The following is a 288,358-nucleotide window of genomic DNA, read 5'->3' as shown; positions in this document are numbered from 1 at the left end:
AAAATGTGTGCGCACAGCAAAGAACATTTTGGAAAATAATCAATAATGAAGCAAATTGCCTTAGCAGATAGCAAATCATAGTAAAAAGCAATAGTAATCTACACAATATGATATCATTGCATGAATAAATAAATGAATGGAAATGAATAGAAAATCCAAAAACATATTCTTTTATATATGAAAATATTTTTAGTTTATAATAAAGATGGATTTTTTCCAGCCTGGGCAATATAATGAAACTCTATCTCTATAAAAAATTAAAAAATTAGCCAGACATGGTGACATGCATCTGTAGTCTCAGCTATTCAGGAGACTGAGGTAGAATTGCTTGAGCCAAGGAGGTTGAGGCTGCAGTGAGCTATGATCAAACCACCACACTCCAGCCCGAGCAACACAGGGAGACCCTGTCTGAAAGAAAAAGAAAAGCAAAGGCTGGCTGCGGTGGCTCACTCCAGCCTGGGCAAAAAATGCGAAACTCCATATAAAAAATTAAAAAATAAAAAAAATAGTTGGGCGTGGTAGCACACACTTGTAATCCCAGCTACTTGGGAGGCTGAGGCAGGACAATCACTTGAACCTGGGAGGCTGAGGTTGCAGTGAGCCAAGATCGTGCCACTGCACTCCAGCCTAGCCACAGAGCGAGGCTCCATCTAAGAAAAAAAAGAGAAATGTGAATTAAAACAACATAATATCATCAGGGCAAGTAGAATTATCAAGAATTTTTAAATATAGTAATATTTATTACTGGCAAGCTGTGGAAGAATGATCAATGTTTCTTATTGTTGAGCAGAAAATAAATTAGTGGGCCTTTGGAAAAGCAATTTAGCATGTTATATCCAGAATTTAAGTGCATATACCTTGGGCCCATAACTTCTACTTCTCTAAATTGGTCCTGAAGAAACACACATGTATACCGGAAGCAAACGCAATAATTTCAAATGCAGAATAGACTGTAATTACAAGATTGTGAATGACCTCTATATTCATTAATAAGAAATTTAATCAAATTATAATACATTCATGCTATAAAAGACTAAGCAGCAATTTCTTTTTTTTTTTTTTTTTTTTTTAGACGGAGTCTCGCTCTGTCGCCTGGGCTGGAGTGCAGTGGCCAGATCTCAGCTCACTGCAAGCTCCGCCTCCCGGGTTTATGCCATTCTCCTGCCTCAGCCTCCCGAGTAGCTGGGACTACAGGCGCCCGCCACCGCGCCCGGCTAGTTTTTTGGATTTTTTAGTAGAGACGGGGTTTCACCGTGTTAGCCAGGATGGTCTCGATCTCCTGACCTCGTGATCCACCCATCTCGGCCTCCCAAAGTGCTGGGATTACAGGCTTGAGCCACCGCGCCCAGCCCTAAGCAGCAATTTCAAAGAATGAGCTATTGAATGTCAGGAAGATAGTGAAAAAAAGAAAGAGGCCAGGTGCAGTGGCTCATACCTGTAATCCCTGCATGTTGGGAGGCCAAAGTGGGCAGATAGCTTGAGGCCAGGAGTTCGACACAAGCCTGGCCAACGTGGTGAAACCCCACCTTAACTAAAAATACAAAAATTAGACAGGTGTAACGGCCGGGCGCAATGGCTCACACCTGTAATCCCAGCACTTTGGGAGGCCAAGGTGGGTGGATCACAAGATCAGGAGTTTGAGACCAGCCTGGCCAATATGGTGAAACCCCATCTCTAAAATATAATCACAAATTAGTTCAGTCACACTGACTGAACTTTGATCCCGCTGTCTGGGTGGCAAGGCAGTCTGTGCTGGAAAGAGGGAGTTCTCCTGGAACTGAAACCCAGTCAGGAATATCTTGAGCCTAGTCCAATACGAGAGTGTTGACTTAGACACCAAGGCGAAATTCACACTGCTGGTTTAGAAAGGAGTTTAAACAATGCTCCCTTAAACTTGAACAATGAGCAATAGGAGCAGGTCAAGCTTGGGCATGGGTCTCAATCTGAAATCTACTTGCAGCATCCTCCCAGGTCCCAGCCACACCTGCACAGAACAGCACCAGCACAACTGACGAGCAGAGCCTGACGCATAGGTGACAGGGCTCTGGCATGTAGGGCAACAGCCACCAGATGGATTAGTATCTGAATTTAATCCAGTCGGGATCCTGCATAGAATGGGATAAGAATCCATTGAGTCGGGCGTGGTGGCTCAAGCTTGTAATCCCAGCACTTTTGGAGGCCGAGACGGGTGGATCACGAGGTCAGGAGATCGAGACCATCCTGGCTAACACGGTGAAACCCTGTCTCTACCAAAAAATACAAAGAAACTACCCGAGCGAGGTGGCGGGCGCCTGTAGTCCCAGCTACTTGGGAGACTGAGGCAGGAGAATGGCGTCAACCCGGGAGGCGGAGCTTGCAGTGAGCTGAGATCCGGCCACTGCACTCCAGCCTGGGTGACAGAGCGAGACTCCATCTCAACAACAACAAAAAAAAGAATCCATTGATAGGCCAGGTGCAGTGACTCACACCTGTAATCCCTGCACTTTGAGAGGGATAAGGCAGGAGGATCGCTTAGGGCCAGGAGTTTGAGACCAGTCTGCACAAATTAGTGTGATTCCATCTCTCTCCTCAAAAAATAAAAATAAAAAAGAATCCATTGATAAATTATAACATTGAGTGTAAAGCAGGCACAGTGGCATATGCCTATAATCCCAGCTACTTGGGAGGCCAAGGGAGGAGGATTGCTTGAGCCCAGAAATTTGAGATCAGCCTGGGCAGCATAGCAAGATCGCATCTCAAAACAGAGCAAGCAAAATATTTGGTGTATAAGAGTCAAGAAGAAGGCTGAGTGTGGTGGCTCACACCTATAATCCTAGCACTTTGGAAGGCCCAGGTGAAAGTATTGCTTGACCCCAGGAGTTTGAGACCAGCCTGGGCAACATAAGGAAATCCCATCTCTACAAAAACATTTAAAAATAATGATAATAATAAAGCATGGTGGCCTGTACCTGTAGTCCCAGCTACTCGAGGGGCTGAGGTGGGAGGATTGCTTGAGCCCCAGAAAGCTCCTTTAGCAAACAGATGCTGACTTATAAATAAAAAACTTTGGCAATAAGATTCATCTTTGAGGCCGGGCACTGTGGCTCATGCCTGTAATCCCAGCAATTTGGGAGGCCAAGGCGGGTGGATCACTTGTGGTCAGGAGTTCGAGACCAGCCTAGCCAACATGGTGAAACTCCGTTTCTACTAAAAATACAAGAGTTAGCCTGGTGTGGTGGCTTGTGCCTGTAATCCCAGATATTTGGGAGGCTGAGGCAGGAGAATCACTTGAACTCAGGAGATGGAGATTGCAGTGAGCTGAGATTATGCCACTGTACTCCAGCCTGGCGGCAGAGCGAGACATCATCTCAAAAAATAAAAAAAAGATTAATCTTTGGAATGGCCAAGGTCTCTATGAGGCCAGGAAACTGCCACCTCTTTACACCCTCAGTTCTCCTACTATACAAGGAGTGCCACCAATGTTTATGGTTGGTGGCGAAGGTATTGAGTTTCTGTAGTCAAATCTGATCATTCCCACCAAGGGAGTGGACAGAAGGCACAAATAATCTAAAATAATGACTCCATGAATATATTTGATTTTGAAGTGCATTGTGTGATAATTTTATGGCAAATTACTTTTATATTCGCCTTTTAGTGAAAAAATAGTTCCTGAGCACAAATTAATTAATACAGGTATCTGTCCTCACATTAAAGAAACTGCAGATGTCCTTGGAGGATCCTTCCAACAGAAATGTACTCTCCCTGGCCGGGCACAGTGGCTCACGACTATAATCCCAGCACTTTGGAAGGCCGAGGTGGGAGAATCACTTGAGGTCAGGAGTTTGAGACAAGCCTGGACAACATGATGACAGCCCCATCTCCACAAAAAAATGAAATTAAAAAATTAGCCAGGTGTAGTGGCGTGCTCCTGTAGTCCCAACTACTGGGGAGGCAGAAGTGGGAGGATCACTTGATCCCAGGAGGATGAGGCTGCAGTGAGCAGCGATCACTCTACTACACTCCAGCCCGAGCAACAGAGTGAGACCTTGTTTCAAAAAAAAAAAAAAAAAGAGAGAGAGATCAACTTAAAACGTAGAATTAACCTTATTTCAGCCAAGTAAGTATTAAAATTTACAGTTTCCAAAAACACATTGCTGGTAGGAAAGGAAACTGGCAAGGAGGGAGACTCCAAGAAAGAATGAGTGGAGACTCACACACCAATATCAACACACACAGAGTAGGCAGATCAAGGGGGTGAGCCACAAACAGCCCATAGAAGGCCGGTGGCTGCAAGTGAAAGAAATCCAAGTCAACTAGCTTAGACAAACCGCAGAAAGAGCCTCAAGGTCAACTGGAGCTAAGTCTGGCTCTCTCTCTTCCCCACCCCCCCTCCACTTTCTTTTCTTGTCTGTGAGTCTCTAGATATCAACTCTGCTCTCCCTCAGACAAGTTCCTACAAGTGAATGGAAGAATAACTGTTGGCAGTTTTCAGACCACATCTCCCAACTACCCCACCAAAGAAGAACTGCACTCTTTCCCTTAGTATCAATTCAAACATCCTGGTGCAGAACTGGGGGTCTAGGGAGGGACAGGAGGGAATGTCCAGAAGAAATGAGAAGACATGAGCCTGCAATTAAAATATTAAACGTCTTCCACGTGGAATCGTAATTCTAATTGGCTTCTGTTCTTTCTGGCTATAAATGCATCATTGTTTCCAAAAATTTAGGAAAGATGTAGATAAAACAGGAGGTTAATGAGCACAACTGTATCCCTCATCTACATCAGCAGCATCATTATTTTCATTTGTGGGTATATTCTGTTGACTAGCTTTTATGCTTATTAGCTTTTGATGGAAAATGACACATGAAAATTTGAACATGCCGATCAACTTTGATAACCATCCTACATCCATCATACATTTTTTTCTGTAGTTCTACATTGACTCTTCCCTTCTACTTCTTTTTTTTTTTTTTTGAGACGGAGTCTCACTATTGTTGCCCAAGCCGGAGTGCAATGGCGCTACCTCGGCTCACCACAACCTTGGTGTCCTGAGTGGCTGGGATTACAGGCATGCGCCACCATGCCCGGCTGATTTTGTATTTTTAGTAGAGACGGAGTTTTTCCGTGTTGGTCAGGCTAGTTTCAAACTCCTGACCTCAGGTGATCTGCCCATCTCAGCCTCCCAGAGTGCTGGGATTACAGGCATGAGCCACTGCGCCTGACCCCCTTCTATTTCTGTTATGTGGTCCATTAACAAGAATAATTCCAAAGACTTAAATGTAATATTTCAGAATTGATCACACATTGTATAGCCCAGTAGATAGATTCACACCAATGTCTACTTGGAAAGGAATTCATTAAAGCTCTAGATCTGCACTCTGTGACCTTGGGCAGATCCTTTAGTAATTTAAACTTCAGTATCATTCTTTGTGAAATGGATACTATTACCCATTTAGCGCGGATACTGGGAGGACTAGAGATAACCAATGTTTAACACAGGGCATGAAAGGCCCAATATATGGCGCTAATTGATTTTAGCCATAGCTGTTCTCCTATAGATGCCCTGGGAGATCTGTATCTAGGTTGGGAGGACTCAGAAGTCCTCCACTATGCACTCACCTGCCCCAGGTACACACAAAGCAAGCAATCATTGGTTTACAGGGGTCTTCCCTCTTTCAGCCCAAATTACCCTGCACAGCTCACAGCCCATTTGATCTTCTTATTTCACTTCCTTGCAACATGACTTGCATTAACTCAAACTACCACTAACTCCTACATTGTTCAATGTTTCACTATCAGTTGCCAAACTGACCTCATTTCCTGCCAGGCTAAACTCATTTCCGTTTTTGATAGGGTTACTAAACTGGATGGTTTCCGAGAATACTAGAGACACAGTGTATCTGAATTCTGCAAGAGGGTAGATAAGGTCCCATGGTGTCTCTGCAGCCAGGAGGCAAAGTGGGAGACAGGGCAGTTAGCAGGAGTCATAACTGGCCAAGCAACAGCTCCCGAATCCCTTTGATTGGACTAAGAAGTCTGGTTGTGAGATATACATAAGTGAAGATACGTTACCTTAGAACGTGAGAACTGAGGTCGTAAAAAAAGTACCGTAAGAGCTAGAGTAGGGAGCCCATTCACTTATTCATTAAACAAATACTTATTGAGTGCCTATATGTAATGTGCAGGGCACTGTATAAAGGATCTGGGAATAGAAGAGAATGAAAAAAAAGAGAGTAAAACAGGCTGGGCACAGTGGCTCATGCCTGTGATCCCAACACTTTGGGAGGCCAAGGTGGGCAGATCATTTGAGCCCAGGAGTTTGAGACCAGCCTGGGCAACATAGTGAGAACTTGACTCCACACATACACACACAAAAAAAAGGTTGTTTAATTTAAAAATAAAAATAAATTTTTAAGAAACAAGCTGGGCTAGGCACAGTGACTCATTCCTGGAATCCCAGCACTTTTTGGGAGGCCAAAGTGGGAGGATCACTGGAACCTGGGAGTTCAAGAACAACCTGGGTAACAAAGTGAGATCCCGCCTCAACAAAAAATTTAAAAAATTAGCTGGGTGTGGTGGCACACGCCTGTGGTCCTAGCTACACAGTAGGCTGAGGCAGGAGAATTGCCTGAGCCCAGGAGGTCAAGGCTGCAGTGAGTTGTGATAATGTCACTGCGCTCCAGTCTGGGAAACAGAGCAAAACCCTGTTAAAAAAAAAAAATTGGGGCCGGGCACAGTGGCTCAAGCCTGTAATCCCAGCACTTTGGGAGGCCGAGACGGGCGGATCACGAGTTCAGGAGATCGAGACCATCCTGGCTAACACGGTGAAACCCCGTCTCTACTAAAATACAAAAAAAATTAGCCGGGCGAGGTGGCGGGCGCCTGTACTCCCAGCTACTCGGGAGGCTGAGGCAGGAGAATGGCGTGAACCCGGGAGGCGGGGCTTGCAGTGAGCTGAAATCCGGCCATTGCACTCCAGCCTGGGCAACAGAGCTAGACTCCGTCTCAAAAAAAAAAAAAAATTGGTAGGAGGAGGAAAATATGCATATTGGCTGAGAAGACTCAATATTATAAATATGTCAATTCATAAGAAATTATATATTTAATATAGTCAAGATTAAAATATTTTTAAAAATTTTTTAAGTTTTGCTCTATAGACCAGGCTGAAATCTTCTACAAGCAATTATCCTACAGATGCCCTGAGTGTAGTGGTGCAATCATAGCTCGCTGTGGCCTCAAATTCCTGGGCTCCAGTGACCCTCCTACCTCAGCCTCCCAAGTAGCTGAAACTACAGGCTCACACCACCACGCCCAGCTAACTTTTTAAAATTTTTTTTGTAGAGACAGGGTCTCACTATATTGCACAGGCTTGTCTAGAACTACTGGCCTCAAGCAATTATCCTGCCTATTAAAATACTAGGGTATAGGCTGGGCACAGTGGCTCATGCCTATAATCCCAGCACTTTGGGAGGCCAAGGTGGGCAGATCACCTGAGGTCAGCAGTTCAAGCAAGACCAGCATGGCCAACATGGCAAAACCCTATCTCTACTAAAAATATAAAAAATAGCTGGGCATGGTGGCTCATGCCTGTAATCCCAGCTACTCCAGAGGCTGAGGCAGGAGAATTGCTTGAACCCAGGAAGTGGAGGTTGCAGTGAGCCGAGATTGCACCACTGCACACCAGCCTGGGCAACAGAGCAAGACTCCAACTCAAAAATAAATAAATAAATAAATTTAATATATTATGAAGGTGATATTTTATTTCAGCAGAAAAAGATGGATTATTCAATAAAAGGTGGGAAATCTGGAAAGCCATCTAGAAAAAAAGTAAATTAGATCAACACTTCATGCTTTGTATCAAAATAAACTACTTACAGAGTGTTATATGTAAATGCTCGTTCCCTGGTGCCACAAAGAAATAGCACTTGAACATAAATTTAATACTCTTAGCAAGGCAATCTTTACTTTCTGCAGAAAGGGTGTTCATTGCAGATGGAATAATGGCGAAAACACACCCGAACAAAGGTGGGAAGCAATTTTTATTCCTTACGCAGTTTGTCCCTGTACTGTGTCCTGTCTCCATTGGCTGGAGCCAGACCACACAATCTAAACTAAAACCCGATTGGCTACCAGTTTAAAACTTTTCTAAATAGGTAAAAGTAATGGAAAGACAAAGGAAAAGAGGAAGTTGCTTATGCCAGACAGGGAAGGGGCACAGGCTGCGAGCTGGAACGTGCCTGTGAGCATGTTCAGCACAAATAATTTGGTTAAGGTACAAAGACATAGAATGTACTACGTGCCTGTGAGCATGTTTAACAGCTACATAGGATAGAGCCTAACAAAAAGTTATTAGCATAAAGTAAGGAGGCTTAAAGGAAGTTAGTCTTTAAAAAAAAAAAACTATTATTTCTAACACTTATGATTTATTCCTTAACAAGAAGAGAAAGTTTAAAGAGGAACTTTTTTACTTTCTACATGGAGGAAAGATTGAAATATGAAAAGTGAAAGCACAAAAGTACTAGACAAAAACATGGGCGAATTTTTTTTTTTTTTTTTTGAGACAGAGTTTTGCTCTTGTTGCCCAGGCTGGAGTGCAATGGTGCGATCTCGGCTCACTGCAACCTCCACCTCCCGAGTTCAAACGATTTTCCTGCCTCAGCCTCCCAGAGTAGCTGGGGTTACAGGCATGTGCCATCACGCCCAGCTAATTTTGTATTTTTAGTAGAGACGGGGTTTCTCCATGTTGTTCAGGCTGGTCTTGAACTCCGAGGTGGGTGATGCACCCACCTCAACCTCCCAAATTACTGGGATTACAGGCATGAGCCACCATGCCAGGCGAGTAATTTTTATATATATATAAATTATTTATATATATATATATAAACAATCTTGCTGTGGACAAGCTTTCCTCAGTATGGTAAAGCAAACACACAAATAAATAAAAAAAATAAGAAGCTATAAAAGAAAATGTTAATGGGCCAGGCACAGTGCCTCATACCTGTAATACTAGCACTTTGGGAGGCCCGAGACAGGCAGGTTGCCTGAGCTCAGGAGTTCGAGACCAGCCTGGCCAACATGGTGAAACCCTGTCTCTACAAAAAATACAAAAAATTAGCCAGGCTTGGTGGCACGCCTGTAGTCGCAGCTACTCAGGAGGCTGAGGCACAAGATTGCTTGAACCTGGGAGGTGGAGGTTTCAGTGAGCTGAGATGGTGCTACTGCACTCTAGCCTGGGCAACAGAGAGAGATTCTGTTAAAAAAAGGAAAAAAAAAAGAAAAGAAAGAGAGAGAGAGAAAGAAAGAAAGACAAAGAAAGAGAAAGAAAGAAAGAAAAGAAAGAAAGAAAGAAAAAGAAAGAAAGAAAGAAAGAAAGAAGGAAAGAAAGAAAGAAAGAGAAAGGAAGGAAGGAAGGAAGGAAGAAAGAAAGAAAGAAAGAAAGAAAGAAAGAAAGAAAGAAAGAAAGAAAGAGAAAGAAAGAAAGAAAGAAAGAAAGAAAGAAAGAAAGAAAGAAAGAAAGAAAGAAACAAACAAACAAACAAACAAAGAAACAAAGAAAGAAAGAAAATTAAGAAATTCAAGCAGTGGCTCATGCCTGTAACCCTAGCAAAGAGGGGTGGATCACCTGATGTCAGGAGTTCGAGACCAGCATGGAGAAACCCCATCTGTACTAAAAATACAAAAATTAGGCCAGGCGCGGTGGCTCACACCTGTAATCCTAACACTTTGGGAGGCTGAGGCGGGTGGATCACCTGAGGTCGGGAGTTCAAGACCAGCCTGACCAACATGGAGAAACCCCATATCTAATAAAAATACAAAATTAGCCAGGTATGGTGGTGCAGGCCTGTAATCCCAGCTATTTGAGAGGATGAGGCAGGAGAATCCCTTGAACCCAGGAGGTGGAGGTTGCAGTGAGCCGAGATCGAGCCATTGCACTCCAGCCTGGGCAAGAACAAAACTCCATCTCAAAAAAAAATTAGATGGGGGTGGTGGCGGGCACCTGTAATCCCAGCTACTCAGGAGGCTGAGATAGGAGAATCACTTGAACCCGGGAGGTGGAGGTTTCAGTGAGCCGAGATTGAGCCATTGCACTCCAGCCTAGGTGACAAGAGTGAAACTCCACCTCAAAAAAAAAAAAAAATTTATATATATATATTTGGGCTGGGCATGGTGGCTCATGCCTGTAATCCCAACACTTTGGGAGGCTGAGGAAAGTGGATTACCTGAGGTCAGGAGTTTGAGATCAGCCTGGCCAATGGGGTAAAACCCTGCCTCTACTAAAAATACAAAAAATTAGCCTGGCATGGTGGCAGGTACCTGTAATCCCAGCGACTACAGAGGCTGAGGCAGGAGAATTGCTTGAGCCTCAGAGGTGGAGGTTGCAATGAACTGAGATCGCGCCATCGCACTCCAGCCTGGGCGACAGAGCGAGACTCTGTCTCAAAAAATAAAAGAAAAAAATTAATTCCCACATGGAGAAAAATATAATGAACAAAGTCATAAGAAAAGTAACAAACTGGGGGAAATGTTTTAAATTTATTTATTTATATATTTGAGAAACAGTCTCTCTCTGTCACCCAGGCTGGAGTTGCAGCAGTGTGATCTTAACTCACTGCAACCTCCGTCTCCCGTCCTGGGTTCAAGCTATTCTCCTACTTCAGCCTTCCAAGTAGTTGGGATTACAGGCATGCGCCACCATGCCTTGCTAATTTTTATATTTTTAGTAGAGTCGGGGTTTCACCATGTTGGCCAGGCTGGTCTCAAACACCTCACCTCAGGTGATCCAACTGCCTAGGCCTCCCAAAGTGCTGGGATTACAGGCACCCACCACTACATTGAGCTAATTTTTGTATTTTTAGTAGAGACGGGGTTTCGTCATGTTGGCCAGGCTGGTCTCAAGTGACTGCTATGACTAACCTCAAATGATCCAGCAGCCTCAGACTCCCAAAGTGCTGGGATTACAGATGTGAGCCAACGTGCCCGGCCTTAAATTTAAATTAAGTGAATTACAACAAATATATTAAAAAGAAAAATAACAAATAGAAAAACAGGTAAAGGATATGAACAGATAATGTACAGAAAAATAAACATGAGCAATCCTTATGTCTATGAAAGAATGTTCAGCTTCATTGAAAATAAAAGAAGTGCAGATCAAAACAGCTAGGTGTAACATTTTTTGACCTACCAAACTGGCAAAGACTAAAAACAAATGTAATTAACAATCTGATAGAAATAGGGAGAAAGTATCTCATGAGGGAAGAAGTTTAAATTGGTACAACCTCTATTGAGTGCAATTGGCAATGTCTATCAAAATAACAAATGAATATGCCCCTTGATCCAGCAATCCTGCCTTGAGGTAATTCATCCTGCAAGTTTGCATACACTCATGGAAAACAAAAGATGTACAGTCAGTTATTCATTGCAGCCTTGTTTGTAATAGCAAAAAATTGGAAACATCAAAATATTCATATACAGGATATTGATTTAATAACTTATGATATATCAATACAATGAAATGCTATACACTTATTAAAATGAATAAAACAACTGTATGTAATGGTTTGGTGTCTAAGATATATTTTTTCTCTCTCTCTTTCTTTTATTCCTTTTTCTTTTTTTTTTTTTTTTTGTTTTGAGACAGAGTCTTGCTCTGTCACCCAGGCTGGAGTGCAGTGGCACAATCTCGGCTCACTGAAACTTCACCTCCCAGGTTCAAGTAATTTTCCTGCCTCAGCCTCCCAAGTAGCTGGGACTATAGGCACAGGCCATCAGGCCTGACTAATTTTTGTATTTTTAGTAGAGATGGGGTTTTACCATATTGGCCAGACTGATCTCAAACTCATGACCTCAAGTGATCCATCTTCCTCAGCCTTCCAAAGTGCTGGGATTACAGGCGTGAGCCACTGTGCCCGGCCTTTGTTTTTATTATTTTATTTTTTTTATTTATTAATTTTTGAGACAGGGTCTCACTCTGTCACCCAGGCTAGAGTACAGTGGCCCAATCACAGCTCACTGAAGCCTCAACCTCACCAGCTCAGGTGATCCTCCCACTTCAACCTCCTGAGTAGCTAGGACTACAGGCATCAGCCACCACACCCAGCTAATTTTCGGTTTTGTAGAGATGGGGATTCGATACGTTGCCCAGGCTGGTCTCAAATTCCTGCGCTCAACTGATCTTCCTGCCTTTGCCTCCCAAAGTGCTGGGATTACACGTATTGGCCACTGCACCAGGCCCTAAGATATATTATTAAGGGAAAAATATTATATATTGTATGCTAATACTTGCATTTAAAAAATAGGCTCGGTGTGGGCCAGACGTGGTGGCTCACACCTATAATCCCAACACTTTGGGAGGCCAAGGCAGGCGGATCACAAGGTCAGGAGATCAAGACCGTCCTGGTCAACACGGTGAAATCCTGTCTCTACTAAAAATACAAAAATTAGCTGGGCGTGGTGGCATGCACCTGTAATTCCAGCTACTCAGGAGGCTGAGGCAGGAGAATCGCTTGAACCCGGGAGTTGGAGGTTGCAGTGAGCCAAGATCGCCACTGCACTCCAGCCTGGTGACAGAGTGAGACTCTGTCTCAAAAAAAAAAAAAAAAAAAAAAAAAGGCTCGGCGTGATGGCTCACTCATGTAATCCCAGCACTTTGGGAGGTGAAGGTGGGTGGATCACCTGAGGTCAGAATTTGGAGACCAGCCTGGCCAACATGGTGAAACCCAATCTCTACTAAAAATACAAAAATTAGCCAGGCATGGTGGCACAAGGCCTATAATCCCAGCTACTCGGGAGCCTGAGGCAGGAGAATCGCTTGAACCCAGGAGGCGAAGGTTGCAGTGAGCCAAGAGCGTGCCACTGCACTCCAGCTGGGGTGACAGGTTGACAGAGTGAGATGCTGTCTCAAATATATATATACACACACATATATATACACACACACTATATATATATGTATACATATATAAACTTATAAGCATTGTAAATGCATAGACTATTTCCAGAAGGATACACATGCAAGTAGTAACAGGGATTGCTGTTGGGGAGGAGAACCGAGGCGCAGGAGGGAAAGGAAGGAGATGAAAGAGACTTTCTCTTCATTGTATATTCTCTCTCTCTCTCTTTTTTTTTTTTTTTTGAGAGGGGGTCTCGCTTTGTTTGTGTGTGTGTGTGTGTGTGTGTGTGTGTGTGTGTGTGAGTCTTGGCCATATTCTCTTATTCTATTTGACTTTTACATTACACACAAGTTATTTAATTTTAAAAATAGATTAAAATTGGGCTGGGCATGGTGACTCAGGCCTGTATCCTAGCACTTTGGGAGGCCAAGGCGGGCAGATCACGAGGTCAGGAGATTGAGACCCTCCTGGCTAACATGGTGAAACTCCATCTCTACTAAAAATACAAAAACTTAGCCAGGCATGGTGGCGGGCGCCTTTAGTCCTAAGCCACTCGGGAGGCTGAGGCAGGAGAATGGCGTGAACCCGGGAGGTGGAGCTTGTGGTGAGCCAAGATTGTGCCACTTCACTCCAGCCTGGGCAACAGAGCAAGACTCTGTCTCAATAAATAAATAAATAAATAAATAAAATAAAATGTGGGGTGTAAATGTTCAAGTATGTGTTTGCACAGTATAGAAAATAGTCATCCTCACCAATCTGTGATAGTCCTTCACAGATAGTGGGGAAGCAGAAGCAAGAGTTCCAAAGTGAAGTTTGACTTTTATACTCATTCTGCCATGTTGTTTAAATGTGTCACATTAAGTATATATTACTTTTCTAAATTAAAAAAAAAAAAATTAATGGTGGCTTCTTCCCCAGAGAAATGTTGGTATAAAGTTGAAAAGACTATCTGCAGAGTACTTTGTAGGGGGAGTTCCACTGTGGTAGGGAATTTCAGACCTGGTGGGTCTCTAGGCAACCTTCAAAATAAAACATTCCTTAGTCCTATGATCCATAACTGTAGTAGGACTGGCATTATTTCTCCAACTGGATTATAAACTCCTTAAGGACAGGAAGTCTGGAGTTTGGTTTTTAAAAAAATCTCCTTCATCTTTTTACACAAAGATACATAAACTTGAAAAATAAAGTGTGTCACTTGAATGCAGGGACATCTGTTTTTTCATATCCAATATAGTGTAGTCTTAGTGCCCAGACTGTAAGGTCACATATTGTTATTCTAACCTTTGTATCACAGAGAGAAATGTAATACAGTTTTCCTGGTATAGAAGACTTAATCGGCCGGGCGTGGTGGCTCACACTGGTAATCCCAATACTTTGGGAGGCCAAGGCGAGTGAATCGCCTGAGGTCGGGGGCTCAAGACCACCCTGGCCAACATGGTGAAACCCTGTCTCTACTAAAAATACAAAAATTAGCTGGGCATGGTGCCGGGTCCCTATAATCCCAGCTACTTGGGAGGCTGAGGCAGGAGAATCACTTGAACCCAGGAGGCGGAGGTTGCAGCAAGCCGAGATCACATCACTGCACTCCAGCCTGGGCAACAAGAGTGAGACTCCATCTCAAGTGAAAAAGAAGGCTCAGTCAGCACATTCTGTCTTTGGTTGGTAAAACAAGAGTTTTTTTGTTCATTGTGAGCAGACCCAGAAGTTTGGCCAGCACACTGCCATGATCCCAATTTATACCATACCAATAACACTGCTGCAGGTCTGCTGCCTTGTTTTTTCCCTGGTCATGCACTTGGCTTTCTAATTATCATTGATCCCTCTGCCAAAAGTAACAGCTACAACTACAGAAATAGAGAATGGTCTTGTTGGTTGGGTGCAATGACTCATGCCTGTAATCCCAGCACTTTGGAAAGCAAAGGGAAGAGGATTGCTTCAAGCCAGGAGTTCGAGACCAGCCTGGGCAAAAAAGCAAGACCCTGTCTCTATTAAAGAAATTTTAGCCCGGGTGTGGTGGCTCATGCCTGTAATCCCAGCACTTTGGGAGGCTGAGTTGGGCGGATCACTTGAGGTCAGGAGTTCGAGACCAGCCTGGCCAACATGGTGAAACCCCATCCCTACCAAAACTACAAAAATTAGCCGGGCGTGGTGGCAGGTACCTGTAATCCCAGCTGCTCAGGAGCCTGAGGCAGGAGAATTGCTTGAATCTGGGAGGCAGAGTTTGCAGTGAGCCCAGATTGCTCCACTGTACTCCAGCCTGGGCAACAAGAGAGAGACGCCATCTCAAAAAAAAAAAAAAAGAAATTTTAAAGATTTAGCTGGGCATGGTGGCACATGCCAGTAGTCACAGCTACTCCGGGGGCTGAGGTGGGAGGATAGCTTGAGCCCAGGAGTTCAAGGCTACAGTGAGCTATGATGGTGCCACTGTACACTCTAGCACACACATTGAGACCCCTGCCTAAAAAGAAAAAAAACAAAGAAACGAAAATGGTCCTGTGAGATTAAGCTGGTCAAAGAGACGTTTGCTTTATTTATTTAGTATTTATTATTATTATTATTATTATTATTCTGAGACAGAGTCTCCCACTGTCCCCTGGGCTAATGTGCAGTGGCGCGATCTTGGCTCACTGTAACCTCCACCTCCTGAGTTCAAGTGATTCTCCTGCCTCAGCCACCTGAGTAGCTAGAATTACAGGCGCCCGCCACCATGCCAAGCTAATTTTTTGTATTTTTAGTAGAGATGGAGTTTCACTATGTTGGCCAGGCTGGTCTCAAACTCCTGACCTCATGATCTGCCCGCTTCGGCCTCCCAAAGTGTTGAGATTACAGGCGTGAGCCATCATGCCAGGCCGCTTTATTTTATTTTTTAATTTTTCTTTTCTCCATTTTTTTTTTTTTTTTTTTTTTTTGAGACAGTCTTGCTCTGTTGCCGAGGCTGGAATGCAGTGGCATGATCTAGGCTCACTGCAACCTCCGCCTCCAGGGTTCAAGCAATTCTCGTGCCTCAGCCTCCCAGGTAGCTAGGATTATAGGCATGCACCACCATGCCCAGGTAATTATTTTGTATTTTTAGTAGAGACAAGTTTCAGAAAGTTTCACCATGTTGGCCAGGCTGGTCTCAAATTCCTGACCTCAAGTGACCTCCCACCTCAGCTTCCCAAAGTGCTAGGATTATAGGTGTGAGCTACTGCACCTGGCCTATTTTTTTAATTTTTCAGGATAGGGTCTTGTTCTATTGCCCAGGCTGGAATGCAGTGGCAGGATTACAGCTCACTGCAGCCTCAAACTCCTGGCCTCAAGCAATCTTCCTGCCTCAGCTTCCCAAGTAGCTGGGACTACAGGGACATGCCACCATGCCTAGCTAATTTTTTTCATCTTTTTTTTTGTGTGTGTGGAGATGGGGTTTCATCATGTTGCCTAGGCTGGTCTCCAACTCCTGGGCTCAACAATTCTCCTGCCTTGGCCTCCCAAAGTGCTTGGATTACAGGTCTAAGCCACTGCGCCCAGCCCTATTCCTATTTTTGGTACCCAGCTGCCCAGATACTATGCTGAACACCACCACCCCATATCCAGCACCAGAAGACAGCAGAATGACCTTAGTTTATAATGGCAAAAGAAATGCCCAGTTGAGCCCAGCCCAAACTGATGCCATCACAGAATGGCAAGTTAAATAGTTGTAGTTTTCACTACTACATTTGGGGCTAGTTCGATGTTGTTTCTATTTTGTTAAAATAGGTGTGCACAATCCCAGCACTTGGGGAAGCCGAGGCAGGCGGATCACCTGATGTCAGGAGTTCAAGACCAGCCTGACCAACATGGTGAAACTCCATCTCTACTAAAATACAAAAATTAGCCGGGCATGGTGGTGGGCACCTGTAATCCCAGCTACTCAGGAGGCTGAGGCAGCAGAGTCGCTTGAAGCCAGGAGGCAGAGGTTGCGGTCAGCCGAGATCGTGTCACTGCTCTCCAGTCTGGGCGACAGAGTCAGATTCTGTCTCAAAAAAAAAAAAAAAAAAAAAAAAAAAAGGTGTGCACATATAGAAGGAAAGTAGCATTGCTGTTTACACAAAAGAGAACTCACAGCAGTCTCGTTGCCTGTGATGAAACTCAGGCAAAGAGACCTCTTGGCTAGGCAAGACTTACGATGGTCCCACGTACGAGCACAGAAAAAATATATTGCAGAGAAAAGTTGTTTAAACAGTTGGGAAAATAGAGCCAGGGACAATGGCTCATTCCTGTAATCCCAGCACTTTGGGAGGCTGAAGTGGGAGGATTGCTTGAGCCCAGGAGTTGGGGACCAGCCTGGGGAACACAGGGAGATCCCATCTCTACAAAAACCTTTAAAAATTAGCCAGGCTGGGGCGCTGTGACTCTCGCCTGTAATCCCAGCACTTTGGGAGGCTGAGGAGAGCGGATCACTTGAGATCAAGAGTTCAAGACCTGACCAACGTGGTGAAAACCCATCTCTACTAAAAATAAGAAAATTAGCCGAGCCAGGCTGGGCACGGTGGTTCACGCCTGTAATCCCAGCACTTTGAGAGACCGAGGCGGGAGGATCACCTGAGGTCGGGAGTTCGAGATCAGCCTGACCAACATGGAGAAACCCCGTCTCTACTAAAAATACAAAAAATTAGCTGGGCGTGGTGCCAGATGCCTGTAATCCCAGCTACTCGGGAGGCTGAGGCAGGAGAATCGCTTGAACCCGGGAGGCGGACATTGCGGTGAGCCGAGATCGTGCCATTGCACTCCAGCCTGGGCAACAAGAGCGAAATTTTGTCTCAGAAAAAAGAAAGAAAGAAAATCAGCCAAGCTAGGGGTGGTGGCAGGAGCCTGTAATCCCAGCTACTCGGGAGGCAGAGACTGGGAGGCAGGGGTTGCAGTGAGCCGAGATAGCGCCATTGCACTCAAGCCTGGGCGACAGAGCGAGACTCCACCTCCAAAAAAAAAAAAAAAGAAAAAAAACTTTGCTGGGCCTGGGCTGGGTGATGCGTGCCTGTAGTCCCAGCTCTCCAGGAGGCTTAAGTGGTAGGATAGCTTGAGGCAGGAAGGTGGAGGTTGCAGTGAGTCCAGATGGCGCCACTGCCCTCCAGCCTGAGTGACAGTGAGGCCCTGTCTCAAAAATCAAAACAAAACAGAACACAAAATTATATGGATCAAAGTTACCTGACACAAATTTCTTCCCAAAAAGGAACTCTTTCCTCTAACAGACCCTAAACAACTGCTCAGCCGCCATGAACTAATAAGGTTAGGCAATGCTTGAGACCTGCTCTGGGTCATTTTCTGTGTTTCCAAGTAGAGTTAGGCTGGCTGATGCAACCCGATCCTGATATCGCTTCACTAGCCATGAGTATCAGGTTGGCATGATGGAGTATACCTTCCTCAAAGGAATCAGTCCCCGGTTGACCAGATCCCCACACTGCTTCTCACTGTCTCCCATGAGTCACCAGGGCACACTCCGCGTTTACAGCCCTGCCCATAACCAAGAAAGCCCTTCAGTTTCCTAGCTCCCTTCCCTGGCTTCTGCAGTAAGGTGTAACATTGACAATTATAATCTGGTACTTAGCCCTGTGGCTTCTGCTCTGTGCCAACCCTCACTTTAGACAACCCTATGAAATCCTACAAAGGGTGGCATATCTGGCTGAAACCTCCCAGTGGGGGAAGGAAGGAGGGTTTAAAACAGCTCTTTACTCAGTCTCCATGTAAATGAGCCCTTCCTGCAGGGGCCAGGGCCCCCTCAGTTTTCTGGGTCGGCATTGGACTTTGGACATTGGAACCCTTGGCAAGCCCTCTCACAGGAAAGGTGTTTGCCTTCCCAGTGGCAAACACTCTTTTATTCTAAACTTGGACGTGCTAGGACTGACTCATCCCTCCCTTGCGGCATCGATACTCGGTATCAGGTCACAGCCTAGCTGCAAAATCTCAGGCTGGCTGGTAGTTTTCCCTCCTTCTCTGCCCACCCTGCTTCAACACAGTCCTTGATGCCAATCTCAAATTCCCCCAGTGGCTCAGTGCCCCAATTCAGCACTTAAGTATTTACTTTTTTGCTTTCCCACAAAAGCAAATATTTGTTAGTAACTTTCCAGCTCTTCATACTTATGTGATTTCTTTAACCCACCTTTTGTGACCCGCTTTCCCTCTGCTCCAGGGTCTTGGTCATTACCTCTTCTAACTCAATTACATGACCTTATTTTTTCCCACTTCCTCTTTCCTTCCATTGTTATGCAGACGGAGGGGAGGGTGCTAAATGCACAAAAAGGAGAATTGGATTAGGTAGCAGGATATCTCACTGCTCTCTTCCTGGTTCTGCCTCTGCCCTTGAGTTCCCACTTTAATAAGCCCCACACCCACTCCACAAGCTGTCTTCCCACCTGCAGTGAGCCAGCAGTGTGGGAGAAATCAGGAAGAGTGCCTTGGCAGTGGCTCTGACGGAGGGTGGGGTGGATTCTGGGAGAATTCAAAGGTGGTGGCACCTTGTTACCATTTACTCAGGTGAGCTGGAGATTCTGACATTACAAAACAACAAACTCAGCAGAAAGGAAGACAACAGTAATGTTGGGAAGAAAAACAGTTTGGTTCAGGGATATCAATGCTGAGAAAATTTGTATAAAATATCTGTCTGGAACTAGTCTTTTAAATAATAACAATCAATCTTTTGAGGTGACAGACACCTCTTGGAAAATCTGATGAAGGATATAGACTCCAGAAATTCACCGGGAAAATGTGTGTAAATGAAGTCAGGCACAGTGGGGTGCCTCTGTAGTCCCAGCTGCTGGGGAGGCTGAGGCGGGAAGGGAGCCTCCTTGAGTCCTAGAGGCACATGAATGCCTTTAGGAAGCGGGTATAAGGAGCAGAGAACTGTAAGCAGGGCTTCCCTTCTTTGTAAATCTCATCTAGAGTTCAGGGCAGTTCAGAGAAAGCATTCATTTGTTCATTCATTCAACAAGTAACTCTTTGAGAAACTTCCAAGTGTCAAGCCCCATGCTGGGCCACATTGTGAGGCAGAAGGAGGTGAATCAGACACAGTGCCTGCTCCCGGGACACTCACGGTCTGGTGGGGGATACCAAGATAGAACAATGAGTGTACAGTGATGGCAGAGGTAGCAGAGAGAACTGTGGGAGCCTGGGGGAGGGGGTGGGGGCAGAACTACTTCCTACAGTTCCCTCTTCCCACAGCAATCTGGTCCTATATCTCTCTGACTACAAAGCAACATGGTTTAAAAAAAAAAAAAAAAAAAAAAAAAATCCAAGTATTCCCTGAGGTGCTACTCTGAGCTGTCCATGTCAGACCTCTCACCCACACTGTGGCCCCATCCAGCTTTCACTTCTCGACTGGGATGGAGCCTGTGAACCCTCTCTCTCCCCACAGGCTCCCAGGGTGCTGCCAAAGGCCTCACAGCCAACGGTAAGTACCCCCATCAGGGGCAGCTCCCCCTCCTCAGACCAACTTTTGAATAAATTACCAATCCCCTTTGCACTTCCTTCTTTCTGTGCTTAAACCTTTTTCATTTTATTTATTATTATGTTATGTTATGTCATTTATTTATTTAGTTAGTTAGTTATTTAGTTTTTGAGACGAAGTCTTACTCTGTTGCCCAGGCTGGAGTGCAGTGGCACGATCTTGGCTCACCGCAAACTCTGCCTCCTGGGTTGGAGCAATTCTCCTGCCTCAGCCTCCTGAGTAGCTGGGATTACAGGTGTGCACCACCACACCTGGCTAATTTTTGTATTTTTAGTAGAGATGGGGTTTTGCCACATTGGCCAGGCTGAACTCCTGACCTCAGGTGATCCACCCACCTCAGCCTCCCAAAGTGCTGGGATTACAGGCATGAGCCACCACGCCGGGTCATTATTCTTTTAGACACACAGTCTCACCCTGCTGCCAGGCTGGAGTGCAGTGGTGTGATCATAGCTCACTACAGCCTTGAACTCCCAGGCGCAAGTGATCCTCCCACCTCAGACTCTGGAGTAACTGGGATTACTGGTGTGAGCCACCATGTACAGCTCCTATTACTTTTAATAGTTGAGCCGCAGGGAAATAAGGAGTAATGAAAATAGCTAGCTTTAAGGAAGTTAGAGATTTGAAAGAAACCTGAAGAGTCCTGGTATGAGCTGGTCTTTTTAGTCACAACATCCAAAGACTGGGGCTGGGCTGTGCTTCCTTACACCTCTTCCCTGACTTCTCCCTTCTTAGGGGTTTTAGGGGAAAGCATCCAGCTCCAAGTTTGGGCATCAGCAATCCTGCCTCTTGAATGCTACCAATGTTGGAATGCTAGGCTGCATCTGCTTATGCTAGCTGCTTCCCTATAATTGGCTTCTGCCAGTGGCCCGTAAGTATCCCTTTCTTGTTTTTTTTTTGTTTTTTGAGACGGAGTCTCGCTCAGTCGCCCAGGCTGGAGTGCAGTGGCGCGATCTCGGCTCACTGCAAGCTTTGCCTCCTGGGTTCACGTCATTCTCCTGCCTCAGCCTCCCGAGTAGCTGGGACTACAGGCACCCACCACTATGCCCAGCTAATTTTTTTGTATTTTCAGTAGAGACAGGGTTTCACCGTTTAGCCAGGATGGTCTCAATCTCCTGACCTCGTGATCCACCCGTCTCGGCCTCCCAAAGTGCTGGGATTACAGGTGTGAGCCACCGTGCCCGGCCTTAAGTATCCCTTTCATGGCTCCAGCTGTTCCTCTTACCTTCCTGGGTTCAGCTCTATCACTCTGGGAGGGAGAAAAGTTCCCTTCCTCTTTGTTCTTTGAAGAGTGCTACCCAGGGCTTCAGGTCCTCTTGCCCTGGTTGACATTCAGCAATCCCAAAAGTTTCTCTGGCCAGGAGTGGTGGCTCCTATCTGTAATCCCAACATTTGGGGAGCCTAAGGCAGGAGGATGGCTTGAGCCCAGGAGTTCAAGACCAGTCTCAGCAAAATAGAGACATTTTATTCATAGGGTTTAAAAATTTTTTTTTTTAATTTAAAAACTAACGGGGCATGGTCGTGCACACCTGTGGTCCAGCTACTCGGGAGTCTGAGATGAGAGAATCTCTTGAGCCTAGGAGGCTGAAGCTACAGGAAGCCATGATTGCACCACTGCACTCCAGCCTGTCACCAGCCTGGGTGACAGAGTGACAGAGTGAGACCTTGTCTCAAAAAAAAAAAAAAAAGTCTCTGACATGGATACTTGGTAGTCCTACTGTAACATGCAATTGCTTTTTAGAATATTTACTTCTATTTTAGAAAATGAATAAATTTACAGTTTATAGATAAAGGCAAAATCTTTTAAAATGTGTTAAGATAATAAGTACAAGATGTGTGTGTTAAACATAGAAAAGATAGAAGAACCGAGAGATACCTACTATTCTTGAGGTACTAAATATACATGAGGCACTAGAACTCTATAACAACCTAAATATACAAGAAACCCTAAATAGTCATTCATGAAGTCTCAGTGTGGAGGATGACAACCATTCTGGCCCCATCTTCTGTCCAAAACATACAAATAAACCCATAACTACTTAGCTGGCTAATTGGCAAGCTACAGTGGTGACAAAGTATACCGTAGCTGTGCACATCTTTGGAATTAGTGTGTCTGATCCAGGGAAGGGTCCATCTGTGGGCATGCCTTTGCTCAAACCTCAATTCTTTTTTTTTTTTTTTTTTTTGAGACAGAGTCTCACTATTTTGCCCAGGCTGGCATACAGTGGCATGATCCTGGCTCACTGCAACTTTCACCTTCTGGGTTCAAGTGATTCTTCTGCCTTAGCCTCCCAAGTAGCTGGGATTACAGGTGCCTGTCACCACGCCCGGCTAATTTTTGTATTTTTAGTAGAGACGGAGTTTCAAGATGTTGGCCAGGCTGGTCTCGAACTCTTGACCTCAAAAGTGATCCACCTGCTTCAGTCTCCCAAAGTGCTGGGATTACAGACGTGAGCCCCCACACCCGGCCTCAAACCTCAATTCTGTTCTTTATAACTGCCCTGTCAGCAGGGAAGGCTAATGCAGCCAAGAGACTGAACATATGAACAACTGTGACCCCCAGGATTCAGATACTGTGACACTTCCACCCTGCTGCATGCATCCTATCCCAAGTGTTTTAACCTATCGCATCTCTTTCCTCTTGCTTTTCCCTATGTGTTTTAGCTTCACTTAATAAAGCATGTTATTTGAGCATTTAATCTGGCTTTTGGGTTTTTTTTTTTTTTGACACAGGGTCTCTGTCACCCAGGCTGGTGTACAGTGGCACAAACATGGCTCACAACCTTGACCTTTTGGGCTCAAATGATCCTCCTGCCTCAGCCACCCAAGTAGCTAGAACTACAGGTGCACAACACCATGCCTAGCTAACTTTTTAAATTTTTGTAGACAAAATCTCCCCATGTTGCCCGGGCTCTTCCCAAACTCCTGGGCTCAGGTGATCCTCCAGCTTTGGCCTCCCCAAATGCTGGGATTACAGGCATCAGCCACCGCTCCCGGCCTGAAAGACTTTTTGTTCTTTGATTTCTGGGATAGCCGGCCTGATAGCGCACTTGGAAGCTACTACTGCTTCACCATATACAACTACTTTCGTACCCTTTGTTTCTCCAAATCCTATTTGGCTGGTTATGACAAACTAGCTCAGCATGGGTTCTCATCCAGTATACATTTTACCTCTTTTTTCTTATTTTTTTTTTTTTTGTAGAGATAGGGTCTCACTATGTCACCCAGGCTAGAGTGCAGTGGCGCAATCTTGGCTCACTGCAACTTCCACCTCCGGGACTCAAGCCACCATGCCATCTCAGCCTCCCGAGTAGCTGGGACTACAGGCACATGCCATCACACCTGGCTAATTTTCTGTAGAGATGGGGTTTTACCATATTGCCCAGGCAGGTCTCGAACTCCCGGGCTCAAGCGATCTGCCTGTTCAGCCTCCCAAAGTGCTGGGATTACAGGCATGAGCCACTGCGCCCGTCACCTCTTATCTTTTTTTTTTACCCTTATTCCCCTGCCTTCTTGACCTGAGTCCTTCCCCTGATTATTATACCCACCACAGGCTGAGGTCCTGGAAGCTAGGTAACCAAAGTTTTTTTTTTTTTTTTTTTTTTTTTTGAGACGGAATCTTGCTCTGTCACCCAGGCTGGAGTGCAGCGGCCGGATCTCAGCTCACTACAAGCTCCTCCTCTCGGGTTCATGCCATTCTCCTGCCTCAGCCTCCCGAGTAGCTGGGACTACAGGCGCCCGCCACTTCGCCCGGCTAGTTTTTTGTATTTTTTAGTAGAGACGGGGTTTCACCGTGTTAGCCAGGATGGTCTCGATCTCCTGACCTCATGATCCGCCCATCTCGGCCTCCCAAAGTGCTGGGATTACAGGCTTGAGCCACCGCGCCCGGCCTTAGGTAACCAAAGTTAATACAAGTCCTATCTTTTATTTTTTGACACGGAGTTTCGCTCATGTTGCCCAGGCTGGAGTGCAATGGCGCGATCTCAGCTCGCGGCAACCTCAGCCTCCCCGGTTCAAACGATTCTCCTGCCTCAGCCTCCCTAGTAGCTGGGATTACAGACATGCACCACCACGCCCAGCTAATTTTTTTGTATTTTTAGAAAGGACAGGGTTTCTCCATGTTGGTTAGGCTGGTCTCGAATTCCTGATCTCAGGTGATCCACCCGCCTCGGCCTCCCAAAGTGCTGGGTTTACAGGCATAAGCCACTGCGCCCGGCCCACAAGTCCTATCTTAAAAAGGCATTTTGTAAGACATTATTAGAGGAACACAAAGTTTATCTCCCCACTCCAGGTGAAGGGAGCTGGAGAGGGTTCTGGATTTTTTGGGTTTTGTTTTATTTTCCTGAATGTTGGGGGTCCTCTGCTGAAAGTTCCTTGAAGGCAGGGACTGTTTATCATTTCTGCTGTCCTAGCACCCACCACAGGGTGTAACACAAACAAATTGCTCTAGCGCCTTTGAACTGTGTGTGTATTTACCCTTGAATTCTTTCATCTTGGCAGTTCAGTCTCTCACATCTCATCCATGATGAGTTCTAGCAGCTCTAGTAAAGTTGTTCTTAAATTTTCTTCCTTCATCTCTATTGCCACCACCACGATCCTGGTCCTGGTCCAAGCCATTCTAGCTAGACATTTTTCTTTTTTTTTTTTTTTTGAGTCAGAGTCTCGCTGTGTTGCCCAGGCTGGAGTGCAATGGTGCAATCTCAGCTCACTGCAACTTCTACCTCCTGGGTTCAAGTAATTCTACTGCGTCAGCCTACCTAGGAGCTGGGATTACAGGCACCCGCCACCACGCCTGGCTAATTTTTGTATTTTTAGTAGAGACGGGGTTTCACCATGTTGGCCAGGGTGGTCTCTTTAGCCAGGCTGGTCTCAAACTCCTGACCTCATGACCCACCCGCCTTGGCCTCCCAAAGTGCTGGGATTACAGGCATGAGCCACTGCGCCCAGCATAGCTAGATATTTTTCTAGCTAGGAACATATCATAGCTTCCTTACTTTCCCTATAAACTTCCCTCACCTACCTTCACAAAGCTGATATATTGATCTGAGAGAGAAAAAGACAGAAAGAGAGACAGAGAGAGAAAGAGAGAAACTGAGAAACTGACTAACCTCAAAAATCTGGACTCCTTGAAATCTGGCATATTTCAGGCAAAATTCCCATTCCTGGAAGAGGTGAGTGGAACTGTGAGCCCACGGTTATGTTTACATATGTGTGTGTATATATATACATATATATATTTTTTTGGACTGCCACAAATATATTTCTGTTCTTCGTTTTTTTAAAGAAATCAAGGCCAAGTGTGGTGGCTCACACCTGTAATCCCAACACTTTAGGAGAACGAGGTGGGAGGATTTTGTTTGAGCCCAGGAGTTCCAGGCTACCGTGAGCTACAGTTGTGCCACTGCACTTCAGCCTGGACCACAGCAAAACTCTGCCTCAAAATATAAATAAATAAATACATAAATACATAAATTGGCTGTCTACCTTTCCTTTCATGCCTTTCACACTTACAGTCAGTTGCAGATAATGGAGAACTGACCAAAACCAGCAAAAGGGAAGAGTGGAGTTATTAGTTTGATAGTTCCAGCGTTGCATGTCTGCACCCAAACTTTCAAATGATATGCTCTTGCTCTCTTCCTCTCTTGGTCCTGCTCTTAGCTCTCCTTTTCCCAGTATTTTGGTTTCATTTTTTGACCTGCTCTCTCCACACAATGAAAGAAAGCTCTAGCTTTACTTGATCTTATTATCTACATTCCCACTGACAGAGAAAATACATCCTTTCCATTTATCACTTATAAAGATGACTTTGAGGCCGGGCGCAGTGGCTCATGCCTGTAATCCCAGCACTTTGGGAGGGCCGAGGTGGGTGGATCACCTGAGGTCGGGAGTTTGAGACCAGCCTGACCAACATGGAGAAACTCCGTCTCTACTAAAAATACAAAATTAGCTGGGCCTGGTGGCACATGCCTATAATCCCAGCTACTAGGGAGGCTGAGGCAGGAGAATTGCTTGAACCTGGGAGGCGGAGATTGCAGTGAGCCGAGATCGTGCCATTGCACTCCAGCCTGGGCAACAAGAGTGAAACTCCGCCTCAAAAAAAAAAAAAAAAAAGATGACTTTGATAGGTTTGGTTGAGGTTACTGCCTCAATTCCTGAGCCAATCATTACTGTGGCCAGGGAGATGAAGGTCTCTGATTGACCAACCTGTACCACCTATCCATCCCTTTGGGGTAGAGGTTATGGTCCCACATAGCAGTTTCACCAACCCTATGTAAAGTAGGGAATGGGGGTTTCCAAAGAAAAAGTGGGGACAGAAACAATGAAAGTCCCAGATCGTTTTTTGCAAGACAGTGGGGCATATAACATTTGTTTGTTTGTTTTGTGACAGAGTCTCACTCTTGTTGCCCAGGCTGGAGTGCAGTGGCACGATCTTGGCTCACTGCAACCTCCACCTCCCAGGTGCAAGTGATTCTCCTGCCTCAGCCTCCCGAGTAGCTGGGATTATAGGCTCACACCACTATGTCTGGCTAATTTTTGTTTTTTTAATGTATTTTTAGTAGAGATAGGGTTTTACCACATTGGCCAGGCTGGTCTCACACTCCTGATCCACTCGCCTCAGCCTCCCAAAGTGTTAGAATTACAGGCGTAAGCCACCATGCCTGGCCATAAGATGGTTTCTTATATGCACCCAACTCTTTCTTTCTTTCTTTTTGAGATAGGGTCTCATCAGTTACCAGGTTGGAGTGCAGTGGTGCACTCACAGCTCACCGCAGCCTTGACCTCCCCAGGCTCAAGTGATCCTCCCTCCTCAGCCTCTGGAGTAGCTGGGACTACAGGTGTGCGCCACTGCACCCAGCTATTTTATCTTTTTTTTTTTTTTTTTTTTTGAGACGGAGTCTCACTCTCTCACCCAGGCTGGAGTGCAGTGGCGCAGCTCACTACAAGCTCCGTCTCCCGGGTTCATGCCATTCTCCCGCGTCAGCCTCCCGAGTAACTGGGACTACAGGCGCCTGCCACCACGCCCGGCTAATTTTTTGTATCTTTTATTAGAGACAGTTTCACCGTGTTAGCCAGGATGGTCTCGATCTCCTGACCTCGTGATCCACCCACCTCAGCCTCCCAAAGTGCTGGCATTACAGGCGTGAGCCACCGCACCTGGCCTATTTTATCTTTTTATTTTGTGTAAAGATGAGGTCCTGCTATGTTGCGCAGGCTGGTATTGAACTCCTGGGCTCAAGTGATCCTCCTTCCGTGGCCTCCTGAAGTGCTGGGACTATAGGCGTGAGTCACCATGCTGGCCCCTGACTCTTTTTCTTTTCTTTCTTTTTTTTTTTTTTTTTTTTTTGAGAGAGGAATCTCACTCAGTTGCCCAGGCTGGAGTGTAGTGGTGCTCACTGCAGTCTTGACCTCCTGGGTTCAAGCGATCCTCCCACTCCAGTCTCCCAAGTAGCTGAGACTACAGGCATGAGCCACCACACCTGGCCATCCCCGACTCTTTCTTACCTCTGTTTATGGACAGTGTTCTTTCCTCTGCCTGGAATTCTCTCCCTACTCCCTCGCCTCTCAAATCTTATGTGACTAACTCCTATTTGGCCTTTAGGTCTCAGCTTAAATGTTAGTTACTCCAAGATGCTTCCCCGATCTTGCATATTAAATTATACCTATCTGACTGACACTCGTATAGCAATTTTATAACATGAAAGAGAAGAAAAAAGAAAACAGAAATGTCGGCCAGGCACAGTGGCTCAAGCCTGTAATCCTGGCACTTTAGGAGACTGTGGAGGGCAAATCGCTTGAGCGTAGGAGTTGGAGACCAGTCTGTGCAACATGGCAAAAACCTGTTAGCCATAGAAATGACCCAGGCGTGGTGGTATGCGCCTGTAGTCCCAGCTACTGGGAAGGTTGAGGTGGGAGGATCACTGGAGCTCAGGAGGTCAAGGCTGCAGAGAGCCGTGATCTCATCACTGCACTCTAGCCTGGGCAGCAAAGCGAGACCCTATCTCAAAAAATAAAAAATAAAAAATTGTTGGCCAAGCATGGTGGCTCATGCCTATAATTTCAACACTTTCAGAGGCCAAGGCTGGAGGATCGCTTGAGCCGAGGAATTGAAGATCAGCCTGGGCAACATAGTGAGATCCTGTCTCTACAAAAAAAAATTAAAAAATAAAAAAAAAATTAGACAGGCGTGATGGCAAGTGCCTGTGGTCCCAGCTACTAAGGAGGCTGAGGTAGGAGGATCTCTTGAGTCCAGGAGGTCAAAGCTGCAGTGAGCTATGATTGTGTCACTATACTCCAGCCTGGGTGACAGAGTGAGACCCTGTCTCAAAACAAAAACAAAACAAAACAAAACAAAAACAGAAATCTCGGCATCAGAGGAAAAATAAAAAAAGAAAATAGAAATGGACTAGCTGATATCAGAGTGCATCACACAGAATAAAGGTCTTATTACATTTTTATTTCAGAACATATTATCAATACACATACAGACACACACTCCTATGTATTGGGTTGCAATGCAAAATGCATTCTTACTGGGAATTGGATCAAAAAAAGTTTAAGAAAGCTTGCATTAAGCTTTGTCTGGCAAAAGTATGCTAAGATTGTATCTGTCCAGTTCAGAGCTCCCCAGAGGTCCAGATATTGAGTCATGTCATCACTAGAAAATAACACCTGGGAAGCTCATTCAAAGAACCAGAGTGGAAGTGCAGACACAATTTCAGGATGCTGTTGCAGGGTGAACTCTGGATTTCTATACTTTGGTTGGCTTATATTACATCCTCAAGGCCATTTAATCATATTCTCAGTCAGGTGTGTTTTCTCTCCATATATTTTTTCCTTCAAATAACAGACGACTTAATGGTTTCCAAAGTTGAATACAAATTTTTTTAACTTATTTTTTTCTGCCATGTACGATTAGGCCATGAATTGCATATTCCTAGAAAATACCAAATTAACTAAAATCTTAGAGGGAGGGTGGGAGGCAGTATGATGTGAAAGCAATAGGGGCTATTGCCCTGATCCCTGTTTCAACATTTGCTGGCTATGTGAATTCAGGTGAAGGGATCTAATATACATTAGCTGAGGACTTACTTAGAGCAAGGCCCTGTGTCAACTGTGGGAGGTATAAAAATAAACACTCTGTCTACACTGTGTCCTCAAGGTGTAAATAAATAAACAGCCAAAATATGGCTGGGCGCAGTGGCTCACACCTGTAATTATAGCACTTTGGGAGGCCAAGGTGGGCAGATTGCCTGAGCTCAGGAGTTCGAGACCAGCCTGGGCAACACAGTGAGACCCTGTCTCTACTAAAATACAAAAAATTAGCCGGGGGTGGCGCTGTGCAACTGTAGTCCCAGCTACTCGGGAGAATGAGGCAGGAGAATTGCTTGAACCCGGGAGGCGGAGCTTGCAGTGAGCCAAGATTACGCCACTGCACTCTAGCCTGGGTGACAGAGCAAGACTCCATTTCCAAAAAAAAAAAATTGCCAAAATATAATCCCTAGTGGCTAATGTAGCTTATCAGTCATAAATTCATTCATATATATATACACACACATATATATACACTTTTTTTTTTTTTTGAGATGGAGTCTTGCTCTTTCACTCAGGCTGGAGTGAAGTGGCGCAATCTTGGCTCACTGCAACCTCTGCCTCCTGGGTTCAAGTGATTCTCCTGCCTCAGCCAACCAAGTAACTGGGATTACAGATGCCCGCCACCACGCCCAGCTAATTTTTGTATTTTTAGTAGAGACGGGGTTTCGCCATATTGGCCAGGCTAGTCATGAACATCTGATCTCAGGTGATCCATCCCCCTCGGTCTCCCAAAGTTCTAGGATTGCAGGCGTGAGCCACCGCGCCTTACCCACTTATATATTTTTTAATCAGCTATTCATTACTTCCAAAAATATGCATTGAGGATTATCTAGGTGGCTGACCCTGTGTGGGGCATGCAGAGACAAATAAGACATCATTCTTGCCTTGAAGGCATTCAGTCTGATGGAGTTTTCAGTCTCAGAGATATGAACAGTGTTCTGGTAAGAATTAGGCCCAGGCCAGGCGCCGTGGCTCTCGCCTATAAACCCAGCACTGTGGGAAGCTGAGGCTGGCGGATCACCTGCAGTCAGGAGTTCAAGACCAGTCTGGCCAACATGTGAAACCCCATCTCTACTAAAACTACAAAAATTAACTGGTCATAGTGGCTCACACCTGTAGTCCTGCCTACTCGGGAGGCTGAGCCAGAAGAATCACTTGAACCCAGGAGGCGGAGGTTGTAGTGAGTCGAGATTGCACCATTGCACTCTAGCCTGGGCAACAGAGCGAGACTCCATTCCCCCCCCCAAAAAAAATTACAGATACAAAAATTAGCCAGGCGTGATGGCATGCACCTGTAATCCCAGCTACTCAGAAAGCTGAGGTAGGAGAATCACTTTTTTTTTTTTTTGAGACAGAATCTTGATCTGTTGCCCAGGCTGGAGTGCAGTGACGCAACCTCGGCTTGCCCAAACCTCTGCCTCCTGGGTTCAAGCAGTTCTTCTGCCTCAGCCTCCCGAGTAGCTGGGATTAAAGGTGCCTGCCACCACGTCTGGCTAATTTTTTTGGATTTTTAGTAAAGACGGGGTTACACCATGTTGGCCAGTCTTGTTTTGAACTCCTGACAGTGATCCACCTGCTCGGCCTCCCAAAGTGTTAGGATTACAGGCGTGAGCCACCGTGCTAGGCCGAGAATCACTTTAACCTGAGAGGCGGAGGTTGCAGTGACCCGAAATGGTGCCATTGCACGCCAGCCTGAGCAACAAGAGTGAAACTCCATCTCCAAAAAAAAAAAAAGAGGCCGGGCGCGGTGGCTCAAGCCTGTAATCCCAGCACTTTGGGAGGCCGAGACGGGTGGATCACGAGTTCAGGAGATCGAGACCATCCTGGCTAACACGGTGAAACCCCGTCTCTACTAAAAAAAAAAATACAAAAAACTAGCTGGGCGCGGTGGCGGGCGCCTGTAGTCCCAACTACTCAGGAGGCTGAGGCAGGAGAATGGCATGAACCCGGGAGGCGGAGCTTGCAGTGAGCTGAGATCCGGCCACTGCACTCCAGCCTGGGCGACAGAGCGAGACTCCGTCTCAAAAAAAAAAAAAAAAAAAAAAAAAAGAAAAGAGAGTTAGGCCCATGTATGAAGGAATCAGACAATCTGATTTTAATTTCAGGTACACTCCTTTCCAGCTGTATGACCCTAGGCAAGTTATTAACCACTCTGAGCCTCAGTTTCCCCATCTGGAAAATATATATAATAATAATGCTATTAGGAGGATTAAATAAACAAATTCAAGTAATTACCTTTGTGCTAATAGATAGTAGAGAAGCACTCAATGGGCTGGGCGCAGTGGCTCACACCTGTAATCCTAGCAATTTGGGAGCTGAGGCGGGTGGATTACCTGATATCAGGAGTTCAAGACTAGCCTGGCCAACTTGGAGGAAATCTCGTGTCTACTAAAAATACAAAAATCAGTTGAGCATGGTGGCGGGTACCTGTAGTCCCAGCTACTGGGGAGGCCTGAGGCAGGAGAATCTCTCGAACCCAGGAGGCGGAGGTTGTAGTGAGCCGAGATCGTGCCTCTGCACTCCAGCCTGGGCAACAACAGTGAAACTCCATCTAATAAATAAATAAATAAATAAAAACAGAAATTCTTTCTGTTTAAATCTGAAGTATTTTTGCTTTATCCCCCTTAATTTACGTGTTTACTCAAACTTAGGCCTATATGAGTAGGGTAGGTACCTTTGCGGCAGTTACAAACAGCTCCAGAATCTTAGTAGTTTAAGATGGCAAATGTTTATTTCTAGTTCATGCAGTCAGCCACCCTCCTGGCAGCTCTCCAAGGTAGCTGTGCTTCTTGGGTTGGCTCAGTTATTCTGACCCCCTCTTTCAGTGCCAAGATCTTGGCTCACTGCAACCTCTGCCTCCCGGGTTCAAGCGATTCTCCTCCCTCAGCCTCCCAAGTAGCTAGTATTACAGGCAGGGGCCACAATACCTGGCTAATTTATGTATTTTTAGTAAAGATGGGGTTTTGCCACGTTGGCCAGGCTGGTCAAACTCCTGACCTCAGGTGATCCGCCTGCCTTGGCCTCCCAAAGTGCTGGGATTACAGGCGTGAACCACTGCGTCAGGGCCTGGAGTCCCTCTTTCTTGTGGCACCTTTGTATCAGCATACGGGAAGGAGAGGACCTGAAGAAACACACTGCACCCCTAGAATGCTTCCACTGAGTGGTAGCAGCTGCCACTTGTGCCTACCAAAGCAAGTGATTTGCATTAGCTAAAGCAAGTCTCATGGCTCCACCCAACTTCAGGGATTCCACCTAACTTCAAGACAGCAGTCCTCTGGAGGGGAAATGAACTGGAAATATTAGTTAGTGGTGATGACGTCTACCCCAGGATTTCATACGATGCTCTCTACATGCCAGTCACACTGGCCTTTTTTGGTATTTCAAACCGACACATTCCTTACTGCCACAGGACAATTACCTAGGCTGTTCTCTCTGATTGCAACATTTTTCATTCCACTCTGCTTGGTTAAAGTCTATTCTTCCCTCAGACTGAGCCTAGTGTCCCTTCTTTAGGGAAACTTTTGCTTTCCCCTCTGACTATATCAATTTCCCCTATTATTTATTTTTTTCATTTAAAAATTATTTTAATCGTTTCTTGTGTTGACATTACCTTCAGCCAACTCACACCCAAATTCCCCCTATTATTATTGCTTTCACAATATCAGGCACTCCCACTTTATGGCACTTAGCTATAATTTGCAGTTCATCATGTGATGACTTCATTAATGACTATTTCTTCCTCTGCAGCATCAGCTGCAAGCATCATGTTGTTTTGTTCACCCCTATATCTCCACCTATCCCAGTAAACAGGTTCTGTTTTTGTTTTTTTGAGACAGAGTCTCACTCCATCACCCAGGCTGGAGTGAAGTGATGTGGTCTTGGCTCACTGCAACCTCCGCTTCCTGGGCTCAAGTGATTCTCATGCCTCAGCCTCCCAAGTAGCTGGAATTACAAAATTATAAAATACAATAATTAGTCCGGACATACATCATCACGTCCAGCTAATTTTTCTATTTTTTTAGTAGAGACAGGGTTTCGCCATGTTGGCCAGGCTGGTCTCAAACTCCTTACCTCAAGTGATCTGCCTGCCTCAGCCTTCCAAAGTGCTGGGATTACAGGTATGAGCCACTGCATTCAGCCCTTTTTTTTTTTTTTTTTTTTTTTCTTAGAGACGGAGTCTCACTCTGTCACCCAGCCTGGAAGGCAGTGGCAAAAATCATAGCTCACTGCAGACTGGAACTCCTGGGCTCAAGGGATCCTCTTGCCTTAGTCTCTCCAAGTAGCTGAGACTACAGGCACACATCACCACACTCAGCTAAATTTTGAAAATTTTTTGTAGAGAGGGTGTCTCACTATGTTACCCAGGCTGGTCTGAAACTCCTGGGCTCAAGTGATATTCCCACCTTGGCCTCTCAAAGTGCTGGGATTATAGCTATAAGCCATCGTGCCCAGTCTTGTAAATTTTTTAAATTAAGGCCGGGCACAGTGGCTCAGGCCTGTAATTTTTTTTTTTAATTAAAACAAATTTTTTTTTTTTAAGTAGGTGGCCCATGGTCAAGAAAAAAAAATTTTTTTAAGAGTTAATGTCTTGCTGGGCACAGTGGATCACACCTGTAATCCCAGAACTTTGGGAGGCCTACACAGGCAGATCACTTGAGGTCAGGAGTTCGAGACCAGCCTGACCAACATGGTGAAACCCCATCTCTACTAAAAATACAAAAATTATCCGGGTGTGGTGGCGTGTGCCTGTAATCCCAGCTATTCAGGAGGCTGAGGCAGGAGAATAACTTGAATCTGGGAGGCGGAGGTTGCAGTGAACCGAGATTGCACCACAGCACTCTAGCCTGGGTGACAGAGCGAGACTCCATCTCAGAAAAAAAAAAAAAAAAAAGAGTTAGTGTCTTGCTCTGTTGTCCAGGCTGGAGTGCAGTGGTGTATTCACAGCTTGCTGCAGCCTCAAAGTCCTGGGCTCAGGGGATCTTCAGGGAACATTTTTTGTGTGTGTGTGTGTGTGTGTGTGTGTGTGTGTGTGTGTGTGACCGAGATTTACTCTTGTTGCCCGGGCTGGAGTGCAATGGTGCGATCTCGGCTCACCGCATCCTCCGCCTCAGCCTCCGGAGTAGCTGGGATTACAGGTATGTGCCACCACACCTGGATAATTTTTGTATTTTTAGTAGAGACGGGGTTTCACCGTGTTGCCCAGGCTAATCTCCAACTCCTGACCTCAGGTGATGTGCCCGCCTTGGCCTCCCAAAGTGCTGGGATTACAGGCGTGAGCCACTGTGCCCAGCCCAGGGAACACTTTTTTTACCCTTCGAAGCGTCTGTGTATTATTGAAATTTGAGAAACACTGACTTGTATAAATTTATCTTGGTAACTTTGGAGGAAATAATTGGCTGATACCTGCTGATTTCATTCTGCAAGTTTGGTCTAGATGGATAGATGGAACACTCCTGAATCCTCTGAACGTGTTTTTTTTTTCTTTTGAGATGGAGTCTCGCTCTGTCCCCCAGGCTGGAGTGCAGTGGTGTTACCGGAAAAGGGGTTGGATCCAGACCCCAAGAGAGGGTTCTTAGATTTCTTGCAAGAAAGAATCCGAGGCCGGGAGCAGTGGCTCACACTTGTAATCCCAGCACTTTGGGAGGCCGAGGCGGGCAGATCACGAGGTCAGAAGATGGAGACCATCCTGGCTAACACAGTGAAACCCCGTCTCTAATAAAAATACAAAAAAAAAAAAAAAATTGCCAGGCATGGTGGTGGGTGCCTGTAGTCCCAGCTACTCTGGAAGCTGAGGCAGGAGAATGGCGTGAACCTGGGAGGCAGAGCTTGCAGTGAGCTGAGATCGCGCCACTGCACTCCAGCCTGGGCGACAAAGCCAGACTCCCACAAAACAAAACAAAACAAAACAAAACAAAACAAAACAACTCAGTCTCAAAAAAAGGAATTCGAGGCGAGTCCGTAAAGTGAAGGTATGTTCACTAACAGAGTAAAGGAATAAAAGAACGCCTACTCCACAGGCAGAGCAGCCCCACGGGCTGCTGGTTGCCCATTTTTATGGTTATTGCTTGATTATATGCTAAACAAGGGGTGGATTATTCATATCTCCCCTTTTTAGACCATACAGGTTACCATAGGTAACTTCCTGACATTGCCATGGCATTTGTGAACTGTCCACGGGTGCTGGTGGGAGTGTAGCAGTCAGGACAACCAGAGGTCACTCTCATCGCCATCTTGGTTTTGGTGGGATTTGGCCGGCTTCTTTACTGTAGTCTGTTTTATCAGCAAGGTCTTTATGACCTGTATCTTGTGCTGACCTCCTAGCGCAACCTGTCTGTGACTTAGAATGCCTAATTGTCTGGGAATGCAGCCCAGTAGGTCTCAGCCTTATTTTACCCAGCCCCTATTCAAAATGGAGTTGCTGTGGTTCAAATGCCTGACTCTGATGCAATCTCGGTTCACTGCAACCTCCACCTCCCAGGCCGCAAGCGATCCTCCTACCTCAGCTCCCAGAGTAACTAGGACTACAGGCGCACACCACCACACCCAAATTATTTTTGTATTTTTTGAGGAGATGACATTTCACCATGTTGCCCAGGCTCAACTCCCAGGCTCAAGTCATCCACCCACCTCGGCCTCCCAAAGTGCTGGCGTTACAGGTGTGAGCCACCTCACCTGGCCAACGTGTAAGTCTTGATGTGTAAAAGGAACAACATTTATCCACCGCTTGATCAGTCTAGGGGACTGAAGACTAGGGAAGTCATTTCACATTTGGCTCACGTCCCCACCCTTTCAGATTGCACAATCCAGGTTTTTGTTTTGGAGACCCATCCTGTACGTGCAAGCTCCCCCATTCATTTGCATAGGTATTTCAAGACTGCTGTAGACCTGTGAGCTCCGCTTGATTTAACTATCACAACCTGGTGCAAAAAAACCCACCAAACTCCCTTAAGTAAGTCAGCTCTTTGGTTTGCTGTTTTCTTAAAGGAAAAAGGCTGAGACAGAGCACTTTTTTAAAAGCTAAAGTAATCCCTTTGAACTTAGGGTTTGTTTTGCCAGTATAAGGCTTTGTGATCTCCCTAAGGCGCTGTACATAGGCTCTCCACCAAAAATGCAGTTTTGAATGAATCAGGGTGAAAGTGCAGATGGGCCACTGGCATTCAAATTTAGATATTTCTGCCTTTGACTCCTTAATGGGGCAGAAAATTCTTGATTCAAGGTGTTCAAGGTAGCAGATTATGTATATATTAGTTTAATTATATTATCTTCCTTAAACATAAAAACAGGTTAAATTGTAGCCTAGGATGGCTTGTCCACAACAAACAGGGCAGCACCTTTGTTGATGAATAGTTCACATTCCACAAGGCAGAGTCACTTCTAAACCCCTTGGGAACCGGGTATACAATCTTTGATCTTGCTAACTTCACATACCAATGCTAATTGGTTTTTAAAGTGTCTGATTTATTATTTCTCAACACCAACTTATATTTCTTTAGTGAATGACACTATTCTAGAGTCACAAGTTAATAGGATTGAAGGCTACTTGCACTTAACACACAGTATGAAGGAGGCTGGGCACGGTGGCTCACGCCTGTAATCCCAGCACTTTGGGAGACCGAGGCCGGCCAATCACTTGAACTCAGGAGTTGGAGACCATTCCGGGCAACATAATGAAATCCCATTTCTACAAAAACATACAAAAATTAGCCGAGATGGTGCCACTGCACTCCAGCCTGTGTGACAGAGTGAGACCCTGTCTCAAAGAAAAACAAAATAAAAATAAAAAATAAACAAGGGCCCAGCGCAGTGGCTCACGCCTGTAATCCCAGCACTTTGGGAGGCCAAGGCGAGCGGATCACAAGGTCAGGAGATCAAGACCATCCTGGCTAACAAGGTGAAACGCTGTCTCTACTAAAAATACAAAAAAAATTAGCCGGGCATGGTGGGTGGCGGGTGTCTGTAGTCCCAGCTACTTGGGAGGCTGAGGCAGGAGAATGGCATGAACCCGGGAGGCAGAGCTTGCAGTGAGCCGAGATCGCGTCACTGCACTCCAGCCTGGGGGACAGAGCGAGACTCCGTCTCAAAATAATAATAATAATAAATAAATAAACAAACAAATAAACAAGGCTGGCCGTGGTGGTTTATACCTGCAATCCTAGAACTTCGGGAGGCCGAGACTGGTGGATCGCTTGAGCTCAGGAGTTCCAGACCAGCCTAGCGGCATGGTGAAACCCCCGTCTCTACAAAGAAAATAACAAAAATTAGCCAGGCATGGTGGCTTGCGCCTGTAGTCCCGGCTACTTCAGTGGCTGAGGCAGGAAGATTGCTTCAGCTCAGGTGGTAGAGGTTGCAGTGAGCCGTGATCACGCCACTGCACTCCAACTAGGGTGACAAGAGTTTTGTTTTGTCTCGAAAAAGAAAACAAACAAACAAAAACAAACATACAATGTGATGGCATTCTCGATTTGTAAGGCTACTCCCTGAGCCTACTTCCCACCCTTCAAGTGCCCTCACCCATACTGACTCCCTCCTCACCAGGCTCCTCCACCCCTTCCTCCCTTCCTCTCCTGTTCTTTGCCCTTCCTTCCTTCCTCCTTTCCCTCCCTTCCCTCCTCTTCCTCCCTTCCTTCCCTTTCTTCCCTTCCTCCCTTCCTTCTTTCCTCCTTTCCACGGAGGCCTGTTGTCTAGGCTGGAGTGCAATGGCGCGATCTCGGCTCACTGCAACCTCCGCCTCCCGGGTTTAAATGATTCTCCTGCCTCAGCCTCCCGAGTAGCTGGGATTATAGGTGCCTGCCACCACGCCCAGCCTTGCCTCTCCTTTTTTCTTTTTTTTTTTTTTCTTTTTTTGAGACGGAGTCTCGCTCTGCCGCCCAGGCTGGAGTGCAATGGCACGATCTCGCCTCACTGCAACCTCCGCCTCCCAGGTTCAAGCGATTCTCATGCCTCAGCCTCTCAAGTCGTTGGGATTACAAGCACACTCCACTACGCCCAGCTAATTTTTGTATTTTTAGTAGAGCCGGGGTTTCATTAGGTTGGTCAGGCTGGTCTCAAACTCCTGACCTTGTGATTCTCCTGCCTCGGCCGCCCAAAGTGCTGGGATTACAAACCTGAGCTACAGCACCCGGCCTGTCTCTCCTTTTTCAATGATGGTCATAGCTCGCTAAATTACAACCCTTTTTTTTTTTTTTTTGAGATGGAATCTCCTTCTGTTGCCCAGGCTGGAGTGCAGTGATTGGATCTTGGCTCACCACAACCTCCACCTCCCGGGTTCAAGCGACTCTCCTGCCTCAGCCTCTTGAGTAGCTGGGACTACAGGTGTGTACTACCATGCCTTGCTAATTTTCGTATTTTTAGTAGAGATGGGGTTTCACTATGTTGTCCACGCTGGTCTCGAACTCCTGACCTCATGATCCGCCCACCTCGGCTTCTGAAAGTGCTGGGATTACAGGCATGAGACACCGTGCCAGGCCTAATTACAGCCCTTTTTTGTGTTTTCCTTACCATGTGTATATATATGTACATATACATACTGTATATATATAATAAGTGCACATAATAAAAATTTCAAATAGCATAAAAGAAAATAACCATAAAAATTAAATCTCCCTTCCACCTTTTTTTCCCAGTCTCTAGTTTTCCTTCTTCCAGACAACTCTTAGTTTCTTGTGTTTTTCTGATGATAATCTACGGCAGCTTTCTTTACTGTTCTGCATCTTACCCATTTCACTAAACAATATTTTAGAGATTGTTTCAGATCAGTATACACAGAATTGTCTCATTTCTTTTTTGACATCCTCTCACAAGATTGCAAGCTGCCTTCTTCTTCTTCTTTTTTTTTTTTTGAGATGGAGTCTTGCCCAATTGCCCAGGCTGGAGTGTGGTGGCTAGATCTTGGCTCACTGCAACCTTCCACCTCCCCGGTTCAAGCTATTCCCCTGACTCAGCCTCTCAAGTAGTTGGGATTAGAGGCACACGCCACCACACCCAGCCAACTTTTGTATTTTTAGTAGAGACGGGGTTTCACTATGTTGCTCAGGCTGGTCTTGAACTCTTGACCTCGTGATTCGCTCACCTCAGCCACCCAAAGTACAAATTACAAGCGTGAGCCACTGTGCCCAGCTGCTTTATTCTTTTTAAAGTTGCATAATATCACATAATTCAGCTATAATCTCCTCTTTATGTGTAGTGTATATAAATGTAATAAATATATGTGTGTGTGTGTGTGTGTGTGTGTGTATGTGTTTTATCAAATTTTCCTTCAAAACATATATCTCTTAGTTTGCATTCCAGGAGAATATGTCTAGTCCCCCTGAGTCCCAGTGCCTGGCTTTTCCTCCTTTTTTTTTTTTTTTAATATATATTTTAAAATATTTTATAGAGACAAGGTCTTACTATGTTGCCCAGGCTGATATCGAACTCCTGAGCTCCAGTGATCCTCCTGCCTTGGCCTCCTTTAATGCTAGGATTACAGGCTTGAGCCACCACACCTGGGGTCTTCCCTGTTTTCAGAATGTCCTTATTTCCTACAGCTTCTAGCCCTGCAAATTGCATGTTGGTGTAGCTGAACACTGAACTCTTTCCTAAAAATCATGGATAAAAATGTATATAGAGGCCTGTAATTCCAGCACTTTGGGAGGCTGAGGTGGGTGGAGTGCTTGAGCTCAGGAGTTTGAGACCAGCCTGGCCAACTTGGAGAAACCTCAACTCTACTGAAAATACAAAAATTAGCCAGTCTTGGTGGCAGGTACCTGTAATCCCAGCTACTCAAGAGGCTGAGACAGAAGAATCGCTTGAACCCAGGAGGGGAGTTTGCAGTGAGCTGAGATTGGGCTACTGCACTTCAACCTAGTGACAGAGCAAGACTCCGTTTCATCTGTTTCAAAAAAGAAAAAAGGAAGGAAGGAAAGGAAGGAAGGAAGGAAGGAAGGAAGGAAGGAAGGAAGGAAGGAAGGAAGGAAGGAAGGAAGAGAAAAAAGTAGCTGGGAGCATGTTGGCACATGACTGTGGTCCTAGCTATTCAGGAGGCTGAGGTGGGAGGATCAGCTGAGCCTGGGAGGTTGAGGCTGCAGTGAGCCATGATTGCGCTACAGTACTCCAGTCTGGATGACAGAGCAAAACCCTCTCTTTCTAAAACAAAAAAAGTACATAGAGGAGAGTAATTTGTTCTTCAAAAGAAAGTCTTACTGGGCACATTAGCATGCACCTGTAGTTCCAACTACTTTGGAAGCTAGTACAGGAGATTTGCTTGAGCCCAGGAGTTCAAATCCAGTCAGCCAGACAACATAGCAAGTGAGACCATTCGTGCTTGGACGTGGCCATATATAGGGGAGCATACCAGCCCTCAAGTTGCTTGGAACCCACTGAGAGACAGGCAGGAAAACTAGTCATTTCCTAACAGTGAAGTGAGAGTCTCATGGTGGATTACTGGTCCCTAAAGAAGCATGGTGAGGCCAGCAGTCAGGAGGAAGTGAAATTGAAGCTGAGGCCTTGAAGAAGAGTTGGCTAAGATAATAAGGCAGATGTGCTTGGATCATGGAGGGGTGGTAGGGAAGATTTCACAAGCTGAGCCCAAATCCTCCCAGGCCTTCAGCCACAGAGTCAATATTCCAGAGGGAGGAAGTCAGGAAGGATGTCACCAGGCAGGATAAATCTTACCTCCAGCTGCTATAAAAGTGCTCTTTGATTCTTCTCACAAACCTAACAAGATTCTATCCATCCCAGCAGCCCAGGAATGGTTCCTCAGTATTCCTAGAGGATTTTCCTCTTGTTTGAGAATGTTGATATAACCAGTACTTGGGAACCCAAGATGCATGGCAAGGCTCTTTTGGCCAGTCATGAGGAGCAACTGGCAGGCATTTCAGCAAAGCTGGCAGCCTGAAAGATCTGCATACCAGCTGGCTCTGTGACCTTGAGTGAGCCTGTTAACTTCTCTGGGCCTCAGTTTTCCTCAGCTATAAAAATTCATTCAGGGCTGGGCACGGTGGCTGATGATGCCTGTAATCCCAGCACTTTGGGAGGCCGAGGTGGGCGGATCACGAGGTTAGGAGATCGAGACCATCCTGGCTAACATGGTGAAACCCCATCTCTACTAAAAATATTAAAAAATTAGCCGGGCGTGGTGGCAGGTGCCTGTAGTCCCAGCTACTCAGGAGGCTGAGGCAGGAGAATGGTGTGAACCTGGGAGGCGGAGCTTACAGTGAGTCGAGATCGCACCACTGCATTCCAGCCTGGGCGACGGAGCAAGACTCCGTCTCATTTAAAAAAAAAAAAAAAAAAAATTCATTCAGACCAGGTATAATGGCTCATGCCTATAATCCCAGCCCTTTGGGAGGCCAAGGTGGGAGGATCACTTGAGCCCAGGAGTTTGAGACCAGCCTGGCCAACATAGTGAGACCCTGTCTCTACAAAAAATAAACATAATTAGACAGACGTGGTGGCATGTACCTGTGGTCCCAGCTACTTGAGAGGCTCAGGTGGGAGGACTGCTTGAGCCCCAGAAGTTGAAGCTGCAGTGAGCCATGATCACTCCACTGCACTCCAGCCTGGGCATCAGAGCAAGACTCTGTATCTAAAAATACTTATTCGTTCAAGAATATTTGCTGCCATGCACAGTAGCTCATGCCTGTAATCCCAACACTTTGGGAGGCCAAGGTGGGAGGTTCACTTGAGCCCAGGAGTTCAAGACCATCCTGGGCAACATGGGGAGACTTTGTCTCTACAAAAAAAAAAAAAAGGCCGGGCGCAGTGGCTCACACCTATAATCCCAGCACTTTGGGAGGCTGAGGCAGGAAGATCGCGAGGTCAGGAGATCGAGACCATCCTGGCTAATATGGTGAAACCCCATCTCTACTAAAAATACAAAACAAATTAGCCGGGAGTGGTGGTGGGTGCCTGTAGTTCCAGCTACTCAGGAGGGTGAGGCAGGAGAATGGCATGAACCCAGGAGGCAGAGCTTGCAGTAAGCCGAGATTGTGCCACTGCATTCCAGCCTGGGCAATAGAGCAAGACTCCATCTCAAAGAAAAAAAAAATATATATATATATATATATATAAAATTTGCCAAGTGTGGTGGTGTGTGCCTGTGGTCCCAGCTACTTTGGAGGCTGAGGTGGAAGGTTTGAGCCCAAAAAGTTGAGACTGCAGTGAGCTGTGATCGTTCCACTGCATTCCTGCCTGGGCGACAGAATGAAATGCTATCTCAAAAAAAGAATATTAGCTGGGCGCGGTGGTTCATGCCTGTAATCCCAGCACTTTGGGAGGCTGAGGCAGGCAAATCACAATGTCAGGAGTTCGAGACTAGCCTGGCCAACATAGTGAAACTCCGTCTCTACTAAAAATACAAAAAATTAGCCGGGCATAGTGGTGGGTGCCTGTAATCTCAGCCACTCAGGAGGCTGAGACAGGAGAATAGCTAGAACCTGGGATGCGGAGGTTGCAGTGAGCAGAGATCACTGCACTGCACTCCAGCCTGGTCAACAGAACAAGAATCTGTCTCAAAAAAAAAAAAAAAAGAATATTTACTAAGCATCTACTATTTGTCAGGCACTAATCTTGGTCCTGGGGAGGCGGCAGTAGATAAAATACAAATATGACGAGACTGGATCGTTTGATCCCAGATAGCCTCCCCGCCTTTTTTTTTTTTTTTTGGAGACAGAATCTCAATCTGTTGCCCAGGCGTGCAGTGGCAGGATCTTGGCTCACTGCAACCACTGCTCCTGGGTTCAATCAATTCTTGTGCCTCAGCCTCCCAAGTAGCTGGGACTACAGAGACCCACAAACACGCCTAGCTAATTTTTTGTATTTTGTTGATAGAAAAGGGGTTTCACCATGTTGGCCAGGATGGTCTCGAACTCCTGTCCTCAAGTGATCCACCTGCCTTGGCCTTGCAAAGTTCTGGGATTACAGGCGTGAGTCACCGCGCCCGGCCCAGATAGTCCTTTTTTTTGTTGATGTTTGTTTGTTTGTTTGTTTGAAACGGGTCTTACTCTGTCATCCAGGCTAGAATGCAGTGGCATGATCATAGCTCACTGCAGCCTCAAACTCCTGGGCTCAAGCTATCCATGCCTAGTAGCTGGGACTACAGACATATGTCACTACACTCAGCTAATTAAAAAAAAATTTTTTGTAAACAGAGGGTCGGTCAGGCATAGTGGCTCATGCCTGTAATCCCAGCACTTTGGGAGGCCGAGGTGGGCGGACCACTTGAAGTCAGGAGTTTGAGACCAACCTGGCCAACATGGTGAAACTCTGTTTCTACTAAAAATACAAAAATTAGCTGGGTGTGGTGGCACGTGCCTGTAATCCCAGCTACTCTACTCAGGAGGCTGAGGCAAGAGAATTGCTTGAACCTGGGATGCGGAGGTTGCAGTGAGCCAAGATGGCACCACTGCACTCCAGCCTGGGTGACACAGCAAGACTCCGTCTCAAAAAAAAGGAAAAAAAAAAAGGCCGGGCTCTGTGACTCACGTCTGTAATTTCAGCACTTTGGGAGGCTGAGGCGGGTTGATCACCTGAGGTCAGGAGTTCAAGACCAGCCTGGTCAACATGGTGAAACCCCGCCCCTACTAAAACTGCAAAAAAATTAGCCGGACATGGTCTATAGTCCCAGCTACTCAGGAGACTGAGGCAGAAGAATGGCTTGAACCTGGGAGGCAAAGGTTGCAGTGAGCCAAGATCATGACACTGCATTCCAGCCTGGGTGACACAGTGGGAGACTCTCTCCAAAAAAAAAAAAAAAGACGGCCGGGCGCGGTGGCTCAAGCCTGTAATTCCAGCACTTTGGGAGGCCGAGACGGGCGGATCATGAGGTCAGGAGATCGAGACCATCCTGGCTAACACAGTGAAACCCCGTCTCTACTAAAAAATACAAAAAACTAGCTGGGCGAGGTGGCGGGCGCCTGTAGTCCCAGGTACTCGGGAGGCTGAGGCAGGAGAATGGCGTGAACCCGGGAGGCGGAGCTTGCAGTGAGCTGAGATCCGGCCACTGCTCTCCAGCCTAGGCAAGAGAGCCAGACTCCGCCTCAAAAAAAAAAAAAAAAAAAAAAAAGACAGGGTCTATTTCTGCTAGTTCTGTTTCAAGTTCAAGGTCAGGCTGGTCTTGAAATCCTGACCTCAAAAGGTCTTCCTGCCTATGGCTCCCAAAGTGTTGAGATTATAGGTGTGAGCCGTTGTGCCCTGTCCCCAGGTAGCCCTTTTAAAGCCGCATATACATTCTATGTTTATAAGTGATATTAGCAGTAATCAGGCATTACTTCAGGCATTACCTTGCCTGAAGAAAAGACAGAAATTCAAAAATGGTTTTTGCTTCACCCTCCCCATCCAATGTCACTGCCCTCTCATCTGGTCCTTAAGTTTAATTTTCTGTTGCAGAATTTGTCTTTTAAGTGGCTGCTGCTCACCCTTCCCTCTTCCCCCCTGTTCTCCATCTGCTTTTTACTTTCTGTCCTTTCCCTCCCAAGACTGACGGCCTTGGCACATGTGACTGGGTCATTTTTTTTTTTTTTTTAAGAGATGGAGCCTCACTCTGTCACCCAGGCTGGAGTGCATTGGTGTGATCTTGGGTCACTTCAACCACTGCCTCCTGGGTTCAAATGATTCTCCTGTCTCAGCCTCCTGAGTAGCTGGGATTACAGGTGCACACCACCATGCCCGCCTAATTTTTGTATTTTAAGTAGAGATGGTTGCTATGTTGGCCAGGCTGGTCTTGAACTTCTGACCTCAGGTGATCTGCCCACCTCGGCCTTGCAAAGTGCTGGGATTACAGGCATGAGCCACCATGCCTGGCCTTGTGCTAATTTTTTTTTTCTTTTTTTGAAACAGAGTCTTGCTCTGTTGCCCAAGCTGGAGTGCAGTGGTGTGATCTCAGCTCACAAGAACCTTCACCTCCTGGGGTCAAGTGATTCTCTTGACTCAGCCTCCTGAGTATCTGGGATTACAGGTACCTGCGATCATACCTGGCTAATTTTTGTATTCTTGTAGAGATGGGGTTTCCCCATATTGACCAGGCTGGTCTTGAACTCCTGACCTCAGGTGATCTGCCCACCTTGGCCTCCCAAAGTGCTGGGATTACAGGCATGAGCCACTGTGCCCAGCCCCTTGTGCTGATTTTTGAAGGCAGTTGAAGAAGTGGAGAAACAGAGGCAGCAATCTTTGGTGTTCTTCAGCTTGTAGATGTATCACTCCAACTTTTGCCTCCTTCTTCACATTACCCTCCTCTCTATGTTTCTCTGTGTCATATCTCTCTTTGCCTTTCTCTTATAAGGACATTTGTCAATGGGTTTGGACCCATCCTACATCCAGGATGATCTCATCTTTCAAGTTTCTTATTATTGGCTGGGTGTGGTGGCTCACACCCGTAATCCCACCACTTTGGGAGGCCGAGGCAGGCAGATCACCTGAGGTCAGGAGTTCAAGACCAGCTTGGCCAATATGGTGAAACTCCGAATCTAAAAAAATACAGAAATTATCGGGGCATGGTGTCGGGTGCCTATAATCTCAGCTATTCGGGAGGCTGAGGCAGGAGAATTGGTTGAACTCAGGAGGTGGAGGTTGCAGTGAGCAGGCGAGATTGCACCATTGCACTCCAGCCTGGGCAACAGAGCAAGACTCTCCCTCAGGAAAAAAAAAAAAAAAAGGCGTCCAGGCAGGGTGGCTCACACCTGTAATCGCAGCACTTTGGGAAGCTGAGGCGGGTGATCTGAGGAGTTCGAGACTAGCCTGGCTAATATGGTGAAACCCCATCTCTACTAAAAATAAGAAAATTAGCTGGGTGTGGTGGCACGAGCCTGTAGTCCCAGCTACTTGGGAGGCTGAGTCAGGATAATCACTTGAACCCAGGAGGCAGAGGTTGCAGTGAGCTGAGATCATGCCACTGCACTCCAGTCTAGTGACAGAGCAAGACTCTGCCTCATTAAAAAAAAAAAAAAAAAAAAAGAGATTCTTATTTCTGGCCATGGTGACTCATGCCTACAATCCCAGCACTTTGGGAAGTTGAGGTGGGTGGATCGCTTTAGCCCAGGCATTCAAGATCAGCCTGGCCAACACAGTGATACCCTATCTGTACAAAATATAAAAACAAAATTAGCCGGATGTGGTGGTGTGGGCCTGTAGTCCCAGGTACTCTGGAGGCTGAGGGATGAGAATCAATTGAACCTGGGAGGTGGAGGTTGCAGTGAGCCGAGATCATGCCACTGCACTCCAGCCTGGTTGACAGAGTGAGACTATTTTTCAAAAGACAAGACAAGACAAGACAAGACGACACGACACGACACGACACGACACGAAGAAACACAATAAGGCTGGGCATGGTGGCTCACACCTGTAATCCCAGCACTTTGGGAGGCTGACGTGGGAAGATCACAAGGTCAAGAGATTGAGATCATCCTGGCCAACGTGGTGAAACCCTGTCTCTACTAAAAATACAAAAAAAAAAAAAAAATTAGCTGGGTGTGGTGGTGCGCCCCTTTAGTCGCAGCTACTCGAGAGGCTGAGGCAGAAGAATCGCTTGAACTCAGGAGGCAGAGGTTGCAGTGAGCCAAGATCATGCCACTGCACTCCAGCCTGGCGACAGAGTGAGACTCCAACTCAAAAAAAAAAAAAAAAAGAAAAGAAAAGAAAAAGAAAAAAACACAATAGATGGAAGAGAATTGCAGAAAAATATGGCAAACACATTATATCTCTTTTCAAAAATAAAAATAAAAATAATTACTCAAGAGATCCACCTGCCTTGGCCCCCAAAGTGCTAGGATTGCAGATGTGAGCCACCACACCTGGCCAACACATTATATCTCTAACATAAAAGAGGTTCTATAAATGGATTTTAATTTAATTAATTAATTAATTTTTTTTTCCGTTTTTGAGATGGAGTCTAGCTCCGTCGCCCAGGATGGAGTGCAGTGGCACCATGTTGGCTCACTGCAACCTCCATCTCCTGGGTTCAAGCAATTCTGTCTCAGCCTCCTGAGTAGCTGGCACTACAGGTGCCCGCCACCATGGTCGGCTAGTTTTTGTATTTTTAGTAGAGACAAGGTTTCACCATGTTGGTCAGGCTGGTCTCGAACTCCTGATCTCAGGTGATCCACCCGCTTCTGCCTCTCAAAGTGTGGGATTATAGGCGTGAGCCACAGCACCCGGCCATGCATTTCTATTATTTATTTATTTATTTTTGAGACAGAGTCTTGCACTGTTGCCCAGGCTGGAGTGCAGTGGCATAATCTTGGCTCACTGCAACCTCTGCCTCCTGGGTTCAAACGATTATCCCGCCTCAGCCTCCCGAGTAGATGGGCTCACAGGCCTACACCACTACGCCCGGCTAATTTTTGTATTTTTAGTAGAGACGAGGTTTTACCATATTGGCCAGGCTGGTCTTGAACTCCCGGCCTCAGGTGATTCACCTGCCTCGGCCTCCCAAAGTGTCAGGATTACAGGCATGAGCCATCATGCTCAACCTATTGTGTTTTTTCTTTTTCAAAACTTGTCACTGTGAGGTAATGCAAAAACTTCAAAATATTTATGTAGGCAAATATTTTTCTTTTTTTTTTATAATAGTTCTGGGCTTCCTGTCTTGCTTTAAATTTCTGCCTCACTGGCCAGTAATCCCAGCACTTTTGGGAGGCTGAGGCAGGCAGATCACCAAGTCAAGATATGGAGACCATCCTGGCCAACACAGTGAAACCCCGTTTCTACTAAAATACGAAAAATTAGCTGGGCATGGTGGTGCGCACCTGTAGTCCCAGCTACTCGAGAGGCTGAGGCAGGGGAATCCCTTGAACTCAGGAGGCGGAAGTTGCAGTGAGCTGAGATCGTGTCACTGTACTCCAGCCTGGCGACAGAGCAAGACTCCATCTCAAAAAAGAAAAAAAAAAAATTAGGCGTGTGTGGTGGTGGACACCTGTAATCCCAGCTACTCTGGAGGCTGAGGCAGGAGAATTGCTTGAACCTGGGAGGTGGAGGTTGCCATGAGCTGAGATGGTGCCACTGCACTCCAGCCTGGGCAACACAATGAGACTCTGTCTCAAAAAAAATTTTTTTTTCCTCTTAAGTTTTTGTTTTGTAAATTTTTGTATTTTTAAATTCTGGATTTTTTTTTTTTTTCTTTTCTTCTTCCCAGACAGGGTCTTGCTCTATTTCCCAGGCTGGAGTGCAGTGGCGCTATTGCACTATCTCGAGTAACACCAGCCTCGACTTCCCAGGCTCATGTGATCCTCCCACCTCAGCCTCCCAAGTAGCTGGGACAACAGATGCACATCACCACACTCACGTCACTTTTGTTAGTCTCGCTATATTGCCCAGGCTGGGTTTGAACTCCTGGGCTCAAGTGATCTGTCCACTTCGGCCTCCTAAAGTGTTGGTATTACAGGTGTGAGCCACCACTCCCAGCCTCTTCTAGAATTTATTTTTGAATGTTCTTGCTTTAAATGGAAAGTCAATTAAAACCAGGATCATTGGCCGGGCGCGGTGGCTCGTGTCTGTAATCCCAGCACTTTGGGAGGCCGAGGCGGGCGGATCACCTGAGGTCGGGAGTTCGAGACCACCCTGACCAACGTGGAGAAAACCCGTCTCTACTAAAAATACAAAATTAGCCGGGCGTGGTGGCGCATGCCTGTAATCCCAGCTACTCAGGAAGGTTGAGGCAGGAGAATCGCTTGAACCAGAGAGGCGGAGGTTGCGGTGAGCCAAGATCCTGCCATTGCACTCCAGCCTGGGCAACAGCATCAAAACTCTAATTCAAAATAAATAAATAAATAAATAAAACAAACCAAAATAAAAAAAAAACTAGGATCATTTCTCAAATAAACTATTGGTTTGTCACTTAATTGATTTGTCACGTTTGCTTTTTATTATATATATATATATATATATATATATATATTTTTTTTTTTTTTTTTTGAGACGGAGTCTCGCTCTGTCGCCCAGGCTGGAGTGCAGTGGCCGGATCTCAGCTCACTGCAAGCTCCGCCTCCCGGGTTCGGGCCATTCTCCTGTCTCAGCCTCCTGAGTAGCTGGGACTACAGGCGCCCGCCACCTCGCCCGGCTAGTTTTTTGTATTTTTTAGTAGAGACGGGGTTTCACCGTGTTAGCCAGGATGGTCTCGATCTCCTGACCTAGTGATCCGCCCGTCTCAGCCTCCCAAAGTGCTGGGATTACAGGCTTGAGCCACCGCGCCCGGCCCCTTTTTATTATATTGTACTTCTAGATTTTATCCCTGACTACTCAACTATTTGTCCAGGGTAACATAGGAGCATTACGTTAGAATATAGTAGCGTTGGAGTGGGTTAAAATGTTGGTTCTCGGTAAGTAAAATTTAAGTGTCCCACCAGAAAGAGGACTGCGATATTTCGTGGTTGAGGTCATAGGTAACAGGAGACAAGGTAGGCAAAAAGGGGTAAAGTTTAAGACTCTGCAGACAAATGTTAGGCGCTGTTATTGCAAAATTGAACAAAGAACAAGAATCTTGGGCTTGAAACGCTGGACTTTTCCCTTGAAACAACCATTCACAGTATAGGGACTGAAGGGTCAGCTGTGAGGCAGCCGAGCTAGCGCCCTATCCCCACAAAGGGAGTAAAAGACCACGACGGGTAGCGGGAAAAAAATAAGTGCTGCGTCCAAGAATTCAGGAGTCAGTCCATGTCGCAGAACAGGGAGAAGGACTGGGAAGAAAAGGCTAGCAAGGAACCTAGGAACAGAGGAGTCTCTCGGGAGGAGGTTATGGAAGGCGCAGCGGGCGATGGGTCTCCCCTGAAGGCGGCTTGCCGGGGATTCCCTATTCCGCAGTCCTCTGGGAGACGCAGAGAGTTAGGAAGGGCCGTGCAGCAGCGTCGCAGCCCGGGTGGCAGCGGGAGAGGGATAGGCAGTGAGGCCTCTCCCCACGCCCTGCCAGCCCAGCTGCCGCCGCCGCCGCCACCGCGGGGCCCGGGATTGGCCCGAGGGCGGTGCAGGGCGGGGCGGGGGCTGCTGGGATGACGGCCTGAGAGGCTCGCGCGCGCGCACACGGGCGCGGGTACGGCGGCGGCGCGCGCGTGCTCCGTCGGCCTGTGCGGCTGCTGCGGCGGAGCGGGCCATGGCAGTGGGAGGCGGGCGAGTGTAGTGGTGCGCGGGGCAGGCGGGAGGTGGATCGAGAGAGGCAGGGATGGGGGCGCCGGAGCGGAGCGGTTGCGGCGGCCTGGGCTGCTGACCGCGCACTTGGAATAGTAGCAGGCGGCGGCGGCGGCGGAGCGCCAGGCAGGTGAGTGAGGCGGCGCGGGACCCGGATGCGGCGCGGCTGAGGGGCGGCTGGGTCGCGGCGCCGGCTGCGGTGCCCCCGGGCGGGCTGGCGGTGCGCTCTAGCTTGCTGCTACCTGCGGTGCTGGCGACTCTTGTGGTCGCACCGCGCTTCCTGGCAGCTTGGAGGATAACCGCCTGCCGGCCGGTGGGGGCGCCTGGCTTGGTTGCGGCCCGCCCGGGGCTCTCCAAGGTGAGTGGCGCCCCCCGGCCCCCGGGCGGCAGAGACACTGCCGGGCGTCCCGGGCCACTGGCGCTTTGGGTCCCGTTCCTGATGGGCGTCTCTGTGGAGAGACGGCGTCGCGTGTATATGCGGACATCTCCGGAACTTCCCGACCCTCAGGTGCCTTTTTGCGCAGAAGTGTATTTCAGAGGCGTGGACCCAGGGTTATTAGGTTACGAACGTGTTTTCGAATCCCAACGCCGAAGCTGACCAGTCCTGGGGCGTTGGACCAAAATATCCTGTTGTGTTAAATGGAAATAATAATACATACACCATACGGTTGTTTTGAGGTTAGGCATAACTGAACAAGTGCTAAGTAAATGATATCCCTGCTGCAGCATCTCGTGTTAGCTATTGCTAATTCCTGGCTGCTGGCGTGCGTTTGGGGGCACATTTATTTCCGATCTGCTCTGGTGTTGCAATAACCGATACTGGAGTTGCTTAATATTGGAGCCTGTTACCTCGCAGTGGCCGAAATAGAATCCTATAGTCTCTTTACTAGAATCCTGCAGTCTCTTTTCCCGCAGGGGCTGAATTGGAAGCCTGTCTCAGATACTGAGTGGGAATTACTGCTGAAATGAAACCAAGCGAATTCGGGATTCGCTTAGGATGAAAGATGGTGGGACATAAACTTAAAGTGCTTTGCTGTTTCATCTCCAGTGACGCTTGAACTCTGCCACTTGTTACAGAGTATAAACACACGAAGAGTATGGAAACAGACTCTTTTTTTCTGCATTGCTACATCCAAAGGGAGTGACAAGTGCTTTTGTAAACATCATTGTGGGCAGTGTGACTTGTCTGGTGAAGTCATGATAATTAAATAAGATGAGTACTTATTTTGAAGCACTGAATGGAAGTTTGGAGATAAGATTCGTAATAAAATTATCTCCAACGAGTCAGAGGTCTCAGCAGATCATTAATCATTTGGGGATTTTCATGCTACATTGTAAGATTTTATGGTAAAAGCAGAACTGTTTAAGTCATAATAATTTAGCACCAGAAAGGGTGGTCAGATAAGGATCTTAGCCCAGTTTCAGAATCCAGGTATGGAAGAAAGTACAATCTTTTTTCTGACAGGGCCCTTTGGCTCACGCCTATAATCCCAGCACTTTGGGAGGCTGAGGCGGGCGGATCGCTTGAGCCCAGGAGTTCGACACCAGCCCGAGCAACATGGCGAAACCCGTCTCTACCAAAGACACAACAATTAGCCGGGCGTGGTGGGGTGCGGCCTGGTGGAGGGCGCCGTGGCGGGCACCTGTAATCCCAACTACTTGGGAGGCTGAGGCAGGAGAATCCCTTGAACCCGGCAGGCGGAGGTTGCAGTGAGCCGAGATGGCACCACTGGACTCCAGCCTGGGCAACAGAGCAATAACCTGTCTCAAAAAGAAAAAAAAAAATCTTTTTGAGACCGAATCTTTCTTTCTTTTTTCAATTGTTTTTTGAGACAGGGTGTTGCCCTGTCGCCCAGGCTGGAGTACAGTGTCACCATCTTGTCTCACTGCAACCTCAGCCTCCCGGGTTCAATCGATCCTCCTGCCTCAGCCTCCCTAGTAGCTAAGGCTACAGGCGCGTGCCACCATGCCCAGCCAATCTTTCATTTTTTTTTTTTTTTTTTCTTGAGACGAAGTTTCCCTTTTGTTGTGTAAGCTGGAGTGCAATGACGCGATCTCCGGCTCACTTAATGTCTACCTCCCGGGTTCAAGCGATTCCCCTGCCTTAGCCTCCCGACTAGCTGGGATTACAGGCATGTGCCCCACACCCCGCTAATTTTGAATTTTTTATTTTTTATTTTTTTTTTTAGTGGAGACGGGGTTCTCCATGTTGGTCGGGGTGGTCTCGAACTCCCAACCTCAGCTGATCCTCCTGCCTCGGTCTCCCAGAGTGCTGGGATTACAGGCGGAAGCCACTGCGCACCGCCCCGTCTTTGTATTTTTGGTAGAGAGGAGGTTTCGCCATGTTGGCCAACCTGGTCTTGATCTCCTGGGCTCAAATGATCCACTGGGCCCAAATGATCTGCCAGCCTTGGCCTCCCAAAATGCTGGGATTACAGGCATGAACCACAGCCACCAGCCAAAAGTGAAAATCTTAAAGGTTTAAACAGATTGTATTCACTAAAGCCGAAATGACTTAAGAAACAAAAATCTAGTTTACACCACTGATTCACACCCTGAGTCCACCACCTTTGGAGTGTTTTTTAGAAGTGTTGAAAATCAAGTTGGGTTTTGATTTGTCATTTTTCACCTCTTGCCTATCTTTCTTGGTGTTCTTAGAGACTCATCCATAAAGGCTTTTGCTTCAACTTGCTTTGTGAATGTCAGCCAACTATATGGAAAAAAGTTAAAAACGAACACTGTAGTCTAAATTATGTTCTTTCTTGAGGTTTTCCCGGTTGTCTAGCTTAGACTGTTGGACTCAACAGTAGAACTACTGCTAGCTACTGTGAAAAGGCTGGGAGTCAGAAGTCACCTCTTGGTTTTAGGCCTCAACCTGGGTAAAAACAGCTGGGGCTGTGGGGATGTTACCCAGTCTTACGGGCCTCTGTTTTGTTTGTTTGTTTTGAGACAGAGTCTCGCTCTGTCACCAGGCTGGAGTGCAATTGCATGATCTCCGCTCACTGTGACCTCCTGGGTTCCAGGGATTCTCCTGCCTCAGCCTCCAAATTAGCTGGGACTACAGGTGCACACCACCACACCCAGCTACTTTTTGTATTTTTAGTAGAGATGGGGTTTCACCATGTTGGCCAGGATGGTCTCAATCTTTTGACCTCATGATCTTCCCGTCTTGGCCTCCCAAAGTGCTGGGTTTACAGGTGTGAGCCACTGTGCCCGGCCCCAATAAGTAAATAATTTATTTATTTTATATTTTTTATTTATTTATTTATTTATTTATTTATTTATTTATTTATTTATTTGAGACGGAGTCTCGCTCTGCCCAGGCTAGAGTGCAGTGGCGCGATCTCGGCTTACTGCAAGCTCCGCCTCCCAGGTTCACGCCATTTTCCTGCCTAAGCCTCCTAAGTAGCTGGGACTACAGGCGCCCGCCACAGCGCCCGGCTAATTTTTTGTATTTTCAGTAGAGACGGGGTTTCACCGTGTTAGCCAGGATGGTCTCGATCTACTGACCTCGTGATCCGCCCGCCTCGGCTTCCCAAAGTGCTGGTGCTGGGATTACAGGCGTGAGCCACCGCACCGGGCCGGCTATTTATTTATTTATTTTTTTTGAGATGGAGTTTTGCTCTTGTTGCCCAGGCTGGAGTGCAATGCGCGATCTCTGCTCACTGCAACCTTTGCCTCCCGGGTTCAAGCAATTCTCCTGCCTCAGTTTCGCAAGTCGTTGGGATTACAGGCGGCTGCCACCATGCCCAGCTAATTTTTTGTATTTTTGGTAGAGCGGGGTTTCTCCATGTTGGTGGCCAGGCTGGTCTTGAACTCCTGACCTCAGGTGATCCTGCCGCCTCAGCCTTCCAAAGTGCTGGGATTACAGGCGCGTGAACCACCACGCCCGGCACTATTTTTTATTTTATTTTATTTTATTTTATTTTATTTTATTTTATTTTATTTTATTTTATTTTATTTTATTTTGCTTTGTTTATTTAGAGACGGAGTCTCACTCTGTCGCCCAGGCTGGAGTGCAGTGGCGCGATCTCGGCTCACTGCAAGCTCCGCCTCCTGGGTTCACGCCATTTTCCTGCCTCAGCCTCCCCAGTACCTGGGACGACAGGCGCCGGCCACCACGCCCGGCTAATTTTTTGTATTTTTTCAGTAGATACGGGGTTTCACCATCTTAGTCAGGGTGGTCTTGATTTCCTGACCTCGTGATCCACTCGCCTTGGTCTCCGAAAATGCTGGGATTGCAGGCGTGAGCCACCGCGCCCCGCCCCGATTTGAGACGGAAGTCGTGCTCTGTCGTTAAGGCTGGAGTGCAGTGGCGCCATCTTGGCTCGCTGTGACCTCCGCTTCCTGGGTTCAAGCAATTCTGCCTCAGCCTCTCGAGTATCTAGGATTACAGGCGTGCGCCACCACGCCTGGCTAATTTTTTGTATTTTTAGTGGAGACGGCATTTCACCATATTGGCCAGACTGGTCTGGAACTCCCGACCTCAGGTGATCCGCCCACCTCGTCCTCCCAAAGTGCTGGGGTTACAGGGGTGAGCTACCGCGCCTGGCCCCCTGTTTATAATTTACAGAATTTGGATGACTGTGTGGTGGGCAGGGGGTGGTTGTGGTGGTGTACTAGAAAATCGCATTATATAAAGGAACCTTCTAGGATACTCGAGTTTTATGGCTTTCCTCCTGTTCACTCTCTTGACTTTTCCTTCTCTTGTTGAGTTCAAAACATTCTAATGTCCCAGGGCTTCCGACATGTCCCTATTCCTTTCTTCAGATCACCTGTATTCTTCCTGAATGATCTCATGTTGTCCTGTCCTGTGGTTTATTTTTAGTAGAAAAACTAAAAGTAAGTAAATTGTTGTTCAAGTGCTGTTGCCTCTCAGATTTTTATCTCTAGTCCTGAACTTCAGTCTTCTGCCTGCCTACATGACCTCTTCATTTCGTCTGTTTTTAGGCATCTTTCAATGTAACAGGTTCACATGGAGCTCTTGATTCCCGTTCCTGTTCCTTCCCTAGCAGTTTTCTTTCTTTCTTTCCTTTCTGTCTCTCCTTCCTCTCCTTCCTCTCCCCTCCCGGAGTGTTGCTGTTGTTGCCCAGGCTGGAGTGCAGTGGCGCGATCTCGCCTCACTGCAACCCCCGCCTTCCTGTTACAGCGGTTCTCCTGCCTCAGCCTCCCTAGTAGCTGGGATTACAGGCACCCACCACCATGTCCCTCTAATTTTTGTATTTTTAGTAGAAATATGGGTTTCACTATGTTGGCCAGGCTGGTGTCGAACTCCTGGGCTCAAGTGATCTGCCCACCTTGGCCTTCCAAAGTGCTGGGATTACAGGTGTGAGCTACCGTGCCCAGGTTTTTTTTTTTTCTGAGACGGAGTCTAGCTCTGTCGCCCAATCTGGAGTGCGGTGGCGCCATCCTGGTTCACTGCAACCCCCGCCTCCCGGGTTCAAGGGATTCTCCTGCCTCAACTTCCTGCGTAGCTGGGATTACAGGCGCGCACCACCACACCCGGCTAATTTTTGTATTTTTAGTAGAGACAGGTTTCACTATATTGGTCAGGCTGGTCTCAAACTCCTGACCTTGTGATCTGCCTGCCTTGGCCTCCCAAAGTGCTGGTGATTACAGGCGTGAGCCACCGAGCCTGGCCAGCGCTTTTCTTTTCCCCTCGCCCCAGCAAGCCAGAGGGAGTCTTGCTCTGTCACCCAGGCTGGAGTGCAGTGGTGCGATCTCGGCTCACTGCAATCTCCGCCTCACTACAACCTCCGCCTCCTGGGTTCAAGCGATTCTCCTGTCTTAGCCTCCCAAGTAGCTGGGATTATAGGCGCAAGCCACCACGCCCGGCTAACTCTAGTAGTTTCCATGTCATAATAGCACCCCTCTGCCCCACTTCCCATCCGGTTTAAGTGTAAAATATAGTGGTTATGTTCAATTTATCCCTTTGTCTCCTCCTCCCTCACTGTACACACAGCCAGTCCTTGAGGACACTGAATTTTACTTCCAAAATATATCCTACATATGTTTATTTTCATTTTATTTTTATTCCCACTACCCCAATTCTTCCTGGGTAGTGCCTTCCTAACTGGTCTCCTTGCCTCTGTTCTTACTCTGTTTTTCACACAGCAGTCAGAGTGATTTTTACTTATTCTGTTCCAGTGGATTTTCATTACCCTAAAGTAAATCCCAAACTTTATCTGCATGCCAGCGAATTATTGTTTATTTTTATTTTATTTTTAAAATAGAGATGGGATCTTGCTATGTTTCTCAAGGGTCTTGAACTCGTAGGCTGAAGCAATCCACCCATCTCAGCCTTTATTTATTTTTATTAAATTTTTGTTTTATCTGTCATAATCTGAGTGCTAAAAAATATATATATATATAAATAAATTTGGCTGGACACGGTGGCTCACGCTTGTAATTCCAGAACTTTGGGAGGCCGAGGTGGGCGGATCACCTAAGGTCAGGAGTTCGAGACCAGCCTTGCCAACATGGCGAAACCCATCTCTACTAAAAATACAAAAAAAAAAAAAAAATTAGCTGGGCATGGTGGCATGTGCCTGTAATCCCAGCTACTCTGGAGGCTGAAGCAGGAGAATCGCTTGAACACGGGAGGCGGAGTCTGCAGTGAGCCAAGTTGCACCATTGCACTCCAGCCTGGGCAACAAGAGTGAAACTCCATCCCAGAAAAAAAAAAAAATTTTTTTAGAGGCGGGGTCTCCTTATGTTTCCCAAGCTGGAGTTCAGTGGCCATTCACAAGTGGTATCATAGGGCACTACAGCCTTGAACTTCTGGTATCAAGTGATCCTCCTTCCTCAGTCTTCCCAGTAGCTTTAGGCACATTTCGCCTCTCCCAGCTTGCTTATTTTCTTGTTCATTTATTTATGGTCTTTTTCCTCCAATATAATATAAGCTCCATGATGGCAGGGACCTTGTCTTCCCTGGAGTATTTTCAGGAACCAGAACAATGCCTGGAAAATTTAGTTAATGTTGAGTGAATAAATGTAGGAATGAAATTAGTTATAAAATCTTTTGATTGAATGTATAATGTGTATTCTGAACGCATTCCCCCTTTTTTTGGTTCCAGATTTGGGCAAATTAGAGAGTAACCAGAGACCCTAGAGTTACTATTCTATCGGGTACCTTTTTTTTTGAGACTGAGTCTCGCTCTATTGCCCAGGCTGGAGAGCAGTGGTGCGATCTCAGCTCACTGAAAGCTCCGCCTCCCAGGTTCACGCCATTCTTCTGCCTCAGCCTCCTGAGTAGCTGGGATTACAGGTGCCCACCACCACGCCCAGCTAATTTTTTTTGTAGTTTTTTAGTAGAGATGGTGTTTTACGGTATTAGCCAGGATGGTCTCGATCTCCTGACCTCGTAATCCACCCGCCTTGGCCTCCCAAAGTGCTGAGATTACAGGTGTAAGCCACTGCACCTGTCCAGGAATTTTTAGTTTAATTAGACAACTTAGTTTTTGAATCTGAGACCCTCTCGTTGCATGCGTGTGGGAGAGAGTGTATATGTTGTAAGAATGTATGTGTATGTATGCTCTGAACTATTTGGTTTAGAGTTACCATATGTCTTTTTTTTTTTTCTCAATAACTTTGCTTTGATGGATCTCAAAATTCTGTGACCAATTTTTGGTCCAGTTGTTTCCATTAAAAACTACTGATTTCAAAAGCTAGTAATTTAAAACTGCCACATTCCAAAAAAAACAAAAAACAGAAACCCAAAATGGTCCATAACACATTCTCCTTTTCTTCTGAAGGGTTTACGGTGCATTGTTATCGTTAACCAGTCATTTACTATTAAACCTAATTTGGCTGATTGAAACAAACAGTTCTGAGGCTGTTCTTCCACCACCGATTAAGACTGAGGTGGCAGGTATTAGGGATAATATTCATTTAGCCTTCTGAGCTTTCTGGGCAGACTTGGTGACCTTGCCAGCTCCAGCAGCCTTGTTGTCCGCTGCTTTGATGACACCCACAGCAACTCTCCGTTTCATATCATAAGCAGCAAAATGACCCAGAGGAGGACAGTCCTAGAAGCTCTCAACATACATTGGCTTGCCAGGAACCATATCAACTATGGAAGCATCACCAGACTTTGAGAATTTAGGGCCATCTTCCAGCTTCTTACCAGAATGGTGATCAATCTTTTTTCATCAGGTCAGCAAACTTGCAAGCAATGTGAGCTATGTGACAATCCAGTACAGTGGCATAGCCAGCACTGATTTGGCCTGGATGGTTCAGGATAATTACTTGAGCAGTGAAGCCAGCTGCTTCCATTGGTGGGTCATTTTTGCTGTCACCAGCAACATTGCCATGATGAACATCTTTGACAGACACATTCTTAACATTAAAGTCCACATTGTCTGCAGGAAGAGCTTCACCCAAAGCTTAATGGTGCATTTCAACAGACTGCTTCAGTTGTAACATTGACTGGAGCAAAGGTGACCACCATTCCAGGTTTGAGAACACCAGTCTCCACTTGGCCTATAGGCACAGTACCAATACCACCAGTTTTGTAGACATCCTGGAGAGACAGATGCAAGGGTCTGTCAGTTGGATGAGTTGGTGGTAGGATGCAGTCCAGAGCTTCGAGCAGCATTGTTCCCCTGGCATTGCCATCTTCATAGGCGACTTTCTATCCCATGAACCAAGGCATATTATCACTTGGCTTCAGCATGTTGTCACTATTCCTACCAGAAGTTTGCATAAATGCTACTGTATCAGGGTTGTAGCCAGTTTTCTTAATGTAAGTGCTGACTTCCTTAATGATTTCCTTATATCTCTATTGGCTGTAGGATGGCTCAGTGGAATCCATTTTGTTAACACCAACAATTAGTTGCTTCACACTCAGCGTATAAGCCAGAAGGGCATGCTGAAAGGTCTGCCCATTTCTGGAGATACTAGCTTTAAATGCTCCAACACCAGCTGCAACAATCAGAACAGCAGTCAGCCTGAGATGTCCCTATTATCATGTTATTGATAAGGTCTGTCTTCTGGAGTATCAGTGATAGTCACGTAATACTTGTTGTTCTCATATTTTCATAGGGAGATATCAGTGGTGATACCATGTTCATACTCAGCTTTCAGTTTATCTAAGACCCACCCAGGCATACTTGAAGGAGTCCTTTCCCATCTCCGTAGCTGCCTTCTCAAATCTTTTTTTTTTTTGACAGAGTCTCACTCTGTCACCCAGATTGGAGTGCAGTGGTGCAATCATGGCCCACTGCAGCCTTGACCTCCCCAGGTTCAAGTGATCCTTCCAGCCTCCTGAGTATTGGGAGTACAGGCATGCACCACTATGCCCGGCTAATTTTTTTTTTTTTTTGTGGCATTTTGTAGAGGCAGGGTTTCACCATGTTGCCCAGGCTGTTCTCAAACTCCTGAGCTCAAGTGATCTGCCTGCCTTGGCCTCCCAAAGAGCTGGGATTACAGGTGTGAGTCATGGCACCCAGCCTAGGATCTTTCTTTTTGACCCCCCTTCTCCCTGAGAATGTATAACTCCTTCATTTCTTTTCTTTCTTTCTTTTTTTTTTTTGAGGTGGAGTTTCGCTCTTGTTGCCCAGGCTGGAGTGCAATGGCGTGATCTCAGCTCAGTGCAACCTCCGCCTCCCGGGTTCAAGCGATTCTTCTGGTCTCAAACTCCCAACCTCAGGTGGGTCTGCCTGCCTCGGCCTCCGAAGTGTTGGGATTACAGGCGTGAGCCCCAAAGCCTGGCCATATCTCCTTATTTTCTTTTAACAGCTCCTCAGATGTTTAGCAGATCACATGAGGTTGACCCTTTAACTGGGAGTAGCTAGCTTATTGCTAGAATCAAGAATGTTAATCTCAACAGTCATCTCCTGTATTACAGTATTGCTAGAGGTAGGTCTGCACTCAGAATTCTCCCTAGTGCAGACCCAAGAAGGACAGCATCCCTGGTCCTGTAGTTTGTCTTCTGGTGCTTCAGGCATTCGGGAGACCACCAGGCACATGCTGATTTGCCCTCAAGGGAAATGTGATCCTGATTATCCATGCCTGTAGGGGGAGGATTATATGGATTAAACTAAATCCATGGGTAATCCAAAGGCTTTATTTTAAACTACAGTTTAACCACATTCCTGACCACAGTTTTTTCTTTTATTTCTAATAACTAATTTATAATATTTACTGATTTCACATTTATCTCCTTCTCCTGCCACTTAGAAGTAATGGCAGTTGTGAAGCTGAGGAAAGATGGAAGAAGGAGTTAGATAAATCAACCAGCAGATGATTTGGTATTAACTGGGTGGTTTAGCTACAGTGCTTTCTAGACCTTGAAGACGTGAATTCCGTGAATTCCTTACCTGCTGAGTCATTGGTAACTGTCAACAAGAGGTCAAACTCCATTTTGATACATTTGTACTTTACTTGCTTAAATGATTGAGCTTTTGTGATTTAAGTAATCAGTATTTCAGATTATCAGAATTATAAATATAATCCAATTTAGAGTTTTCCTTTACTGTTTGTTTAATAAGTTAGCCTATTGATAGTTTTTTTATTTAAAAAATTTTTTTTTTTTTTTTTTTTTTTTTGAGACGGAGTCTCGCTCTGTCGCCCAGGCTGGAGTGCAGTGGCCAGATCTCAGCTCACTGCAAGCTCCGCCTCCCTGGTTCATGCCATTCTCCTGCCTCAGCCTCCCAAGTAGCTGGGACTACAGGCGCCTGCCACCTCGCCCGGCTAGTTTTTTTGTACTTTTTAGTAGAGACGGGGTTTCACCGTATTAACCAGGATGGTCTCGATCTCCTGACCTCGTGATCCGCCCGTCTCGGCCTCCCAAAGTGCTGGGATTACAGGCTTGAGCCACCGCGCCCGGCCTAAAATTTTTTTAATTACTGTTTTTTGAGACAGAGCCTGCTCTGTTGCCAGGCTGGAGTGCAGTGGCACCATCTCAGCTCCAACCTCTGACTCCCTGGTTTAAGTGATTCTGCTGCCTCAGCCTCCATTACAGGCATGCGCCACCACGCTCAGCTAATTTTTGTATTTTTAGTAGAAACGGGGTTTCACTATGTTGTCCAGGATAGTCTCCATCTCCTGACCTCATGATCTGCCCGCCTCTGCCTCCCAAAGTACTGGGATTTCAGGTGTGAGCCACCTTGCCCGGCCGTTGCTTTTTTTTTTTCTGTAGCCAGTCTACTATTACATCTGACAAGTTACGTGTTCGTAGTTAGACAATAACTATTTTAAGTGGTCATATTTCATTAAATAGTTGAAATATGGTCACTTAAAATTGTTTATTCTTGATTTAGTATAGGCCTTGTATTTATTTTTATTTTTTGTTTTAGGGACAGAGTCTTGCTGTGTTGCCCAGCTGGCCTGTAACTCCTGGGCTCAAGCGATCCTCCCACCTCAGCCTCCAGAATAGCTGGGATCACGGGCAGGTGTTGTATTTAGATACTCTTAAAGTCAGTGTTTTCTTTTTCTTTTTTTTTTTTGAGACAGAGTCTCGCTCTGTCACCCAGGCTGGAGTGCAGTGGCCGGATCTCAGCTCACTGCAAGCTCCGCCTCCCGGGTTCACGCCATTCTCCTGCCTCAGCCTCCCGAGTAACTGGGACTACGGGCACCTGCCACCTCGCCCGGCTAGTTTTTTGTATTTTTTTTTGGTAGAGACGGGGTTTCACCGTGTTAGTCAGGCTGGTCTCGATCTCCTGACCTTGTGATCCGCCCGTCTCGGCCTCCCTAAGTGCTGGGATTACAGGCGTGAGCCACCGTGCCCGGCTAAAGTCAGTGTTTTCTTGTAGCTTCATAAACCATTTCAAATTGCTGCCATTGTGTTATCTGAAAAAAAAATGTAGTTTGTTAACTGAAAGGTTTTTTTGCAGTTATATATATATTTTTTTTCTTTCTTTTTTTTTTTTTTTTAAGATGGAGTCTCACTCTGTGTCCCAGGCTGGAGTGCAGTGGCGCGATCTCGGCTCACTGCGACCTCCACCTCCTGGGTTCAAGCCGATTCTCCTGCCTCAGCCTCCCAGGTAGCTGGGATTACAGGCGCATGCCACACACCCGGCTGATTTTTGGATTTGTAGTAGAGATGAGGTTTCACCATGTTGGCCAGGCTGGTCTCGAACTCCTGACCTCAGGTGATCCACCCACCTCAGCCTCCCAAAGTGTTGAGCCACCATACCTGGCTGCAGTTAAATATTTTCTTTTTCTTTTATTTTTGAGACAGAGTCTTACCGTGTTGCCCAGGCTGGAGTACAGTCACGCGAACTTGGCTCACTGCAACCTCTGCCTCCTGGGTTCCAGCTGTTCTCTTGCCTCAGCCTCCCGAGAAGCTGGAGCTACAGGTGTGCACCACCACACCCAGCTAATTTTTGTATTTTTTAGTAGAGATGGGGTTTCACCATATTGGCCAGGCTGGTCTCGAACTCCTGACCTCATGATCTGCCCTTCCTGACCTTGTGATCTGCCTGCCTCAGCCTCCCAAAGTGCTGGGATTATAGGCAGGAGCCACCGTACCTGGCCTAGTTATATATTTTCAAAAGTTAAGTTCCATATTTATGAGCTAAATAGTTATCATTCCCCTTAAATTTTGAGCGAGAGTTCCTGGGGATAACCAACTGGAATTCTTTTTTTTTTTTTCTGGAGACAGGGTCTTGCTCTGTCACCCAGGCTGGAGTGCAGTGGCACCATCTTGGCTCTCTGTAGTGTGGACCTCCTGAGCTCAAGCGAGCCTCCCCAGTATCTGGGATTATAAGCCTGTGCTACCATGTCTGGCTGCTTTTTGTATTTTTCGTGGAGAAAGATTTTGCCATGTTGCTCAGGCTAGTCTCAAACTTCTGGGCTTGAGTGATCTGCCGGCCTCAGTCTCCCAAAGTGCTGGGATTACAGGCGTGAACCAAAGCACCTGGCCAAGTTGTCTTAACTCTTGATGTGCACCTTTACCCACCATTCCATTATTAATGTTTTTCCTTTTTAAATTTTTATTTTATTTTTATTTTTTGAGATGGAGTCTCACTCTGTTGCCCAAGCTGGAGTGCAGTGACACGATCTCGGCTCACTGCAACCTCTGCCTCCCAGGTTCAAGCGATTCTCCTGCATCAGCCTCCCAAGTAGCCGGGATTACAGGTGCCTGCCACCACTCCTGACTAATTTTTGTGTTTTTAGCAGACGTGGGGTTTCACCATGTTGGCCTGGCTGGTCTTGACTTCCTGACCTCAGATGATCCGCCCACCTTGGCCTCCCAAAGTGCTGGGATTACAGACATGAGCCACCACGCGCAGGCTATTAATATTTTTTCTAACTGAGGAGCTTCTGGATTTCAGGTCTTCATTTTGCTCACAAGTATTGTCTAATATCTCTGTAATTTGTACGTGATGGTACACTGGCTCCTGACCCTCAAGTGAGCCACCTACTTCGGCCTCCTAAAGTGCTGGGATTGTAGGTATGAGCCACCCTGCTCGGCCCTGACCATTAATTCTTTTTTTTTTTTTGAGACGGAGTCTCGATCTGTCACCAGGCTGGAGTGCATGGCACAATCTCAGCTCACTGCAACCTCTGACTCCTGGGTTCAAGAGATCTCCTGCCTCAGCCTCCCTAGTAGCTGGGATTACAGGCATGCACCACCATGCCCAGCTAACTTTTGTATTTTTAGTAGAGACGGGGTTTCACCATTTGGTCAGGATGGTCTTGATCTCCTGACCTCATGATCCGCCTCCCTTGGGCTCCCAAAGTGCTGGGATTACAGGCGTGAGCCACCGCACCTGGCCTCCGTTAATTCTTTCTGTAGGCATTATCCTATTGGTATACTCACATGTGTGGAAAATGATGTATGGTGAAGGCTATTTGTTGCATATTGTTTATAATAAATAAACAATGAAGAAAGTGTTCATGTACTGATGTGAAATCATTTTACCACATAAATCAGTTAGGTTAAAAAACCACAAAGGTGCCAGGTGCAGTGGCTCACGCCTTTAATCTCAGCACTTTGGGAGGCCGAGGTGGGTGGATCACCTGAGGCCAGGAGTTTGAGACCACCTGGCCAACATGGAGAAACCCTGTCTCTGCTAAAAATACAAAATTAGACCAGTGTGGTGGCGCATGCCTGTAATCCCAGCTACTTGGGAGGCTGAGGCAGGAGAATGGCTCAAACCCGGGAGGCAGAGGTTGCGGTGAGCTGAGGTTGTGCCATTGCACTCCAGCCTGGGCAACAAGGGGGAAACTCTGTCTCAAAAAAAAAAAAAAAAACCACAAAGGTGTGGTTACAACATGTGGGGAATGCTATCATTGTTATTACATTTATTCCTATTAATGAGTAATGTAATAATATTGTTAACAGGAAATTCTGATGTGGTCTGGAGGTTTAGGGAAGGTTTCCTAGTGGAGGTGATGTTTGAATTGAAATGTGAAGGGTGAATTATGTAGGTCAGTGTTTCACATCTGGGGTTGGGACTGATGTTTAGGGACTGTTTCAGAAATGAGAGCAGGGGATGATTTTAGCTTCTACAGTTATTGGGGGATGTATTAGTATTTAGTGTGCAAAGGCCAGTCATGTTAGCCTTAGTAATATAGAGTGTGCAACAGTCTTGCAAAGCAAAGATTTGTTTTGTGTCCTGTAAGATCATAAATTTCCACTTCACATAGGTGAACACCTATTTGTTTTGGTCCGTAACAGTGGATCTCAACTCTAGCTACACATTAAAATCACTTGAGAAGGTTTTATTGATTGATTGATTGATTGATTGAGACAGAGTCTCGCTCTGTTGCTTTGGCTGGAGTGCAGTGACGCAATCTCAGCTCACTGCGGCTTCTGCCTCGGGTTCAAGCGATTCTCCTGCCTCGGCCACCCAAGTAGCTCGAGACTATAGACACTTGTGACCATGCCCAGCTAATTTTTGTATTTTTAGTGAAAATGGGGTTTCGCCATGTTGTCCAGGTTGGTCTCAAACTCCTGGCCTCAAGTGATCTGCCCGCCTTGGCCTCCCAAAGTGTTGGGATTACAGGTGTGAGCCACACCATTCCTGGCCTACTTGGGAAGTTTTTAAAAGATGATGAGGCTGTAACTCATACGAATTACGTAAAAGTCTTTGAGATGATACCTCAGCATCAGTATTGTTTAAAAATTTCCTTCTTATTCTAATGTATAGCCCAGGTTGGAACCATTGGCCTAAATCCTAACTTCATTTTACACATAAACAAAATATAAAAATGGCATAGTTTTAATATTCAGTTTTCCCAGAATTCACCTTCTTTGGAAATCTAGAAGAGATTATGCTTTGGTTTGTTCAGAACTTTACCAAGAGTTATCTTTCTAAAATTTATGTCACCAGTGGCATATGTTGGTAGTGATTTTTTTTTTTTTTTGGGAATGGAGTCTTGCTCTGTCACCCAGGCTGGAGGTCAATGACGCGATCTCGGCTCACCGCAACCTCTGCCTCCTGGGTTCAAGCGATTCTTCTGCCTCAGCCTCCTGAGTAGCTGGTACTACAGGCATGTGCCACCATGCCTGGCTAATTTTTGTATTTTTAGTAGAGACGGGGTTTCACCATGTTAGCCAGGATGGTCTCCGTCTCCAGACCTTGTGATCCACCCACCTTGGCCTCTCAAAGTACCAGGATTACAGGCGTGAGCCACCGCAGCCGGCCCGGTAGTGATGTTTAATCACTAAGGCAATATGTGCACATCAGTCTGCCTTTGCAGCTGTGATATTCAGTAATTTTAAGTTTAGGTTCAAGGTTTGACTACCTTTTTATGACTTATAATGTAGTTGTACCAGAGCATTTACAATTAGCATATATATATAATTTTGTGCTAAGTTACATTCCTTTTATTTCTCCTTTATATTACAGTTAAGACTCTATATAACATAAACATATGTGTAACTAATTTTGTTTAGTTTGTATTATGTATACATTTTGTTTCAAATGGTAAAGGGATGTTATGAAATATTTATTATTTTAAAAAAGGAAGCATTGGGTCCAACATGGCTGAAGGTGAAGGACTGCTGGGATGTGGGGGTGCAGCATGTGGCAAGGCTCTTTAGCAGGAGGGAGGCTGGCCTTTTGGAGGAACCAGAAGGAGGCCATTCTAGCGTGAGAGGAGAGAGTGAGGCAGAGAGGTGTATAGGATAAGGGTGTAAGATGAGCCGAAAAGGGAGGTAGAGTCCATGCAGCACCTTGTAGGCTGTGGGAAGGCTCTTGCAGAGTTGTTTGACTAGAACAAAAGCTGAGGCATTATGAGCTGTAGAGTTGCTTGAACAAGTGGAATTTATAGCTGAAATGGACATTAAAGAGCATATAGTTAAACCATCTTGTTTTACAAGTAAGAAAAAGGAAGTTAAGGGAATTTTCCCAAGGTCACGCAGTGAGTAAATGAGCTGGAGCCATAACTTGATGACACAGTTCTTTGTTTCTGCCTGACTGCCAGGCAGAGGAGTTAGATTTTAGACATTTAGGAGCATATTGGGTTTTGAGCAAGAGAATTCCAGGATGGAGATGGCTGCATGGCTGTGTGGAGGCTGGAGGCAATGAATAATAGGGAGTCATGAAGTCAGGACCTCCATGATTTTATTCTCTGGTCAAACTGAATCACTAAATAAGAGTTTCCATCTTGACTATTATTTTAAATAGAGACAGAGTCTTGCTCTGTTACCTAGGCTAGACTTGAACCCCTAGGCTCAAGCTATCGATAGCTCCCACCTCAGTCTCCTGAGTAGCTGGAACTACGGGCATGTACCACCATGCCCAGCCCCATCTTGACTTAAGCTCAGTTATTTAATAGCTTTTGTTTTCCTTTTTAGAGATGGGATCTCATTCTGTTGCCCAGGCCGGAGTGCAGTGGCGAAGTCATAGCTCACTGCAGCCTCAAACTCCAGAGTTCAAGTGAACCTCCCACTTCAGCCTCTGGTGACTCAGGAGACACAAGCCACTGTGCCTAGCTAATAGTTTTTTGTGTTAGTGTACCTTTCTCCCTTTCTAGATCGTATACCTTTTACTTCCTGTTCATTCTTGCCCAGTGCTTTATTTATATAAAGTAATGAATTTTACTTGTGAGTTCCCTTAGCCTCAAAGTTTGAATTGGGCCACCAGCCTACTAGCATCTATGTTTTATGTTGCTGCATTGCCTCTTTACCTGGTTGTGTTTTTGGCTCAGTAGTTTTAGGGGTGCCTGCAAGGATTAATTAATACTCTTCTCTACCAGCATACTTTAATGACTGCTTTTTTTTTCAAGATGACGTTTTGCTCTTGTTGCCCAGGCTGGAGTGCAATGGCGTGATCTCAGCTCACTGCAACCTCTGCCTCAGCCTCCCAAGTAGCTGGGATTACAGGCATGTGCCACCAGGCCCGGCTAATTTTTTTTGTATTTTTAGTAGAGATGGGGCTTCTCCATGTTGGTCAGGCTGGTCTTGAACTCCTGACCTCCAGTGATCCACCTGCCTTGGCCTCCCAAAGTGCTGGGATTACAGGCGTGAGCCACGGCTCCCGGCCAATTACTATGCTTTTAAGTTGTGCTGAAAATAGGGAAATAAATAGGACCTCTAAGGTTTAGATCTTTTTCAGAATGATTTTTTGTGTACTTAATTCTCTGTAATATTAGCCATGGATTGGTCCTATTATGGTACATCATCTGCCCACCCACATGAGGTGAACAAACTCAGAATTCTTGATACCATTTGGTGACTTCACAGTGAGGGTAGACTCATTGTTACTAGCAATTAACTGACAATCTCCAGTGAAACTGTCACCTTGTGGTTTTTGTTTTTTATTTTTAAAATTTTTATTTATTTATTTGTTTATTTTTGAGACAAAGTCTCGCTCTCGTCCCCAGGCTAGAGTGCAATGGCGCGATCTTGACTCACCGCAACCTCTGGCCTCCTGGGTTCAAGCAATTCTCCTGCCTCAGCCTCCTGAGTAGCTGGGATTACAGGCACCTGCCACCATGCCCCGTTAATTTTTGTATTTTTAGTAGAGATGGGGTTTCACCATGTTGGCCAGGCTGGTCTTGAGCTCCTGACCTCAGGTGATCCGCCTGCCTCATTCTCCCAAAGTGCTGGGATTATAGGCGTGAGCCACCACGCCCGGCTGGTTTTTTATTTTACTTTGTTTACTTTTTAGAGACAGGGTCTCACTCTGTTGCCCAGGCTCACTACAGCTACAACCTCCTGTGCTCAAACAATCCTCCCACCTCAGCCTCCCATATAGCTGGTACCACAGGCATGCGCCACTATGCCTGGCTAATATTTGTATTTTTTGTAGAGATGGGGTTTCGCCACACTGCCCAGGCTGGTCTCGAGCTACTGAGCTCAAGTGTTCCATCTGCCTTGGTCTCCAAAAGTGCTGGGATTACAGGCATGAGCCATTGCACCCCACCCACCTTGTGGTTTTTAACTACTTTATTCAAATATGTAAACAGATTACCACTGAGTGTGTGTGTGTGAGTGAAAAATACCTAAGAAGAGGAGCAGTTGCTGCCATGTATTGAGGATTTCTTTGTGCAGGCACCAGGCTAAGTGCATAATTATTTATTTGAATGCAGTTTATCTCTCGGTATCTGTGAAGGATTGGTTCCAGGATTCCCTGTGGACATCAAAATCCATGGGTGCTCAAGTCTCTTAGATAAAGTGGTGTAGTAGTTGCATGTAACCTGCACATATCCTCCTGTATACTGTGTACTACTACTGTATGTTGTTTTAGAGATAACCTGTGTATTTATGAATAATTTATCAATATATACATGTAAACCCCCACTCACAAATGGCAGCATAGCATGCTCATTATTCTATGTCTTCTCTTATCACTTAATATATTCGATACCATGTATCTGTAGGTGTAAAACTGCTTTATTCTTTTTTTCTGGACTGCTTTGTATTGTGTCAATGTAACTTTTTTTTCTGTATTTATATATGAATGGATGTTTAAATTGTTTCTAATCTTTTTTTAATGATTTTCCTTTTTTTTTTTTTCTTTTGTAACACCAGGCATTAAGAGTTTGTAATCTTTTGTTACAGTTTTGACTAGTTTTTTTTTTTTGAGACAGGATCTGGTTCTGTCACCCAGGCTGGAGTGTAGTGGCACGATCTTGGCTCACTGCAACCTCTGCCTCCTGAGCTCAAGGCATCCTCCCACCTCAGCCTCCAGAGTAGCTGGGACTGCAGGAATACACCACCACACCAGACTAATTTTTGTATTTTTTGTAGCGATGGGATTTTGCCATGTTGCCCAGGCTGATCTAGAATTCCTGAGCTCAAGTGATCTGCCCACCTTGGCCTCCCAAAGTGCTGGGATTACAGATGTGAGCCATGCCTGTGTGGTTTTGACTAGTTTAATATGGCCAAATTCGAGATCAACCTTTGGAACATATGTGTGGAGACAGAGACAAAGGATAACCGTTGAGTGGAGGAAGGAAGGTGAAGGGTTGGGGAAATCTAGAGAGAGCTAGAAAAAGTAAAGGGAAGAGATATTTAAGGAGAGAGGAATAAAGAACAGGAGTGAAATAGCCCTGGTCTTCCAAAGGCTGATATTGAAATCCAAGACTCAATTTTTTTTTTTTTTTGAGATGGTCTCACTCTGTTACCTAGGCTGGAGTGCAGTGGTGTGACCTCAGCTCACTGCAACCTCCCCCTCCCAGCTTCAAGTGATTCTCCTGCCTTAACCTCCCAAGTAGCTGGGATTATAGGCACTCACCACCACACCTGGCTAATTTTTGTATTTTTAGTAGAGACGTGGTTTCACCATTTTGGTCAGGGTGGTCTCGAACTCCTGATTTCAAGTAATCCTCCTGCCTTGGCCTCCCAAAGTGCTGGGATTACATACATGAGCCACTACATCCACCCAACTCAATCTTTCTATTACTGTCTTGGAACCAGACTGTTTGAGTTTATAGTTATTAGTCATGTGATCTTGGGCAAGTTGTCTTTTCTTTCTGTCCCTCCATGTCCTCTTAAAAATGGGATAGATGGGATTGTATCTCATCATCTCATCATGTGTTGATTCATGTAGAGCTGTTAGTATAGAATCCACATTGAGAAAGCTTTCTGCTCCTTTCCCTATCCCCAACTTGGCTCTTAATTCAGCCTTTTTCAGCCCAGGTGTATTCCTCCTCCAAACCATTTAGTTTGTGGTAAGGGCCCCACTTGTGTATCTTACACCTTTGTTAGCTTTTACCCCATTTCTTTGGAATGCTGGTATCTAATTGTTTACCCCACCTGAGGGTGAGGAATCATCTCTTGTAATGTCTCGTATAATTTAATTTCTGCCACCACGACCACTAAAATACTTAACATAATGCCTGGTATAGAGTAGGTCCTTAATCGGCTGGGCGCGGTGGCTCACGTCTGTAATCCCAGCACTTTGGGAGGCTGAGGCGGGAGGCTCATGAGGTCAGGAGATCGAGACTGTCCTGGCTAACAAACGATCGTCCTGGCTAACACGGTGAAACCCTCCTAAAAATACAAAAAATTAGCTGGGCGTGGTGGCAGCACCTGTAGTCCCAGCTACTCAGGAGGCTGAGGCAGGAGAGTGGTGTGAACCTGGGAGGCGGAGCTTGCAGTGAGCCAAGATCATGCCACTGCACTCCAGCCTGGGCAACAGAGTGAGACACTCTCAAAAAAAAAAAAAAAAAAAAAAAAAACAGGAGGCCCTTAATCATGTGTGAATTAAACTGAAGAAAGACTTTGGTCTTAGAAACATTTAGCTTGAACAAGCTAACTTAGCATTGACTCTGAGGTTGTTTAAATCTTTGGGAATGGTATTACTTAAGTGTGTCTAAACTGTCTGGGTGAACCATAGTCTGTGAGTACGAAATGCTGTGTTAGAGCAGAGGGATTCTCTTGACAGAAAAGCTGATGTGGTCCTAAATAGCATTGGTAGAATTATAGCACCTCCTAAAAAGGAATGATGTTCAGTTCTAGACAACACTAAAAAAATGTTTTTTTTCTTATTTTAGGATAATTGTAGATTCACATGCAGTTGTAAAAAATAATACAGAGGAATCCATTATCCTTTACCCATAATATTCCAATGGTAACATCTTGCATAACTATGGAAAGATATCACAGCCACAAAATTGACTTGGATATAGTTCATATATCTTACAAAAATTTCACCAGTTTTTTTTTTTTTTTTTTTTTTTTTTTTTTTTTTTTTTTTGAGACGGAGTCTCGCTCTGTCGCCCAGGCTGGAGTGCAGTGGCCGGATCTCAGCTCACTGCAAGCTCCGCCTCCTGGGTTCACGCCATTCTCCTGCCTCAGCCTCCCAAGTAGCTGGGACTACAGGCGCCCGCCACCTCGCCCGGCTAGTTTTTTGTATTTTTTAGTAGAGACGGGGTTTCACCGTGTTAGCCAGGATGGTCTCGATCTCCTGACCTCGTGATCCGCCCGTCTCGGCCTCCCAAAGTGCTGGGATTACAGGCTTGAGCCACCGCGCCCGGCCACCAGTTTTATATTCACTTATTTCAGTGTGTATTTAGGTCATTCAGTTTTATTATATATATAGATTTGAGTGACCACCACCACAATAAAGTCACAATAGTTCCATTACAAGAGTCTCTCATTCTGGCTGGGCGTCGTGGCTCACACCTGTAATCCCAGCACTTTGGGAGGCTGAGGTAGGTGGATCACCTGATGTGAGGAGTTCAAGACCAGCCTGGCCAACATGGTGAAACCCTGTCTCTTCTAAAAATACAAAAAATTAGCCGGGCATGGTGGCGCATGAGTACAGTCCCAGCTACTTGGAAGGCTGAGGCAGGAGAATCGCTTGAACCTGGGAGTTGGGGGTTGCGGTGAGCCGAGATGACACCATTGTATTCCAGGCTAGGTGACAGAGTGAGACTTTCTGTCAAAAAAAAAAAAAGCCAGGCATGGTGGCTCACACCTGTAATCCCAATATTTTGGGAGGCTGAGGTGGGCAGATCATGAGATCAGGAGTTCAATACTAGCTTAACCAATATGGTTAAACCCCATCTCTACTAAAATACAAAAATTAGCCAGGAGTGGTGGCACCCGCTTGTAGTCCCAGATACTTGGGAGGTTGAGGCAGGAGAATTGCTTGAACCCAGGAGGCGGAGGTTGCAGTGAGCCAAGATTGCACCACTGCACTCCAGCCTGGGTGACAGCAAGACTCTGTCTCAAAAAAAAAAAAAAAAAATCTCTCATTCCACCTTTTTTATATCCCCAGTCACCTCCCTTCCACCCTCTCTAACCTCTGGCAACCACTAATCTGTTCTCCATCTTTATTATTTTGTCATTTCAAGAATGTTATATAAATGAAATCATCTAGGAGCTTGGCTTTTTTCTTTTAGAGATACGATCTTGCCCTGTTGCCCAGGCTTTAGTGCAATGGTATGATCATAACTCACTGCAGCCTCAAACTCTTGGGCTCAAGCAGTCTTCTGACCTCAGCTTCCCAAGTAGCTGGGACTTACAGGCATGTGCCACTACACCCAGCTAATTTTTTAAAGTTTTTGTAGAGACAAGGTTTTGCCACAGTGCCCAGGCTGGTCTTAAACTCCTGAGCTCCAGTGATCTTCCTGCCTTGGCCTCCCAAAGTGCTGGGATTATAGGCGTGAGCCACCATGCTTAGCCTGTTTTTTTTTTTCAGTCAGCATAATTCCCTGAAGATCCATCTAAATTGTTATGTTTATCTGTAGAAATTTTCTTGCATATCAATAGTATAGTTACATTTAGAAAATTTAACATTGGCCGGGCATGCTGGCTCATGCCTGTAATCCCAGCACTTTGGGAGGCCGAGGCGGGTCGATCACGAGGTCAGGAGATTGAGACCATCCTGGCTAACACGGTGAAACCCCGTCTCTACTAAAAATACAAAAATTAACCGGGTGTGGTGGCGGGCGCCTGTAGTCCCAGCTACTCGGGAGGCTGAGACAGGAGGTGAACCCGGGAGGTGGAGATCGTGCCACTGCACACCAGCCTGGGTGACAGAGTGAGACTCTGTCTCAAAAAAAAAAAAAAAAACCAACCAACAAAGAAAACTCACGCCAGCCTGGGAAGGACCTTACCTTGTACTTCTAACCACCAAGACTGTCATTCGTAACCAAGACTGTCATTCGTACAGCAAAAGAAGGATGAACGCGTCATACCTGAGTCAAGAAAACATCATCACCTTCGGAATCATGGACTGTTATTCCCTACCAAATTAAAAAAGCTAAAAAAAAGTAAAAAAAAAAAAAAAAAAAAAAATTCAACATCGGTACAGTGTTGTTACCTAATATATAGTTTATATTCCAATTTTACCAATTATGTATTTTTTTCCCACAATATTTTTTTTTTTTTTTTTTTTTTGAGACGGAGTCTCGCTCTGTCGCCCAGGCTGGAGTGCAGTGGCCGGGTCTCAGCTCACTGCAAGCTCCGCCTCCCGGGTTCACGCCATTCTCCTGCCTCAGCCTCCAGAGTAGCTGGGACTACAGGCGCCCGCCACCTCGCCCGGCTAGTTTTTTGTATTTTTAGTGGAGACGGGGTTTCACCATGTTAGCCAGGATGGTCTCGATCTCCTGACCTTGTGATCCGCCCGTCTCGGCCTCCCAAAGTGCTGGGATTACAGGCTTGAGCCACCGCGCCCGGCCCCCACAATATTTTTTAGTTGTCCTTAGTGGTGCCATTACAGTTTCTTAGACTTTTTTTTTTTTTTTTTTTTTTTTTTTTTTTGGCAGAGTCTAGCTCTGTCACCCAGGTTGGAGTGTAGTGGCACAATCTCAGCTCACTGCAACCTCTGCTCACTGCAACCTCCACCTCCCAGGTTCAAGCAATTCTGCCTCAGCCTCTTGAGTAACTGGAATTACAGGCATGCACCACCACGCCAAGCTAATTTTTGTATTTTTAGTAGGGACAGAATTTCGCTACATTGACTAGGCTGGTCTCAAATGCCTGACCTTGTGATCTGTCTGTCTTGGCCTCCCAGAGTACTGGAATTATAGGCATAGTGAGCCACCGCGCCTGGCCGACATTTCTTGTTTTTGATAACCATGACAGTTCTGAGGAATACTGGTCAGTTATTTTGCATAATGTCTTTCAATTGAATTTTTCTGATTTTTTTGTTTTGTTTTGTTTTGTTTTGTTTTTAGAAGGAGTCTTACTCTGTCTCCCAGGCTGGAGTGCAGTGGCGCAATCTCGGCTCACTGCAAGCTCCGCCTCCCGGGTTCACGCCATTCTCCTGCCTCAGCCTCCCGAGTAGCTGGGACCACAGGCGCCCACCACCACGCCCGGCTAATTTTTTGTATTTTTTTTAGTAGAGACGGGGTTTCACCGTGTTAGCCAGGATGGTCTCGATCTCCTGACCTCGTGATCCGCCCGTCTCGGCCTCCCAAAGTGCTGGGATTACAGGCCTGAGCCACCGCGCCCAGCCTGTTTTTTTTTTTTTTTTTTTTTTTTTAAAATGATTAGACTGGAATTACGGATTTTTGAGAGGATGACCACAGAGGTAAAGTGCTATTTTTCTGACATGATATCAAAAGTATATACTAAAAAATGAATTATCATTGTTGATGTTGTCCTTGATTGACTGACTGAGGTAGTTTGTTAGGTTTCTCTGCTATAAAGTTACTCTTTCCCTCTCCTTTTCATATTATACTTTTTGGAAGGAAGGCACTACGTGCAGCTCACACTTAAAGAGTGGGGCGTTATAGTTCATTTCCTTGATGGGGGTGTATCTACACAAATTATTTGGAATTTTGTGTGGGAGATTTATTCTCCTCTCCCATTTATTTGTTTAATCATTTACTTATATCAGTGTAGACTAGTATGTATTTTGTACTTTGGTTTATAATCCAATACTTCATTACTTTGTTGCTCAGAATATTTTAGCTTTGGCCATTGGGAGCTCTTTCAGTTTGCCCTGTGACCCTTTGACGATTTCCTATCATTGTGTGTGTGTGTTTGAGCACTTTTTTACTTTACGTTACTACAAGATATTCAAGGCTTACTTTGTGTATTTCTTACCTCATCCTAGGATCAGTCATTTCTCCAAGGGAACTGGTCCCTTTTATTGGAGAATAGTATTAGAAACTAAGAGCTGACCATAATATACACTCTTTACTACTGGGGTGTCTGCTTCTAAGCTCTCTCAGCTGATAGAGCAAGGAAATATATGTGAACACTATATACATATGTCTATAAATTTTTCCATATTTAACTATATCTATGTTAAGCTAAACATTAGTTTATACTGATGTTTCTAACTCCAATCCACTTTTGCTTCCTCTTCTTGTTTAACTGCTGTAAACTCCTACTCCAATAGTGAAATATCTGGCTTTTTGTTTTCTTTTTTTGGAGACGAAGTCTCATTCTTGTCCCCCAGGCTGCAGTACAGTGGTGCAGTCTCAGCTCACTGCAACCTCCGCTTCCCGCGTTCAAGCGATTCTCCTGCCTCAGCCTCCCAAGTAACTGGGATTACAGGTGCACACCCCCATGCCCAGCTAACTTTTTTGTGTATTTTTAGTAGAGATAGGGTTTCACCATGTTGGCCAGGATGGTCTTGAACTCCTGACCCCAGATGATCCACCTGCCTCGGCTTCCCAAAGTGCTGGGATTACAGGCATGAGCCACCGTGCCCGGCTGGAAGTTGTAAGTTTTAATAAAGACCAGCTTACCCATTTTTTTTTTTTTTTTATAGATCTTGCTTTTTGGTGGTGTCTGAAAACTCATAGCCAAACTCAAGATCAACTGGATTTTCCCTTTAAACAGCAGAAATAAATAAATATTTTTAATATATAAAATGTATTATATATTATATAGTATAATATATTCACATATAAAACTTTTATATTCATATATAAAACATTATTATATATAGTGTGTGTGTGTATATATATATAGAGAGAGAGAAAGAGAGAGGGCCTAGATTTTCTCCTAATTTTTTTTTTTTGTTTTGAGACAGAGTCTCGCTTGTTGTCCAGTCTAGAGTGCAGTGGCATGATCTCATCTTACTGTAACCTCTGCCTCCCAGGCTCAAGCGACCCTCCCACCTCAGCGTCTTGTGTAGCTGGGACTACAGGTGTGCATTCCCACACCTGGCTCTTTGTATTTTTCTTTGTAGAGACAGGGTCTCGCTTTGTTGCCCAGGCTGGTCCTGAACTCCTGGGCTCAAATGATCTTCCTGCCTTGGTCTTCCAAAGTGCTGAGGTTGCAGGTGTAAGCCACTGCACCCGGCCTTCTAAATGTTTTATAGGTTTACATATTACATGAGAGGTTGTTTTTTGAACTTCTTTTAACAGAGATTTTGACTGTTGTCAATAAGTAATATATTTCCCCCCTTTAATTTCTTGGATGGGACATGGGGTTCTGTCTTAAGTTTTATAGTTAGAAAAAGAAATGGTAAAATGAAATTTTGGAACTTGCTGAGCAGTAGATAAGAAGCTCTGTTAATTTTGGAATTCAAATACCATATGTCACAGGGAGAAAAAAAATCTATCTTTTCCTGGCCCTCAGTCTGATTGAGGGAACATGACATATATAATAAAAATAATCAGCACTAAAGGCAGCATGTGGTGTAGTGCTTAATTGTGTTTTTAAAAGAAACCCTCGAATTTATGAGGCGATCAAGGTCAGTGTGAGCAGGACTAGTGAGAGAAGGCAACTTGGAAGCCAGACTTTTTTTTTTTTTTTTGAGACAGGGTCTTGCTGTCTTCCCCAGGCTATAGTGCAATGACATGATCATAGTTCACTGCAGCCTCAACCTGCTGAGCTCAAAAGCGATCCTTCTACCTTTATAGCATCTCAAGTAACTGGGACTACAGGTGCCACCACCATGCTTGGCTAAGTTTTAAAATTTTTAGTGTAGATGAAATCTTGTCATGCTGCCAAGGTTGGTCTTGAACTACTGGACTCAAGTGATCCTCCCACCTTGGCCTTCCAAAATGCTGGGATTATAGGTGTGAACCACTGTTCCCACCATGCCTGGACTTTTCTTTCTTTTTATAGCTGTACAACATTCTGTTATATGGATGTACCATAGTGCATCTAATCAGTCCTCTATTGACAAACTTTAAGAACGTTTATAGTGTATTGCCATTACAAGCAGTGCTATAATGGATAAATAAGGTTTATTTTATTATTATTTATTTTATTTTATTTTTTTTGAGACAGAGTTTCACTCTGTTGCCTATGCTGGAGTGCAGTGGTGCAATCTCGGCTCACTGCAACCGCCACCTCTCATGTTCAAGTGATTCTTGTGCCTCAGCCTCCTGAGTAGCTGGGATTACAGGTGCGTGCCACCACACGTGGCTAATTTTTCTATATTTTGTAGAGACGGGGTTTCATCATGTTGCCCAGGCTGGTCTTGAACTCCTGAGCTCAAGCAATTCTCCTGCCTGGGCCTCCCAAAGTGCTGGGGTTATAGGGCCTGGATAAATAAGATTTAGATTTGACTTTGAAACATTTGGTTCATATCCTGTATTATCCCAAGATACAGATTGTGACCAGAAACAATGAAGGCAAATTGACATATTTTCTATAATAAGAGGCTCATATTTATAATAGTAGTTAACATATCTATATGTATGCATATAATTTATGTATTTGAGGACACTACTGCAAAAAGCTATAGGAGCTGTGGAATGCTTGCACATAGTATAAAGTTTAAAAATACAAGTTTATTTTGGAGAGTAAACCTCTTATCGCCTGCCTAGAATCTGCAATATTCCAGTTTCTTGTATTTTAAGAGTGGTATTCTTCAATGTCCAGCTGTATACAGTATCACCATTGGCAAGTTGACTTATTTCCCAGGGTGATTCCATCTAAGAAATCTTTATTTTTTCACTATTCTCCTAATACAAGCTTATTTTGCTGCTGGCCATTCTAGCTGTTTACCTTCCATTGGTCTCTTTTCAAGTCTAATTTTTCTAGAGCAATCCTGAATAAGCAGGCCTCAATTTGTTTGAGGTTCAGAGCTTCCCCTCTTCAGTTCTAGCGTTGTCCAATACAACTATGTCACTCTTGGAACTCCCTGTTCTGCTGAGCATGTTTAGTTATCATGTGGGTGAATAATATAAGAGTGATCTTTTTTTTTTAATTTTTATTTTTGAGATGGAGTCTCACTCTGTCGCCCAGGCTAGAACGCGGTGGTGCAATCTCAGCTCACTACAACCTCTGCCTCCTGGGTTCAAGCAATTCTGCCTCAGCCTACAGAGTAGCTGGGACTACAGGCGTGCATCACCACACCTGGCTAATTTTTGTATTTTTGGTTGAGACGGGGTTTCGCCATGTTGGCCAGGCTGATCTCGAACTTCTGACCTCAAGTGATCTGCCCACCTTGGCCTCCCAAAGTGCTGGGTTACAGGTGTGAGCTACCTCACCTGGCTGATTTCTCTTAGAGTCTGAAAAAATCACTGAAGATTTAATAAATAAACCATTGATATGTGTATAATTATATTAGCACAGCTTTCTCAATCTTGAAGAAACTATTGCTCTGCTGATCTAATTAAGGAAGTTCTGATTCTTTTTGTAAGGGGAAGAATGGAAGATGGGGCTGGGCGCGGTAGCTCATGCCTGTAATCCCAGCACTTTGGGAGGCCAAGGTGGGAGGATCAGGAGGTCAAGAGATTGAGACCATCCTGGCCACCGTGGTGAAACCCCGTCTCTACTAAAAATACAAAAATTAGCCCGGTATGGTGGGGCATGCCTGTAATACCAGCTACTCAGGAAGCTGAGGCAGGAGACTCGCTTGGACCGGGGATGCGGAGGTGGCAGTGAGCCGAGATTGCGCTACTGTACTCCAGCCTGGCAACAGAGCGAGACTCCATCTCAAAAAAAAAAAAAAAAGAGAAGATGTGCATCCTAAATCCGTTTTTTTTGTTTTTGTTTTTTTGGTTTTTTTTGAGACAGTCTTGCTCTGTCGCCCATACTGGAGTGCAGTGGCATGATCTCTGCTCATTGCAAGCTCCGCCTCCTAGGTTCACGCCATTCTGCCTCAGCCTCCCAAGTAGCTGGTACTACAGGTGCCCACCACCACGCCCGGCTAATTATTTTGTATTTTTAGTAGAGATGGGTTTTCACCGTGTTAGTGAGGTTGGTCTTAATCTCTTGACCTCGTGATCTGCCTGCCTTGGCCTCCCAAAGTGCTGGGATTATAGGCATGAGCCACTGTGCCCTGCCATACTGAGTTTTCTAAAGGCTGCTTTCAGTATACTTTGGAAAGAAATTGTAAAATTAAGAATTCTTAAGCAATTGCGTCTTGCATTTAGTGATTTAGATTTACATTTTAGCTTATTTTACAGCGATTTTGTTAAGAGTTGTTAAGAATATCAGATGAGAATAAAAACATCATTGTGTCCACTTAATTTAAAAGCCATAGTTTCCAGACTTTTTGCTCTTTTGTTTTTTTTGAGACACGATCTCACTCTGTTATTCAGGCTGAGTGCAGTGGCATGATCACGACTCACTGCAGCCTCAACCTTCTTGGGCAAAAGCGATGCTTCCACCTCAGCCTCCTGAGTAGCTGGTACTACAGACATGTGCCACCTTGCCTGGCTGATTTTTTTTTTTTTTTCTGAGACGGAGTTTTGCTCTATCTCCCAGGCTGGAGTGCAGTGGCATGATCTTGGCTCGCTGCAAACTCCACTTCCTGGGTTCACGCCATTCTCCTGCCTCAGCCTCCTGAGCAGCTGGGACTACAGGTGCCCACCACGACACCTGGCTAATTTTTTTGTATTTTTAGTAGAGACAGGGTTTCACTGTGTTAGCCAGGTTGGTCTCGATCTCCTGACCTAGTGATTCACCTGCCTCAGCCTCCCAAAGTGCTGGGATTACAGGCGTGAGGCACCGCGCCCTGCCGCCTGGCTGATTTTTAATTTTTTTGTAGCGAGGGGCTCTTGCTCTATTGCCCAGGCTGGTCTTGAACTCCTGGGCTCAAGCCATCCTCTTGCCTTGGCCTCCCAAAGTGCTAGGATTATAGGTATGAACTACCATGCCTGGCCTGTTTTTTTAAATAAAATATTAATGTATTTTTTCTCTATAAGAGGCCAAGTGATTTGTGAGGTTACTTCTTTTTTTATTTTTTTTTAAATTTTTTTTATTTTTTGTAGAGGTGGAGTCTTGCTATGTTGTTCTGGGCTCAAGCAATCCTTCTGCCTCTGCCTCCCAGAGTGCTGGGATTATAAGTGTGAGCCACTGCACCTGGCCTGTCAAGTTGCTTCTATACCTATTTTCTTATCTAGAAGATGTGGAAACAGTATTAACCTGTTTGTAAATTATCTAACAATAATTGAATGCTTTGCTGTTATCTAGAAGATGTGGAAACAGTATTAACCTGTTTGTAAATTATCTAACAATAATTGAATGCTTTGCTGTGTTGATGTGGGCCTCCAGTGAATTGATTCTGGTCAAAATTCACACCTTTGGAATGTCAAATTTATTCTCCTGAGAAGGCTGGAGCTTTCCTAGATAGACGAGCCACAGAGACTTTCTGAAAATCCAGGTAGAGCGCTAAGCATTTTAGAGCTTCATGTTGTGTTTGAGAATGGAGGCCCAGAGAAGGAGGCCATCAGCTCCAGTGACTTCCCTAGTGCCTTTGTGGTAAAACTCAGCATAGAATTTTCCCTTCACACCTGAGCCTCTTCCAAGAGCTTCTTTTGTGTCTTGGCTTGTATGACACCTTGCCTCCGCCTCATCCCAGGACTTTTCTGCAAAAGGAATTCTTTTCCCTTGGCCCAAGTGCTGTTTCAGATATCCAATTAATGAACAATCTAGATATATTTGTTAAGCATCAAGGTACTGGGCCACGTGTAATAATAAGCAAGAGAGGCAAATGTGTGTCCTGTGTTCAGTAATGCTATCATGTTGGTGTTTACTTGGATTGGGAGGATGGGGGTCATTCGTATAAATGGAAAGAGGCATTGATTTAAAAACTAATGCAAATAAAGACAGGAAAATGTGTTTTGTCATATTCTAATTAGACAAGATTTAAAATATACATAAGTTTCATAAGTTGAGGATACTTGTTTGTGTTCTTTCTTAGTCATCTAGTCTCTGGTACTCTCCCTGCCTTGACACCACCTCCCTTCCCAACCTTTTTAAAAACAGTGGTTTAATTGTCTGCTTGCAGAGGTGGATACTTTTTATTCTGGTGGAAGACTGGAGCAGTGGGTGTTTGTTTACAGTTTAAGATGCCCTTTAGGATCTGCTTTCCTTGTTTCCTCAGGGCTGAACTTTCTGAAAAGGTCTGATCTAATGTGGTCATACCAGGTTTGACTGTATCTTTTATTCTACTTCTGACATTGCTGTCAGTTTATCGTAAGATTTTTCTTTCCTACATTTCTTTTAGCTAAAGAGTTGGCCATGGGAAACTCCGCTTTATTCACATACACCTTTATATTAATATATTAGAGTGTGTGAATATTTTCCTATATCCAACATTTATTGAGAGGATATGTGTTGTGTGCTGTATGAGGCACTGGGGTTGCAAAGTTGAAGAAGGTTCATGGCTCATGGTTTTAGTTTTAAGAAACTTCAAGAGAGACTGGCAAATGAACAGATAATTCTGATATGTTGGGGTAAATACAAATGATAGATATAGATCCTATCTAGGGTATTGTGGATCACAGAATAGAGCAGGATTGGTACTCAAAATACAGTACGGGGACCCCGAGAGGTCCCTGAGCTCTGGAAGGTACAAACCGTTTTTTTTTTTTTTTTTTTTTTTTTTTTTTGAGACGGAGTCTCGCTCTGTCACCCAGGCTGAAGTGCAGTGGCACAATCTCGGCTCACTGCAAGCTCCGCCTCCTGGGTTCACGCCATTCTCCTGCCTCAGCCTCCCGAGTAGCTGGGACTACAGGCGCCCGCCACCACGCCCAGCTAATTTTTTGTATTTTTAGTAGAGACGGGGTTTCACTGTGTCAGCTAGGATGGTCTTGATCTCCTGACCTCGTGATCCACCTGCCTCAGCCTCCCAAAGTGCTGGGATTACAGGCGTGAGCCACCACACCCGGCCGTAACTTTTTTTTTTAAATAACAATACTGACATTATTTGACCTTTTTTCTCTCTTTTTTTCCCTCACAAATTAACAATGGAGTTTTCCACAGGCAAGGTAACTTGTTAATATCTCAATAGAGATGAGAATCCCTCCCTCCCACCCTCTTTCCCTCCTTTCCTTTCCTCCTCTATCCTTTCCCCTTTCTGCTTTCCCCCTTCCCTTTTCTTTCTTTCTTTTTTCTTTTTTCTTTTTTTTGAGATGGAGTCTCTGTCACACAGGCTAGAGTGCAGTGGTGCGATCTTGGCTCACTGCAACCTCCATCTCCTGAGTTCAAGCAGTTCTCCTGCCTCAGCCTTCCGAGTAACTTGGTTTATAGGCACCCGCCACCATGCCTGGCAATTTTTGTTTGTTTGTTTTTGTTTTTTGTATTTTTAGTAGAGACAGAGTTTCACTATGTTGGCCAGGCTGGTCTTGAACTCCTGATCTCAAGTGATCTACCCACTTCGACCTCCCAAAGTTCTGGGATTATAGGTGTTTAGTAACTGTGCCTGGCCCCCCTTTTCTGTCCTTCTTTCTTTTTCTCCTTTTTTGTTTTTGTTTTTAGAAACAGGATCTTGCTGCTTTGCCCAGGCTGGAGTTCAGTGGCACCATCATAGTTTACTGCAGCATTGAACTACGTTCAGGTGATCCGCCTCAGCCTCCCAAGTGGCTAGGATTACAGGTGTGTACCAACACACCCAGCTATATTTTTTTCTTTTTTCTTTTTTTGAGACGCAGTCTAGCTCTGTTGCCAGGCTGGAGTGCAGTGGCCCAATCTCAGCTCACTGCAATCTCTGCCTCCCGGGTTCAAGTGATTCTTTTGCCTCAGCCTCCCAAGTAGCTGGGACTACAGGCATGCGCCACCACACCCGGCTAATTTTTGTGTTTTTAGTAGAGACAAGGTTTCACCATGTTGGCCAGGACAATCTCTTGACCTCCTGATCCCCCTGCCTTGGCCTCCCAAAGTGCTGGAATTACAGGTGTGAGCCACTGCGCCCGGCTAATTTTTATTTTTATTTTTTTTTAGAGATGAGATCTGCTATGTCGTCCAGGCTGTCCTCCAACTCCTGTGCTCAAGCAGTCCTGCTTCCTTAGCCTCTCAAAGCTTTAGAATTACAGGCATGAGCCACTGCACCTGGCCTGTGACTGTTTTCAACTATAAACATACACCTCTTCTGTCATTCTTACAACTTTGAATATGGGTAATTTTATCCATTTAATGCATTGATAATGGCTGTGGCATGATCCAGAAGCACACAGTGAACATAAAATGGGGAGGCTCTGATATTTGATACAAATTACTATGGTACAACTGCTCATTCCTGTGTAGATTATTGTTATTTTAAAAATAATACTCTTGCTATATCACCTCATTTCATTATTATGGGTACCTGTTCTACTTGCTTTTTTGACTTCTCATTTCATTTTTACTGTGCCTAGAGAATTTTGTTAGAAGTCTTACCCCTAATTATCTGTTTGAGAATAGGTAAACTTTTATTGAACTTACTGTAATAAGTGGGCTACATCCTACATAATACATTGAGTACGAAGAAAGGGCATGGGGGATTTTTAAAAATGCTTCCTGAATCTGTTCTGTTTTAGTGTGAAATTTATATGTATGTGATTTTGAAATAATTGAGAATTAATAGAAAAGTTAAAAAATAGGCCGGGCACAGTGGCTCACGCCTGTAATCCCAGCACTTTGGGGGAGGCCTAGGTGGGCAGATAACCTGAGGTCAGGAGGTCCAAGACCAGCCTGTCCAATGTGGCAAAATCCTATCTCTACTAAAACTACAAAAATTAGCTGGGCGTGGTGGCGCACACCTGTAATCCCAAGTACTTAGGAGGCTGAGGCAGTAGAATCACTCGAACCCCGAAGATGGAGATTGCAGTGAGCCAAGATTGCACCACTGCACTCCAGCGTGGGTGATAGAGTGAGACTCCATCTCAAAAATAATAATAATAGAGTTGTAGCTGGGTGCAGTGGCCCAAGCCTGTAATCCCAGCACTTTCAGAGCCTGAGGTGGGAGGATTGCTTGAGCCCTGAAGTTTGAGACCAGCCTGTACCACATAGTAGACCCCATCCCTACAAAAAAAAAAAAAAAATGCTGGGTGTGGTGGTACACGTCTGTAGTCCCAGCTACTCAAGAGGCTGAAGTGGGAGGATCCCTAGAGCCCAGGAGGTCAAGGCTGCAGTGAGCCATGATTGCACCACTACACTCCAGCTTCGGTGACAAAGACTGTTTAAAAAAAAAAATAGTGTCATGGGTTAAAAGTTATCCTTAAGACTCTTCTATTCTCCAGTAGAAGAAGTATTTATATTAATAAATGAGAATTGTGATTATTAATAAATATTATAAAGATGATAAAGTAATGTGGTAGATAATGACCTAGGTTGCTATCTTAACTGTGAGACTATATAGAATGCCTCTTAGAAGAGGTAACTTTGAGTTAAAACATAAATGTTACGAACAGAAGACCTGGAGGCAGCACATTGCAAACGGAAGGAACAGCATGTACAAGAGCCCTACATTAGGAACAAAATGTGAGGAAGAGAAAATATACCAGTAAGGCTAGAGAGTAGTTGAATGAAGAGGAAAGCAGATGAGGTCAGGGCCTGGCATGTCAGCTTATGCCTGTAATCCCAGCACTTTGAGAGGCCGAAGTGGGTGGATTGCTTGAGCGCAGGAGTTCAAGACCAACATGGTAAAACCCTGTCTCTGCAAAAAAATAACAAAAATTAGGCAAGCGTGGTGGCACATGCCTGTAGTCTTAGCTACTAGGGAGGCTGAGGTGGGAGGATCCCTAGAGCCTAGGAGGTTGAGGCTGCAGTGAACAGTGATCGTGCCGCGGCACAACAGGCTGGGTGACAGAGCAAGACACTGTCTCAAAAACAAACAAAAAAACAAGAAAAAAGATGAGGTTAGTTGTAGACAGATACCAGTTCATATAGGGTAGGTCATTTTTAATATCATGTAGGGTCTTAGTAGTTCATAGTTGTAATGCAGGTAGGGTTACAGCAGGAAGCCTTTGGAAGGTTTTAAGCAGATCACTCCGGTGATCTGATTTATGCTGTACAAGGTACATTCTGGTTGATATGGTGCGCATTAATTGTAGAGAGGTAAGATTTGACTTGGGAGGCCAAGGTGGGCCTATCACAAGGTCAGGAGTTCAAGACCAGCCTGGCCAATATGGTGAAACCCCATCTCTACTAAAAACACACAAAAAAAGTAGCTGGGTGTGGTAGCAGGCACCTGTAATCCCAGCCTCTTGGGAGGAGAATTGCTTGAACCTGGGAGGCAGAGATTGCAGTAAGCTGAGATCGCACCACTGCACTCTAGCCTGGGCGACAGTGAGACTCAAAAAAAAAGAAAAAAAAAGGTAAGATTTGAAGTAGAGACGCAGATTTGGAGGGTGTTGGAACAGCATAGCCTCAGCGTCCTGAGTAGCTGGGATTATAGACATATGCCACCGTGCCCAGCTAATTTTTGTATTTTTAGTAGAGATTGGGTTTCGCCATGTTGCCCAGGCTGGTCTTGAACTTATGGGCGCAAGTGATCCTCTGGCCTCCCAAGTAACTGGATTACAGGCTTACATCTCTGTGCCTGGCTTGGTGAGGCTTTTGTTCAGAAGAGACAGGAGGATTTGTATAGCTAGAGGAGAAAAAGTTGACCCTGACCCTGAGAGAAGCAACATGGAATTATGGAGAAAATATCCTTTTTCAAGGGGACTAGTGTTAGAGATCTTGGGTTGATGACTTTAGTGAGGTGGGCAGTGCTAAGGTCTTAGTTCCAGAGATAGTAAAAGAATAGGCCCTGTTATTGTGTGTTTGTGTTGATAGTATTTAGGCCCTATTTTGGTTCATTTATTTACTAATCTGTGTATTGTAGTAATAGATTATCCTGGAGTTATAAATACTTCTAAATACAAAAAAACAGTGGAAAATCTCTCTCCCACCTATATCCCTCAGCTGCCCTGTTTCTATTCACACCATTCCTCCAACACTCCACCCCACCCAGGAAACTATTGTTCAGTTTCTCATGTAACCTTCTAGAGTTTCTTTATATAAATAAAGACAATAAAAATACAGATTCTGGGCCCAGCGCAGTGGCTCACGCCTGTAATCCCAGCACTTTGGGAGGCTGAGGTGGGTGGATCACGAGGTCAGGAGTTCAAGACCAGCCTGACCAACATGGTGAAACCCTGTCTTTACTAAAAATACAAAAATTAGCCGGGCTTGGTGTTGCGCGTCTATAATCCTAGCTACTTGGGAGACTGAGACAGGAGAATCGCTTGAACCTGGGAGGCAGAGGTTGCAGGAGCCGAGATCATGCCACTGCACTCCTGCATGGGCAACAGAGTTAGACTCCGTCTCAAAAAAAAAAAAGAAAAAAAAGGCGGGGCACGGTGGTTCACGCCTGTAATCTCAGCACTTTGGGAGGCCAAGGTGGGTGGATCATGAGTTCAGGAGATCGAGACCATCCTGGCTAACACGGTGAAACTCCGTCTCTACTGAAAATACAAAAAATTAGCCGGGCGTGGTGGCAGGCGCCTGTAGTCCCAGCTACTCGGGAGGCTGAGGCAGGAGAATGGCGTGAACCCGGGAGGCGGAGCTTGCAGTGAGCCGATATTGCGCCACTGCACTCCAGCCTGGGTGACAGAGCGAGACTCTGTCTCAAAAAAAAAAACAAAAAAAAAAAACAGAAAAAAAACCCCCCCAAAATACAGATTCTGGCCAGGTACAATGGCTTGGGCATGTAATCTCAGAACTTTGGGAGGCCGAGGCAGGTGGATCACTTGATCCCAGGAGTTCAAGACCAGTCTGGGCAACGTGGTGAAACCGTCTCTACAAAAAATACAAAAATTAGCCGGGCGTGGTGGTGTGTCTCTGTAGTCCCAGCTACTTGGGAGGCTGAACTGGAGGATCATCTGAGGCCAGGGAGGTCTAGGGTGCAGTGAGCCGCTATTGTGCCACCACACTCCAGCATGGGCAACAGGCTGTCTCAAAAACAAAAACAAAAACAGACAGATAAATAAATAACTACAGATTCTTGTTTCTTTCTTTCTTTTTTTTTTTTTTTTTTTTTTTTGAGACGGAGTCTCGCTCTGTAGCCCAGGCTGGAGTGCAGTGGCCGGATCTCAGCTCACTGCAAGCTCCGCCTCCCGGGTTCACGCCATTCTCCGGCCTCAGCCTCCCGAGTAGCTGGGACTACAGGCGCCCGCCACCTCGCCCGGCTATTTTTTTGTATTTCTTAGTAGAGACGGGGTTTCACCGTGTTAGCCAGGATGGTCTCGATCTCCTGACCTCGTGATCCGCCCATCTCGGCCTCCCAAAGTGCTGGGATTACAGGCTTGAGCCACCACGCCCGGCCAGATTCTTGTTTCTTTCTATCTTTACCCTACAATCCACCAATCTCAAAGGTAGCATATTATAGCTGTTATTTCGCAAATTGGTTTTCCCACCTTCCCCCTTGCACAGTGTGTTTTTCACTTAAGAATAGAGATTTACACAGACAATCTTTCCATAAAGTGTATAGGATTTTTTTTTTTTTTTTTTTGAGACAGAGTCTATTTCTGTTGCCCAGGCTGGAGTGCAGTGGTGCGATCTTGATTCACTGCAACCTGGGCCTCCTGGATTCAAGTGGTCTTTCCACCTTGGCCTCTGAGTAACTGGATCACAGGCACATGCCTCCACTCCTGGCCCTGGATTTTATTTTTAGGAGTAGTTTTAGGTTCACAGCAAAGTTGAGCAGGGGTACAGAGAGTTTTCACATACATCCATTACCCTACACAGTCATAACCATACCGACACATTCATAGTCTCCCCCGCTATCAACATCCTGAATAAACAAGTTTGTTATTTTTGAGTTCACCAATTTTCTTACTTTTGGAAAAACAATCAGCTTAATGTACTTTGAAATTGTTCTGAAATTTGTTTTATAATGTTCCTCTCATTTAAAAAATTCATCTTCATCAAAAGACACCTTAAAGAAAGTGAAAACATGGTGCACATTTTGGGAAAAATAATTGTAATATATGTAATAGGGAATTAGTGTCCTAACCAGGGCTGGCTTCATGGGTGTGCAATCTGTGCAGTCACGCAGGACCCCTCATTTAGATGGTTCCTGTGCTTAGTTTATTGGTAAGCTGTCACTGTCTTGAAATTCTTAATTTTTGAAAAAGTAGTCCAACATTTTTATTTACTTATTTTAAAATATTTTTATGGTGAAAAATTTATATTTGGAATTTGCCAGCTGAACTCAGTTTAGGTTATTCCAGTTTTGTTGGCAACATTCAAAGCATCATAGTCAGGAATCTGTTGAACATATGCCTTCTCTCTGTCAGATCCGATCCTGTGTTGACCTGGGCCATGTCAGTGTCCTAGAGCTTCTTCACAGCTTGTTTGATCTGGCGCTTGTTGGCTTTGACATACACAACTAATGCAAGTGTGGTGTGGTCTTCCGTCTTCTCATTGGTCAGGGTTAAGCCTGTTTTTCTTGGGAGTGCTCTTCCTAGGATATTTTGGCTGCAGTGTCTTGGGGCAGCCTGAAGGTGGGTAGCATGCAGATATCTTTCAGCAGTGTGTTTTTGGCTTTTGAAGCCTTTGTTTTGGCTTCAGCTTTGGGAGGGGCAGGGCTTCTTTTTTCTCTTTGGTGCCATCTTGGTGAAAAGGCCTCACATTTTTATTTTGCACTGTGCTCTGCAAATTATGTTGTCTGTCCTGGTCCTGAATATATAAAGCCTAATAATTAGAAAAATCCAATCCAATAAGAAAATGGCCAAAATCTGAGAGCAAAGATCTTCAACCTCATTAGATCTTCAACCTACATATTTTAAAAAGTGTAGCATTAACAAGCGATTACATATATAAGTAATAAAATTTACCTGAATTAATTTAGCCCATTTAGATTAATACTTTTGTCTTCAACCTTTTTTGTAGTGTATGTTTTAACTGGAAAAAGTCTTCCATGAAAACGTCACTTTTAAAAAATAAGTAATGTCATCTGTTTTCCTAAAAGACTGAAATGGGGGTGATCATTCTTAGGTAAGTATCCAATTTTGTATTTGTAATTATTTATATATTGGTTAGAGTATAAATCTTTTTTTTTTTTTTTTGAGGTGGAGTCTTGCTGTGTTGCCCAGGCTAGAGTGCAGTGGTATAATCTCGGCTCACTGCAACCTCTGTCTCCTGGTTTCAAGCAATTCTCCTGCCTCAGCTTCCTGAGTAGCTGGGATTACAGGCACATGCCACAATGCCTGGCAAATTTTTTTTGTATTTTTAGTAGAGATGGGGTTTCACCTTGTTGGCCAGGCTGGTCTTGAACTCCTGACCTCAAGTGATCCGCCCACCTTGGCCTCCCAAAGTGCTAGGATTACAGGCATGAGCCACTGCTCCCAGCAGATTATAACTTTTAGTTAACCTATATGGTAGGGAGTGGGAGTGGGGGGATGCTAGGTCTTGTTTGAAGATAGTCTGTTGTGGAGGATTGTGTTTCCTACAGAGTTAAGAACAGAGCTTCATGAAGCAGAGAGGAGGGTCAGTAGTGTTGAAAGCTCTTTAGGCAGGTTAGTTGAGAACTGAAGAAACTTTTGGATTTGGCATTTAGGAATTCATTGATGATCCCAGCAGGGACCATTTCAGGATGCTGTTTATGGCTGAAAATCAGCTTGCAATGGAGTGAAGAGTAAAGAGGAGGTGATAAAATCTGAATATTTTAGCTAATTTATTTATTAAACCCATATGTGATATAGCTGCAGCCATCACTTCCTTAAGCACTGGAGTTATAGTTAGGGTAACCATATATCTGGTTCAAATCTCCTATAGATCAATTAATGCCCAATTATTTTTATTTTTATTTTTTTGAGACAGAGTCTTGCTCTGTCATGTAGGCTGGAGTGCAGTGGCATGATCTCGGCTCACTGCAACCTCTGCCTCCCATGTTCAAGTGATTCTCCAGCCTCAGCCTCCCGAGTAGCTGGGATTATAGGCATGTGCCATCATGTCGGCTAATTTTTGTATTTTTAGTAGAGACGGAGTTTCACCATGTTGGCCAGGCTGGTCTCGACCTGCTGACCTCAGGTGATCTGCCCGCCTCAGCCTCCCAAAGTGCTGGGATTACAGGCATGGGCCACTGTGCCAGGCCTTTTTTTTTTTTTTTTTTTTTTTAAGACAGAGTCTCATGCTCTGTCACCTAGGCTGGAGTGCTGTACCATAACCTTGGCACACTGCAACCTCCACCTCCCGGGTTCAAGTGATTCTCCTGCCTCAGCCTCCCAAGTAGCTGGGATTACAGGCGGCCACCACTATGCTCCGCTAATTTTGTATTTTTAGTAGAGACGGGGTTTTACCATGTTGGCCAGGCTGGTCTCGAACTCCTGACCTCAGGTGATCTGCCCGCCTTGGCCTCCCAAAGTGCTGGGATTACAGGCGTGAGCCTGGCCGAGATAATTTTTTTTTTTTTAGGAAAATGGGGTCTCAGTCTATCACTCAGGCTGGAGTCCAGTGATGCGATCACTTCTGGGCTCAAGTGATCCTCCTGCCTCAGCCTCCTGATGGGATTGCAGGTGTAAACCACCATGCTCACCCAGCAAGAGGTGATTTAAAGTATACAAGAAGGTATGCATAGGTTGTATGCAAAGACTATACAATTTTATATCAGGAACTTGAGCATTTCTGGATTTTGGTATCCACAAGGGTCCTGGAAACAATTCCCCACAGATACCACAGGTGACTATATATTTATTGTTTATCTTCTCTGTCCTCATTAGAATATCAACTCCATGAGAAATGGACCTCTGTTTTTGTTCACTGTTGTAACCGTAGCAGGTAGCAGAGTTCTTGGTATATTAGTAGATGCTCAGTAAATATGTATTCAATCTATAATGGTCTCCAGTGCCTTGATGCATACCCTTTATCAATCCTGCATCTCATAGACAGTTATTTCAACTACCAGTGTCAAATTTCTCATGTTTACCTAAAAGGTTATGCTAGCTAAATTCATACTGCCTGCCATGTCATGCTAGCTTATCTCAAACTAGGCCTTTACTATTGCTCAGCAATCATATTAAGTTTCTCCACCGTCGTCTCTGGCCTGGTCAGTTGCAACAGCCTCTTAATTGACCTTTGTGCTTCGATTCTGCACCTGTAATTCATCTTCAATAAAACAGAGGACTCTAAGGCATATATCATATCATATCACTTTTATGCTTAAAAATTTACAAGATGGCCGGGCATGGTGGCTCACGCCTGTAATCCCAGCACTTTGGGAGGCCGAGGCGGGCAGATCATGAGGTCAGGAGATCGAGACCATGCTGGCTTAACACGGTGAAACCCCATCTCTACTAAACAACATACAAAAATTGGCCAGGCGTGGTGGCGGGCGCCTGTAGTCCCAGCTACATGGGAGGCAGAGGCAGGAGAATGGCGTGAACCCAGGAGACGGAGATTGCAGTGAGCCGAGATCGCACCACTGCACTCTAGCCTGGGAGACAGAGCGAGACTCCATCTTTAAAAAAAAAAAACAAAAAACTCACAAGATGCCAGGTGCGGTGGCTTACGCCTGTAATCCCAGCACTTTGGGAAGCCAAGGCAGGTGGATCACCTGAGGTCTGGAGTTAGAGACCAGCCTGGCCAATACGGTGAAACCTGATCTCTACTAATAATACAAAAAATTAGCTGGGCATGGTGGTGGGTGCCTGTAATCCTAGCTACTTAGGAGGCTGAGGCAGAAGAATCACTTGAACCTGGGGGGCGGAGGTTGCAGTAAGCTGAGATCGCGGCATTGCATTCCAGCCTGGGCAACAAGAGTGAAACTCTGTCTAAAAAAAAAAAAAACAAAAAAAAAACCTCAAAAGACTTAGAGTCTAAACACCTTACCACAGCCACAGAATACTACGTGGCCTGGCTCTGCCTACTTCAATATGAAATTTTTTTAAGAGATGGGGTCTCAGTATGTTGCTCAGGCGGGTTTCAAACTCCCAGCCTCAAGCGATCCTCCTGCTTTGGCTTCCCAAAGTGCTGGGATTACAGATGTGAGCCACTGTGCCCAGTCAAATTCTTTAATCTCATCTCATGACATTATGGTCCTCATCCACCTTATTGCAGAAACACTGAAATTCTTTCCATTCCTCAAACACAATCAGCTCATTTCCACTTTGAGGTTTAAACTTTTTTTTTGAGACAGAGTCTCGCTGTGACACCTAGGCTAGAGTGCAGTGGTGCGATCTCGGCTCACTGCAACCTCCGCCTCCCAGATTCAAGCAGTTCTCCTGCCTCAGTCTCCCGAGTAGCTGGGATTATAGGCATGTGCCGTCATGCTCAGCTAATTTTTGTATTTTTAGTAGAGACGGGGTTTCACCATGTTGGCGGGGTGGTCTCAAACTCCTGACCTCACGTGATCAGCCCACCTTGGCCTCCCAAAGTGCTAGGATTACACGCGGGAGCCACCACGCCCGGCGAGGTTTAAACTTACATAGCTTGATTTTCTTTTAGCTTGGCTAAATTCTTGTCTTTCAGATCTTAATGTCACCTCCTCAGTAGAAGACAACCAGTCACTGTCAACTGCCATATTTTAATTCTTTTCATATCACATTACAATTTAGTATTGTTTTTGTTCACTCCAGTGATTAGCTCCACAAGGACACTAATCTTGTCTACAAGAGTGCCTGGCACAATGCAGGTGGTCAGTAAATATTTGGTGAATTTGGTAGCTGCCCTACAATGTTTTTCCTAAATGCTTTCTTCTCCCAGGATCCCAACCTCACCACTAATTAACTATATGCCGAACAGATAACCTCAATCCCTACATTATTAAAAAAGTAAGATAGGAAATCCTACACTTAGCTGGGTGTGGTGGCACACACCTGCAGTATTGGCTACTCAGGAAGCTGAAGTGGGAAGATTTCACGAGCCCTGGAGTTCAAGGTTGTAGCAAGCTATAATTGCACCACTGCACTCCAGTCTGGGCAACAGAGGTATGACCCTGTTGGAGGGGAGGGAGAGAGAAAGAGAAGGAGAAAAGAAATCCTACAACTTCTTCCTCTTTGCCTAAAAATTCCTTAGTATATCCTCTCTTCCAGTCCTCTAGTTTCTAAGCAGAAAGATTGCTACTCTGATAAGAGCTAAACCCTCTACCTATGTCTTTGATCTGAGTCAAACCTCTTACCTCTTCTGAGTAAAAACGTAATCACTCTCTTTAATATTTAAACTATATGCAAGCTAAGTACAGTGGCTCACACCTGTAATTAGGCAGGCATGGTGGCGAATGCCTGCAGTCTTGCTTACTTGGGAGGCTGAAGTGGGAGGATTGCTTGAGCCCAGGAGGCCGAGGCTGCAGTGAGCCCAGATGCCACCACTGCACTTCAGCCTGGGCAACAGAGCGAGACCCCATCTCAAAAAACAAAAATTATCTCAATGGTAACCTGGAAAATGAAAAAAAATTATAATACCTGATACAGTGTAAATGCCTTTGAATAGGTGTTACTGTATTATTTAGGGAATAATGATAATAGAAAAAAGTCTGTACATGTTTAGTACAGGCACAACAGAACCATTACCTGATCCAATATTTTCTTTTTTTTTTTTTTTTTTTTTTTTTTTTGAGACGGAGTCTCACGCTGTTGCCCAGGCTGGAGTGCAGTGGCGCAATCTCGGCTCACTGCAAGCTCCGCCTCCTGGGTTCACGCCATTCTCCTGCCTCAGCCTCCTGAGTAGCTAGGACTACAGGCACCCGCCACCGCGCCTGGCTAATTTTTTGTGTTTTTAGTAGAGACGGGGTTTCACTGTGGTCTCGATCTCCTGACCTTGTGATCCGCCCGCCTCGGCCTCCCAAAGTGCTAGGATTACAGGCTTGAGCCACCGCACCCGGCCTCTGATCCAATATTTTCTTTTGTTTTTAAAATTTTTTGTTGCCTAGGCTGGAGTGCAGTGGCGCAATCTCAGCTCACTGCAACTTCCACCTCCCTGGTTCAAGTGATTCTCCTGCCTCAGCCTCCAGAGTAGCTGGGATTACAGGCATGCACCACCATGCCTGGCCCCCATCCAATATTTTCAATTCATAGTTGGTTGAATTCACGGATGTGGCACCCACTGATACAGAACACACAGATATGGAGGGCCTACTATATAATATGTTGGGTGGTGATAAGTGCTATTTTGAAGATTTATACCTTGTTTGCTATTGTCATGAAGGTATGGAAATATATTAGGGAAAGGTAGACATTGAAGGAGGGGTACGTTTACTAAGGTGAAGTTAGGGAAGACCTCTCTGATTAGGTGACATTTGAGTTGACAGCTCTAAATGAAGTGAGGGAGCAGGCCCTCTGGGTATTTTGAATAGGGTGGGGAGGGCATTTGAGACTGAAGGAACTTAAATACAAAGTGTTCGAGGCTGGACGTGCTTGATGTGTTTTATGAGCTGCACAAGGGCCAGTGGGACTGCACTGAAGTAAGTGAGGGTGGAGGTAGTAGGAGCTGACATCATCGTAGTGAATGTGGTAGAGGCTTGAGTCAGGTTGTAGACCAGAGTCAGGCTTTTGGTTTTTCTTCTGTGTGATGGTGGAGCTGCAGATCCAGGAGTGAGGTGGGAGGTGAAAGGTCAAGCTGTGGCTGAGAGGTATAACTTGAGGCTGAAGAACTGTGAGGCCGCCAGGTACAGTGGCTCACGCCTGTAATCCCAACAGTTGGGGAGGCTGAGGTGGGCAGATCACTTGAGTTCCAGACCAGTCTGGGCAACATGGCAAAACCCCATCTCCACAAAAAATGTAAAAATTAGTTAGGTGTGGCGGTGCATGCCTGTAGTCCCAGCTACTCGAGAGACTGAGGCTGGAGGATTGCTTGAGCCTGAGAGGTGGAGGTTGCAGTGAGCCGAGATTGCACCACTGCACTCTAGCCTGGGTGACAGAGCGAGATGTCTCAAAAAAAAAAAAACCCAACGATGAGGTCAGATGTTTGAAGTATCTGAAAGTGAAGATGAGAGAAGAGGGTGTACCATAAAACAGATTTTTGAACACTGCAAGGAGGTAGGAAGAGTAGAAAAAGGTGAGTTGGAGGCACAGAGGGCCTGTAAGTTCATAATGGACAAGTTTATTTGGCTTCAGGTTTTTCGTTTTGTTTTGTTTTGTTTTGTTTTTGAGGAGGAGTCTCACTCTGTTGCCCAGGCTGGAGTGCAGTGGTGTGATCTCAGCTTACTGCAACCTCTGCCTCACAGGTTCAAGTGATTCTCCTGCCTCCTGAGTAGCTGGGACTCAGAGTTTTTTCTTTTGTTTTTTTTTGTTTTTTGTTTTTTGTTTTTTTGAGACGGAGTCTTGCTCTGTCGCCCAGGCTGGAGTGCAGTGGCGCAATCTCGGCTCACTGCAAGCTCTGCTTCATGCATGGGTTCACGCCATTCTCCTGCCTCAGCCTCCCAAGTAGCTGGGACTACAGGCGCCTGCCACCACGCCTGGCTATTTTTTATTTTTTTTTTAGTAGAGACGGGGTTTCACTGTGTTAGCTGGGATGGTCTCCATTTCCTGACCTTGTGATCCGCCGGTTTTGCCCTCCCAAGTTGCTGGGCTTACAGGCATGAACCACTGTGCCTGGCCTCAGGGTTTTTTTGGGAAAAAAAAAAAAGTGAAGTATACACAATATAACATTTACCATTTTGCTTTTTTTTTTTTTTTTAAACGAGGACAGGTTTTTGCCCTGTTTCTCAGGCTGGCCTCGAACTCCTGAGCTCAAGCAATCTGCCCACCTTGGCCTCACAAAATGCTAGGATTATAGGTGTGAGTCACTGCACCTGGGGAAAATGTAACCGCTTTTAAGTGTATAATTCAGTACATTCACAAAAGTACATCACCCCTGTCCATCTCCAGAACTTTTTCATCATCCCTAACCAAACTCTATACCCATTAAATAATAAGTTCTCATTGCCCCCTCTTCTTTAGTTCCTGAGAAACCACTGTTTTATTTTCTGTCTCTGTGAATTAGACTACTCTGCTTCAGGTGCCTTGTGTAAGTGGACTCATAGAATATTTGTCCTTTTTTTTCTGACTTATTATACTTGGCATTATGTTTTTAAGGTTCATTCATATTGTAGTATGTAGTAGAATTTCATTCCTTTTAAAGGCTGAATAGGCCGGGCCCGGTGGCTCACGCCTGTAATCCCAGCACTTTGGGAGGCCAAGGCAGGTGGATCACGAGGTCAGGAGTTCGAGACCAGCCTGGCCAACATGGTGAAACCCCGTCTCTACTAAAAATATGGAAGTTAGCTGGGTGTGGTGGCCTGCGCCTGTAGTCCCTGCTATTCGGGAGACTGAGTGAGGATAAGCTCCTGAACCCAGGAGGTGGAGGTTGCAGTGAGCTGAGATCACGCCACCATACTCCAGCCTGGCGACAGAGAGAGACTCTGTCTCAAAAAAAAAAAAAAAAAAAAAAAAAAAGCTGAATAATATTCCATTGTATGTACACACCATATTTTTTTTTGTCTATACCTCTGTTGATGGTGACACTGGTGCTGTTTCTACCTTTTGACTGTTGTGACCAGTGCTGCTGTGAGCACTGGTGTACAAATCTGAGTGAACCCCTGCTTTCATTTCTTTTGCATACATCACCAGAAGTGGGATTATTAGATCATATTGGAACATATGCTTTAATTTTTCTTTTTGTTTTTTTCGAGATGGGGTCTCACTCTGTCAACCAGGCTAGAGTATAGTGGTGCAATCATAGTTCACTGCAACCTCCACCTCCCATGCTCAAGTGATCCTCCCACCTCAGCTTCCTGAGTAGCTGAGACTATAGGTGCCCACCATCACACCTGGCTAATTTTTTGTATTTTTAATAGAGACGGTGTTTTGCCACGTTGCCCAGGCTGGTCTTGAACACCTGGCTCAAGCTATCTGCCTGCCTTGGCCTCCAAAGGACCAGAAACAGTAGGCACTCAACAATATCATGCTGGGATTACAGGCATGAGCCATCACAACCCACCATATGCTTTTAATTTTTTGAGGAACAATCCTGCTGTCTTCCACACTGGCTATATCATTTTATATTTCCACCAGCAATACACAAGAGTTCCAGTTTCTCCACAGCTGTGCCTGGGTTTGGTTTTATTTAAAAAACAAAAAACAAAAAACTTTTTTTTTGAGACAAAGTCTTGCTCTGTCACCCAGGCTTGAGTGCAGTGGCATGATCTTGGCTCACTGCAACCTCAGTCTCCCGGGTTTAAGCGATTATCCTGCCTCAGCTTCCCAAGTAGCTGGGATTACAGGTGTGTGCTACCAGGCCTGGCTAATGTTTGTATTTTTAGTAAAGACAGGGTTTTGCTATGTTGTCCAGGCTGGTCTCAGACTCCTGATCTTAGGTGATATGCCTGCCTTGGTCTTCCAAAGTGCTGGGATTACAGGCGTAAGCCACCGTGCCCAGCCAGTAATATAGTTGTGGTTTTGAATAATGGAATGTTTTAAGTTTATTTCCTTAAAAGAATGTTTATCATACACTGTTTTCTAGTAGTTTTAGAAGTAGCACAAATCGCTCTGCTACAAGGTCAGAACTGGTGAAGAAAGTTGTCTTCGGTCAGGCGTGGTAGCTCACGCCTGTAATCCCAGTACTTTGGGAGGCCAAGGTGGACAGACCACCTGAGGTCAGGAGTTAGAGAGCAGCCTGACCAACATGGCGAAACCCCATCTCCACTAAAAATACAAAAATTAGCCAGGTGTGCTGGTGCATGCCTGTAGTCCCAGCTACTTGGGAGGCTGAGGCAGAAGAATCATTTGAACCTGGGAGGCGGAAGTTGTAGTGAGCCAAGATTGCACCACTACACTCCAGCCTAGGTGACAGAGCAAGATTGTGTCTCAAAAATAAAAAGAAAGAAAGAAAGTTGTCTTCTAGTTAAATTTTAGTGAGAGATTCTCACAGGAATTAAAATTCTGGGGCCCTAAAAAATCTTAAGTATGCTTTGCCATAAGCTTAAGGGACTGTGTCTATGTTACTTGGCTGTGTGTAGGCATGAATTTGATCTTTTAGGATAGGACAGCAATTGAACAAACTAGATTTTTTTCTTTTCTCTTTCTTTCTTTCTTTCTTTCTTTCTTTCTTTCTTTCTTTCTTTCTTTCTTTCTTTCTTTCTTTCTCTCTCTCTCTCTCTCTCTCTCTTTCTCTTTCTTTTCTTTTTTTTTTTTTTAAAAAAGAATACACTTGTTAACCTCCTGTTTGGAAATTTTACAAGGAGCCAGAGAAATTTTCACTTTTGGTGTTTACTGATTGATTGCGTACTACCTTAACTGTTGGAAAAATATGTTCCCTATTCAGATGAATGATAAACCAGTAAAAGCTATTAAAGGGAAAAAATGTGATGGGATTACAGCTGTCGCAGAGAGGTTTTTGAAGCTTTGCACTTTGTGTGCAATTGTCATTAAGATAATGGAAATTTTGAAAGATGATCTTAATGTCTTCAACATTGTTATAATTAGGCTTTTTTCTTGGTAAATGATGTGTCTTAATTTGGAAAGTTTTCGTTTAGGAGCTTCTTCTTTTTTTTTTGAGACGGAGTCTCGCTCTGTTGCCCAGGCTGGAGTGTGGTGGTGCGATCTTGGCTTACCGCAACATCCGCCTCCTGGGTTCAAGCAGTTCTCCTGCCTTGGCCTCCTGAGTAGCTGGGATTACAAGCACCTGCCACCACGCCTGGCTATAGGAGCTTCTTATGTGAACACTATGAGTAAACAGAGTGGTATAGTTTAAACTTGCCTTCCGGTTTTTCCAAGTTCCTCTTTCTCCAATTCATTGTCTTTGCCTCAGGGTTCTTTTTCATTAATATGTATGGATGTTTATGCAGTTAGAAAAAATGTTCATAAAGATGATATTGTTGAGTGCTTAACAGTTTCTTGTCCTTTGATAACGTGGTGTGCTTTTTACTCTTACACAGAAAATAACTGTGGTCTGATTCTCTTGCAGTCTGCCATAGACAGTAAGGATATTGTGAAATAAATTCTGGCTGTCTGCATAGCATGACCTTTCAAAACTGTTTTCTTTGCTGCAAGCATTTCACTTAGCCTTTTGACTGCCACATGATAGAGGAAGTAGTACATAAAGGGCAATATAAATGGCTGCCTTGTTGATCTCAATACTGTTTTTTAAACCATGTTAAATAGTCACATATGTTATTAAATACAGTTTTATGTGGAAGATTACCAGTTTTATGCATAATAGAGTACATTTTAAGTATAATTTTATAAAACTTATAATATTTAAAATTTAAATAGAGGCTGGGTGCAGTGGCTTACTCCTGTAATCCCAGCACTTTGGGAGGCCGAGGTGGGTGGATCACCTGAGATCAGGAGTTCGAGACCAGCCTGGCCAACATGGTGAAACCCTGTCTCTACTAAAAATATAAAAAATTAGCCGGGCATGGTGGTGTGCGCCTGTAATCCCAGCTACTCAGGAGGCTGAGGCTTGAACCTGGGAGGTGGAGATTGCAGTGAGCCAAGATCGTGTCATTGCACTCTAGTCTGTGCAACAAGAGCGAGACTCCATCTTAAAAAAAATAGAAAAATCACATTATTTTCAAAAAGGACCTAAATTTTTTATTCAAAGTTTTAAGGATTATTAGTGAATAGAGATTATTATATATAGCTCATGACTACAAATCTGTAATTTTTGTAAGGAAATATATATATATTTTTTATTATACTTTAAGTTCTAGGGTACATGTGCATAACGTGCAGGTTTGTTACATATGTATACTTGTGCCATGTTGGTGTGCTGCACCTGTCAACTCATCATTTACATCAGGTATAACTCCCAATGCAATCCCTCCCCCCTCCCCTCTCCCCGTGATAGGCCCCGGTGTGTGATGTTCCCCTTCCTGAGTCCAAATGATCTCATTGTTCAGTTCCCACCTATGAGTGAGAACATGCGGTGTTTGGTTTTCTGTTCTTGCGATAGTTTGCTGAGAATGATGGTTTCCAGCTGCATCCATGTCCCTACAAAGGACACAAACTCATCCTTTTTTATGGTTGCGTAGTATTCCATGGTGTATATGTGCCACATTTTCTTAATCCAGTCTGTCACTGATGGACATTTGGGTTGATTCCAAGTCTTTGCTATTGTGAATAGTGCTGCAATAAACATATGTGTGCATGTGTCTTTATAGCAGCATGATTTATAGTCCTTTGGGTATATACCCAGTAATGGGATGGCTGGGTCATATGGTACTTCTAGTTCTAGATCCTTGAGGAATCGCCATAAGGAAAGATTTTTAAAGCAACTTTTGGAGCTCTCTTTCTGCTGCTTCTGAGCACCCAGGAGAGACTATTTTCTTTAACACTGTGAAGGGACCTGGGGAAGATAAGGAAGCACCAGCCTACTTTTATTTTATTTTATTTTATTTTATTTATTTGAGATGGAGTCTTGCTTTGTATACTCCAGTAAATGTGGTCATGCTATATGTATTCTTTTGTTTCTTTTAACGTTGGTGAGGTTCATTAATGGTGATGTATGTAGCTGTATTTTATTCATTTTTCCTATTGTAAACTAATATTATTTATTGATCTATTAATGTACATTAAGATTATGCCTAGTTTTTTGTTACTATGAAAACTTTACCCTTCAACATTCATGTGAATGTCATATCCTCAGATAAGCATTTTCATTTTTTGTTTTTTGATACAGAGTCTCTCTCTGTTGCCCGGCTGGAGTGCAGTGGCGTGATCTTAGCTCATTGCAACCTCTGCCTCCCGTGTTCAAGTGATTCTCTCCACTCAGCTTCCCAAGTAGCTGGAATTACAGGCACATGCCACCGCACCCAGCTAATTTTTGCAGTTTTAGTAGAGATGGGGTTTCAACTTGTTGATCAGTCTGGTCTCAAACTCCTGACCTCAGGTGATCTGCCTGCCTCCCAAAGTGTTGGGATTACAGGCGTGAGCCACTGTGCCTGGCCCAGATAAGCATTTTCCTAGAATATTATACCATGTGTTTAACATTCTTCATTGGATCTATTGTTCTTTTGCATAAAGAACAACACCTTAATTTGACCTACCAGGATCTGCATATAGCCAGCCTCCCCAGTACCATTCTGCCCCTGTTCTCTGCTTGTTGAATTCCATAAATGCTTAAGGTTTCTCAGGTCTTTGCATGTAGTCTTTCTTTCCTTGCCTAGCTGATTTCTTGTCTTACACTGTCTCTGTTAAAATATGACTCTCATGGGCCATGGTGGCTCATGCCTGTATTCCCAGCACTTTGGGAAACCAAGGCCGGGGAGGGTGGGAATCACTTGAGCTCAGGAGTTTGAGACCAGCTTGGGCAACATAGTGAGATCTTTTCTCTACAGAAAATGAAAAAATTAGCTGGGTGCTATGCACCTGTAATGGAAGGTGAGATAGGAGGATCATTTGAACTCCAGAGGTCGACGATACAGTGAACCATGATTATACTACTGCATTCCAGCCTGGGTGGCAGAGTGGGACCCTGTCTCAAAAAAATTAAAAAAAAAAATCATCCTCTTGACTTTATCTGCCTCAATTTAACATGTTTTAACCTATTCATTTGTTTCTGAAAATAAAATAATTCTCATCAGAAGATGACAGAGGAAGAGGAGAGCTGTCGATACGTTCATTTCTGCCAGGGGATTCTGAAATGCGTTGTGCAGAGTAATGAACAAGGATAAAAATTGTTGAGCTTCAGCAGGAGTGAATGATTTGCTGGTGTCATAATGGTAGCTTCACTAATGATATCCCCCACTGCTCTTCATAATTCTGCTTTCTGTTTGGATGAAGGGTGATAAGGAAAACACAGTGATATTGGACTGACTGAGGGAGGATATGTGGGTTTTAATCATGGGCTTGCAGCTACCTAGACTATGTGTTTGACTAAATTAGTGAAGGCCAAATTGCTGTAACAGACCAAAAATGAATAATGGTCCAAACTGAATAGACATTTATTTCTCACTCATGGAACAGTTAAGTTGGATGGCCCTCTTTGGTAGGTGATTCTCTTTCAAGTGGTTTCTTCCATCTTGTGACTCTGTCATCCTCTATTCCACTATGACCAGTGGAAGAGGAAAGAGAAGGTGTAAGTGTCACACCAACTTTCTTAAAAGCCCTAACCTGAAGTAACACAGGTCATTTCCACTCAACATTTCACTGGAAAGAACTTAGTACATGGCCACTTCTAATTGCACAGGAAGTTGGAATGTATATCCGCTAAGTGCCCGGCCACAATCCTGTAATTGGAAGAAAAAAATTAGTCTCTGCTGTAGTGACCTTGGTATAGTCATCATATTTCTGTAGGACTCAGTTTCTAAGGTATAAGATAAGGGATCTATACTCAGGAGATTTATCACACACACACCCTTCTTCCTTACTGATTAAATTTAAAAGGCACAAGCAAAGTGTTTCCATTGTTTCTTCATTCACCTTGTTCCAGTTCAATTTGGGAGGATTATGAGATGCTAAAGGTAGTATTAATCATTGTCTTCTCATTTTATCACACCCAAGGTCTTCAAAGCCCTGTGGCTTTATCCAGGCCTGAGTACAAGCTGCATCATGGCCCTATAGCATATGGAAGCTTATAATGTGAGATGAAATAATTCTGAAGTTTTAGTTGTAGGCAAATGTATTGGTATGATACTAGTTGCTTTTGAAATATAACTTGTTAAAATATTCTACATTTTCTCTGGAAAATAAGAATTTTAAATATATTTTAAACCATCTAACAAAGTTGGCTAGAGCTTGCATCAATTTATTCATAAATTTGGACTGTGTTAGCAGTTTAGTGCAAGGAAATTGTCTTGATAGTTTTGTAACCAAAGTTGGGTAATAGGAATTGCTTTTTAAAACTTTAATTTTTTTGAGACAGTGTCTCGCTCTTTCACCCAGGCTAGAGTGCAGTGGCACAAACATGGCTCTTTGTAGCCTCGACTGCCTGGCATCAAGTGATCCTCTTTTACTTCAGCCTCCTGAGTAGCTGGGACCCTAGGTGTGCACCCCCTCACCTGGCTAATTAAATAATTTTTTTGGGCCAGGCACAGTGGCACGCACTTGTGATCCCATTATTTTGCGAGGCTGAGGCGGGCAGATCACCTGAGGTCAGGAGTTTGAGACCAGCCTGGCCAACATGGCAAAACCCAGTCTCTACTAAAAATACGAAAAAATTAGCCAGGGGTGGTGGTGGGCACGTGTAATTCCAGCTGCTCAGGAGGCTGAGGCAAGAGAATCACTTGAACCCGAAGTCAGAGGTTGCAGTGAGCCGAGATTGCACCACTGCACTCCAGCCTTGGTGACAGAGTGGGACTCCATCTCAAAAAAAAAAAAAAAATTCTGTAGAGATGGGGGTCTCGCTATGTGTTGCCCAGGCTGGCTTCAAACTCCTGGGCTCAAGCCGCCCTCCTACTTCTGTCTCCCAAAGTACTAAGATTACAGCTGTGAGCCACTATGCCCAGCCAGAAGTTTCATTTTCATTTTTATTTTATTTTTTATTTTTTATTTTTTTTTTTGAGATAAGGTCTCAGTCTGTCACCCAGGCTGGAGTGCAGTGCCATGACTTTGGCTTACCGTGGCCTCGACCTACTGGGCTTGAGCAATTCTCTCACCTCAACATCCTGAGTAGCTGGGACTACAGGTGAGCACCACCATGCCTGGCTAATTTTGTTTATTTTTTGTAGCGATGAGGTCTCACCGATTGCCTAGGTTGGCCTTGAGCTCCTGGGCTAAAGCGATTCTCTTGCATTGGCCTCCCAAAGTGCTGGAATTATAGGCACGAGCCCAGAAGTTTCATTTTTTAGAAGACATAGTTTTTATGTGAAGACATAATCTTTAGATGGAGCATTGTGGGTCATGCTTGTAATATCAGCAGTTTGGGAAGCTGAGGTGGGAGGATTGCTTGAGGCCAGGAGTTTTAGACCAGCCTGGACAACATAGTGAGACCCTGTCTCTAAAAAAAAAAAAAACCAAAACACAAAATTAGTTGGGTGAAGTGGTGTTTGCTTGTAGTCTCAGCTACTTAGGAGGCTGAGACAGGAGGATGGCTTGATTCCAGGAGGTAGAGGCTATAGTGAGCTGTGATGGCACCACTGTATGATGGCACCACTGCATGACAGTGAGAGAGAGACACTTAAAAAAAAAGAAAAAAGTCTCAGAAAAATAAGAAAAAAGTTATAATTTAAAAAACTTATTTAACCCACACTGCTTTCTTTTTGGAAACGATAGTAGCATTCACAACTAAAGTAAGTTAATTTTAGTTTTTGAAAGTTAGGGCTAAGTGCAGTGGCTCACGCCTGTAATCCTAGCACTTTGGGAGGCCGAGGTGGGCAGATCACGAGGTCAAGAGATCAAAACCATCCTGGCCAAAATGGCGAAACCCCATCTCTACTAAAAATACAAAAATTAGCTGGGCATGGTGGCGTGCACCTGTAATCCCAGCTACTTGGGAGGCTGAGGCAGGAGAATCACTTGAACCCGGGAGGTGGAGGTTGCAGTGAGCCGAGATTACACCACTGCACTCCAGCCTGGCAACAGAGCAAGACTCCATCTCAAAAAGAAAAAAAAAAAAAGTTAGTTTTCTGCTGGGTGTGGTGGCTCATGCTTGTAATCCTAACGCTTTGGAGGCCTAGATGGGTGGATCACTCGTGGTCAGGAGTTCAAGACCAGTCTGGCCAACATTAGCGAAACCCCATCTCTACTGAAACTTCGTCTCTACTGAAACCAAAAATTAGCCAGATGTGGTGGTGTGTGCCTGTAATCTCAGCTACTTGGAAGGCTGAGGCAGGAGAATTGTTTGAACCCCGGAGGTAGAAGTTGCAGTGAGCTGAGATCTTGCCATTGTACTCCAGCCTGGGCAACAGAGTGAGACTCTGTCTCAAGGAAAAAAAAAAAAAAAAAGTTCTCAGTGCCATTTAAATTTCAGTAGAACTGGAACCTGCATAATTAGAGATTAACTTGTTTGCTGATATACTGAAGTTATCTGTATATTAGAAGAAAATATTTCTCATGAGAAATGCCCTTGGGCCAGGCGTGGTGGCTCACACCTGTAATCCTAGCACTTTGGAAGGCCGAAGCAGGAGGATTGCTTGAGCTCAGGGCTTCAAGACAGCCTGGGCAACAAAGCAAGACGCTGTCTCTATTTAAAAAAAAAAAAAAAAAAAAATTGGCCAGGTGCAGTGATTCGTGCTTGTAATCCCAGCACTTTGGGAGGCTGAGGCGGATGGATCACTTGAGTTTAGGAGTTCGAGACCAGCCTGGGCAACATGGGAAAACCCCATGTCTACCAAAAATACAAAAATATAGCCAGGCATGGTGGCATGCACCTGTGGTCCCAACTACTCAGGAGTCCTGATGCGGGAGGATTGCTTGAGCCCAGGAGGTGGATGTTGCAGTGAGCCAAGATTGTGCCACTGTACTCCATCCTGGGTGACAGAGTGACATCCTGTCTCAGAAAAAAAAGGCCGGGCGTGGTGGCTCACGCCTGTAATCCCAGCATTTTGGGGGGCCGAGGCGGGTAGATCACGAGGTCAGGAGATCAAGACCATCCTGGCTAACATGGTGAAACCCCGTCTCTACTAAAAATACAAAAATATTAGCCAGGCATGGTGGCGGGCACCTGTAGTCCCAGTTACTCGGGAGGCTGAGGCAGGAGAATGGCGTGGACCCGGGAGGCAGAGCTTGCAGTGAGCCGAGATCGCGCCACCGCACTTCAGCCCAGGCGACAGAGTGAGACTCCATCTCAAAAAAAAAAAAAAAAAAGACATAGAGTAAGATATGTATTTAGGAAAGTGTGTGTGTATTGGTAGTTTTTTTGGCAGTAGAGGGGTGCTGAGTACAGAGGACTTTATTGATGGTGCACTACAAAGTGGGGCTTTCTAGGCCTATCCCATTTTTCAGGGAGTCTGGCATGGAAACTGTGTCTAGGAGGCGAGATTCTCAGTGTAGTGGTGGGGGACTGAGTCAGGCAGGACTGCACAGCAGCTGAGGGCCTCTCTCTTACTCTCATGCTCTCACTGGGGCTGGTGGTCCAGGAGGCCTTGTGGACCATAAGGTCTACCACCCTGTTGCTGTAGCCAAATTCATTGTCATACCAGGAAATGAGCTTGACAAAGTGGTCATTGAGAACAATACCAGCTCCAACATTGAAGGTGGAAAAGTTGATGTCACTGTTAGTTGGCGGAGACAACCTGGTACTCAGTGTAGCCCAGGATGCCTTTGAGGGGCCTCTCCCATGCCTGCTTCACCTCCTTCGTGATGTCATCGTATTTGGCAGGTCTCTCCAGATGGTGGGTCAGGTCTATGATGGACACATTGGCAGTGGGGACATAGAAGGCTATGCCACTGAGCTCCCTGCTCCGCTTGTTTAGATGACTTTGCCCACAGCTTTGGCAGCACCAGTAGATATAGGAGTGATGTTCTGGAAAGTCCTGTGGCTGTTGCACCACAGTTTCCCAGATGGGCCTTTAGTGGTCTTCTGGATGTCAGTGATAGCATGGACGTGGTCATGATTCCTCCCATGATGGCAAAGTTGTCATGGGTGATCTTGGCCAGTGGTGCTAAGCAGTTAGTGGTACAGAAGGTTTGCTGGGAATTGCGAGGCATTTTTGCACTTTTCGTGGTTCATGCCCATCACAAACGTGGGGGCGTCAGCAGAGGGGGCAGAGATGATAACCCTTTCGATTTCTCCTTTTAAATGAGCCCCAGCCTTCTACAAGGTAGTAAAGATGCCAGTGATCGCCACAATATAATCGTGGTGGCATCATCCTATTTGATTTTGATGGGAATTTGCTCCTAGAAAATGGTTATGGTATTTTCATTGATGACAAACTTGCCATTCTCAGCCTTGACTGTGCCATGGAACTTGCCATGGGTGGAATCATCATGGAACATATAGACCATGTAGTTGAGGGCAATGAGGGGGTCCTTGATGGAGACAGTATCCACTTCGCCAGAGTTAAAAGCAGCCTGGGTGACCAGGTGTCCAATAAAGCCAAATCAATTTACCTGGCCTTCACTTTCATTGTGATGTCTCAGGGATGTGACGGGTGTTACACGAGATGTGGTTGTTGAATGAGAGGAACAGAAAGTGTAATTTAAAGAAAAAAATGAGTTAATTATTGACTGTTGTAATTGCATGATTTGTTTTCATTCTAATAGGTCATGCTGTAATGATATATTGCTGTAACAAACCATCCCAAAACTTAGTGGTGTAAAACATTCATTTTATTATGCTCTGGTTCTGCAGTCAGGAATTTGGATGGGGCACACCAGAGTCAGGTTGTCTTTGGCCCATGTTGTCTGGGCGTCAGGTGGAAAAACATGACGTCTGAGGGATGGAGTCATTGAAGGCTTCTTCACTCAGAAGTTTGGCTATTCGTACTAGCAGTCAACTGGAGTTTTTCAAAATGCTTATCCTTGGCCTCTCCCATGTGTCTGTCCTGAGCTGCTTTACTGCTTGGTGGCTGCCTTCTAAGAGTGAGCATCTCACAAGCAGGTGTCTTAAGTGAGCAAAATGGAAGCTGCAGCTTCTTAAATCTGGGAATTAGTAGAGCATTACCCCTGCTGTATTCTGTTAGAGGTCAAGCAGTCACTGAAGCCATATTCAAGGAGAGGGATCGTGCACCTCACCTCTCATCACATTTGGCAGGTCTCTCCAGATGGCAGGTCAGGTCCATGATGGACACATTGGCAGTGGGGACATAGAAGGCTATGCCAATGAGCTTCCTACTAAGCTTGGAGATGACATTGTCCACAGCCTTGGCAGCACCAGTAGGTGCAGGCGTGATGTAAAAGAATTTTGTGGCCATGTTTTAAAATCATCCCAGTCATGACAGCTGTGCTATTTATCATGTAATCACAATTTTTTTTTTAGCTAGTTTTCAATACTCTGTTAGATTATTTAGATTCTTTATTTTTTTGAGGCAGCGTCTCACTCTGTCACCAAGGTTGGAGTGCAGTAGCACAATCTCAGCTCACTGCAATGTTTGCCTCCCAGGCTCAAGTGATCCTCTTACCTCAGCCTCCCAAGTAGCTGGGACCACAATTGCACACCACCATGCTTGGTGTGTTTTTGGTAAAACCAGGGTTTTACCATGTTGCCCAGGCTGGAATTTTTTTTTTTTTTTTTTTTTTTTTTCCGAGACAGGGTCTCGCTCTACTAACAGCCCAGGCTGGAATGCAGTGCCACAATCAGAGCTCACGGCAATGTCTGCCTCCCAGACTTAGGCAATCCTCCCTCCTCAACCTCCTGAGTAGCTGGGACTACAGGTGTGTGCTACCATGCCCTGCTAATTTTTGTATTTTTTGTATATTTTTGTAGAGGCAGGATTTTGCCAAGTTGCCCAGGCTGGTTTCAAACTTCTGGCTTCAAGGGATCCTCCGCCTCGGCCTCTCACAGTACTGGGATTACAGGCATGAGCCACCACTCCTGACCTTAGATGCTTAAAGCTTTCTTTTCATTGCTAATATTTTATCTACATTTTTTTTTTTTTTTTTGGAGACAGTGTCTCGCTCTGTCACCTAGGCTGGAGTGCAGTGGCACGATCTTGGCTCACTGCAAGCTCCGCCTCCTGGGTTCACGCCGTTCTCCTGCCCCAGCCTCCTGAGTAGCTGGGACTACAGGCGCTTGCCACCACGCCCGGCTAATTTTTTATATTTTTAGTAGAGACGGGGTTTCGCCGTGTTAGCCAGGATGGTCTCGATCTCCTAACCTAGTGATCCTCCCCCCTCGGCCTCCCAAAGTGCTGGGATTACAGGTGTGAGCCACTGTGACTGGCCCCCAAAACATTTTTAATCCCTTGAGAGTATTCCCATAGTTTCCAGAAGAAAAAGGTATGGGTTGGTTTTAATAGCTACATTCAGTCAGGAAACATTTTAAATTATTAACTATTGTACTAGTGGTATGAAATGGATACTAATGTCATTTTTCAGTTTTTTTTTTTTTTTTTTTTGAGATGGAGTTTCACTCTTGTCGCGTAGGCTGGAGTGCAATGGTGCAGTCTTTGCTCGGTGCAACCTCTGCCTCCAGGGTTCAGGTGATTCTCCTGCCTCAGCCTCCCGAGTAGCTGAGATTACAGGCGCATGCCACCATGCCCGGCTAATTTTTGTATTTTTAGTAGAGACTAGGTTTCACCATGTTGACCAGGCTGGTCTTGAACTCCTGACCTTAGGTGATCCACACACCTCGGCCTCCCAAAAAGTGCTGGGATTACAGGCGTGAGCCACCATGCCTGGCCAATGTATGCTTTTCAATTTAAAAGAATGCTACATTTGAGAGTTTTGAAACTAATTTATTAGCTTATAGGGTAATGTTTTAAGTTAAATACAGGACAGTATCCAAAAGCTGTTCTGTTAATGCATAACAGATAAAGATTTCAGATCTTTTGGGATCTTAGACATAGTAACATTTAATTATTATTCTATTCCAAACCATGCAACTCCCAGTACTCATCCCATTGTGCACAGGTCATAGGCTGGGGCACTGAGGCAAGGAGGGGGTTTCATGACAGCAACATTGTGGTACTGCCTCAACTTTTTAGGTGACATAGACTGATCCCCAGACACTGCAGTCCCACACTCTTAAGAAGTTCATGTGGGTACTCTGTATTTCCCTTTTCCAGTATTCTATCCTCATCCCTTCTGGTTGAGGCTCTGGGAGGTCAAGGTAAAAAACACTGCAACCAGTCAGAGAACAGACATGCCTCCACTAGTCTCTCACTAGACCTAACTTCTCTGATACAGGCTGGGATGCAATTTGCTTTGTTTTATTTTTGTAATTACCTCATCTCCCAATCAAGTGTGTGATATGGTATCTTAAACAGAATAAGTACTTATTAAATATTAATTTCCTTGAAATTCAGTTGTTTCCCCACTTCGTCCCTCTGCAGTTTTCTTCTCTTCCTCTTTTGAATCAAGGCCTAGCACTGAAATGACATTATCAGCCTGCCTCTCTGTACTCTCTGTGTCCTCTAGAGAGAATAAGCAGTGAAAGAAAACTTGGCACCAAGGACAGATACTTCTTCAATTTTTCTTAGTTTTTTTCCCCCTCAATTTACTGTCAGTAGTGAGGGAGAAATGAAAGCTACACACAGAAGCATTTTGTCATTCATGGGCAGATAGCTTAGGAAGAATATTGGTCTCCAAGGAAAAGGTTTAAAACAGACAAACAAATGATAAGTACTTGCCAGACCAAACTTAAACCATCATGCAAAGGAGTAATCCTGAAATGACTTGGGATAAATGCCAGCCTTTATTGGATGCTTTTTTAATTTTTACATATTATGACTTATTTTCAAAATGACGGCAGACAGAAATGACTAAAAGGTTCAGAGCCTGGAATAGTGCATTTTCTACAGCTGTAAGCTATTTAAAATTCTTCTCATGTTACTGTTTGCTATCCAGATGGCTTTCTGGCACTGGTTCAGTTCCTAGATGTGAGAGCTGTTGGTTAGTTACTCACCAGCACCACCACACACTTGTACAGTTTGGCTCATGACTCACTCTCATTGCAGTTACATGTGGGTACGCTGCTACGCAGTCATTCCTGATTGTCATGATGGTACTTGTAAACAAGAACCAGAATTGATTGGATACCATTTCTAGAAGGAAGATTTGTTGACATTCAAAAGCACCCACCCCAGTTAGTCTGTGGGACCCATCACCACTCACTGGAGTGAGAAACAGAAGCAGTCATCCAGTGAAACTTTTGTCTAAAATATATACTTGGATGATAGGTGCAAAAGTGTATCCAGTGAGCCACAATTATTTGAAGATTTCCTTTACTCCCGTACTGTTACCTAAAGTGATGAAAAAAACAAAACAAAAAACCCCTACCTCTTACGAAAGAAGTCATATTGCTGGTAGGACGTTTGGGAGAGGGTTGCTATCTGAAAGGGACAAACAAGGAGTCTCCTGAGATGCTGGCAGTGTTGTGTTTCTTAACCTGGATAGTGGTTTGCTTTGCAATAGGTATTTGCTTTCCAAAAATTCATTGAACTGTACAGTTACATGTTGGGTATTTTTGTTTATGGGTTATTAGCAAAAGTGTTTAAAAAAGAAATTACTGTCCTCTAATGTAGGAGAATTCCCTTAGTTGTATCTTCAAAGGCTAGAGAAGGTCTCTATATTAATGTATTAGATATTGGTCTTTGGTGGTCTTTGTCCTATTAATTTTATCTATTTAGGGAAATAATCATTTTTACCTTAAAACGCGGTTATTGACAAACAATGATTGAAGTAGCTTAACAATTGGTGACAGTTCCCATGTCCCAAATACTGTTCACTTGAATGGGTTTCAGCAAGGGGTGGAGAAGGTGAGGAGAGAAGACTGTGGGGATGAAATATGTTTTTCTTGGAAATATATATATCCATTTGGAATAACTTATCTCGTTGATGTTAGGGGTAAACGTAATCGAACATTTAGATGAGAAAAGAGGAAGGTAGACTAAAAACTATAAATCTGAAGAGTTTTATTAGCATTGCTTAATAAAAAATTGTGTGTTTGGAAGAAGACCGTTTAATTTTATTTTTTTGTTAATTTTTTTCCATTTCAAGGACTTTATTAAGGAGCTTAAAATGGCATATTTTAAAGACGCTCGCTGTATATTTTGGAATAATAGAGTGATATGACTTTTAAATTTTTTTCATCAGCTCTTTAAATTTGATGAAATAATATCAATAATGTCTTCCCTCTCCATTGAAATACCAGTGTTGGCCGGGCGCGGTGGCTCAAGCCTGTAATCCCAGCACTTTGGGAGGCCGAGACGGGCGGATCACGAGGTCAGGAGATCGAGACCATCCTGGCTAACACGGTGAAACCCCGTCTCTACTAAAAAATACAAAAAACTAGCCGGGCGCGGTGGCGGGCGCCTGTGGTCCCAACTACTCGGGAGGCTGAGGCAGGAGAATGGCGTGAACCCGGGAGGCGGAGCTTGCAGTGAGCTGAGATCCGGCCATTGCACTCCAGCCTGGGCGGCAGAGCGAGACTCCGTCTCAAAAAAAAAAAAAAAAAAAAAAAAAAGAAATACCAGTGTTATGGATGATATATCTAAATTTATCTTTCTACTTCTTTTTTTTTTCTTCGACAGTATCTCACTCTGTCACCCAGGCTGGAGTGCAGTGGCATGATCTCAACTCACTGCCACCTCTGCCTCCCGAGTTGAAGTGATTCTCCTGCCTTAGCCTCCCAAGTAGGTGGGCGCCTAACAACACTCCTAATTTTTGTATTTTTAGTAGAGACAGGGTTTCACCACGTTGGCCAGGCTGGTCTTGAACTCCTGACCTCAAGTGATCCACACACCTCAGCCTCGCAAAGTGTTGGCTCACAGGCGTGAGCCACTGCACTTGGACTGTGGTTTAGAAATACTAATGAATACATAGATATTTAGAATAAATAGCTGGGCCTGTAATCCCAGCACTTTGGGAGGCCGAGGCAGGTGGATCTCTTGAGGTTAGGAGTTCGAGACAGCCTCATCAACATGACAAAAACCCATCTCTACTAAAATTACAAAAAAATTAGCCAGGCATGGTGGCAGGCACCTGTAGTCCCAGCTACTTGGGAGGCTGAGGCAGGAGAATCACTTGAACCTGGGAGGCTGAAGTTGCAGTGAGCCAAGATCATGCCACTGCATTGTAGCCTGGACAACAGAGCAAGACTCCATCTCAAAATAAAAAAAAGAAGAAAAAGAAAAAAGAGAGAGAGAATAAATAATAAATAGCCGGGTGCTTTGGCTAATGCTTGTAATCCCAACACTTTGGGAGGCCGAGGTGTGAGGATTGCTTGAGCTCAGGAGTTCAAGATCAGCCTGGGGAATATGTAGCGAAACCTTGTCTGTAGTTAAAAAAAAAAAATCAAAAGAATGATCTGGGAGTGGTGGTGTGTGCTTGCGGTCCTAACTACTCAGGAGGGTGAGGTGGGAGAATTGCTGGAGCCTGGGAGGTCAAGTCTGCAGTGAGCCATGGTCATGCAACTGCATTCCAGCCTGGGCAACAGAGTAAGACCCTGTCTCAAAAATAAAATAAAATAAAATAATATAGTTTTATAATTTTATAAAATAGAGAATAAACTGCCAAGTTCTAACCTAAGTCCTTCCTTTGGACCCACTCAAAGTGTCTGGAACAATAGAACTTTAAAAGAGTGTATAAACTGTTTGCCATCATGCAAGGCAAATTGAATAAAAGAAACATTTATTTTATAGTTACTTTTGAACTGTATGAGTGTCTTTCCTTCCACCCTTAATTGCTGCGCATTAGGTTGTACTTGCAGTTTTTTTTCTTTTAACTTTAAACACAATTCTAATTATAATGTGTATATTATTTTATATTTGGATATTTTTCATGTTATTTCTAAACATTGCCACATATTCTTGATAAACTTGATTTTAAATGACTGCACCAAGTGGATGCCATCAGGTGTTTCAGTTAACGTTATTTTAATTTTTTCATATTTATATATTTTGCTTTATACATGAAACTTTTTCTGTATTCAGGTTTGTAAATAGGTACATTCTAGAACTGGAATTACCAAGTTAGCAGGAATAAACTTTTTAAAGACTCAGTGCCTATTTGCAAATTTTTTTTTTTTTTTTGAGAGTGAGTCTTTCTCTATTGCCTATGCTGGAGTGCAGTTCTGCAAATGGGACTCACTGTAGCCTCCACCTTCTGTGCTCAAGAGAAGGAGATCCTCCTGCCTAAGCCTCTCGAGTAGCTGGGACCACAGGCATGTGCCACCACACCCAGCTAATTTTAAAATTTTTGTAGAGATGGGGTCTCACTATGTTGCCCAGGCTGGTTCAGATGTTTTGTAAAAGCCATTTAGAGTGCCATCTTTGATTTGAGAGGATAAATTTAAATGTCATTTTATTATGAATGATACGGTATATAATGTTATAGCAATTCTTTAATAATTTGTGGAGTTAACTTTAGAAATAGCTCTTACATATAATTACAGCAATTCAGATTAATTAATCACCTTTAGAAAAGAAAGTTCTAGGGCTGGGTGCGGTGCTCATGCATGTAATCCCAGCACTTTGGGAGGCCGAGGCGGGCGGATCACGAAGTCAGAAGATCAAGACCATCCTGGCTAACACAGTGAAATCTCGTCTCTACTAAAAATACAGAAATTTAGTCGGTTGCGGTGGCAGGCCTCTGTAGTCCCAGCTACCCGGGAGGCTGAGGCAGGAGAATGGCATGAACCTGGGAGGCGGAGCTTGCAGTGAGCTGAGATTACACCACTGCACTCCAGCCTGGGAGACAGAGTGAGACTCCATCTCAAAAAAAAAAAAAGAAAAAAAGAAAATGAAGTTCTATACTGTTCAGTTTTTAAGTGCCCAGTATAATGCATACTTCACTATAAACACATCAACAGTTGGAGCTGATTTGTTGTCTTTGAGCAATGTAGCAGGTAGGGACCAACGCCCAGATGAATCAAGATCCCATACCTTAAGTTGCCTCTGAATGAAACCTGAAGTTGTGATAGCAAATGTAGTATTTAACGAAGTAATGTGGCCGGGCGCAGTGGCTCACGCCTGTAATCCCAACACTTTGGGAGGCTGAGGTGGGTGGATCACAAGGTCAGGAGTTCAAGACTAGCCTGGCCAACATGGTGAAACCCCGTCTCTACTAAAAATACAAAAATTAGCTGGGCGTGGTGGCGGGCGCCTGTAATTCCAGCTTCTTGGGAGGCTGAGGCAGGAGAACTGCTTGAACCCGGGAGCTGGAGGTTGTAGTGAGCCTAGATCGCGCCACTGCACTCTAACCTGGGTGACAGAGCGAGACTCCGTTTCAAAACAAAAACAAAAGAAGTAATGTTTTTCCTTTTATATTTAAAAAAAAATTCTGTTTTTCTTTCTTTCTTTCTTTCTTTTTTGAGACAGAGTCTTGCTCTGTCGCCCAGGCTGGAGTGCAGTGGCGCGATCTCGACTCACTGCAAGCTCCACATAAAATTAGACCGGCTAACTTTTTGTGTTTTTTAGTAGAGATAGGGTTTCACCATGTTAGCCAGGATGGTCTCAATCTCCTGACCTCGTGATCTGCCCGCGTCAGCCTCCCAAAGTGCTGGGATTACAGGCATGAGCCACCATGCCTGGCCAAAAAAAAAAAATCTCTTTTTAAATATCTCCTATGATTTTCCAAAGTGGTTTTTGGTTGAATTTATTCACCTATAGAACAAATTTATGTTGTTTTCTGCTTATCATTAGATTTAAAGAAGTAAACTCCAGTGGTTCTGCTGGCACATTGGTGGGGAAGTTGAGAACTTTTAAACTCTTTCCTCTTTCTTCCAGTGAACAATTGACAGGATATGGATTATAGTTATAGTTAAAGGGTTTATTGAACTAATTTTCACTGCTGAAGTTCCTGTGCCCTCTGATAGCTTCCTTGAAAAGTTTTCATAGTTTAAAAACTCTGCTTGTCCTCAGCCTTTGATCTCTTGCTTTGATGCTCAAACAGAAGAATGATACCAGACTGAGGATCTTGCCAGGCTAGGTAGGCCTGTGAAGGACGTTTCCTTTAAATACAAAAAGAAAAAAGAAAAGGGGGGAAAATTATGCTAATTGCTTTGGGAAAAAAATCTGACTTTTGGGTCTGACTCTGTCTCTGTGTATTCCTGGATAATTTACTTAAACTCTCTTAGCTTTAGTTTTCTTATCTTTAAAATGGGTAGGATCTGTAACTCCTAAGATACCTCCAATGTGAAACTCTGAGTCACTTCTCTCAGGCTGAATTGTTTGTGTGGTCCTGTAAAATAAGAGTGACTAAGGGAAATAGAAAGCAGAATATATTTTATTTTCAACTTAGTGGCAATAATTTAATTTCCTTCAAAATATACCTACAAAAGATTTATTGGTTACCAATTGGTTTGTTACCTCATTTTTTAGAAGTAACATGTTACGGTTTTAAGTCTGACAAAACACATGCTATTTTAATTGCAGAACAGCACATTTTGTGAGTATGCCCTCTCCCTCAATACTTTTCTTAAAGGGTTGTGCATGAAGCTGTGAAGAGTTACATGTCATCTTGTGGTTTTAGTTTGAATATCTCATTGGTAAATTTGTTCCTAAAGGTCTTGAAAACTAAGAGCTACTTACCCTGGGTGTACATTCCTCTAATTAGTTAAGGGTCTAGTTTTCTTGACTTAGAGCTTCTTTACCCTTCAAGAATTAGCCAAAAACAACATAGCCAAATAAGGAAACATCATTCATTGGCAGGTAGAAATGTATACTGTTATGTTCATTACTTTGAAAAATGTAGGCTACAATTATATCTGGATAAATTATGGAGGCTCTGTTGCTACTTTGAGAAATAGTAGTGATGGCAGCGGTGGACCATCTAGAGTGGCTGCTGCCATCACACCAGTTGCAGCAAGGAGGTGTGGCTGGGGCTGCATGCTCTGTGGAGCTGGTGGGAGCTGGGGAACAAATGGGGACCCCACCCCTTCCAGGTTGGTGGGTGGGAGCTTCCCAGGTGCAGCTTCAGCTACCCAAACTGTGGGTGCAGACCTGGGCCTCCTGCTCCATGGAGCAGGAAGGAGCACACTCCTTGCCCTTGCCCCCCCCTCCCCCCAGCCCTTCTCTCCCATGCCAATGCAGCTGCCCAACCAGGCATCCCTATACTCCTTAGGGGCCCAAGAAGGTCCACTCTGCCCTCTCAGGCTCAGAAATGCCTGCTTCTTCTGTCTGGCTTTTATCTATTGTCAGCACCCAGTCCAACCTTGGAGCTGAGTCAGGGCCAAGCCCAGGTGTTGTCACAGCCCAGCCAGGTGTGCACATGCTCAGGGTAGTGTTGACATGCCAGCCCCCTGCCACCTTGGCCCCCTCCAGATTTTGGTCACCAGTGAGCATAGGAGGGAAGCTGAGGGGAGGCTGAGGGCAGCTTGGCGCTGACCTGTAGGCGGTACCTACAGCCTGGGTGCCATGAACAATAGTAGGAGGCAGGCAGGTTTCTGGGTGAAAGTGGGTTGGGTCCTCAGTGAGGCTCCATCTTCAGGCCAGGAAGGGTCTGAAGGCTAGGGGCCGGGCTGCCAGTTCCATGGACTAGAGTGGAAACTTGTGGTGCCTTTTCTCAGGCCTGCCCATGGCTGCCTGTGTACCAGTTGGCAGTTTCTTCCCTTTGAGGCCCATAAAAGCCCCAGGCTCAGCCAGAGCTCAGCAGACATCGGGATGACCAGCTGCAAAGAGGAGCTGCCCGTTCCAGGGCCTCCTCTTGGTTGAGAGCAGCAGACATCAGGACAACAGGCTGCAGACAGGAGCTACCCACTCCAGGGCCTCCTCTCTGTTGAGAGCAGCAGACATCAGCACAACAGAGCTGCAGAGAGGAGCTACCCATTTCAGGGCTTCCTGTCTGCTGAAGAGCTGCGGAGATGACAGGATGACCTGCCTTCCGAGAGGAGCTACCCACTCCAGGTCCTCCTCTTAGCTGTTGTCACTCAGTAAAGCTCCTCTTTGTCTTGCTCACCCTCCACTTGCCTGCATACCTCATTCTTCCGGGGGCAGGACAAGAACTTGGGACCTGCTGATTGAGGCTAAAAGAGCTGTAACACAAACAGGGCTGTTACATGAACAAGAAACATGCCCCTTGTTCATCACATTGCAGGTGAAGAGAAGAAGAAAAGAGCTGTGGCCCTTTGGGGAGCCCAGACTTGGGAACTGTCTGAGCCAGGACTCTTTGGGGCCCTGGGGTTCCTGGCATCTCCAAGCTTCCACGTGCCACCATGTCCCCCAGTGCCAGCTGTGGAAGCTGCTTGTGGTACACCTGCTCCAGCCGTAGCCTCAGGGAGAACTGGTGCCCATACTGGCACCTAGAGCTGCCTGCCCTGCTACAGCAACTGGCATGTCTGACTTTGCAGGGGCTGGATCCCATGCTTGCTCACACACCCACTGCTGCTTTACACAGTCTCCCTTGGCAGGCATGGGATCCAGTCCCGCAGTGTGAGTCGAGTGCAGCCTCCTATCCCGAGTGGGCGGAAGGAGCCTAGCAGCCCTGTCAAAACTAAGGCAAAGGCACCACTGGCCACAGATGTTTTTGGCTAGAAAAACAGCACCCCAAAGATCCTGTAACAGTGGGAATTATTTTAGAGCAGTGGTTCTGAAAGTGGACTGTGTGAAGCCCCCAAAAGATGGTTTTGAAATTTGTTGGGTTATGATTTTGTTCTTGTTGGCACAGTGATTGAGGGAAGTGCTACTGTTAATGTAGTGGATAATCAAACATCCTGCAGTACACTGGACAGTTTTATATAACGAAAAAATATGTCTTATATAAACATGATTTTTGAATTTTCTGCAGATATTTATGTATTTGAAAAAAACCTGTTTTTTTTTTTGTTGTTGTTGCTTTTTTGTTTTTGTGTTTTTTCTTTGATACAGAATCTTTGTCACCTAGGTTGGAGTGCAGTGGCGCTCTCTTGGCTCACTGCAACTTCTGCCTCCCAGGTTCAAGCAGTTCTCCTGCCTCAGCCTCCCAAGTAGCTGGGATTGCAGGCGTGTGCCACCACGCTCGGCTACTTTTTTTTTGTCTCAAAAAAAAAAAAAAAGGGAATATTTAATATGACAAAATTGAAAACCATTCTTCTGGAGAATATTTAGCTTAATACTATATATCTCCCTAGAGTGTTTACAAAGTTGGACAGCCAGTCTAACTCAATTATTAGTAAATTGCTAATGACAGTATCAAGGTAGATATGTTTAACCTTGCAGTATTCCCTGTGATGACTTACTCCTGGTTGGGAAAAACATTTCTAGGTCTTTAAACACAATAATACTGCTTTACAGGCATCTTTAGTATGTTGCTGAACCATTAGAATATTTCTGAATCAATTGATACTTTGAATGTGAGGGTTTTGTCCTTGAAATTGTAAATAAGGGAATTGATTTTGGAGATCAGTGTGATGTTTCTTTGTAAGCAAGGAAGGATTTTTCTATTTTTAAGCATGGGCAACTGATAAAGGATAAAATTTTTCTTTGTAAGTGAGGAAGGATTTTTCTATTTTAAAGCATGGGCAACTGTTAAAGTAAAGGATACATTTTTTCTTTATGATGCACCTAAAGATAACACAAGAAAGGTACTTAGCCTTTGCAATGTATTTTGCCATTAAAAAAATTTTAAGACATTTAAAATGTGAAATATAGCACAGATATAGAAAAGTACATAAAACAAATGTGTAGCTTAGTGAATTATTCTGAAACGAGTTTTTGTATTATTTTATTTATACTAAATAATTTTCATTCTGTTGCAGCTTGAGAAATGAATAATGGTTATCCCTTTGACATCAATGGAGTTCCTCAGCCTATTTAAATTTAAGAGAGGATGCCATATCCTGAAAATAGCAGCTTTATAGTCAAACATTAGTTAAAAATATGCATCATTTTCAGAAACACCTATAACATATAAGTGGGATTGCAACACAGTGAGGGTGCCATCTTTAAGTTATAGGTGAGATCCACTTTATGTTCTTCACATGACAGGAGTTTATGTATTTGAGACATGGTAGCATTAGGCAAAGCCTGATCTATGCAACAGAATTTTATATGTTTGTTAATATTTTTTACTTTATTCTTTTAAGGAAAGATACATGGGCTACCTGAAATGTAGGTTGAGATTTTGTAAAACCACATGTGAATAGACTTGAATATCTGAGTTAAGTCATTTCAACCTTTTTCTTTCTCCCCACCCTCGCCCCACTTCGTTTCCCTCTTCCTTCCGTCTCACTCTGTTGCCCAGGCTGGAGTGCAGTGGCATGATCACAGCTCATAGCAACCTCAACCTCCTGGGCTCAGGTGATTCTCCCATCTTAGCCTTCCAGGTAGATGGGACTACAGGTGTGTGCCATGTAGTCCCATGCCCAGCTAATTTTTTTTCTTTTTTTTTTTTTTAAGAGAGGGTTTTTGCCATGTTGTCTAGGATGGTCTCAAACTCATGTGCTCAAGTGATTCCCGCACCTCAGCCTCCCAAAGTGCTGGAATTATAGGCATAAGCACTATACCTAGCTAGTTTTCTTAGGTTAAGGAGTTGTAGGATATGTAGATATATATGGCATTTTATCTATGTATTGGTAAAATATTTTGATTTCATATAAAGGTGTCACTTGTGGAGGCTGTTTATTGTATTTCTTAGAGTAAGTGCTGAAAGACTACATTGAAGGTTGCAAGGTTCAAGTTTTCCTGTCAAGCATGATTTAAATCACATTTGTAATATCCAATATAATTGTCCTACTATCAAATTCTTTTCTTTTTTGGAGATGAAGTCTTGCTCTGTCATCCAGGCCGGAGTGCAGTGACATCATCTTAGCTCACTGCAACTTCCATCTCTCAGTTTCAAGCAATTCTCCTGCCTCAGCCTCCTGAGTAGCTGGGACCACAAGTGCCCACCACCATGCCTGGCGAATTTTTGTATTTTTAGTAGAGACAGGTTTTTGCCACGTTGGCCATGCTGGTCTCAAACTCCTGACCTCAAGTGATTCGCCTCCCAAAGTGCTAGTGGGATTATAGGCGTGAGCCACTACGCCCGGCCTCCTTCTCACAAATTCTATAGGATTTGTTATTCATTTCTTCATTTAACCATATGTGATTATTTATTGAGAGCCTAGTATGTACCAGGAGCTAAAGAGCTAGAAATAATATGAGACTAAGGAGAGATGAGTACACAGTGAGCTTTAATACAGTGTGCTCCAGTGCTGTCACAGATATGTCCTGGGTGCTTGAGACACACAGAGGAGTGTCAGGGAAGGTTTCCAGGAATCTAGAAGAATAAGACTTGGTCAGGCAATATGGAGCTGAGGACATCTTAGGGAGAGGGAATAATCTGTTTAAAGTAGGAGGCAGGAGAGAATGTGGGATATGCTGGCAAGTACCAGTGGTTCAGCATGACTGGACTAAGGATCCTGTGTGTTGAATGACAGATTTAGAGAAGAAGGAAAGTAGGGGCCCAATCATGAATTCATTCTCATAATTCAATTTGTTTTAAATTAGAGTCTTGCTTTGTTCCCTGTGCTGTTCTCGAACTCCTGACCTCAAGTAGTTCTTCAACCTTGGCCTCCCAAAGTGCTAGGAATATAGGCATGAGCTGCCATGCCCTGTCTCATAATTCATTTTATTTTTTATTTTATTTTTTGAGACATAGTCTTACTCTTTTGCCCAGGCTGGAGTGCAGTAGTGCAATTAACAGCACACTGCAGCCTCAACCTCCTGGGCTCAAGTGATCCTCCTCCCTTAGCCTCCCTGGTAGCTAGGACCACAGCTGCATGCCACAACTCCTGGCTAATTTTTTTTTTTTTTTTTTTGATAGATGAAGTCTCACTATGTGGCCCAGGCTGGTCTTGAGCTCCTGGGCTCAAGCAATCTTCCTGCCTTGGCCTCCCAAAGTGCTGGGATTACAGACATGAGTCACTACTCCTAGCCTCGAAATTCATTTTAGATATAATAATTTCATCAAGACATTTTTTTTGTCTACCTTAACACATTTTCTCTAATGGTTAGAAGTTTAGAATTTTATGCCTTGGAAGTTGATGCTATAGGATGGGAGTGCTGGTGAGATACAGTCAGTCTCTTTGAAAAGATTGCTGCTCTGGGCACTATGCCTCAGATGCCTTACCATTTCCAGCCGTCTGGTAAGGGTGAGATCCCAGAGTTTTATTTTTCTAGTTTCATGCTCTTTTATTAGTATTGTATTAATTGGGTGATTTGGTTTCAGTTCTGAGAGTCTTGACAAAAATCTGTGTTGAAGAAACCAGGGGCGTGTACAGGTTTATTATGATTCTAATTCTGTGACAGATGGCTGATGTTTCATAAACCCTCTTCAATTTTAAATGCTAACTTTTAGGCTGGGCGCGGTGGCTCATGCCTGTAATCCCAGCACTTTGGGAGGCCGAGGCAGGCAGATCATGAGGTCAGGAGTTCGAGACTAGTCTGACCAACGTGGTGAAACCCCATCTCTATTAAAATTAAAAAATTAGCCGAGTGTGGTGGTGTGCGCCTGTAATCCCAGCTACTCAGGAGGTTGAAGCAGAGAATCGCTTGAACCTGGGAGGCGGAAGTTGCAGTGAGATGAGATCACGCCACTACACTCCAGCCTGGGCAACAGAGTGAGACTCCATCTCTAAATACATACATACATATGTACACACATACATACATACATATTAACTTTCGTTTCTCCTCCTAGCTTTTGTTGGCAGCTCTTGGTTAGACATAGTACTTGAGTGACTTGTTCAGTAGCTGCTTCCACCTCTAGCTTTGCATGGCAGTATTTGAATATATAAACAAAGTATGGTTTTTCTTTTTCTTTTCTTTTCTTTTATTTTTTTTTGAGGCAGAGTCTCGCTCTGTTGCCCAGGCTGGAGTGCAGTGTTGCAATCTCGGCTCACTGCAACCTCCACCTTCTGGGGTCAAGCTATTCTCCTGCCTCAGCCTCGCTGGTAGCTGGGATTACAGGCACCCACCACCATGCCTGGCTAATTTTTTTGTATTTTTAGTAGAGACAAGGTTTCACCATGTGGCCCAGGCTGGTCTCAAACTTGTGGGCTCAAGCAGTCTACTTGCTTCGGCTTCCCAGAGTGCTGAGATTATAGGCTGATCTACCCCACCTGGCCCTGCAAAGTGTGGTCTTTATAAGTTAATACAGCATGTTTTCATTCAGCAGATACTTATTGAATGCTTATTACTTGCAAGATTGAGAAACTCCTGCACAAAATATTCAAAGGCTGCTCTGAAGTGATTTGCTTAATTTTAGGACTAGTGTCTTAATAACATGTGTAGTGACTGCATAGTTTTGTTCGTGTTTATGAAAGTTTGTTGGTTAAGAGTTCCTGAGTATAGAGACCTTTCCATTACTGTGGTAAGAAACAGTACTTTAAAAAGCATGCTGACAATACATGAATTCTCTGATCAATCTTAGCATGGCTAAAAGTAAGACCACTAGACATTATATCTCCTCAAGGAGCTTACAATGAATCCATATTTAAATTTTCCATATTATTTCAAAGATAGTTTTGCTTTTTTGTTTTTTGGGTTTTTTTTGAGATGGATTTTTGCTCTTGTCGCCCAGGCTGCAGTGCAGTGGTGCAATCTCTGCTCAATGCAACCACCGCCTCTTGGGTACAGGTGATTCTCCTACCTCAGCCTCCTGAGTAGCTGGGATTACAGGCATGCACCACCCTGCCTAGCTAATTTTTTTGTATTTTTAGTAGAGACGGGGTTTCACCACGTCAGTCAGGCTGGTCTTGAACTCCTGACCTCAGGTGATCCATCCGCCTTGGCCTCCCAAAGTACTGGGATTACAGGCGTAAGCCACCGTGCCCGGCCCAAAGATAGTTGTTTGGTTTTTTTTTGAGATGAAGTTTCGCTCTGTCGCCCAGGCTGGAGTGCAGTGGCGTGATCTCAGCTCACTGCAACCTCCGCCTTCCTGGTTCAAGCGATTCTTCTGTCTCAGCCCCCCGAGTAGCTGGGACTACAGGTGCGCACCACCACCCCTGACTAATTTTTGTATTTTTATTTTTTTTGAGACGGAATCTCGCTCTGTTACCCAGGCTGGAGTGCAGTGGTGCTGTCTAGGCTCACTGCAAGCTCTGCCTCCCAGGTTCAAGCAATTCTCCTGCCTCAGCCTTCTGAGTAGCTGGGATTACAGGTGCCTGCCACCATGCCTGGCTAATTTTTGTATTTTTAGTAGAGATGGAGTTTCACCATATTGGCCAGGCTGGTCTTGAACTCCTGACCTTGTGATCCACCCGCCTTTGCCTCTTTTTTTTTTTTTTTTTTTTTGAGACGGAGTCTCGCTTTGCGCCCAGGCTGGAGTGCAGTGGCCGGATCTCAGCTCACTGCAAGCTCCGCCTCCCCGGTTTACGCCATTCTCCTGCCTCAGCCTCCCGAGTAGCTGGGACTACAGGCGCCCGCCACCTCGCCCGGCTAGTTTTTTGTATTTTTAGTAGAGATGGGGTTTCACCGTGTTAGCCAGGATGGTCTCGATCTCCTGACCTCATGATCCGCCCGTCTCGGCCTCCCAAAGTGCTGGGATTACAGGCTTGAGCCACCGCGCCCGGCCTCTTTGCCTCTTTAAGTGCTGAGATTACAGGCGTGAGCCACAGTGCCTGACCAAAATAGTTTTTTATAGTTGATTTGTTCCAGCTAACATTGGATTTGGCTGTGTCTCCTAAGTGTTTTTTAAATTCTTTTTTTTTTTTTTTTTTTTTGAGACGGAGTCTCGCTGTGTCGCCCAGGCTGGAGTGCAGTGGCCGGATCTCAGCTCACTGCAAGCTCTGCCTCCCGGGTTTTTACGCCATTCTCCTGCCTCAGCCTCCCGAGTAGCCGGGACTACAGGCGCCCGCCACCTCGCCCGGCTAGTTTTTTGTATTTTTTAGTAGAGACGGGGTTTCACCGTGTTAGCCAGGATGGTCTCGAACTCCTGACCTCGTGATCCGCCCGTCTCGGCCTCCCAAAGTGCTGGGATTACAGGCTTGAACCACCGCGCCCGGCCGTGTTTTTTAAATTCTTTAACAGTCCTTCCACCATCTTCTTCCTCCTCTTCTTGTTATTGATTAGCTGGGGAAATCATATCATTTGTTTTATTGAAGATGCCACATTCTCTACTTGACTGATTGCTTCCTTGAAGTATTTAACTTCTTTCTCTGTTTCCTGTAAACTGGCACATAGATCTAAAGACTTGATTAGATCTAAAGACTTGATTAGATTCAAGTTCAGTTTTGTTTTGTGTGAATGGTAAGTACTGACTATTGCATTTCATGAGGAGACACATAATGTCTGATAGTCCCACTTTTAGTGATGCTTAGATCAGGGGATTCCTGTAGTGTCAACAAGACAGACACAGACATGTTGTAAAGTTTCTTCTCCTTTAACATTATCATTTATGTCTTTAGCATCCATTAATGATCATTGCCTAGATCTGTTCATTAGCGGTTGCAAAATTGTGATTTTCTAATTTATTACTCATTTTCCATTTATTAGCAAAAGAACTTCTAAAATTTTTTTTTAATTTTTATTTTTTTGAGATGGGGTCTCACTTTGTTGTCCAGGCTGGAGTGCAGTGGCACTATTTTAGCTCACTGCAGCCTTGGATTCTTAGGCTCAAGCAGTCCTCCTCCCTCAGTCTCCCAAGTAGGTGGGACTACAGGCACGCACCACCATGCCTGGCCAGTTTTTTGTATTTTTTGTAGAGACGGGGTCTTGTTTGTTGCCCAGGCTGGTCTCAAACTCCTGGACTCAAGCGATCCACCCATCTAAGCCTCCCCAAGTAATGGTGTTACAGGTATGGGCCACTGTGCCTGGCCTCCTGTCTCTTCTGATATGACACTTTCATTAATTGCATAGTTGTTAAATGAACCTTGATTCATTTAACTTCGGCGCTCATGTTCTTCCAATTATTATTGTTGTATCTACTTGAAGGAAGCCTTTAAGGAATAGGTAAGACTTAAATGGCTCTATTAAAGGGTGCATTTGTTGGGATAGTGCATTTGTTTTGATATGAGGAGTTTATTCCCCATGAGAACATAGATCTAGCAGCAGGAACGCAGAAGGCACTGTGACACCAGTCTTGGGCTGTAGAGTGATGGGAGAACAAGAAAAATAGGCCAGAGAAATAGCACAAGGGACCTTGCCATCTGTTTTGAGGGATTTGGTGTTTTTAATGCTTATGGGATGGGCCATGAGGTTGATAGAAAATTGTCCTTGTTGGCCGGGCACGGTGGCTCACGCCTGTAATCCCAGCACTTTGGGAGACCGAGGCAGGCAGATCACGAGGTCAGGAGATAGAGACCATTCTGGCTAACACGGTGAAACCCCATCTCTACTAAAAATACAAAAGAATTAGCCGGGCGTGGTGACGGGCGCCTGTAGTCCTAGCTAAGCGGGAGGCTGAGGCAGGAGAATGGTGTGAACCCAGGTGGCAGAGCTTGCAGTGAGCCGAGATCTTGCCACTGTACTCCAGCCTGGGCGACAGAGCAAGACTGCGTCTCAAGAAAAAAAAAAAAAGAAAGAAAGAAAATTGTCCTTGTTGAGAGAGGGCCCTCTTGATTGTAATTTTCATTGGAATTTGCAGAGAAAAACTCGGCCTAAGAAGCTAATACTTTCTAAATAAAGTTTGGAGAAAATTACCTGTTGAGTGGTGGTTAACTAAAATTCTTAGGACCTGTAATCCTTAAGCCTACAGTTTATTCAGATGTCATGTTTTTATGTTGAATTTGAATCAATGTGGTGTGTGTGTGTGTATACATATATATGTGTGTGTGTGTGTGTGTGTGTGTGTATATATATATGAATAATTTTTTTCCTTTAGTTGCTGGTATGGATTGGATGATGTACATATATATAATTTGTGAAGTGATAAAAGTGTATTTAAATAATTTATTTCTGCTGACTTTTTTAAATGTCACATTATTTAATTGGCCTCCTGTTACATTATTGGCTATATTGAAATCTAAGGACTAATTGTAGATTAGTGGTCTCTATCATATCTTCGTATAAAATTTGGCTGATGGTTGTTTTGCTGTCTTTTAATTACTGATTTCTAGGGCCCCGTGGTTATGAATGTGCTTCAGTTTCATAATGCCTCCTGCTATGGCAGACATCCTTGACATCTGGGCGGTGGATTCACAGATAGCATCTGATGGCTCCATACCTGTGGATTTCCTTTTGCCCACTGGGATTTATATCCAGTTGGAGGTACCTCGGGAAGCTACCATTTCTTACATTAAGCAGGTATGTTAATAGGTATATTTTCTGTGTGTTTAGCATACTATGTCACTTGGGGGAAATATCATTCTATAATAGAAAATGTTAATGTAAATTTTATGTGATAATGATAGTAATTAAGTGATAGTAATTAAGAAAAATTAGCGTACGTTAGCTAGTTTTAAATGTTTGTTTGGGTTATTTAAACTGTCAAGATTTTCTTTTAAGTTCAAGTCTTTGAAATTACTGTCTTTGAGCTTGTCACACTTTTTAAAAATGTGATTTTTGGTTCATTTTCTCTTGTCTTGTTTTTCTTCTCTTCCCCTTTTCCTTGACTCTTGGGGGAAGTCAGACTTTTCTGCTGTTTACCAGATATTTTTCCCTCAGCTGGCTTGCCTTTTCTGTTGCATTAGTTTTTAAAGTAAATTCATGTGCACCATTAATTTGTAAAAACCAGCATATACATGAACTTGTTTTTCTAAACTTTCTCTCTAATGTTTTTCAAAAAGCTGAACCCAATGTGAAAATCAGGAGTTATGGTATTTTTAAGAAAACATATTTATGATATACCCTTGAAAACTCTTGACTTTGGACAAGCCTTGTAACTCCTTTCCGAGCTGCTTCTTCAGAGAGACTGTAATTCTAAAATGGCGTGATCCTTGAAGTAAAAAGAAAATACAGAATTGACTTAAGCATCTCATAGGCTCATGGTGCACCTATTTTTATAGTCACCAGTGACAAGTATGGAGTCCTATGGCTGTATTTCACGTTAGATTAACCATTTATCTCCTTTTTTATTGTAAAATATACAGAGCCTAAAATTTACTATTTAGACATTTTTAGGTGTGCATTCACAATGCTGTGCAACCATCACCAGTATCCATTTCCAGCACTTTCCCATCATCCCAAACAGAAACTTCATACCCATAACTGCCCCTTCCCTCAATTCCTGTTTATTTTTATTCTGTTTTCCATCTCTACCAGTTTGCCGATTCTAAGTACTTTATATAAGTGGAAACATACAATAAATAGTTATCCTTTTGTGGTTGGCTTACATAGCATAATGTTTTTAAAGTTCATCCATGTAGCATATATCCTAGTTTCGTTCCCTTTTATGGCTGAATAATATTTCATTGTATGTATATGCCACATTTTGTATATTTATCTGTTGTTGAACATTTGGGTTGGCTTCCAGCTTTTGGCTATTGTGAATATTATGCTGCTCTGAACTTTGGAGTATAAATGTCTGTTTGAATTCCTGCTTTCAGTTCTTTTGGGTATATACCTAGAAGTGTGATTGTTGATTCACAGTGGTAATTCTATGTTTTAACTTTTGAGGAATCGCCACACTGTTTTCCACAGTGGCTGCACCATATAATGTTGGGACCAGCAGTGTACAGCGTTCCAGTTTGTCTACACACTGGCCAACACATGCTATTTTCTCCTCCCTCCCTCCCTCCGTCCCTTCCTCCCTCCCTCCCTCCTTCCCTCTCTTCTTTCTTCCTCCCTCCCTCTCTTCTTCCCTCCCTCCCCCTTCTTCCTCCCTCCCCCCTTCTCTTCCCCTTCCCCCTCCCCCTTCTCCCTCCCTCCCTCCCTCCCTCCCTCCCTCCCTCCCTCCCTCCCTCCCTCCCTCCCTCCCTCCCTCCCTCCCTTCCTTCCTTCCTTCCTTCCTTCCTTCCTTCCTTCCTTCCTTCCTTCCTTCCTTCCTTCCTTCCTTCCTTCCTTCCTTTATTTCTTTCCTTTTTTTGTTTGTCTAAGAGATATGATCTTGTTATGTTGCCCAGGCTGAACTCAGACTCTTGGCTGAATTCAAGCAATTCTCCCACCTCATCCTCCCAAGTAGCTGAGATAACAAGCACATGCCCATATTTTGTGTGTGTGTGTGTGTGTGTGTGTGTGTGTGTGTGTGTGTGTTTAATAATATCCATCCTAATGGATGTGAAGTGGTATCTCATTGTGGTTTTTTTGTTTTTTTGAGACGGAGTCTCACTCTGTCACCAGGCTGGAGTGCAGTGTCACGATCTCGGCTCACTGCACCCTCCGCCTCCCGGGTTCCAGTGATTCTCCTGCTTCAGCCTCCTGAGTAGCTGGGTGCATGCCACCATGCCCAGCTAATTTTTGTATTTTTAGTAGAGACGGGGTTTCACCATGTTGGCTAGGATGGTCTCGATCTCTTGACCTCGTGATCTGCCCACCATGGCTTCCCAAAGTGCTGGGATTACCGATGTGAACCACTGCACCCAGCCTCATTGTGGTTTTTATGTGCATTTCCTTCATGACTAATGATGTTGAGCATCTTTTTATGTGCTTACTGGTCATTTGTATCTTTTTTGGAGAATTGTCTTTTCTAGACCTGTACTGATTTTTTTTTTTTTGGAGACGGAGTCTCTCTCTGTTGCCCGGGCTGGAGTGCAGTGGCCGGACCTCAGCTCACTGCAAGCTCCGCCTCCCGGGTTCACGCCATTCTCCTGCCTCAGCCTCCCGAGTAGCTGGGACCACAGGCGCCCGCCACCTCACCCGGCTAGTTTTTTGTATTTTTAGTAGAGACGGGGTTTCACCATATTAGCCAGGATGGTCTCGATCTCCTGACCTTGTGATCCGCCCGTCTCGGCCTCCCAAAGTGCTGGGATTACAGGCTTGAGCCACCGCGCCTGGCCCTGTACTGATTTTTAAACTTTGTTTTTTGTTATCGAGTTGTAGGAGTTCTTTATATATTCTGGATATTAATGTCTTGTCAGATAGATATGATTTGCAAATATTACATCCCATTTTGTTGGTTGCCTTTTCATTCTTTTGATAATGTCTTTTGCTGTACAGAAGTTTTAAATTTTGGTGAAGTTCAGTTTACCTTTTTTTCTTAATTTTCTTTTACTATTTTGAGCCTTAAGAATGAAAAGTTACCTATTTTTATTATTATGGTTGCTTGTAGTTTCTCCTGTATGTTTTATGTAACTGAATCTAACCTGAGGATTGGCCACAATTTTTACTTCGGGTCTGTTATTTTCAGCTCTTAGCTTTTGTACTGGCTGTTGATAAAATATGCAGTCCCTCTTTGTTTTTGTGTGGTGAACTTTTATATTATGTCATCCAGGAGACATGGAAAGAGATGTTGAGAAATTGATTATCATCATTCTGACAGGACAGTGTTAGTAAGTTTATCCCTGATAAAAGAAAAGAATACTGGACAAAAATAAATATTGTATGGAAGTGTGATACATACTTTACATTTAAATTTTTTTTGATCAGGAGTGATCAAAAAAGAAATATTTCACAGGAATGTGAAATATGAAAGTTTTCATTGAGTCTTGTCATAGATAATTTGCTTTTAGTAATTTCTTTTTTTTTTTTTTTTGAGATGGAGTCTCGCTCTGTCGCCCAAGCTGGAGTGCAGTGATGCTATCTCAGCTCACTGCAAGCTCTGCCTCCTGGGTTCACGCCATTCTCCTGCCTCAGCCTCCTGAGTAGCTGGGACTACAGGCACCCGCCACAGCACCTGGCTAATTTTTTGTATTTTTAATAGAGACAGGGTTTCACCGTGGTCTCGATCTCCTGACCTTGTGATCCGCTGCCTCGGCCTCCCAAAGTGCTGGGATTACAGGCGTGAGCCACCATGCCCGGCCAGTAATTTCATTTATAATGCATTTTTTGTGCACTATGCCATAATATTACCCTACAAACATGGGATAATACCATATATACTCTCTTATAATAAGAAAACTTGAATATTTGGTATGGTTTTCCATTTCAGAATGAATTTATATTTTTTCTATTTTTCTGTATATATTTCTATTATTTTTACAGTTCTGTAATATTCTGTAATTCATTTAACCAATCCTTTATTGCTAAACATTTGATTTGTTCATAGTTTATTTTTACCAACAGTGCTGCAGTGAATATCGTTATATCTTTGTACACTTGAGCAAGTGTTTCCATTCTAGAAAATGTCTTCTTATTTTTTCTCATAGATGTTATGGAAGCAAGTTCACAATTACCCAATGTTCAACCTCCTTATGGATATTGACTCCTATATGTTTGCATGTGTGAACCAGACTGCTGTATATGAGGAGCTTGAAGATGAAACACGAAGACTCTGTGATGTCAGACCTTTTCTTCCAGTTCTCAAATTAGTGACAAGAAGTTGTGACCCAGGGGAAAAATTAGACTCAAAAATTGGAGTCCTTATAGGAAAAGGTAATATTAAAAATTCTTAGTATGAATTCTCTATCTATCTGTCTATCTATCTATCTATCTATCTATCTATCTATCTATCTATCTATCTATCTATCTATCTACACACACACACACACGCAGTAAGTATATTTAAGACATTGCTTTTCAAAGTGTGGTCCATGGACCACTGCTGATCTGTAAGTTGTTGCCAGTTTGAGCTAAGGTAAGTATAGAGTTTGAGAATAAATGTTTAGAAACCCCTCTAGCAATATGATACTGCCATAGCATCCAAGGACTTATGTTTAATATATGTTTTTGTTGTCTAAGGATTTATTATTTATTTAATTTTTTAAAATAGAGACGGGGTCTCGCTGTGTTGTCCAGGCTGGTCTCAAACTCCTGAGCTCAAGTGATCCTCCTACCTTGGCCTCCCAAAGTGCTGGGATTACAGGCATGAGCCACTGTGCATGGCTGATTTATTTTTATTTTACAAAAATATTGGTCTTTGATGGATTGGAAGGAAAAAAGTTGTTGCTTTACCTCAGATTGTTTGAGAAGTCCTTCACTAAGGGAGACATTATCCTTAGTTTCTTATGAACTGCTCCTATAGAGTGAACATATTTTATACACAACTCTCTATGCCAACCAAGACTTTAAGCTGTTTGATGTTTCCATAAATAAGTTATTGACAAATTTTACTTCTTAACTGAAATTATCTTTAAGTAGAAGTTATTTTGGTAGAGAGTCAGGAAATACGTCCACATTATTCCTTGCAAATTTATTCCACAGAAAATTGTGAGTAACACAATCAGGAACTTGGAGGAGTCTCTCTTGCTATATAATATTAGGAGTCTCGGGGCTAATGGTATATAAATATCTTGCTTTAGAGAAGGTACTGACTTGAATTAGGAACTACAAAGGGTTACTGAGGAGGGGACTTTGCAGATTAAATACAAAACCAGAAAATCCACTGGAGGTTTATGTATCTGGATTGGGTATCAGTATTGATCAGATTCACTGTTATAGGATAATACAGTACCATCCCCTTTAACATACTACTCTTTGATCTTAACCTCTAATAATTCAGGCTTGCTAATGATTATACTGTGGGACTACTCCCTCTGAGTGCATTAGAATAGAACCTTGTTGGTTTACTAAGTGATACTGTGATATTTAAAAATATTTGATTACTTCAGAGGATGGCTAGTTTATTTTTGGCAATAAAAATTTTCCCAATTAACAAGTTTATAGTTATATATCATACAGAATTTTTTCTTATATATTAGTGACCTGATTAGAAAGTATTCCTTTCTGTTTTCTAGAGCTACAAAGGTGTGTTTTGTTTTGTTTGTTTTTTGTTTCTGTTTTTGTTTTTTGGTGATAAGGTCTCGCCCTGTTGCCCAGGCTAGAGTGCAGTGGGGGCGATCATGGCTCACTTCATCCTCGACTCGACCCTTAGTCTTAAGTAGTCCTCCCACCTCAGCATCCTAAGTAGCTGGGACTACATACAGATGCAAGCCACCATGCCCAGCTAGTTTTTTTTTTTTTTATAGTAGAGACAGGATGTTGCCTGGGCTGGTCTTAAACTCCTTGACTTGAGCTGTTTGCCTGCCTCAGCCTTCAGAGCCACAGCACCTGGCCCAAAGATTTTTATAGAATTTGAATTTTTATCCATTATAAAAAGTTTTCTCTTTGTTCTCATGCCCATAAAAAGTTGAAGAATATATGGAAGAGGAGAAAGAATAAAAAACCACTTGTAGTCTTATCATCCAGGACAAGTATATCGACTGACAATATTTTGATGTATTTCTTTTAAATAAAGTGTATGTATTTCTTTCTCTTCCTCTCTTTTTTTTTTTTTTTTGGTACGGCGTCTTGCTCTATTGCCCAGGCTGGAGTGCAATGGCGTGATCTCGGCTCACTGCAACCTCCGCCTCCTGGGTTCAAGCAATTCTCCTGCCTCAGCCTCCTGAATAGCTGGGACTACAGGCACCCGCCACCACGCCCAGCTAATTTTTATATTTTTAATAGAGACGGGGTTTCACCATGTTGGTCAGGATGGTCTCGATCTCTTGACCTCGTGATCTGCCTGCCTCGGCCTCTCAAAGTGCTGGGATTACAGGCGTGAGCCACCACACCCAGCCTAAATTGTGTGTATTTCAAGTCTTTTATTTGTTTTTGTTTCTGTGGATTAAAATACTTAGCTTTTCTGTATTTTCATGCTAATGTTAGAAAGCAAACCAGAACCACATTGATTTTTAGAGAAGCTAAAATATTTGTTAATCCAAAAAGTACCACAGAGTATGCCAAGCTCTTTTTGATTTTTTTTTTTTTTTAAATAGGGTCTCTCTCTGTCACCTAGGCTGGTGTGCAGTGGTGTGATCTCAGCTCACTGCAGCCTCAACCTCCCAGGCTCAAGTGATCCTCCTACCTCAGCCTCGTGAGTAGCTGAGACCACAGGCATATGCCACCATGCCCATGTAGATTTTAGCATGTTGCCCAGGCTGGTATCAAACTCCTAAGCCCAAGTGATCCACCTGCTTTTGTCTCCCAAAGTGCTAGGATTATAGGTGTGAGCCATTGTGCTGGCCTTTTTACTTTTATTTTTATTTATTTATTTATTTTTTTGATAGTCTCACTTTGTTGCCTAGGCTGGAGTGCAGTGGCATGGTCTTGGCTCACTGCAAGCTCTGCCTCCCAGGCTCAAGCGATTCTCCTGCCTCAGCCTCCTGAGTAGCTGGGATTACAGGCACTTGCCACCATGCCTAACTAATTTTTTATTTTTATTAGAGACAGGGTTTCACCATATTGGCCAGGCTGGTCTCGAACTCCTGACCTCAGGTGATCTGCCTGTCTCGGCCTCCCAAAGTGCTGGGATTACAGGTGTGAGTCACTGCGCCTGGCTGTTTTTGTTTTTATTTTTAAATTGAGACAGGGTCTTGCTCTGTCACCCAGGCTGGAGTGCAGTGGTATAGCCATGGGTCACTGCAGCCGCAGCCTCCCAGGGTCAAGTGATCCTCCCACCTCAGCTTCCTGAGTAGCTGAGTGCAAGCTACCACGTCTGGCTAATTTTTTCTTTTTTTTTTTATAGAGTTGGAATCTTACTATGTTACCTAGGACGTGGGCCAAGTTTCTTCAAGGCATTGGTATTTCTTTGAAATTTACCTCCTTCTCAACACTTACCAAAACATGGATTCACTGGCCACCATTACCTCTTCCTATGCCTGCCAGATATGGAAAATAAAAATATTGAAGATTGAAATATTACATATGCTGTGCTTATGCTAAAAATATATTCATTATTTATCTAAAATTCAAATTGAATTGCGCATACTGTTTTTTTTTAACCTGGCAACCTTACCTACCATAGTGTAGGGGTATAAGCTATATTAGAATTTAATGAATTTAATTTTTTTTTTTTTTGAGACAGGGTCTCACTCTGTCACCCAGTCTGGAGTGTAGTGGCACCTTCTTAGCTCACTGCAACCTCCGCCTCCCGGGTTCAAGCAATTCTCCCACCTTGGCTTCCTGAGTAGCTGGGACTATAGGAATGGGACCTGTAGTCCCAGCTACTAGTCCTGAGTCCTGTACTCCAGCTGTAGTCCTGAGTAGCTGGGACCACCACACCTGCCTAATTTTTGTATTCTTTGACATTTTGATTATATACACAAATTTAAATGTTAACATTTATTTAAGAAATTGAGTAAGTTGAGTATTTAAGAATGAATTTTCACTTTTAATACTTGAGAAGTCAAGTCAATTTTTGCAGTTGCTGATTTGTCAGTGATGACCAGGGCTTGATGAGGCCATGCCTCCTGGGAAAACAATAAACAATTATTTCAGTTTAACCTTAGGAACAAGGTTGCTGCTTCCTCTTTCCAAAGAAAACAGTAGAACCTTTAGAGATGTAATTGCCCTGACTAGGCTAAAAATACCTTTTCCTGAAAGATGATGTGGCTAATCTTTTTTTTCCTGTGTTTATTCCAAATAATTATTTACAGAGCTGTTGTTTGAGTTCTGTTTGTTCTCTGCAGTAAGGTGTATGCCACCCCTATATTAATTTCTCCAAACACTCAATAAAATAATTGTAACCAGAGGATTTTGTTAGCATTCTGAAAAACATATTTGTAAACTCCCTTATTTCTCCTGACCTATCTAAACCTGTGGTATACCTTAAGTGAGGGAAATAGCTAGTCTGTAGGATTTTTTTTTTTTTTTTTTTTTGACACAAAGTCTTACTTGGTTGTCCAGGCTGGAGTGCAGTGGCGTGATCTTTGCTCACTGCAACCTCTGCCTCCTGGGTTCAAGTGATTCTCGTGCCTGAGCCTCCTGAGTAGCTGGGATTATAGGATTGCACCACCACACCCAGCTAATTTTTGTATTTTTTGTAGAGATGGGGTTTTGCCATGTTGGCTAGGCTGGTTTCGAACTCCTGACCTCAAGCGATCTGCCCGCCTCAAGCCTTCCAAAGTGCTGGGATTACAGGTGTGAGCTACCATGCCCGGCCTACTCTGTAGGATTTTAACACCCTCTTTAGTATGAATAAATTGTTCATTCAGTACTTTTTTAGTTTAAAAATTATATTTGATTGTAAATTTTACAGTAGTCTTAAGGAAAATTTAAGCTTTGCTGTTAGATTCTCTTATAAGAAGGTATGTAGGGTATTAGCTAGGTTTAAAATTAAATTACTTAGCCCAAAGTGTTCGTATTTTTGGTAAAATTTCTGTTTTTAAGAGATCTTTATGGTGGTTCCCAAATTTAGGTTGTATCAGTTTCTTAAAATGAATATGCTCAGAGATTGGGATTCAGTGAGTCTGGAATAAATGAAAGCTTTATTTTTTATGTGATTCTAACAGTTACACGAACAGAGTCCCTTATTCATAATTTATTGAAAAATATTACCAAAACATTAGTGATTGCAGTTCAATAGTATTGAGTGTTTATACTTGAAATTTTACCGTGACTATGGGTGATATGGTCTTTGCTTAGACCTGACAATCCAGTGGGAAATGAGGATCAGTAAACATAGTTTTATTGCAATGTGTGAACTGCTATGCTATGTCAGAAAGGGTCACCTTCAGATACTGTGTGATCTCACTAAAATGTGGAACACTGAAGTTCAACTACTCAAAGTAAACAGTAGAATGGTAGTTACCAGGGCCAGTTGGGGACAGATAAAGGGGTGTATTGAGCTGGGAAAGGGGAGACATTGGTCAATGGATACAAAGTTTCAGCAGGAATAAGTTCTGGTGTTCTATTGCAGGGGTTCTCCTCTGCTCCCCGTTCCTGGTTAGGAACGAGGCCACACAACAGGAGGTGAGCAGCGGGTTGGGTGAGCATTACCATCTGAACTTCACTTCCTGTCAGATCAGTGGTAGCATTAGATTCTCATAGGAGTGTGAATGCGAAGAATCCTATTGTGAACTGCACATGAGAGGGATCTCTCTAATGAGAGAGAATCTAATGCCTGATGATCTGAGGTAGAACAGTTTCATCCCAAAACCACCCCTACCCCTATTCTATTGCATAGCACCATGACTATAGTTAATAATAATGTATTGTATATTTCAAAATAGCTATGAGAGAATTTTAAAATGTTCTCTTCACAAAGAAATGATAAATATTTGAGGTGATAGATATGCTAATTAGCCAGATTTGATCATTGCACAATGTATACATGTATCAAAACATCACATTGGCCAAGCATGGGGGCTTATTCCCAGTACTTTGGGAAGACGAGGTGGGTGGATCACTTGAGCCCAGGATTTGGAGACCAGTCTGGGCAACATAGCAAAACTCCACTCTACAAAAAATAGAACAAACACACCAGGCATGGTGGTATGTGCCTGTAGTCCCAGCTACTTGAGAGGCTGAAGTGGATCACTTGGCTTGAGGCCGGAGGTTGAGGCTCCAGTGAGCCGTGATCATGCCACTGCACTCCAGCCTGGGTGACAGAGTGAGACCCTGTCTCAAACAAACAAAAAAACTCTGTCACATTGTACCTCATAAATATATGCAATTATTATTTGCCAATTAATAAGAAAACAAAACTTTTGAAAAGGAAAGTCACCTTAAATCTATTAGGTGAATCAGGGATGACATCTTAGAATATGTACACCTAAACTGAGCCATCAATGCTGATTAGGAATCTGGCAGGTAAAGAGAAGTGGAGAAAGGAAAAAACAAAAAGAAATGGCACATGTGAAGAATGGCCTATTCAAGGAAAAGAAATTGATTATGGGTGGTGTAGGGGGACAGATAGGACAACTAGGGAAGACTAGAGAGGCAGCCATCTTCAGAGCATACAGTGCCATGCAGGCCATGTAAAAAGTAGAGCTTTACTACTAAGAACACTTGGGAAGCTATTGAAGAAATTTGAGTAGGGGAGTAACATGATAAATTTGCATTTTAGGAAGATTATTTAGGTTGTAGAATGAAGAGTGGATTGGAGGGATTAAGAATTTGAGTAGAGAAATTAGTGAAAAACTGATGTAACCCAAAGGAAGGGTGATGATGGCCAGGATTTGGTTAATGGTTACAGGAACTGAGAGAAGTGGACAGAGTTAAGAGACATTTAGAAGGTGGGTTAAATATGATTTGTAGTAGATTAAGGGAAATAAAGCATGTGATTTTTGTTAGATGTATATATTATTGGGTACTTATTTCCCTTTCCTAACCTGTAATTCCTATTGCCTGTGAATAGAATTAATATTAACAGTGCACTAAAATGCTTCAGCCAGTCCACCCAAATTATAGTTCATTCGTAGCTAATTTAGAGTAATGTATTTTATTCCAGATCTAAAACTATCCAGGAAATCATTTTACCTTTGCTGTGTTATACCTTTGCTGTGTTTTATTTTTTTATAGTTAATACCACAAAATTGATTCTAGGATATATTTTTGAAATAACAACTATTGTTTTCAGTGCATAAAAGTAAAAAGAAGGCAATGCAACCGTTACTGACATGCATATGTTCAAATAGTGTAGTATAGATTAATTTTATGGAATAAAATGTAACTTTCCTCACTGTGCATTCCTCTCTAATACTACAGAATACCACTGTAGCAACAGTGTCATCTCAAGTATCCAAAACAAAAACTTAATGCATATTCTATATTCTTTCTTTTGAATTTGCAGAAAAGGGATTTTACCTGACCCATTCTCTATCTACTTAAAAAAAAAATTTAGTGCCCTTAAAAACACAAAGATTGATTGTATTTTTATCTCCTGCACCACTGTATAATGATATATGGATGTATCTTTATTTAACCAGTCCTGAATGATGGCCTTTAGATTACATTTTAATTATTATAAAAAAACAGCAAATATTCATATATTGATAGTATATCGATAGGTTTGTAGAAATAAACAAAGACCACTCAGATGAGAAGAGAGACTATTTATGCAGAGGTTGCTATAGTAAAAGAACTTGAGTTTGGCAGAGACTCAGAGGCAGGCAGTGGAGTGGGAAAGCTCTACAGTGAAAAAAGGAAGGTTTCAGAGATGCCTGATGGGAAATTGTTGGCAGCAGGGAGCTGGAGGTGGGCTAACTAGAAGCAAGGCATCTTATATGATTGGTGTTGGGGTAGTATACTTGGCTTTCTTGGTTGGTCCTAAATTTCTCAGGTTGAGATTACGATTGATAAAATTGTGAGGTCTAAGGATATGTGTGTGTGTGAATGATTTCTAGTAAATATTACAAAATTGCCCTCTAAAATGTTCATATCAATGTAGTTTCTCACCAAAACTATACTAGAATGCTTTTTTCTCTCTACCCTTTCCAGCACAGGGTATTATCAAATTTTAAAATATGTGCTAACCTGATAGGTAAAAATTAATGCACACATAAACATTTACATATGCCAATTCATTCATTTAGATTTCTAAAATTATTTACTGGAATAATCATAAGTTTTGGAAAAAGTTGTCATATGTAATTGTCTTAATGACAGAAGTGACTAAAAATTAAGTACAGCCCATCCTTCAGCAATAGGTTTGAACTGTGCAGGGCCAATTATAAGTGGATATTTTTCAGTAAATATATTGAAACTTTTTTTGAGATTTGTGACAATTTGAAAAAACTTGCAGACGAATCGCAGCCTAGAACTAGTGAAAAAATTGAAAAGTTAAGTATGTAATAAATGCATATGTATGTAGTACTAGTTTATTGTTTAGTACCATAAAATACACATAAATCTATTATAAAAAGTTAAAAATTCAAAACTTACATACACAGACATTTAGACAACCATACATGGTGCCATTTGCAGTTGAAAGAAGTACAAACAAATGTAAAGATACAGTATTGAATCATAACTGCATAAAATTAATTGTAGTACATGCTATACTACTGTAATAATTTTGCAGCCACCTCCTGTTGCTATTGTGGTGAGGTTAAGTGTTGTGAGTATATGCTCAGAAATGCCATGTAACTCTAATCATCTCCACTTGAGCAGTTCCTCTGTCTAGTAAATTGCATACTGCAGTAAAAAGGGATCTCTCCCAGTTCTCATGTATTTTTTTAATTGTGTTTACTGGAATACTGCAAACCTTGAATAACACTGTGGGACCCATACAAAATGCCACTTGTGATCCTGGAAGTACTTCTAAGAACAGGGAAAAGTCATGATATTATAAGGAAAAGTTGAATGCAGCTGGGTGCAGAGGCTGAGGCAGGAGCCCAGGAGTTCTAGGTACTAGTGTGCTGTGATTGTGCCCGCAAATACCTTATTTAAAAAAAAAAAAAAAAAAAAAAGGCTGAATACCTTGATATGTACTGTAGATGGAGGTCTGTAGCTGTGGTTGCCTGCCATTTTGAGATAAATCAATCCAGTGTAAGTACCATTGTGAAAAAGCAAATTCGTGAAACTCTTGCTGCAGCTATGTCAGCAGATGCTAAACCTTGCACTTCCTGTGAAACACCTTTTTAATCTCACATTAAAAATGCAGCTTGTGTGTGGGTGCAGGATTACTATAAGAAAGGCATACCTATAGACTCTACTCTGATTCAAGAAAAGGCAAAGTTATGTGACAAAGCAATAAGAAAGTGAAGAATCTAGTGCAGGATGATTTTAATGCTAGCAAAGGATGGTTTGACAATTTTAGAAAGAGGTTTGGCATAAAAAAATGTCAAGGTAACAGGAGAAGTTATTTTTCCTGACCTAGAAATAGCAGATGAGTTCCCAGATGCCATTAAGAAAAATCACTAGGCTGGGTGTGGTGGCTCAAGCCTGTAATCCCAGGACTTTGGGAGGCCGAGACGGGCGGATCACGAGGTCAGGAGATCGAGACCATCCTGGCTAACATGGTGAAACCCAGTCTCTACTAAAAAATACAAAAAAACTAGCCGGGCGAGGTGGCAGGTGCCTGTAGTCCCAGCTACTCTGGAGGCTGAGGCAGGAGAATGGCGTAAACCCAGGAGGCGGAGCTTGCAGTGAGCTGAGATCCGGCCACTGCACTCCAGCCTGGGCGACAGAGCGAGACTTCGTCTCCAAAAAAAAAAAAAAAAAGAAAAATCACTGAGGAGAAAGGATACCTGCCTGAACAGATTTTTGGTGTTTTGTTTTTGAGACATGATCTCACTCTGTTGCCCAGGCTGTATCTTTGCCCTCCTGGGCAAGTGATCCTCCCACCTCAGCCTCCTGAGTAGCTGGGACTACAGGCATGCACCACCATGCCGAGCTAATTTTTAATTTTTTGTAGAGATGAGGTCTCACTATGTTGCTCAGGCTGGTCTCGAACACCTGACCTCAAGGAATCCTCCTACTTCGGCCTCCCAAAATGTTGGGATTATAGGTGTGAGCTGCCTTGTCTGGCCCTGAACAAGTTTTTAATGTAGATCAAAGTGCCCAGTTCTGGAGAAAAAAAAATGCCACAAAGGTCATTTATTAGAAAGGAAGAGAAGTCAGCACCAGGATTTAAGACAGGAAGGCTAACTAGTGTTTTGTGCAAATGCAGACTGGTTTGTGATACACCTTATTTATAAAGCTGCTAACCCCCAAACCTCAAAGGGAAAAAGAAACACCAGCTGCTAGTCCTTCGGTTGTACAAGAAGACCTGGATAATGAGAACGCTTTTTCTGGATTGGTTCCATCAGTGCTTTGTTCTGAAGTCAGGAAGTATTTTGCCAGTAAGGGGGCTGCTGCTTTTTGAGATGGAGTCTCACTGTATTGCCCAGGCTGCAGTGCAGTGGTGTGATCTTGGCTCCTCTATCTCCTGGGTTCAAGGGATTCTCCTGCCTCCGCCTCCCAAGTAGCTGGGATTACAGGCACACACCACCGTGTCTGGCTAATTTTTGTGTATTTTTTTTTTTTTTTTTGAGACGGAGTCTCGCTCTGTTACCCAGGCTGGACTGCAGTGGCCGGATCTCGGCTCACTGCAACCTCCGCCTCCCGGGTTCACGCCATTCTCCTGCCTCAGCCTCCTGAGTAGCTGGGACTACAGGTGCTCGCCACCTTGCCTGGCTAGATTTTTTTTTTTTGTATTTTTTAGTAGAGACGGGGTTTCACCGTGTTAGCCAGGATGGTCTTGATCTCCTGACCTTGTGATCCGCCCGTCTCGGCCTCCCAAAGTGCTGGGATTACAGGCTTGAGCCACCGCACCCGGCCAATTTTTGTGTTTTTAATAGAGACGGTGTTTCCCCATGTTGGCCAGGCTGGTCTCGAACTCCTCACTTCAAGTGCTTCCCCCACCTTGGCCTCCCAAAGTGCTGGGATAACAGGAGGATTACAGGCGTGAGCCACTGTGCCCAGCCTAGGGAGTGCTTTTTTTTTTTTTTGAGATGGAGTCTTGCTCTGTCACCCAGGCTGGAGTGCAGTGGAGAGATCTCAGCTCACTGCAAGCTCCGCCTCCCGGGTTGACACCCTTCTCCTGCCTCAGCCTCCCAAGTAGCTGGGACTACAGGCGCCTACCACCACGCCCGGCTAACTTTTTGTATTTTTAGTAGAGACGGAGTTTCACTGTGTTAGCCAGGATGGTCTCGATCTCCTGATCTCGTGATCCGCCCAGCTCAGCCTCCCAGAGTGCTGGGATTACAGGAATGAGCCACTGCACCCAGCCAGGACTGCCTTTAAGGTTCTTTTGATATTGGATGATGCCCGTGGCCACCCAGAACCCCCTGAGTTCAACACTGAAAGCATCAAAGTGGTCTACTTACCCCCAAATTCTACATCTCTAATTTAGCCTATCAGGAGGTCATAAGGACCTTTAAGGCTCGTTACTCATGGTACTCTATGGAAGAGAACCTGGTTAAACATCATGAAAGACTGGGAGTATTACATCATTGAAGATGCCATCGTTGATGTAGAAAAAGTTGTGAAAGCTATCAAACCCGAAACAATAAATTCCTGTTGGAGAAAACTCTGTCCCGATATTGTACATGAGTTCACAGGATTTACAACAGAACCAATCAAGGAAATTATGAAATAGATTTTGGATATGGCATAAAAGGCAGCAGTGGTGGTGAAGGGTTTCAAAATACAGATCATGGAGAAATCCAAGAGCTAATAAACACCACACGAGAGGGATTAACAGAAAACAACTTCACGGAGATGAGTGATTCTGAACCAGTGCCAGATGATGAGGAAGATGATATAGAATTAAACAGTGCCCAAAAACAAATTCACATGCAGCAGTCTGACAGAAGGCTTCTGATTGTTCAAGATTGCTTTTGACTTCTTTTATAATATGGCCCCTTCTATGATACCAGCACTGAAACTAAAGCAATGGTAGGATTGATACTATACAGATAAACATTTTTTACAGAAATGAAAAAGCAAAGAAGTCAGAAATTATGACATATATCTGTAAAGTTACATACAGTATGCTTGCATCTCCTGCCTCACCTTCTACCTCCTTCACTCTTCTGCATCTGTCACCCCTGAGACAGCAAGACCAACCTGTCCTCCTCCTCCTCAGCCTACTCAATGTGAAGATGATGAGTTAGGAAGATACTTATGATGATCCACTTCCTCTTAATAAATAGTAAATATATTTTCTCTTCTTTGTGATTTATTTAATAACATTTTCTTTTTGTAATCAGAAGAGAGCTGGAGTAATTAACATTTTCTTTAGCTTTAGGAATACAGTATATAACATATATAACATACAAAATAAGTGTTAACTGACTTGATGTTGTTGTTAAGGCTTCTGCTCGTAAGTAGGCTATTAGTAGTTAAGTTGTTCAGGAGTCAAAAGTGACATGTGGGCCAGGCATGGTGACTCACACTTGTAATCCCAGCACTTTGGGAGACTGAGGTGGGAGGATTGCTTGAGCCCAGGAGTTCAAGACAATTTGGACAATATGGCAAGACCTCATGTCTACTAAAAATTTATCCAGACCTAGTGGCATGTGCTTGTGACTGTAATTTCAGCTACTTGGGAGGCTGAGATGGGAGGATCACTTGAGCCCAGGAGATGAAGGGTACAGTGAGCAGTGATCACACCACTGCTCTCCAGCCTGGGTAACAGAGCAAGATTCTGTCTCAGTGAATGAATGAATGAAGGAATGTTATATGTGAATTTTCTCCTCTGTGGGGGGTTGGTGCCGCAACCACCATGTTGTTTGAGAGTCAACCAAACAATAAAGAACAATTTTACGTTTATGGGATTTTTGACTAATTAATACAATATATGATAACCATTTAAAAGTCACAATGAAGTGAAAATTCAATCTATAAAATTTAAGTATACTAGGTTTTCTTTGGTTTTGGTTTTTTAAAGACTATGAACAGTTTTAGGTTCACAGCAAAATTCAGAGGAAGATACGGAGATTTTCCACATTCCTTCTGCCCCTGTATATCATAGCCATTCCCATAGTATATCTCAAGTTTTAGGTGAGATAATAACTTGATTCTTAGTTTTCTTCTAATATAGTATTGAAACTGTTTTTCAGATTCTTAGTCTTTCTCAGCTATTTTAAGTGTGATTTATTAATACTTGGTTTGTAAATAAAAACAATGAATCTTTTATGTGTGGCTTTAAAATATGTATTGTGAATTACTTTGTAAAACTGGTAAGCAAACTACATTTCTTTATGAGGTTCTGAGTTGTATTTTTTTAAAAATATAATTGTATGTTTGTCTTCTGTACATGAGATTTATTGTTTTATCTGGGTTTTTTGATCTTTCATGGTATTTTCCTCCGTAGTTTCATCTGCTTGATAAAAGCCAAGCATCCAAGATCCAAGTTAGTTTTTGTTGAATATACTTTGTATTCTTTCTATATTCTTTTTTGTTATTGTTAGCTACTGAAAATGACACCTTTAAAAAATGTGTTTAGGTCTGCATGAATTTGATTCCTTGAAGGATCCTGAAGTAAATGAATTTCGAAGAAAAATGCGCAAATTCAGCGAGGAAAAGATCCTGTCACTTGTGGGATTGTCTTGGATGGACTGGCTAAAACAAACATATCCACCGGAGCATGAACCATCCATCCCTGAAAACTTAGAAGATAAACTTTATGGGGGAAAGCTCATTGTAGCTATTCATTTTGAAAACTGCCAGGTAGGATTATGTTTTTTAAAGAAATATTTTGTAATACATTTCTCATTTTTACCTGAATACAGCTCTAGTTTTAGAAGTGTCTCTCACTTACCTAGCAAACACTATTAGAAAGAACAACTTTAGATTTCAGATGGAAATGTATTTAGTATTATGTATAATAGTCTAAAGTGATATTCTTTGCATGTATCTTTTTTGATGCAGTGGAATGGTGATTTAGAATGGGATTGGCAAACTGGACTGTTTAATTGGTTTTTACAGTTTTAAAGGGATGTTAAAAAAAGAAAAAAATCCTCAAAGATTTGTAAAGGGATGTTTAAAAGAAGAAGAAGAAAAAAAAAGAATATGCAACAGAGACCACTGTGTTGTATGTTGTTTGCCAAACCTGGGCCTTTACAGAAAAAGTTTGCCAACTGCTGGTCTAAATAGTGTTCCTTATTGGAAATACATTTTTTTCATGTGATTTTTTTTCCCCCTGTCTGTAGAATGAAAGCCCTAATTAAAATGGTCTCTTTGTTTCCATATTCTTAAATTTGCATTCTGTGACTATGTGAATTAATTAATGATATGGAAGTAGGCATTATAATAGAGTTCATATACAGCCCATCCATTTCTGAATATTCAGAGCAATTATACAAACTAGATGATGCTACTACTTTTGTATCAAGTATAGTCATTCTAGCATCTAGGGTCTGGCATTAGAGTAAGGTAGAAACGCAAGGATTTTTTTTTTTTTTTTAATGGAGTCTCGCTCTATTGCCCAGGCTGGAGTGCAGTGGTATGATCTTGGCTCCCTGCAACCTCCACCCCCCAGGCCCAAGCGATTCTCTTGCTGCAGCCTCCTGAGTAGCTGGGATTATAGGCTCCTGCCACCACACCTGGCTAATTTTTGTATTTTTAGTAGAGATGGGGTTTCACCATGTTGGCCAGGCTGGTCTCGAACTTCTGACCTCAGATGATCCACCCGCCTCGGCCTCCCAAAATGCTGGGATTACAAGCATGAGCCACTACACCCAGCCGGATGTTTTGTTTTGTTCTTGAATTACTGTGATAACCATAGCAATGACAACAACCAATTATGCAGGGTAAGTCTTTATTCTGTGTTGAGCACTTATCCTGCATAATTCCTGGTATGGTATATTTTTAATATATTCTCCAGTTCCCATACCAACCTTACAAAATGTTGTTGTCTTTCCCCCATTTACAGTGAAGAGACTGAAAGGAAGAGAAGTTTAGTGTTTTGTGCCAGTCCTCATAGCTAGTCAGTGGTAGAACCAGGATTTCATCCAGGTGTCTCTCTCTGGTTTTACCTAGTTTTGCCTTCTTTTAGCCAACATGTTAATAAGTATTTGTTAGGACAGATGTGAAAAAAAGATTCTACCTTCAGGCATTTTCTCTAAACAAGTAAGTTTATCTAGGGAAAAATGCCATTCATCATTCAATCCTGAGATACGTTGAGTCTGAAGTTCAATTTAAGTCAAGATTTGAGTATCATTAAAATGTCAAGGTCAAATTTACAATACTGTTTAAGGAATTCTGCGTGGTCAAGAGAGGTAGAATAGGGGAATTTATTGATGAAGGGTGATGAGAATTCAACTTGAGAACACTGGCTTGGCCAGGTGAGATGGTGCACAGCCACTTTGGGAGGCTGAACAGGGGGGATCTCTTGAACCTAGGAGTTGCCAGGTTGGGCAACGTGGTGAAACCCCATCTGTACAAAAATTACCTGGGCATGGTGGTGCACATCTGTAGTCCCAGCTACCCAGGAGGATGAGGTGGGAGGGATTGCTTGATCCCAGAAGGCGGAGGTTGCAGCGAGCCCAGATTGCGCCACTGTACTCCACCTTGGGCGACAGAGTGATACCCTGTCTCAAAAAAAAAAAAAGGTACAATATTTCATGAAGTCATGGAAAGTGATATTGAACAACTGCTTGAAATACGGGAAAACCATTAAGATATAAGGTCATTGGTGTCTTATTGGGAGGTGAGGTTGAGGAGGAAAGAGGAGGCATGAGACCTCTCAAAATGATTCCTAGCATCCTAGCCTGTGTTCTTTGATGTATGTGGCACTGTCTTAGTCCGTTTGGGCTGCTGTAACAGAATACCATAGACTGGGTGGCTTATAAACAACAGAAATTTATTTCTCACAATTCTAGGGTTTTTTGTTTGTTTGTTTTGTTCTGTTTTGTTTTGAGACAGAGTCTCACTTTGTCGTCCAGGCTGCATTGCAGTAGCGTGGTCTAGGCTCACTGCAACTGCCTCTTTGCAGGTTCAAGGGATTCCCCTGATTCAGCTTCCTGAGTAACTGGGACTATAGACAGGCGCCACCACGCCCTGCTAATTTTTTGTATTTTTAGTAGAGGCGGGGTTTCACTGTCTTCGCCAGGTTGGTCTTGAACTCCTGAGCTCAAGTGATCCATCCGCCTTGGCCTCCGAAGGTGCTGGGATTACAGGTGTGAGCCACTGCACCTGGCCTGTTTCTCACAATTCTGGAAGCTGGGAAGTCCAAGATCAAGGCACCAGTTCATTCTGTGTCTTACGAGGATGGCTTCCTGGTGCATATATAACTATATTCTTGCTATGTCCTTATATAGCAGAAGAGGAGAGGAAGCTCTCTGGGGTTTATTTTATTTTATTTATTTTATTTTTATTTTTATTTTATTTTTATTTTTATTTTTTGAGATGGAGTCTCACTTTGTCACCAGGCTGGAGTACAGTGACACGATCTTGGCTCACTGCAACCTCCAACTCCCTGGTTCAAGCGATTCTCCTGCCTCAGCCTCCCAAGTAGCTGGCACTACAGGCAGTGGCCACCGCGCCCAGCTAATTTTTTGTATTTTTAGTAAAGGCAGGGTTTCACCGTGTTTGCCAGGCTGGTCTTGAGCTCCTGAGCTTAAGTGATCCGCCCGCCTTGGCCTCCCAAGGTGCTGGGATTACAGGTGTGATCCACTGCACCTGGCCTGTTTCTCAAAATTCTGCAATCTGGGAAGTCCAAGATCAAGGCACTAGTTCATTATGAGGGATTGCTTCCTGGTCCATACATAACTGTCTTCTTGCTATGTCCTTACATGGCAGAAAAGGAGACGAAGCTCTCTTAAGTTCTTTATTTATTTATTTTATTTTATTTTATTTATTTTATTTTTTTTTGAGTTGGAGTCTCACTCTGACAGGCTGGAGTGCAGTGACACAATCTCAGCTCACTGCAACCTCCGACTCCCTGGTTCAGGCGATTCTCCTGCCTCAGCCTCTCAAGTAGCTGGGACTACAGGCGTGAACCACCATGCCCAGCTAATTTTTGTATTTTTAGTAGAAACGGGGTTTTACCATGTTGGCCAGGCTGGTCATGATCTCCTGACCTCGTGATCCGCCCACCTTGGCCTCCCAAAGTGCTGGGATTACAGGTGTGAGCCACTGTACATGGCCTCTGGGGTCTCTTTTATAAGGGCACTAATCTCATTCATGAGGACTCTGCCCTCATGACCTAATCACATCCCAAAGTTTTTACTTCCAAATATCATCACATTAGAGATTAGGTTTCTACATATGAATCCAGCAGGGGAGACACAAACATTCAGTCTATGGCAGGCACCAACTCATAGAAAACACAGAATAATAAGTAAAATACTGGGAAAAATAGATGTGAAATACTTAGTAAGTTTAGGTTTTAAAAGTTTGAATCTAAGGCATCTTAAATTCAGGGGGGTGATTTATTGAAATTAAATTAGTGGAAAATATTATGGAATTGATGTCAGGTCAGTATTAGAGAATAGCAGTGAGTTAGTTGTTCAGAGTAGCAGTTGGTTGCTTTGGGAGATAGCTTCTTATATCGTTAGTATATGATCATATAATGGAAAATTACCTTGCTAGATTATGAGAGGATTCAGGTGTTGTCTGTACCACTCAGTCTTATGATGAACAGATCTGGTAATGCTATATCGATTCCAAGTTATATCTTCATTTTTCATTGATTAGAATTTCTGTATGTTTCTATTTACATGTTTCTAAAATTGGACATAATTGCTAATTTATGGTTTAATTAGTATAAAGTATGGCTCTCTTCTTACCAGTGAGAAATGTGTAAGTTTAAAAATATATATATACAAAATATAGCTACAGGTTATGTGACTTTTTAAAGAAAGTATGTGGCCGGGGGCGGTGGATCACGCCTGTAATCCCAGCACTTTGGGAGGCTGAGGCGGCGGATCACGAGGTCAGGAGTTTGAGACCAGCCTTGCCAACATGGTGAAACCCTGTCTCTACTACAGATACAAAAAATTAGCCGGGTGTGGTGGCACACGCCTGTAATCCCAGCTCCTCGGGAGGCTGAGACAGGAGAATTGCTTGAACCCGGAAAACAGAGGTTGCAGTGAGCCAAGATCACGCCATTCCACTCCAGCCTAGGGGACAGTGTGAGACTCCATCTCAAAAAAAAAAAAAAAAAAAAAAAAAAGGAAGCTAAGATGTTCATTGGAAAATGCCTAATGGTAACTGTTAGTTAAATATTAATCTTACCTGTGGAAGCTGTGCGCTATGAATGCAGTAAGATGACTTTCAGATTATTAGAAATCTTTATCTTTCAGTAAACTTGTCTACGTTCTAAATATGCATCCATGTAAAATTTGTTAAGGATGTACCTATATAAATATTATGTACATTTGTACGTATTATTACATAATGACTGTAATAGTGATTTTTCAGCATAAATATAACATTTACTGCTTTTTTTTCCATCTCTCTTCCCCTTTAGGATGTGTTTAGCTTTCAAGTATCTCCTAATATGAATCCTATCAAAGTAAATGAATTGGCAATCCAAAAACGTTTGACTATTCATGGGAAGGAAGATGAAGTTAGCCCCTATGATTATGTGTTGCAAGTCAGTGGGAGAGTAGAATATGTTTTTGGTGATCATCCACTAATTCAGTTCCAGGTATGTATATTAACTATATTAATTATCTTTACCAGAAAAGTCTATGAGTGTATATATATATATTTTTTATTTCTGATTTTAAAAATGTGTTCCCATAGTGGAACGTTTGGAATATACAGAAAATTATATAGTATTAAATAGTATATATTTATAATAGTACTTACCTCTGAAATAATCATTGTTACCATTTTGGCATGTTTTTGTCTTTTTTTTTTGCAGTTATGTATGTATTTTAGCATAATGATTGTACACACGAATATGTGTATGTATGTGTTTGTATTCTGCTTGGCTTTTTTTTTGGTTGTTTTTTTGAGACAGAGTGTTGCTCTGTCGCCTAGGCTGGAGTGCAGCGGCATGCAGTCTTGGCTCAGTGCAACCTCCATCTCCCAGATTCAAGCAATCCTCGTGCCTCAGCCACCCGAGTAGCTGGGATTACAGGTGTGCGCCACCATGCCCAGCTTCTTTTTGTATTTTTAGTAGAGATGGGGTTTCACCATCTTGGCCAAGCTAGTCTCAAATTCCTGGCCTCAAGTGATCCGCCCACCTTGCTTGGCCTTTCCAAGTGCTGAGATTACAGGCATGAGCCACCGTGCCTGGCTCATTTGGCTGTTTTGATTGTTTCAATTTGTCTTATAATTATTGTCTTATATCATTATGAATTTTTAACACTGTTATAGTTGCTTTCTATTTCATCATATGGTATAAATGTGAAATATTCTGGAGGAGGTAAAGTATTTAAAAATTGATTAAATGGTCATCTATTGAATTGTATAAAAACTTATTTGTGATTATCCATTAGCTAAGTGAAGGAAAACTTTTCAATTCCAGTCTGAAATATTTATGCGTGGAATTTCCCTTGCCCCTTTTTTGTTACTTCCATGTATGGCAAGAATTTTGCAAGCATTAGGTTTGACCATTCTCAAAAGCCTTTCTTAATCATTCATATATTTGTTTATTTTCATTTAATTAATTATTTGAGAATATGCTTCTGTACAGCACTGAATTGCCCCAGATTATTTTTGGAGTAAAGTTGAGTTTAAATATGCTATGTGCGGTGTAGCACCCCTCCCCCTATAAGGTCTACTGTTTAACGACTAGGTCCTTGGCTTTGCCTTCAAGTAACTTGAAGATGTTTTTGTTGAAATACCTTGGAGACTAAAAAATAGTCATCATGTAAACAATATTATTATAAGTGCCCAGTTAGAGGTTAGTAGTTAAGAATTTTAGGAAAATCTTGTTATTTTGTGATATTATTGTTGTCGTCGTTTAAACAAGAGGGATATAGGCATGCCAATTATAAAGTGATGTGTGTTTGAGAATTTGGAGCTGCAGTTTATTAGCAGGTAACATGATGATACACCTCTTCTTAGGTTTCTGGTGTGGCCCTTAATTTTTGTGATTTAGTACATGTAAGGTCTAGGAGCGGTTATAACTTAGTGCACAGCTTTGGGAGTTGTGGTATTCCGATAGTAAGCTATTGATCTCTAGTCCATAAGAGGAAACAAGATGAAAAGTGCTTGGTGGGCAACCTAGAAGTACTGACTTTTCTTCGTGTTCTGCCATCATTCAAGTAGATTCCCGCTTCTTTAATTTAATGTTTCTTTTTACCTTAAGAGATGTAAAGGAGAATGTATATTTTACCAGCATTATCCTTTATTATTATAAAGAAAAACAGAAGCATGTATGTGTTTTTGTGCAGGGTTAGACAGGAGATACCCTGTACAAAAGAGAGACAGAAAGAATATACAGTGTAGGCAAAGGAATATGAGAGAAATGGATCTTTCTTTTCTTTCTTTTTTTTTTGAGATGGAATCTTGCTCTGTCGCCCAGGCTGGAGCGCAGTGGCGCGATCTTGCACTGCGCTCCTGGCTCACTGCAAGCTCCGCCTCCTGGGTTCACGCCATTCTCCTGCCTCAGCCTCCGGAGTAGCTGGGATTACAGGCGGCAGCCGCCACCACGCCCGGCTAATTTTTTTGTATCTTTTAGTAGAGACGGGGTTTCACTGTGTTAGCCAGGATAGTCCTCATCTCCTGACCACGTGATCCGCCTGCCTCGGCCTCCCGAAGTGCTGGGATTATAGGCGTGAGCCACCGCACCTGGCTGAAAAGGATCTTTCATAGTGAAAAGTTTTTGGATGAACATATTTATCATAATATCACTTCTGAGAGACATTCTGGAAGGTTTTTTCTTTGACAAAAATGTATTTTTAATGGTTCTGAATTGAATTACAATACATTGAATCACACTCTAGATCTGTATAGGACATTCATTCTTCTGAGGAATACATTGGATTCCTATTCACTTTGTTAGGAATCTTTGGTAATATGAATAATCACCCCTTTTCTTATATGCTTCTGGAGAGTCATTCTGGTTTTGTGGAAATAAAACAGAACATCAAACTGGGATGATTGGTAGGTTTTTGCTGGGAAGATAGCTGGTAATACTTGCCTAGAACTCTGTGATGGAAAGGGGCCGTCTCAGGGATCCATAGAAAGTGTGAGTCTGCCACATGCGAACCACATATTCAGCTTTTCTAGTGAAGCTGAAAGTATGGCTGAAGTATGACTTTAGTGTTAGACAAGTGGGTTTAAATCTAGGTTTTACAGATACTAGGTGTGTAACTTAACCCTTCTGAGTTTCATTTCTTTAATATGTTAAATGAGTGTAATGAGATTAGCTGTAACATACAATAATTATCTAACTCAGTTCTTTAGGTACTTAGGTGTTCAGTTAATGAAAACTATTTTTTTGTATGGTGATTTTAAATTCTCATATTCTTAGGCTGGGCTTGGTGGCTCACACCTGTAATCCCAGCACTTTGGGAGGCCAAGGTAGGCAGATCACTTCAGCTCAGGAGTTCAAGACCAGCCTGGGTAACATGGCAAAACCCTATCTCTACAAAAAATATAAAAGTTAGCTGGGCATGGTGGTGCATGCCTGTAGTCCCAGGTACTCCGGAGGCTGCGGTAGGAGGATCACTTTAGCCCAGGAGGTCGAGGCTGCGGTGAGCTGTGATCTTGTCACTGCACTCCAGCCTGGGCAACATAGACCCTGTCTCAAAAAAAAAAATTATTTTTATATTCTTGATATTCAGCTGTGGTTTAAGACATACTTTCACAGTGCATTTGATATAGTGTTGTTCAGCTTCATTTTATTCTATTGATTTAGGTGTCAGCTTGAAAATCAATACCTTCCTCTTTCTTGCCCCTATAGTATATCCGGAACTGTGTAATGAACAGGACCCTGCCCCATTTTGTACTTGTGGAATGCTGCAAGATCAAGAAAATGTATGAACAGGAAATGATTGCCATAGAGGCTGCCATAAATCGGAATTCATCTAACCTTCCTCTTCCATTACCACCAAAGAAAACGCGAATTATTTCTGTAAGTTTTATTTCTGAACCTTTAGTGACCCCACAAGGCATGTGATTGTGTTAGTTTACATAAGTTTCACACACATTTCCTTTGCTCACTTCTCCTTCTGTGAAAACCAATGCATATTTGCCAAATTGATCACCATTTATTTAAAAATTATCTTTCTAGATATTATTATTTTTACTCAAGCTACAATTAAATGTAAATATGCCATTTATATTTTTGGTGTTTCTTTCTGCTGAAGAAAAATGTCATCAAATTAGAGGTTTTGATTTAAATATAGGACTTCAATGAGTAATTGGAGACATTCTAGTAGAAAAGTTAGATGTGCAGACATAATTGAATTAACCAGTATATTTCATTTCTTTTTTTTTTTTTTGAGACGGAGTCTCGCTCTGTCGCCCAGGCTGGAGTGCAGTGGCCAGATCTCAGCTCACTGCAAGCTCTGCCTCCCGGGTTTACGCCATTCTCCTGCCTCAGCCTCCCGAGTAGCTGGGACTACAGGTGCCCGCCACCTCGCCCGGCTAGTTTTTTGTATTTTTTTTAGTAGAGACCGGGTTTCACCGTGTTAGCCAGGATGGTCTCGATCTCCTGACCTCGTGATCCACCCGTCTCGGCCTCCCAAAGTGCTGGGATTACAGGCTTGAGCCACTGCGCCCGGCAGTATATTTCATTTCTATCAGCTTAACCATGGTAGTGTTTTTGGTATAATTTGTCTGTCTTCTTAATACCGAATTCTTTTAGTACTAAACATTTATGAAGGGCACTGTTGTTTTTCAGGATGTAATATATTTGTATAAAGCAAATGTTAAGTTTGTCTTTATTTGAACAGTTAACACTTAGTTACTCAGTCATCACAAATTGTATATTGAACTGCTCCTTGATGATGTTATTTCTATGTTAATATAAATGATCTACTCAATTTATAAAAAGCTTTTATTATTTGTTAATGCTTTTTAATTTAGTGATATCTGTTAGTATTAGTGGAATGCTGCCTATGTTTTGCCGTGAAAGCCAAGTGCTAGGGGTTATAATGCTTAATTGAGTGTGTGTGACTTTCAGTTGTTAGTTTAGAGCTCTATTTTCATAGTTTTGCCAATAGACATTAGAGCTGATGACAATTGCATTGCTGGCGTAGAATATTCATTTCTTTCATTAAAATAATTTGTATTTGTTTTATTCTTTTACAGCATGTTTGGGAAAATAATAACCCTTTCCAAATTGTCTTGGTTAAGGGAAATAAACTTAACACAGAGGAAACTGTAAAAGTGAGTACCCACTAAGATTTGAATTTGCCATCTGCTCCAGTGTTTGAATAACTCACTGATATGCTCAGTAATGTCACATTGGAGATTGAATTTTACCCATATTGGTCAATTACATGATATAGAATATGGTATTTTATTATAAGACTATTGAGAATTTTTGTTTTAAAATTTGAAAATTTCCTTTTAAAATTCAAAGACTTTTGAATCATTAGAGATCTACTGGAAAGATTGACATTATTTTTCCAGTATATATTACATATTTCTTCTGTGTATTATACATCTATAATTTCTTCTGTGTATTATACAGAAGAAATATATAATACAGATGGGTAAGACTGTGAAGAAAGTTAAGAGAAATAATTCAAAGGTACAAAGATCGAGTTATCTTGGTTGAATGATTCTAGAGATCTAATGTACAACCTGAAGACTATAGTTAATAGTATTTTATACAGGAAATTTGCTAGGAGAGTAGATTTTAGGTACTCTTAACCACTCCTCACTCAAAAACAAAGGTAATTGTATGTGATGATGGATATGTTAAATTTCAGCAAGTGAAATTTAAGCCCAAACTATAGATCTTATGTTTTTATGCAAGCTTACTCTCCTCTCTCAGCCTTGCCTAGAGCTGCACTGAAACCTCTTTCAGTCTTTTTTTTTTTTTTTCTTTCCTTTTAAACTTGCTGAGCACAGAGAACATGTAATGCCATTTCCTGGAAGAAAGTAGATTACTACGTTATGGACCACAAGTTGTTAACACATGGGGGCTTATTGCTCAATCCCATACATTTAAATAAAGACTTAACAAAGCATTTTGTCTCAGAGTATAAAGCATTTATTTTCCCTAATTTGCTGGGTTGGAAATTAAGTGAATAATTTTTGTGATCCAAGAAAAGATTTGGTTTGTTTGAAATGTTTGTTGCTGTGAAGATATATTCAGGAGCCCTTTGCCAAAAATTATCAATGTCTTGCTTTTGTGCATGGGCATTAAAGATTTTGGGGGAGAGTAAAAGGTTGGTTACCACCTTTGGTGTTAGACAAGTGAGTGAGGCTGTGAAAAAAGTTGAGAGAAATAATTCAAAGGTACAAAGAGTTATCTTGGTTGAATAATTCTGGAGATCTAATATACAACATGAAGACTATAGTTAATAATGTTGTATACAGGAAATTTGCTAGGAAAGTAGATTTTAGGCACTCTTACCACTCCTCAAAAAAGAAAGTTAACTGTGTGATAATGGATATGTTAATTTACTTGACCGTGTAGCAAGCACTTTATTCTATATTAAACTATCATGTTGTACACCTTAAATATTTGCAATCTTAGAAGAAGATTCTTTGAGTAGCTATCATTAAAATAAAGGCTTTGCTTTTATATCCTCTGCTAGATTTTTCTTTTTGAGATGGAATCTCACTCTGTCACCCAGGCTAGGTTACAGTGGCATGATCTCAGCTCACTGCAACCTCTGCCTCCTGGGTTCAAGCGATTCTTCTGCCTTAGCCTCCCTAGTAGCTGGGACTACAGGTGCACGCCACCACACCTGGCTAATTTTTGTATTTTTAGTAAGGACAGGGTTTCACCATATTGGCCAGGCTGGTCTCGAACTCCTGACCTCGTGATCTGCCTGCCGTGGCCTCCCAAAGTGCTGGGATTGCAAGTGTGAGCCACTGCGCCCGGCTTAGATTTTTCTTTTTAATGAATGTGTTTATGACCAATTAACCTCTGTTTTCTATTTTAGTGGTAATCCTGTTTTTGTCTTTTAATTTAAATTTTTTAGTTGCAAGAGTATAACACGAATAATTGTTGCAGTAAATGAAAAAGTGCAAATAGGCTGGGCATGGTAGCTCACACCTGTAACCCTAGCACTTTGGGACGCCTAGGCAGGCAGATCACTTGAGTCCAGGAGTTCGAGACCAGCCTGGGCAACATGGCGAAACCCCATCTCTACAAAAAATACAAAACTTAGCTGCGTGTGGTAGCACATGTCTGTAGTCCCAGCTATGAGGAAGGCTGAGGTGGGAGGATCGCTGGAGCGTGGGAGGATCGCTCGAGCCTGGGAGGTCGAGGCTGCCCTGAGCTGAGATTGTGCAACTGCATTCTACCATGGTGACAGAGTGAGACCCAATCTCCCCCCAAAAAAGGAAAGGAAAAGAAAAAGTGCAAACATGATTAAGAAGAAAGGTGCTGGTCTCTCCTTACCATCATAAGGGATTCAAAGTTAACAAGCTTTTTGAATGTCCTCCAGGTTTATAAAAATATATATAAACATATGATATGGGAATTAAAGGGGTTTTGGTTGTGTTTATTTCTGTTATTTGTCAAATGATTTGTTTGTTAACAAAGGGATGATACTATATATATTGTTGTATAACTTGATTTATTCACTTTATAATACATGTTGGACAGTCCTCTGGATTAGTAAATAGTAGACTTCCTTGAGGATTTTATTCTTCTTTTTTTTTTTTTTCCTGAGATGGAGTCTCGCTCTGTCGCCCAGGCTGGAGTGCAGTGGCCTGATCTCGGCTCACTGCAAGCTCCGCCTCCCAGGTTCACGCCATTCTCCTGCCTCAGCCTCCTGAGTAGCTGGGACTGCAGGCGGCCGCCGCCATGCCTGGCTAATTTTTTGTATTTTTAGTAGAGATGGTGTTTCACCGTGGTCTCCATCTCCTGACCTCGTGATCCACCCACTTCGGCCTCCCAAAGTGCTGGGATTACAGGCATGAGCCACCGCGCCCAGCATTTTATTCTTTTTTTAAAAAAAGAAATTATTTATTTAGAGACAGGGTATTACTTTGTCACCCTCACTAGTGCAGTGGCATGATCATAACTCACTGTAACCTTCAACTCCTGGGCTCAAGCGATCCTCCTACCTCAGCTTCCCAAGTAGCTAGGACTACAGGTATATGCCATCACTTCCAGCTAATTTTTATTTTTATTTCTACTTTTATAGAGATAGGGTCTTGTTATGTTGCCAATGCTGGTCTTCAACTCCTGGCCTCAAGCAATCCTCCTGCTTTGGTCTCTCAAAGCACTGGAATTACAGGCACAAACCACCATGCCAGACCAGGATTTAATTTTTTTTTTTTTTTTTTTTTTTTGAGATGGAGTCTGGCTCTGTTGCCCGAGCTGGAGTGCAGTGGCCAGATCTCAGCTCACTGCAAGCTCCGCCTCCCGGGTTTACGCCATTCTCCTGCCTCAGCCTCCCGAGTAGCTGGGACTACAGGCGCCGCCACCTCGCCCGGCTAGTTTTTTGTATTTTTAGTAGAGACAGGGTTTCACCGTGTTAGCCAGGATGGTCTCGATCTCCTGACCTCGTGATCCGCCCGTCTCGGCCTCCCAAAGTGCTGGGATTACAGGCTTGAGCCACCGCGCCCGGCCCAGGATTTAATTTTTAAAGGCAAAAATCACACGGAGTCAAATCTACCCACCAGTCATATGGAATATTATATATATATATGGTTTTGTTTAGTAATTTATATGTATAGAATCTACATAATAACAAATGGGAATTTCTACTTGTTCTTCCAATTTGCAGGTTATCGTATTTGTTTTCTGTAGATAATTTATCAGTTCTTTAATTTTTTTATGGTTGGTATTTCTCTGCAGCCCTTTATTTAATTTCTTCCTAAAAAATATCCAAGATAAATATCTTCATGGTTTGTTTTTTCTCAAGCATTATGCGTTGCTCCTTTGTCAGTGGTCAGAAACCTAATAAAGTCATTGACATTTTATGTCCATGTGTTTTGCCACTTCTATCAGGTATCAAGCTTGATTGATTCTATTGTTTGCAGTTATTATGTTCATGGAGAGGATTAATGGGCTTAATGACAGGTAGTATTTAATGTATGTACCTCATCCCACTGTACCTAGCACTGTCGTTCTCTTTTTCTTTCTTCTCCCCAGCAGGATTATATAGTTCAATTTGAGTACATTAAATGTAATTATGACATGATTTTCCTTTAGATATATCTTGCTACACAGGTTAGGAGCTCCAGTAGAATGTTAAAGCAAAATCTGAAAAAAAGTGGCAGCTTTACATCTTTCTTTCCAAACTTTTTTCTTTCCTTTATGCACTGGCTAAGACTCCCAGTACAATTTTAAATAGAAGTGATAAGGGCAAATGGGTTACTCAGGGTTCTCCAGAGAAACACAGCCAATAGGATACAATATGTATATCTATATCTATATTATCACATATAAATAAATAAGCAAAAAATATAGAAGATTTATTATAAGAATTGACTTATATGATTATGGAGGTGGGCAACTGGAGACCCAAGAGAGCCAGTGGTTGAGTTCCAGTCTGCATCTGAAAGCCTGAGAACCAGGAATGCCAGTGGGTGTAGTTCCCATCTGAAGGCTGGTAGGCTTGACACCAGGAAGAGCCAGTGTTTCATTTAAGAGTCCCTAGGCAGGAAAAAAAGCCAATGTCCCAGTTACAAGGCAGTCAAGCAGGAAGAATTCTCTCTTACTTGTGAAGGGTCAGTCTTTGTTTTCTTTTAAGTATTTAGCCAGTTGAATGAGGCTAGCCTACATCAGGGAGGGCAAATCTGCTTTACCCAGTCTACTGATTACAATGTTAATCACATCCAAAATCACCCAGAATGATGTTTAACCAAATATCTCCTTAGTAACACCCAGAAAAATGTTTGACCAAATATCAGGGCACCCTGTGACCTCATCAAGTTGACATATAAAATTAACCATTATAGTAGACTTTTTTCTTTTCTTTTCTTTTCTTTTCCTTTTTTTTTTTTTTTTTTTGCCGAGACAGTCTCACTCTGTCACCCAGGCTGGAGTGCAGTGGCACAATCTCGGCTCACTGCAACCTCCGCCTCCCAGGTTCAAGTGATTCTCATGCCTCAGTGTGTGGAGTAGCTGGGATTATAGGCGCCTGCCACCACACCCAGCTAATTTTTGTATTTTTAGTAGAGACAGGGTTTCGCCATGTTGGCCAGGATAGTCTTGAACTCCTGACCTCAGGTGATCCACCCACCTCATCCTCCCCAAATGCTGGGATTACAGGTGTGAGCTACCACACCCGGCCTGACATCTTGATTTTGTTCTTTATCTTAAAGGACAGCGTTCATTTAGTCTTTCAACTTTAATTATAATGTTGTAGTTGTTTTCTTAGATGCCCCTTATTCAAGAAATTCTTTTCCTGGTTTGCTGAAAATTTTTACCCTTTAAGAAAAAGTTGATTACTTTTTCTGCATTTTTTGAGGTGATTTTTGATTTGTATATTTTAATCCATTGGTTTTCTTTTTTTTTTTTTGAGGCAGAGTCTTGCTGTGTCGCCCAGGCTGGAGTGCAGTGGCGCAATCTCAGCTCACTGCAAGGTCCGCCTCCCGGGTTCATGCCATTCTCCTGCCTCAGCCTGCCTCAGCCTCCCGAGTAGCTGGGACTATAGGCGCCCACCACCACGCCCGGCTAATTTTTTCTATTTTTTTTAGTAGAGACAGGGTTTCACCGTGTTAACCAAGATGGTCTTGATCTCCTGACCTCATGATCCACCTGCCTCAGCCTCCCAAAGTGCTGGGATTACAGGCATGAGCCACCTCACCCAGCATCCATTGGTTTTCAAAAGTTGAAAGCAATCTTACTTTTCTGAAATAATGTTCACTCGGTCAAGATGTGTTAGCCTTTTTATACATTATTAAATTTGAGTTATTAATATTTTGTTACAGATTTTATTGTCTCTGCTCATAAGGAAAATTGAGGAACATTGATGTGTTGTTGACTTGTAATGTCTTTCTTTGATTTTGGTATTAGAATAATGTTGGTCTTATTTAATGAGTTGAGAAGCCTTCCCCTGCTCTATTTTCTGAACAAGTTTACGTGAGACTGGTATTATTTATTCCTTAAATATTTGATAGAACTTACTCCATGCCATCTGAGCCTTAAGTTTTCTTTTTTTTTTTTTGAGATGGAGTCTCGCTCTGTCGCCCAGGCTGGAGTGCAGTGGCCGGATCTCAGCTCACTGCAAGCTGCACCTCCCGGGTTTACGCCATTCTCCTGCCTCAGCCTCCCGAGTAGCTGGGACTACAGGTGCCCGCCACCTCGCCCGGCTAGTTTTTTTTTTTTAATTTTTTTAGTAGAGACAGGGTTTCACCATGTTAACCAGGATGGTCTCGATCTCCTGATCTCATGGTCCACCCGTCTCGGCCTCCCAAAGTGCTGGGATTATAGGCTTGAGCCACTGCGCCCGGCCTAAGTTTTCTTTATGGGAAGATTTTTAATTAGAAATTCAATTTACAGGCAGGCGTCATGGCTCATGCCTGTACTCCCAGAACTTTGGGAGGCTGAGGCGGGTGGATCACCTGAGGTCAGGAGTTCGAGATCAACCTGACCAACCTGGTGAAACTGTCTCTACTAAAAATACAAAACTTAGCTGGGCATGGTGACGCATGCCTGTAATCCCAGCTACTTGGGATGCTGAGGCAGGAGAATCGCTTGAACCTGGGAGGCAGAGGTTGTGGTGAGCTGAGGTCACTCCATTGCACTCCAGCCTGGGCAGCAAGAGCAAAACTCCGTGTCAAAAAAAAAAAAAAAAAGAAAGAAATTCAAAAGTTATTTAATGGGTATGGTAGACAGATTTTCTGTTTCTTTTGTGTCAATTTTGGTAATTTTTGTCTTTCAGAGAATTTGTTTTGTTGTTTTTGTCTGGCATAAAGTTCATAGTAGTCCCTTATATTAGTTTTCTGTTGCTGGATAACAAAATACCATAAATTTAAAACAACATTTACTTACTAGCTCAGCAATCTAGGTGTAGTTTGGCTGCACTCCTTTTTGAAAGCTCTGAAAGAATCTGTTTCTGAACTGATTAAAGTTGTTGGCCCAGTTCTGTTCCAGTTCTGATTCAAGTTGTTGGCCCAGTTCTGATTGTAGGCCTGAGGTCTCCAATTCCCTGCTGGCTGTTGGCTGGGGTCTTCTCTCTGTAACTAGAGGCAGCTCTCAGATCTTTGCCCTGTGGCCCTAACTTTTAAGTCTGGAGAATTTCTCATGTATCAAATTTTCTCATGCTTTGACTCTTGCTAGGAAGAGCTGAGTGTCTTTTAAGGGTTCAACAAATAAGTCAGGCTCACTGAGGATTATCTGCCGTCCTTAAAGCCGACAGTATCATATAGTATAACCTAATCACAGTAGTCTAATCCATCGTATTTGCAGTCTGAGAGATCATACAGGACACATGACTCTGTATGAGGTCTGTAACAGAAATCTCACGTGTTCCGTGTTGACTTACCACTTTGCCTCCCTGGCACTTGAACGTCTTCCGTCTCTGTGGGAGTGCTTGGAATTCTGTAGCGTATAGCTTCCTGGTCAGTCTTTCCTCAGCCTTGTAGGGCTTTTTGTTTGTTGTTTGTTTTTGTTTTTTTTTTAAAGACAGAGTCTTGCTCCGTCACCCAGGTTGGAATACAGTGGATAAAACACGGCTCACTGCAACCTTGACTTCCTGGGCTCAAGAGACCCTCCTGCCTCAGACTCCTGTGTCTGTGGGACTACAGGCATGCACCATCACACCTAGCTAATTTTTTTTTTTTTTTTTTTTTTTTTTACTTTTTATAGAGACGAGATTTCACTGTGTTGTCCAGGTTGACCTCAAACTCCTCCGCTCAAGTGATCATTCTGCCTCAGCCTCCCAAAGTGCTGGGATTTCAGGCATGAGCCACCAAGACTGGCTAGCCTTGTAGTGTTTTTGTCTTTCATGTGTACATCTTAATTAATATTCAGCAGAAGCTTGAACTCAGTGTTGCCTAAAATCTAGAAGATGGCATTATTTATAGCTGTGGATAGCTCTAGCAGGAAAGGCATCTTCTGACTCTTAGAGAATGTATGAATTGCACCTTTTTTCTCCTCTTTTTGTTTCTTTTCTCTCTTTTGCATTGCCCCAGTCTCTGAACAGTATTGTGGCAATAGCAACAGCGGTAGCAGTGGCAGTGGCAGGAGCAGTGGGGACAGGCAGAGCCTAAGACTCAGAGTTGAATGTCTGCTTCAATTATAGGAGTTGTAGACACCTCCTAGTGTTTAGCATAGTGTTTAGCATAGTTGCAGGAAGTGTGGGTGAATAAAGCCTCAGCTTTCTGGTTGGGTAACAAGTAAAGTGGAGCCCCAGCCTACTAAAAAATACTTGGAACACTGCAGAGTGAGATAAGCTCAGGAAAGCAACCTCTTAAAGTTATTTGTGTTTATAAGCTTATTTCTGAGCTGTGCATATGAGTATCTGCTCTTAACAGTCTACATACTTTGAGAAGTGAACAGTGGCATATTCCATTACCCAAGTCTCAGACTGGTTAATGTGTAGTGCACGCATGGGACACATGCAAATAGCCCTACGAGAAGACTTGAAAACTGAACTGGTATCGGAACTGCAGCTTACAGAAGGCTCATGGAAACTTGCAACTGTTGAACCTAACTAACTATGGTCCCCTAAAACAAAAATATCAACATTCTCCATAGGATATAAACAAGACCCAGTGTCTCATAACATAATAGACAAAATATCTGGAATACAATTCAAAATTAGTTGACACATAAAGAATAAGGAAAATCTGAAGTTGTGGACGATGATAGTTCAGTAAGCATCAGTGACAAGATGACACAGATATTGGAATTATCTTACAAAAACATTAAAGCAGTTATGAAAATGCTATAACAACTAAGGGCAAATACAATAGGAGGGACTGGAAAGGGAGAAAGTTTCAGCCATTAAATAGAAGATATAAGGAGGAATCAAATGGAAAATTCAGAACTAAAAAATATAATAACTGAAATTTAAAAATACACTGAATGGACCCAATAGCAGAATGGTAATGTGAAAGGAAAGGGTCAGTGAACTTAAAGATTAATCAATACAAATTTTCCAGTTTAAAAGAGTAAAACGGGAGAAAAATTTGATAGAGCCCCAGGAACCTGTGAGAAAATACCAGAAAGTCTAACATTTGTGCAATCTGACTTTGAGAAAAAGAAGAGCAAAAGTACAGTTCAGGAAGACTACTTAAGGAAATAATCACAGGAAACTAGATTATTGGCAAAGTCAGCAAAAGACAGAAACACAAATTCAAGAAGCCCAAGAGAAATACAAGTGCAGACATATCCTGTATCACACGTATCAGTCATACATCATAATTCCCCATAGCCTAGTTATATAGGTCGTAGGACTCCTTATCTATTAAAGTATATAACCCAAGGAAATTGTATCTTTGATCTTAAACATTAAAAAATATATATTTAGGGAGTATAAATGCAGATTTCTTACATGCATGTATTACATAGTAGTGAAGTCTGGGCTTTTAGTGTATTCATCACCCAAATACTGAACACTATGCCCAACAGGTAAATTTTCAACCCTCACGCCCCAACCCCCTACTCCCCTACTTTCCCTGTATCTTCCTCTTTTTATCTTCTTCTTTCAGTGCCTGGAACACTAAATAAATATTTGTGCAATGAATGAATACGTTTTAACATAACTGTCTCTAACATTTTATCCTTAGTTTAAGGTCACACAGTATTCTTCTCATAAGTCAAAACAAAGCTACCTTCTTACAAATTGTGACATAATAAAGAATATATGTTTGGTCTCCGCCCTGACTTTTGGCACAGAGCTCCTTAAGTCCCTTGTCATTTCCTGAGTGATAGGAGCATCTATTATTCTAATGGTTTGATCTAGTCTCAGTGTCCTGACAAAAGAGCTTTCAAGACCCATGGAATCTGGGTAATGATAGGAGTGTCTTTTTGTATGCTGACAAGATGAATGAAGACTTAAAGCCCCTAGATAGTTCCAGGATGGAGCCGGTTGCCAGAGAAACCAACCACATGAATAGAGGATTGGAACATTCAGCCCCACACCGGGACTTCTGGAATGGGGAGGGAGGATAGAGACTGACTTAACAGTGGCCAGTGACTTAATAACCATACCTACTTAATGGAGCCTCCATAAAAACCCTAAATAATGGGGTTTGCAGGGCTTTTGGGTTAGTGAATATATCCACATGCTGAGAGGATAGTGCAGGCAAATTCCATGGGGAAAAGCTCCTGCACTTGGTACCCTTCTGGACCTTGAAGAACATATATATACCTTTTCATTTGGCTATTTATTTCTATCCGTTGTAATATCCTTTATAATAAATGGATAAATGTGTTTCCCTGAGTTTTGTGAGCCATTAGAGCAAATTGAACCTGAGGAAGGCTTTTGTGGGAACCCTCGATTGATCAGAAGTACAAATAATAACCTGGGATTTGCAATTGTCATCTGAATTGGAAGTCAGTCTTATGGCACTAATGCCATAACCCGGTAGCATCTGTACTAAGTCCAGGTAGTGTCAAATTGAATTGTAGGATACCCAATTGGTGTCCAGAGAGTTAGATAATTGGTTGTTGTAGGAAAAACCCTCACATTTGGTGTCTGAAGTGTATGAAGGTAGAAAAGACAGTTTTTCCCTTTTACAAATGATCAAGGCTGGGAAATTCCCAAAACATGGGAATTTCCACCTATTCATGCTACTGATCTTTTTTTGTGTCTAATATCTAAGGGCAAAAATGTAGTGGATTTTGGCCATATTGTGGAACAAGAAGGAAATTAAAATGTTGATGTGAAAAAAATTCATATCTTATTCAACACAGAACATTTTTAATTGGTGAGTATAGGAATGCAGTCTGTGTGTTGGCTTGGCACCTCCCTGCTATAGCACAGTGGCAAGTCCTTTGCATGACAAAGCCTGACTTCTTTTGCTCTCCTAATGTTCTGGGGCTTGTGAAGAAGTGTTTCTATGAAAATTTATTAAAGTTGGATAATAAAACATGTAACTGTATAAAGCATGGTTATTATTATTATTATTTTTTATTTTTGAGACAGGGTCTCACTCTGTCACCCAGGCTGGAGTGCAGTGACACGTCTCGGCTCACCACAGGCTCCGGCCCCAAATCTCAAGGGATCCTTCCACGTCAGCCTCCTGAGTAGCTGGGATCATAGGCGCACACCACCACGCCCGGCTATTTTTTTGTATTTTGAGTAGAGAGGAGATTTCGCCATGTTGCCCAGGCTGGTCTCGAACTCCTGAGCTCAAGTGATCTGCCCACCTCGACCTCCCAAAGTGTTGCGATTACAGGCGTGAACTACTGTGCCAGGCTTTAAAGCATGATTAATTATACTTTAAAATGCTTTACTTCTCAAGATTAAAGAAGACCCAGATCAAACTTCAGGAAATGGGACAATTTTTATAAAATTTCATGTGATACAAATTTAGAAAATGGATTTTGTTACTGCTTTTTCTGAAAACAAAAACTTTTTTTATGCTTTTTTTTTTTTTTTTTTTTTAAATGGGAGATTCTAAATTCAGAGAACAAAATTTTTAGCATCATTATAAAGTTGGGTCTTTTTTCCTACTCTTGTTTCTTTTTGACCATTTGTCAACTTTAATAATTTTGGTAAAGTACACAGAGATTTCTCAAGCAGAACCGATCTTAATGATGTGGCCTTAAATAAATCATACTTTGACTATTAAATAATGATACTTATTTTCAACAATTTTTTTTCAGAATGTACAGAGTCTTTTTTTTTTCAATTGTCACCATGCTCAAGTTAGGTTAGTTCTTTACTGTTATTCTTTCCCAGATCACATTCTTTGTTGTAGCTGTTCACAGGTGGTATGGGACTTTTTTTTAGCCCATTATAATTGAGGGTTTTTTTTTGTTTTTGTTTTGTTTTTTGAGCTTTTATAGCAGCTCATCCCTAATTCTACTTCATTTCCTATACCTGAGTTTTACCAGAAGTTTTTGGATGCAGTTATAACTAGCATTCTGTTTTGTTTTTAAATACTAGCTAACATTTATTGAGCCTTTATTATATGGTGGGTACTTATTTGTCTTTTATTTCTCAATATCTTTATCACCAGAACATTGAAAAATAATCATTTGTAAAATTCATAATTTTCTGCATAAATTATATTTAAATGCCATATTAAAAAGGTGACAAATTCATGTAAGATTACCGAGAGTAAGAATTGAATACCATTTTAATCCTGATATTCCTATCTTATAACCTCTCATACAACAGATGCAAAATATATTTTATGTATGTTTTGTTTTATTTGTGATTTACCAAATCTCATTTTACAGATTATTTGAGGTGAGCCTACAGCCTCTCACACAGTCTTTGTGTGTGTTTGTCTCTCTCTCTTACATAGCACATACAGTATACACAGTTTTGACTTAAAAAAAAAATAGAAGATAGTTAATTGACAGGAAATAAGAAAAAAAAAACCACCCAGTAGCAAGATTTCCAGTAGGTATGTATATAATATTAGATCCTGTGTAATTATTTGCTTGATGTGGGCTACATATTTGGCTGTCTGCTTGCCCTACACCTAGTGGACAAGGCAAAGAGAAAACATGATCAGTTATAATATTCAGAATCTCATAAGATAAAACAAACTATGAGTTTGTAGCATATTTCAATACTGTAAATTGAGAGAGATATGCTTAGGGAATCCTTATGAATGAGACACAGTGTGTAACGTAGTGAGCACCAACACCTCTGACAATATCATATTATAGTAGGTAAAATAATGCTTCTCATCTCTCTTATAATGTCTTTCACTAGGTAGACATAAAATATATTGACAGTGTAATCTGGAAAAAGTCATTCTAGAAGAGACCAGATTAATTCAGTCTTAGTACTGTATTCAGTCATTTGATGGTTTATCTTTAATTGAATCATATTTAGACTTCCTAAATAAATACTGTGTGTTTTTCAGGAAATTCTGTATGCATATTTTTTTTTTTTTTTTTTTGAGACGGAGTCTCGCTCTGCCGCCCGGGCTGGAGTGCAGTGGCCGAGATCCGGCTCACTGCAAGCTCCGCCTCCCGGGTTCACGCCATTCTCCTGCCTCAGCCTCCCGAGTAGCTGGGACTACAGGCGCCGCCACCTCGCCCGGCTAGTTTTTTTGTATTTTTTGGTAGAGACGGGGTTTCACCGTGTTAGCCAGGATGGTCTCGATCTCCTGACCTCGTGATCCGCCCGTCTCGGCCTCCCAAAGTGCTGGGATTACAGGCTTGAGCCACCGCGCCCAGCCTGTATGCATATTTTTATTCAAAACTGGATTTGGGAATGATTAGACAATGGAGACTTTGTTGTGTTCATTTAAGATCAAATAAGATCAAAGTGTGTGTGTGTCTCTCTCTCTATATGCACACATGGATCATCAACTGAGCTTAGAGTAACATTAAAATAATCTTGGCTGGGTGTGGTGGCTCACACCTGTAATCCCAGCACTTTGGGAGGCCGAGGCAAGTGGGTCACCTGTCAGGAGATGGAGACCAGCCTGACCAACATGGTGAAACCCCATCGCTACTAAAAATACAAAAAAATTAGCTGGGCGTGGTGGCGGGCGCTTATAATCCCAGCTACTCGGGAGGCTGAGGCAGGAGAATTGCTTGAACCTGGAAGGCACAGGTTGTAGTGAGCCGAGATCATGCCATTGCACTCCAGTGTGGGCAAAGAGAGCAAAACTCTCTCTAAAAAAAAAAAAAAAAAAAAATTATGGATATGAAGTTTCTAAGCAGAAATCATGTGTGAATAGATGGCACTGCCCTTTCCCCCACTCACCTTTCATGAACATGTATGGAGTGTTAGTTGCCAGTGAAATCACTTTAATTTTCCCAAAAAGAAGCTTAAACAGGGCTTTAAAAATTTTTTGTAGTTTGCAGACTGATTATCTCTCTGGAGAGTAAATGGTAATAGAAGTTTTGAGCATAAAAGGTAAGAAATCTTGTAGTAACAAAATAGTTTTTTCTTTATTTTCTTTCTTTCGTTTATTTTCTTTCTTTTTTCTTTCTGAATGAGGCAGGGTCTTGCTCTGTCACCCAGGCTGGAGTACAGTGGCACAATCTCTGCTCACTGCAACCTATGCTTCTCGGGCTCAGGTGATCCTCCCACGTCAGCCTCCCGAGTAGCTGTGAGTACGGGAGCATGCCACCATACCTGACTAATTTTTGTATTTTTTTGTAGAGATGGGCTTTCGCTGTGTTGCCCAGGCTGGTCTTGAACTCCTGTGCTCAAGGGATCTGCCTGCCTTAGCTTCCCAAAGTGCTGGGATTACAGGTGTAAGCCACCTCACCCGGCCTGAAATGGTAATTTTATATTTGAAAACAGTCAGTCATGGTGCTGGCCTGCCTGAAAACATTTGGGATGGAGAAGAGGCAAGTGATTAGGTTTATCCAGGATACAGACTTCCAGATGAGTGTGATGGGAGAGAGGCATTTGCAGATAATTTTGGTGAGAGTGAAGGCAGACAAAACTATTAGAGAAGCAGAGAGAAAGAGGTGTTGGTTGTTGAAATAGTGATCTTAGTGATGGCTACAGAGTTTTCCTTTGGGAATGTATTAACAGTAAGTTGGAATTGGGGTGGAATCTGAGTGGTGGATTTGGTTGGTTGGAAACTGAGATGTAATAATTAGTGATTTGGAGGTGCTAGGGTGTGGTGAAGTCAAATTCAGGGTGGGATCGTGGGATTGTGTGGCTGAAGGGAAGGAGAGAAGTACCCAGTTGGAGATTTTGAGGTCAAGGAACTCAGAAGTCAGGTGGGTTGTTTGCTTCAGGCATGTGGACCCTGCATCAACACCTCTTAGTGATTTTCTTCTCACTTAGTCGTCATCAGATCTTGGAAAGCAATTACTGGTATCTTCCTTGTCAGAAACTTGAAAAAGTGCACCACCTTTGCTTGATTCCCAAGCTTTTTTTTCTAGCCTAGATATTTCTTCAGGTCTCATTTTCTATTTTCACACTGTACATACACATTTCTTCCCCTACCCCCCTTTTTTTGGTCAGTGTTTGCAGAGCAGATTGGGAATTTATATGAATTTAGTTTAAATGAATGGAATTTAGTTTAAATGTTGAGTATATAATGTCATACACAATTTTTGGTCATGTGTTTAAAGCTGCGAAATTATTTCTTCAGTCTTGAAAGACTTCTCTGGAGATGATACAGAGCTGATACAGACATTGATGATGGGGCTGTTTCTTCATTACTCAGGAGAAAATAATTGTTGGATGGTTCTTACAGGCAACTAAACTTTTATTTAGAGAAACAAAGTAATTAGGAATATAAGAAGTGAAGTGTGTCTTAATAGGCCTTCACTTATTCCTATTCTATCTAGTGTTCTATTTTAGCTATGTAAAATACCACACTAGACCGGATACGTGGTGGCTCATGCCTTTAATCCCATCACTTTGGGAGCCAAGGTGGGGAGATGGCTCGAGCTCAGGAGTTTGAGACCAGCGTGGCCAACATGATGAAACCCTGTCTTTACTAAAAATACAAAAATTAGCCAGGCATGGTGGTACGCACCTGTAATCCCAGCTACTTGGGAGGCTGAGGTAGGAGGATCACTTGAACCTGGGAGATGGATGTTGTAGTTAGCTGAGATCATGCCACCTCATTGCAGCCTGGGTGACAGAGTGAGACTTCATCTTCAAAAACAAAAACAAAAAAAATCTGTGCTAAAGTAAGTTTCTCATAATTTAGATACTTTGAGTATAGCATATAAGGTAGATAGAAATATTTTCTAAAAGTGCTGTTGTATAAATCTTTCTTCATAATTTTCTTTAGTTCATAGTCTTTAGAAACAAAATGAAAGTCCCCAGGCTTTTTGACTAATTTCTGGGAACACAGGGAAATACCATTTGAAGTAGTTCAGAGACATGGACTTAAAGAAAGGTTGCTTAAGGGTGTGACTACTTAATCCTGAAACTGCCTGCTTAAAGAGAGGGAGAAAAACCCAAATGGTTGTTTTAAAAAATAATACCTAATACAAAAATAGGCATATAGACCAATGGAACAGAATAAAGAGCCCAGAAATAAGGTTGCACACTTGTGACCATCTGATCTTCAACAAAGTTGACAAAAACAAGCAGTGGGGAAAAGACTCCCTATTCAATAAATGGTGCTGGGATAACTGGCAAGCCATATGTAGACAATTGAAGCTGGACCCCTTCCTTATACCATAAACAAAAGACAGGTGGATTAAAGACTTAATGTAAATGTACACTTACATTTACTTTAAATGTAAAACCTCAAACTATAAAAACCCTGGAAGACAACCTAGGCAGTACCATCCTGCACTTAGGAATGGGCAAAAATTTTATGACAAAGACACCAAAAGCAATTGCAGCAAAAGCAAAAATTGACAAGTGGGATCTAACTAAACTTAAGAGCTTCTGCAGAGCCAAAGATCAACAGAGTAAACAGCCCACAGAATGGGAGAAAATATTTGCAAATTATGCATCAGACAAAGGCCTAATAGCCAGCATCTATAAGGAATTTAAACAAATTTATAAGAAAAAAAGACCATTGAAAGTGGGCAAAGGACATGAACAGACACTTTTCAAAAGAAGACATACATGTGGCCAAAAAGCATATGGAAAAAAGCTCAATGTCACTGATCATTAGAGAAATTCAAATCAAAACCACAGTGAGATACCATCTGACACCAGTCAGAATGGCTGTTACTAAAAAGTCAAAAAATAAAGAGATGCTGGTGAGGTTGTGGAGAACACTTACACAGTTGGTGGGAGTGTAAATTAGTTCAACCATTGTAAAAAGCAGTATGGCAATTACTCAAAGAACTAAAAGCAGAACTACCATTTGACCCATCAATCCCATTACTGGATATATACCCAGAGGAATAGAAATCATTCTACCATAAAGACACATGCATGCGAATGTTCATTGCAGCACTACTCACAATTGCAAAGACATGGAATTAACCTAAATGCCCATCAGTGACAGATTGGATAAAGAAAATGTGGTATTCACCATGGAGTACTGTACAGCCATAAAAAAGAATGAGATCATGTCTTTAGGGAACGTGGGTGAAGCTGGAGGCTATTATCCTTAGCAAACTTATGCAGGAATAGAAAACCAAATGCCGCATGTTCTCACTTACAAGGAAGCTAAGTGATGAGAACTTATGAACACAAAGAAGGAAGCAACAGAAACTGGAGTCTACTTGAGGGTGAAGGGTGGAGGTGGGAGAAGAGCAGAAAAGATAACTGTTGGGTACTAGGCTTAATACCTAGATGATGATATAATCTATATAACAAACCCCTGTGACACCAGCTTACCTATGTAATGAACTTTCACATGTACCCCCAAACCTAAAATGAAAGTTTAAAAAAAAAGCAAAAAATTTTTATATTTTCATTCATGGTTTCATTTAATGAGTTTTGGATTGACTATGGCCATTTTGCTGTTATGTCTGTATATAGGGTCTTACATTTAGACATCCAGCCATTTTATGATACTTTCTGGGATATTTTTAAATATTTAAAGGTAACATTATATAAAATAAAAAATCATTGATTTTAGTATTTGTCCCTCTTTAATCAAAGGAGACAATAATCACCAATATTCCAGCCATCCACTATAAACTACTACCTTTTTTTTTTCGAGACGGAGTCTCACTGTGTCGCCCAGGCTGGAGTGCAGTGGTGCAATCTCGGTTCATTGCAACCTCTGCCTCCCAGGTTCAAGCAATTTTCCTGCCTCAGCTCCCACGTAGCTGGGAGTACAGGCATGTGCCACCATGCCCAGCTAATTTTTGTATTTTTAGTAGAGAGAGTTTTACCATGTTGGCCAGGATGGTCTCGATCTCTTGGCCTTATGATCTGCCCACATCGGCCTCCCAAAGTGTTGGGATTACAGGCGTGAGCCACCATGCCCAGCCTATAAACTACTTTTATTTGTATTCTTCACACATTTTAGAAGGTGAACATGCCTCTTTTTTTTTTTTTTTTTTTTTTTTTTTTTTTTGAGACAGAGTCTTGCTCTGTCGCCCAGGCTGGAATGTAGTGGTGCAGTCTTGACTTACTGCAACCTGCTTCCTGGGTTCAAGTGATTCTCCTGCTTAGCCTCCCGAGTAGCTGGGATTACAGGTGCTCTCCACCACACCCAGCTAATTTTTATATTTTTAGTAGAGATGGTGTTCCACCATGTTGACCAGACTGGTCTTGAACTCTTGACCTCAAGTGATCCACCCGCCTCAGCCTCCCAAAGTGCTGGGATTACAGGCGTGAGCCACTGCACCTGGCCGTGCCTTTGATAGTATTTTGCTATAGTATAGTATTTTGATAGCATTTTGTGTTATACTGTTTTTCATTTAAGTTACATCATAAATCAACTTTTTCTTTGTATACAGCATAGATAGACTTCACGATGAATTGAAAGTAGGAGACAAAGGTGACTGAGTAGCTGCTGGTACCATTGTCACTGTGGTAGAAAGAACATGAGTGATTATGGTTAGTTAGCTTCTAAGGTAGATTTTTGTATGAGTTTGATTTTAGAGAGACTTGCACAGGTTTATAGCCTGCTGGAGGAAGATTTTTCCAATGCAGAGGAGCAAAGGAGCAACATCTCAGTACTTGGGGAGCTGGAGCAATATGGGACCAGGAGACTTGAATAGAAGGATTACGCCTTTTTCTGGAGTTGAAGGGAATTAGGTCATGTGTTCAGATGTAAATTCCTAGTGACCTGAGGATTTACTGCAACTACTTTTAGTATCCTTTGTAACCCCCGTTACTTGAATATTTATCATATTATTATAATCCATCTGCGTTTAGAATAACCAATTTTTTTCATTCAGCTTAATTTTTTTCAAAAGAAAAGTTTCAGATATACACAAAAGTAGAATAGTATAATGAACCTCCATGAACCCATCATCCAGCTTCAAAAGTTATTCTGATACCTTTTTAATAATATTTCTTCAGCTTTTAATCGTTTAAAAATATTTAACTTTCTAATCCATCTGTGTTTATTTTGCTGGAATTAGATAAAAGAATGCTATTAAGTCAGTAATCTTTTTTTATTATATCTCTGGCCTATTAACCTACAGTTTTATTTATGCCAGCATAGCATAGTTTTAATTATTTTAATAGGTTTTAAACTCATAATTATAAATATCTATAATTAAAATTGCTGCTTACATCAGTATTTAAATTTTATATTACTGTTTAAATATATTTTAATATCTGTAGATGAAGTGTGTGGATATTCTTGGGTATTTATCTTCCTTTTCAAATACTGAGGTGGTAACTCTTAACTAGCCAAAAAAGCTTTGTTGATAAGCTTTTGAAAAATGAAAGCTAAGCCTAAACAATTCCACATATGTATTCATTTATTTAGTAAATATTTATTGAGTAATATTGTGTGCCAATATCACATCTGAATAAACTGGTATAAAAACTTTCTACCTTAAAAGTGTATCACTGGGTCAATCTCTGTGTTTTACTACTGTTTTTAGCTCTACTTTCTCCCTGACTTTTAAATTGGTGATAATTAGGTCTTTTAAAAAACTGCAAATGAATAAAATTGTCTGGGACATCTTATGCATGCCCTGCATCACTCTGGCCCTGGGCCTTTAGGGAAAAATAAAGGACAGTGATATATAGGATAATCATAGATATGGATAGAATATCTTTTGTTAGCTCTTGACTTAGTATGAAAAATCCATAAATTATTTAGATGTAGAAAGAAACTTTGGAGCCATCTCATCCATTCATTCTTTCCTACACATAGAGAAGACAAGACCTCAAGTAAATGAAGTCAGTGGGTAAGCATATGATAGTATGCTTATACTTACTGTCTTGATTTCTTTAGACTTCTTTAAACCATTGAGCACCCTGGTATTTGGACCAATATGTGATTTTGTAGCTGGTTTACTTAGCAAGTGAAAAACAGATTAAACTATCTACAGTTTACTGAACAATAAAACTAGTTAATTACTGTCTAGTGGTTCTGTAGACAAGTAGGCTTTCTAAAACTTGGCATGCTTCTTCTTCCGGTATGTTCCTTCCTTCTCCAAAATAAAGATGTTTTTAGTGTAGAAACAAACAAACAAACAAAGAAAAAAGATGTTTTTAGTGGTACAGTATTCATGACTTCGTATTTGTTTTTGTCTGCTTCATTACAGGTTCATGTCAGGGCTGGTCTTTTTCATGGTACTGAACTCCTGTGTAAAACCATCGTAAGCTCAGAGGTATCAGGGAAAAATGATCATATTTGGAATGAACCACTGGAATTTGATATTAATATTTGTGACTTACCAAGAATGGCTCGATTGTGTTTTGCTGTTTATGCTGTTTTGGATAAAGTAAAAACGAAGAAATCAACGAAAACTATTAATCCCTCTAAATATCAGACCATCAGAAAAGCTGGAAAAGTGGTAATGATATACCAACTTCCAAGGATTGTTTTATATAGGAATAATTTTAAGACTGTTTGGAATAATTGAGTAATATAAGTTAAATTATATTAGATAACTTTCATTCTTAAAAACTGATTTTAAGAAAATAAAACATTTTCATGTTTATGTCTTTATATTTAGGTTAATGCATTTATTTATGTTTATGTTTATGCATTTTTTTGCAATCTTGCTCTTTCTACCATGGATTTTCTTTTGGCAGATTTATTTTATAAGTATTTTATTACATATGTAATACTTTAAAGAAGATATAAAAATGATGATATTTGAAAAATTTACAGTTATGCAGTCTTTCAACTGAAATTTCATGTGACAGATATGTTTAAGAATTCAGAATTTTGTGCATTTTAGAAAGATCATTGATCCTAACTGACTCAACATATCTTGTGGGGTCTGGGGCATAAATGCGTCATTAAACGTGTTAATATTTGGAGTGAAATATTTGAATATTCATACTAAATGTGACTATCATTAGATTTTTGTTATCTCTGGCCACTTTTTGCTGTCACGTGAGCTATGAACAAACCTTCAGTTTTTAGAGCTTCTCAGATTTTGAAATTATGGATATAAGAGGATGGACCTGTTGTCATACTTTCATCTTCCATGTTATGTTTTCAGTCAAGTGTTTCACTTTCTTCTAGCTTTTTGAAAACTTTTTGGTGGGATGGGGACATTAATTTTATACGTTTTTAAAATCTAGTTACTATATTTATCTATATGAATTTGTGTTCTTTTATTCTTTTTTTCTTTTGAGACAGTCTCACGTTGTCGCCTGGGCTGGAGTGCAGTGGCACTATCTCTGCTTACTGCAACCTCCTGTCTTCCGGGATCAAGCGATTCTCCTGCCTCAGCCTCCCAAGTTACTGGGGCTACAGGCGCCCGCTACCACACCCAGCTTATTTTTTGTATTTTTAGTAGAGACAGGGTTTCACCATGTTGGCCAGGCTGGTCTTGAACTCCTGACCTCGTGATTCACCCGCCTTGGCCTCCCAGAGTGCTGGGATTACAGGTGTGGCCACTGCGCCTGACCGTGTTCTTTTATTCTTAATATGGGAATATAAGCATCTCTGGTTATCATCTATAATCGTCTAAAAATAATTTTTAGACTAGGTACAGTGGCTCATGCCTGTAGTCCCAACACTTTGGGAGGCTGAGGTGGGAGAATTGCTTGAGGACAGGAGTTGGAGACCAGTCTTGGCCACATAGTAAGATCCTGTCTCCAAAAAAAAAAAAAAAAAAGGTACCCTAAAAATAACTTTTAATGACTAAAAAGTCACAGAAGCGTTAGTTCCTTAGTATTTTTTTCTTCCCTGATATAGAATTATCCTCAAAGTGTTTGATTATAAGATTTTTGATACAAAATGGCAAAATTAATCTATTTAAATGTTTATATAAAAGTCCTCTCAGCTCAATGCTTCCTTTTTAGAGACATATTTATATACCTAGAGACATTATCTCCGTCCGCATTGAGATTTATGTAGTCTGAAAGCTCTTAAAACATGTATTCTGATATTGTACGTATTTTCTTGGATTATTAAAAATTTCTCATTTTGGCTGGGCATGATGGCTCACACCTGTAATCCCAACACTTTGGGAGGCTTAGGCAGGTGGATCACCTGAGGTCAGGAGTTTGAGACCAGCCTGGCCTACATGACATAACCCCATATCTACTAAAAAGGCAAAAATTAGACGGGTGTGGTGGCGGGTGCCTGTAATTCCAGCTACTCAGGAGGCTGAGGCAGGAGAATCTCTTGAACCTGGGAGGTGGAGGTTGCATGAGCTGAGATCATACCACCACTCCAGCCTGGGTGACAGAGTGGGACTCCATCTCAAAAAAAAAAAAAAAAAATCTCATTTTCACAAGGCTGTTTATCCATATTCTATCTTATTCATGTACTATTTTATTATGAATTGTTAATTGGGTTTTAAGGTTGTTCTTAAACATAATAAAGATATTGAGCATTTTTCTATGTATATCTTGTTCTTATTTGAGAAGATTATTTTGGAAATCGTCCAGAACTTTCTAGAACTAACATTATTGAAACAAAGGACATGTGCACGTTTACACCTTAAAGTTATTCTTAGCATATTTATGTAATTGTATCTTTTTCAACAGCATTATCCTGTAGCGTGGGTAAATACGATGGTTTTTGACTTTAAAGGACAATTGAGAACTGGAGACATAATATTACACAGCTGGTCTTCATTTCCTGGTAAGATTTACATTCTTATCCTTAGTGTTAAACAGTAACTAACTTTTGGCATGTGGACTAGTTAATATTTTCTTATGAATCACCATTCTTTCAATTTAGTAAAATAAAATTATCATTTTGTATTATTATTTATTCTAAAACAGATTTACACAAATTATTTTAATGTTATCATAAAATTACTTGTTTCTGAGTAGATTTCTTTACAAATTTTGTTTTGGTTTAAAATCGGCCTATATTTTATTTTATTATTTATTATTTATTGTTTTGTAGAGACAAGGTCTTGCTATATTGCCAAGACTGGTCTCAAAACTCCTGGCCTCAAGTGATCCTCCCAAAGTGCTGGGATTACAGGCATGAGCCACTGTTATTGGCCTATATTTTAAATGATTATTTTAACAAGTTAGTATTTTAAACATACTTCCAACAAATAGTGTACCATTATTTTGCTAGTAACAAGTTAACTCTAGTATTAACAAATTATTAATTTAGCTCATTACAGATTGTCTAGTCTGACCATGGGACGTAACTTTTAAGTTTTGTGATGGGTAGCTTTGTCTTTAAATCTTATACATCTCCGTATTTAGGAATGAAATCGTCTAAGTTTCTTTTTTTTTTTTGAGACGGAGTTTCGCTCTTATTGCCCAGACTGGAGTGGCAACAGACTGGAATGGCACGATCTTGGCTCACCACAACCTCCGCCTCCCAGGTTCAAGCGATTCTTCTGCCTCAGCCTCCCTAGTAGCTGGGATATCAGGCATGTGCTACCACGCCCAGCTAATTTTGTATTTTTAGTAGAGACGGGGTTTCTCCATGTTGGTCAGGCTGGTCTTGAACTCCTGACCTCAGGTAATCCGCCCGCCTTGGCAACCCAAAGTGCTGGGATTACAGGTGTGAGCCACCGTGCCCGACCAAAATAGTCTCAACTTCTGACTCAGTCAGTGCTGCCAGGCACACAGTGGGGGAAACCTATTCCTGGGTATATTTCTTATTTTAATGAATGTGTGTTGCTTTCAGCATTTTTTGTCGTTTTTTTTTTTCCTTTTTCTTTTTTTGAGAAATTCTCCTGAAGAACAGTGTCTTCTTTATAATAACCTTTGTTGCTCCTAATTGTGCTAACTTTCTTCATTAGTAGAAGGAATATTCTCTAATTAGGGAGAAATAGTAAAAACACTTTTTTTTTTTTTTTTTTTTGAGACGGAGTCTTGCTCTGTCACCTGGGCTGGAGTGCAGTAGTGCGATATCCGCTCACTGTAGGCTCCGCCTCCCGGGTTCACGCCATTCTCCTGCCTCAGCCTCCCGAGTAGCTGGGACTACAGGTGCGTGCCACCGTGCCCAGCTAATTTTTTGTGTTTTTAGTAGAGACAGTATTTCATCGTGTTAGCCAGAATGGTCTTGATCTCCTGACCTCGTGATCCACCCACCTCAGCCTCCCAAAGTGCTGGGATTACAGGCTTGAGCTACCGCACCCGGCCTAAAATGCTTTTTCTGTAGTTGGCTTTAGCCTGAAATTTGATGTAAGCAGAGCACCTTCCACACACACCTTTATTTCTCAAATACTACTGAGAATACCCTCATCACATGAGGTAGATGGTTTTATTTTCATTTTTACAGGTAAGTGAAGCTCAGAGAAAATAAGTGAGTCTAAAATCTTCCCATTGGTCTACACTGCTTTCTCAAATGTTGGAATTTTTAGTGTAAATCTTACATTATAATGGTGGTTTTCTTTTTCTTTTTTCCTGTCTTTATAGTTTGTTGATATATCTAGTAAAGTTGTGAACTAATTTGAATTTGAATTTTTTAATTCATGGCTTTGTAAGTAACATTTGAAAATGTTCATGTACTAGCAGTTGTCACCTGAAAAATTATTTTTGGATAATCATTTACTGACATATTTATAAACTCTTTGCAGTCTAATAGTGTGTGTGTATGTCCTTTTATTCCTATGTTCTCCAGCATGTACCTCTAGCAATTTTCATTAATTATGTTATTCCCCAAATGTAGGAGAGCTGTGTATATTTGACGTATTTCTTTTTTTGTTTGTTTGTTTGTTTGACTCAGGGCCTCACCTTGTCACCCAGACTGGAGTGTAGTGCCTTGAACACAGCTCACTGTAGCCTTGCCTTCCCGGGCTCAAGTGAGCCTCCCGCCTCAGCACCCCAAGTACCTGGGACTACAGACATACACCACCACACCCGGCAAATTTTTTTTTTTTTTTGTATTTTTTGTAGAGACAGGGTTTCACCATGTTGCCCAGTCTGGTCTCGAACTCCTGAGCTCAAGTGATTTTTACCTCCTCAGCCTCACAAAGTGCTAGGATTATAGGTATGAGCCACTGCTCGCAGCCTATTTGACATATTTCTTAGGAGGAACTAAACTTTCACAATACAATAAAATATAGCCCCAAAATACTATATTTTCTTGAAAATCTTAATTTTGACTCACACATGTTCTCCAGAATCACCAACCAACTTGACTAGTATTTTTAGTAAAAATTAAAATTTTTGGTGGTGTTAACTTGGCATAATACTATGAACCTGACTTCCTCTGAGAAAATGTATGATAAAAAATAATAAATGAAGAGTTAGTTCTGCATGTGTCAGCTCTAGAATTGTTACATTTAACCCCGTAGGGACAAGCAAGAAGCAAAGAAACCACAAATAGTCTATCATCTAGAGTCCCTAAGTCATCATTACAAGGTATATAATCACAATTATTTTTTTTTTTTCTAACTTTCCGTAATTTTTTATGTATGGACTAGGAAATACAAATGTGGATTCCTGTTTTTCTCCCTATACTTACAGAAAATGGCACTTTCGGTATAATGTATAATGTTCCGCTCCTTGCTTTGTTTACCATATCTACCTATATGGAGAACTGTTTTTTCCCCCCATGCCTGTGCTACTATAATGAATAACCTTGCTTATGTACAGGTGTATATATGAGATAAATTCCTTAGAGGTGGGTGTGTTGATTCAAAGCATAGATAAATTTATAATTCTTGTAATTACAAATTGCTCCCCAATAGAGTGTATCAATTTTTACTCTCCATGTGTAGTATATATGAATGCCTTTTTTTGCCAGATATGGTGGCTCACATGTGTAATCCCAATGCTTTGGGAGACTTAGGCAGGAGGATCACTTGAGTCCAGGAGATTGAGACCAGCCTGGACAATATAGTGAGACTATCTCTCCCTATACACACAGAAAAAGAGTGCCTTTTTTTCTGATCACTTTTGAACAAGATTAAAGGATTACCTCTATATTTGGGGCTAATAAGTACTAAAATACTACATTTGATTTCAGTTAGGTTGCATTTGATAGGACAAAAGTATAATAGTACTAGAGAGCAGAAGTATGAAACTGTAAATTGCTGAGAAATCAGCTCTAGAGGTATATAAATTATTAGAATTGAGCCAGCTGCAATAGTGTGTGTGTGCTTGTAGTCTCAGTTAACTCAGGAACTTGAGGCAGGAGGATCGTTTGGGGCTAGGAGCTTGTATCCAGCCTGGGCAATGTAGCAAGACTCTGTCTCTAAAAAACAGCAAGATAAAAAAAAAAAAAGTTGCCTCCATCCAGGTGAAAATTGAGTCTGGGCTTGGTGTGATTGCTCACACCTGTAATTCCAGCACTTTTGGAGGCTGAGTTGGGTGTATCTCTTTTTTTTTTTTTTTTTGTTTTTTTTTGAGACGGAGTCTCACGCTGTCGCCCAGGCTGGAGTGCAGTGGCGCGATCTCGGCTCACTGCAAGCTCCGCCTCCCGGGTTCCCGCCATTCTCCTGCCTCAGCCTCCTGAGTAGCTGGGACTACAGGCGCCCGCCACCGCGCCCGGCTAATTTTTTGTATTTTTAGTAGAGACGGGGTTTCACTGTGGTCTCGATCTCCTGACCTTGTGATCCGCCCGCCTCGGCCTCCCAAAGTGCTGGGATTACAGGCTTGAGCCACCGCGCCCGGCCGGGGTGTATCTCTTGAGCTCAGGAGTTCAAGACCAGCCTAGGCAACATGGTGAAACCCTATCTCTACCAAAAATTTAAAAATTAGCTGGGCGTGGTGGGTTGCGCCTGTGGTCCCAGCTACTCAGGAGGCTGAGGTGGGAGGATCACTTGAGCCTGGGAGGTGGAGGTTATAGTGAGCCAAGATCATGCCACTGCACTCTAACCTGGGTGACAGAAACCCTGTCTCAAAAAAAAAAAAAAGAAAAAGAAAATTGAGTCTGTGAGGTGAGAAAATATTTATTTAAAAAGGTGAATGAAGAATTAAGGAACAAAAACTTGAAAGGATTTTCCAGCTTTAGGAGATAATTCTGAGTGTGCACACTTTATGGACATTAGACCTAAGTAGAATAGATCTGATATTTTTTTTCCTTAGGAGATACAGAGAGAACAATTGTACTACAGTCAGTATAAGAAAAGAAAAATTACTTTGGAGAGGGGAGATCTTAGATTGTACACCTAACTCTTATTTTCTCATCATGAGTTTCTTATCTGTGAAATAAAAAATTTATATAATGTGAACTCCAGAGTTTTCTAACTACACTGAAATTCTAAAATCACACACAGAATTCTGTGAATTGACCATATTTAGGGTGGCGGAAAAGGGAAAGGAAGGAGTACCTTGAAGAAAGAAGCAGTTGGTGAGGTAAAAGGAGTGCCACTTAATGGAGTATTCCAGAGGCTACCAGAGAAGGTATTTTCTGTCAGCAGTTACAGGATAATAAAGAGCATTATCATTAGATTTGATAAGAATGTCATTGATGACTTAAAATACCAATTTGGTTATTGTGACAACCATGAAAACCAGACTACATGTGATTAAGAAGTCCGTATATAGTGATAAGATTACAGTTTCTATGGGCCACCTAATTTTGATGGAGGGAGAGCAGTTCCAATTAAAGTATGTTCAAGATTGAGAACTAAATTTGAATAGAGGTAAAGTAGCCATTCAGTTTTGTTAACTTTCTCATTTTTTAAAGATGTATGCAAACTCACACTGAAATTTTGTTCCAAGCATTAACAGAAAATTAGAGGCCTACTGATAGAATTGTCTGTCACACTTCTGTAGTTGACACACTTCTAAGGTAATTTTCGTGAGAGGAGATTCATTACAGCTTTTTAAAGCTTAGTTTTAAAGACATTTTTTAAGAACCAAAATTATTTGCATGTTTTAGATGAACTCGAAGAAATGTTGAATCCAATGGGAACTGTTCAAACAAATCCATATACTGAAAATGCAACAGCTTTGCATATTAAATTTCCAGAGAATAAAAAACAACCTTATTATTACCCTCCCTTCGATAAGGTAAGCTAATTATTTAAAGGGCCACTATGCATGAAATAATTGAATGATTAGTTCCTCTGTGTATAGTTTAAGCTCTGTCTGTCTCAAAACTTCCCATACAATGACAGCTTTGTTGAGTGGGAAGACCATGGATCAGGGAGCCTTCTTAACTCTGTTAGTTCTGGCTTTATCACTAAGTAAGAAAAGGTACCTCCAGGCCGGGCACAGTGGGTCACGCCTATAATCCCAGCACTTTGGGAGGCCAAGGCGGGCAGATCACCTGAGGTTGGGAGTTCGAGACCAGCCTGACGAACATGGAGAAGCCCTGTCTCTACTAAAAATACAAAATTAGCCGGGCATGGTGGCACATGCCTGTAATCCCAGCTACTCGGGAGGCTGAGCAGGAGAATCGCTTGAACCCGGGAGGCAAAGGTTGCAGTGAGCCAAGATTGTGCTGTTGCACTCCAGCCTAGGCAACAAAAGTGAAACTGTCTCAAAAAAAAACAAAAAAGGCACCTCTGGAGTTCACTTTTCTTATTTATAAAATGAAGAAACCAAAATTGTTCTATAAATTTATAAAAAGGGCTATAAATATTTTTATATGTAACTCTGAATATATAAAATGTTCAGTGAAACATGCCCTGCATGTTGTTTCAAATATTACAGGTATAATCACTGCTGTATTAGAATTGATATTCAAAGAACAATTGATTTTTGTTGAATATGTCTGTTAGTGGCGCTTCCTAATGTAGTTATTTTATAGAATCTATAGTAAGGACTTCATTTCTAAATATATTTCTTTAATATACATACTGCATGTCTTGGGGATAAGGAGATTATCTAATGGGGGCTAAATATAGGGCTATGGTAATTTACAGGCTAAGAGAGCTGAGCTGTCATATTTTATCTTTAGGTTTGGCATGGTGTTTTTTGTTTTAAAAAATGGAGTCTCTCTGTGTCGTCCAGGCTGGAGTGCAATGGCACAATTATTGAGCCTCAAATTCCTTGCCTCAAGCAATTGTCCTACCTCAGCATCCTGGGTGCTGGGATTACAAGTGAGAGCCACTGCACCTGGTAGTGTTGATTGTTTTTGTTTTTGTTTTTGCCTTTTTTTTTGAGACGGAGTCTTGCTCTTTCGCCCAGACTGGAGTGCAGTGATGCAATCTCGGCTCACTGCAAGCTCCACCTCCCAGGTTCACGCCATTCTTCTGTCGTAGCCTCCCAAGTAGCTGGGACTACAGGCGCCTGCCACCACACCTGGCTAATTTTTTGTATTTTTTAGTAAAGACGGGGTTTCACCGTGTTAGCCAGGATGGGGTAGTGTTGGTTTTCATAAGGAAATCTTTGAACAAATTCTCAGAAAATAGGAGGCAGGCACCATGGTTCAAGCCTGTGATCCCATCAACTTGGGAGTCTGAACCAGAAGGATCACTTGAGGCTCGGAGTTCAAGATAGCCTGCACAACTTAGAGAGACCCTTGTCTGTACAAAAACTTAAAAGTTAGCTGGGTGTGGTGGCATGTGCCTGTAGTCCCAGCTAGTCTGGAGACTGAGGCGGGAGGACTACTTGAGCCCAGTAATTTGAGACTGCAGTGACCTATGGTCATGCCACTGTGCTCCAGCCTGGGCAACAGAGAGAGACCCTGTCTCTGGGGGGAAAAAATGTTCAGAAAATAAGCTGGAAGTTTATTTAATTTCCTCAATCCGCTTGAGTACGAACTGCCTTTGAAGATTGATATTATACTTTATAAATACTTAAAGTATTATGCAAATTAAATTTATGTAATTCACTGTTTCTTTCTTCATTTTCATTATAATTGGATTTTATCCATCTAAGGAGTAATTTTTTATTTCAAGTTTTTAAAATATGTTTTTCTGAACAATAATTTATAACCAGATTACATTTTGTGCTTATTATAATAGAAATTTCAAATGTGGCAAGAACCACATACCTTAGTATACACTGAGTAGAAAAAGCTACATTTTGACTCATCCAATATATTTATGTAGTGTCTTTAGTTATTCCTTCGCTAGAAATTTATCCATAAGCTGTAGCTACTCGTGATACATTTAATAGTCCTAACTGTGACTATTATGTTCGGTTACGATGTGTGTTCAACAGTTATAGGCTGTTTTGGCTCAAATGAAATGCTTTTTGAAGTACTTTTACAAATATAGCCTCCTGTATTTGCAAATATAAGTTATTTTTAAAGACTATTTCAAGAGAAGTTTTATTTCACTGTTGCTCCAGTCATCTGCAAATGGTCATTAAATATTTCTTTTGCCTTTCTAATCCCTTGGACAGTCTTTCTTGAGGAAGATCAGTTTGGCATAGAGATTTTAGTCTTTAAATATATATAAGACAGGGACAGCAGCCTTTAGTTGCATCTCCTTGAGGCTGAGGTGAGATAATTGCCTGAGTCCAGGAGTTCAAGGCCAGCTTGGGCAACATAGACCCCATCTCAAAAACAAACAAAAAATGGGTGAATAAGTAAGTATATGCATATTGATTTCCTTTAATTGTACAAGTTAGATATGGTTATCATAATGTAAGTAATACAGATGTAAAAACTGAAAGTTTCCCCAAATCCTATTCTTTTTATTTAATATAATGCTTGTTGTAATCATTTGTGTTGTGTTTTGCTTTTCAGGTTAATTTTATGGTTATTGGTTAATTTAAATAGCCATAATCTTATTTTATTCTTATAATCCTATGTAATAGAATGGGAATTATAGCATTTAAAAATTATTCTTAGTAATTTATTTTTAGTTACTTATTTATTTTTTTTTACAGAAATGAGGTCTCGCCATGTTGCTCTGGCTGGGCTTAGGAAATCCTCCTGCCTTGGCCTCCCACAGTGCTGGGATTAAAGGTGTGGGCCACCACACCCAGCTGATCTAATTATTTACTTATTGATCTTCCTGCTGGACAAATGGGTTTCTATCTTAGCAAGAATGAGGGCCCCCCCTTTGAAGTTAATGAATTTTAACTTATTTTTAGACTTCCCCTTGTCATTACTTCTACTTTTGGTGTCTGTTAATTGAAGAAAAAATGACAAAAGCTTATTCTACAATTTAGTAACTACGTGTTTTTGCGTCTTCTTAACTAGAATACACTTACTTATATTTAAAAGAAAATTTTTGACATATATATGCTAGCTGGTACTTATTTTATATACAGACAATTTTAGTGCTTCCTAGGAGTCATAATCCCTTATAGTGATACCATCGTTTCCCTGTTGTCAAGAGTTTAAAGCACTTGAGAAGCATGATTTTGCTTTTAAAATTCATGTTTCTGTTACAAAGCATAGCAATGCCAGATCTTATGTAGTCTAAGTATAAATGTAGTCATTTACACTTAAAATTCTACAAATATGAGAGCCAAAATTCATTTTCTTTAATTTTTTTAAACAGATTATTGAAAAGGCTGCTGAGATTGCAAGCAGTGATAGTGCTAATGTGTCAGTAAGTATCAAGAGTTTTAAATGACCCTTATGGAGTTGTGCACATTATTAGGTATCTTTGCTTCATAGTAATGAACTCACAGAAGATCATAACTCATATGCAAGAACAGTCTGTGAGTGTGGGTAAGTATGCACATAACAGTGTTTTGTTAAATGGCAGCCCAATTTGTGGGTGATCTGGGTTCAGTGGGCAAGCCCTTTTCTGATACAAGTACAGGTTTAGCAGGTAATCTATAAGGGATTCTGTGGCAACTCATAGATTAACATTGCTGTCATAGTGAATATTACTTAGTTTAATGAGGAGACTGTATTTCTCTCAGGTAACAAAGCAGATTTAGTAGTAAGCACACGCATCATCATGCAAGCGACCCAAATTTCTTCTGTCTTGGTGCTCTGCCATATTTGACATGTATTTTCTATTTCATGGTTTAATATTACTGCTTTATCTTCCTACTTTACTATATTCCAGCCAGCAGGAACAGGAAAAACAATAGTAGTGGTCACACCCCATTCTTATTCAGGATATCGTTAGTATGTTTCATTTCTGCTTACATGTCATTGGCCAGATCTTACTGTCCATGCCTAAGTACATGCACATCTGAGAGGTACAGTCTTTAGCCAGGCTGTCAGTCATGTGAATGGCTAAGAGTAAGAGATTCTAGTACTAAAGGAAGAAGTGGAGAATGGATATTGAGAGTCAAATAGTAGTCTCTGCCACATATACTATTCCCATTTGTTTCTACGCAGATACTGCAAAAAGGTTACTTTGTTGACTTGGATTGCTATATCTATATCTATATCTGTATATCTATATCTACATATATATAAACATATATATACCATATGTGCTTTTTTATTTAATTTTTTGGCTCTTTCTAGTTTGACTTTGTTGAGCTGTAATCCGATAATCTCTTGTCATCGGTTTACAACTTTTAAGTCTGTTTAGCAAAGCCATTCTACCTGTGGCATGGCAGTGTTATAGAGACTAGGAGGCAAACTTGAGACAATGTCTATATTTTTCTCATTCTTACAGAATCAAAGCACTATTTAATTTTGGCCAGTTGGTGAAATATCTGGCCTAGGCTGTCTTCTCCTTTGCCGTTAGAGCTCTCAGAATCTTTCCCTAGTTTCTCAGTGTGAGTCATCTGCTACTGCTTTCTTATTAGTGTTTTTGGCTTAAATTTTGTCTTTTGAATTTGAATGCTTGACCTCAGGAAAGAGAGCAGTAGTGCCAGGCTCCTGGTCTTTACAGTTTATGAAAGGCTCTGGGCCAGTTTGGGACCATAGTAGCCAAATTCTTCCTCCCTCTGTCTTTTTTCCCAGAGTTTTGTGTTATTCAGGTTTCTGGAGACAGTTTCAGATAATAATTTAATTTGCAAACATTGTGCAAATTTTAATAGCCTAAATTATATATATGGCCTGATAAAAATTTGCATGATCAGTTGATGAGGCTGGTGTGATAGGATCATTGTGTTTGACGGCTTTTTCTTGCTGAGCATGTAGACTTGAGAACGGCCTGGAAACTCTAAGAAGTAAGAGTTTATTTAAAAAGTAAAATAGTAATTTAAAAGTGGAAGCAATCTCAGAGACTAGTTTAAAAAAATGTGTGTTTGTGTATAAATTTAAAAAATAAAAGAAAATCTTTAAAATGAGACAACTGCAAGAGCAGTTATGTTTAATGATACAAAACAAATTTCTTACAGCTGTTAATTTATCAGCTTATTAGGCAATTACTGAAACAGATAATTACAGTTTAAGCTTAGGAGATACAGTTACACAGGCAGGTCTTGGTTCAAGTGCCTCTGTCTCATTACCCTTTATAAGACAATATTGCTCCTTGAACCTCTGATAAGTGAATTAATTTTTACTATTTCTACCATAAATTTGTACCTGACCTAAATCAGAGAGTACTCTACACACTAAGCATGCAGTAATCTTGCCCAGGTCTGATACACTTTTAAAATTTGTTTGTTTTTTTTATTAGGCACAAAGTACAATTAATGAATGGTAAGGGTGGGTGTGATGGCTCACCTCTATAATCCCAGCACTTTGAGAGGTCAAGGTAGGAGGATTGCTTGAACCCAGGAATTTGAGACCATCCTGGGCCATATAGTGAGACCTGATCTCCACAAAAAAAAAAAAAAAAAGAAGTATTAACTGGGCGTGGTGGCATGTGCCTGTAGTCCCAGCTAGTTGGGGGGATGAGGTAGAAGGATAGCTTGAGCCTGGGAATTTGAGGCTGGTATGACAGGGTAAGACTCTGTGTCTTTAAAAAAAAAATTTGTAAACCAAAAATGGAAGTTTCTCTCTTTGACTTCCACCTACCTTCCTCTCCAGAGCTAACTGTAAACAGTTTAATTTGTAGCTATTAATCCTAACTTTATATGTAAATATCTCCCCCTTTAAAAATAGATGAGATCTAGCTATTTATATGTATATATTGTTTCTACTTTTTTCATTTAATATACTTTGTGGATATTGTCATGTGAGTATGAATAGGTCTACTTTTTTAAAAAATACCTTTCTAACATTCTGTAGCATTAATTATTAGTATCTATTAGATTTTTCTTTTTTTTTTTTTGTTTTTGAGACAGTCTCACTCTGTCGCCAGGCTGGAGTGTGGTGGCATGATCTCAGCTCACTGCAATCTCTGTCTCCTGAGTTCAAGCGATTCCCTTGCCTCAGCCTCCCAAGTAGCTGGGAGGCACGTACAGGCGCGTGCCACCATGCCCAGCTAATTTTTTGTATTTTAGTAGATATAGGGTTTCACCATGTTGACCGGAATGGTCTCAATCTCTTGACTTCGTGATCTGCCCACCTCGGCCTCCCAAAGTGCTGGGTTTACAGGCATGAGCCACCACGCCTGGCCACATCATGCCCTTTTACCCCTTAATTCTTCAGTATTTCCTTTAAAAAATGGCATTTTTATACATAACCTGAGTACATTCATAAAAGTCAGGAAAATAATTCAGTTCTATGTAATCTACAGATTTTATTCAAATTTAGCCAGTTTGCTCAGTAATGTGCTTTATGAGTCTTGGATCCAACCTCTGGTTACTTGTTGCATTTCATTGCCAGGTAGCTTTAGTTTCCTTCAGTCTGAAACAGTTCTTCATTGTTTCTTTTTTAATCTTGAATGACTGACATTTCTGAAGACTACAGGCCAATTATTTTATAGAATGTCCCTTAGTTTGGATTTGCCTGATGTTTTGTCATGTTTAGGATCCCAGTTACGCATTTTTAGTGTGAATATCAAAGAAGTAAAGGTGTAGTTTTCTTACTGCATTTTATCAGGAGGCAGTATCGATTTGTACTACTACGCTGGATGTTAACGGTTATCCCTTGGTTAGTATGGTGTCTGCTAGGTTTTTCTACTATAAATTAATAAATAAATAAATGTTTTATGGGGGCATATTTTGACACTAACATTCTATTTCAGATCAAGCTGTCACCCACTTCTTTTTGCATTCACTAATACATCTTACTTGAATCAATGTTACTGCAGTGGGTTGCCAATTTTAAATCTTACTTTTCCTTTTGGATTTATTAGTTGGCTTATAAAATAGGATAGAGGCTTTTCTTCTTATCTATCTGTCTGTCTATCGATCGATCTATCTATCTATCTATCTATCTATCTATCTATCTATCTATCTATCTTTTTAGAGTCAGGGTCTTGCTCTGTTGCCTGGGCTGGAGTGCAGTGGTGCAGGCATAGCTCACTGCAACCTTGAACTCCTTTTCCCCCATTCATCTCTTTTTTCTTTCTTCTTTTTTTTTTAACTTATAGGAAATGGATTTATGATTTCCATTTTATTCAATGATTTGTAATTAGTTACTGTCATTTATCTTAATGTTTAATTTATCCCAGATGTGGCTTGTGGGAGCCCATTTAAGCTGTCTCTTGTCTCTTTTGCTTTGTCCCTGTCATTCTTTGAGCATTTACTTCTTTCCATTACAACAGCGTATTCCACACTCATCTAATACTTTCCCTACCCCAGCCTTGGAATCAGGCATTTCTCTGGAGAGTTTCATTTTTTATATTCAGTTTATTCCTTTTATTTGTGAAAAGTATGTAGGGATTTTATATTCAGTTTATTCCTTTTATTTGTGAAAGTATGTAGGGATGGATGGATGGATGGATGGATGGATGGATGGATGGATGGATAGATGGATGGATGGATGGATGGATGGATGGATGGATGGATGGATGGATGGACAAACAAATGGATGGACGGAATGGATTGACAGGGTCTCTCTTTGTTGCCCAGACTGGAGTGCAGTGACACGATCACGGGTCACTGCAGCCTGGACCTCCTGAGCTCAAGTGATCCTCCCACCTCAGCCTCCTGAGTAGCTAGAACTGCAAGCACATGCCACTATACCTGGCTATTTTTAAAATTTTTTTTACTTTCTATTTTTTTAGTAGAGACAGGGGTCTCACTTTGTTTCCCAGGCTGTTCTTGAACTCCTGGGTTCAAGCAGTCTTCCTGCTTTAGCCTCCCAAAGTGCTGGGATTACAGGCCTGAGCCACTATACCTGGCCTTAGTAAGACCTAGGCCCTGGATATGCTGATTGCCCTTGGGTATACGTAAGTAAGTGCTCTTTGGAGAATGCAGGGATGCAATGGCTTCCAGGCCCTCCTGTGAAACAGAGCTAGACAATATATATTGGTTTACCTCCTATGTTTGGGAAAATAAACATACACAGAGATATATTTATTTATCTGTTAAAGACCATGAGTTCTCGTCAATGCCTCTAATACGGATGTATTCACACTGTATATATTCTAGTCTTTGTCTTTTCATATTTGTAATTCCCTTTTCTAATAATGAGAAATCTGGATTTCTATTGGCTTTGGTATATTTACTTATTTGCTCAATTCCCTGTTTTTAATCAGTCTTCTAGTCTTATAACTGTCTTCTTAGTCTCCACCTCATTATCCTTGACTGCTTTGTGTTGATCAAGTCTGTATGTCTGGGCAACACTTAATTAGCTCAACCGTCTGTCCCCAACAAGCACACTGTTAACATGCCATCTGAATCTCCAGCCCTTGTGAAGATAACAGATGAGTTTGTGGCCTTCCATAGAGAAGGGAAAGGAACCATGTTTGTGTTTTCCCATGTGCTTATAAAGCAAGGTGTTTGTTTTATTTTGGTCAGTAATCATTATTATAATATGTGTGTTTGTGATTTTTAAAAAACAGTAGAAAATAGAGTTGTGATTTTTCATTGCTTTCTACCACTTTTATCATCTTATTTTGGTACAAGCATTTGAACATTTAAGTTCTTCAGTTATACTGCACAGTATAATTTTTCACTACTGATATTTTTGTTGTTTTATAAAAGAATCTAACATTTTGTGTTTTTTTTAAGGCTTTTTGGTAGTTTTAACCTTGGCATTATTCAATGTTGTGCTTTTCATACCTCAATAAACAATAACAGTACAATTATGCAGTTCCACTGCTCTCCCTACGTAGCTTATTCTAAGGTCTTCAGGGTATTTACTTACAGTAGTCTGTAGAGGTCTAATTTGGATCGACCAAATTATACTCAGCCTGCTAGCTTTTTGCTAGCTTTTTGAACATAACAGTTGTCTGCCTTTCTCTGACATGAACAATTTACACTCTGTGTTGTTTGCAATAACAGGTTTGGCTAGGAGTTTCGTTTTCAAATTCTGAAGACTTTTTTTTTTTTTTTTGTGAAGCAGAGTCTCGCTTTGTTGCCAGGCTGGAGTACAGTGGTGCGATCTCGGCTCACTGCAACTTCCACCTCCCGGGTTCATGTGATTCTCCTGCTTCAGCCTCCCAAGTAGCTGCGATTACAGGCACGCACCACCATGCCCAGCTAATTTTTGTATTTTTAGTAAAGATGGGGTTTCACCATGTTGGCCAGGGTGGTCTCGATCTCTTGACCTCGTTATCTGCCTGCCTCATCCTCCCAAACTGCTGGGATTACAGGCATGAGCCAGCATGTCCGGCTGGTGACATCATTTTTTAATGAAGCCCAGTTATGTACCCTTTGTAGGTTGAATCTCTACATACAAAACCACTATAATTAGGTCTTTTTGTGTTTATTAGCCTTTTTATGTTTATTTTCTTTAGTACAGTGAACCTTAATCTGCCTACTTACAAGATCCCAAGAATTTGGAATTTACTTATTTGATTTGTCTTTGGCTATCTTAAAGAAGATATGGTAGAATGCATCCTCTTTAATTTATTAAAACTTGGAATTCTTCAGCTTGTTAGAACAGAAGCTTCTCATGTTTTTTATATTTTTTCAATGTTGATATTTGAAAGGCAGTACAGAACATTTGGAAAAATTATTATCTTATGGGAATAAAGTTATAAAAAATTTGTAAAACTTTTTATGGCCGGACACAGTGGCTCATGCCTTCAACACTTTGGAAGGCCGAAGCAGGTGGATTGCTTGAGCTCAGGAATTTGAGACCAACCTGGGCAGCATGGAGAAACCCCATCTCTACAAAAAATATAAAAATATAAAAATATGAAAAGTGTGGTGATGCTCGTCTGTGGTCCCAGCTACTCAAAAGGCTGAGTTGGGAGGATCGCTTAAGTCCAGGAGGTTGAAACTGCAGTGAGCCAGATTGTGCCACTGCACTGCAGCCTGGGTGACAGAGAGAGACCCAGTGAGACCCTATCTCAAAATACAAACAAGCAAAACCCTTTTCTAACATAATGGAAGATGAATCTATAATGAAATCCTAAGGGAAACAAGGGTGTTTGACTCGTAACCCTAACCTGTAAAGTTGATGTTTGAGAAGATAATATTTCTTTGTGTCTTTGTCAGTGGTGGACACTAAGCAAGAGATTCCTTGGGTTTGACACAGCGTGTTAATTTCTACTTAAAGAAAATGCAATGGAGCATATTTCATTCTCCATTTCATTTCAGTGACCGTGAGGGCATGTAGCATACTTCCTTTGACTTAGTTTTCCAGGGTCTGGTAATTTTCCTATCTTACTAACTTTTATGTCAATTATTCCCAGGTAGCTAATATTTTTAGATACTGGAAAGAAGTCATATATTGATCATCCTCAATTACTAGAATAAATAAGAGATTTAGGCAAAACACCTAGAACATACATGTGTATGTGTGCCTGCCTGCCTGTCTCTCTGCCTGCCTGCCTTTTTCTGTCTACTTAACATCATTTTTTAATGAAGCCCAGTTATGCACCCTTTCTGATATGCTAATCAGAAAACTGATCTCCTAACGATTAGCTTATTTGTGTTTTTCAGGGACCTTTATTCTAGATGTAACTTCCCAAAGATCTCTATTATAGAGAATTTGTGAATTATCTCCTAGTCTGTTTTATTTAGTTATTTAAGCCTATTAAGTTATCTATTATAATAGGATATAGCTTGATTCACAATTTTAATGTAAATATGTTAATGAGAAATTTGTTTTCATTTTTTAAATTTTTTAAATTTTTTTTTTTTTTTTTTTTGAGACAAAGTCTTGCTCTTGTCCCCCAGCTGGAGTGCAATGGCGCAATCACGGCTCACTGCAACCTCTGCCTCCCGGGTTCAAGTGATTCTCCTGCCTCAGCCTCCCAAGTAGCTGGGATTATAGGCGCCTGCCACCATGCCTGGCTAATTTTTGTATTTTTAGTAGAGATGAGGTCTTACTATGTTGGCCAGGCTGGTCTAGAGCTCCTGACCTCAGGTGATTCACCCGCCTCGGACCCCCAAAGTGCTGGGATTACAGGTGTGAGCCACCGCGCCCGGCCTTGTTTTCATTTTTTATATTCAGTTTATATATTGTCTGCTCTGTACTAGGGATATACATGGGAAGAAGATATCATTTCCATTTTGAGGTGAGTTTATCGTTTGAGAGCATGAAAAGTAGAATGAACAACATTTTTAAAAAATGCTAATAGGTATCGTTGCAGTATGCAGTAGAGGATACAGCAAACCGAGTGGAATTGTTAATATTAGAGTATAATTTGTGAGATTTAGAGCAACTGGAAAAGTATGAGGCCATGTTTTTGAGGTCCTTATATCCTTTGAGACTCTCTTGAATTTTATTCTATAGATAATGGCAGAGCCAGGGAAAGGTTTTAAATATAAAACATTACAGTTACGTCAGGAAGGCTGTAGACAGAATATCAGAACTGTTTATTGGCCAATTGGTACTTGTTCATCAGCTTGGTTTCTCTCTACCCAGTCTACAAGATAGTGGCAAACGATCCTTTTTCCACTTCTTAGTTACAATTTCCAGCCATTCTACCCTACACTTCGGTCACATTGGGAGAAATGTGCTAGAAAGACTCAGAGTCTTCAGTTTCTCACGCATTTTCATGCATGTCTTTATTGCCATTGTGATGACAAGAAAGTAAGTAAATGTTTAAATCTCCACTAACAGCTGGACAAACTGAAGAGAATACAAGTATTAACTTAATCTTTCTTTGTATCATAACAAAATATTTAACTCTTAAAGTAAACTTTTAGCTTAGGAAAGCTTAAACTTTCAACTTAATTTAACAAAGTTAAGCAACTTTGGTTATGATCTGTCTTTGGTCTGTTTTCTTCTCAGTAATGTGTCTCCTTGAAGGACAATATCCAAAAGTCACTTCTCTTACTTAATAAAATTATACTTAGTATTTCCATTCTAGCTGTATGCTGTTTTGAATTGGATTACTTTTGAAACTAGTAATATGATAATTCTATTTATTTTCGTGTTCATTTGAAATCCCAGTTAAAATAATGTCAGGTATAAAATAATATTAGGGTATAAATCCTTACAGGATCTTCTCAGATAATTTTGGAAAGAGATTTTTAGGGAAAATATGTTTTGATTAAAGTGGTATAATTTTGATGTAAGCATGGTTCCACACACCTCCTTCTTTTAATGTTAGTGGATTTCAGAGAGTCTGGATCCAAAACAACATAGGCTATATTCTTTTTTTAGTATATTTTGTTGTAGGAATTGGAAAGGAAAATGAGAGAACTGTATTTTTCCCGTGTTTAGTTTTAGCCAATATTTGATTCGTAATCTAAGGAGATTTTAGGTTTTTGAGTCAAGGCACAAGCCAAGAAGGCTTTACTTTTGTTTTTAACCTCCTATGATTTTTGTTTATGGAATTTGAAAATTAAAGAAACTCAGTTCAAAGAGTAAATGACTTGGTTGCGGGTGTTTGTTTGTTTGTTTTTATCGTTTTTGAGACAGGGTCTTGCTCTGTCACCCAAACTGGAATGCAGTGGTACAATCTCGGCTCACTGCAGCCTCTGCCTCCCAGGCTCAAGTGATTCTCCTGCCTCAGCCTCCTGAGTACCTGGGACTACAGGCATGCACCACTACGCCCGGCTAATTTTTTTTTTGTTTTTGTTTTTGTTTTTGTATTTTGTATTTTTTTGTAGAGGCGGATTTTCACCATGTTGCCCAGGCTAGTCTCAAACTCCTGAGCTCAGGCAGTCCACCCGCGTTGGCCTCCCAAACTGTTGGGAGTGCAGGCGTGAGCCACCTTGCCCGGCCTGACTTGGAGTTTTATCTAAAAAGCAATACTGCCACCCAGTGTTTACACAGTTTACATTTTTAGATTTTTAGAAACTATTTTGAGAATCTCATCATCCTTACCTTAGAAATTATTCAAGGATCTGCCTTTTTTTTTTTATGGAATTATATTTTTGTATCTCACGTACTTAGGTTCATTTACTATATATAAATGTATATAAATTTACTGAATGTTTGCCAGTGGCATTTGCACAATTAAATTCTATAATGAGCATTTTACTTTCATAGAGTCGAGGTGGAAAAAAGTTTCTTCCTGTATTGAAAGAAATCTTGGACAGGGATCCCTTGTCTCAACTGTGTGAAAATGAAATGGATCTTATTTGGACTTTGCGACAAGACTGCCGAGAGATTTTCCCACAATCATTGCCAAAATTACTGCTGTCAATCAAGTGGAATAAACTTGAGGATGTTGCTCAGGTAACAAAAGATCGTTTCTGTAACTTTTTTTGGGTGTATGGTACTTGGTTGGATTCACATGAAGTATCCTTTTCTCATAGGTGTATTTTCATAGATATGATAATTTAAGCAGGAGAAATTTTGAGACTTTAAACTCTTATACTCTAAGTAGTAGACCAGAATATTTCCAGGATTTAAAATCTCAGATTTTGGGTAGGATTGCCGTACCTTTCACCAAATACAGTTGAAACATTGATCTTGGGACAATTATCTATCAAAAGTACCACTTGCTGAGACCTCGGTACCTTCTACCAGCTTCATCAGTGAACTCAAGAGTTTTAAATCTTTTAGACTCTTTGCAATGCCTGTTCTAGAATGAATGTCCATTGTTTGAAAATTACATCTATTACAGAGAATAAATAATGTTTTAGATAATATATCATTCAGGTCAATTTCAACATTCATTTCAGTTGTCCAGTATTGCTGAATGTATGCCTTTTGGCAGAATAGAAAAAAGACCATTTTGCTTCAAAAAACCACCAAATTGTAGTTCCTTGATTTAGTTTTCAAGACCCTGCCAAAAAGCACTGGCATTTATTCAATTCAAACAACCCACCAGTGCTCAATAGAAAGCCCTTGAAATGGTTTTTTTGATCAGAACAAATAAATTTGCTCTACTAAAATAACCAAATTTTTTCATGTTACTTATTTAAGTTCAATGAATCTCTCTAGTATGTAGTCTTAGTAAATCTATAGTGACTAAAAATTTAGTGAAGAAATACAGATTTATCTTAATTATATGCATTTTAAAAATCTTTGGATTTATTGTTTCGCTTCTCAAATTAAGCGTAGAAAGGATTTCTTTTGTGTTCACTTTTAGTGTCTAAAGATCTTTGGAGCCAGGCATGGTAACACACACCTCTAGTCCCAGCACTTTGGGAGGCCAAGGCAGGTGGATCACTTGAGCCCAGGAGTTCCAGACCAGCCTGGGCAACATGGCAAAACCCTGTCTTTACAAAAAATACAAAAATTAGCTTGACATGGTGGCATGTGCCTGTAGTCCTAGCTGCTTGAGAGGCTGAAATGGGAGGATTATTTGAATCTGGGAGGTTGAGGCTGCAGTGAGCCAAATGCCATTGCACTCTACCCTGGGCAACAGAGTGAGACCTTGTCTCAAAAAAATAAAATGGCTGGGGTCTGTGGCTCATGTCTGTAATCCCACCACTTTGGGAGGCTGAGGTGGGCAGATCAGGAGGTTGAGACCAGCTCAGCAATTTGAGACCAGCCTGGGCAACACAGCAAAACCTTGTCTCTACAACAAATACAAAAATTGGCCGGACGTGGTGGTGCACGTCTGTTTCAGCTACTGGGGAGGCTGGGGCTGGAGGATCATTTGAGCCCAGGAGGCTGAGGTTGCAGTGAGCCGAGATTGTGCCATTGCATTCTAGCCTGGGTGACAGAGGGAGACCTGTCTCAAATCAATCAATCAATCGATCTTTGGAAACGTGTTATATAATTACATTATTGTATGTACCTCAATTAAACTTGTTTCCACCTTAGACCAAATTAGACTGAAAAGGAACTATTTTATTTTAATTGCTGTAGAATAGTTATTGTCTTCTAGCCACTCGTGTATTATCTAAATTCAGGATTCGTTTTCCATGAACCTTCAGTAATGGAAAACAAGATCTAAGCATTTTTTTACTTGACACATTTGCCTGTTTCTTTTGGATAGTGTCTAGTGCTGAGTGCATGTCTAAGAAATACATCATATTATTATTTCATTAGAATCACAATGGAAAAAATTTCTTGCTGTACTCTTAAAAGCTGTCTTATAGAGAGATTTGGTGAGTTTTTGGCAATTTAATTTTACACTTACATGATTTAATTTTTAATAATTATAAATAATCTTACCAACGTCATTACTTTCCAATGGTAAAGTTGTTTTTAACCACAACATTGCTGAACCTCTAGTATTACATAATCTTATCTCTCCTTTTCAGTGTTATTTATGGGCAGTGTTTTCCAAGTATTAACTGGAGAGATGAGGAGTTTTTTTTATTACTACTATTTCAAAACCTCAGGAAATGGTCTCTTCCCAACTCTTCTGCCCATAAAGAAGACTGCTGGTCCATTAGGGCCTTAGGCAAAGCAAGGAGGGGGGCTCTGTTAGTGAGAAAAAGTGGGGATGAGGTTGGTGCTATGTCTTTACACCAGTATTTCTGAACCTGTTTTCATCACTATACCCTTAGGAGCTTTTATAGACTTTTTTCCCCCCAATAACCCATGAGATTTTGATTCTATAGATACATGATACATCTGTTCATGTACTGTATGTGTATCTGTGCTTTATACATAAAAAAAAGAGCAAGCTTTATTCAATATAGGGTTAAGAATAGCTAAGAAAAACTTAAGTTTAAAGTTAAAATTTAGGCTGGGTATGGTGACTCAAGCCTGTAATCCCAGCACTTTGGGAAGCAGAGGTGGGAAGATCACTTGAGCCTAGGAATTTGAGACCAGCAACATAGCGAGACCCTATCTCTACAAAAATAAATAAATGAAATGAAATTAGCTAGGCATGGTGGCATGTGCCTGTAGTCCTGGCTACTCAGGAGGCTAAGTTGGGAGGATCGCTTTTACCCAGGAGTTCAAGGCTGCAGTGAGCTATGATGGTGCCACTGCACTCCAGGCTGGATAACAGAATGAGACCCTGTCTCTTAAAAAAAAATTTAAAAATTAGTAGGCATTTCACTGTATTTGCTAAGTAACTATGTAATTTATTCACATAGGTGAATTGTAATGTATCAAATTACATATATAAATTAACAATTTATGCTGAGGGCAGTGGCTCACGCCTCTAATCCCAGACTTCGCGAGGCTAAGGCGCGTGAATCACCTGAGGTCAGGAGTCCGAGAAGAGCCTGGCCAACATGGTGAAACCCCATCTCAAAAAAAAAAAAAAAAATTAGCCGGGCATGGTGGCGGGTGCCTGTAATTCCAGCTACTCGGGAGGCTGAGGCAGGAGAATCGCTTGAATCCGGGAGGGGGAGGTTGTAGTGAACCATGATTGCACTATTGTACTCCAGCCTGGGCATCAAGAGTGAAACTCTGTCTCAAAAAATAAGTTAACAATTTATATAAATATATACTAATAATAGAGAAATTAAATTTTTAAAAATCATTCAGAAGTATTGTTTTCCCAAAAATATTTTTAAAATGTAAAACAACTGAAAAAATTAAGCTAATTTTTAAAAAATTACCTTTAGTTAACTTTTATTTACTTTTGCTTGATATGAGAAAATTCCTTTTAACTTAGCTGGTAGATTCTCATTTAGATATTGTTGACTTTTTGGGGAGGGCTTGGCATAGTTAATGATAGGTTGAATAACTTGTAGAATTAAGTAATAAAATATAAACTGTTTTACTGAATTCTCAAAGCTTAATTGGTCTGAGAATCACACTTAACATCCACAAGATAGTCAGCAAGCTTGCAGGCCTCCTCTCCCAATATGACTTTGAGCAATCAATTGAAAGAAAATCCTCTAATCACTGCCATCTATTTGCGATAGTTTTATAGCACTAATCTTGCATACATATCATATACATTCCATGACATTGATGTCAATGGTGTTTATGTGATACCCAGGAAAATACAATGAGAGAAATTAAATACTAAGGAATAAGATTTTATCAGATGGGGTTGAGCTTTAGGAAGGCTACAAATTCAACATTTTTTTCTCTCTCACCCATAAAATTTATTTGGGGGTAAGTACTTCATAGCTTTTCAAACTTATCTATAGAATGTTTCAACAACAAAGATAATCTTTATTAGTCTGTATTAACAGGAATGGATTTCTGAGGCATCAGTAATTAAAAGTGTGCTTTGCCTTCTTTTGACATATCTCGGTGCTCCTGTGTGTCAAGGAAAATTAGATTACTTTTGTCCCCCATTATTTCTGAACCAGTTTCATTTTTTAAACAGCTTCAGGCGCTGCTTCAGATTTGGCCTAAACTGCCCCCCCGGGAGGCCCTAGAGCTTCTGGATTTCAACTATCCAGACCAGTACGTTCGAGAATATGCTGTAGGCTGCCTGCGACAGATGAGGTATCTTCTGCAGGTGGTTTTCTTTGGGGAAAGGAATAACTTGGGTGGGTTTGGGACGAGAGTGTCTCCTTGATGTCTCATAAGAAAGAAAAGGGCTCAGAATTATTCACAGTTGAAAGCATTTGCTCATGTCCTCCTGCCGTGTCCCCCACTCAATGTTTATACTAGAAAAAAAGCAAAAGCTTACTGGGTCAGAAAGTCCTCAAGATCACCCTCAGGTTTGATGACTCACTAGGAGGACTCAGAACTCAGCACATAGTCACTTACAGATATAATTTATTGCAGCAAAAGGATACAGAGCAAAATTTAAGGAGGGAAAAATGTTCATGGAGTGAAGTCATGATTCCTCAGGCATGCATAAGCTTGTAAGAGTTCTTTTCCAGTGAAGTTACCTCGAACACTTCTAATTCTATCAGGAGTTATGATAATACAAGTCTGCAAGGGAAGCTTGTTAGAGACCTGGTGGCCAGGGTTTTTACTGGCAGCTATCACATAAGCACCCTCTGCCTAGCATGTACCAGATTTCTATACTCCCAGCGGTAAAGTGGATATACAACATAAACCATTGTTTGCACAAATAGTTTAGGTGCAGTGAGCTACTGTTATCAATTAGGAGGATGGTGGGAACCCTTCTGAAATCTTAATTCCCAAATGCTAGCCATGGGTCAATCCTATAAGCAGACTTGTTAGAGGATAGCAGCCAAGCCTGCTGTGTTACCCCTTTTCTTCACACAGTCTATCCACCCTCTAGAATTAAGAAATGCTAATTTTTGTCATGGGTTTAAATATATATATATATATATATATATATATATATATATATATATATAGCAAATACATTACAGTTAAAGTTGAAGTCCTCATAGTTTCCTTATCCAGTCTTGATTACTTCTCTTCCTTCCCAGAGGCAGACATTATCATGAATTTGGTGTGTATGCTTCTATATCACATTTTTCTGTTTCATATATATCTATGAAAATATAGACATGGAATTGTTATTGCACAAATGTGTCTTGCCATAGGCATTAGTTTATATCTTGCTTTTTAAAAATTCATCCAGACGGCTGGGTATGGTGGCTTATGCCTGTAATCCGTGCACTTTGGGAGGCCGAGGCGGGCAGATCACTTGAGGTCGGGAGTTTGAGATCAGCCTGGACAACATGGTAAAACCCCATCTCTACTAAAAATACAAAAAAATTAGCCAGCATGGTGGCCAGCGCCTGTAATCCTAGCTACTCAGGAGGCTGAGGCAGAAGAATCACTTGAACCCAGGAGACAGAGGTTGCAGTGGGCTGAGATCGTGCCACTGCACTCCAGCCTGGTCGACAGAGCAAGACTCCGTCTCCAAAAAAAAAAAAACATTCAGCCAGGTGTGGTGGCTCACACCTGTAATCCCATCACTATGGGAGACAAACGTAGGCAGATGGATGAGCCCAGCAGTTTGAGACCAGCCTGGGCAACATGGTTAAGCCCCATCTTTACCAAAAATACAGAGACATTAAACTGGGCGTGGAGGTGCGCACCTGTGGTCCCAGCTACTTGGGAGGCTGAGGTGGGAGGATCACTTGAGCCCTGGAGGCGGAGGTTGCAGGAGCTGAGATGGTGCCACTACACTCTAGCCTGGGTAACAGAGTGAGACCCTGTCTCAAAAAATAAAATGCAAATACATAAATAAATAAAAATAAAAATTCAGCATTAGGTTTTTAAGGTTAGTCTCTCCCATTATGTTTAAATGTTGTTTATTCCTTTCACTACTGTGTAATATTCTGTCATAGGGATATATCTTATTTAATTTATTCCCTATTAAGGAACCTTTAAGTTTTCTCTGCATTTCCCTATTATAAATAATGCTTCAGTGAACATGTTTGTAGTCTCCCTTGGTTGGTGCATTTGTGAGAATCTGAGATTCACTGAAGAAATGACTGTCTCAGACAATGAAGTTTATCCATTTTCTTTCTAACTTCAAAAATGAGGCTTATGTACTTTATCGTTTTTGAAAAATAAAAGCCCACAAAATAGTATAGATACTATAATCCTTTTTTCTTTTTAAAATTTTGTATGTTTTAAGCTGTGTAATAGCCAAAAGAAATTACACAGACTCACCAATAGTGCTTATTTCTGGGGAGTGAAATTAGAAGTGTGAGAGAAGAGGAAATTCCTTCTATTCCTATACTTTCTAGTTTTTACACTATTTATAGGTTATATAATGGGCATGAATTTTACACTAAACCTAATCAAGATTGTGTTATAGGTGGTTGTAAAAAATGAATTCCCAGTTACTTCACCATCTCTTTAAGTTTGCATTGGAGACCTCTTGTGGAGGGGCCACCTGGTTCTCCTTGGGCTGAGCCAAGTGTTTTTGTTTTTTTTTTTTTTTTTTTTTTGGAGATGGAGTCTTGCTCTGTCGCCCAGGCTGGAGTGCAGTGGCCAGATCTCAGCTCACTGCAAGCTCCGCCTCCCGGGTTTACCCCATTCTCCTGCCTCAGCCTCCCAAGTAGCTGGGACTACAGGCGCCCGCCATCTCGCCCGGCTAGTTTTTTGTATTTTTTTAGTAGAGACGGGGTTTCACCGGGTTAGCCAGGATGGTCTCGATCTCCTGACCTCGTGATCCACCCGTCTCGGCCTCCCAAAGTGCTGGGATTACAGGCTTGAGCCACCGTGCCCGGCCCCAAGTGTTTTTCTTAAATGTATTGATCCCTCTGAGGAGATATCTGTGATCCGTATATTCCACATAGCTAATTCTGGTGGTTTTTCTGTTGTGAAATTTTCTGGTTATGAGTTTTTGGTTTTGGTATATAGTGCCCTGGGTTTCAGTCCCAGATATCTGCCTTAGACTAACTAATTTCTTAACCATTTATTACCCAACACTATGGAGAGTAAGTGGAGCACTTGGGGCACTTGGGCTTCGTACCTTATACTGGTGGAATTGCCTCTGATGGGAATGTGTTTACAGGTGAATGGTTTGGAGATTGACACAAAGTAGAGAACCACTAACCTTAATTAATTCAGCTCAGTTAATTACAATGTTATCTATTATATTATTTCAATGATCAATTCCCACTTATAAATGTATTCACTTTCTCATCCTTCACACTCTTTGAAGTTAAGATTTTAATTGTACTTTGGCTATCTGGGAGGACTTACTTAACCCGAATGACAGCAAAGGAAAATAAATTGTGAAAGTACTGATGGAATTTTTATTTTAAAAATAATTGTTTGACTGAGCACAAACTTTTTAGCATGATCAGAAATCAGTATTAAAGTACCTCGTATTTTTGGTAACTCTTAGCTGACTGGAAATACAGTCATGAATTTTAACAATCTGTAATAGTCCATTTTCACACCATTATAAAGAAACACCTGAGACTGGGTAATTTATAAAGGAAAGAAGTTTAATTGATTCACAGTTCCCCATGACTAGGGAGGCCTCACAAAACTTAAAATTATGGTAGAAGGCGAAGGGGAAGCAAGTAGCATCTTCACAAGGTGGCAGGAAAAGAGAAAGAGCAGGGGAAACCACCACTTGTGAAGCCATCAGATCTCATGAGAACTCACTCACTGTCATGAGAATAGCATGGAGGGCCACAATGATTCAATCACCTCCCACCAGCATGCTCCTTTGACACGTGAGAATCACAGGGATTATAATTCAAGGTGAGATTTGGGTAGGGACAAAAGCCAGACCATATCACAATCTAATTCATGTGATTAAAATATCTTTAGTATCTGTTCTTTGACCCTCTTCACTCCCCTTTCCCCATCTGAAATCTTCAGCTTTTTTTGTGATGTTGTAACAGTGGTACAGTGAAGGCAAGCATGTAACAAGCCTGGCCCAAAAGAACCATTGTGTTTCAACAAGTTCACATTTGATAGTTTGATAGGGAGGGATCTTTTTCTGGCACAGGTTGTTTGGTTACTCACTGTGTCTTTTGTTTCTTTCAGTGATGAAGAACTTTCGCAGTATCTTTTACAACTGGTGCAAGTTTTAAAATATGAGCCTTTTCTTGATTGTGCCCTCTCTAGATTCCTATTAGAAAGAGCACTTGGTAATCGGAGGATAGGGCAGTTTCTATTTTGGCATCTTAGGTAAGTCTTTTATATTTCAATTTGAGCCCATCAGGTGCTTTAGTAACTATAAACCAGCATAATATATTTAATAGAAAAATAGCTGCTTTAGTTTTTTTCTGAACAATTTATAATAACGTTTATATGGTTTTGGTGCCTTCTCCTGTTTCTTGATACCTGCACTCTTGATTTTCAGGATTTGACAAAGTATCCAAGACCCTTATGTGTCCCTCCATGCCTGCTTGATTTCTTCTTTATTTCTTCCTTCCTTTCTTTTCTTTTCTTTTTTTTTTTTTTCTGTTTCTACCTGCTTGATTTTTAACTGAAATTAATAATGTATTGGTATTTTCCAGTAAAGTGTACTTATTGTCTTAATATATTTGGGCTGAATGCAGACCTATTTATTTCTTCTAGAAAGTTGTGGGTGGTACTGTCATTACTAGAAGGTAAAGGTTTACTATAATGACAGCAATTTTGTTCAGTTTCTTTATTAAGTAGGTAAGAAGTACATGAACTTTACTTCACCAAGTTCATATAAGAGTAAAATCAAGAATGAGAACTAAAGTTATTCCTTTGTTTTCTAAGGAAATTGTATTAATATATTTCTCATTTCTGACTCTCTACTCAGACATTTTGTTTCCCTCCCAATCTGGACTTCATAGTACTGAAACTAATGCTTATCAGAAATTTTTTTAAAAAACTACCTTTTTTCTTTCTTTCTTTCTCTCTTTCTCCTTCCTTCCTTCCATCCTTCTTTTCTTCTTTTCTCTTTGCTGAGCTTCTCAAAGGCAATGAGCTCTATAATGTGCTCTTAATTTTAGTTTTATTTCTGAATATGGTTTTCTTATTCATATTTTTTTCCACTCTTTTTTACTTCCTTGTGTTGTTCTAGAACCTTTTCTTATTTTTAACTTGTCTTTTCTCATTCATTCAGTCTTAGTTTTTAAACCCCTCAGGGAATAACAAAATAAGTATTCCTTCCTTTTTCAAATATGTACATCACTCTTTAAGTGAGAAAAAAAATTAGAATAGATGCTAATCAGGGCATTAGTCAATTATTTAATACCAGTCAGACTTCATAGATACCTGTTTCAGCCTATTGTCTTTAAATTGGTAAGACTGCCTTACCCCTACAAAAAGCAAATCAGGTAAGATGTACACATTTTAGATTTCTTGGAATAAAGAATTAACTACTTATAGAATATCATAGCTTTTGAACTTTGAAGTATTAACTAATTATAGAATATCATAGCTTTTGAACTTTGAAGTTTAACAAATTGGAAAGTTGACCCATCTCACTAATAATTATGCATAAAATAGCCAGTTGTGGTGGCTCACGCCTATAATTCCAGCACTTTGGGAGGCCAAGGCAGGTGGATCACTTGAGGCCAGGGGTTTAGACCAGCCTGGCCGCATGGCAAAACCCTGTCTCTACCAAAAATACAAAATTAGCCAGGCATGGTGGCGCATGCCTATAATCCCAGCTACTCGGGAACTGAGGCAGGAGAATTGCAAGTATGAAGGGGCTGGCCACCCCATCCACATTCCAGCCAGAAATGGGGAGAGCAGGGAAGGGGAGGGACCAGCATTTCCTTCTAAGTTCAGGACTCATTTTTTGTGCACATCACTTCATCTTGCATCCTGTTGGCTAGAACCTAGTCACCTAGTGACATCTAGCTACACGTTTTTATTTTTGGAAAGCTTGAACCCAGTGGGTGGAGGTTGCAGTGAGCCGAGATCACACCGGTGCACTCCAGCCTGGGCAACAGAGTGAGACTGTCTCAAAAAAGGAAGCAAGGAAGGAAATAATAATAATGCACACAATGACCTTGCCATCATAAGTTTATTTTTTGTAGAATAAAGAAGTCAGTATTTATTCGGTGATCTGAAGTGTTTGATAAACAAACTGTTTGGATATCATTAACTTTCTGCAGGTCAGAAGTGCACATTCCTGCTGTCTCAGTACAATTTGGTGTCATCCTTGAAGCATACTGCCGGGGAAGTGTGGGGCACATGAAAGTGCTTTCTAAGCAGGTATCAGCTGTTTTATTTATTCATTTTTTCTTTTTTTGACAGACAACATTTAAAGCATGAATATCAGCTTGTTTTAATCTTCATGTTCAATTTGATACATGGTGTTTGATCAGTTTTATCAAATGCCATTTCTCCCACCACATTTATTTCATAGAAGTCTCAGTAACAAACAACCTGATTAATACATTCTTTTATCAAAATTTAGGTCAAAAAGTGAAGTTTTGATGAACTTAGCAGAAAAATATTAACTGAATGCTACCTGAAAAATAATTACTCGGAATTCCTAATATATTCTATATTAATCCCAAAGTGCTAAGAAATGCAGATGTGAACCACCGCGCCCAGCCCCACCCCACCCCCCCCTTTTTTTTTTGAAATGGAGTCTCGCTCTATTGCCCAGGCTGGAGTGTAATGGCACTATCTCGGCTCACCGCAACCTCCACCTCCCGGGTTCGAGCGATTCTCCTGCCTCAGCCTCCCGAATAGCTGGGACTACAGGCATGTGCCACCATGCCCAGCTAATTTTTTGTATCTTTAGTAGAGATGGGGTTTCACTATGTTGGCCAGGCTGGTCTCGAACTCTTGACCTCGTGATCCGCCTGCCTCAGCCTCCCAAAGTGCTGGGATTACATGTGTGAGCCACTGTACCTGGCTGCCCCACCCTATTTTTATATCAGATTCCTGATTTCCAGTTAAACTACTCTTTTCTAATTCCTTTGCGTTGCCAGAAGAACTCTCATAGGCTTCCATTAGGTGTTTTTAATCTTTAGGATTTTTCGTGATGTTAAAAACTTTTTCTGATCCCTTCCTTTTGAAAAGCCCATTAATGATGGTAATAATAGCTAATGTTTATTCATCACTTATTATGGGTCATTTATTCTTCACATAACATGGAATCAATACGATTAATCCTCTGAATTTTATAGAACCTTGAAATATATCTCACATCTCTGCCCATTTCCCTTGTATTTATGGCTATCATCCTAGTCCAAGCTACTATTCTTTTTCCACTGGACTTCTTCATTAACTTCCTAAATTGTGCCCCTTGTTTCCCTTCCTACATGTCCCCCCACATTCTGTACACAGAAGATAAAGTGACCTTTTAAAAATGTAGACTGTGGCCACATGCAGTGGCTCACACCTGAAAACCCAGCACTTTGAAAGGCTAAGGTGGGAGGATCACTTGAACCCAGAAGTTTGAGACTAACCTGCACAACATAGTGAGACCTATCTCTAAAAAAAATTAGAAGGTGGCTTGCAACTATAGTCCCAGCGACTTGAGAGGCTGAGGTGGGAGGATTGCTTGAGCCCAGGAATTTGAGGTTGCAGTGAGCTATGATTTGACTGTACCACTACACCCTAGCCTGGGCAACAGAGCAAGACCTTGTCTCAAAAAAAGAAAAAAAGTAAGTAGATTGTATTACATCATTTCCCTTTTAAAATCCCTTTTAAAATCCCTTCAATAATTTTTCATTGCACTATGAGTAAAATTCAAAATTTCTGCCAAAGCCTATTAGGCTGTATGTAGTCATAACTTGCTTAATGTCATCATATAACCAGTTTCCACACTGCATATTTCTTGAAGCCTCAGCTTAATGTTAGAGACAATAAAAGGATGATGTATGTATGAACAAATTATTCTTACTCCTGTTTTTCTTTTTTTTTTTTTTATTGATGAATTGTGAGAGGAAGACTTTACCCTGTACATAGCAGTTCTTATTATTACTATAAACTTATAAAAGAACAAGGTGTTGAAACACTTCAAGTATTTAGACTTATGGCCATGGGGTATTCAGGACACTGTTCCAGGAAGTGTGGATATCAACACTAATTGTTGATGGAGCGTGAAAACTTTCAACTGTACAGACATGGAAGAAGTTTCAAATTTCCAATACTTGTAAAAAGTTTCTATTTGCTTAGCCCAGGTTTTATCTGGTTGCCTTGTCACCAGTGTTTGTACGGCTCCTGAAACTGTTGAGAAGTAGAGTGATCTGTGGTTTTAACAGATGGCTAACTTGGCAAGTCCCAGTCATCTCAATTTTATCATCAAGCTGCATAGGTCCTTCCTAGTTTCCTGTGAGCAAGGTCTCAGCCTCTGTGGAAACTGCATGCTTGAATTCATCTCCCTACATAGTCTTAGTGGTTTCCTTGCATAGAAGCAGAGTTTAAAAATGAAAATATGTTATAAATTAAATCTCTTGTTCATGGAATTTCAAGCCACATTGTTTATATTTGTGATATACATATTTTATATGCTTGTTACATACCGTATACTTTTTAATTCTATTTTTAACATTTGTTTTTTCCAGTTTTAATGATATACTCATAAAATAAGGTGCTCCTTCTTTATGCGTGGCTGAGGTTGTTATGAATTTTACATAATATGACATAAAAGACCCTCAGTTATTAAATAATAAAGTTGAATTTTATTTATTATTACTATATATTTATTTATTTTATTTTTTGTGATGGAGTCTCACCCTGTAACCCAGGTTGGAGTACAGTGGCATGATCTTGGCTCACTACAACCTCTGCCTTCCAGGTTCAATCAATTCTCCTGCCTCAGCCTCCCTAGTAGCTAGGATTACAGGTGTGTGCCACCACACTTGGCTAATTTTTGTATTTTTAGTAGAGAGGAGGTTTTGCCATATTGGCCAGGCTGGTCTTGAACTCCTGACCTCAAGTGATCCGACCACTTCAGCCTCCCAAAGTACTGGGATTACAGGCGTGAGCCACTGCACCTGACCCTTATTTATTTATTTTTTGAGACATAGTCTCACTCTGTTGCCCAGGCTAGAGAGTGCAGTGGTGCGATTTTGGCTCACTGTAGCCTCCAGCTCCCAGGTTCCAGTGATTCTCCTGCCTCAGCCTCCTGAGTAGCTGGGATTACAGGTGCACACCACCATGTCTGGCTAATTTTTGTATTTTTACTAGATAGGGGGTCCATGTTGGCCAGGCTGGTCTTGAACTCCTGGCCTCAACTGATCCACTTGCCTCAGCTTCCCAAAGTGCTGGGATTACAGATGTGAGCCATCACACCCAGCCTAAAGTTGAATTTTAAATGTAATGGTTTTGATTTAGTTGGCCATTGTTGATACACCTTGTACTACTTGCATAAGTTTTTTTTTTTACTTGCATAAGTTTTGATGGCCATAGTTATTATAAAGACAAGTAATTTAGATTTGAATAACAAATAGTATGTCTATATTCACACTTACTTTAAAACAATTATTTCTAGCTATTCTGTTAATGGAAATAGAATGTATTGAAATATCATACAAGAGTGATGACAAGAAGTAGATATTAAGGTTGAATAGCAAGAACCTTAGAGTTAGTTACTTCTACATAGGTTTTTCTCTTATACTATTAAGTTGGCCAAATGGACTGGTTTAGGTTAGTGATGTCTCAAATTCTACTATACAGTGAATTACAGAATTTTGAATAGTTTAAGTTTCATATTTTTCTTTTTTTTTTTTTTTTTTGAGACAGTTTCTCACTCTCTTACCCAGGCTGGAATGCTGCAGTGGTTTAATCTTGGCTCACTGCAACCTCCACCTCCAAGGTTAAAGCGATTCTTATGCCTCAGCCTCCCGAGTAGCTGGGATTACAGGCAAGTGCCACCATGCCTGGCAAATTTTTGTATTTTTTTTTTTTTTTGTAGAGATGGGGTTTCACCATGTTGCCCAGGCTAGTCTCAAACTCCTGACCCCAAGTGATCCACCTGCCTCAGCCTCACAAAGTGCTGGGCCACATTTATCTTCTTAAGTACCCATAGTGTGCACCTGGCCCACATTTATCTTAAGTACCCATAATCTAAGTCTGCTTTTCTCGAATTTGTAAGATTTTGTTTAAGAAAAGGTTTAAAGAAAGTTTGAAAATGATGCTATAACAACTGTTAAAAATAAATTGTTTATTGTATGTAAAATGCTTTTCGTAAGTCAGACACTATTTTTACTTCAGCTGGTTATGTGTGTATGTTTATGAGTCTGTGTTGGGAGCAGGTGTTCTTGATTGATGTCATCACATGATATTATATTACTTTTAGTCAAATAAATTTTTGGTGTGGGGAACTTATTTTTCAGGTTGAAGCACTCAATAAGTTAAAAACTTTAAATAGTTTAATCAAACTGAATGCAGTGAAGTTAAACAGAGCCAAAGGGAAGGAGGCCATGCATACTTGTTTAAAACAGAGTGCTTACCGGGAAGCCCTCTCTGACCTGCAGTCACCCCTGAACCCATGTGTTATCCTCTCGGAACTCTAGTAAGTGACTGTACTTTGCCCAGTGAATCTCCTATGAATAACAAGCAGAAAGTCACTGCCTTAGGGGAGTAGTAGGGTCAGCTGTCAGCCTCAAGAAGTAGAATATAATTAAGGAAGGAAAATCTTAAAAGTTCTCTGAGGCTATGCTTATATTCAATAGGATGTATGCTTATCAGCTAAACTTACCTGTGGATTCAGTGAAACTTATTACAAATGAATTTATATTTCAATTATATGTAATTAAATTTATTTTCTATATTACTGATATGTAAGAGTTGACAATCCTAATAAGCAAAATGTTGCAAACTATAGTAAATTATTTACTGATTGATTTTCCTATTTTAAAATGAGATCTTGTCTTGAGTGAATTTGGCAACTTATTTCTCACTTTCTCATTCCTTACAAAAGTAATAATGGAAAAAAATAATCTGTATTCAGTATACTATCAGTATTCAAATGAATCCCTTGTTAAGAAATCAAAAATGGTCTCAAAATAGTTCTAATTTTAATCCAATGATTTGTTCTAATTTGTTATTCACTAAATGTAATAATGTAAAGTTAAGCAAATAAAAGGAAACGAGAGGAGGAATGTTAAGTGGAGAAGGTGAGAAGGGAATCTTGGGTTTTGAGTCCAGCCTATTTTGCGTTAGTATATGCCACCCAAGGCTGTCCTCATTGTTGCTTTTCTACCAAGTGGGACTCTTCTAAGTCTGACTCTTCTGCAGACCGGAAAGGAATAGATGAGGAGTTTTCCCAAGCCTAGTATATCTTGGTAAAATTATAATCTTCTGTATCATTACACTGAAGTTGACTCATTTTCCCCACTTCATTTCAGTGTTGAAAAGTGCAAATACATGGATTCCAAAATGAAGCCTTTGTGGCTGGTATACAATAACAAGGTATTTGGTGAGGATTCAGTTGGAGTGATTTTTAAAAATGGTGATGGTAAGTACTGAGATTTTTAACATCATCAAATATCTTAGAATTTTTCATTTGTTGCCATTTTGCTTTGTCTGAAAGGTGATGTGTAGTGTAAGTGTGTAACAGTTTGCAGTCAGGAAGGTAGCTATTAATGGTCATAAAGTCAAATTCAGCGTGTCCTAAATGCCTTTTTTTCCCTCTTATAAAATGATTTATACCATTCACTTAAATACACTGTCCTAATGAATCTTCTTTTGTTTCCCCCTACAAAATACAAAGTGCGCCTACTCCTTTGATTAAAAAGCTTTTGAAATACAAGATATTATTTTTCCTTTTTTTTAATTTTTTTGAGACAGGGTCTCACTGTCACCCAGGCTGGAGTGCAGTGGCACGATCTTGGCTCACTGCAACCTCCACCTCCCAGGCCCAAGTGATCATCCCACCTCAGCCCCCCAAGTAGCCGGGACTGCAGGCACACGCCACACCTGGCTCACTTTTTGTGTTTTTTGTAAAGATGGGGTTTCACCATGTTGACCAGGCTGGTGTCGAACTCCTGAGCTCAAGTGATTCACCCACCCCAGCCTCTCAAAGTGCTGGGTTTACAGGCATGAGCCACCATGCCCAGACAAGGATATTTTCAGTAATATATTCATACGTCCTGTTTCAGTGACAGCAATATTGATTTTGCTGCCATTGTTTTGTATTTTAATGAAAGTACCTGACAGACCCAAAATTTGTAAAGGAAATGCCTCTGAAGTAATCACACCAGCCAATAGTCAGTGGTGACTTGTTAGTTATGTGACTACAAACAAGTCACAGAAAACTAATTGAGCTTCAGGTTTTTCACATCCATGAGGATTATAGCATCTGTATGTCAGGGTTATTAAAAGGAATTGAGATAACATAAGTAAATGTGCTTATCAGAATATGTGCTTACAACTTACAAAGAACTCATAGGGTTTTGCTTAACATTTAATGTCACTTGATCATACAAATGTCATTATGTGGATGTCACTAGTTTTATGTGCTCTATTCCCCGAAAATACCCTTAGACATGATAATAAATTCAGCCATTACAGTTTTGTATGCAAAATGTGATGCAATTACTTATGTGATCTTAAGAACTCTCTGTGTAGTTGTAAAAGCGAGCAAGAAGGAAAAAATTAGCCATGTAATTAATGTAATACACATACAGTGTAATACCAACAGTATTACAGCATACAGTTAGTACAGTAACTTACACATGGTAAACAATTTTTAAAAATCTTTTAATTTAATGTCTAAAATAATGTCACAGGGACATGCTATCCAAAGAGTGTAATATTTGTTATAAAATTAGTGAAAATATTAGCACAGCATTTGTTAATGTTTTTAGTTAATTCTGAGTTATTCTTGAATTAATTAGTTACAGGGCATAAAAGGGAAAGCACTTGTAATGAAGCAGTTTGTTTTCCCTTAGATTTACGACAGGATATGTTGACACTCCAGATGTTGCGCTTGATGGATTTACTCTGGAAAGAAGCTGGTTTGGATCTTCGGTGAGATCTAGTCTTTTTTTTTTTTTTTTTTGGTCTAATGTTGTTGTCTTCCCACAGCAAAATATCTAGAATTTCTTGTTAATTCCTTCCCTCTTGTTCTTATTTTTAGTTGTTTTTCATAATAATATTTATATAGCACTTCACAATGTACTTTCAAATATGTTGTCTTGCCTAAACTTCTTCAGTTTAAAACTACACATGTGACTGAAATTCCAGAAAGAAGGAATAGGTTTGAATTTTAATAAGGCTTGGACAGACAGCAAGAATTACATTCCAGCCTATGGTTTTGAAAGATGTACTGTGGGTCATGGCAATGACAAAGCCAGAGAAAGTCCTGTGCCTTTTTATACTTAGTCCGGGGACATTCATTTCTCTACCTACCAAGGGAAAAGAGAGGAAGATGTTTAGGTGCATTCTCAGGTTTTTAGCTTGCCACCGTCAATAGGGGTAGATAGTGAGCAGAAGAAGTTTGTGGTGTGGTGACAGAAAAAAGGAAACATAAAATCAAGCCTCAGACTGGGAATTGTATTCACAATGAGCAGAACAGGGGGTAAATATTTAAAGAGCCCATAGAAATGAACATAAGGAAAAGATGTGAAAAGGCATTTTATAAAAGGTATAAAAATAAAGTAATAGGCATGGTGGTACATACCTGTAATCCCAGCACTTTGGGAGACCAAGGCGGGCAGATCACTGGGGGTCAGGAGTTTGAGACCAGCCTGGCCAACATGGTGAAACCCTGTCTCTACAAAAATAATAATAATAATAAGCCACTATAGGCATGTGCCTATAGTCCCAGCTACTTGGGAGCTGAGGAGGGAGGATTTCTTGAGCCTAGGTGGTCAAGGCTGCAGTGAGCCAAGATCACGCCACTGCACTCCAGCTTGGGTGACAAAGTGAGAACCTATCTCAAAAAAGGAAAAAAAAAGAAGTCTTAACTTTTAAAATGGAATTATTTATGTACTTTCATAATATATCAAACTGTATATAAATTCTAAATATTTCATAATTTCTATTTTTATCTTATTGACTCCTGAACTATTTAAAATTACAGCTGGATACAGTGGCTCTTGCTTTTAATCCTAATATTTTGGAAGGCCAAGGTGGGAGGATCGCTTGAACCCGGGAGTTCAAGACTGCCCTGGGCAACAGAGCAAGACTCTATCTCAGTAAATAAATAGATAAATAAATAAAATTTAATTTCCAAAGGCATACTTTTTTGTTTATCTATGATTTCTAATTTTATTGTGTTGTTATTGTATCAAGTATATGTTCAGATCTATATTCTCATTAAAGTTCAGTTTGAATTTGTCACTTCATAGATGTGTTACAACCTCCTATTATAATTGACATTTGTCGTTGCCTGCCTGCAGTCTTGTCAGTTTTAATCTTGATCTTATATTGGTTTTTTCTTTTTTTGTTTGTTTGTTTTTTGAGTCAGAGTCTTACTCTGTCACCCAGGCTGGAGTGCAGTGACATGATCTCAGCTCACTGCAACTTCTGCCTCCTGGGTTCAAGCAATTCTCGTACCTCAGCCTCCCGAGTAGCTGGGATTACAGGCACAGGTCACCAGGCTTGGTTTATTGTTGTATTTTTAGTAGAGACGAGGTTTCACCATGTTGGCCAGGCTGGTCTCAAACTACTGGCCTCAAGCATTGATCTTGTATTTGTAAATCTGTGCAAGGTTTGGTTTCTTTTAGCCTCTGTGCCCTCCTTTATCATTAAGAAATATGCCTTTTAATCCCTAGTAATTTTGTTTTAGTCTGTTTTGTCCAAAATTGACATTTGTATACCAGCTTTATTTTGGTTAGTATTTACCTTTGTATCTTTTATTTTTAACTTTTATTTCATTTTATATTTATCTCCTGTAAATAGCATATAGTTGAATTTTTTTGTGAGGATGGATTTACTCCAATATGAAAGTATTTTATTAGGAAATTTTAATTGTTTATTGTGATTACTATATACTTATTTATTTCTACTATCTTATTGTATGTTTTATATTTACATCCTTGTTTTTGTCCTTTTTCTCATTTCCTTTTGTTGGATTGATAGAGTTTTAAAATTTTCATTTTCTCTTTCTATAAAATACTTTTAAAATTCTTACTTATTAAAAAAAATTTTTGTGGCTGGGCACGGTGGCTCAAGCCTGTAATCCCAGCACTTTGGGAGGCTGAGACGGGTGGATCACAAGGTCAGGAGATTGAGACCATCCTGGCTAACACGGTGAAACCCCGTCTCTACTAAAAAATACAAAAAACTAGCCGGGCGAGATGGCGGGCGCCTGTAGTCCCAGCTACTCGGGAGGCTGAGGCAGGAGAATGGCGTGAACCCGGGAGGTGGAGCTTGCAGTGAGCTGAGATCCGGCCACTGCACTCCAGCCTGGGCGACAGAGCGAGACTCTGTCTCAAAAAAAAAAAAATTTTTTTTGTTAGAGATGGAGTCTCACTCTTACCCAGGCTTGAGTGCACTGGCATAATCATAGCTCACTGCAGCCACAAACTCCTTAGTAACACAATCATAGCTCACTGCAGTTACAAACTCCTGGGTACCAGCAGTCCTCTCACCTCAGCCTCCTGAGTAACTAGGACTACAGGCACATGCCACCATGCCTGGTTCATTTAAAAATTTTTTTGAGAGTCAGTCTCACTATGTTGCTCTGTCTGGTCTCAAACTCCTGGCCTCAAGCGTTCGTCCCACCTCAGTCTCCCAAGTTTACAGGGATTACAGACATGTGCCACCATACCCAGCTCATATAGAATCTTTATATGCTATATTATTTATTTTAGGGAATATTCTTAAGTTTTTAGACTGCATATTTGATTTAACAAATTCTTTTTTTTTCTTTTTTTCTTTTTTCTTTTGAGACAGGAGTTTTCCTCTTGTTGCCCAGGCCAGAGTGCAATGGCATAATCTCGGCTCACTGCAACCTCCGCCTCCCGGGTTCAAGAGATTCTCCTGCTTCAGCCTCCCAAGTAGATGTGGTTATAGGCATGTGCCACCATGCCTGGCTAATTTTGTATTTTTAATAGAGACGGGGTTTCTCCATGTTGGTCAGGCTGGTCTTGAACTCCCGACCTCAGGTGATCCGCCCCCTTTGGCCTCCCAAAGTGTTGGGATTACAGGCGTGAGCCACCGCGCCCAGCCTGATTTAACAAATTCCAAAGTTAATCCATAACTTAGCCCTCTTCTTGATCGTTATAGGTACTTTAGGATAAATTCTACCACTTATATTTTAACTAATATTTAACAACTCCTTATATTAGTTATTTGTTATGGTGAATTTTTACTAGAATTTCTTATATACAATTTTAAAGATTTCTTTATTCACCATTGCTTTTTGTAACATACTCCCTCACTCTAGGTTTTGTCTAAAAACGAATTTATATTACCCTCAATCTTGAGTAAGGCTGGGCACGGTGGCTCACACCTGTAATCCCAGCACTTTGAGAGGCCAAGGCGGGTGGATCACCTGAGATCAGGAGTTCAAGACCAGACTGACCAACATGGCGAAACCCCGTCTCTACTAAAAACACTAAATTAGCAAGGCATGGTGGCATATCCCTGTAGTCCCAGCTACTTGGGAGGCTGAGGCAGGAGAATCTCTTGAACCCAGGAAGAGGGGGTTGCAGTGAGTGGAGATGGCGCCATTGCACTCCAGCCTGGGCAACAAGAGTGAAACTCCATCTGAAAAAAAAAAAAAATCTTGAGTAATAGTTTAGCTGGGTATGGAGTTTTTGTTTATTATTATTGGGATACAGTATAATTGTCATATCACAATTCACTGGTTTAGAGTATACATTTCAGTGGTTATATGCATTTTCTGAGTTGTGCAACCATCACCACAATTAATTTTACAACATTTTTATCAACCCTCCAAAAACCCTGCGCTCCTTAGCTGTTACCCCCATCCCCCTCCCTGAAACCACTCCAACTCTAGGCAACCACTAATTAATTTTCTATAGATGTACCTTTTTTGGACATTTCATATAAATAGAAACACAATATGTAGGCCTTTGTCACTGGGCTTCTTTATTTAAGCATAATGGCTTCAAAGTGTATTCAAGTTTTAACAGTGACCAGTATTTCATTTCTTTGAATCATTGTCAAGCAATATTCTTTTGCAAGGATGTGCCACATATTCATACATCAGTTAATGAATATTTTGGTTGGTTTCACTGTTTTGCTATTATGATAACTGCTATAAAACAATACATAGATAAATGTACACAATTAATGCTATAAACATTTGTGTACAACTTTTGAGTAAATCTGTGTTTTAAATTCTTTTGGTAAATACCTAGGATTAAAATTACTGGGACTGATGTTAACTTTATGTTCAACTTTTTGAGAAACTATCAAACTGTTTCCCACACACCTGCATCATTTTACATTCCAACCAGCAGTGTACAAACGTTCCAGTTTCTCTTCATTCTCACCAACACTTGTTATTGTCCATCTTTTTTTTATTATTGCCACCCTAGTAGGTTTGAGGTGTTATCTCATTGTGGATTTAATTTGCATTTTTCCAATGACTAATGTTGTTGAGCAGCTTTTATGTGCTTGTTGGTTATTTGTATACTTACTTTGATGAAATTTAGATCTATTTAGATCCTCTGCTCATTTGTAAATTGGGTTATTTGTCTTTTTATTGTTAAGGTATAAGAATACTTTATATATTTTGTATACTAGACCCTTCTTAGATAAATTATTTGCAAATATGTTTTTCTGGTTGGTTGTTCACTTTAATTTTTAAATAGTATGTGTGGTAGGAATCTAACTTTATTCTTTTCCATTTAGATATATAGTTGTCTCAGCACCATTTGTTGAAAAGATTATTCTTTCTTCATTGAATTATCTTGGCATCTATGTCAAAAATCAATTGATTATACATGTGAAGGTTTTTTCCTGAACTCTAAGTTCCATTCTATATGTCTGTCCCTATGTATAGTTTTGATTACTGTGACTTAATAATAAGTTTTGAAATCAGGAAGAATGAATCCTCCAACCTTTGTTCTTTCTCTCTTTTCATTTATCTGGGATTGTGTTAATTTTTCCTTTGTTTCTGAATAAGAATTTTGCTACTTGATAGGTTTTCCTTCAGCATGTCTAATACATCATCCCACTTTCTTCTGGCTTCCCTGGTTTCTAATGAGAAATCAGCTGTTAATCTCATTTAAGATCCTTGTAAGTGATGAGTCATATCTCTCTTGTTCCTCTCAAGATTCTCTTTATTTTTGGCTCTTGACAGTTCGATTATAATATGCCTACTTCTATTAGAGTTTATTCTACTTTGAATTAATTGAGCATCCTGGACATATATATTATTGTTTCTCATTGAATTTGGGGAGTTTCTGGCCATAATTTTTTCATATATTTTTTCTGCCTCTCTCTCTCATCTCCTTCTGAAACTGCCATTATGTATTTATTGCTATGCTTGATGGTGTTCTACAGGTCTCTAAGGCTCTGTTCTTTTTTCTTCATTATTTTTTCTTTTGTTTCTCTGATTATAGATAATTGACCTATCCTCAAGTTTGCCAATTTTTTATTATGCTGGAATCTGCTGTTGTGCCTTCCTGGTGAATTTTTAAATTTCACTTATTGCCCTTTTCAACTCTGGAATTTCTGTTTGATTCATTTAAATAATTTCTATCTATTGATAGTCTTCCTTTGTTGATACATCATTCTCAGTTTTTTCTGTTTTGTTTGTTTTGAGATAGAGTCTCACTCTGTTGCCCAGGCTGGAGCATAGTGGCACGGTCTCGGCTCACTGCAACCTCCACCTCCCAGGTTCAAGCGATTCTCCTTCTCAGCCTCCCGAGTAGCTGGGACAATGACAAGTGGCCACTATAACTCCTGGCTAATTTTTGTACTTTTAGTAGAGACAGGGTTTTATCATGTTGGCAAGGCTGGTCTCGAACTCCTGACCTCAAGTGATCCACCTGCCTCGGCCTCCCAAAGTGCTGGGATTACAGGTGTGAGCCACCGCGCCTAACCTTGTAGTTCTTTAGACATGGTTTCCTTTAGTTCTTTGAACATGTTTAAAATAGGGGTTTTTAAATCTTTGTGTAATAAGTTCAAAATTTGAGTTTCCTGAAGGACAGTTTCATTGAATGCATTTTTCCTGTATATGTGCCATGCTTTCTTGTTTCTTTGTATGTCTCATACTTTTTGCCAAAAACTGTTCACTTTAAATAATTTTGCAACTCTGAAAATCAGATTCCTTCTCCCTTCAGGATTTGTTGTTGTGGCTGTTTGTTTATTTTAGTGACTTTTTTGAACTAATTACGTAAAGTTTGTATTTTTTGTCATGTGTGGTCACTGATGTCTTTGCTTAGTTTATTGGTCAGCTAATGGTTGACCTGATTTTCTTTTTTTTTTGAGATGGAGTTTCACTCTTGTTGCCCAGGCTGGACTGCAATGGCACGATCTCGGCTCACCGCAACCTCTGCCTCCCAGGTTCAAGCAGTTCTCCTGCCTCAGCCTCTGTAGTAGCTGGGATTGTAGACATGTGCCACCACGCCTGGCTAATTTTGTATTTTTTTTTTTTTTTTTTTTAGTAGAGACAGGGTTTCTCCATGTTGGTCAGGCTGGTCTCGAACTCCGGACCTCAGGTGATCCACCTGCCTCAGCCTCCTAAAGTGCTGGGATTACAGGCGTGAGCCACCGCGCCGGCCTGACCTGATTTTCTTAAAGGCCTGGAATCCACTCCTCTTCCAGTCTGCTGAGGCACTTTATGTGCATGTTGGGTCATGCCTTCAATAGCCTGGTAGTTCAGAATTGTGCCTTAGCCCTAACTTTCTGCTTTCACAAGGCCCCCAAGTTAGCCATAGTTGAGAGCCAGGGCCTTGTAAGCTCTTTCCTCTGCATGTACACAGACCTGGGAATCCACAATAGTATCCATGCACATGGCCTTCTAGATTCCTACCAGTAATTTTGGAGCTTTTCAATGCACCATATGGACATCTAATTACCTATCTTTTCCTTTTAAGCTTTCAGTTAGCTTGTTGGTTCCCCCAGCTGTTATTTACCCCCAAGACAGCTTCAATGTTAAACAGATGCCTCTGAGTGTTTTTGAGAAACTCCCCAGGAAAAAGGCAGTTCATGCTAGGTGAGGTCTGAGTCAGGTCAAATAAACATAGTATTGTAAGTGGGATCTTCCTGGAAACTACCAGAGAGGCCAAAGAATGACAGTCTGTGGGAATTGGGCTTTGAAGGAGCTCCAGCTTCATTTTTCTTTCCCCTGGTGGCTGTCAGACTTGCATTCACCATGATTGTGGGCTCTTTGTTGTCAAGGCTACCACATAACTGGGAAGGGGGTTGGGACTAGGCCATGGTAAAACAAAAGAGATTCAAGGGTGTGTGTGTGTGTGTGTGTGTGTGTGTGTGTGTTTTAAATAAACACTCATTGGATTGCTGCAAGCCTTTGTTATATTTTCAGAACTCTAAAATAGTTGATTCTGACAATTTTTGTCCATATTCTTGTTGCTTTTATGGAAAAGTAGATATTCAGAGTTTGATATCATTTGGCTGTAGAAGTTTGAAATCCAAATTGACTGTTTTCCTCAGAAGCCTTGAGGATATTATTCATTTGTCTTCTCGTCTCTTTAGAAGTCTGTTCTCAGTCTAGTTATTGGTTCTTTGTAAGTAATGTCTTTTTTACACCTTAGTGCATCAAAAAGTTTCTCTTTGCCTTTAGTGTCTACAGGCACAATACACAATTGTGCGCGTGTATTGCTTTTCTTTTTTTCATCACCATTTTCATTGTGCCTTTTCAAAGAAGTCACATCTTTTAGTTTCTAAAAACTTTGAACATTTCCTTCAGTATTGCAGTTCTCCTACTCTCGTCTTTTTCTGCAGCTCTAGTAGATTTATGTTAAATTTTCCTATTCTCTCCTTTATGTCTCTTAACTTTCCATATTTTCTATCTTTTCATATCTTATTATAATAGTTTTACTCAAGTCTCTGTGTGCTCTGGCATTGACACCAGGCTGAGTCTTTCCATATCTTTATGTGACTTTCTTAGTAATTTCCTATTCTTTTCCAGTTAATTAATTATCTCTGCAACAGTGTTTACTCTCCTGTATTGTATTTTTTTTCTGCTTAGACTGTCTATTCTTTTACATCTCTTTCATTTTAAAGTCTCTCTCTCTCTTTTTTTTGGACGGAGTCTCGCTCTGTCGCCCAGACTGGAGTGCACTGGCGCAATCCTGGCTCACTGCAAACTCCGCCTCCTGGGTTCACGCCATTCTCTTGCCTCAGCCTCCCGAGTAGCTGGGACTACGGGCACCCACCTCTGTGCCCGGCTAATTTTTTGTATTTTTAGTAGAGATGGGGTTTCACCGTGGTCTCAATCTCCTGGTCTCGATCTCCTGACCTCGTGATCCACGTGCCTTGGCCTCCCAAAGTGCTGGGATTACAGGCATGAGCCACCATGCCCAGCCTGTTGTTTTTTTTTTTTTTTTTAAATGGAGTTTCGCTTTCTCGCCCAGGCTGGAGTTCAGTGGCACGATCTTGGCCAACTACAATCTCCACCTCCCAGGTTCAAGCGATTCTCCTGCCTTAGCCTCCCCATTAGCTGGGATTACAGGAACCCGCCACCATGCCCGGCTAATTTTTGTATTTTTAGTAGAGGCAGGGTTTCGCCATGTTGGCCAGGCTGGTCTCGAACTGTTGAACTCAGATGATCAACCTGGCTCCATCTCCCAGGTCAAAGTGCTGGGATTACAGGCGTGAGCCACCATGCCCAGCCTAAAGTCTCTTTCATATTGCTCTTTTTTAGTTCTTGGGATATTACTTTTTTCATTTGTCTGTGTAACTTTATTAATTTCCTGATATAGTTAATAATACTCAGTTTTGAATTCATTATTGATGGATATTATGTTTTCTGTAAAGGTCCTTTGCTTCCTGGGTTATGAATATATCTGTAAAAATGAGTTTGTATTTTGTTTGTGCTGTTGCCAAAGGCCGGTACACACGATCAACCAGTTTTTATGTTAACTCCCTACCTTCAGACCATCACACCTCATAGTTTATATTTAGATCTCACAAGAGAGTGTGGGAAGGCTTGAATTTTTGCACTTACATGAAACTTTTTTTCTTGCCCACCCAATTTCTGGGGGTAGATGGGAAACTTTATACCACATCATCTGATCAGTGAACAGATATTTCAAGTTCCAGTCCTCCCAGACCTCAGCTTTGTGTGGTGTGGGATATGATGAGGTTTCTCTTCAAATAATTTGATCAATCTTTTATTCTTTAATTCATATTACCCCCTGCTTTTTTTCTCCTTTTTCTCCCTTTTTTTCCTTTTTGCCTTTGTTAGATGCGCAGGCACGCCACAGTACCAAGCGTTATCAGTACCAGCTCACATTCCTTTCCTTATTTAGAAAGAGGACTAACTTTCTAGCTCATTACAGATACCCCTTCCCCTTCCTCTCCACTTTTTTTTTTACGTGCCCACCCTATCTAAAAATAATCAAATGTTTAGCCAACCGGGATTAGTTTAGGTTGTACAACCCAACCCCAGCCAATGGGGAAAGAGTACAGGGGCAGGACTTGCGTCAGGAATAAAGGCTGTAGTGCCCCTTTGTCCAGGTGTGCTCTCCTGGCAACTGGCGAAGAAGGCTCCCCTCTGCGCAGTAGTAAATTTGCTTTCCTGAGAATCCTTTGTTCCCCAGCACTTTGGGAGGCCGAGGCAGGTGGATCACGAGGTCAGGAGATCGAGACCATCCTGGCGAACACAGTGAAAACCCCGTCTCTACTAAAAATACAAAAAAATTAGCCAGGCGTAGGGGCGGGCGCCTGTAGTCCCAGCTTCTCGGGAGGCTGAGGCAGGAGAATGGCGTGAACCCGGGAGGCGGCGGAGCTTGCAGTGAGCAGAGATCGCGCCACTGCACCCCAGCCAGGGCGACAGAGCGAGACTCCGTCTCAAAAAAAAAAAAAAAAAAAAAAGAATCCTTTGTTTAAGTGTTCAGTTTCCTTAGGATTTTGAGCCTTAGTCCAAACATTAGTTCGATGTCGGGTCCAGATCCTACCTCATGGGCCTAAGTCCATGACTGTTTTTGGTGGGCATTGAAATGTCAGCCAAGTCTAACTTCCTGAGCCACTGCTGTGAGTAATCTCTATTTTTGGAACCTAGAGGTCTTTTTTTCCTTCTTTTTTAGCCACACCCATTTATAAAACCTTCGGACTTATCATTTTTTTAATGTGATTTAGTATCTACCGCTACTTAGTCTACAAGGTTGCTAGAAACGGTTAGACTTGACATCGACTTTGTTCCTGCAAGATTATAGTATCTCCTGATTAATTTCTTAAGTTTCAGTTATAGTCTGTTCATTATGAAATATATATGTAGCCACCCTTTATTATTAACTGACCTAGGCATTGTATTAAGTTCTTCTTGTAAGTAATATCATATAGGCTTACAACTCTATAGGGCTATGTTATTTCTTTTTAACACATTAAAAATTAAAGTGCTAGAGATTTTAAACAAAGGTTACAGAAATATTAAATGGCAGAGCTAAATTCAAATCCAGGACTGTCAGACTCTAAATTAATGTCTGTTTATTATTTTACCCATCTGGCTAAGTGAGAAAACAATTGTGGTAAGACATGTCTAGTACTAATCTTGGTTTATCAAAGTATAATGGTGCCTAAAATACCTAAATTTCCTTTTTTTTTTCCTTAAAGAAATAATCTTTTATTTTTAGGTTTTTCAAGTTACACTTTCCAGTAGTGTAAAGGTAGAAAGAGCAATTTGATGTGAGTGTTGTTCCTTTAATGGGATTGTAGATGGGATTAGAATAAAGAAAAGAGATCATAATTCATCTAAAAAGGAAACCGTGGCTACCACAGGTGACAGATTTTTTCTTTTAAATTAGGAGGAATTTCTAATGCAGCTGTGTAAAAATAGAATTGGTAGCTTTGAATAGGTAGCAAGTTTTTCAACCACTCATAAGGTATACTGCATAGGTGAGGGGAATAGGTCACTAGAATAAACTGTCTGCTTGAGGACCATAAACCCAGTTGGACCTGGGCTACCTGTTTTTGTAAATGAAGTTTTACTGGCACACAGCCATTTAGTTACATATTATGGATGGCTGCTTTTGTGCTGCAGCTGCAGAGTTGAGTGTTTAGTCTGTAGTGCCTAAAATATTTATTGTCTGGCTCATTCCGGGAAGAGTTTACCAACTCCTTCTATATAAAGTAAATCCCCAGGAATATGTTTTTACTTGACTGATCCCACAAAAAAGGAGGGAAACTTCAAGCTGAAGTTTAGTAATTCACTTGTTCTTTCCAAGGTTGGCACAGAAGCTACACAGTGTTCTTCTTTGCTAATAGTAGATTCACACCATATGATGAGCCTCATTTAGTTATGAAAAGCTAAGCTAAAGACTATTTCCTGGCATTCTTAGTTCCATCAGCCTAATTGAAAACCCCAACCAAGTTATTCTTAGTTTGATTTTATTTATCTAAATGTAAAGCACATTTAGCATCAAATGAAGTTCATTGTGACCTCAGACAATGGGAGGCAGCCACATGTGGGAGTGCTGGAAATAAATCTAGTGTCTAGCTGATGGGAAACATTGTGTGAAGAAAAAGGAACTCGTCTGTCCAGAGGAATCTTTGCTGACTTTTTGTACTCTGACCCCATGTTTTTAAAAAATGAAGGACTTTAATTTTTTTTAAGTTCATTTCCAAACTGATACCTTTTTCTCACCAAACCTTTTTTACTGTTTCTATAAATATATGTGCTCCAATGTTTCTATTTTGTTTGTTTTTTCTTTTGGCCAGCTGTTTAGGTTAAAGTGGGTCACGTAGCACACACTCTTTTAAGGTCAATCCCAAATCTTGAGGTACCTTCTGTACATTACTATTTTAGTACTTGTAACAGTGCCATGTTTGCATGGTTTAAAATGCATATTGCTCGTCTTCATTTTTCTGTGATGTTCCAAAATAATCTTTTGATATCTTTCATGTCAACTTAGATCATTTGTAAGACACTGATATGTTAGGACACCTTGACCTCCTTTGGCGAACAAGTAATAAGCAAATCTTATAGGCTGGGTACATGTAAACCTATCTGGCCTTGGGTAGATTTGCCAGTCCTCTGCATGCCCCCACTCCACCCCAACAAATACATGTGAAATCAGTTTTTTGACAGTTGCCTCCATTAAGACTTCATATCCGAATTACACTAATGGAGTTTACCTTTTACATCCCTTTTTTTTTTTTGAGACAGGGTCTCACTGCATCACCCCAGCTGGAGTGCAGTGGCACAATCATGGTTCACAGCAGCCTCAACCCCTTGGGCTCAGGTGATCTTCCACCTCAGCCTCCTGAGTAGCTGCCATAGGCACCTGCCACTATGCCTGGCTAATTTTTGTACTTTTTGTGGAGATGAAGTTTCACCATGTTGTCCAGGCTGGTCTTGAACTCCTTGACTCAAGCAATCTGCCCACCTTGGCCTCCCAAAGTGTTAGGATTACAGGCATGAGCCACCACGCCTGGTCTACTTCCCTTTTAAGAGACCTATATAAAAGTTATTTAATGACAGTGGTGTCAGCAGTCTCAGAGGGTTGGAGGAAGAAGGTGGAAATAATGCAAGCATTAGGTAAAAGATTTAAACTTTTCTCCTTTGGAAGCCATGGGCTAAGGTACTACTCAGACTTTGGTCATTGTGTCGGAGTCAAAATCAGAGATAAGAAAGAAAAATACCACATATTCTCACTCATAAGTAGGAGCTAAATAATATATACACATAGAAGCGGGGTATGAGTTGATGGGCAATGGGGACTTAAAGGGTTGGCATGGGTGGTTGATGGTAGGTTGCTTGGTGGGTACAATGTGTGTTGCTACAGTGAAGGCCCTGACTTCACCACAGTGCAATATATCACTGTAGCAAAATTGCACTTCTACCCCATGAATATATACAAGTTGTAAAAAACAAATTTTTAAAACCAGATAACTTGCTATATACCTGTTTAGAGTAAGGATATGGTGCTGCCATCCCCGTGTTGTAGAATTTATTTCATTTTTAAATGCTTGATTTCGTGTGAAAGGTAACAAATTGCTACTTGAGTCAGAAAGTCTGAGAAAGGAGGGTAAACATTACTGAAATTGTAGTCTTGGCCTTTATAAGAAGTGTAGAAGTTGAGTGCAAAGGGGACCTAGGTGAGATGATCAGGGCCCAAGAGTTTGTCCCCAGCTTGACTTCTGTCAAACTGTGTCTCTGAGAAGGATGTTTTTCCTTCTCATTGTGAACATTCTACCCTCAAGGCACTGAAAGCATTTATCATTGCCTGCTTTTGAAAAGGAAGTTATTGGACTTCTGCCTACTTTGGCTGCAACTGGAGTGAGAGGAGATGCAGGAAAGTGAGAAAGTGCTCTTTAACCTGGCAGTGTTTGCTTTACATGTGTTATGTCATGATAAGAATAAGGGGTGTCATTAAAAACATTAATGCTGCATTAGAAGAATGCTTCATTCTCTTATTTTGTATTTTGACAGTTCTGCTCCCAACCTCGTTTTGCTAGAACTAGAAAAGTGTTTTTATTATTATTTTTTTCTGAGATGGAGTTTTGCTCTTGTTGCCCAGGCTGGAGTACAATGATGCAGTCTTGGTTTGCTGCAACCTCTGCCTCCTGGGTTCAAGCAATTTTCCTGCCTCAGCCTCCCGAGTAGCTGGGATTACAGGCACCTGCCACCACACCTGGCTAATTTTTTGTATTTTTAGTAGAGACAGGGTTTTAGCATGTTGGCCAGGCTGGTCTCGAACCCCTGACCTCAGGTGATCCACCTGCCTCGGCCTCCCAAAGTGCTGAGATAACAGGCATGAGCCACTGTTCCTGGCTGAAAAGTGCTTTTAAAAAAGCATAAAATATTTTAATTTTTTTTGGAAGGAGTTTTAGAAACTTTAATTTTAGAAACTATCTGATTGTGATACATGCTAACACACTCATATACTCCCTCCTCCCCACAACACACACACAGCCTCTCTTTGTCGCTCATAAAGTCCTTCAGAGGCTTTCTCAGTGCTTTTAGGAGTATGACAGAAGTCCTTACATGGCCAACAGAGACCTGCATGGTCCTTTCAACACTTATTTTGTCTTCCTCATCTTTCTGTTGTGCTCCCCCTTGTGCTCTCCTCCAGCCCTGCTGTCATTCCTCCACATGGAAGTCTTTTTTTTTTCTTTCAAGACAGAGTCTTGCCCTGTCACCAGGCTGGAGTGCAGTGGCTCACTACAACCTCCACCTCCCGGGTTCAAGTGATTCTCCTGCCTCAGCCTCCCAAGTAGCTGGGACTACAGGCGCACACCACCACGTCCAGCTAATTTTTGTATTTTCAGTAGAGACAGGGTTTCACCATGTTGGCCAGCATGATCTCAATCTCTTGATCTCATGATCTGCCTGCCTCAGCCTCCCAAAGTGCTGGGATTACAGGCGTGAGCCACCGTACCCGGCCAGGAAGTCTTTTTTGACTCCTACCAAATTCTCCTGGCACTTCTTCCTTATACAGAGGTCACACATGCACATTGTACATTTGCAGTTTATAAGCACAGTGAGTGTAGGAACTGCTGCTCTTTGGTTTTCTTGTTTGTTTGTTGCTTATTTCTGTATCTCCAGAATCTAACACAATGCTTGGTTAGCTGTACCTAAGTATTTATTGAGTACATGAATTCCATCCATTGTATTTTCTGTAGCTACCTGATCTTTGTTTGAACCTTTCAAGATATCTCATTCCATTTTAGTGTTCTTATTATAATAGAAATTAGAGAAAATATTTGCAACCAAAATGAGAAAAAGGTAATATTAATATACAAAGAGCTCAAATAAGTTACTGAAGAAAATGTCTAAAGCCCTAATAAATAGACAAAGAATGTAAATAGCTAAGTCACAAAAGAAATCTTAGAATGCTTAAAAGATCCAGGCGGAATGGCTCATGGCTGTAATCCCAACACTTTAGGAGGCCGAGGCAGTAGGATCACTTGAAGCCAGGAGTTACAAGCCTTGGCGACAAAGCAAGACCCCATCTCTACAAAAACCAAAAAAAACCAGCCAGGCATAGTGGCACTCACCTGTAGTCCCAGCTACTCTGGAGCCAAAGAGGGGAGGATTGCCTTGAGCCCATGGGTCTGATGCTATGGTGAGCTATGATCGTGTCACTGCACTCAGCCTGGGCAACAGAGAGACACACTGACTCTTAAAAAAAAGAAAAAAAATGGCCAAAAGAGATCTGAAAATAATTATCTTTACTAGGCATCAAATAAGTGCAAATCAAAGCAAACTGCCACCTATTAGTTGAGCAAAAAATTTAATTGATAATCTATTTTTCAGAATGTATTGGTCTAGTTAGAATATCAATTCTCATCTTTCTGACAGACGACTAGTCCTTTGTAAATATCCAGTCACCTCTTTTCAGTTAAAGTTGCTGTCTCCAAGGAGTTTGCAGTCCAGTTGGGGAGGTAAAATCTCAACTCAAGAAATGAGAAGTCAGCATGAAGACCCACTGATGTCGTATTGCTTTTGCTGCTCTGGTTTAACTCTTTGCTCAGTCACTGTGAACTGTAAAACATGTAGCAGTTCTTCATCTAAATCAGCCTCCCTATCTATTTTCACTCACAAGAAGCAGCCTGTTACATAATCAGTGACTGTCTTTGTAAAGACATTTTTACATCTTTTTAATCTAAAACCCATCTAAGGCCCAACTTTAAGTCTTAGATCTTCCACTTAGTTAAATGTGTGACTTTTGGGAAATTGCTTACATTACTCTTTTGTAAAATTGGTAACTTACCTTATAGGGATTGTATTATTCAATTTGTTTATTCATTTTAATATATTCATTGAGCACCTACTGTGTGCTAGGCCTATTCTCAGGCACTGAGGATACAACAGTGAAGATCCATACTTGGGCAGGTGTGGTAGCTCATGCCTATAATCCCAGCACTTTGGGAGGCTGGGGTGAGAGGATCACTTGAGTCCAGGAGTTCAAGAGCAGCCTGGGCAACATGGCCAAACCCTGTCTCAACAAAAGTTTCTAAAAATTAGCCCAGCATGGTGGCGCATGCCTGTAGTCCCAGCTACTCAGGAGGCTGAGGTGAGAGGATGGCTGGAGGCCATTGAGTTGAAGCTGTAATGAACTGAGATCATGCCACCACACTCCAGCTGAGTGACAGAGCAAGACCCTGTCTCAAAACAAAAACAAAAAAAAGATTGTAGGCTTGAACAACCAGAAGGATGGAGTTTCCCTTAACCAACATAATATGTAAACTGTTTAGTCTGGCACATGGCACTTACTGGGTATTCCATAAAGAGTAGTTTATTTCCCTGAAATTTAGAGTAAGAGTGAAAGACTTTGATCCATGTACTTCTGTCCACCTACACAAGCAAATAGAATGTTTCACCAGAATAACTAGATAAAAAATTTTATATGTAATTGGCACATTGGAATCCTTGTAAATTACTCCTGTTGGCCAAGAGATTTCTTTGGTAGAACTTGTGTTTTTCCATATGACAATAACATAGTAATGGCAAGTATATCAATAATAATAAAACTTTTTTTAAAAATTAAAGGGAAAATCTTACCAAATTAATGTTTCATTTTAAGGAAAATATGACTCTTTATGCCCATTTTTTTCCTTCCAGGATGTTGCCTTATGGCTGTTTAGCAACAGGAGATCGCTCTGGCCTCATTGAAGTTGTGAGCACCTCTGAAACAATTGCTGACATTCAGCTGAACAGTAGCAATGTGGCTGCTGCAGCAGCCTTCAACAAAGATGCCCTTCTGAACTGGCTTAAAGAATACAATTCTGGGTTAGTTTATTCTGTTTAATTATAATTTTTCTGTACAAACAACCAAACAAATACTATATGCTCCCAATAGAAGTCATCAGTGTGTTAGAGGAAATATTAGTGTTTTTTATCTATTTCTTCAATTTCATGTTAGAACAAAATGACACATAACCCTTCCTAAAGTCTTGTAGTTGGTGAATGTTGAATTCTACTTTATCTAGATCAAATTTTGGAGCTCTGCTGTAAAGTTACAATCTATGAATTTAAGTATTTAAAGATAACATATTAAAGCCTTTGTTCAAGTGCATCAGCTTCTCTAATTATGTGAATATATGAACCTAAGTGAGTTTTTAATGAGTTTGTAGATTGTGATTTCTCTAAACTAAAAAATGCAATGCTTGGAATTATGGCTATGGTGTTAGAAAAGCACTAATGTATAGGAAATAAAAAAATTTCACAGTGAGGGGGAAATGGTCTGCAAGTGTTTTTGGCTAAAGACTTCAGAGTTAGACACATTTTATCGAGGACTTTTTTAATATGAAAATCAATTTCTAAATTTTGATCTTAAGGCCTTGTCTCCAGGGAATCTCTATTACTTACTTCCAATTGAAGTCAGTGACTTAAATGGTTGAAACTGCAGTGCTTAAGTCTTAAACATGAAATTGTAGTCAGTCTTTGGTCAAAACTAACAAAAATGTTCCCAACCCCCAGCATGATCTAGCAAAGCCATAGTCTTTTCTAACTACTCTACACGAGCCCACTCACAGCCCCACCGAAACACAGCTCCCAGGACATTTGAATGTCTGAGGCCCAGTTATTTAATGTCTTTGAAGGCAGCTCTCTCAGCCCAGCCCCTGTGATGACCACCCACACTCCCCTTGGCTGATCCACATGTTCCCTCATATGGTTTTGGCAGCTCTGTGTTCTCACAATTAAAAAGGAAACAGAGGTATGGTTTGGGTCTCACTCTACATGCTTGGAGGCTGAAAACTGTTTTTGCTTCTATTCTTTTCTCTTGTTCAGGGATGACCTGGACCGAGCCATTGAGGAATTTACACTGTCCTGTGCTGGCTACTGTGTAGCTTCTTATGTCCTTGGGATTGGTGACAGACATAGTGACAACATCATGGTCAAAAAAACTGGCCAGGTGAGCTGCTCCTCAGGATTTGCCAAGGGCCTTAGTAATGCCATTACTTACGTATAGCATAATCTCCTGTGTAACTCAGCCAGATTCTTTAGTGATTCTCAGTGTCATGTCTTTGTCTTTACTTCCATTTCTCACCGCCTCTCGTTTCATATACAGTCTATTACGTGTATTAATTTGTTTGCTTGCTTGAAGTTAGATGGTAAGCATTTATTTGTTTAAAAAATTATTGAAGGCTGGGCGTGGTGGCTCACGCCTGTAATCCCAGTACTTTGGGAGGCCAAGCAGGCCAGATCACCTGAGGTCAGGAGTTTGAGACCAGCTTGGCCAACATGGTGAAATCCCGTCTCTACTAAAAATACAAACATTCGCCAGGCATGGTGGCAGGCGACTGTAATCCCAGCTACTTGGGAGGCCGAGGCGGGAGAATCACTTGAACCCAGGAGGCGGAGGTTGCAGTGAGCCAAGATCGCCCCACTGCACTACAGTCTGGGCGACGAGAGTGAAACTCCATCTCAAAAAAAAATTATTGAAAAAATTTTTGTAGTTAAAGTGGCCTTTTCTTTCAATATAAGAAATTGTATTTGGGATACATTTGTACCTAACAGAAGGAGCAGATAAGGTACTGGATGTATTAAATTTAAAGATAACCAATACTTTAAAAAAAAAGTTGGGATGAACCCCACTTGAGTTATTTTCTCTTTTAGAACATCATACCTAATCATATATGGGAGAAGGGAGAACAGTCATGTGAGTAATAGCATTCTGGGGTACCTAGGGAATCTAGGCCGTGTTATTTATAAAGTGCTTAAGTTTTCAAATGAAAATTTCATTTTTCAGAGTGACATGTTTGCAAACATTTTTTGTATTAAGCAAAGACAGATGAGATATCTTAGATAATTTTTCAGTTTAGCCACCCTAGGAATTCCCACACTCGCGGCATACTAGAATGAAAGTCTCTCTGGGTCACTGTGTGAACTTTGGTTCCATGAGGGACCCAGAGTTTTGTATCTCCTGGGAAATCTGGATTAGTTCTGGCTTGGGCTTTGAGAGTTGATGTGGAATGAATTTGTAAGGCACTATAATACATGAATGCACTATGTAGGATTGAGGAATCTTGTGTCCATACTTAAAAGGATTCCCTTGGACTTCTGGCCAATCACATTGAATACTTAGATTTATCTCCATTTTCTTCAGATACACCTCTAAAACAATAATAAGGAATTAAGAAATATGTAAACTCAAGAAGTCAAAGATGATAGGAAAATAGGCCACAGTGGGTGCAACATATTACCAGACTTGAGGGTGATAGAAAGTGAGATAGAGAAGCGGCAGTGACTTAATAGAAAGTCAGTACTTGTGAAGGGGTATGCAAGTCTCATAAAAGCTCTGGAATCAGAGGCACCATGTATCCCTGTTCAAGGAGGGATATAGAAAGAGGCTGAAACAGAACTAGTTGGCAGTTTATATATGGAACAGTTAGGCACTCAAGTCCCCTTCCCTATACCAAGAAGGAGATAGATTTATTCTCTGAACAAACTGGTTCTGACTCAAGCACACTTATTTCCACAGAGGCTACAGGAAAGGGTCCCATATTAAAAATGGAGATGAGCAAAAGGCAGCATAGTAAATGGTACAATCTGCAGCCACTTCCACTTGCTTTATTCTAAGAACACTGGCAGCCAGATGTATAGTTGACCCTCAGTGAGAGACTAGATGATTCTATTCTAGAAATCTGATTGGTTCCATTGAAAAGTCCTACAGATCCGACAGTTGAGATTTCTCCCTAGTTTCTCTACAGGGAAGTCCACCAATCAACAAGCAAGCCTACCACGTACATAGAATTTTCATTCAGCTTTTTAGTGATTCATTGTTAAATATGAATGGTTAAGGATTAATATACTTTTAAAAAATGACAATAATGTTTGTTTATCATGTACAACATATTGTTTTGAAATATCTCTTCATTGTGGACTTGATAAATTGAGCTGACCTGTGTATTACCTCACATACTTATCTTTTTTGTGATGATAACATTTAAAACCTAGTCTTTCAGCAGTTTTCAGGAATGCAATATATTGTTGTTAACTATAGTTGCCGTATTGTAAGACAGATCTGCTGAACTTATTCCTCCTATCTAAGTGAAATTTTGTATTATTTGACCAATATCTCCCCGGCCCCTGCAGCCACCATTCTACTCTCTACTGGATTAACAGACATTTAAGGGAAGCCTCTACCATGAAAGATAGAAACCAAACAAGCAAAATAGGGAAGAAAAGAAAAGAACTCTGGGAAAACAGGGTAACTGCAGTAAACAGAGGGTGATTTTAAAAATCAAAGCAAAAAAATACGTTGTATCTTTAAAGTAATAATAGGATTCTGTCTTTTGTAGTCAGAACATAGAGGTCTTGAAACTTAGAAATAGGAACGAACAAAAAGTTAAAATAGTAATAGTGTAAATATTTTGTAGCAGGCATAGTTGTAAGTGCTTTATATATAATCTAATGCCTTCAGGCCTGATGACAGCCTTATAGAGTGGTGGTATTAGCCCCATTTTACAAGTGAGGATATTAAAGCAACAGAGAATAGACGTGTCAGGATTTTAACCCTGGCAGTTTGGCTCATATTCTTTTTTTTAATCCGCCATGCCTTAATGTCTCCAAAAAAATATGATAAATAGAGAAAAGATCCAGAAACAATAGAGACTCAGTCTAGGGAGGTATACTCTCAGCCTAATGGGAATTCCAGAAAGAAGGAGAATGTCGTGAACCCGGGAGGTGGAACTTGCAGTGAGCCTCCTAGATCACGCCACTCACTCCAGCCTGGGTGACAAAGCAAGACTCCGTCTCAAAAAAATAAAAAAAAAAGAAGAAGTAAAAGAGAAGAGGAAACAAGGGAGGGTACTTACTAAGCAAATAATACTAAGCCATTTCCCAGAGCCAATGTTCATGAATATCTAATCAAAATAGCACAAAAATTATCTGATAACAGAAGAAAAACACCCTTACTAAGGACCTGCACTATGAAATTTCAGTGCATCAGACATAAAGAGAAAGTTTTAAAACTTTCCCAGAGACACAGCAGGCCACATAACAGAGTTTAGAAGTCAAAATGACTTGGCTCCTCAATAGCTACATTGGCAATTATAAGACAGTGCACGTTAGCCTTCATAATTTTGAGGGAAAATGATTTCTAACCTAAAATTGGATAACCAAAGTGGGTTTTTTTTTGTTTTTTGTTTTTTGTTTTTTTGAGATGGAGTCTTGCTCTGGCCCAGGCTGGAATGCAGTGGCGCGATCTCGGCTCACTGCAACCTCCGCCTCCTGGGTTCAAGCGATTCTCCTGCCTCAGCCTCCCCAGGCAGCCGGGACCACAGGCACACGCTACCACGCCCAATCAAGTATAAAGGGTAGAATGAAGACATTTTTCCAACTTGCAGGGTCACAAAACTTGTCACTCCTCTGCATCTTTTCTCAGAGACTGCCAGAATAAGGGCATCTACCAAAACGAGCCTAAACCAATAATTCTCAAGTTGGGTGATTTTTCCCTCAGGGGCATTTGTTAATATGTGAAAACAGTTTTAGTTGTCATAACTGGGGGGTGGGGTAGTCTAGTGGGTAGAGGCCAGGGATGCTGCTAAACACCCATAGAGGACAGAACCCCATATCAATTACATGGCCTAAAATGTCAGTAGTGCCAGTGTTGAGAAGCCCCGGTCTCAACCAAAAGAGAATGTAATGGGGGACACAGAAAACAGGCTCCAAATGGGAGAAGAGGAAAGGGAAGGCCCAGGATGATGGCTCTGCAGCAGCACCAGAGAACAACCATCCCAGCTAGAAACCAGTAGATTACCTGACTGTCTGGAAAACAGTTTTGAAAATGATTTGTAGATTTGTTGTTGTTGTTTGATTTGTAGATTTTTAAGGAGAGTTTGGGAAGAATTAATGCTAAGGTCATAGGACACTAAGCTAAATGAATGAATGAATACATGCATACAGTTTTCTCAAGGAAAAAAGGTGAACAACATGTGAAAAATAAAAACACTGAAATTGATGTAACCAGAAATTATGACATAATGTGCCACAGTGTGTAGCATTATGTTAGCATAAAAGTACTAAATCTTTATCTTCCACAGTAAGAATAGTAATATACAATTAGGGAACAAAAATGAGTATAAACATATTATTTAGAAAAATGGAGGTAGACACCAGGAAAAACACCTAGTGAGAAGAGTAAGAAGTTACCTCTAAAGAGTAGCACTCGATGTGGGGAGCTAGTAGGGCAAGGATGTACTTTTTTTTTTTTTTTTGAGACAGGGTCATTACTCTGTCAGCCAGGCTAGAGTGTAGTGGCATGATCATGGCCCACTGCAGCCTCGACCTCCCAGGCTCAAGCAATTGCCCCACCTCACCCTCCTGAGTAGCTGGGACCACAGGTGTGTGCCACTATGCCGGGTTAATTTTTTCCTTCATTTGTAGAGATGGAGTCTTGCTATGTTGCCCAGGCTGGCCTTGAACTCCTGGGCTCAAATGATCCTCCTGCCTCAGCTTCCCAAAGTGCTGGGATTACAGACGTGAACCACCACACCCAACCTGTGCTCTTTTCTTGTTATGTTTTATAGAACTATTTTACTTATTAAAAATCAGAATTTTAATTCTTTGGATGTATTTTTCTTTCTAAAGAGTCTCCTTTTCCACTAGATATCTACAGTTTAATATCAGGGTTATTTATTATTGATTGTAAAAGTCTTAAGAGTGTTAGATATGGTCTGCTCTCACCTGGCTCAGTGGACTATAAACAGAGGAAGAAGGGCTCAGATGAGGATGGGTATAGTTCCTGGGGGTCTAGGACTGTGGAGGTTTTGCCTTTATATTTGGAACCCACCAGAAAAATGAAGAAAATTAAATCCCATTTGTTTTGCAGCTCTTCCACATTGACTTTGGACATATTCTTGGAAATTTCAAATCTAAGTTTGGCATTAAAAGGGAGCGAGTGCCTTTTATTCTTACCTATGATTTCATCCATGTCATTCAACAAGGAAAAACAGGAAATACAGAAAAGTTTGGCCGGTGAGTACTGCCCTTGTGCCAAGGCTGAACACTTCTAACATTTTCTCATCTGAACACCTGGTCTAGCATTTCTTAGCTGTAGTATATGTGGATCTGGGAGATATTCAGTCTGATTATAGGAAGCTTTTGGGGGAATTTGCCTGTCAGATTATTGTGCTGGTTCAGAAATTCTCAGATAGGAGAAACAGAATGCTAGAAATTTAAAATAGTTATTGTATTTTTTTCCAATAATATACTACCTTTTACCTGTTTCAGAACATTCTCTGAAACTGTTAAGACAGTTGATAGGAAAATGCTGAAAAGACATCTGCTGTCATTGTGTATGGAGTACAGTAAGGGAACCAGGATTCAGGGCAAATTTTTAAGTCTCTGATCTATTACTGACTACCTACATGTTCCCAAGCATAATACTTGTCTTTTTGCCTTTGTTTCATCTTAAAATGGGGACAAAAATATAAAATTAAGGGCTACTGTGATGATTAGAGACATATCATGTAACCCACACGTACTTAACAAATGATTGTCACTATCCTTTATAGTTCTGTTTGGGTTTCCTCAGAATATACCTCAGTGGGTCTGGTTTTCTCTTTGGCAAAATAAGATGGTCCTCAGCCTGGCATGGTAGGTCACGCCTGTAATCCCAGCACTTTGGGAAGCCAAGGCATGCAGATCACTGGAGGTCGGGAGTTCAAGACCAGCCTGACCAACATGGTGAAACCCCATCTCTACTAAAAATACAAAAAGTAGCCAGGTGTGGTGGCGCATGCCTGTAATCTCAGCTACTCAGGAGACTGAGGCAGGAGAATTGCTTGAACCTGGGAGGCAGAAGTTGCAGTGAGCCAAGATCACACCACTGTACTCCAGCCTGGGAGACAGAGTGAGGCTCCATCTCAAAAAAACAACATTGGATGATCCTCTTGAAGGACCATCTTGAAGAGAATAGAGAGGGAAGGCAGGATGACAGGAAGGAGTAAAAGCACTGACACTGATTGGAGGTACATTAAAAAAATTAGTTTCTGGAATCAGACCACAAATACAGAAACCAGAAGTATGTTCAGAAATCCTTGTGGATTATAATTATAACTCATTTAATAATCAGTGCTTGCATCTCATAGAATTAAAATGTCTAGATTATTAATAAAAATGTAATGGCTTTTCATCATAGAATTTCTATTTAGTTGTGTTTTTGAAAAATATATTTGTGATGTTAGAGAGATTGATTGTATTATGTAGATTTTAGTCCTGGGACAGTTTTCACAGAAGTAAAAATCAGAAATGAACCTTTAGTTCAGTAGGAATTTTCTTATTCTAATAGAAAATCTAGCTATGTTTTCTTAGTTTCCTGTATGAAATGTGCTGTCTCCCCTCTAACACTGTGCTCATGTGATTTGCTGCATCACCCAAAGGTTCCGCCAGTGTTGTGAGGATGCATATCTGATTTTACGACGGCATGGGAATCTTTTCATCACTCTCTTTGCGCTGATGTTGACTGCAGGGCTTCCTGAGCTCACATCAGTCAAGGATATACAGTATCTTAAGGTATAAAACCACTTTTCCTTCTGTCTTGGACTTTGTGGGCATTGAGCTCAGTTTTAGCTGCCTGTTTTATTCAAGTGGCTGATGGGAGTAGAACAAAGTCATTTCCTCTAAGATGGTTCTTAGTCAGGAGGGAAAGAATCTGGGAAGTTCACATAAAGGAGGAATTTTGAAGAGTAGCTTGTAACCCAGAAGATTTTCCCATCAGTAGAAGGGGCATAAAGTAGACTGGTATTGGGCTATAGCCTTCTTACTCACATTACTGAAAGACCGCAGATCAGGCGCGGGTTGGCACCTTGATTTTCAACAGCCTGCCTTTTTCTTGTCAGGGTCTTAGTAGGTCTTGAGTCATCTTACTGGATTTGGGTGGTAGTGGCAAGCAGCTGTGTGTCCTGCAGTAATTATAAATTATTTTCATCTTCAAAAACCTTTTGGAAGGAGTCATATTATCTCCCTATCTTGGGGTTCTGCCTCCTGCAGATGATATTTAAATAAGAACATGAAGCGTGCTGCCTGATGGTGGCTGGGGAGGCACAACTAATCCAGCCTCCTGCAGACTTTATTATTTGCACATGTCTACTGAAGTTATATAAAATCATATTTTTCCCCTTCCATTTTAGGACTCTCTTGCATTAGGGAAGAGTGAAGAAGAAGCACTCAAACAGTTTAAGCAAAAATTTGATGAGGCGCTCAGGGAAAGCTGGACTACTAAAGTGAACTGGATGGCCCACACAGTTCGGAAAGACTACAGATCTTAACGATCAGCCTTCGCTCCTAATGTATTTGTTGGTTTCATTTCGTTTTCATTTTGCACTTGCACTAAATTGAACATGACCCTGTCAGAGATGTAATAAAGGGAATGAAATCCTGAAACTCAGAGTTAAATTAAGAACAAGGCATCCCACAGAACCTAATCTGAACAATCCCCGATGATTCCCTCTGCTTTTTGAATGCTTCCAAGACTTATCATGAAAACTGTCAATGGATAATCATTTCCTGCTGACTTTGCACGCCAAGGAATGCTACTAGAGATTGTTTCTGTTTTTGTTTGTTTCTTTCTAATATTTGGTACTTTCCCAGAATGGTGTAAATACTTCTTTTCAATGTTGTGACCAAGTATTGTCACTCAGCCAACAACTTTTCCACACCTGGGGGTTGGTGGCTGTTCTTACTTTCCAAATGAGGCTAAAAAGAAAGGCATCTTTCTTCCCTTTTAAAATTGTGTAAACTGCAAATTATAATATAATTTGAATTTTTGATTATTTTCCAGAAGAAATCTTGTAAACCTGTGGATACTCATTAATTCTTTTGTTAATATTTATTTCCATGATAGCATCATTCCAGCCAGACTTGCTGAAAATCTACTGGTGAGGCAAATATAATATATATAAATATGCTACATATATATTTATAAAATTTCTAGTGGGAGTTCTATATAAATGTTTCTTTGGTATTCTTCAGCCTGTGATTTAAAGTTTTACAAAAAGCAGAGCTTTTTCCTAAGTTACTTTTCAGTTAGGTAACTGTGTGATCCAGTTCTTCCAGCTGCTTCTATAATGAGGCACATATTAATACAGTTTTTATATGGTATCTATGAAAGAGTTCACTTCATAGAGAATAATACTTGAGCAAATGTATCCAAGAAAGCAAGCAAATGAAAAGGAACCTATTTATGGAATAAACTCCAGATCAGAAATTCAGTATTTTAGAAAAATGCCAGCTCTTCTTAACTGTATTTATTAAAACTTGTAATAATGTGATTTTTTTCAAGAATATTAGTTCAAATTGAAATGGTTTCAGGCCACATGGAAATCTTTTAAGTTATTTGTTGAGGTACCATATATTTAGGGTGCTAGGGGCAAGTAATATTAATATGTGCAATAGGAACTACTGGTTTGAATGTGTAAATGGATGATCTCTCTGAGTTCTGGCAACATCCAGCAAAACTACTGCTTATTCTCCAAAGAATATTGGGAGCTCTCAATCCTCAGTGATATGGGAAAGAGAACTGAGTATTTGCCCTATGACTGAGTTTTCTATAGGAATTTTATTAAAGAATGTTTAATTTTGTTGTCCTTCTTAATGTTCTCAGTCAAATAAATGAGTGAGCTGGTTTCGGCTGTTCTTGGGATGGGTGAGCCTCTTCTTTATGGGTAGAGTGGGCCTTTGGAACTTTGCACTGGAACTCCAAGAAATGGCCAAGTCGGTAGACAAACCAACCTCAGGAATAGGCTAAGGCCTATTATGGCCTCTTCCCTGACTTCTCCCCTTGTTTCCCAGCCTCATCAGGCATGGTGTAGGAGGCCCTTTGGACTTTGGTGGGAGCCTGAGGTAAGAAGCCATGCATGTGGCAGGTGCCCTGAGGTCTGGGTAGTTACTTGGCACCTGAACCAAGGCCAGACTGTGCTGCTTTGGAGCTCTTGTTCACAGGGCAGATGCCGGAGCAGTCCAGTTCCTTGGAAATAACTCAGCTGAGGATGGGAGTTGGCCTCTGGATTCCTCATTTCCAGGGCTGGTATAGACTCACTGAGACTTCCAGGAATAGGACTGTGGAAGGACAGGTTTATTCAGAGATCTTTGTCTAGTAGCCACCCACCACTTCATGAACCAGGCCGCAGGTCAGTGGTTTGGAGAATGGTGAACACTGCCAGGAAGAAATGGATACCATTCTTTCCAGAGGGGTCTCCTCAGCCAAAAGGAGGGCCTTGATAAATACATGCCAAATCAGTGAATGTGGATGTCTTTAAGAGCAAGAAAGGGAAATGAACTTCTATGTGTGTCCCCAAACAGTCCTGGGCCTGAACCCAGGATAACTCTTGACCCTCTCCCCTCTGACCTCTTCTACAGGCCCCCACTCCAGTGTAGCCAGGACTGCGTTGCTTAGTAGCTACTGAGCATTCCTAGCAAGCACTCCCTACAGACTTTTTGAATTGCATGTCTGTGACTTTCAGGAGCTCTGGTGGGGCCAGAGAGGAACAGGTAGAAGGCAGAAGGATAGCTACGCTCCTGGACGTTAGGACTCCAGACTGCGCGAACAGCTTCCTACGCAGGATTGGTTACCCCATGTCTTGCCTCTTGAGCACTCTGACCAACAATGGACATTATCCCAAAACACTTTAATTCCTGTCTTTTGAGCCTTTCCCATGTTCCCCTGAAACAAGGTCTTAGAAACTGTACATTTCCATACTTGAGGATAGCGTCTGTGTCTACAGTATCTGGCGGGGGTAGGGGCTGGGAGGGGGCAGGCAGTGCAGAAGATGACTGTTAAAGTAATTCTGGAGTGCTCACCTCCTGTCTATAGGCAGACCCTGGACTCCAGAGACCAATATTTGTAATCCAACTCTGCCTTTGTTACCCTTAAGTAAGGTATTTATTTCTCAGGGTTTATACTTCCTAATTGATAAAATGAGACTATTAATACCTACCCTACTCAACTTCTCTGGGGTAGGGAGGGCCTGGGTTAAAAGTAGGGATAGGAACTTGTGCTGAGCCCCAACTCAAACTCACTTCTTTCCTTGCTCACCCCTCTCCAAGACTACTGAAGGAAGGAACTCTGGGGAGGAAAGCCCCATCCAGTGTTCTATCTTTGTCTCCTCTCTGGGGAGACCCTCCAGGGTATTCTTAGTTCTTCCTTGTCCGGACCTCGGCCAGACAGCCTGTAACATAGGGGTCACTTGTCTACAGAAGGTGAAAGATTGGTCTGTGGAATAGAGAGCAGGTAGGTACCATGCCATGTAACCCTGCCGAGTGGGGATGAGCAGCTCTTAGAAAGGCGGGGGCAAGGGCTAGAGTTCCTTGGAGGGGAAGAGTGATGGGAAGAGCTGGCTAGGTACAGCATATATGCAGGCTTGGAGGTGAGAAAAAGCGGGATTCATGGGCACTAACATGCTCAACAATTGTTTCTTTCCATCTGCCTTCCCATTCCTCTACTCCAGAATACTACACCTCTTCTCAGGGATCTAGCTAGCCCCATCCTCATGGAGTTGCTTCCTCCTTCTGTATTTGGCAGTTTTATCCTCTTCTCCAATGATGGAAAATCTATCTGACATTATCTTCTGAGCTATTCCTACTCTAAGATGTATACGAACATTTTAGAACCCATGGTTCCTTTTCAATTTTGACAAAGCCTAGGTTCAACAACTTACAAATTTTAGCCTTCCAGACCCTCCCTCTCTATCTTCCTCTCTCCTACCTTCTTTTAATTATGAAAAATAAAGTATAGAGAAAGGTGCATAGACACTTAACAATAACATTAATGTATAAAGCAAACAGCCATGTAACCACCACACAGGTCAAGAACATTACCAACACCTCAGAAGTCCTTCAGGCTCCCATTCCTGGTCAGGAGTCCCTCCCCCATGCCAAGGAAATCACTATACCCTCTCTTATGGCAATTTATTTCCTTATGTTAGAATTTATGCTGCCTACTTTTTTAGTCAGGTTTTTTCACTCGGTGTTGTGTTTTCAAGATTCAGCCATATAGTTGCAAGTAGCTGTACTCATTTATCATTGTATAGCATTCCATTTTGTGGCTGTCACATAATTTTATACCCTTTCTACAGTTAGGATACATACAGTTTGTTCCTAGTTTGAGGCTATTAGGAATAATACGTGCCACTATCATTATAGTTTATCTCCTGGTTCACATATGTACATGTTTCTTTGGATGTATATACTTTGGATGTCACAGGATTATGTGTATGTTTATCTTGGCTGGGTAATGCTACAATAAGTGGTTGTACCAATTTCTTCCTCTTCCAGTGGTACATGAGAATTCTTGTTGCTTTACATTCTCAACAAAACCCAGTTAATTTTCAGCCATTCTGGAGTATAGAATCAATTGATTTTCGTTTCCTTGATTAGTAATAAAATTAAGGGTTTTTTTATTGTTTTTGACCATTTGGATTTTCTCCTTTGTGAAATTCCTGTTTAAATTCTTTGTCCATTTCTTTATTGGGTTACTTGTCATTTTGGCTTTTTGGGTTGTTGGTTTTTTGGTTTTAGTTGTTTTGAAGAGGGGTTTTTTTATTTTGCTTTTTTGTTTGTTTGTTTTGTGAAGTTCTATATATTCTTTTGGATACAGGCTTTTCGTCAGTCATAGGTGTTAAAAATCCTTTCCCACTGTGTGTGTAACTTTCCTTCTCATTCTCCTAATGGTTTCTTCTGATAACACAAGATCTTAATTTTAATGTTGTAAAATGTATCATTCTTTTTTGGGGGGGTTAGTACCCATGTGTAAGTGTTTAGATTTCTTTTCTCTGAAATCTTGAAGATATTCTCTTGGATTATCCTCCACACACTTTATATTTTTACCCATCCCATTTAGATCTGTAGTTTACCTAGAATTGCTCTTTACAGTGTGAAGTTCAAGTCAATTGTTTTTCCCATATGGGCACCAAATTGTATCATTCCTCAGTTTTCTTTGAAGGGTTAAGTAACGTGTCCATAGTCACAGAGTAGTTGATGGAGCCAGTATTCAAACCCAGGAAGTAAGAAGCCTGTTTCAATTATCTGTGCTCTTTACTCACAATGCCTCAATATACATGTCAGATTTATTGGGTTCCACAAATAGAAACCTATGGAAATTTTGAATCAAATTGCATTTTAGGTTGAGACAAATTGTCACTTCAGAATATTGAGTTTTCCAAAGTATGTAAGTGGAATACCCATTTATTTAGATTCTCTTTCATTTATATCCACAGTGATTTATAGTATTCTGTGTTTATATATTATACATCATTTGTTAGATTCCTGGGTAAGTGATTTTACTGTAAATTTCATTGTTGTTAATCTATAGCAATCATTCTCAAAGTGTGGTCCCCTGATGAAGAGCATCAGCATCACCAGAGAGAACTGATTAAAAATGCAGATTCTTAATTTTTAATTTTTGTGAGTACATAGTAGGTATATATATGGGGTACATGAAATATTTTGATACAGGCATATAACATGTAATTATCACATCAAGGTAATTGGGGTATCCATTACCTCAAGCATTTATCCTTTGTGTTACAAACAATCCAGTTATACTCTTTTAGTTATTCTAAGATCGACAATTAAATTATCAACTATAGTTACTCTATTGTGCTATCAAATACTAGATCTTATTCATTCTTACTATTTTTTGATACCCCTAGAAATGCACATTCTTGGTGGGGCCCGGCAGCTCACACCTGTAAACCCAGCACTTTGGGAGGGTGAGGCCGGGGGATCACCTGAGGTCAGCAGTTCAAGATGCCAACATGGTGAAACCCTGTATCTACTAAAAACACAAAAATTAGCTGGGCATGGTGGCTGGCTCCTGTAATCCCAGCTATTCGAAAGGCTGAGGCAGGAGAATTGCTTGAACCCAGGAGGTGGAGGTTGCAGTGAGCCGAGATCACACCACTGCACTCGAGCCTGGGTGACAGTGAGACTCCGTCTCAAAAAAAAACAAAAAACAAAAAAAAAGAAATGCACATTCTTGAGCCCTGCCCTGGAGCTACTGATTTAGAAATGGGGGTAGAGCCCTAAAACCTGTATTTAATTTAGTTAATTTATCTATTTTTTGAGATGGAATCTCGCTTTGTCATCCAGGCTGGAGTGCAGTGGTGTGATCTCGATTCACTTCAACCTCCGCCTCCCAGGTTAAAGCAATTATGTCTCAGCCTCCTGAGTTTAGCTGGGACTACAGGTACGTACCACCATGTCCAGCTAATTTTTGTATTTTTAATAAAGACAGAGTTTCACCATATTGGTCAGGCTGGTCTTGAACTCCTGACCTCAGGTGATCCACCTACCTCAGCCTCCCAAAGTGCTGGGATTACAGGCATGAGCCACTGCACCCAGCCAAACCTGTGTTTTAATAAAGTTCCAGAGCAAAGGTCCATACAAATACATTTGATGTTTGTATTTAGTAGACTTACCAAACTTTTTAATTAATCCTAACAATTTATTTGTATGAATTTTTTTTTTTTTTCTTGAGACAGGGTCTCACTCTGTCACCCAGGCTGGAGTGTAGTGGTGCACTCTCGGCTCACTGCAGCCTCTGTCTCCTGGGCTCAGGTGATCCTCCCACCTCAGCCTCCTGAATAGCTGGGGCCACAGGCATGCACCACCACACGCAGCTAATTTATTGATTTATTTTTTTATTTTTTAAGAGATGGGATTTCACCATGTTGCCCAAGTTGGCCTTAAACTTCTGGACTCAAGCAGTCTGTCCGCCTCGGCCTCCCAAAGTGTTGGGATTACCGGCATGTGCCACTAAGCCCGGCCTGTATAAATTATTTTGATTTTGCATGTATCACCTGAAAGTAACTATGGCTGTATTTCTTCCTTTGAACATTTTATTTCTTTTTCTTGCCCTTCTGCAATGGTTCCGAATTCTAGTAAAAGGTTGAATAGAGGTGATATTCAACCTTTTGCTGAAGGGTAAGTTTTCAATACTAAGTATGGTTTTTCTCTGTCGATTTTTTTTGTGGATATCTTTTTTTTTCACCATGATACATAATTTCACTAAATAGTGGAGAGACAAACTATTCACACAGAGATGATTACCATCACACAGCACTTTAAGCAGATACTGGCAACACTTGAACTCACCACAATAGCGATGAGAGAGGCTGCAAAATTATTAAAGTAGTACATCATGTGCTACAGTTAATTTTATGCAGTTATGATTTAATACTGCATTTTTGTGTTCCTCTTTTTCTCTTTTAAAAAATTTTTTTTAACTTTTAGGTTTGGGAGTACATGTGAAGGCTTGTTACACAGGTAAACTTGTGTCACGGGTTTGTTGTACAGATTATTTCATCACCCAGGTGTTAAGCCCAGAAGCAGAAAAGATAACTATTGAGTACTGGGCTTAATACCTGGGTGGATCTCTTTTATGAGACTAAAGAAGCTACCTTAGCTTTCTAATTTGCTAAGGGACTTTTTAAAAAATAATTAATGGATATGGAAATTTATCAAATGATTTTTCTGCATTTTATTCAAGTGATCCTAAGGTTTTTCTCATTTGGCGAGTTATATTTATGTTTCAACATTAAACGAAGTTTGCATTCCAGCAATGAGCCAAGTTGATTGTCGTTTTTTTTGTTGTTTGTTTTTTCAAGAGGAAGTCTCGCTTTGTCCCCAGGCTGGAGTGCAGTGGCATAATCTCAGCTCACTGCAACCTCCATCTCCTGGGTTCAGGTGATTATCCTGCCTCAGCCTCCCAAATAGCTGGGATTACAGGTGACTGCCACCAAACCTGGCTTATTTATTTATTTATTGTATTTTTAGTAGAGACAGGGTTTCAATATGTTGGCCCAGCTGGTCTTGAACTGCTGATTTTCAAATGATCCGCCAGCCTTGGCCTCCCAAAGTGGTGGGATTACAGGTATGAGCCAATGTGCCTGGCTGATTGTGAAGTATTTTTAAATGTGTATTCCTGGATTTGATTTGCCAATATTTGAGGGGTTTGCATCTTTTTTTTTTTTTAATCAGTGATATTAGCCCATAAGTTCCTTTTAAGATCTGTGTCAAGTTCTTTTAGGGAAGATGTAACCAACATGGCTGATGAGGTGCCTGGCACTCACCTCCTCCACAAAGCGGGACCAAAGCAGCAAGTAGATAACCACACGTCAAGTAGACTAAGAGAGAACACTAGAATTCACCAGGAAAATGACAGGGCACCTCTGAGGTACAGAAGGAGAGAGAAACAAAGAAGCACCTAGCCCAGCTGGAATTGGCTCAGAGCTGGGATGAACTTGCCATTACTAGGAAAAGGTAAGGGGAAGATTCCCAGCAGTCCACATTCCCACCAGGGATGCCTGCAGTCCTAGCCACTGGAGAGCCCCTTGGCCCTAACAGGCCCTGAGCCTAGTACAGGGAGCTGCTTGGAGTTCACAAAACTGCATTGTTCAAGAAAGGGAATTCACACTGGATCCCACTCACCCCCAACACCCAAGCAACTGCAGCATGGTGCCATTATGAGAGCTCAGCCCCCACCAGACTACATCCTGCCCTGGGACTCAACAGCCCCTGCAACTCCACATTCCTGGAGCCCCACTGACATCCTCCCACAACCACCTAGAGGACTGCAGCATTGCAATGCCAGCTGGACCCAGTGCTATGGCCAGTTCTTCAGCACTCTAGCCCACATAGTATCCTACACCCTAGAGAATGGGTGGTGAAGTACATCAGGAAGGCTGCCCCAAGGACAAACGGGGCCAAAGTGTACATCCCTGCAGCCTGGCAGCTGACTGCCCGAGACTGCTGCCACCAACTACAATCCTGCCCTTCCAGCAGCAGGGCCACCTCATACCTGTACATGCTGTGAAGAGACCTAAGGAACAATCCTCCCTCACACACCATCCAAGGGTGTGAGGACAGGCCTGTCAAGTCCACTCCTGCTGTCCGTGCCTGCATGCATTTCTGGGGGCCTGAGGACAGGCCCAACCCACCCACCACTGCCACTGCCAACACCCACCCATGCATGCTACCTAGGAGCCTAGGGACTGCACTGGCTAGCCCATTGACACCTCCACTGGCACTCATGCATACCACCCAGGGGCCTGAGGGCCAGCCTGTTGACATCACTGCCACTGTCAATACCACAACTGCTACCCAGGGCCCCGAGGACCCACCTGCCTGGCCTGCCATTACCACTGCCAGCACTTGAGCCTGCCACGTGAAGTACACCACCCAGGCAACTGAGGGCTGGCCCACCTACCCTTCTGCTGCCACCACTGGTGCTGGAGGACTGGCTCACCTGGTGTCCCTATCCCCAGTGAAGTCCCACTACAACCTACATAACCTCATCTTATTGAAGACAACATAAGACAAGATAAGGCTGGGCACGGTGGCTCAAGCCTGTAATCCCAGCACTTTGGGAGGCCGAGACGGGTGGATCACGAGGTCAGGAGATCGAGAGACGATCCCAGCTAACACGGTGAAACCCCGTCTCTACTAAAAAATACAAAAAAAAATAGCCGGGCGAGGTGGCGGGTGCCTGTAGTCCCAGCTACTCGGGAGGCTGAGGCAGGAGAATGGCGTAAACCCGGGAGGCGGAGCTTGCAGTGAGCTGAGATCCGGCCACTGCACTCCAGCCTGGGTGACAGAGCAAGACTCCGTCTCAAAAAAAAAAAAAAAAAAAAAAAGACAAGATAAAGCAGAAGAAATAATTTCTGAACTGAAGACATATTTTTTGAAATAACCAAGTCAGACATAAAAAACAGTAAAGTAAGCCGTGTGACATATGGGACACAAAAATTCAAATTTGGGGAGTTCCAGGAGAAGAAATGGGCAAAGGTATAGAAAGCCTATTTAATGAAATAATAGCTGAAAACTTCCCAGGTCTTGCAAGAGACATAGACATTTGGAAACAGGAAACTCAAGGAGTCCCAAATAGATTCAATCTAAAGAGGTCTTCCCAGAGGCAAATGGTAGTCAAACTGTCAAAAGTCAAAAACAGATAATTCTAAAAACAGCAAAAGAAAAGCATCAAACCACATATAAGGGAATCTCCATCAGACTAACAATGAATTTCTCAGCAGAATCCTTGTAGGTCAGGAGAGAAAGGAATGAAATAGTCAAAGTACTGAGAGAGAAAAAAAGAAACTGTCAACCAAGAATCCTATGTCCAGCAAAGTTATCCTTCAAAAGTGAAGGGAAAGTAGTATTTCCCAGAAAAACAAAAATGGAGATGATTCATTACCACTAGACTAGCCCCACAAGAAATATTTAAGGGAGCCCTACACTGGGAAACAAAAGGACAACATCTACTGTCATGAAAACTTACAAAAGTAATAAAACTCACTGGCAGAGCAGATACACAAAACAGGAATAGGAATGTTGTTACTCTAAAGAAAACCCACCAAATCATAAAAGAAAGTAAAAAGAAGAATAAAGGAAGAAAGGATATGCAGAACAATCAGAAAACAACAAAATGACAGGAAGTCCTCACCTATTAATAACAAGCTGAAATGTAAAAGTTTAAGCTTCCCCAACTAGAAGATACAGACTGGCTGAATGGCTAACAAAAATAAGACCCAAATATATCCTGTCTACATGAAACTCATCTCACTAATAAAGACACATAGACTGAAAATGAAAGGATGGAAAAAAATACCTCATGCAAACAAACCAAAAGCATGCAGGAGTAGCTACACTTACATGAAAGGAGAGTTTAAGTAAAAAAAAAAAAAACATGAGACAAGAAAATTATAATAAAGGAATCAATTAGGCAAGAGGATATAACAATTGTAAGTATCTATGCACCCAACATCAGAAACCCAGATATATAAAACAAATATTATTAGAGCTAAAAAGAGAGACTAATACCACAATAGTTGGGTATTTCAACACCCCCACACTCAGCATGGGATAGATTAGACAGAAAGTCAAGAAACACTGGATTTAAACTGCACTTTAGACCAAATGGATCTAACATTTAGAGAACATTTCATGCAACAGCAACAGAAAATAAATTCTCATGAGCACATGGAACATTCTCCAGGATGGACCATATGTTAGGCCATAAAACAAGCCTCAACAAAGTTTTAAAAATTGAAATCATATCAAGTATCTTCTAAGACCACACTGAAAACTAGGAATCAACAACAGGAACTTTAGGAACAAATATGTGGAAATTAAACAACATACACCTGAATAACCAATGGGTCAATGAAAAAAGAAAGAAAGTAAAAATTCTTGAAACAAATGAAAATGGAAAAATATACCAAAACCTTTGTGACACAGAAAAAGCAATGCTTAGAGGGAAGTTTATAGCAATTAACATCTATACCTAAAAAGTAGAAAGATGTTGAATAAACAACCTAAAAAATCCACCTCAAAAAACTAGAAAAGCAAGAACAAACTAAATCTAAAACTAGTAAAAGGAAAGAAAGCATAAAGAGCAGAGCAAAGCAAAGCAAAATGAAATAGAAACTGAAAAAAAAATAAAAAGAATCAACAAAATGAAAAATTGGTTCTTTGAAAATATGAACACCATAATAAACCACTAGCTAGTCTAACCAAGAAAAAGAGAGGATCCAAACAAAATCAGAAGTGAAAAAAGAGACATGGCTGGGTGTGGTGGCTCACACCTGTAATCCCAGCACTTTGGGAGGCCGAGGCAGGCAGATCACCTGAGATCGGGAGTTCAATACCAGCCTAAGCAACATGGAGAAACCCTGTCTCTACTAAAATACAAAATTAGCCAGGCATGGTGGTGCTTGCCTGTAATCCCAGCTACTTGGGAGATTGAGGTAGGAGAATCACTTGAACCCTCGAGGCAGAGGTTATGGTGAGCTGAGATCGCACCATTGCACTCCAGCTTGGGCAACAGAAGCAGAACTTCATCTCAAAAAAAAAAAAAAAAGACATTACAACGGATACAACGGAAATACAAAAGATCATTAGAGACAATTATGAGCAACTATACAATAACAAAAATGGAAAACCTACAGGAAATATGTACATTCCTGGACACATATAACCTACCAACATTGAACCAGGAAGAAACAGAAAACTCAAAGGTACCAATAACAAGTAATAAGATTGAAGCAATAATAAAAAACTCTCCCAATACAGAAAAGCCCAGAACCAGATTTACTGCTAAATTCTAACAAACTTTTAAAGAAGAAATAACACCGACTTTGCAGATGTCGCCACCGGGAGCCCCATATTACCACCCATGGTCAACCCCACCATTGCCATCGATGGTGAGCTGTCGGTTCGACATCGCCATCGACAGTGAGCCCTTGGGGTGTGTCTCCTTTGAACCTTTGCAGACAAGTTTCCAAAGCAGAAAATTTTCATGCTCTGAGCACTGGAGAGAAAGGATTTGGTTATAACGGTTCCTGCTTTCAGAGAATTATTCCAGGATTTATGTGTTAGGGTGGTGACTTCACACGTCATAATGGCACTGGTGGCAAGTCCATCTACGGGGAAAAGTTTGATGATGAGAACTTAATCCTGATGCATACAGGTCCTGGCATCTTGTCCATGGCAAAGGCTGGATCCAACACAAACAGTTCCTAGTTTTTCATCTGCACCGCTAAGACCAAGTGGTTGGATGGCAAGCATGTGGTCTTTGGCAAGGTGAAAGAAGCCATGAATGGCTGGGCGTGGTGGCTCATGCCTGTAGTCCCAGCACTCTGGGAGGCCAAGGTGGGTGGATCACGAGGTCAGGAGATCAAGACCATCCTGGCTAAAAAGGTGAAGCCCCATCTCTACTAAAAATACAAAAATAAAATTAGCCGGGTGTGGTGGTGGGTGCCAGTAGTCCCAGCTACTCAGGAGGCTGAGGCAGGAGAATGGCGTGAACCCAGGAGGCAGAGCTTGCAGTGAGTTCAGATTACACGACTGCACTCCAGCCTGGGCGACAGAGCAAGACTCTGTCTCAGAAAAAAAAAAAAAGCATGAATATTTGTGGAGGCCACGGGGGACTTTGGGTCCTGGAATGGCAAGACCAGCAAGAATATCACCACTGCTGACTGTGGACTCTAATGACTTGTGTTTTATCTTTTTTGTGTTGTTTTGTTTTGTTTGAGATGGAGTCTCACCCTGTCCCCGGGCTGGAGTGCAGTGGTGCAACCTCGGCTCACTGCAACCTCTGACTCCCTGGTTCAAGCAATTCTCCTACCTCAGCCTCCCAAGTAGCTGGGATTACAGACACACACCACCACACCCAGCTAATTTTTATATTTTTAGTAGAGATGAGGTTTCACCACGTTGGCAGGATGATCTTCATCTCCTGACCTCGCGATCTACCTGCCTTGGCCTCCCAAAGTGCTGGCATTACAGGTGTGAGCCACCGTGCTCAGCTGACTTGTGTTTTATCTTAACCACCAGACCATTCCTTCTGTAGCTCAGGAGAGCACCCCTCCACCCCATTTGCTCACAGTATCCTATAATCTTTGTGCTCTCGCTGCATTTCCCTTTGGGTTCCATGTTTTCCTTGTTCCCTTCCATGCCTAGTTGGATTCCAGAGTTAAGTTTATGATTATGAAATAAAAACTAAATCACACAAAAAAAGAAATAACACCAACTTTTATCAAACTATTCCAAAAAATCGAAGAGGAAGGAATTCTTCCTAACTCATTCTATGAAGCCAAATACAAATATGATACAAAACTAGACAAAACCAAACAAAAAATAAAACTACAGGCCAATATCCTTGATGAATATAAATGCAAAAATCCTCAACAAAATGCTAGCAAACTGAATCCAGCAACACATCCAAAAGATAATACCATGATCCAGTGGGATTTATCCCAGGGATGCAAGGATGGTTTGATGTACATGAATCAATAAACATGATACATCATTTCCAACAGAATGAAGGACAAAAACCGTATGATCTTCGTTATTAGTCCATTTTCACACTCCTATAAATAAACCTGAGACTGGGTAATTTATAAAGGAAAGAGGTTTAATTAACTCACTGTTCCACATGGCGGGGGAGACCTATGGAAACTTACATTCATGGCAGAAGGCAAAGGGGAAGCAAGAAGCTCTTCACATGGCAACAGGAGAGAGAAGTGAAAGCAGGGGAAATGCCAGATGCTTATAAAATCATCAAATCTCATGAGAACTCACTAGCATGAGAACAACATGGAGGAATCCACCCCCATGCTCCAATCACCTCCCTCCCTCAACATGTGAGGATTAGAGGTCCCTCCCTCGAAATGTGGGGATTATAATTCGAGATGAGATTTGGGTGGGGACATAGAGCCAAACCATATTAATCTTCTCAATAGATGCAGCAATCACATTTGCTAAAATTAAACATCACTTCATGATAAAAACAAATTTGGCATAGAAGGAACATACCTCAATGTAGTAAAAGCCATATATGACAAACTCACAGCTAACATCATGCTGAAGAGGGAAAATCTTAAAGCCTTTCTTCTAAGAACTGGAACCAAAGTTGCCCACTTTCACCTCTACTAATCAATATATAGTACTGGAAGTCCTAGCCAGAACAATCAGGTAACAGAAATTTTAAAAAGGCATCCAAATTGGAAAAGAGGAAGTTAAATTGTCCCTCTTAGCATATAAATTAACCTTATATTTTAAAAACCTGAAGACTCCAGCAAAAAGCTCTTAGAACTGATAAATGAATTCAGTAAAGTTACAGGATACAAAATCAACATTAAAAAGTCAGTGGTGTTTCTATCCACCACCAATGAACTAGCTGAAAAAGAAATCAAGAAAGCAATCCCATTTACAATCACTATCTCCCATCCCAAAATACCTAGGAATGTATTTATCTGAGGAGATAAAAGAACTCTACAAGGAAAACTATGAAACACTGGTAAAAAGAAATTGTAGAGGACACAAACAAATGGAAAGACACCTCATGCTCATGGATTGGAAGAATTAACATTGTTAAAATGACCATACTACCCAAAGCCATCTGCAGATTCAGTGCAATCCCTATCAAAATGCCAATGACACTCTTCACAGAAATAGAAAAAACCATCCTATAGTTCTTATGGAACCACAAAAGATCCCAAGTAGCTAAAACAATACTGAGCAAAGAAACAAAACTGGCCAGGCATGATATCTCATGCCTGTATCCTAACACTGTGAAAGGCTGAGGCAGGAGGATCACCTGAGCTGAGGAGTTCAAGACCAGCCTGGCCAACATAGTAAGACCCTCATCTCCACACACACACACACACACACACACACACACACACACACACACACACAAAATAAAAATTAGTGTGGTGGCATGCATCTGTAGTCCCAGCTACTCAGGAGGGTGAGGTGGGAGGATCACTTGAACCAGGAGGTCAAGGCTGCACTGAGCTGTGATCATACTTCTGCACTCCAGCCTGGGTGATAGAATGAAACCCTGTCTTTAAAATAATAATAATAATTAAAAGCTGGTGGTATCACACTGCTTGACTTCAAAATATACTACAAAACTATAGTAATTAAAACAGCAGCCAGGCGCAGTGACTTATGCCTGTTATCCCAGCACTTTGGGAGGCCAAGGTGGACAGATCACGAGGTCAGGAGATCAAGACCATCCTGGCTAACACAGTGAAACCCCATCTCTAATAAAAATACAAAAACATTAGCCAGGCGTGGTGGCATGGCCTGTAATCCCAGTTACTCAGGAGGCTGAGGAAGGAGAATTACTTGAACCCGGAAGGTGGAGGTTTTGTGGGCTGAGATCACACCAGTGCACTCCAGGCTGGGGGACAGAGCAAGATTCCATCTCAAAAAAACAAAACAAAAACCCAGCATGGTACTGGTATAAAAACAGACTTATAGACCCATGAAACACAATAGAGAACCTGGAAGTAATTCCACATGTTGACAGCCAACTGATTTTTGACAAAGGTGCCATGAACATACAGGGGAAAAAGGATCCCTCTTCAATAAATGGTACTGGGAAAACTGGATATCCATATGCAGAAGAATGAATGTAGGCCCCCTAATTCTCACTGTGTACAATAATAAACTCAAAATGGATTAAAGAGTTAAACATAAGACTTGAAACTAGCCAAGTGTGGTGGCTCACACCTGTAATCAGGCAGGAGGATCGCCTGAGCCAAGGAGTTCTAGACTAGCCTGGGCAACATAGTGAGACCTTGTCTCTGCAAACAAACAAACAAACAACAACAAAAACACCTGAAACTCTAAAACTACTAGAAGAAAATATAGGGCAAAGTCAAATAGTCTTTTCCTAGACTGCACTCCTAGGCTCAAGTCATCCTCCCACCTTGGCCTCCCAATGTTAACCCCACAAGAGATTGTTTATACAGCCACAGTTCATTTAGATCTATGTTTGTTTTTACCATTGTTGCTTTTCATCCTTTCTCTTGCATTTTTAAACTTTCATCTGAAATCATTTTTTCTTCTTAGACCAAAGAATATCCTTTAATATTTCCTTTGGTTGGTCTGCTCTGGATGAATTTCCTCAACTTTATTTTACCTGGTAATAAACAGTAGTTTGACTGGGTGTAGATATTTTAGTTAGTTGTTATTCAGCACTTTGAAGGTATTTTTCCATTGTCTTCTTGCTTCTGTCATTTCTATGGAAAAGTTAGCCTTATGTTTTGGTGTGTGTTTTTCTCACTAGCCACTTTTTAATGATTTTCTTGTTGTCTTTGGTTTTCAGCAGTTTAACTATGATATGCCTAGAAATGGTTTTGTGTGTCTTCTTCCTAGTTGGTGTCTGCAGGGCTCAAATCTGTAGCTTGATGCTTTTCATCATTTGGGAAATTCCAAGGCATTATCTCTTTAAACCTTTTTCTGCATCATTCTTTCTCCTTTGGAACTATAATTACACATACTTTTAACTATATAGTCTATATTTACTACTCTCTTCTCTATAATCTCTTGTATTTTTCTTACATATGTCTCACCTATATTCCAGTTTACTGTTTCTCTGATTTTGAGTTCTTAGTTTCACTATTGTACTTTTTGACTCTATAGTTTCTCTTTAGTTCTTTTGTTATGCTATGCCCTTTTTAAAATTTTACTACTCCATGCTGATATTCTCAGACCTTTTAATTTTTTTAATCATCTTGAACATTTTAAACATAGTTACAGACCAGGCGCGATGGCTCACGCCTGTAATCTCAGCACTTTGGGATGCCGAGGTGGGCAGATCACGAGGTCAGGAGATCGAGACCATCCTGGCTAACATGGTGAAAGCTGTTTCTACTAAAAAATAAAAAAATAAAAAATTAGCCGGGCGTGGTGTTGGGCGCCTATAGTCCCAGCTACTCGGGAGGCTGAGGCAGGAGAATGGCGTGAACCTGGGAGGCAGAGCTTGTAATGACCCAAGTTCACGTGACTGCGCTCCACCCTGGGTGACAGAGCGAGACTCCGTCTCAAAACAAAAAACAAAACAAAAAAAGAACCAAACAAACATAGTTATATTAAGCTGTACATCTAATTAACTCTCAATTTACAACCTATGTGCCTGTTTCTATTATTTCTGCTGACCCCATTTGTGTTGTCCTGTCTCATTTGCTTGCATGTTTATTTATTTATGCTGGATAATTACATCCATGATAACTCTAATTTCGAGGGCAGATAAACTGTTTATTCTTATTCCTTAAGTACTCTTCTTTGGGGGTTCCTGCCAAAAATGTGTAAGTTTTGCTGGAGTATCCCAACCTTGGCATTCCCTTACCCTAATTTTTGTCTCCTCATTCCTTCAGGCTGTTATAAGTACTGCTTAGAGGGTTAGACTCTTGACCTCCTGTTCTGGAATAAACAAACATTTTCAGGGTTAAGTGGTTCCAAATGCTTGGCTCATCTCTCTGGTTTTCCATCTTCTGCTACGTCTTGGCTTAGATTGTCTATTTAGCTTTATTTTTAGCTTTATGATACCTTCAACACTTTTTATATTTTGACTTTTTTTTTTTTTTTTTTGAGATGGAGTTTCGCTCTTGTTGCCCAGGCTGGAGTGCAATGGCGTGATCTTGGCTCATCGCAACCTCCGCCTCCTGGGTTCAATGTTTCACTAACTCTCTCCTTTATCCAATTTTAATTTTTTCTTTGTTTGCTTCTTATAAACAATTTTGTGTAAATGTATAAATGTGATCATAACTGCTTATTTTTTAAGTGAAACCTTTTTTTTTTTTTTTAATTTTGGTTACTCCCCACCTCTCTCAATCAATCCCACGCCCATTCCTACCAGGCGACTCATGTCATTATAATTGTTTGCGACCTCTGTTTCTCTCCATGCTTGTATAATCACATACAGAAAAAAAACCTGTAAAGACACACATACATACATTAGATAGGATGCTCTGCCATTGTTTTATAAAATTGAACTACATTATACCCACTCTTCAGCTTACCTTTTCTTGACTAAAAAATACGTCATGGAAACCTCTCCAATTCATTCTTCTGAATGGCTGAGTTGTAACTCGTGATATATAATCATTTATTCAATCATTTATCTGTAGATGGGCATTTACAATTTCCAGTTTCTTTTATCCCCCACTATGAACAATGCTGCAATAAACGTCCTTGTATATATCCTTATATACTAACACTAATGCCTTTCTTCTCATGGAATAGATTCCCAAGGGAAGAAGATATGCGGGGCATATTTTTAAAAACTTTATTGTAAGTACATTTTAAAATCTTTATTGAAGTTTAACATTCTTTTAGAACATACCATAAAAATCATATAGGAATATAGCTTATTTTTCACAAAGTGAATTGTCTTTGTGACCAGCACCCAGATCAAAAATAGAAAATTTCCAATCTCAGAAGTTCCTTTCATGCCACCTTCCAGTCACTAACTCCCCTATAAAGTGCGCATTGTGTGGACTTCTAAGACTCTCTCTATATATATATGAACAGACACTTTTTAAAAGAAGACATTTATGCAGCCAACAGACACATGAAAAAATGCTCATCATCATTGGCCATCAGAGAAATGCAAATCAAAACCACAATGAGATACCATCGCACACCAGTTAGAATGGCAAATGGAATACTATGCAACCATAAAAAAGGATGAGTTCATGTCCTTTGTAGGGACATGGATGCAGCTGGAAACCATCATTCTCAGCAAACTATCGCAAGAACAGAAAACCAAATACCGCATGTTCTCACTCATAGGTGGGAATTGAACAATGAGAACATTTGGACACAGGAAGGGGAACATCACACACCAGGGCCTGTCATGGGATGGAGGGAGGGAGCAGGGATAGCATTAGGAGATATACCTAATGTAAATGACAAGTTAATGGGTGCAGCACACCAACATGGCACAAGTATACATATGTAACAAACCTGCACTTGGTGCACATGTACCCTAGAACTTAAAGTATAATAAAAAATAAATTTAAAAAAAGAGCCCTTTATATGTATGTTGACTCTTTTCATCTACATTGCAAATATTTTCCCCAAATCTATTGTTTGTATATTGGCTTTTTAAATGGTATATTTTGCCATACAAACTTGCTAGATTGTCAAATATGTTTGTCTTTTGTTTTACAGCTTCAAAATTTCCTGACTTAATTAAGGCTTTTATTGGCCTTAGCCAGTCAGAAATGTTGTAGCTGTTTGGGGTTTAATTTTAGGTTCCGTTTCTAGTTTCTTTACAAGCTGTCTAGTTGAACTTACCCATTCCCATAGCTTTAAATCTCCTGCATGTGCTCATGATGTCCACATGTACATCTCCAGCCCAGCCCTCTCCTTTGAGCTGCAGTAATATGAATCTCACTGCCTACCATCTGTGAGGGGTATGCCAGGTCCTGGGGGAGACAGTGGTATGTGGTCCCTACCCTCAGAACTCACTAGAGGAAGTAGGTACTGTGTGTTAAATTGAAGGGATGCCTGGGAGACTTGATATATTGCACATTTCATATTGCTGTAAGGGAAAGGCAACAAACGGTCAGTTCTGTGATATATGTAGAACTACTACAAATCTATTAGAAATTGTCAAACAACTCAACAGAAAAATAAGCAAAAGAAATAAAAAGACAATTCTCAGAAAAGGAAACCTGAATCGACAATAAACATATAAGATACTCAAAAAATAAAATGAGAAAACAAAATGAGAAAAAATAAAATTAAAATGCAATATTGTTTAAACCCTCAAATTGGCAAAACTTTAAAAGCCTGACCGTGTATCAAGTGGGGTGAAAATATTAGGAAAAGAAAACTCTACTGCTGGCCAAAGTATTCAACAGCACAACTGCCCTGGAGGGCGGTCTGGCAAATATCTAATAGTATTGAAGATGCACCTACCCTTTGACTTAGCAGTTCTGCTCCTCAATAGACCTGTAACAGTGCTTCTAAATCTAAATCTTTCATGTACAAATCACCAGGGGGGGTCTTGTTAAAACACAGATTCTCCTTCAGTAGGCCTGCGGAAGAACCTGCGATTCTTAATTTCTAACAAGCTCCCAGGTGGTATCATTGCTGTTGGTCTAGGGCCACACTTAAAGTACCAAGGCCCAAGGGAAACTCTTGAACCTAAACTCAAGGGGCATACACAAAGATGTTCATTAGAGCCGCTGATGTATTGATGATCACCTGAAAACTAGGGGTATGTGCAGCTAAATTTGTATGGTTGAATGCAAGAGGTAAAGGAACTGGAGATACACATACCAACCTAGATCAAAAAACATTGTTGAGTGGGGGAAAACCATGATGTAGGAAGGATACACAGAAAGTGATAACATTCACATTTTAAAATAATACTGTACTTTTTTGATACATATCAAAAATATATATCAAAAGTAAAATAATATAAACTTGCATGGGGATGATAAACATCAAATACACAATAGTTATTAGTTGCACAAGGGAGGGGAAGGAGAACAGGGAGGGTATATGGGTGTTCAGTTGCATTGGTAATGCTTTAGTTATTAAACTGGGTAATCAGTACACCTAGTTTAATACAGCTGTGTCATATTTTCTATTTTTTGTACATCTGAAATATCTAATTAAATAACTAAGACAAGTAATAGCCTCAAGTTTTAAGGTGAGGAAACTGAGGCTCAAGAACTTAACTTGCTGTGCCAAACTTCAGATCTAGGCTATACTTTTTCCACATTATTGTGCTGCTTTGAATTAACAAAACAAAACAAACGTAGATTTACCATGTCAAAGGCAAGACTATATTCCTGGAGGTTGGTCTCCATAAAGACAGAATCAAACTGCACTCCCAAGTGTTTGCTTAAGTACATGACAACCACTGCAAATCACAGATTTTGAGCTCTAATAACTACAGCTCAAAGCCCAACGCCTAAAAATAATTGCTTTGCTTTTGGACATGGCACAAAATATTTTTCTAGCAGATAAAATATGGCCATTAAAAGAAGACTTTTACTCAAGAAAAATGAAAATAAACCACAACTCCAAAATAAATGAAAGTAAACCCAAATGTGAGTTTAACAAGCCTCAGAGTCCCTCTTAAGATTGTTTCCTGGTCTTCCAATGGCATTGAAGCAAAACTAGGGGGTGGAATGGGAAGAGCAGAGAGGTTTTTTGGTAAAAATCTTTTAAAAACTTAAATTTTTGTTTTGTTTTGTAGAGACAGAGTCTCACTATGTTGCTCAGGCTAGTCTTGAACTCTTGGGCTCAAGCAATTCTACTGTCTCAGCCTTCCAAAGTGCTGGGATGAGAGGCATGAATCACCAGCCCAGCCTTGTAAACGTTTTTGTAAAGGTAGTACGCTGAGCTGCCAGTGGTAAAGACTTCAAAATAAAAGGTGTTAGAAGAAGGAGCCAAGGCTTTTCCACACACCCACCTTGCCACCCTGCATGTGGCCTGCCGGGTCCTGGCCTCTCCAAACCTTCTTCCCTCACTCTCTCCTGCCCAATTTCTCTTTCCTGCTGTTAGAACCTGGTTCTGCCTCTGTTCTGCCCAAAGTCTCTTGGAAAGATGTTAATGGCAGGGAGACAGTACTAAAGGGCATAAGTCTTAGTATCAGAAAAACCTGGATTTAAAATCCTACGACACTACTGAGCAACTCACTCAACCTGAGACAGTCTATCTAGACCAGTGCTGTCCAACAGAACTTGGTGTGGTGACGGACATGTTCTCTACACCGTCTGGTATGACAGCCACTAGCTACATGTGACTGTTGAGCAGTTGAAGTGAAGCTAGCATGACTGAGAAACTGAATTTTTGATTGTACTTCATTTTAATTAACTTAAATAGCCATGTGACTAATGGCAACCAAATTGGACGGAGCAAGTCAAAAAATGGAGAATGCCCCCCTCACACAGAAGATCAGCAGTGATAACAGATGTGAAATGCCCCAATATGGTCTACTATTAAACTGTATCCTGCCTTGAAAGACTTTCCGAGTATTGAAATGACAACCCTCAGGCACTTAATGTACTGACTTGGCTGGTCTTTGTACTGAGTATGCCTGCACAGGCCGATTCAGCCACAGAAGCACTAACACTGGGGCTACACCTAGGTACAGACACACAACTCTCACTTTTTAATTACCGCCTGAGGTAGCACCTGATACAATCTGGTGTAAAGGAGTTTGCTTCTTTTCCTTTTGGTTTATGTCTTCACCATGTTAATTAAACAAAATAACCACATTTTCAGAAACCTACATTTTAAATTAAATTCTTGTGACACTCACTATCTGAAGTTTCCTTAATGTTTCCAAATAAAAAACGTTTCTCATTTTCTTCAGTTAAACTAATTGTATCATTATGTACCAACTGCTGTAAACTAGAGAGACAACCTATCTGCACAGGTTAAAAACACGTAAAGACTTACCCATACATAGAAACACAAATCAAGCAGCTTTTGTTTACAGTATTTATTATAGTAAAGGTTACTGTTGTAAAACATTAGTGACTTTGGTCCATATCTTATTTTCCATTTGTCTTTAAAACATTTTACATTATTTGCATCATACATTGTAATTTTTATGACTATACATAATTGGTTTTTTTCCTGACCCTTGGAATGTTACAGTTTCATGTAACTTTTTAAAAAATAAAAACATTGCAGACTAAATGTACTGATAAGTACATACTGAACAATTTAATTACCACAGTAATTAAAAAGTCCTGATCTTTACTTCTTAAGATTAAGATTCATTAACTTGCAATCTCTGGGATTTCTCTATTATCCACAATGAGAGTATGAATAATCCCTTCTTTCCGCTTCCCACTACTGACAGCCTTTATGTAACAGTCGTGGTTCCCGAGACTGAAGTGAGTTTCAGTCCCATCATCTACAAACTCACCCTGGATCAACAAAAGAAGAAGGAATTAGTGGTGCACAAACATTTCTCTTTGTCTAGAGCATTAATACCATCTAAAAGTACTAGTAGTACAATAAAATAATGTATTAAACAATAAGCTTTGAAAAACAAAGTCTAAAGCTTGTACTTAGATGCTTTTACATTTCTGTCATGAATTGAAAGTTTCCTTTTTATAACCCCTACAATCCTTAAGAATCTTAAATTCTTGGGGGAGGAATATAAACCTCATGGCTATGTGTCTATAACATATGTTTTCAAAAATAAAAATGATAAACATGACATTTATTAGTTATTTATAAATGCCTCAAGTGATCTACCTGCCTCAGCCTCCCAAAGTGCTGGGATTACAGGTGTGAGCCACGGCATCCAGCCAGGGATAGTGTTCTTAGCCACTCTGAAAATCTGATTCCTCTGGGTATAAGGTGGCTTACAATAAAATATACAGACAACAAAACCAAACACCACTAAATCTATACCTGTTCTGTTCAATACAGTAGCCACTGGCCACATGTGGCTATTGGGCACTTGAAATTGACTAGTCTGAAAATAGATATGCTGTTTAAATATAAAATAGACACTAGATTTGAAACACCTAGTATGAAACAAAAAATATATAAAATAACTTTTCATACTGATTACATGTTAAATAATATTTTTGATATATTGATTTAAATTAAATATAATATTAAAATTAACTTCATCTAAAATGTTTTCAAATGTGGATACTAGGTAAGTTAAAATTACACATGAAGGTCATATCTGTGCCTCATATGGTACTTTGATTGGGTAGCAGTGATCTAGAGTAAAAAGATTAGCACAGAGAAGGAAGGAAGGAAGAATAGGCTTAGAGGATAAGAAATGATTTATGCTAGAAAGCAAAGAAACAGAAAATCAGATTTCAACCCTGGCTATGAGCTTCCTGGCAGCCAAAGTAGACAGAACAAGGCCCCCCAGTTAACAATACCAAGCCGAAGAAGGCACAGGACGCCTCAGGGAGAGAAGCCTTTTCCCAGCTCTGGGAAGGATGTGGCCAGTGGCTCCTTATGGGAGGTGTGCTGAATACCACAAGCACGTCCTTGGGTGCAGTGTGTTCCTGTCCCCATTTTTAATATTGAGCCTTGAAAAAAAGACTTCAGAGGAAAGGGCAAGGGTTAGGTAATATAATCTATATAACCAGCTTCTTGGCAATTGGACAAATATATAATTTTGGCACAATGCTTTGAGATAAAAAGGAGAAAATCAGCTGTAACTCACAGGCAACAGGATGAGTTTGTTGTGTGTACATACAGTACTGGGGAAGGCTGCCCAGATATGGAGCTGCCCAAACTGCCCTGCAAACTAGGTTGTAGTTACAATGAGAAAGCAACTGTGTTATAAAGAGCTATTTTCCAAACACATGTGGTTTCCTGTTAATTACTACAAAACAAAGATATGTGGATGAATATTATTTTCACCTTTTTACAACCACAACAACATTCTTTGTGTGTGTGTGTGACAGGGTCTTGCTCTTGCCACCCAGGCTGGAGTATAGGGGTACAATTGTAGTTCATTGCAGCCTTGAACTCCTGGGCTCCAGCAATCCTCCTGCCTCAGCCTCCTGAGCAGCAGGGACCAGGCACACACCAACATACACAGCTAACTTTAAAAAAAAAGTTTTGTGTAGAGATACAGTCTTGTCATGCTGCCCAGGGTGGTCATGAGCTCCTGGCCTCAAGTGATCCTCCCATCTCGGCCTCCCAAAGTTACAATTGCATTTTTTTTTTTTTTTTTTTTTTTGAGACAGGGTCTCGCATTCTGTTACCGAGGCTGGAGTGCTGTGGTGCAACCTTGGCTCACTGCAGCCCCAACCTCCCTGGAATCAGGTAATTCTTCCACCTCAGCCTCCTGAGTAGCTGGGACTACAGGCATGCGCCACCATGCTCTACTAATTTTTGTATTTTTAGTAGAGAGGGGTTTCGCCATGTCACCCAGACTAGTCTCAAACTCCTAGGTTCAAGCAATCTGCCCGCCTCGGCCTCCCAAAGTGCTGGGATTACATGCATGAGTCACCTCGACCAGTACAACCACACTCTTAATACCATAAAACAGCGTTCTCTTTACATGTGCACTGGAGAATTTCTCGAGTGTGAGAGGAAATGAGATTCAAAAGTGCTGATTCTCTATCTAGAGAATTCCAGGCTAGGAAAAAAAGAACAGGAAGAACCACCAGGTATGGCATTGGGCACAGAGTAGGTATCTGATCTATGTTAGTGGTAACTGGAGTTTTTCCAAAGGGGGCCATAAAATACTGAAGCACTCTCCAAGCCTCTCTGCATAAAAGAAGTCTCTATGAGCAGATTTAGCCCAGAGAGCAGCTCAAGCACTCAATTTTGAGTGAGCCCAAATTAAATTCTTCAGGACTCAGAAACAGAAAAGCATTCATCTTTGTGACTTTTAAATTTCAATTTATTGATTAACTATTTTAGAGATGGGGTCTCACTACGTTGCTCAGGCTGGCCTAAAACTCCTAGACTCAGGGGTTCCTCTCACTTCAGCCTCCCAAGTAGGAGGCCACTACAGACCTGTGCCACCACGTGCGGCTTCATCTTTGTAATTTTTGATCTCTGGCTTTGTCACCTCCTCAGAAACAGCTATCAGACCAAGTAGGTTCTAGGTGGTCTTATGAATAAATTAATCCCAGACCTCCTTTCCTCCAACTACCAACAGCACCTTTTCTCACTGTCTTATACCTATACTATACAAATGAGATAAAAGCAACTACAACATGCAAAATGTGACCAGAGAAGACAGCTTCCCATTATCTCTAGCCCTGATGTTCACATCTGGAGCCAGCATGAAGGTGGGTCGCAGCGACAGCACTCCCTGCTTGGCCCGCAGATCCCATAAGACATGGGGCTTACCACCCAGGGATTTCAGCTCCTAGTCCCACACTTTGTTTCCCACTCTCTCCCCTGTGCGCACTACTACTGTTTCATTCCTCCTTGAAATTCACTCCTACATTCATCCCATCCACAGCCACAGTAATCCAAGCACCTGATAGCAAAAGCCAAACACACTGGAGTCTAGATGGGGATTTCAGTGTGCCTGGCCACAGTGACTGGGGTAGCCTCTTTCTCCCTGCATCGGCACTGCTGGTCTAAAATTCCACTCGTCCTCTGGGCTTTGTGAGAGTGCCCTTTCCTGTTCGTCTACCTTCGCGTCATCTGATACCGTATCAGTCATTTTACAAAAATCTCGCTTTCAGAAAAGAACGCTCTGCTTGAGTGTATGGTATAAAGCATTCCTAAAGTGTGTTCTGTGGACCAGCAGCACTAGCAGCACCCAGGGAAATGTTAGAATTAGCATTTTAACGAGATCCCAGGAAATTTCTATGCATGCAAGTTTGAGAAGCAGTGATACGTAACGCACCACTTCAAATGGATAAACACAAGAGGACACCAACCTTTGGGGATATAATTTTAACTAGGGGCTCTTTTTAGGTATTTTACTTGCTAGGTATTTTACTGGTATTTTACTTGCTATGCTAGAGCCTGGTCCAGGACAGGAAAGGGAGAGTACGAAGTTGGTGTCAGCTAAGAACATAAGTTGTTTCCAAACTCATGGCACCAGGCACTGTCTGGCAAAGGTTTTCAGAATCTGGAGTCAGGAGTACTTAATCCCTTTTTTCTTTTTACCAACAGAGCCTTGGTTCATTATAAAATCTCTATAATTAGGAAATGCAGCAACAATTCAATGGTAACTTAGATACACGGCACTTAGAGTCATCAAATAGTCAACTTACTGCTGTCTCCAGTTTTTTACCATTGCACCATACGTCCATAGTGTCTTTTTCTGTAAAAGTAGCATAAAAACTTTAAGTTATAATTCTGTGAATTAAAGATAAAGCTAACTTTTCCTATTTATTACTTTAGGAAAGGATTGATATACCAGATCTCTAAAACTCCATTAATATTCCAAAACCCAATACTTTTTCATGGCTTTCATGGCTTGGAGACTCTCCTAAAATTTGAAGAAGCTGTGTTTGTTCTTTGTTCATAAAACTATAATGAAACAAAACAATCTTTTAAGAGAAAGTTATGGTCCTAATACAAATTGATGAAGCCTTATGAAACAAAATAAATCCAAAAGGACCATCTTTAAAGGAGGATGCATACAGGCCGGGTGTGGTGGCTCACGCCTGTAATCCCAGCACTTTGGGAGGCTGAGGTGGGCAGATCACGAGGTCAGGAGATCAAGACCATCCTGGCTAACATGGTGAAACCTTGTCTCTACTAAAAATACAAAAAATTAGCCGGGCATGGTGGCGGGCGCCTGTAGTCCCAGCTACTTGGGAGGCTGAGAGGCAGGAGAATGGCGCGAACCTGGGAGACAGAGCTTGCAGTGAGCCAAGATCACACCACTGCACTCCAGCCTGGGTGACAGAGCAAGACTCGGTCTCAAACAAACAAACAAAAAAGAAGGATGCATACAGATGAATGTGAGCAGGGACCTTTCCACACAAAATGTCCTTCAGTACTGACCAGATGACTCCCCTGCCTCCCACACTCACCCAACTGGATAATGGCACAGAGGGACCACTGAAAGCAGCTGCCACGGGGTTTATACAGGATAGACAGCACGTCCACTTTAGAAATCTAGTCCAGCTTCTTACTAGGTAGTACAATAATGTCTATTTCTTTTCAGAGTGGTTTCACTTTAGAGAAAAATTACTGGATTACAAGTAAAAAATAGGTATAGCTGGTGGACTGCACACTAAGGAACAATATGGAACAAAATGCTGCCCCGACACACTTAAACGCATCAGTTAACTTGCCATAGCTCACCTTAGGGTGGGGGAGTCCCCAGAGCCCCTTGTGAACGTTAGTGTCCTGGGAGTATCAGGAGAGAAGACTGCACTAGTCAAGAAGCCGGAAGATGAGCTTTGGGTATTATAGCGAAGAAGAGAAGGAAGTGTGGCCTGTATGTGCACAAGGAGTCCGGGGGTCAGGTTTGAGGCACCAGTCCAGGGTCTGACTACCTGGCCATCTGCTCCAGGAGCACAGTCTAAAGGGGGTTCTTTCCCTCCCCACACCTTGAGATGGGAGCCTCACTTAGAGATGGGAGAAAAGCCTGTGAGGTGCGCTAGATGGAAAAAGAGAGAGCCAGAGGGGTCCAGGAGATATGGGCAGGGGTCACCTCAGTGGCAGCCTTAGTAGAAAGTCACTACAGTCACAGCTGCAGGTAAACTCAACTTGTCCCAAGACATGATCAGTGTGCACAGTGCTATGATAAACCACGATGGTGGTGGAAACTCGTATTTTACTTGCTATACTTACTGAACATGTGCAGGTACTCAGAGTTTCTACACTAGCATATTAGCATGCCTCTGAAGAACACTACTAATCCAGAAGCCCTGAAAGTAAATGTATTAAATTTGACTACATAAAAGTAAAGAAAAGGCCGGGCGCAGTGGCTCATGCCTGTAATCCCAGCACTCTGGGAGGGCGAGGCGGGCAAATCACGAGGTCAGGAGTTCGAGACCAGTCTGGCCAACATGGTGAAACCCTGTCTCTACTAAAAATACAAACAATTAGCTGGGCATAGTGGTGGGCGCCTGTAATCCTAGCTACTCGGGAGGCTGAGGCAGGAGAATTGCTTGAACCCGGGAGGTGGAGGTTGCAGTGAGCCAACATTGCACCACTGCACTCCAGACCAGACTAGGCAACAGAGTGAGACCCTGTCTCAAAAAAAAAAAAAAAAAAAAAAAAGTAAAAAAGCCACAGCACAACTGAAGAAAAATGCACACACATTAGCCAAGTTATGCAATAAATGACAAACTTGGAAAAATATTTCAAACTCATGGCACGAACAAAGGACTAAACTTACTAATGTGAAGACTGTGAGAAATGAAGGAGAAAAAGACCAACAACCAAAAGAAAATAGGGCAAAGGGCATGAACAGGCATCATGAGAAAGGAAACACAAAAGAAACTTAAACCTAAGATGCTCAACCTCACTTTTGAAAAAGACAAATAAAAACAACCCTGAAATACCATTTCTTCTCCTAGCAGAATGCCAAAAAATCCAAAAGTTTGGCAACATGTTCTGCTGGAGAACCTGGGGGAAAATAGCTAATGGGGGTACAAAATGGTAAAAGTACTATAGAAGGCAAATGGGCAGAAATCGATTAAAATGACAAATACAATTATTCTTTGACCCAGAAGAAGTTCTACTTTCCTACTTCCAGAAATGTGTACTAATATACTATGTGTCCTGTATTCCAAGAGGCATGCAAACAAAGCTATTCATGCAGCATTGCTTTTAACAGCAAAAGATTAGAAACAGCTCAAGCGTTCATCAGTTGGGAATGAGCTAAATATTTACTATTGAAATTTACTCTGTAGCTACAAAAAAGCATGAAAAAGTTCTTTAGGTTCTGATATAAAAGGATCTTCAGAATGTACTAAGTGAATAAAGCAAGATGCTTTTATGTGTGATAAGAGATAATATGTGTATTTGCTTGAATCTGAATAAAGAAACACTAGAGTGACACTAAAAATGGTTATCTTGGGGGAAAATGGCAGATGGGAACAGGGATGGAAGCAAGACTTTTCACTGTGTCTTTTAAGAGCATTTTGATTTCTGAATCTTGAGTATGTAACCTATTCAAAACGATATGTTAATAAAAGGATATATCTGGCTGATAAAATGTCAAATCTATCATGACTCAGAGGTGGATTCAGTGACTCATGGGAGGTGCTGCTGCATGTTCGTCTTGAAGCATCTCCTCTTTACCTGCCTGCAGATTCCCTCAGCCACAAGAACAATAGCTAGGGACTTCCCAGGTGAGTCCTGAGCAGGTTATGTTCTGTAAATGCTACCAGAGAAGTGAAACTTTTCAGAACAGAAAGAGAATTTCCTTTCAACATGAAGTTTCATACGTACTTTCCTCCTGCCAGTTTTATTTTCCTCCCATGATATTCAGTGGTGTGGAGACTACCAGAGCTAAGAATGCTAACCAACTCTGTTTTCATTGCCCTTATATGCCTCACATTTTTGGGGTGGTGAAAAAGAATGCACATGATCTTTGAGGTCAGGTCTCAGCATCACTTTTTACTAGCAGTACCCTTTGGCAAGTCACCACTACTCTGAGCTTCCATTTCCTCAGGGGCAAATGAAGATACCACTTTTCCCACAGGTTGTTATAAGGGTTAGGAATAATTTATATAAAGTGCCTAGTATAGTATCCGGCACATAATATGACCTCAGTAAATCATAATATTTTGTTATTCAAAGCTTTTTCGTGGCCTTGCTCTAATTTCTCAATATAAAATTTAGAAAGTCATATAATACTATCATTTGAAACTTGCCACATAATATATATAAGTGACTTTTACCAGGAGACCCTAGATAAGCCCATTCTTTGCCCATGAGTAGTAATAACCACAAATAATATTTTAAATTAATTATTATTATTATTTTTGAGACAGAGTCTTGCTTGATCACCTAGGCTGGCGTGCAGTGGCACGATCTCGGCTCACTGCAACTTCCGCCTCCCAGGCTCAAGCAATACTCCTGCCTCAGCCTCCCAACTAGCTGGGGTTACAGGTGTCCACCACCATGCCCAGCTAATTTTTGTATTTTTAGTAGAGACGGGGTTTCACCATGTTGGTCAGGCTGGTCTCAAACTCCTGACCTCAAGTGATCCACCTGCCTTGGCCTCCCAAAGTGCTGGGATTACAGGTGTGAGCTACCATGTCCAGCCAAATCATTATTAATTTTGAGGCAGAGTTTCACTCTGTCATCCAAGCTGGAATGCAGTGGTGCAATTTAGCTCACTGCAACCTTGAATCCCTGGGCTCAAGTGATCCTCTCACCTCCGCCTCCCAAGTACCTGGGACTACAGGCATGTGCTACGTGACTCAGCAAATATGTAAATATTTTGAAGAGATGAGGTCTCCCTATGTTGCCCAGGCTGGTCTCGAACTCCTGGGCTCAAGTGATCCTCCCACTTCAGCCTCCTAAAGTGCTGGGATTACAGGTGTGAGCCACTGTACCTGGCTGACAAATAATATTTTTAAAGAATTCACAATGTGAGAACCACTGCTAAGTACTTTACATGTACTAAATCAATTAAGCTTCGCTCATACCACAACTCTGTGAAGGAGTTACCATTATTATCCCCATTTTTTTTTGTTTTTTTGTTTTTTTTTTGAGACGGAGTCTCGCTCTGTCGCCCAGGCTGGAGTGCAGTGGTGTGATCTCTGCTCACTGCAAGCTCTGCCTCCTGGGCTCACGCCATTCTCCTGTCTCAGCCTCCCGAGTAACTGGGACTATAGGTGCCCACCACTGCGCCCGGCTAATTTTTTTGTATTTTTAGTAGAGACGGGGTTTCACCATGTTAGCCAGGATGGTCTCGATCTCCTGACCTTGTGATCCGCCCGCCTCGGCCTCCCAAAGTGCTGGGATTACAGGCATGAGCCGCCGTATTATCCCCATTTTACAGATGAGGAAACCAAGGCTCAGAGGTTAAGTAATTTGTCCATCGCACAGGTCTGATCCGGGAGCCTGCATTCTTCATAACTAATCTGTAAAATGTAGGCTGTAGTCAGCATAGTCCACAGTTTGATGGATCTTGGAAGTAGAGGTGCAAGCAATATCAATAACATAGGGGATTTTGCCTTTACCTCAGTAAACGACCCTGGTCCCTTGTCCCTTCCAAACAGCAAAAGGGACAAGTCTGGGCTGAACTCTGTCTCATTTCCAGGCTCATGAGGGATTGCAAATGGATAGGGAAGAGTAAAGGCAGACAAGGAGTAAAAGGAGAAAAATAGATTTTTTGAAAGACCAGAGATAATTCACAAGTAGATAAGCAGGCCCCTGGGCGTTTAAAAGAGAACTAACTGTATGCTAGGCATAGCTTAGGTAGTCTCTTCCATTTCTCCCAGGAAAAGTTAATATCAATTGTATTACAAGTTGGCGAAGGAGCTGATTAAGTACCTAAAATTAACTAAAGGCCTGGTTTCATCATCTGTTAAAGTCCCATATGTTCAAGAGTGTTGACACTAATCATAATCCTTTTAAAAACTAAAATTTCCATTATTAATGAGATCCAGTGGTTCTAAAACTTTATTGCAGATTGAGTAACTATATTCCTAAATATATCACTACGAAATTTGGAAATATAAGGGATAAGATGAGCTCCCAAAACCTTCTGGAAAGAAAAAAATGAGATTCAGATTGGCACAAAACTTCTCATTTCAAACAACAGAGAATAAAAGCTATTGGAATAAGGGTTTCAAAAATTCTGAGAGAAAATTAGTTTGAAATTAAAACTCTGTACTGAACAAAACTATCAATTTAGCATTAGGATCAAAGTTATGTTTATTTCTTAGACACCCTTTATCAGGAGATTACCTAAGGATATATTCCAGTAAACAAAGATGAAAGCAGGAGTTAAGGGGTTCAATAACTAGAAGAACAAAAGAGTTCCATGAAAGAAAGTCTAGGGTGGCTATGAAGCAGCAGACTTGGATATTTAGAACAGGAAGCCAACAGACTCCCAATATTGTTGTTAAGAATGAAAAGAAGGGTGGTCACAGCTGCTTATACCTGTAATCCCAGTACTTTTGGAGGCTGAGGCAGGAGGATCACTTGAGCCCAGGAGCTCAAGATCAGCCTGGGCAACATGGTGAGATCCTGTCTCTACAAAAATTTTTTTTAAAGTTAGCCTGGCATGGTGATGTGGACCTGTGGTCCCAGCTACTCGGGAGGCTGAGGCTGGAGGATCACCTGAGCCCAGGAAGACAAAGTTGAGCCATGTTCATGCACACCAATGCATTCCAGCCTGGGCGACAAAGTGAGACCCTGTCTCAAAAACATCAAAGAATGAAAAGAATTCCAAGCAATAGAGAACATGAGTAAAACTGCTAACAGACATAGGAATATGGGTAAAGAAAAGATATATATCTACTTTCCATAAGAAAAGAGAAACCCAAACAGGAAAGCCTAGAAAAACAAACAAACAAAACTCTTCAAAAAGTCCTAAACTTTGATAAGTTTTATCTGATGCAGTACTAAGCCTATTGTTATCTAGGAAAATATTGCTTTCTTACTGATAAATCCTAAATTTCCAACTGTCTTTAAGATATATTTATAAAGAGAAATACCAAATAATATCAAAACCTGCACCAATATTACTTTTTTTTTTTTTTTGAGACAGAGTCTTGCTTTGTCACCCAGACTGGAATGCAGTGGCACAATCTCGCTCACTGCAACCTCCACCTCCTGGATTCAAGTGATTCCCTTGCCTCAGCCTCCTGAGTAGCTGGGATTACAGGCATGTGCCACTATGTCCAGCTAATTTTTGTATTTTTAGTAGAGAGGGGGTTTCACCATGTTGACCAGGCTGGTCTCAAACTCCTGACCTCAGGTGATCCTCCCGCCTTGGCCTACCAAAGTGCTGGGATTACAAGCATGAGTCACCGCGCCTGGCAATATTACATTTTTTTAAAACCTAAACTTATAATCCTCAAATCTATCACCATAAAACCTAGCTTAAGATAGCTTACATATAAAATGGTGGATTAAATGAATGCTTCATTTACACAGGACACATTAGAAATACACCTGCTGGACAATATACACACCTGCTAGACAATCCCAAGCAGATGGGAAACAAAAAGATTTTTTAAAATGTTTTTAAACAAATGAAATACACCTGCACTTACACTCCCTCTCCTTTTCAAACCTCCATAGAAGGTCTGAATAGTTACAGGAATTAAACAGACATTATAAAAAAACAAGTTATGCAGAAACAGCACTAACTTACCCAAAACAATTCTAAAGTTCTCACCATCCATGTGTAATACCCAAGTATTGGTGGTTTTTGATCTGTTCTCCATATACTTCTTAAGACTCTTCCCATTAATTTCCAGAGTATATTCATAAGCAAAGCCACTGATAGCATCTATATTTATGGTCGCTTTTGTCTTCGCAGCTCCAACACAGAATGTTTCTCTGCCCACTAATTTGAACATCCAATCTTTCCTTATCTCTTCCTACATAATAAAATAGAAAAATTTTAAACAAACGGAAGAAAAATTAATATTTAATTTTAGAAATAACGTAGAGTGAACAAAGGCAATGCCATTTAGATATAATTTTATTGCCAGGCATGGTGGCTCATGCCTGTAATCCCAGCAAGCTTTGGGAGGCTGAGGCGGGTGGATCACGAGGTCAGGTGTTTGAGACCAGCCTGGCCAACACAGTGAAACCCCGTCTCGACTAAAAATACAAAAAATTAGCCTGGCGTGGTGGCAGGTGCCTGTAATCCCAGCTACTTGGGAGGCTGAGGCAGGAGAATCACTTAAACCCAGGAGGTGGAGCTTGCAGTGAGCCGAGACCACAGCACTGCACTCCAGCCTGGGTGACAGAGCGAGACTCCATCTCAAAAAAAAAAAAAAAAAAAAAAGGATATAATTTTATTAATTTATGACGCCAAGGTTTTAGAAAATAAAAGCACTTTAAGTTTAAATATTACATGTTGGCCGGGCGCGGTGGCTCAAGCCTGTAATCCCAGCACTTTGGGAGGCCGAAGTGGGCGGATCACGAGGTCAGGAGATCGAGACCATCCTGGCTAACACGGTGAAACCCCATCTCTACTAAAAAATACAAAAAAACTAGCCGGGTGAGGTGGCAGGCGCCTGTAGTCCCAGCTACTCGGGAGGCTGAGGCAGGAGAATGGCGCCAACCCGGGAGGCAGAGCTTGCAGTGAGCGGAGATCCGGCCACTGCACTCCAGCCTGGGTGACAGAGCGAGACTCCGTCTCAAAAATAAAATAAAATAAAATAAAAATAAATAAATAAAAAATATTACATGCTATATTCCATGAATTCTATAACTATTTACACAGCAAAATGATACAGATCAAAAACATGACTATAAGAAAAAAAAACCCCAAATTCACATATGAAGATGCTACTTTAACAAAATCAAGCTTCTCTATACATCATATTTTACAAAGTAACATATTTTCTTCCTACCTTTCCATCTACATATACTACTCGTTTGCCTGATGTAGTCCCATGTTCAAATTCAATCTTGTGGACTCCGTCACTTAAAGCAACATCCCAGACAGCTACGAGGTCTGTCATTTTTTCTAGACTGTAAGGAGGGCTAAAGGAATAAAATAAAGCAATTATACAGGGCCTAAATACTAATTAAATAACCAATTAATCCTTCCAAGATGAAAATATTAGATTAAAACCTCTAAAATGTCAAAATATTAAAGTGACAGTACCTAAGAAATTCTACTCACAGTACATGTAACTATTTTCTCCCTCTTATTCACTCTTCCTTTAAGATACAACTACTATATATGGGTACATAGTCCGATTACTTCTAAAAAAAGCTACCTGAATATTAATAGGATTAAGAAAGCATCAGTTTATCCTGGTTAGTATTTTAGGTTAGGCTACAGTACAGTGCATGGAAAGGCCAGTAAAAAGTCTTTACTCTTCCCCCACCAGCTCCCATTTAAAAACCATGGTATTTAATTTTATTCTCCTTTTCAGGTCTAATCACTCTAAAACAAGAACTCTCCAAACCTCCCATACTTAAACTAATACTAGGGATTTGTTTTAACAAAAAGTTTCTAATTTATTATACTGAGACAGAAAAAAGTCATGGAAGAAATGTCCTATAATAAAGAAAAATAATTTTAATATGTTATGAAAAATATTCTTGGCATTATTACAGGAAACCTTATTTAAAAAAATAAAGGACTTTGGGCTGGGTGAGGGGCTCATGCCTGTAATCTCACACTTTGGGAAACCAAGGTGGGCAGATTACTTGAGCCCAGGAGTTCCAGACCAGCCTGGGCAACATGGTGAAACCCTGTCTCTACAAAAATATTAGTCACACAGGATGGCTAATGCCTGGAGTCCCAGCTACTTGGGATGCTGAGGCAAGAGAGTCATCTGAGACCAGGAGGTTGAGGCTGCAGTGAGCCATGATTGCACCACCATGTTTCAGCCCAGGTGAAAGACTGAGACTGTCTCAAAAATAAGAAGTAAATAAAGGATTGTGGTTTGTCGGAAATTTCTGGCATATACTTAAACATATATTTTTGAGTGTGAATGATATAATACATACATAATATCTAATTAATATTTTGATACTGGTGTATCTTTTTAGCTTTGACAGAAGTATCATTTATTACAGCAATAATGATCATAGCTAACAGCTATTAAGTATTACTATGTGCCAGTCACTGTTCTAAGAGCTTTAAATATGTTAACTCGCAGAATCACCATGAGATGGCTACTGTTAGTATCCTTATTTTACAGATGAGGCTCAGAGAGGCTAAGGGTTTACCTAAGGTTACAATGACATTAAGTGGCAGAGGCAGGATTTAAACCTAGGATTCTGGCTCCAAAGACTGTTCTCTTAACTACATCTTCCTCTTTGTTCACCCTAATCCCCTTTGTATGCTCTAAATTGAAGATGGTAAATGGATTTTATATCATTTTGAAGTAGTTGCCAAGAACTCTGTGCTGAGAGAAAAGAGGAGACCTCATAACAAGGCTCTACCGAAATGGATGCCATGTTACTGGAGGCTACCCCCACGCCAGGTATTTACTACTCCTGCTCTAAATCATTTAAAAGTAGAACCATGTATTCTGAAATTTTACAGAATGTATTCTTAACAGAGTAGCTTGGATAAATCACTCTTTTGAATGATAACAATCTTGAAAATGTCAAAGGCTAGTTTACTGCAATATAAGACATTTACCTTTCATCATCTTCAAAGATAGGACTGTCATCTCCAGATGCCATGGTTGGCAAAAACAGTCTTTAATCCAATTAGCAGCCAGGAAAGAAAAAAGCAGAATTGCAGCAAAGAGAGACTGAAAGCAACAATGATGACATCTACAAAGGGTTTTTCTAATTTTGCAATCCATTTATTAAATTACATGGAGTTTCCGATGAAACAGCTTTCACATAAAATAGAACTGCAATCTTTACTTTTCAGAGAAAGATGTTACATCATGCAAATCAGTCATATTTCTCCCTGTTATGGATTTATAATTTCTTAAAGGTATACTTTATCAAAACTAAAGAACAAACTCTCATTTATTGCATATCAGAGCTGCAAGAGACCTAAGAGATCCTCTGGGTCCTATGCTTCTCAAATTGAAGCACAAGAAGCCCCAAGGCTATGAGTCAGGGAATACATCAAACTCCAGGATAAACACAATGCATCTTCTGGGAGCATCAGTGTTAAAGTGGTAACTAATTTAAAATGTAATCTTTATTTTAGAAGGCTACACTATGGTGGAACATAATTTTTAAAATCTTTGTTTAGATAACTTCAAAGAACTGATGAGTTTGCAAGAAGCAGACAGGGATATGCTGGTCTGCTTTCAAAGAGCAAACTTAATTGATCCCCCTACTTAAGCCCATTTAATTTACTAGTGCCAATGATGAATCGACAAAAGTTATGTGGCTGGCTCATGCAACTGGCACTATCCAACCCAGAACTAGAGTCCAGTACTATGCAATGAACTAAACAGTAACTGGGCCGCAGTGTTAATTAAGCTGTACTAAAATCAGAAATGCACACAAATTCACATGCATAGGAAACCCTCACATAGGAAACCCTCACATTTGAAGATTTGGGATTCACAGTTTCACTCCTGCCAAAGTACCCTAAATTCAACTATGTTTTGCTTCCAAGATCTACCCTAGTTTAGCCCTTTCCTTAATTAGCGCCTGTTTCCTATAGATGCTCAAGAATGCTCTCTCCTTGTTAAAAATAGGAGATTGCTAACCCTCTCTGGCTGGAAACAGCCAGAAGTCACAAATTATTAAAAAGTTTTTTGTTTGTTTTTGAGACAGAGCCTCACTCTGTCTCCCAGGCTGGAGTGCAGTGGCATGATCTCGGCTCACTGCAACTTTTGCCTCCTGGGTTCAAGCAGTTCTCATGTTTCAGCCTGTTGAGTAGCTGGGACTACAGGTACATGCCACCACATCTGGCTATTTTTTTGTATTTTTAGTAGAGATGGGGTTTTGCCATGTTGGTTAGGCTGGTCTCGAACTCCTGGTCTCAAGAGATCCACCCGTCTCAGCCTCCCAAAGTGCTGGGATTACAGGCATGAACCACCACACGCCCAGCCAAAAAGATATTAAAGAAGACATTAGCACTCATAAAAGCAATCCAATGGGCCAGAAAAGCTAAGGATTTTAGAATAAAAACTAGGTAAATATTTGTACCTAAAATAAATCCCTCTTTTTAAAAATTAGCACCACACAAATTTGTGAATTTTTCTACTCTTAAGGATTATCCCCTACGAAACCAGAGGGTATCCTTCAACAATAAGAACAAAAAGAATGCACAGCAATATAATAAGCCAGCCAGGCATGGTGGCATGCACCTGTAGTCCCAGCTACTGGAGAGGCTAAGGTGGGAGGATCGCTTGAGCCTAGGGGTTAGAGGCTCTGGTGATCATGCCACTACACTCCAGCCTGGATGACAGAGTGAGACCCTGTCTCAAAACAGATATCTATATATATATGCTATATATAACATATATTTACTATATATACTATATATTATATATAATATAATATAGATAGATACTATATATACACATATATATACACACACACACACACATATATATATACACAATGTAATTATATGTACTCCAGCCTGGGTGACAGAATGAGACCCTGTCTCAAATCATATATATATATTTTATATAGATAGATATTATATATCTATATTATAGATAGATAAGACAGTATAATTATAGGTACTCCAGCCTGTGTGACAGATATAGATAGATAAACAGACAGATAGATACAGATAGATAGATAGAGATATATATAGATATACGTATCTGTTTTGAGACAGGATCTCACTCTGTTGCCCAAGCTGGAGTACATATAAATAATATGTATATTTATATACATATTATATGTAGTATATATACATTATATAATATATACATATAATATATAAATATTATACATACATATAATATAAATAAAATAAGCCAAACAGCATAATATAAACTTCAATAAGGCATCCTTTGTAAATCAGAATGTATTTAGGGGTGTTATTCAAATTTTGCTCTACAATTTTCAGAGACTCCAGAAAGTTCAGTAATGTAGGCATTCAAACCTAAAATAATTGCTCTGTTTTCTGTTATAAGGAATTCCAAATACTACTAAATCACACTAAGATACAACATCTTAATTATAATACCTTTTCATGGAGAAGTATAAAAGGCAATACCACCAATTATAAGAAAGATTAGAAATCATGATCACATTAAAACATTTTCTCTTCTCTAAACTTATGAACAATCATCCAGGCATTCAACAATTATTGAAGGACTACCTAAAATATAGCAATTTTTCATTCTCCAATAATTAAAAGTACACCTGATAGGAGAGAATTATAAACAAAGATAAAAGTAAGTACTGAAGCAATTATCTAGCAAATTTGAAGCATTCTAATTCTACTTATATAACTATATATCAAAATTATGTTTCTTCTTAAAGTTACAAATCAATATAAAATTCTGTTACTCTCTTTGCCTTTCTCCGACTAAATAAGAAAAATGCTGCTTTAATACAAAGTTAATAATATTTCAATTTTCTTGTTCATGCTATCCATTATTTTAAGCAAAACACTAAAAATATCTTTTTATAAATGGTTGATAATTATAAAATGTTTTTAAAATTACTCCTTGGAGTGTGCATGATGGTTTAGCCCTGTAATTCCAGCACTTTGGGAGGCTAAGACAGGAGAATCATTTGAAGCCAGGAACTCGAGACCAGCCTGGTCAACACAGTGAAACCAAAAAAAAATTAGCTGGGCGTGGTGGCATGTGCCTGTAGTCCCAGCTACTCAGGAGGCTGAGGCGAGAGGATCGCTTGATTCCAGGAGTTTGAGACTGCAGTCAGCCATGACCATGCCACCGCACTCTAGCCTGGCCAACAGAGCAAGACGCTGTTCCAAAAGCAAAACAACAACAACAACAAAACAAACAAAAGACATTATTCTTTGGAACATTAAAAGTATATTCAGCTTATAAAAAGCTGCAATACTTCAAATTTTGTACAATTTTAAAAGGCAGAGATTAACTTTAAAAACTGCTTTCTATGCAAGGATTAAAGTGACCATTATCTTATACACAGCCTTAACCAAAATATGAGAGAGTCATACAATTTTCAGCACTGGAAAACAAAGAACAATAAAATCACCTGGTCTAGCCTCTTTCCTTCATTATGGGGAAATCAGTAACACACATCCCTCCAAGTGCCATCTCCACTGCCAGTCCTGGGTTCTTATTACCTATCCAACTTTCTAACAAAGCTGTAGAGGGTGCCAATAATGCACATGGAATAAAGAAAACTTTTCAAATGATCTTACCGCAAACAGTAATTCCCATCAACAAATCCCATCTAATGTTTAAGAAAAATGTCCAAAATCAACTCTGCCTCCTGCTTTTGGGCTTCTCTCCTATCTCCTATTCCAGCAGTTTCACTAGTCTTATGACCTCTGTCACTTTATACATTCCATTCCAATCTCACCACTTTAAAATTTAATTGAAATTGCTCTTCTGGCTCAAAAACTGGAGAGCACACGTAGAAAACACTCTTAATAGCCACAAATGCAACAGGTTGATAGACTGACATCTGTTTTTTGGCCCTTCATATCAGGGAAAATCATTAAAAACCACTAGTCAACTCATCAAATGCACATAAAAATATGCCCACTAGTGAGTCTTTAGGGAAACATGAAATAAAATAGAGATTTAGGCTAGATGTCTGAAAGGAAGTAAATACGAATAATTATTCTAAAACCTCAACAGGCACTAAAGCACAGAGATCAATGTTTACTTAAACAGACTTTAAGATACTTTGGACCATCAGCTGATTTTTCATGTTGAGAATATCCCTATACAAAAGTAAACTTACTTCCTCCATAACTGGTGATTCTCTGGATGGGAATACCAGCCTGAGCAAATGTAATTCACTAATTCAACAAATACGTAAATGCCCACCAAATGTTCTGAAAGCACTCCAAAGTCACATACAGATGGTGCCCGGCTTACAATGATTTGACTCAATGATCTTCTGACTTTAAGATGGTGCAGAAGAGATACGTGTTTGGTAGAAACCATACTTTGAGTACCCATACAACCATTCATTTTCAGTACAGTACAAAAAGTTACATGAGACAGCCAACACTTCATTGTAACATAGGCTTTGTGTTAGATGATTTTGTCCAGCTGTGGGCTAAGGTAAGTATTCTGAACACACTCAAGGTAGGCAAGACTAAGATATGATGTTTGATAGGTTAGGTGGACTAAATGCATTTTCGACTTACAGTATTTTAAACTTGCAATGTGTTTACTGGGATATAACCCCATCACAAGTCAAGAAGCATCTGTACATGTTTTTGTTTTTGTTTTGAGACAGGGTCTTGTTCTGTTGCCCAGGCTGGAGTGCAGTCGATGGTGTACTAAATGCTCACTGTGGCCTCAACCTCCCAGGCCCAAAGGATCCTCCCATCTTAGCCTCCCAAGTAGCTGGGACTACAGGTACACACCACCACACCCGGCTCATTTTTGTATTTTTTGTAGATATGAGGTTTCACCATGTTACCCAGGCTGGTCTTGAATTCGTGGGCTCAAATAATCCACCTGACTTGGCCTCCCAAGATGCTGAGATTACAGTCACCGCACACGGTCGTACATGTCTTTTAAAATTTTCTATGGGTTTGTATGATTTACAGCAGCTATGCTCTATTTGTTTTCTCAAGGGGAGATGTACCTTCACAACAAAAGTTTTCTTATGATAAATGTCCAGCTTTCAGTTTTTTTCAACATTTATTTGAGCCTGCTATCAAGAGACACTGTACTAGACGCTGTCAGAAATTTGAAGAAAATCCTTCTTTTTTTGTTTTTTGAGATAGGGTCTCACTCTAGTCATCCAGGCTGGAGTGCAGTGGTGCGATCTTGATTCACTGCAGCCTCGACCTCCTGGGCTCAAACAATCCCCCCACCTCAGCCTCCTTAGTAGCTGGGACCATAGGCATGTGCCACAACACCCAGCTAATTTTGTAATTTTTTGTAAAGATGAGGTTTCACCATGTTGCCCCGGCTGGTCTCGAACTCCTGAGCTCAAGCGATCCTCCCAATTCAGCCTCCCAAAGTGCTGGGATTACAGGCATGAGCCACCATGCCCAGCCTGAAGAAAATGTTTCTGTCCTTAAAGAATTTGAGAGTTCAGAAATAAATCCACGTATCTGTGGCCAAGTGATTTTTGACAAGGGGGCCAACTCTATCTGGTGGGGAAAGAATAGTCTCTTCAACAGATGTTATGGGGAAAACTAGATTTTCATACACAAGAGAATTAAGTTGAACCTCACCTATCTCACACCATATACAAAAGTTATCTCAATGATCTAAATATAAAAGCTAAAACCACAAAACTCTTAGAAGAAAACATAGAGGTAAATCCTCATGACCTTGGATTTGGCAATGGATTCTTAGATAGGACACCAAAAGGATAGCAGCAAAAGAAAAAACAGATAAACTGGACTTCATCAAAAGTTAAAACTGACTGGGTGTGGTGGCTCACACCTGCAATCCCAACAATTTGGGAGGCCAAGGTGGGAGGACTGCTTGAGTCCAGGAGTTCAAGACCAGCCTGGGCAACACAGGGAGACCCCATATCTACAAAAAAATTTAAAAACTAGCCAGGCATGGTGGTGCATGCCTGTAGTCCCAGTTACTCGGGAGGCTGAGGTGGGAGGATCACTTAAGCCTGAAAGGTCAAGGCTGCAGGTGAGCTGTGATTGCACCACTGTACTCCACTCTTGGCAACAGAATAGACCCTGTCTCAAAAAAAACAAAAACAAACTAAAATTTCTGTGCATCAAAGGACATTATCTAGAAAGTGAAAAGACAAGGATGAGAGAAAATATTTGGAAATCATATATCTGATAGATGTTTCACATTCTGAATATATAAAGAACTCTACTGCTCAAAAACACAAAAGACAACCCCATTTAAAAATGGGCAGAGGGGCCAGGCACAGTGGCTCACACCTGTAATCCCAGCAATTTGGGAGGCTGAGGCGGATGGATTACCCGAGGTCAGGAGTTCAAGACCAGCCTAGCCAACATCGTGAAACCCCGTTTCTACTAAAAATACAAAAAATTAGCCAGGCGTGGTGGCAGGCACCTGTAATCCCAGCTAGCTACTCGGGAGGCTGAGGCAGGAGAATCACTTGAACCCGGGAGGCGGAGGTTGCAGTAAGCCAAGATTGTGCCATTGCACTCCAGCCTGGGCAACAAGAGCAAAACTCCATCTCCAGGAGAAAAAAAAAAGGCAAAGGACTTCAACAGACATTATTCTAAAGAAGACATACAAATAGTCAATAAGCATATGAAAAGATGCTAAACAACATTAACCACAAGAGAAATGCAAATCAAAACCACAATGAAATACAACTTCACATCTACTAGGATAGCTATACTAAAGATAAACAGAAAATAATGAGTGTTGGCAAGGATGTGGAAAAACTGGAATCCTTGTACATTGCTAGTGGGACTGTAAAATGGTGAAGCTGTCATACAAAATGATATGACAGTTCCTCAAAACCTAAACAGAGAATTACTATACGACCTAGCAATTCTGCTGCTAGGTATACACCCAAAAGTTTTGAAATCAGTCACTCATACACCTGTATACGATTGTTCATTGTAGCATTTTCCAATAGCCAAAAGATGAAAACAACCCAAGTTGTCCGTCAACGTAAGAATAAATAAAATGTGGTATATACACTTGATCTTAGCCAAAAGGCTGAGAAGTGATAAAATGCATACATATACAGAGGATATTCCTTTTTATTCAGCCAAAATAAGGAGTGATATTCTGACATACGCTATAACATGGATGAACTATGAAAATTTTATGCTAAGTGAAACAGTCAGACAAAAAATGACAAATACGATTCCACTTACATAAAATACTCAGAATAGGGACATTCATAGAAGCAGAAAGCAGATTAGATGTTCCCTGGGAAAAGGGGAAGGGATAAGGAGAAGTCTCAGTTTCTTTTGCGTTGCTATAAAGGAATACCCGAGGTTGCGTAATTTATAAAGAAAAAAGGTTTATTTAGCTCATGATTCTCATGTCTGGAGAAGCTCAAGATTGGGCATCTGCATTTGGTGAGGGCCTCAAGTTGCTTCTACTCATGGCAGAAGGCAAAGGGGAGCTGGCAGTGTAGAGAGTACGTGACCAGAGAGAAAGCAAGAGAGATGGGGGTGGGGTGGGGTAGGATGGGGGGGTTGGGGGGAAGGTACAGGCTCTTTTTATCAAACAGTTATAGTGAGAACTGACAGAGCAACAACCCATTCACCTCCAAAGGAGGGCATTATTCATGTATTCATGAGGGATCTGCCCTCATGACCCAAACACCTCCCATTAGGCCCCACTTCCCAATACTGCCACACTGGGGATCAAATTTCAACATGAGATTCGGTAAGGACAAATATCCAAACCATAGCAGGGAGTTATTGCTTAATGGTTACTGTGTTTCTGTTTAAGGTATTGAAAAGTTTGGCAAACAGTGACAATGATCGCACAATACTGTGAATGTACTTAATGCCCCTGAATTGTACACTAAAAAATTGTTAAAATGGCAAATCTACGTTATATATATTTTACCACTTCAAAAAGTTATTTATATAAAAAAGAAGCGTATACTTTAAATGGGTGAATTACATGGTATGTGAGTTATAGTTCAGTAAAGTTGTTAATTAAAAAAAAGAAAGAAAAGCAGGTGTCCTAGCCGTAGTGTCTCTTGGGATGCAATTACACCTGAAACCAAAAGATAACATCTGTCTTTGTCCCCAGTTTCCACTTCACTCAGAAATATCTGTCACATAGATCTCCAAGTTACAAATTCGATTTAATAAACACATGGCATATTCTAAGTTCATCCCGCATACCAACAGTTATTGGGTACTTATGTACCAGGCTCTGGGCAGGACACTAACCTCAGAGTGGGGGAGTCTGGAGAGACCAAGAGATGATTATAGTACAACAATGGGAGTGTCCTTATAAAGGGAAGCAGCATAGGACAGAATGGGAAGGGTCCTAGCTCTGCCAAAGAAGGCTTTGGTTTAAAACTTTGGGGAAAAGTGGCCAGGCGTGATGGCTCACACCTGTAATCCCAGCACTTTGGGAGGTCAGATCACTTGAGGTCAATAGTTCGAGACCAGCCTGGACAAAATGGTGAAATCCTGTCTCTGCAAAAATAGAAAAATTTGCCGGGCATGGTGGCGCACATCTGTAAATCCCAGCTACGCCAGAGGCTGAGGCACAAGAATCTCTTGAACTCGGGACATGGAGGTTGCAGTGAGCCGAGATCGTGCCACTGCACTCCAGCCTGGGCGACAGATGGAGACTGTCTGAAAAATAAAAAAATAAAACTTGGGAGCAAGAAATTAATCCACTGTTGTTTTCAAACTCTTATGCATGTACTTAATTTTCAAGATTCTATGACCAAACTGGAAAATGATAAATACAAAAAAATCCATCTATTTTTGCAAATGTTATTAAAATGTAAATAAAAAAGATGAAAAACCATATTCCACTTATTTTCACTGATGGAGATGATGCCAAGCACTTGAAACTTCAAAGAAAGCTTTTTCAGTATCTCCTACTTACCCATCAATCTTTTAAAATCCCTTCCCCAGCAACCCAACACCTAAGTTTCAGAGCATGACTTAAACACCAACATGTTCATCTAATCCTACCTGAATTTTGCTTTAACTTAGGTTTATCCTTATTGGGGACTGAAATGATTTGCTCAAGATAAACTGAAGTCAGTGTAAAAATTACTCAGATGATAGTAGTTACTAGGATGCTCATAGTTCCCTTTTCAACAAAAGCCCCAGGTATGACCAGCCAATAATGCAAGTCACACTTAAGTGTTGACATCTTCACACCCGGCCCGGCCCCGTATGAAGTGAGGGGGGTCTCCAGTAAAGTCAGTCAGGAAGCTCCTCGAGCCAAGTATTCCCAAATGCTACTTACTGGAGGTACAAAAATGAGAATAACTTTTCTGAAGTTATTCATTTCACAATCTATACCAGAAGCCTTGTGGTATAGATTGTAGATTCTATCTTGTTTTAGAACGAATCTTGTGGGATTCATTCTACACAAATGATCATGCTCAAAATCCCAGATGCAACGGTGCTCAGTTAATTACTTTTTGCAATAACTAAAAACTGGAAACCACTTGGGCGCTCACAATCAGGGAGAAACTACCTTTAGTAAATCACATTCCAGTCAAAGCCATGCCAGGAGTCAGGGATAGATGAGGCAGTCAACCTGGCACACAGGAATGTACAGTCTAGTGTGGCCAATAAAAAGGACGCAGAAAAACATTTAAAGATACGGGTAAATGCATGTGATGTATTATTAAGACAATGAGGCCGAAGGTTGAGGCTGCAGGAGTGAGCCGAGATCGCGCCACTGCATCATTCCAGCCTGGGCGACAGAGCGAGATCCTGTCTCAAAGGAGAGGGAGCAAGCCAGAGCGAGCGAGCGTGTTTCAGCACTTTCTGATGCAGGTTCTGCAAAAATAAGCCCCGCTCATATTACAAGGAAAAACCGTCTGGAAGAAAATACATCTTCATGTTAACCCAGCTTGTCTCTGGGGAACACGGGCACGGCTGCTTTGCTTGCTTCCTTGTTGCTTTCTGTTCTTTTTTTCGACAGTGACAAATATTATATTTAGAGTTCGCGAACAGGCCGGAGGCGGGTGCGGCAGGTCGCGGGGCAGGGCCTGGCCAGGCAGGGACGGCCAGGCAGGGACGCCCCCGCACCGCGCCGGTCTGGCCCCGCGCCCCGCCGCACCTCTACCTTTACCCGCGGTGAGCGGGAGCCGGGTCCCGCCCCAAGGCCTGGGATCACCGGCGGGCCGGCTGGAAGCGTCCGGAACTCACCCAACGCCTCACCCGCCTGGGTCTCACCAACCGCGCAGACACCTCCCGCCGCCGCCGCCGCCCAGAGATGGCCGCCGCCTGCGCAGCAGGGCCGAGGGCGTGGGGATGCCGGGGGCTGCGCGCAGGGGCTTCCAGGGTGCGGAGCTGACGGGCCCGAGGCGTCCAGGCGGGCGCAGGCGCGACCCCGACCCCACCCGGGCTGCTACCTCACCTGTGCGCTGTGGGCCGTGGGAGGCTCTGGGGTAGGTTTCACCAAACAACCGGTTGGTTCCGACTCGGCTACGTAGGCCGCGTGGCCTTGCTTCCCTCGCAGAGAAACAGGCGCAGCCGGCGCGGAGGTTGAAAGCTCTGCGGGCGCGAGTACCAAACGCGCCGACTGTTTGTCGCGCCTCAGGTCCCCTGGGGCGCCCTGTGCAGGAGGCCACCCCTCCCGCCGCCACGGACCCAACCCCGGTCCTCTGCCTTAGCCGAAGGCCGCACCCTCCGCACACAGGCCTTCCTCAGCCCCAACCCAGGACATCACCAGGTCCCGCAGTGCGTCCAGTCTTCCCGCCCGCAAGTGTGGGTAGGAGCCGGCCGCTGGCCCCGCGCTGGGCACAACCTGGTGGGCTAAACCAGCCCTGTGCCTGCTCTGCAGCTATGGGGAAGGGAAACCTGGTCATGGCAGCTATGGCATTCGCTCCTTAAAACCTCTTTATGGAGTCTCATTCCTTTTTTAAAGACCCAAACTACTTAAGGTGGGCATGAAGCCCCCATGTGTGATCTAGCCCCTGTCTGCTTGGCTTCATTTAGGTCCTTAAAGGATGCAGGTTTCTTCTCACCTAGGGCATCTGCAAATGCTCTTCCCTCTGCCTGAACACTCCTCACCTCTTCCCTGTTGTGAGTGTTCTTCATATATCATTTCTTAGGTTATACTATCCTGGCCTATGAGACTTTGCAGCATTGCTGGGTGTGGTGGCTCATACCTGTAATCATGGCATTTTGGGAGGCAGAGTGGCGGATCGCTTGAGTCCAGGAGTTCAAGACCAGCCCGGGCAACATGGCAAAAAAAAAAAAAAAAAAAAAAAAAAAAAAAAAGAAAGAAAAAGAAAAAGAGAGCGAGAGAATGAGAAAAAAGGAAAGAAAATAATTAGCAGCTCAGGCCTGTAATCCCAGCTACTTGGGATGCTGAGGTGGGAGAATTGCTTGGGCCCCAAAGGGAGGTAGAGGCTGTAGTGAGCTGTGATTGCACCATTACACTCCAGCCTGGGCAACAGAGCGAGACCCTGTTTCATTTAAAACACACACACACACACACACACACACACACACACACACACACACACAAACCAGCCGGGCTCAGTGGCTCACACCTGTAATCCCAGCACTTTGGCACTTTGGGAGGCTGAGGCAGGCATGGCAAAACCCCATCTCTACTAAAAATACAAAACTTAGTGGGGTGTGGTGGTGCATGCCTGTAGTCCCAGCTACTTGGGAGACTGAGGCAGGAGAATTGCTTCAACCTGGGAGGTGGAGATTGCAGTGAACTGAGATTGCGCCACTGCACTACAGCCTGGGTGAAGAGCAAGACTGTCTCAAAAAAAAAAAAAAAACCAAAAAAACAAAACAAACAAACAAAAAAAACAGCTGGGCACGGGGGCTCACACCTGTAATCCCAGCACTCTGGGAGGCCAGGGTGTGCGGATTGCCTGAGGTCAGGAGTTTGAGACCAGCCTGGCCAATGTAGTGAAACCCTATCTCTACTAAAAATACAAAAATTAGCCGGGCGTGGTGGCATGCTTCTGTAATCCCAGCTACTCAGGAGGCTGAGGCAGGAGAATGACTTGACCTCAGGAGGCAGAGGTTGCAGTGAGCTGAGATCACCTCACTGTACTGCAGCCTGAGCCACAGAGTGATACTTCATCTCAAAACAAAAACAAAAACAAAAAAAACACAAAGATTGCAGCACCAGGGATTCTTCTTCCTAGCCCCTTTCAGTGTGTGCAATAATTTGTGTAATTTTTGTTGAATGTGTAACTTAACAGTAGACTGAGATCCATGAAGGCAGAGACCACGGCCGCTTGGCTTTCATTCTTGTATGTCTCACATCTGCACCGCGCAGGCCCATATTAGCTCTGGTAAATATTTATTAAATGAATGAATGAATGAAGAGCAGGCCTGGGTAGTGTCTTAGGTGGCCTTGATTTTCAATTTAGGGAGGACACAATATTGCCTACAGAGAGTGAGAAAAGTTGTTGAGTGGGCCATGTGAGGAGCAGTGAGTGGTCCCTGTGGAGAGTGGGCCCAGTCATAGAATAGAGACAAGTGGGCCGGGCGCGGTGGCTCAAGCCTGTAATCCCAGCACTTTGGGAGGCCGAGACGGGTGGATCACGAGGTCAGGAGATCGAGACCATCCTGGATAACACAGTGAAACCCCGTCTCTACTAAGAAATACAAAAAAAAAACTAGCCGGGCGAGGTGGCGGGCGCCTGTAGTCCCAGCTACTCGGGAGGCTGAGGCTGGAGAATGGCGTGAACCCAGGAGGCGGAGCTTGCAGTGAGCTGAGATCTGGCCACTGCACTCCAGCCTGGGCTACAGAGCGAGACTCCGTCTCAAAAAAAAAAAAAAAAAAAAAAAAAGAATAGAGACAAGTGAAGGGATTTTGGAGGGTTTTGAGGGCCCAGCGTATTTGGGGGCTGCTATGGCTTGAATGCTGGTATCTCCCCGAAATTCATATGTTGAAACCTAACCCCCAACACATTCAGATTAAAAGGATGAGTCCTTTGTGGGGGAAATTGGTGCCCTTGTGAAAGAGGCTTGAGGGAGCCTGTTTGACCTTTCTGCCATGTGAGGATGCACTGAGAAGACACCATGTTTGAAGCATAGAACAAGCCCTCAGCGGACTATGACTCTGCTGGAGCCTTGATCTTGGATGTCCCAGCCTCCAGAACTGTGAGCAATACAATTCTGCTGTTTATAAATTACCCAGTCTAAGTTTTTTTTTTTTTTTTTTTTTTTTTTTGAGACGGAGTCTTGCTCTGTCGCCCAGGCTGGAGTGCCGTGGTCGGATCTCGGCTCACTGCAAGCTCCGCCTCCCAGGTTCACGCCATTCTCCCGCCTCAGCCTCCCGAGTAGCTGGGACTACAGGAGCCCGCCACTTCGCCCGGCTAGTTTTTTGTATTTTTTAGTAGAGACGGGGTTTCACCGTGTTAGCCAGGATGGTCTCGATCTCCTGACCTCGTGATCCCCCCGTCTCAGCCTCCCAAAGTGCTGGGATTACAGGCTTGAGCCACCGCGCCCGGCCCAGTTTTTTTTTTTTTTTTTTTTGAGACAAGGTTTTACTCCAGGTTGGAGTGCAGTGGCATGATCACAGCTCACTACAGCCATGATCCACATCCTGGGCTCAAGCGATCCCGCTACCTCAGCCTGTCAAGGAGCTGGGACTATAGGTGCATGTCACCACACCTGGCTAATATTTTAAAAATTTTTTATAGAGGCCGGGCACGGTGGCTCAAGCCTGTAATCCCAGCACTTTGGGAGGCCGAGGCGGGCGGATCACGAGGTCAGGAGATCGAGACCATCCTGGCTAACACGGTGAAACCCCGTCTCTACTAAAAAAAAAATACAAAAAACTAGCCGGGCGAGGTGGCGGGCACCTGTAGTCCCAGCTACGTGGGAGGCTGAGGCAGGAGAATGGCGTAAACCGGGAGGCGGAGCTTGCAGTGAGCTGAGATCCGGCCACTGCACTCCAGCCTGGGCGACAAAGCGAGACTCTGTCTCAAAAAAAAAAATGTTTTTTAT

The 288,358-nt window shown here is 41.8% G+C and overlaps 2 protein-coding genes, 1 long non-coding RNA gene and 2 pseudogenes across 15 annotated transcripts; 2 read left to right on the top strand and 3 right to left on the bottom strand.

Annotated features, from left to right (window-relative positions):
* The first annotated feature begins 50,487 nt into the window (after nt 1–50,487).
* Nucleotides 50,488–238,990, top strand: LOC105469947 (phosphatidylinositol-4,5-bisphosphate 3-kinase catalytic subunit beta). Of its 5 annotated transcripts, none has more exons than XM_011721593.3 (24): nt 50,488–50,638; nt 89,357–89,461; nt 126,875–127,061; nt 131,000–131,225; nt 144,484–144,707; nt 149,452–149,631; nt 152,845–153,015; nt 154,197–154,274; nt 174,232–174,483; nt 176,639–176,735; nt 181,899–182,029; nt 185,422–185,472; nt 195,228–195,416; nt 199,378–199,499; nt 203,442–203,585; nt 205,499–205,598; nt 209,681–209,859; nt 210,695–210,804; nt 212,240–212,318; nt 228,964–229,131; nt 230,134–230,257; nt 235,178–235,323; nt 236,730–236,862; nt 237,480–238,990. In XM_011721593.3, exons 3-24 carry the CDS (start codon nt 126,891–126,893, stop codon nt 237,615–237,617), a joined length of 3,213 nt encoding a protein of 1,070 aa, XP_011719895.1. In that variant the 5' UTR covers nt 50,488–50,638; nt 89,357–89,461; nt 126,875–126,890; the 3' UTR covers nt 237,618–238,990. The 5 variants fall into 5 exon arrangements, with proteins under 5 accessions (XP_011719895.1, XP_011719898.1, XP_011719896.1 ...); XM_011721594.3 differs by lacking the exon at nt 50,488–50,638 and adding an exon at nt 50,996–51,016; XM_071091000.1 differs by lacking the exon at nt 50,488–50,638 and adding an exon at nt 54,715–54,998.
* LOC105470156 (elongation factor 1-alpha 1 pseudogene) lies at nt 58,340–59,659 on the bottom strand (annotated as a pseudogene).
* On the bottom strand, nt 106,211–107,265 carry LOC139361226 (glyceraldehyde-3-phosphate dehydrogenase-like; annotated as a pseudogene).
* On the top strand, nt 131,232–140,720 carry LOC139361885 (uncharacterized). The gene is made up of 2 exons (XR_011619739.1): nt 131,232–133,644; nt 134,296–140,720. It is a non-coding gene; the product is annotated as an uncharacterized lncRNA (long non-coding RNA).
* Nucleotides 238,991–255,256: 16,266 nt separating the features above from the next.
* Nucleotides 255,257–285,066, bottom strand: LOC105469946 (Fas apoptotic inhibitory molecule). 9 transcript variants are annotated; one of them, XM_071091002.1, is made up of 7 exons: nt 282,623–283,822; nt 274,331–274,390; nt 272,580–272,712; nt 271,367–271,595; nt 264,339–264,388; nt 261,522–261,687; nt 260,405–260,540 (listed from the first exon to the last, which is right to left on the bottom strand). In XM_071091002.1, the coding sequence occupies exons 1-6, from the start codon at nt 282,700–282,702 to the stop codon at nt 261,547–261,549; spliced, it is 693 nt and encodes a 230-aa protein (XP_070947103.1). In that variant the 5' UTR covers nt 282,703–283,822; the 3' UTR covers nt 260,405–260,540; nt 261,522–261,546. The 9 variants fall into 9 exon arrangements, with proteins under 9 accessions (XP_070947102.1, XP_070947106.1, XP_011719891.1 ...); XM_071091001.1 differs by lacking the exon at nt 261,522–261,687 and having other exon boundaries at nt 255,257–260,540; nt 282,623–283,781; XM_011721589.3 differs by lacking the exons at nt 261,522–261,687; nt 282,623–283,822 and adding an exon at nt 284,790–285,066 and having other exon boundaries at nt 255,258–260,540.
* Between the last annotated feature and the right edge of the window lie 3,292 nt (nt 285,067–288,358).

Source organism: Macaca nemestrina, chromosome 2 (assembly GCF_043159975.1).
Source record: "Macaca nemestrina isolate mMacNem1 chromosome 2, mMacNem.hap1, whole genome shotgun sequence".
In the NCBI taxonomy this organism is placed as follows: Eukaryota; Metazoa; Chordata; class Mammalia; order Primates; family Cercopithecidae; genus Macaca; species Macaca nemestrina.
The sequence above is the reverse complement of the archived record's forward strand: the minus strand, read 5'-3'. Positions and strand labels throughout refer to the sequence as shown.

What these genes read in the sequence shown, in the direction of transcription:
- LOC105469946 (XM_071091001.1), bottom strand. Translation starts at nt 282,702, where the DNA reads ATGCTGCTTCCCTTTATAAGGACACTCCCATTGTTGTACTATAATCAT. An exon ending in ATCTTTGAAGATGATGAAAG is followed by an intron (nt 272,713 to 274,330) that starts GTAAATGTCTTA and finishes TTATTCCTTTAG; the next exon opens with CCCTCCTTACAGTCTAGAAA. An exon ending in GTAAAAAACTGGAGACAGCA is followed by an intron (nt 260,541 to 264,338) that starts GTAAGTTGACTA and finishes TTGTTGATCCAG; the next exon opens with GGTGAGTTTGTAGATGATGG.
- LOC105469947 (XM_011721593.3), top strand. Translation starts at nt 126,891, where the DNA reads ATGTGCTTCAGTTTCATAATGCCTCCTGCTATGGCAGACATCCTTGAC. An exon ending in GTTATCCTCTCGGAACTCTA is followed by an intron (nt 209,860 to 210,694) that starts GTAAGTGACTGT and finishes ACTTCATTTCAG; the next exon opens with TGTTGAAAAGTGCAAATACA. An exon ending in AATACAGAAAAGTTTGGCCG is followed by an intron (nt 235,324 to 236,729) that starts GTGAGTACTGCC and finishes CATCACCCAAAG; the next exon opens with GTTCCGCCAGTGTTGTGAGG.